This window comes from Oncorhynchus clarkii, chromosome 13 (assembly GCF_045791955.1).
Source record: "Oncorhynchus clarkii lewisi isolate Uvic-CL-2024 chromosome 13, UVic_Ocla_1.0, whole genome shotgun sequence".
Taxonomy (NCBI): Eukaryota; Metazoa; Chordata; class Actinopteri; order Salmoniformes; family Salmonidae; genus Oncorhynchus; species Oncorhynchus clarkii.
In genome coordinates, this window is record NC_092159.1 from 44,676,199 (window position 1) to 44,960,248 (window position 284,050).

The window sequence follows — 284,050 nt, forward strand, 5'->3', positions numbered from 1 at the left end:
ATTTATTTGCTATTTGTTTAGCTTTGTTCATTTAGAATGGAATATGTCGCAGTATTGGGACATTTTCTACTAACAAACCTTCATCATATCATTTTAAATCACTATCTGAAAGTAGAAAAAAATGGACACTAGAACGTTGAATTTAGTGCTTTTTACTGTGACTGATGTTGCTCATCGTTTCCTTCAACTTATATATGTGGTTCATGTTGAAACTGTCTCCCATAAATCCGCTGTGGTGCCAGGGACCTGACATGTGACACTGATGATGCCGTTTGTTGTGCAGCCGTAGACAGTTGTGACGGTAAACAGTTGGAACTCAGGTCTGTGACCAGGGGGGTAAGGGGGTCACCCTCAAAGCAGACTGCTAATGTGGGCCTCATGGTTCTGTGACTGTGACACTACCCGAGGGGGCTCTTCCATTAACCTGGTCACAACAGGGACAGATATCAACAACATCCTGTGGCACACTAGGCTGGATCACATTTATTTCAAGAACACTTAAAGGATAGAAGAAGAACAACAAGAAGAAGAGAGAAAGACCAGAACTTTCTAGAGCAAATGTATTTATAATTTTGTGTCTGTGATGGAAGGGTTGACCTTTTGTCTGTGTGCTGGCAGAGAAAATTCCTGGGGGAATTCCTGCATTCTCACAAAAGGAGAGAATCTGATAGGGGGAGAGAAAGCGCTGGAGAGGGAGAGAGAGGTCAGTGGTAAAAAAACAAATGACTGGACTTAGTGTAATGATCTCATATTTTCTGGTGGGACGTGGAGAATTCTGCTGCCATCCATCACTTGAATTAGGTGCCAAGTAAACACCCAAACCCTTCCTCCTCATAATCCTAATTTTGGCACTGAGCAATGGCTGCTGAGATGGATTGCAGTGGACAAGATGGACTAGGCAAAACAACGCAGAGGTCCATTACAGGACATTAAGTAATTTACTTTAATTTAAATGTAGCTACGTTGTTTGGTGTCTGGCTTTGTTATGGATATTTTGGAATCCACTTGAAAAGTTACAGACTGCAAACTTTACCATACTCTTCTTGGGGTTTGCTTTTCATTTCTGATACAGCCCACAGACCAGACATTCAGATGACCTACTTTCAAATATGGGATCTGCTCTAAGCTGTTAGGCGGTAACAGATTTTGCACCTGTACAAAATCAAACAGGTGCACAAATATTTCCCATTGCAGCAGGTCAATCAACCTGCAATCATCCTGTGGGCTGTGATCATTTGAAGAGCTGGAGATGCTCCCCAAGTCCATTTTGATTACAAATGGAGCCGCCATTCTTGTATGTAGTCATTGACAGGTGAGCACAAGGATATCGCACAGTCCCTCTTCCCTTCGAACGTAGACTCCCAGTGTATCTGTTGTCCACTACTTCACATTAACACTTACGCGTCATAGAACCAAAGTTCACAGACACTCAGCACTCCTAGAGTTGAACTCTTTAAGATTCCTTACATTTACCCTATCACAATGACTGAATGGAATCCTTCACATAAATGCCTCACTGATTGTGATAAATAATGATTAAAGCCCATTAAAATGTCAGGCAATCTTCAAAGGTTAATAAAAAATAATTCAGCATTCCATGAGACCTTCTGACCTTTCTTTTCAACCATCTTTTTAATAAATCGATGCAGCTGCGCAGCGCTTAAATAGGTCCCCCTCTTGAGTGTCTGTGGCTTGCCATGAATCCTGTCTTTGTGTTCCTACCACTGAATTTCCTATTCTTTTGTGTTCTTTTTTTCCGATGTTGCTGGTGGTGATGGGGGGAGGAGTAGGTTGGTTGGGTGGTAATAGTGGAGGGGGGATAGAATTTGGACTGGCTTTCAATGCAGCTGGGGAGCGGGGTGGGGTGGGGTGGGGCGGGGTTGGGTGGGGTGGGGTGGGGCGGGGCGGCGGGTTAGCAGGAGAAAATGCTAGAGAGAGATGGGGCGAGGAGGCAAGAGGGGATGGGGTGTGGTGGTGCTGGGAAGGGATGTGGGTCAATGTATTGCAAGCACCATGAATGGCCCTTTGTATTTCCTGGTTCATATCTACACTAGCTAGCCAAAGGGAAGAATCTAGTTACTTCAATTGTGTGAGGGGACATCTAGAGGAAATTGATAAGGGATTGTGGAGTTAGAGTCTGAGGTAAAAATAGAGAGAGTTTAGTTACCTGCCTGATCTTCGGTGGCATTTTATAACCTTTCATTTGCCATTGCATGCCATTTTGAGAATCCTGCCGTTATCAATACCATTTCAGCCATAAACAAATACATTATTATAATATTTTGTAGATTGCTTGTAAAGTTTTGATGATAATGTGCATGCATCTATGTTTTGCTATCCTTGTTTTTCCTGTGGCTAAGATTTCCAGGCAACTAACTAAACAGTAACGCACAGGTGTGCTTTTATTATCAATATTCGGATGTAAAGTCAGTCTTTTATTATCTATATACGGATGTAAAGTCAGTCTTTTATTATCTATATACGGATGTAAAATCAGTCTTTTATTATCTATATACGGATGTAAAGTCAGTCTTTTATTATCTATATATGGATGTAAAGTCAGTCTTTTATTATCTATATATGGATGTAAAGTCAGTCTTTTATTATCTATATACGGATGTAAAGTAAGTCTTTTATTATCTATATTTGGATGTAAAGTCAGTCTTTTATTATCTATATATTGATGTAAAGTCAGTATTTTATTATCTATATATGGCTGTAGAGTCAGTCTTTTATTATCTATATATTGATGTAAAGCCAGTATTTTATTATCTATATTTGGATGTAAAGTCAGTCTTTTATTATCTATATATGGATGTAAAGTCAGTCTTTTATTATCTATATATAGATGTAAAGTCAGTCTTTTATTATCTATATATGGATGTAAAGTCAGTCTTTTATTATCTATATATTGATGTAAAGTCAGTCTTCAATTATCTATATATTGATGTAAAGTCGGTCTTGCCAGACCAAGGGTCAATTGTAGGCAATAATGACCATGAAGTGACAATGGATTCAGAATGACCCAAGTACAATCATGCTGAGATGATTTGTTATCAATAAAGACTTTACATATATCAGTTTAAATGGAGCCATTGTTTTCCACCACACTGACTTCCTCCAAAAACCAGGCACCCTTTGAAATTCCCAGTATTTACCATGAAACAGGTGTAATTGGGCAAAGATTGAACAACAGCAGAGGTGCATAAAGATGGAGGCCCCCATGCACTCACCACAAATTCCTTGTTTTGCTATGTCCGCCGTACAATACAACGTATTGTTCATTGCTCTCCACTACAATTTTTGGTAATTACCACCGTGGACATGATCCCAATTTTAGCTTCAAGACGCCGGCAATTTGAAAAACCAAAAAGATTGATTGTGCTGATTTATTGGCACATTGAACCATGTCGCGCGTCGTAGTTTCCAAACTCAGTGGGTAGTGCTAAAACATGACATTGTATCTCAATTCTGCCATCTTTATACACATCTTTACAAACAACAGACTTGAGGCTAACTGTTACTTTCTTTATTCCTTGAATTTCAGTTCACTCCACGGCCGCTGTCCCGTTCCACATCTCTCCCTCGCTCTTTCTTTTCAGCCTCACTCCGCCTCTATGTCAGTATGCCCCCGCCCTCCTCTAATACAAAAGCATGAGCACTGCTGCAGCTGTGGGAGAAAGGAGGAGATGGAAGAGAACTGGGGGAGACGCATGAGGAGTAAGTGAGAAAACATTCAATGAAGCCTTGTGTCCCTCCCAACCATTCCCCCTGTGGTCCTGGAGCAAAACCAATCACCTATTCTTTACCTCCTGTCACCACTATCTCCATCTCTCTGCGTCACCTTCTCAGTGCCACATAACATAGTGTGTGTGTATTATGTGATAACGTTTGGAAAGTTTTATCCATCCCTGAGTGAGGGGCGTAAGACACAAACATGCTAATTGAGTGGAATGAGAGGCGAGGGACGAGGAGATTCAGGCATTTGCAGAAAATGATGCACAAGAATTTGGAAGAGAACAGAAGTGTCCTTTGTCGCCATGTTGCTGTCTGGGTGCTGGCTGAGTCATTTGCATCACTGAAAATATTCAGTTGTGTATGGTCTTGGCTGCCCTCTCAGGCGTGGCCATTTGGTCCCTATACAATATCAATATTCCTACCACATGTCTTCCAGCCAACTAGGAGAGCTATCAGGGGAAATGTTTGTAGTTTTGCTGAATTGTTGCGTGTGCCTGCAAATCACAAACCATACACAACATATTTACTTACACGTGTAAAAGCCTGCTATGTGTTTTACAAGCTGGTGTACAGACAAGTGATTATCAATCTGCAATTGCTCATCTATGAGCTGTCATATTGTTACAGAAGTTATTGCTGTTAATGAGCAATTACCTTTGGAGGTATTGAGGCCTTTATTTAATCAATAGCAGATGGTGGATTTGTGGATTGTGCTTTTAAAGGTGTGTTTGATTTGCTGTATGTCCTGGATTGTGCTTTTAAAGGTGTGTTTGATTTGCTGTATGTCCTGGATTGTGCTTTTAAAGGTGTGTTTGATTTGCTGTATGTCCTGGATTGTGCTTTTAAAGGTGTGTTTGATTTGCTGTATGTCCTGGATTGTGCTTTTAAAGGTGTGTTTGATTTGCTGTATGTCCTGGATGGAGGAAGTTGACACTTGATTTTAAGGCTAATGTTAAACTAATGACAAAACAACTCTGATCATTTTCTCATGCTGTGAGGCAACGGTTAGTAAGGCTGCTCAGCTCCATGATTCCCCCATTCTCAAAAGTCAATCAAAAGTCATCAAGCACGACGACAGCTTTGAAGTGACTGTGACTCCAGGGAGACGAAGAGGGGCGAGAGACAGAGGTGAACAGATAGGGTCTGGAGGGGCCGCTTAATAACAGTGTAAACTGTGTGAGAAGGAGTCTGTGTTTGACTCATCCTCTGCCTAGACTACAAGCTTCACATCCATTTGGGTAATTACCCGCCCGCTGTGATCCTCGCGACCTCGCGTAATTAACACGCCTCGAGCAGGGAATGAAACTTTGATTGCCGTGGCCCATGCCCAAGTAGCAGGGGTTGCATCTGTCTCTGCCCTGAACGACTACTGTTCTGACATTGTGGGGATGAAACCACCTCTTTCAAGGAAGCCTCTAACACGATAATTAAGATGAAGGCTCTGGCAATAGGACATTCAAGCAGTCGTTTATTCCCAATTTGTTGAAGTTCGTGTAGTTAATAGTCGATCAATCATGGCAGGAGAAAAGCAACATCTTTTATGGCCTAAGATGTACTCATGTTCATAGTGATGTGTATTCATGGCTGCCAAGGGAAGCCAGGCTTCATCAAAAAATGTACTGAAAAAAAAAGAACATTATTTATCTTTCATCTCTCTGTGTTTCATAATTTTCCTGTAATTTGCAAGAGGCTGAATGTATCTCACCGGAGAGAAGGCATCCGAGCGAACAAAACAGCGCCCCCCTGTCTTTGTATGTGTAGCCCATCTATCTGATGCTATCTGGTCAAAAAGGGTATGACATTGTTGCAACCCCGCTGCATTGTATGCAAGAGAAGCCAGCGAGCATTTGATCTCCCATGAATTAAAAAATATGCAATAATAGCCAATCAGCATTGAGTTAAACTGAGTGAGCTTAAATGTGAATGGTCCTGACGCACCAAAAAAAAGTGTCAAGGGAAGCCAGTTTGGATTTGGCTTCACTCCTGTCACGTCACATCAAGTCAAATGTCATTGACAGAAAACATTTTTTATTGTTGCATCTCCTTGTGTTGTTGTCCAGCGGTGGCTAGCTAACTAAAATTGGCCCTTTCCTAAATTAGCCTTTGACAACGATAGTGATTTAGACTTGTGGTTTTACTTCATTTCCCTTATTGGCTAAGGATTATAATGGAGATTCTGATCCAACCATAGATTTATACATTGTGCCTGGAAGTTCAATATGTAGCTAAATGTAGTAGGCTAATGTTAACGAGCTAACGAAAAGAGGTTGGGCTAGCGAGCAAGCATTTTGGCCAGGTAGTCTAGGACAACAAAAAATGAAAGTGTGTACTGTATGACAGAGTGATTGTTTCGGCAACATGAAAGAGAGGAGAATGGCATTGGCGTTTCTCAACAAGTAGGGTGAGTCAACATGTCTTTTTTGTCCTTACGCGCACACACAGAAATCAGTACCATGGGCAGCCAGATGATATTTAGCTTAGTCCTTCCCCAGTGTTTTCACCCAGGCACCGTGACTGCAGGTTCATCTTGGTCAGCCGGAGCGATTGGCTTGGTCAGTTTTCTCTTGAAGTTCATGTTCTGCTCTTATTTGGTCGTACTACATGTGGAGTTAGAAATCTACTTGGGCTTCATCGCTGAAAGAAACCCAGAGCATAGTGCATGAGGTGGACAAGGCAAGTTTGCTCATGTGATCATGCATCGCCTGTGGTGCCAGCAGCAATGGTCTTGGGTCTACTGCGTGATTTGTTGGAAGACTCTCAGGTAGTGAAGATGCCATTCTCTCCCTCACCCTCCCCTTCCTCCCTCGGGTCTTCCCTTTTCATCTTTCGTTTTGAGTCATCTTTATCCATCCCTTTAATCAATCACCCGGCATGTCACTCTACCTACCCCCTCACCCTCTCCTTTTGCCCTCTCTCCCTCACCCTCCTCTTCTACCCTCTCTCCCTCTCCCTCACTTTCCCCTTCTGCCCTCTCCCCCTCCCCTTCTGCCCTCTCTCCCTCTCCCTCACTTTCCCCTTCTGTCCTCTCCCCCCTCCCTTTCTGCCCTCTCCCCCCTCCACTTCAGCCCTCTCCCCCCTCCACTTCTGCCCTCTCTCCCTCCCTTTCTGCCCTCTCCCCCCTCCACTTCTGCCCTCTCTCCCTCCCTTTCTGCCCTCTCCCCCTCCCCAGACACATATCTGACCTGTGTTTTGGCTGCCTATGCTTAACCCTTGTGTCATTGACTCCATGCTCTCACACACTCTGACCATATCACAATCCTGTTGCCACCGGTGATGATGTGTCCCATTCCTTCCTGTGCATCAGGGCAGATGTTGTTTTGATGGGGAAAACACAGAAAGTAGAAGAGCAGGGAGATGAGGGTGGTGGGGTGGATACAGAAAAAAAAGAGTCACTTTCCAATCATGTGTTTTTCTCGGAACATTGAATTAAGCAGCGTGAAAGGGTGGGGGCCTCGGGGGGGTCTGAGGGCGGCTATAGAGATGCCCGAATGAAAGACTTCGTTGTTGGAGGCCGGGAGAAAGAGATGAAAGAGGAGAGGGAGATGGGGAGCAGCCTCTTCTCCCATCGCCTCCTCACCCTGCGGCCCTCCCTCACTCTGCCCATGTGAGCTAGGGTTCAAACACGAAACCCACACACACACACAAACACACACACACCCAACCACACACACACAGCAGAGCTACATACTCACAGACACTGACAGACGTAGTCTTAGACTCCCTCCAAACCGTGTGTCCATAAGATGTAACCTAGATTCAGATGATCTACTGCTACAGCAGCACTCCGTTTCCCAGGTGATTAGTTGTGTTAATTGATGAAGTCCTGTGTGATTGAGGTCTCGTCAGTTTAACTGCCGTTAGCGACACACTGGATGTAATCCCATTGCATGTAAACAGACAGGAGCCGGAGTCAAATTAACATCAGTGTGAATCCACTTTGATGAACGCATGCTGGACACCAGAATGAAGGGAAAGGGAGAAATGTGCTGCCTCAGCAGGTTGTATGTGTTCATCATCAATCAGTATTAGATGGATTCCGTTGGGGAAGTAACGTCTACACCTCAGGCTGTCTTCACATGTGACGGCGTTCTGCATGCAGACTGGGGACAGAAACATGTAACGCCTCTATGTAACGCCAAACAAATGTGTTATGACATTGAAATCCCATTGTAATGAAAGCCCAGTTTGTACGAAGCCCATTTAATGCAGTGCATCCTGGTCATTATGTACCAGAGAGGGGTTGTTATTCTGCTCCATCTCTTGGATCATCTGGACGCGCTGGTTGAGTCATGGAGAAAACAGATGAGGGATGTATTGGTTGCCAGCTGGCTGTGACATTGTGTTAGAGTAGGTGGAAATATCTTATGTACCTCCCAGTAATTCGTTGGGTAAGAAACTGCCAACGTTTTGCTTTCAGTTATTTTTTTTACCTAATAAATGACTGGGAGGTTATATATATGGAGTGTGTGACTCTCTCTGTTTTTGTAGCTTCCAGTTTATTCTCCGTTAGTCAGCACCTCTACACTAAATCATTTTCTCTGGGTGCGCGCCAGCTCTTGCTTTTTATTTTAAATATGTTTTGTAACAGCAGCTTCAGTAGCAGTGTATTAGTGACTCAGTAATAAGAAAAAGAGAAGCTTTAGAGTTGTCGTTTTTCATCGGGGAAGAAGCTAGTTCCCCCCGGGGAGGAATTCTTTGGGGAATCTGTAACCTTACACCTCTAACCGAGCACCTCAGCTGAAAGGACGAGGCAAGTGAAAGAGGATCGCAAGATTGAGACAGATGGGAAATGTGCCGAAATAGTTGTTAGTGAAAGGCCTGGACATACATTTTTATTAAGTTTAACATTTTAAGACAACGTAGGGGAGAGGGGAGGAGGGAGAATGAAAAGTGAATGATGCAAGAGTGAGATAAACGGACGGGTTAAAAGTCTAATGTGTTTGAAAATACAATGTAAATACTGACTGAAGAGAGGCAAAAATACCCTTACAGAGACAGGAGAGAAGACAGAACGACCGGAACGAAGTGCAGACAGAGAGGAACAACAGGAAGCGCTTGAATAGGATCATGAAAATACAGCACATGGTGATGGGTGAGGGATGAAGGAGGTTAGAGGAAGAAGAGGTCAGGAAGGAGAGATGAGGACGGTCAGGAAGGAGAGATGAGGACGGTCAGGAAGGAGAGCTGGAGAAAGAGAAAGGAGGGGAAGGGGATGATGAAGGCAGACACATCCCATAATTAGCATAGTAATGGAGAGTTAAGGCCACACAATGGGTCACTGTTGAGTCCAAGTTTTTCCATTTGGAGACAATGCACAATAGAGTTGGTATGAGCCCCAAACCACTCTAATAGCCAGCATGTAGCCCACCCTCTCTATTTTACCACCCCAGAGAACACACTCTCTAACTAATAAAGTGGTATTGCCTCAGGGCTTGAAGCTACAAACCAGTCCTCCCCACTCTGAACCTTTTCATCTGCTCAGCAAAATTCCTGGCCACTTCTCTAACGGTTAAGAGGTCCAAATTGTGCATATTTGTATAGATACTGTAAATAGACTGTGTATTCTGAGAAGAGCAGAGGATAGAGAAGAGGATAGAGAAGAGAATAGAAAAGATTGAGAAGAGGATAGAGAAGAGAATAGAAAATAAAAGATAAAGAAGGGGATAGAGAAGAGAATAGAAGATAGAGAAGAAGATAGAGAAGAGGATAGAGAAGAGGATAGAGAGAAGATGATGGAGAAGAGGATAGAGCAGGGGATAGAGAAGAGGACAGAGAAGAGGATAGAGAAGAGAATAGATCAGGGGATAGAGAAGAGGATAGAGCAGGGCATAGAGAAGAGGATAGAGAAGATGATATGAGCTGGGGTAGAGAAAAGGATAGAGCAGGGGTTAGAGAAGAGGATAGAGAAGAGGATAGAGCAGGGGTAGAGGATAGAGAAGAGGATAGAGCAGGGGATAGAGAAGATGATAGAGCAGGGGATAGAGAAGAGGATAGAGCAGGGGATAGAGAAGAGGATAGAGCAGGGGATAGAGAAGAGGATAGAGAAGAGGATAGAGCAGGGGTAGAGAAAAGGATAGAGCAGGGGATAGAGAAGAGGATAGAGAAGATAGAGAAGAGGATAGAGCAGGGGATAGAGAAGAGGATAGAGTAGGGGATAGAGAGAAGAGGATAGAGAAGATGATAGAGCGGGGGTAGATAAAATAATAGAACAGGGGATAGAGAAGAGGATAGAGAAGATAGAGAAGAGGATAGAGAAGATGATAGAGCAGGGGTAGAGAAAAGGATAGAGCAGGGGATAGAGAAGAGGATAGAGAAGAGGATAGAGAAGAGGATAGAGCAGGGGATAGAGAAGAGGATAGAGTAGGGGATAGAGAGAAGAGGATAGAGAAGAAGATAGAGCAGGGGACAAAGAAGAGGATAGAGCAGGGGATAGAGCAGGGGATAGAGAAGAGGATAGAGCAGGGGATAGAGAATAAGATAGAGCAGGGGATAGAGAAGAGGATAGAGCAGGGGATAGAGAAGATGATAGAGCAGGGGATAGAGAAGAGGATAGAGAAGAGGATAGAGCAGGGTATAGAGAAGAGGGTAGAGCAGGGAATAGAGAAGAGGATAGAGCAGGGGATAGAGAAGATGATAGAGAAGAGGATAGAGCAGGGTATAGAGAAGAGGGTAGAGCAGGGAATAGAGAAGAGGATAGAGCAGGGGATAGAGAAGATGATAGAGCAGGGGATAGAGAAGAGGATAGAGAAGAGGATAGAGCAGGGTATAGAGAAGAGGGTAGAGCAGGGAATAGAGAAGAGGATAGAGCAGGGGATAGAGAAGATGATAGAGCAGGGGATAGAGAAGAGGATAGAGAAGAGGATAGAGCAGGGTATAGAGAAGAGGGTAGAGCAGGGGGTAGAGAAGAGGATAGAGAAGAGGATAGAGCAGGGTATAGAGAAGAGGATAGAGCAGGGGGTAGAGAAGAGGATAGAGAAGAGGATAGAGCAGGGTATAGAGAAGAGGATAGAGCAGGGGATAGAGAAGAGGATAGAGCAGGGTATAGAGAAGAGGATAGAGCAGGGGGTAGAGAAGAGGATAGACAAGAGGATAGAGAAGAGAAGAGAGAAGAATATAGAGCAGGGGATAGAGAAGAGGATAGAGCAGGGTATAGAGAAGAGGATAGAGCAGGGGATAGAGAAGAGGATAGAGCAGGGGATAGAGAAGAGGATAGTGCAGGGGATAGAGAAGATAGATAAGATAGAGAAGGGGATAGAGAAGAGGATAGAGAAGAGGATAGAGAAGATAGAGAAGAGATAGAGAAGAGGATAGAGAAGATAGAGAAGAGGATAGAGCAGGGGATAGAGAAGATAGAGAAGAGATAGAGAAGAGGATAGAGAAGATAGAGAAGAGGATAGAGCAGGGGATGGGGGACTAATGAAGGAAACGCTGAAAGGGGAAGTGCCTCATTAGCCTGAAGAGGAGGGTCATTTTAACTTAATTAAAATCAGGAGAGAGGAATGATCTCATTAAGACAGAGTAACACTCAAAGATGTATGAATAAAATAACTGTCCATGCTGATACAACGACTGGGACAGGGACAAGTCGCTTAGGATAAAAGTGTCTAAATAAAAGTGTCTAAAAGTGTCTAAATGCTAAATGTCATGTATTATTATAATTATATTAAGTACCTCTGCACACCTGCTCTGGCTAAGACTCGTCTAACTTGGAGGTCATAACAGACATGCTGTGTGTTCAGTGACTCAGGGTTCAAAGAACCTGGCAATGTGCCTGGGTTTGTCTGCACCACTATTTGGCCTCTGTGTCCCCTATTCAGATTCCCTCTCTGTTCTCCCAAGACCAGGTGGGTCCTACCTGAGCGTATCTCTGAAGGTTCCGTGACAGCTCTCTGTGTCCCCTATTCAGATTCCCTCTCTGTTCTCCCAAGAACAGGTGGGTCCTACCTGAGTGTATCTCTGAAGGTTCCATAACAGCTTTATGTGTCCCCTATTCAGATTCCCTCTCTGTTCTCCCAAGACCAGGTGGGTCCTACCTGAGTGTATCTCTGAAGGTTCCGTGACAGCTCTCTGTGACCCCTATTCAGATTCCCTCTCTGTTCTCCCAAGACCAGGTGGGTCCTACCTGAGTGTATCTCTGAAGGTTCCGTGACAGCTCTCTGTGACCCCTATTCAGATTCCCTCTCTGTTCTCCCAAGACCAGGTGGGTCCTACCTGAGTGTATCTCTGAAGGTTCCATAACAGCTCTCTGTGACCCCTATTCAGATTCCCTCTCTGTTCTCCCAAGACCAGGTGGGTCCTACCTGAGCGTATCTCTGAAGGTTCCGTGACAGCTCTCTGTGACCCCTATTCAGATTCCCTCTCTGTTCTCCCAAGACCAGGTGGGTCCTACCTGAGTGTATCTCTGAAGGTTCCGTGACAGCTCTCTGTGACCCCTATTCAGATTCCCTCTCTATTCTCCCAAGACCAGGTGGGTCCTACCTGAGCGTATCTCTGAAGTTTCCGTAACAGCTCTCTGTGACCCCTATTCAGATTCCCTCTCTGTTCTCCCAAGACCAGGTGGGTCCTACCTGAGCGTATCTCTGAAGTTTCCGTAACAGCTCTCTGTGACCCCTATTCAGATTCCCTCTCTGTTCTCCCAAGACCAGGTGGGTCCTACCTGAGCGTATCTCTGAAGTTTCCGTAACAGCTCTCTGTGACCCCTATTCAGATCCCCTCTCTGTTCTCCCAAGACCAGGTGGGTCCTACCTGAGCGTATCTCTGAAGTTTCCGTAACAGCTCTCTGTGACCCCTATTCAGATTCCCTCTCTGTTCTCCCAAGACCAGGTGGGTCCTACCTGAGCGTATCTCTGAAGTTTCCGTAACAGCTCTCTGTGACCTTATTGCCAGACTCTGGTGCAGAAACCACATTTTTCTTTTGGACGATTGAGTCAGTTTTTCTTCTGTCTTGTGTTGAGGCTGCAACTGTTTCTGGACTCTCATTTCCCACCGTACCATCAGACCATGACTACCAGAGATGACTCTGTCCTGTCCTTGATTTCCTGCTCCAGAGAATCCTTGTAATCAGTAATGGCCTCAGATCCCCTTGAAACACTCTGTATTTTACGATTTGATGCTTTTCAATTTTCGTTTGGATGTTCTTGTTTTGAAGAGTCCCGTTAGTCGCTTAGCGCAGCATGAGTGATCAGACATAACTGCCTCAGTCTGATAGTTGATCCAGGGAGCTGGGGGGGGTGAACACACTGGAACAAATCCACCACTAGAGGGAACGCTTGCCTCAGTATTCCCTGCTGGAGATCTCGCTGATGGAATCGTGTTCAGAGTCACCTAGTGGCGCAGCACGGGAACAACAACTCCATCCTTCCATCCCTTGATTCTCTCCTCACTTCCTGGATTTCCTCCTCTGCATTCAACTGTTTGTTAGTCAGTGCACAAATATTGTTCATATTCTACATGTACAGAGACAGTCAAATAACATACATTATACATATTTATTTTCAACATCAGAAGGTACACACAAGGAGTAAAGTGCATTCTATGATTTACTCGCTGTTCAAGCTTGTGTTGGTCAGGGAATTTGTCTGTTCTGTTTCTCCACGCACGGCATGTTAATAGAGACGTGCGAGCCGGGAGACTGAGTGGCAGAGATAAATCAACACAATTATTTCAGGAAATAATATGACACAGTTGTTTTACAAACACAAGTTGTAAACCAGATATAGTAGCATAATAAAGATTCCTCACCGTCATCGCTCAGCATTTACTCCATGCTGCTGCTAGCATATCGACATGTACACACAACCCCTCAAACACAGTACGTTCATTGTATAAAATATAAAGTAGCAGTTGCATTGTGGTGACAACGTTTCCCGTGTGGCTCAACTGTCACAAAGGTCTGGTTATTTGAGAAAGTGCAAGTTTTGACTTGAAAAGCCTACTGTCATACTGAATGCCCAGTGCTCTCTCTCTCTCTCTCTCTCTCTCTCTCTCTCTCTCTCTCTCTCTCTCTCTCTCTCTCTCTCTCTCTCTCTCTCTCTCTCACACACACGCACAGGCACACACACACACATACACATTCAAGTTTATATAATCTTCAGAAACAATTTTGCAGATGTAAAAATGGCAAAAGTTACTCAAGAACCAGATGTTGTTGGAAAAAGATAAGAGAAAAACAGGTGCAGTGTAGTGCAGGAGACAGACAAGGGACATGTGCATCATTCAGACAACTACACACAATAGGAGCTACGGTGCATGAGAAGGGGTCAGAAAAAGTATTTGAGTCATTTCATACACAAACCATATGCCAACAGACAAGACAGCGTTGTTTATATTTGACTGAGTGGGAAAGAGATGAAATATAGACACTTTGGAATACACAAAGATGTCTCTATTCAGTCTCTCTAGAATCATCCTTCATGAGATCTCACGTTCTAATGACGACAGCTTTCAGATGATTCCCCTAAAGGTGTCTATCGGGAAACGCCTTTAAGGTGACAGGAGAGACCAGATAAGTAACTCATGATAAGTTCTCTACTGATATACACTGAAGAGAGGGACTTTCCATTATGTCACCTTCCTGCTCCTTTTGCAACACCAAAACAGGCCTTTAATAAAAAAATGTGAGAAAAAACTACCTGATTCTGGAGAATGAAGACACCTAGTTCTTTTCTCCAGCAAATGAAGAACTGGATTTTACACAATAAGTCCCTTACCTATGATTATTTAATGACTGCGTTGGTCATTGTGTTGTTGTTATTACGCACAGTAACAACCGATTAATGATTCATTGATCTATGCTAAAGACACTATGAAAACAACGTGTGTAAATGAGTAAATTAGGGAGAAAAGAGGCTCAGAGGAAAACTTGACTGAAGAACAATAGTGCAAGTAGTAGAAGCAGCAAACTATCCTGTTGATATAGTATTAGAACCCAAGTATGATTCATATCACATGTCATATCACCAGTCATTTTATCTTTACAGAACACTGGAGGTTGATTACGCATCAAAATATCACGTATCATGTCCAAATGAAACAAACTACACAATAAGACTGTGTACATAAACATCATACCTACCTACTTGAATGTTACTCAAATATTCTGGGTGTCTTCCCTGCACATTTCCTCCTGAGACAGTTTCTGTAGCAGAAGTCCTCCTTTGGTCAAATGTCTGTTTATCCTTCATTGCACACGTCTCAACAAGTCATTATTTGTCTCATCCTCAGCTCTCTGCTGGAACTGTCCATCTCTTGGCGTTCCTTTCCTATTACCTCGTTAAAAGAGTCGCCCGTTCATACAATCTCATATGTAATTATCTCTCTAGGTGACTGTCCCACAGCCCAACTGAGGTACACGTATGGGTGAGGTGTGCAGAGTAGAACCACTACCTCAGCCTCCCATTTGGTTCTCTACACAAACAAAAACATGGGCTCAGGTTAAAGTACAAAATAATGCTGGCAAGGCGAAAGGGGTGTAGATCTAGTACTAAATCCAGAGCAAAACGTGCAAAATACAAAAAGGAAGACCTCTCTTCAAGACCTACAGATCGGTATATGTGAATGGAGGGTTTGGGAAGGGTCTGAGGATGCCATCCCTTTGCCTCAGATTCCTGACTCACTTTTATATGTCAGTGGATCACGAGTAATGGTCGTCTGTAGGATGTCAAAATCCATCTGATTGTCCAAAACACACAGCATGCTGCTGCCGGATGTCATTGTGGCTGTGTCCTGAAACAAATTATGAAAGTCTACAGAAACTGAATTCCTCCTTTCCTCCTCCCTGTCTTTTCCCTTTTGCCTATCCAGTTCATCCTCGTCCTCTCCACAGCTCAGTGCTACCTCATTCTCATAGCAGAAGGCGCTGGGGGAGTGGGGGGTTACGAGGTGCTGGGTGATTCTGGGGCTGGTTGGGAATAGTGAGTGGGAGGAGGCGGATGAGGCAGGCCGGCTGGCCGTCTCACTGAGCTCCTTGGCGCTGCAGTGGGGTGTGGAGGGCACCTCGTAGGTCTTGTGGAAGCGAGCATAGTCCACCTGATACTTGGTTCGGTCCTCAAAGATCACAGGCTCAAACCTATGCCCCCATAGGATCTCCTTGGCCAGATAGGAGCTGCGGGCCTGGGTGGTCATGGCGGTGGCCTCCACCATGCCCTCCAAGATCACTACAATCTCAAAGTCATCAGACTCCAGATCAGCCCGGCTCACAGTATACAGGGGGCTGTCCTCGTCGATCTCATGGACGATAACCAGAGGAGAAACCAGGAAGAGACGGTCAATGCCTTCGTCGTAGCCTACGTTGAGATCCCTCTGCTCTAGAGGGATAAACTCTCCCTCTGCCGTGACGTAGGGTCGAATGAGCTGTGCCCGCACATGGGCCTCCACGATGTGGCTCCTGCGCAGGTTACCCACCCGCCACATGAGGCACAGCTTGCCATCGCGCAGGGAAATCACAGCGGTTTTCGAGAACAGCAGGGTCTGGTTCCTCTTCTTAGGGCGTGCCATTTTGACCATGATTGTGCCAAGCATGAAGGAGTCAATGATGCAGCCCACTATGGACTGGACCACCACTGTGATCACTGCCACAGGGCACTCCTCAGTGACACAGCGCCACCCATAACCAATGGTGGTCTGGGTCTCGACGGAGAATAGGAAGGCTCCGACGAAGCCCTCCACATGAAGGAGGCATGGCTGCCACTTTTTCTGCACCCCTTCAACTTCACCAACCCCAAGCCCATTCTCTTCCAACCCCGAAGAGGAACTCATTCCAGGGTGCTCATCAAAATCCCCATGGGCTCTGGAAACTGAATAGAAGATTATTCCAAAAAACATCCAGGAGGACAGGAAGGTCGAGCAGAAGAGGAGTAGTAAGTATCTCCAGCGGATGTCCACGCAGGTGGTAAAGATGTCGGCCAGGTAACGTTGTGATTTCTCCTCCATGTTAGAGAACACCACGTTGCAATGGCCATTTTTCTTGACGAAGCGACTTCTTAGTTGGCTCGATCCTGTAGTAGAGATCTTTCCGTTGTAATTGTTCATCCTACGACCTGTGGCTCCTGATATCCTATCTCCTCCGGATGTGCCACTAGGGGAGAGGAACCGGCTATTTGGCGAGCTGTGGCCGTTGTGGAGCCCAAGTGTGGAGATTTTCAGGCCCTCCTCATCTGTTGCTGCGAAGCTGTACCTGTAGGGTTAACAAAAGGGGAAAGTATGGATAAATAAGGAAATTGACCAGAGTGATGCAAGAGATGTGAGAGTGGTTTGAGAGAGGGTGTAGAACAGGAAGAGTTGAGGTTATAATACATGTCCGTAATCTCATTGGGCTATCTATTCTTACCAGTGTGCCCTACAGGACACAGTGACTATGCATAGCTTGCCAACTCTGCACAGAGACATAATGTATGACTCACATTCTATCATGCATTAAAGACCGCGCTTAGGAAGGATATGCTGTGAATGAGAAATGTATATATAAGGGTATCCTTCTTGAATGCAAAGGTAGCATGAAATGATGCTTTCTCACTTTCCTCAAGACCATTTGACCCACCTCCGGGAACCTCCTAATATTGATCAGACCGACCTGTCTCTCCTTTGGAGAGGATAACCTGGGAAGGTGAGTTGTGTTTAGCTATGTGAGAGGGATTGCGGTCATCACGGGTTTAGGGATTATACATGAGCCAAGTCTCTTGACAGCCTCTGTTGACTGGGACATTCAGACATTATATTGACCAATTTATAGTGCTCCATTGATCAGGAAACTATATCCAACCATATACTTATTGAATTTTTAATGGCTCCACTATTTTGGTTCCATTCATTTGAATGTACATTGGCGAGCTAAGGTTGTCCATTTCCCTGTGATAACACAAATAAGGAGAAGCGTTGTCGGCTCTGGAGACATAAGGTATGACCAGTGATGGAAAAAGTACCCAATTGTCATACTTGAGTAAAAGTCAAGATACCTTAATAGAAAATGACTCAAGTAAAAGTGAAAGTCCCCCAGAAATATATTTAAGTATCAAAAGTAAATGTAGTTGCGAAAATATACTTAAGTAACAAAATTAAAAGTATAAATAATTTCAAATTCCTTATATTAAGCAAACCAGGCGGCACCATTTTCTTGTTTTTATTTATTTACGGCCAGCCAGGGGCACGCTCCAACACTCAGACATCATTTACAAACAAAGCATGTGTGTTTAGTGAGTCCGCCAGATCAGAGGCAGTAGGATGTTCTCTTGAAAAGTGTCTGAATTCCTGTCCTGCTAAGTATTCAAAATGTTACAAGTACTTTTGCGTGTCATCGAAAATGTACATTATTTTCATTAGGGATGTAGTGAAGTAAAAGTAAAAATCTAAGTAAAAATCTAAATAGTAATATCCCCCAAATTACTTAAGTAGTACTTTAATTTTTACTTAAGTACTTTACACCGCTGGGTATGACAGCTTCCATTCATGGTGTCCTCACCTGTTGGCCCGTGCTGTTCCCATTGGCACCAGTGATCATCAGGTGGTCAGTAGGTCTATAAGTGAGGTGGGAGGCTGGACTCCGCCCTGGCAAGTAGTCTACTGCGAAAGATTTGGCATGGCAACTGTCAATGTGTGCATGGACGGCGTCCACCGGTGAAGACCACTACAGGGAGAAAGATTTTACATTTTGCCAAGATTCCTACACAGTACAGGTGTAGGATCTTAATTTGACCTATATAGTCACAGCAAAATGATTCAAACATTTAGTCCATAATGTTACTTGATTGGTGGTTAGGCTATTAAAATGAAACTACATGAAAAGTGTAGTACTGTTAATATAACTGCAGGTTTTCAGTGAATGTATGAAATCACAAAGCTCATCTACATTTCCTGCTTCTCAGGAAAATTCTCAGCCAAAACAATAATGATCAAATTAAGATCCTACATCTGTACCTGTGCATCACCATATCATTTTGCACAGATTTGGATAACTATCCCTCAACATTCATAACTGATTTAGTGTGAGCATATTTTATTGAGAGAACAATGATTTGATTTTTTTTTACATTGTAGAATAATAGAGAAGACATCAAAACTATGAAATAACACATATGGAATCATGTAGGAACCAACCAAAAAAGTGTTGACCCAAAATATATTTTAGATTTTAGATTCTTCAAAGTAGCCACCATTTGCCTTGCTGACAGCTTTGCACATCTTGGCATTCTCTCAACCAGCTTCACCTGGAATGCTTTTCCAACAGTCTTGAAGGTGTTCCCACATATGCTGAGCACTTGTTGACTGCTTTTCCTTCAGTCTGCGTTCCAACTCATCCCAAACCATCTCAATTGGGTTGAGGTCGAGTGATTATGGAGGCCAGGTCTGATGCAGCACTCCATCACTCTCCTTCTTGGTCAAATATCCCTTACACAGCCTGGAGGTGTTTTGGGTCAATGTCCTGTTGAAAAACAAATGATAGTCCCACTAAGCGCAAACCAGATGGGATGGCATATCGCTGCAGAATGCTGTGGTTAAGTGTGCCTTGAATTCTAAATAAATCACTGTCAGTGTCACCAGCAAAGCACCACCACACCTCCTCCTCCATGCTTCACGTTGGGAACCATACATGCAGAGATAATCCGTTCACCTACTCTGCGTCTCACAAAGACACAGCGGTTAGAACCAATAATCTCAAATTTGGACAAATCAGACCAAAGAACAGATTTTCACCTGTCTAATGTCCATTACTCGTGTTTCTTGGCCCAAGCAAGTCTTTTATTATTATTGGTGTCCTTTAGTAGTGGTTTCTTTGCAGCAATTCAACCATGAAGGCCTGATTCACACAGTCTCCTCTGAACAGTTGATGTTGAGATGTGTCTGTTTGTCACGATCGCTGTCGTCGTGGAAATGTCCGGACCAAGGTGCAGCATGGTGAGCATACATTTATTTTATTGATAAATGTCGCCAACAAAACAAAGAACACGACCATGAAGCTTACTTAGGCTATAATGGCACTAACAAAGACAACTACCCACAAATACAAAAGGAAAAAAGGCTGCCTAAGTATGATTCCCAATCAGAGACAACGATAGACAGCTGTCCCTGATTGAGAACCATACCCGGCCAAAACATAGAAACAAAGAACATAGAGTTCTCCCTGACCAACCAAACATAGAGAATAAGAATATCTCTACGGTCAGGGCGTGACACTGTTACTTGAACTCTGTGAAGCATATATTCGGGTTGCAATTTCTGAGGTTGGTAACTCTAATGAATATATCCTCTGCAGCAAAGGTAACTATGGGTCTTCCTTTCCTGTTTTAGCAGTCCTCATGAGAGCCAGTTTCCTCATAGCGCCTGATGGTTTTTGTGACTGCACTTAAAGAAACTTCCAAAGTTCTTGAAATGTTCTGCATTGGCTGACCTTCATGTCTTAAAGTAATGATTGACTGTACTTTCTCTTTGGTTATTTGAGCTGTTCTTGCCATAATATGAACTTGGTCTTTTACCAAATAGGGCTATCTTCTGTGTACCTACCTTGTCACAACACAACATATTTAGGCAGCCATTTCCCCATTGTGTTTTGTGGGATCTTGTCTTGGTATAGTTGCCTGCGAGCACTATTTTGAGCTTCATGTTTCGTTTGTTCGCTTTATTGTTTTCGCTCTTTAAGTTTCTCTTCCAAATAAAAGGATGGAAACATACCACGCTGCATCTTGGTCCACTCCTTAGAACAATCGGGACACCAAGGCAAAGCGTGGCTACTTTGAAGAATCTCAAATATAAAATATATTTTGATTTGTTTAACCCTTTTTTGGTTACTACATGATTCCATATGTGTTATTTCATAGTTTGATGTCTTCACTATTATTCTAGAATGTAGAAAATTGTACAAATGAAGAAAAACCCTTGAATGAGTAGGTATGTCCTGACCTTTGACTGGTACTGTATATCTTCAAGTAAGAGTTCAGTCCTGAGGTAATACACCGCTGTGGTTGATTGTGTAATTTGTCTCTTTATAGAGGCCAATGTCACAACTGAAAATACACCTGCCATTACTTCCTTTTGGCGCTAAATAAAGACTTCAATGAAACAACGTGGTTCCACGATGATCTCCAAATTTCCTAACGTCACGTAATATTAGAAAACCACTCAGGGTTGTTTCTGTCATTACGTATCTATGTAAAAGAAATCCCTCTCATAATCCTTGCATGATTTTACCTACGATACAAAACACTTAGAAATCCAAGATCGAGGTAGTAGTTGTAGCTTTATTTTGTGAAAACATACAAAGGTTGTGTCATTGTGAAGCTTCATCATTTGGGACCGTTACACGACAGGGCCAGTTTTCCTGACAGATCAACCGCCAGATGTGAGAGTCCACAAAGCCAAACATGGTTGCCAATGGAATTAATTGTCTGCAAGAACATTGACATACATATACAGTGGGGCAAAAAAAGTATTTAGTCAGCCACCAATTGTGCAAGTTCTCCCACTTAAGATGAGAGGCCTGTAATTTTCATCATAGGTACACTTCAACTATGACAGACAAAACGAGAAAAAAAATCCAGAAAATCACATTGTAGGATTTTTTATGAATTTATTTGCAAATTATGGTGGAAAATAAGTATTTGGTCACCTACAAAACAAGCAAGATTTCTGGCTCTCAGACCTGTAACTTATTCTTTAAGAGGCTCCTCTGTCCTCCACTCGTTACCTGTATTAATGGCACCTGTTTGAACTTGTTATCAGTATAAAAGACACCTGTCCACAACCTCAAACAGTCACACTCCAAACTCCACTATGGCCAAGACCAAAGAGCTGTCAAAGGACACCAGAAACAAAATTGTAGACCTGCACTAGGCTGGGAAGACTGAACCTGCAATAGGTAAGCAGCTTGGTTTGAAGAAATCAACTGTGGGAGCAATTATTAGGAAATGGAAGACATACAAGACCAATGATAATCTCCCTCGATCTGGGGCTCCACGCAAGATCTCACCCCGTGGGGTCAAAATGATCACAAGAACGGTGAGCAAAAATCCCAGAACCACACGGGGGGACCTAGTGAATGACCTGCAGAGAGCTGGGACCAAAGTAACAAAGCCTACCATCAGTAACACACTACGGCGCCAGGGACTCAAATCCTGCAGTGCCAGACGTGTCCCCCTGCTTAAGCCAGTACATGTCCAGGCCCGTCTGAAGTTTGCTAGAGAGCATTTGGATGATCCAGAAGAAGATTGGGAGAATGTCGTATGGTCACGATTGTCGTAAGGAGCGGACCAAAATGCAGCGTGGTATGTGTTCATGATGATTTTTTAATTAAAGAAAGCACTGAATACAAACTATACAAAATAATAAACAAATAACGACCGTGAAGCTATAATGAGAACTGTGCTGACACAAGCAACTAACATAGACACCCAACCACAAACAAACAGTGAAACCCAGGCTACCTAAGTATGATTCTCAATCAGAGACAACTAATGACACCTGCCTCTGATTGAGAACCATACTAGGCCGAAACATAGAAATCCCAAAATCATAGAAAAACAAACATAGACTGCCCACCCCAACTCACGCCCTGACCATACTAAATAACGACAAAACAAAGGAAATAAAGGTCAGAACGTGACACATATGATCAGATGAAACCAAAATATAACTTTTTGGTAAAAACTCAACTCATTGTGTTTGGAGGACAAAGAATGCTGAGTTGCATCCAAAGAACACCATACCTACTGTGAAGCATGGCGGTGGAAACATCATACTTTGGGGCTGTTTTTCTGCAAAGGGACCAGGACGACTGATCTGTGTAAAGGAAAGAATGAATGGGGCCATGTATCGTGAGATTTTGAGTGAAACCTCCTTCCATCAGCAAGGGCATTGAAGATGAAACGTGGCTGGGTCTTTCAGCATGACAATGATCCCAAACACACCGCCCGGGCAACGAAGGAGTGGCTTCGTAAGAAGCATTTCAAGGTCCTGGAGTGGCCTAGCCAGTCTTCAGATCTCAAACCCATAGAAAATCTTTGGAGGGAGTTAAAAGTCTGTGTTGCCCAGCAACAGCTCCAAACATCACTGCTCTAGAGATGATCTGCATGGAGGAATGGGCCAAAATACCAGCAACAGTGTGTGAAAACCTTGTGAATACTTACAGAAAACACTTGACCTCTGTCATTGCCAACAAAGGGTATATAACAAAGTATTGAGATTAACTTTTGTTATTGACCAAATACTTATTTTCCACCATAATTTGCAAATAAATTCATTAAAAATCCTACTATGTGCTTTTCTGGATTTTCTTTCCTCATTTTGTCTGTCATAGTTGAAGTGTACCTATGATGAAAATTACAGGCCTCTCTCATCTTTTTAAGTGGGAGAACTTGCACAATTGGTGGCTGACTAAATACTTTTTTGCCCCACTGTATATTTTTTTCTCTCTCTTTGACGGAATTTACAATACGGTGACATTGTTAGGATCGTTATCAATGTTTTTCACACTTCTCCCACAGGTACTTCTGGTTCAGGAGGACAACATCAACTGAGGACATGATTACACTGAAGATCAAATATGTCAATGCCGGAGTAATCATGACGCTGATCACTTTTTGGTTGGAGGGTGACTGTGTGGTGAAGCGAGGGGGGTGGAGCGTATCGGTAAAACCACTAGAGACATGGTGGAGGGGGCTAGTAAGAGCTCTTCAGGATGAGTCACGGAGAGGGGAAGACTCAAGAGTAAACAGAACACATCTTAAACTGATTCACAGAGGTTTAACAGAATTACATCTAACAGTCACTCATCATCACAGTGTAGGGAGATGATGAGTGCATAGAAAGACTGAACTGTGGGAAGAGAACGCCTGAATAAGAATCTTTGCTACACAACACTGACAGATACTTAATCCCACTTGAGCAGGAGGTGTGTGTGTGTGTGTGTGTGTGTGTGTGTGTGTGTGTGTGTGTGTGTGTGTGTGTGTGTGTGTGTGTGTGTGTGTGTGTGTGTGTGTGTGTGTGTGTGTGTTGGCTGGGGAGGGGATGCTTCCCTCGCTGTATCTTTATGTGTACTTGTCTGGCAAGGCCATTCTTAACCCATAATCTCTTAAATTACAGATGAATAGTCTCCTAATCTCTAGTCTCAAAGAAGTGATATGAAAGGGAGATCTAAGTAGAGTGACCTGGTTCAGATTTCCCACTAATCCCTTACAGAGAGAGAAGAAAAGGAGGGAGACGGTGCTGGTGGCGGACAGTGTTGTGGAAGGATGACGACGCCAACAGGACATCTCCTAAACCACGTCATACTTGTCCCAGGTTAATCACTGGAGCAGGATTACATACCATTTGGCATATGGATCCTTACTGCACATCAAGACATATCTCAAACACATAGGAAGATAATAGACAAGCTGGGCCCAAGCAGTCCTCTCTGAGATGTATAAAAAGGAACAGTATGCGTATGAGCCTATCGATGGCTGTTCAAAATGGGTAGGGTTTGGTTGCAATGTGTTTCTTGTTGTCATTATGATTTTTTGTTGTTGTATTTGTTGATGAGAAACCAATGGGATGTAGGCCTACAAGGAAACTAATAAAACAAGAGAAGAATAAAGGTGGACCCAACCACAAGTTCCTTGTTTTCTCAAACGCTACAGTTAAAGCCCATACCCCATCCTAAGTGAAAATAAAACATGCTATTCTAATACCAGACGCAGGGTTTGGGATGTATAACTGAATTATAAAACATGCTATTCTAATACCAGACGCAGGGTTTGGGATGTATAACTGAATGATAAAACATGCTATTCTAATACCAGACGCAGGGTTTGGGATGTATAACTGAATTATAAAACATGCTATTCTAATACCAGACGCAGGGTTTGGGATGTATAACTGAATGATAAAACATGCTATTCTAATACCAGACGCAGGGTTTGGGATGTATAACTGAATGATAAAACATGCTATTCTAATACCAGACGCAGGGTTTGGGATGTATAACTGAATTGTAAAACATGCTATTCTAATACCAGGGTTTGGGATGTATAACTGAATTATAAAACATGCTATTCTAATACCAGGGTTTGGGATGTATAACTGAATTATAAAACATGCTATTCTAATACCAGGGTTTGGGATGTATAACTGAATTATAAAACATGCTATTCTAATACCAGACGCAGGGTTTGGAATGTATAACTGAATTATAAAACATGCTATTCTAATACCAGATGCAGGGTTTGGGATGTATAACTGAATTATAAAACATGCTATTCTAATACCAGACGCAGGGTTTGGGATGTATAACTGAATTATAAAACATGCTATTCTAATACCAGACGCAGGGTTTGGGATGTATAACTGAATGATAAAACATGCTATTCTAATACCAGACGCAGGGTTTGGGATGTATAACTGAATTATAAAACATGAAGTGGCTAATAAGAGCCTGTTACAGCAGTACTTAATGTTGGCAGGTACAGAGGGAATGAGTTTGTCTATGTTGACCTTTATTTTCTCTGGCTTTGGTACATTTCCTGAATCCTAAGATCATAACAAACTATTTTAATCTTGTCAGTTCCACGAACAAGCCAGAAATTCAGTTGATCAATCCACTCTGGGCTCAGAGATTTCACTAAGAAGGTTTACTGATATCATTTTAACAGCTCAACAAGTGGAACAAATGAAAACATTTTTTTGTTCTTCCATGAGCCACTGTGTCAAAGAAACATGACCAAATGACATCTGATAGCCTAGGAATTCCCATCACCCTTCATTTGTAACAGATCAATTCCTGTCTCCCTGCGTGTCAATCATGTTGAACGATCTGGAACCTTCTCTGTCTGTTTACAGCTAGGGTAGAGAACCCTAATTAGGGTCAGTCAACAACAGCCCCCTACTAAGTAGTGATTGATTAACCGCAGTCAGCTCAACCATTGCATGCATGGCTTCAAATGAGGGTGTTACATAATGTGTTACATAATGAAGGGCAAAGTAGATCAAAGTCATTCTTTTTGCAGCTAAATGGGATGAATTCTCTGCTTGGTTCATTTTATTACTACTTCTATTGTACTATTATTTTAACCTGTATAAATGTTGTTTTAGAAACGTGCTGACAATTCTAATTATATGGGAAACGTAAGGTGGTGTTGGCTTTGTACTTGGAAAAAGATAATAACTTGTTTCATCGTTTGCTAAATCCCAGTTTTTAGAACACAGATGCAGAATCACAAGCGGGTTTTACCAGTAAGGATCGACTGGCCACACAGAGTTAACTGTAGGATTATCCGTTTCATTACAACATCAACTTTCCTCTCATTTTCACCAGCTTCTGCTCCCTGTGTTTATTTATATATCCCTCTCTGTCCCCGTCTCCTGTTTATTTATATATCCCTCTCTGTCCCCGTCTCCTGTTTATTTATATATCCCTCTCTGTCCCCGTCTCCTGTTTATTTATATATCCCTCTCTGTCCCCGTCTCCTGTTTATTTATATATCCCTCCCTGTCTCCGTCTCCTGTTTATTTATATATCCCTCTCTGTCCCCGTCTCCTGTTTATTTATATATCCCTCTCTGTCTCCGTCTCCTGTTTATTTATATATCCCTCCCTGTCCCCGTCTCCTGTTTATTTATATATCCCTCCCTGTCCCCGTCTCCTGTTTATTTATATATCCCTCTCGTCTCCGTCTCCTGTTTATTTATATATCCCTCTCTGTCCCCGTCTCCTGTTTATTTATATATCCCTCCCTGTCCCCGTCTCCTGTTTATTTATATATCCCTCCCTGTCTCCGTCTCCTGTTTATTTATATATCCCTCCCTGTCCCCGTCTCCTGTTTATTTATATATCCCCTCTGTCCCCGTCTCCTGTTTATTTATATATCCCTCTCTGTCCCCGTCTCCTGTTTATTTATATATCCCTCTCTGTCCCCGTCTCCTGTTTATTTATATATCCCTCTCTGTCTCCGTCTCCTGTTTATTTATATATCCCTCTCTGTCCCCGTCTCCTGTTTATTTATATATCCCTCCCTGTCCCCGTCTCCTGTTTATTTATATATCCCTCTCTGTCTCCGTCTCCTGTTTATTTATATATCCCTCTCTGTCCCCGTCTCCTGTTTATTTATATATCCCTCTCTGTCCCCGTCTCCTGTTTATTTATATATCCCTCCCTGTCTCCGTCTCCTGTTTATTTATATATCCCTCTCTGTCCCCGTCTCCTGTTTATTTATATATCCCTCTCTGTCTCCGTCTCCTGTTTATTTATATATCCCTCCCTGTCTCCGTCTCCTGTTTATTTATATATCCCTCCCTGTCCCCGTCTCCTGTTTATTTATATATCCCTCCCTGTCTCCGTCTCCTGTTTATTTATATATCCCTCCCTGTCCCCGTCTCCTGTTTATTTATATATCCCTCTCTGTCCCCGTCTCCTGTTTATTTATATATCCCTCTCTGTCCCCGTCTCCTGTTTATTTATATATCCCTCTCTGTCCCCGTCTCCTGTTTATTTATATATCCCTCCCTGTCCCCGTCTCCTGTTTATTTATATATCCCTCTCTGTCCCCGTCTCCTGTTTATTTATATATCCCTCCCTGTCCCCGTCTCCTGTTTATTTATATATCCCTCCCTGTCCCCGTCTCCTGTTTATTTATATATCCCTCTCTGTCCCCGTCTCCTGTTTATTTATATATCCCTCTCTGTCCCCGTCTCCTGTTTATTTATATATCCCTCTCTGTCCCCGTCTCCTGTTTATTTATATATCCCTCTCTGTCCCCGTCTCCTGTTTATTTATATATCCCTCTCTGTCTCCGTCTCCTGTTTATTTATATATCCCTCCCTGTCCCCGTCTCCTGTTTATTTATATATCCCTCTCTGTCTCCGTCTCCTGTTTATTTATATATCCCTCTCTGTCCCCGTCTCCTGTTTATTTATATATCCCTCTCTGTCCCCGTCTCCTGTTTATTTATATATCCCTCTCTGTCCCCGTCTCCTGTTTATTTATATATCCCTCTCTGTCCCCGTCTCCTGTTTATTTATATATCCCTGTCCCCGTCTCCTGTTTATTTATATATCCCTCTCTGTCCCCGTCTCCTGTTTATTTATATATCCCTCTCTGTCCCCGTCTCCTGTTTATTTATATATCCCTCCCTGTCCCCGTCTCCTGTTTATTTATATATCCCTCTCTGTCCCCGTCTCCTGTTTATTTATATATCCCTCCCTGTCCCCGTCTCCTGTTTATTTATATATCCCTCCCTGTCTCCGTCTCCTGTTTATTTATATATCCCTCCCTGTCCCCGTCTCCTGTTTATTTATATATCCCTGTCCCTGTCCCCGTCTCCTGTTTATTTATATATCCCTCTCTGTCCCCGTCTCCTGTTTATTTATATATCCCTCTCTGTCCCCGTCTCCTGTTTATTTATATATCCCTCTCTGTCCCCGTCTCCTGTTTATTTATATATCCCTCTCTGTCCCCGTCTCCTGTTTATTTATATATCCCTCTCTGTCTCCGTCTCCTGTTTATTTATATATCCCTCTCTGTCCCCGTCTCCTGTTTATTTATATATCCCTCCCTGTCTCCGTCTCCTGTTTATTTATATATCCCTCCCTGTCCCCGTCTCCTGTTTATTTATATATCCCCCTCTGTCTCCGTCTCCTGTTTATTTATATATCCCTCTCTGTCCCCGTCTCCTGTTTATTTATATATCCCTCCCTGTCTCCGTCTCCTGTTTATTTATATATCCCTCTCTGTCTCCGTCTCCTGTTTATTTATATATCCCTCTCTGTCTCCGTCTCCTGTTTATTTATATATCCCTCCCTGTCCCCGTCTCCTGTTTATTTATATATCCCTCTCTGTCTCCGTCTCCTGTTTATTTATATATCCCTGTCCCTGTCCCCGTCTCCTGTTTATTTATATATCCCTCCCTGTCCCCGTCTCCTGTTTATTTATATATCCCTCCCTGTCCCCGTCTCCTGTTTATTTATATATCCCTCCCTGTCCCCGTCTCCTGTTTATTTATATATCCCTCTCTGTCCCCGTCTCCTGTTTATTTATATATCCCTCTCTGTCCCCGTCTCCTGTTTATTTATATATCCCTCTCTGTCCCCGTCTCCTGTTTATTTATATATCCCTCTCTGTCTCCGTCTCCTGTTTATTTATATATCCCTCCCTGTCTCCGTCTCCTGTTTATTTATATATCCCTCCCTGTCTCCGTCTCCTGTTTATTTATATATCCCTCCCTGTCTCCGTCTCCTGTTTATTTATATATCCCTCCCTGTCCCCATCTCCTGTTTATTTATATATCCCTCCCTGTCTCCGTCTCCTGTTTATTTATATATCCCTCTCTGTCCCCGTCTCCTGTTTATTTATATATCCCTCTCTGTCCCCGTCTCCTGTTTATTTATATATCCCTGTCCCTGTCTCCGTCTCCTGTTTATTTATATATCCCTCCCTGTCTCCGTCTCCTGTTTATTTATATATCCCTCCCTGTCCCCGTCTCCTGTTTATTTATATATCCCTCTCTGTCCCCGTCTCCTGTTTATTTATATATCCCTCCCTGTCTCCGTCTCCTGTTTATTTATATATCCCTCTCTGTCCCCGTCTCCAGTTTATTTATATATCCCTCTCTGTCTCCGTCTCCTGTTTATTTATATATCCCTCTCTGTCCCCGTCTCCTGTTTATTTATATATCCCTCCCTGTCCCCGTCTCCTGTTTATTTATATATCCCTCTCTGTCCCCGTCTCCTGTTTATTTATATATCCCTCTCTGTCCCCGTCTCCTGTTTATTTATATATCCCTCCCTGTCCCCGTCTCCTGTTTATTTATATATCCCTCTCTGTCCCCGTCTCCTGTTTATTTATATATCCCTCTCTGTCCCCGTCTCCTGTTTATTTATATATCCCTCTCTGTCCCCGTCTCCTGTTTATTTATATATCCCTCCCTGTCCCCGTCTGCTGTTTATTTATATATCCCTCTCTGTCCCCGTCTCCTGTTTATTTATATATCCCTCTCTGTCCCCGTCTCCTGTTTATTTATATATCCCTCTCTGTCCCCGTCTCCTGTTTATTTATATATCCCTCTCTGTCCCCGTCTCCTGTTTATTTATATATCCCTCTCTGTCTCCGTCTCCTGTTTATTTATATATCCCTCTCTGTCCCCGTCTCCTGTTTATTTATATATCCCTCTCTGTCCCCGTCTCCTGTTTATTTATATATCCCTCTCTGTCCCCGTCTCCTGTTTATTTATATATCCCCCTCTGTCCCCGTCTCCTGTTTATTTATATATCCCCTCTGTCTCTGTCTCCTGTTTATTTATATATCCCTCTCTGTCCCCGTCTCCTGTTTATTTATATATCCCTCTCTGTCCCCGTCTCCTGTTTATTTATATATCCCTCTCTGTCCCCGTCTCCTGTTTATTTATATATCCCTCTCTGTCCCCGTCTCCTGTTTATTTATATATCCCTCTCTGTCCCCGTCTCCTGTTTATTTATATATCCCTCTCTGTCCCCGTCTCCTGTTTATTTATATATCCCTCTCTGTCCCCGTCTCCTGTTTATTTATATATCCCTCTCTGTCCCCGTCTCCTGTTTATTTATATATCCCTCCCTGTCCCCGTCTCCTGTTTATTTATATATCCCTCTCTGTCCCCGTCTCCTGTTTATTTATATATCCCTCCCTGTCTCCGTCTCCTGTTTATTTATATATCCCTCCCTGTCCCCGTCTCCTGTTTATTTATATATCCCTCCCTGTCCCCGTCTCCTGTTTATTTATATATCCCTCTCTGTCCCCGTCTCCTGTTTATTTATATATCCCTCTCTGTCCCCGTCTCCTGTTTATTTATATATCCCTCTCTGTCCCCGTCTCCTGTTTATTTATATATCCCTCTCTGTCCCCGTCTCCTGTTTATTTATATATCCCTCTCTGTCCCCGTCTCCTGTTTATTTATATATCCCTCTCTGTCCCCGTCTCCTGTTTATTTATATATCCCTCTCTGTCCCCGTCTCCTGTTTATTTATATATCCCTCCCTGTCCCCGTCTCCTGTTTATTTATATATCCCTCTCTGTCCCCGTCTCCTGTTTATTTATATATCCCTCTCTGTCTCCGTCTCCTGTTTATTTATATGTCCCCTCTGTCTCCGTCTCCTGTTTATTTATATATTCCTCTCTGTCCCCGTCTCCTGTTTATTTATATATCCCTCTCTGTCCCCGTCTCCTGTTTATTTATATATCCCCTCTGTCTCCGTCTCCTGTTTATTTATATATCCCTCTCTGTCTCCGTCTCCTGTTTATTTATATATCCCTCTCTGTCCCCGTCTCCTGTTTATTTATATATCCCTCTCTGTCTCCGTCTCCTGTTTATTTATATATCCCTCTCTGTCCCCGTCTCCTGTTTATTTATATATCCCTCTCTGTCCCCGTCTCCTGTTTATTTATATATCCCTCTCTGTCCCCGTCTCCTGTTTATTTATATATCCCCTCTGTCTCCGTCTCCTGTTTATTTATATATCCCTCCCTGTCCCCGTCTCCTGTTTATTTATATATCCCTCTCTGTCTCCGTCTCCTGTTTATTTATATATCCCTCCCTGTCTCCGTCTCCTGGTTATTTATATATCCCTCCCTGTCTCCGTCTCCTGTTTATTTATATATCCCTCCCTGTCTCCGTCTCCTGTTTATTTATATATCCCTCTCTGTCCCCGTCTCCTGTTTATTTATATATCCCTCTCTGTCCCCGTCTCCTGTTTATTTATATATCCCTCTCTGTCCCCGTCTCCTGTTTATTTATATATCCCTCTCTGTCCCCGTCTCCTGTTTATTTATATATCCCTCTCTGTCCCCGTCTCCTGTTTATTTATATATCCCTCCCTGTCTCCGTCTCCTGTTTATTTATATATCCCTCCCTGTCCCCGTCTCCTGTTTATTTATATATCCCTCTCTGTCTCCGTCTCCTGTTTATTTATATATCCCTCCCTGTCTCCGTCTCCTGTTTATTTATATATCCCTCCCTGTCTCCGTCTCCTGTTTATTGCTCTGGTGTGCTGTAGGCTACTCGACAGATCCATCCTTTATCGACATTTTCCTCTGTACACATTTACTGTAGCTTTGACATTTGGGATGCCATCCATTATTGTGAATGGGTCTGTAAACCCTGGGCTAATTCGCTCTCAGTTTGTGAACAAAACATTGCGATTACCTCGAACACAGACTAAATGAGCCTAGAGAGGAGCAGGTCTTACTGTCATAACAGCAGGTGACTATGACTGATTCCTGGATGCCCTAGAGATGAAATAAGATTGAACTGTATAATAAAGTAGCTGTTTGCTCTATATCCCTACACAGCAGTTTCCTTGCAGTGTATGATCATGGACTGGGTGACGCAGTGCCTCATTGAGCTCTAGATTGATGGAAGGACAAACTTTAACGGGGAATGGTAGTGTGTAAGTGTCTCATGCAAATGTCTTGAGCAGGTATTATTGTCAAATACTTAGTAGGAGATATCCAAATAACCAAGTTCACAATTATAAATTCAAGTGTTGCTCTGACCAGTTTAAATGTATCCTTGGTCATTATTAACCCGTTTAAAAAAAAATCTCAGTTTAACCAAGGTTACGCATCTTACCAATGGTAGCATACCCAGGTGAGACCGGACAGCTGTTCCAGGAACCATGAAATAGAAGAGGCATTTGATTCTCACTGGTTTCAGAACAAGCCTTCATTATTTGTGGATCGTCTTTTTGAAAATACATTTTTAAAGACTGTGAAAATGAATGGTAATGCATTTTCACTTGGTGAAGTCTGTGAGTCCTGTTTCCCACCACAAACGTCTTGACATTCTAATGTGTATTGGACACTGGGGACCTTTACGCATTTTAGGTCATGATTTAGGATAATTGTTTAATTAGGCCAGGCTTACTCACCTTAAAGACAACAAGTTATTCTGTTGTGCAGCTTGCTTGTTGTTTAGATCCACTTCTGATCCAATTGTAACCTCAATTCTGAATAGTCCACGCACTCTTTGGAAGGAAGGATGTGTAACCCCAGGAGTCTCTGTTGTACGCCTTGCCTTTCGGCAATAGTCCTATCCTGTTCTGTTTCCACTCTCTAATTCCTTTAACATTAATCACACATTTTTGCATATCTTTATTGTTTTTTCCCCTTTTGTTTTTGAATCCTTTGTTGTCCTCTGCCACCTTCTAACTGTCTCCTGTAATCCGGTCGGTGCACGCTCTCCTCCACAGACTCGTGCACTGGAGTCTCCAAATGCTGTGCCAATTTACTCTGTGCAAAGTGTGTGGGTTGGAGGGGGTGCTTGTCAGTTTGATTATGTCTCCCTCACGTCTTTATGTATATGTGTAGGCGTTAAATGATGCGCCCCCTTCTCATTTTACTGGTTGACTGCATCTCAAACCTATGTCTTATTGGAATAATTGTGGTGAGATGAACATGAAGTAGTAAGAATGGGTATCAAAGTTGTTATAACCTTGTTAATACACTACCAAGTCACTTGGACTGAATTTTGCGTAATGAACTCTGAATAGAATAAACCATAATTTCCGTTCCTTGAAATCTTTACCCACTCACAGTGGCTCTCAGGCTGGTTTCCAACCCACTATCTCTGCCAGTGCAGTCAGTCTCACTGTCAATGCATGTTAGTCTCCAACCACAGTCATACACTCCCCCAAGGCACTCTGCCAGACCTAGTGCACTTGGTGTGGTAATCTTCAGTCCTTTACATAATAGGACACTTTATAAAGTGTAGGATTGTAAAGTTGTTCTCTTTTTCTCTTGATTTTGCACCTTATTTATGAGAACAGATATTTATGAGAACAGTGTATATGGGATTTGTCTGACCTTCATCCATAGATATGACCTAATGGTCCGTGTGAAATCTGAAGTTGCACTGAACTCTCATCATAACTTGACATGTTTTTGCTGTTATATTGAAAATAAATTGCAGATAATTAACCTAAATGAAAACAACCCAGAAACGTATGCCAGTGCAGTATTCCTGATCTTGGGTATGGATGGAGCACAATTGTTTCTATGGAAACCATTTCCTTTTACAATCTTCACTCTCCCTTTTCTCTGCTCCTAAATTACAGAGCAGAGGGGGCTTCTTTTCAATGCGCTCTCCTCCTCAATAGGAAGGTGGGAGTATATCTGTCCATATGACAGGCTCATAGAAGAGTAGTGAGGGGGTGGACTGAGATAGGTACCAAGAAGAGACTGACGAGTGGCTGAGGGGAGATGGAGAATGGATGTTGCGGGGCGAAAGGAGCTAGGAGAAAAGGTACTATAGTATGAGCATTTGAGGTGTGTTAATGAAATCCAGATACAAAATATTACCTCATGACATGTAGCTGGCCACTGACTCAGCTGACCTGTACACTGTAATGAAGGAAGGTGTGGCTATCAAAAGGTTATGGGGACTAATCTGACACCCAGGGCTGATTACTGGCTAATAATACACACACAGAGGAGTCATCTTGTGGTCATCTTCTACTCAGATTCTACTGTAGCCTGTCTGTCTGTCCTCCTGGCAGCCAGAGACCATGACAGGTGTATAATGGTGAAAAAAGTCACATCTAAATCAATTTAAAGTGGTTTTCCTTTTTTTTTAGATTAGCATTAGATATACATTTATATTATCTCTAATGTTGATATTTTCATATACTTTTATATTATCTCTAATGTTGATCCCTTCATATTATCTCTAATGTTGATCCCTTCATATTATCTCTAATGTTGATCTTTTCATATACCTTTATATTATCTCTGATGTTAATCTTTTCATATACTTTTATATTCTCTCTAATGTTGATCCCTTCATATAACTTTATATTATCTCTAATGTTGATCCCTTCATATACCTTTATATTATCTCTAATGTTGATCCCTTCATATACCTTTATATTATCTCTGATGTTAATATTTTCATATACTTTTATATTATCTCTAATGTTGATCCCTTCATATACCTTTATATTATCTCTAATGTTGATCCCTTCATACTTGTAATAGGACCGTTGTTTATGAACAGGTCATATACTGTATGCTCAATGTCTATCTTTACAACAAACATAATGAGGTAATAACTCAGTAATACCAGAGCAACATACTTGGCAAATAAGTAATGTCATTGAAGAATACTGCCTATATGACGATATAGACCCTAGAACACACAACTAACTATACACTCACAATTGTCCCTTTGAAATGGACAGACATGTTTTTGCTCTGCTATTACTTCAGGACTTAGCACTGAGATCCTCAGGAGAAGTTTTTCCACTCGGTACAGGGGAACGATGGAGGGCAATGACTTGCGACAGACGGAGAGACAGAGGGAGTGGATTATGATCACACTGCTGGACACAGGAACAATAATTTAGGCGCAGGGGACCAGGAAGGGAGGGTGAGGGGTGCCAAGCAAGAAGAGGGTGGTGATTAGTTTTGACGATGATTCAGATATTTAAGAGGATTGTAGGGTAGGCAGGGAGGTGGAGGAGATAAATATAGAGGGATGAAGAGTTGAACCAGGGAGGTGGAGATAGTGAGTAGTTCAAAGCACTACACAAAACATGGAAACAAAATGATGAGCTCTCACTTGTCATTATGTGTCATAAACAGTTGGAAGCTCAAAAGAAAAGGTGAAACATTGTCAGGACTCTGCAAACCGTGTGTTTTGTATAGAAATATAACCAAAAAAAGTTGAAAAAATGCAAGACAAAGTACACTACATGAGTATGTGGACACCTGCTCGTCGAACATCTCATTGCAAAATCATGGGCATTAATATGGAGTTGTTCCCCGCTTTGATGCTATAACAGCCTCCACTCTTCTGGGAAGGCTTTCCACAACATGTTGGAACATTGGACTTGCTTTCATTCAGCCACAAGAGCATTAGTGAGGTCGGGCACTGATGTTGGATGATTAGGCCTGGCTCGCAGTCGGCGTTCCAATTCATCCCCATGGGGTTGAGATCAGGGCTCTGTGCAGGCCAGTCAAGTTCGTCCACACCGTTCACGACAAACCATTTCTGTATGGACCTCACTTTATGCATGGGGGGCTTAGTCATGCTGAAACAGGAAAGGTTGTTGCCACAAAGTTTGAAGCACAGAAACATCTAGAATGTCACTGTATGCTGTAGCGTTAATATTTCCCTTCACTGGAACTTAGAGGACTAGCCCGAACCATGAAGAACAGCCCCAGACCATTATTCCTCCTCCACCAAACGTTACAGTTGTCACTATGCATTGGGGCAGGTAGCGTTCTCCTGGCATCCGCCAAACCCAGATTTGTCCGTCGGACTGCCAGATAGTGAAGTGTGATTCATCACTCCATGCAATATCCATTGCTCCAGAGTCCAATGGCGCTGAGCTTTACACCACTCCAGCCGACGCTCTGCATTGCTGTGATAATATTAGACTTGTGTGCGGCTGTTCAACCATGGAAACCCATTTCATTGAGCTCCTAGTTTGGAACTCGGTAGTGAGTGTTGCAAGGACGGACAATTTTTACATACTACGTGATCCAGCACTTGGCGGTCACGTTCTGCTCCTAGAAGTTTCCACTTCACAATAACAGCACTTACAGTTGACCGGGGCAGCTCTAGCAGGGCAGAAATGTAACAAACTGACTTGTTGGAATGGTGGCTTACTATGATGGTGCCACGTTGAAAGTCACTGAGCTCTTCAGTAAGGCCATTCTACTGCCAATATCTGTCAATGGACTTTGCATGGTTGTGTGCTTGACTTTATACACCTGTCAGCAACGGGTGTAGCTGAAATAGCCGAATCCAAAAATGTGATTTGATTTGTCGCTGAAATAGCTGAATCCACTTATTTGAAGAGGTGTCCACATACTTTTAGTGTATGTGGCATGGGTTAGGACTAGGGTTGCACATTTTGGGAAATATTCAGAGGTGGAAACTTCCGTGGGAATTAACGGGAATCAACAGGAATGTAGGGAAATTAATGGAAATATATGCTAATTAATATTGATACCATTTAAATGTAGATGTTTTTTGCATTGGATATATTTACCATATCATACGGAGACAGAAACATAAATCTTTTACCTCATCATAAGTAGACATAATTGCTAATGATTAAATCCTTCCAATAGAAGAAAAACAATTGTTACGAATTGAACTTAAATTAAATGAGTTGACTCTGCACATGGGATGATTTCACTGAACAACAAAAGAAAGGGAATATTGAAGGATCCCCAATGATCCATCGCATCTCCCAAAAACGTTTTCAAGATTGATAGTCTAGAAACTAAAGCTTTGGTTGTCTTCTTCTCAGGCTTCCATGTCTTCTCCCTAAACATCCTCAATGTCCACCTCTTGAACATCAGACTCTGAGGCCTCATCTTCACTGTGACTTTCCAACCTTGTTGAGTGAGGATGGCTCATTGTCAGGCTCAAAAAGCCTCAAATTTGCCCAGATGGCCATCCATTTTTCAACCCTTGTATTGGTCAGCCTGTTGTGTGCTTTGGTGTGTGTGTTCCCAAACAAGGACCAGTTGCGCTCTGAGACGGCTGATATTAATAGGATTTGGAGGATGGTAGAGGCAACAGGGGAAAGCGCCTCAGACCCACAAAGTCCCTTCCACCAGGTGGCTGATGAGATATGTTGTCATGACTGCCATATTGCATCTCCATCCCAAAGCCCTTGCTTGGAAGTGTACTTCACCAGACTGCCAAGAACCTTGCCCTCATCAGGCCAAGGTGGCGAGACACGGTAGTGATGACACCATAGGCCTTGTTGATCTCTGCACCAGACAGGATGCTCTTGCCAGCATACTTGGGGTCCAACATGTACGCTGCGGCGTGTATGGGCTTCAGGCAGAAGTCTTCACACTTTTTGATGTATTTCAGAACTGCAGTTTCCTCTGCTTGGAGAAACAGTGAAGTGGGCAGGGCAATACGGATTTCTTCTCATACATCTGCAAGCAGAGTCTGAACATCAGACAGGATGGCAATGTCTCCCTCAATCCGTGCAATGGCTAATGCTATAGGTTTCAGGAGTTTCAGACTGCTTACCACTCTCTCCCAAAATACATCATCCTGGAGGATCCTCTTGATGGGGCTCTCCGTATCGGCAGACTGTGATATGGCCATTTCTTGGAGACTCCTTCCCCTCCAGGAGACTATCAAACATGATGACAACACCACCCCAACTGGTGTTGCTCGGCAGCTTCAATGTGGTGCTCTTATTCTTCTCACTTCGCTTGGTGAGGTAGATTGCTGCTATAACTTGATGACTCTTCACATACCTAACCATTTCCTTGGCTCTCTTGTAGAGTGTATCATTGTTTTCAGTGCCATGATGTCCTTGAGGAACAGATTCAATGCATGAGCAGCACGGGCAATGGGTGTGATGTGAGGGTAGGACTCCTCCACTTTAGACCAAGCAGCCTTCATGTTCGCAGCATTGTCTGTCACCAGTGCAAATACCTTCTGTTGTCTAAGGTCATTGATGACTGCCTTCAGCTCATCTGCAATGTAGAAACCGGTGTGTCTCTTGTCCCTTGTGTCTGTGCTCTTGTAGAATACTGGTTGAGGGGTGGAGATGATGTAGTTAATTATTCCTTGCCCAAGAACATTCGACCACCCATCAGAGATGATTGCAATACAGTCTGCTTTATCTTTGATTTGCTTGACCTTCACTTGAACTCTGTTGAACTCTGCATCCTGCAAATGAGTAGATAAAGCATGTCTGGTTGGAGGGGTGTATGCTGGGCGAAGAACATTCAGAAATCTCTTCCAATACACATTGCCTGTGAGCATCAGAGGTGAACCAGTTGTGTACACAGCTCGAACAAGACATTCATCAGCAGTTCTCTGACACGTTCCTCCATTGAGTCAAAAAAACTTTGGATTCCAGGAGGACCATGAGCTGTTGCTATCGATAAGGTGTCTGATTCACAATTTTCACCTCGAATAGAAGTAGAGGGACTTTTGTCAGAGGTTGCTTGTTGTGAGCGCTGAGGGAACTTTATGCACTTGGCCAGATTATTCTGCATCTTTGTTGCATTCTTCACATATGATTTGGCACAGTATTTGCAAATGTACACAACTTTCCCTTCTACATTAGCTGCAGTGAAATGTCTCCACACATCAGATAGTGCCCGTGGCATTTTCCTGTAAAGATTAGAAAATCAGTTAGATTAAACAACTCCTTTTTAAGATAAATGTTTTAAAATGAAACATGTATGGAAACAGGTGAAATAAAACTCCTCAGTTAGCAAGCTAAAACCCACATGGAAGAAAAAAATAACTAGCAAAAATTGTTAACAAGTTAAACATGATTTAAACACACTTTGCTGTAGGTTACTACTTACTAGTTAACAAAAAATAATGTATGTCATAAAATATATTCACCCTACCCATTATTGCAATGATGTAGTCCTTGGCTCAGACAGTGTAGTTGTGTGGGCTCAATAGCATCTCATTAGTGTGCAAGATCTTGAGAATCAGCTGTACATGTGATGGAAGAATACACTGCACGTGATGGAATAATGCACTGTGCATGCAGAGGGTTGCAATTCCATTGAATTGGGGATAGTTGAACCAAAATATGACACAAGACCTAGAATTGCCTTTTGTATATCCCACAAAAAAGGTTCACTGTTATAAGCTAACTTTCTTGATGAATTTAAGCAAAATTCCCAGGTGTAACTTCTCATGGAAAATTTTGGGAAAAATTCCTGAAATTGACCCGGTTTCCGACCCTTTGCAACCCTAGTTAGGACACAGTAGGCTAAACTATATGCCAGGCTTCTTCTTAACTGGTGAACAAGACTATTAAGCCAAAAACATAATGGTAACTGCAGCCAACACTTTAATGTATGAACTACTTTCATTGAATGAACTATTTCCATTGAAGCAGACGGAGTACCTGATGTAAACATGAATTTCCCAAGCATTTAGGCCTACAATCATGAGTCTATGGGTATGGATAATGATGGAGTTATTGGCCACAACCAATACTACATAATAATGTCGTTTTATATCGAGAGATAGTCCTGTAAAATGAACTGTTTACTTACTGCTATTTGTCTCCATCTGCTGTTGAAGAAGGTCATATACGCACTATGTCTTAATGACAGCCCACTTCAGTGACATGCTCAGGCTTTCACGCCCCCGTCTGGCTGTAATTTGAGCGCCAGAGGCAATACGGATTTTGCAGAAACTGGCAGCCACGTCACCGCTACAGGTCTGACCAACTTTCCCAGCCCTTTGCGGAAAGTGCTGCAGAGGAATCCCTATGCAGAATATCTATAATGAACGTTTATGAGCATTTATAGTGATTTCCAAAGAACAAGAGGACATAACATTTGGGAACATTGGAGTTATTTTTTTTAGGGGAGTCTCATTTTACATACGTTATTGTTTTGACTTTGCCTGAAGACTACTTGGAGGCCTCATTCTTACAGATTTGTACCAATATTTCGACTCTTTCTTTTTGGAATACCAAAACAGCACTATGAATATCTTCCGTCTAGCCGGTGACGTGTCACATCTCGTTGCTATCATCATTCTATTTATGAAGATACGGAGGTCCAAATCCTGTGCCGGTATGTTGACAGTGGGATAATTTTGATATTCAGTTGTTTACAGGGAAGTCTTGCTGTTAATGATTTATTGACTTGCTCATTCATTGGCCTAAAATCTGTTTAACAAACTTGGGGACACATTGCCTGACGACTCAAACTGAATTCTCCCGCTGCTCTTTGTTCTTGTTCGCTAAATAGGCATAATTCATTTCTCAGAAGAAACTAACATCCGTTGTAGCCAGGCAAGCTGACACAGTGAAAAGGAATCCATATGTCCATCTCAATTGGGAAGTTGACCTCACACTCCTAGTACTGGTCTGCAACGCTCACATCATGTAAAACTCGTGGAGCACTCAACAGTTCATCTGTTACTTTGTTGCAACAATGTAACAACGCTCCTCGGTTATAATTGGTTACATTACATTGCAATATGTTGTGGTTAGAGAGTAAATCAATTTGACTAGTCCACTTCGACGCACAAGAATGTTACGTGGCAAAGAGTTCAGTCTAACCATATTTGCTTTGGTGGTCGCACCCTGGTCTGCTTTTGTCGCGAACCGGCTCAAAGCCCGTAACAAAAGGGAGACAACGTGGAGATAAAGAGTAACAAAACATATATTTATTAAATAAAGTAAACTAAGTACAATATACAATGGTGTGTGTAATCAGTAATCAGTAGTGTAAGTGAGTGTTTTGCATGCATGAATGTGATAATGCAGGGTGTTGAAAGGTGCCAAAGTAAACAACCAAAAGCCACCAAGATACACAACAAAAATCTATACAGTTGTCTGCATGGGGAGAGTCTCCTCCATGAATGGGGAAGTGGTGTATTTATCCTGGGACACACCGGGCCCAGGTGTTTCCCATGTAGATGACGACCCTCCCAACTCCGCCCACCGGCATCCTAATAAGGAAACAAGAACAAAGCGAGAATACGGCAGACAGAGTGGGAGGGTCGTCACAGCTTTCTACCTCAGATATCCGCATTGATGATGTTTTGCCATTCCCAGGTCATGAAATGAAATTGTTGCATATTTTTTTATTTAATTTTATTTAACTAGGCAAGTCAATTAAGAACAACTTCTTATTTACATTGACAGCCTAGGAACAGTGGGTTAACTGCCTTGTTCAGGGGCAGAACAACAGATTTTTGACCTTGCCATCTAGCAGCCTTTCAGTTACTGGCTCAACGCTCTAACCACTAGGCTACCTGCTGCCCCATACGTGAGATTAATGACTGTTGTGTGTTTCTGCAGGTATTTCTGGGAAGTCTCAGGTGCTTTTTGCATTAGTCTTCACTACAAGATACTTGGACCTGTTCACGAGCGTAATCTCCATCTACAACACAGTTATGAAGGTGAGGTAGACAATAGTATCCTACAAAGAAGCCAGCCAATCAATGATTTGTGTTCTAACCTAAACTCCTTCCTGCTGTCTTGTGTGCTCAGGTGGTGTTCCTGGCTTTGGCATATGCCACTGTGTACCTGATCTACATGCGCTTCAGGAGCACCTTCGACTCAGAGAGTGACTCATTCCGTGTTGAGTTCCTGCTTGTGCCTGTGGCTGGGCTTTCCTTCCTGGAAAACTATGCATTTGCCCCCCTGGAGGTAAATGTGCCAGGTTCAATACTTACTGAACATACAGGTAACTGCCAAAATAGAGAAGACACCAACTTAGTGTCTTAACAGGGCGTTGGGCCACCACCAGCTGCCAGAACTGTTAAATGCGCCTTGGCATAGATTCTACAAGTGTCTAGAACTCTATTGGAGCGACGCCATTCTCCCACAAGAATTTCTTCCATTTGGTGTTTTGTCGATGGTGGTGGAAAATGTTTCTCAGGCGCCGCTTCAGAATCTCTCATAAGTGTTCAATTGTGTTGAGATCTGGTGACTGAGACACACACACACACCCTTTAATCCCACCTTTGGGAAGCCTCTACTCAAATCATTGAGAGCTCCTCTAGGCATGATTGCCAAAATAATGGCCAACTGGGCATTTTTATACATGACCCTAAGCATGAGGAGATGGTTTAATAGCACATCATACTTGATGTGTTTGTACATGAGCATGTCAGACCTCATACTTGATGTGTTGGTACATGAGCATGTCAGACCTCATACTTGATGTGTTTGTACATGAGCATGTCAGACATCATACTTGATGTGTTGGTACATGAGCATGTCAGACCTCATACTTGATGTGTTTGTACATGAGCATGTCAGACATCATACTTGATGTGTTGGTACATGAGCATGTCAGACATCATACTTGATGTGTTTGTACATGAGCATGTCAGACCTCATACTTGATTGAATGCATATCTTTGGTGCACAGATCCTGTGGACCTTCTCCATCTACCTGGAGTCAGTGGCCATCTTGCCCCAGCTCTTCATGATCACCAAGACCGGCGAGGCAGAGTCCATCACCACCCACTACCTGTTCTTCCTGGGTCTCTACCGAGCCCTCTACCTGGCCAACTGGGTGTGGCGCTACCACACCGAGGGCTTCTTTGACCAGATTGCTGTGGTGTCCGGTGTGGTGCAGACGATTTTCTACTGTGACTTCTTCTACCTTTACGTTACTAGGGGTAAGTATGAGCCAGGGAGGGATGTTGACTTTGTATTGTATTTCTAGTACATATTTCATCCCATGTACCTTTCCCTCTTTGCCTTTGTCCCTCTCCAGTGCTCAGAGGAAGTGGAAAGATGTCTCTGCCCATGCCCATCTAAAGAGAGTCAGTGCTGTTTTAAGCGACAGTTGAGCAGTTCAGTAACTGAAAGCACCTCTGCCCTCCAATCATACTTAGTAATGGACTATAGTCTGCAGTGTCACAGTACCCCCTGTATACCCTGGGGGGTATATACTGTACCCAGAGGGCAACCGTCGTGTTGTTGGTACCTGGTGTGTTTGTTGGTGTGCTTTTCCCTAGACTAAAATGACCAAAGAACGATTGTCCTATGTTTTTGTGCATGAGTGTGTGGAACTGAATGTTAATGGGAATTGAGTAAATTGAATACTGTGGGATTTATTTTTTTTATTATACTTTTTTTTCATGGAGGCAGATATGGTCCCGCTTGAATTAGTCCAATGGAGTTTGTGCCTTATTTTTCCTTTTCTAGTAAATGGCATATTTGAATGTCGTATTACATCAGAATGGTGTAAACATTGTATATATGTGAGACATTTGTTCTGCTTTCCTGTCTTTTCACAATTTCTACATATAACAGTGACCAACCTTCAAGGCTTACATTGTTTCACCAAGCAGAGTTCATTGGGAGTCTTGTATTTAGGCTGCTATGGGCGATATTTGCCATCCTTGTCAAGCAGAGTTCATTGGGAGTCTTGTATTTAGGCTGCTATGGGTGATATTTGCCATCCTTGTCAAGAGTTGTGCTATGTTCTTCCCTTTATGATAATAAGTCCATGGAGATGCCATACAGAACGCACTGTCATGTATGTATCTCTTATATCCGTTCACTTCTTGACTGAACCAAGGTTCTTCTTAAATACGTTCTGTACTTTGATTTTACCAGTCATTTCCATTCCTTTAATATTAATGCATTTCATTAAGCAAAACTAATACACATTTGTGTGATGTCACAGTTCAATCTAAATATATTTTGTATTTGATGAGTTATTTCTCACTAAGTAGAGTTTATTCATATCTCAACATTAATTGACAACATTTTCAGACCAGGATTACAATGGCGAAGGCAGATTAATGCTTCAACAAAATGGAAAGTTACTTACACTAAGTATCTTGGTACTACTAAATTTGTATATGTGTGCCAAACTTTTACAACTGTGGTGCCCATGTTGTAATGATCAACATTTTAATACAAAGAACCTTCATCATTTGTAAATCAGGTCAGTAAAATGTATCTTTACTGGTTCATCAGGTTCTTCGTGTTGATTACTTTCAATTGTTTCATCACACCAGGATGTTTACTCCTGCATACTCACACTAGCGATCCACACCACTCAAAACCACACACACACAAGTGATTCACACCACTCAAAACCTCACACACACAAGTGATTCACACCACTCAAGACCACACACACACAAGTGATTCACACCACTCAAAATCACACACACACAAGTGATTCACACCACTCAAAATCACACACACACAAGTGATTCACACCACTCAAAACTACACACACACAAGTGATTCACACCACTCAAAACCACACACACAATTGATTCACACCACTCAAAACCACACACACACAAGTGATTCACACCACTCAAAACTACACACACACAAGTGATTTACACCACTCAAAACCACACACACAATTGATTCACACCACTCAAAACCACACACACACAAGTGATTCACACCACTCAAAACCACACACACACAAGTGATTCACACCACTCAAAACTACACACACACAAGTGATTCACACCACTCAAAACTACACACACACAAGTGATTTACACCACTCAAAACCACACACACAATTGATTCACACCACTCAAAACCACACACACACAAGTGATTCACACCACTCAAAACCACACACACACAAGTGATTCACACCACTCAAAACTACACACACACAAGTGATTCACACCACTCAAAACCACACACACAATTGATTCACACCACTCAAAACCACACACACACAAGTGATTCACACCACTCAAAACCACACACACAAGTGATTCACACCACTCAAAACCACACACACAATTGATTCACACCACTCAAAACTACACACACAATTGATTCACACCACTCAAAACCACACACACACAAGTGATTCACACCACTCAAAACCACACACACAAGTGATTCACACCACTCAAAACCACACACACAATTGATTCACACCACTCAAAACCACACACACAATTGATTCACACCACTCAAAACCACACACACCCAAGTGATTCACACCACTCAAAACCACACACACAATTGATTCACACCACTCAAAACCACACACACACAAGTGATTCACACCACTCAAAACCACACACACAAGTGATTCACACCACTCAAAACCACACACACAATTGATTCACACCACTCAAAACCACACACACACAAGTGATTCACACCACTCAAAACCACACACACAAGTGATTCACACCACTCAAAACCACACACACAAGTGATTCACACCATTCAAAAATTCACAGCACACTTACTTTTCTATTGAGTATTCAATAATGAATGCCTGTTTACTCCCATGGCACTATGGCAACCTGGTCAAATAGAATGACTTCCTCAACTGTCAGGGCTGGGCTTCTACTAAGGATGATGGTGGCAGTTCCATTACAGTGGTATTACACTGCATTTTGTCTTCTATTAACTCTTATTCACTTTCTGATCATTTACCTCCGTGAGTTAGTGCATTAATAGCTTCATCAACTATGACTGTCAATGGAAGAAAGTGCATCGGCGCTCTTTAGCAAGCCTGCCTTATGAAGTCATTGTGATGATTTTTTAGGGAACACAGTTGAGTGATAAATAAGTGTGTGAAACTAATTTGCACTTCAGAGACAGAACAAAATATACGGGTTATTTAAGACCCTCATCTTCTACCTGATAACCCAGCACCATACAGTGAATAATAGTGGATATTAAAAGTCCCTGTCAGTGTAGGAGAGTTTTGCGGTGTTTGTAAAGCACTTTACTTCCCTCTCTCACAGCTCCTCCCACCACTTTGGCAGCTGATGTGATTGACAGCGGTGTGGTAGCCAAAGCTGCTGCCCTCTCTATCGCCTTAACCTTTTTCACTGCTTTCCCTTTCCCTTTGCTTGTTACTCCAGCTCCCTCTGCCGCCCCCTTCCCCAGGGCAGACACCAGCTCACACCAGAACAACTTCTCTGCCTTCTTTCTGGCTGCCTCTTCCTCTCTTCTCCTCTCCTCCTCTTCCCTCCTTCTCATTCTCTCTGCCTCCGGTCCCTGAGTCTCTGGCCCTGTCTTCACCCCATCCTCCTCCTGCTTCAATGGAGTCATCCTACTCTCTCCCAGAATTCCTTCCTGCACTTCTCTGATGGCTCTCTCTGCCTCATGGTACATCAGGTTGGTGTAACAGCCACCTCCGTTCTGCGCCACCATCTTGTCTATCTTCTCCAGGAGCTCTGTGACCTGAGTGCAGTCTGTTATCTTGTTGCTGTTGTTGAAGACATGGTAGCCCCCCTGACATTTACTCACAAACTCCTGGAGCTCCTGGCTCTCCTTCAGGAAGTCTTCCATGCTTTTTCCCTGAAGCTGGTCACCCCAGGTGAACAGTACTACTGTGTATCTGAGGGCTCCTGGTCCAAAAGTGGCCTTAACCCACTCCAGGGCATCCCGCTCCTCCTGAGTGAATCTGCCAGGCTGAAGGGTCACCAGGAAGGAGTGGGGGCCAGGGGCGGACAGCACCACACAGCGTCCTGCCTCAGCCGTCACCTCCTGAGGGGAGAGGCGTGTGTCGAAGAACCCTGGGGTGTCGACCACAGTGAGGTTCCTCCCAGCCACAGTTCCACTCTGTCTGTCACACTGACCAGTTACAGAACATGAAGAGATGTCCACCCGGAATGCCTGCCTCCCTAGGATGGTGTTACCAGAAGAGCTTCTTCCTGCGCCTGTCTTCCCCACCAGTACCATCCTCAGCGCCCCACTGTCAGGCTCCGGTGATGCTTCACATGCTGTGACACAAATTACAGTCATTTATACTGACCTAACCAATCTAAAAGTGTAACCTACCTTGAAATTACTATCTGACATAGGCCTTCTGTTTTCATATGATCACCTATATAATATGCAGGTCGATTATATTTATAATGGTTGGGGGCTGAGAAATGTAGTTAGCCTACATTACAGATTTCTGAGTGATGCTGTTCATTTTCCGTGGAAGCTGTAAAAAAAAAAAAAGCTATACAAATGCCATCTTTTTTGATGCGCAATGGAAAATCTACCTGCTAGCAACAACAACAGTAGGCTATTATTGTTTCAATAGTCTCTCACCCAGATTCGAGGCAGCACATTCCAATGACGCCATCTCCACTGTCCCACATGAGTTAGCCATGGCGAACACGGCGGAACTATGGATTATCCGTGGAATACCTTAATATGCACTGGAATAAGAGGGTCCTGTCTTCGGTTGCGTTACTTGCGTATATTACCAGCGCTTCCTTATTCGTACGATAGTATTTTTTATTGAGAAATTAAATATATTTGTATCCATGTCCTTTTTCTTTTCACCCGTTTACATGCCCTATCTACGATGCAATGCTGCAGAGTCAGACCATGATGTCATTGTGATAATGCGCACACGCGACCAGACAGTCTGCGCTGACTAACTGGCACTGTAAACCTACCTGTGGTCAGTTCTTTGATCCTACACTGTCAACTTGCCGTTTATGCTTACATTTTGATATTCGCATATAGGGTGAATTCGGAAAGTGTGGGACGTCATATAAACTGGGACAGCTTTGTCCTGACGTGTTTATTTCTTGGTCTGACAAAACTATTATTACTAGACACTTGCAGACAAACCAAAATCACATCGCTTAATTTATGTGAGATCATAGTGGGGTGCAGAGCAAGCTTTAAACAGGAAGCTCACCCACTCCAAAGCACAAGGTAAGATCAGTGACATAACTGTTTTTGTGTTGATGTTAAGGTTATAAACATGTCATAAATAATTGCTCTCTGCCAAACTGAAAATAAGCATACTAGTACTTCGCGGGTTGACTCCAGTGGGGGCTGCTGATGGGAGGATGGCTCATAATAACGGAACAAATGGAATCGCATCAAATACATATAAACCATGTGTTTGATACCCTTTCAACTATTCCTCTCCAGCCATTACCCAGAGCCCGCCCTCCTCGATTAAAGTTCCACCACCCTCCTGTGGTTGACTCATAACCCGCGGTCCCCGAGGTTATATATGTAGGGCGGGCAGATTTAGTCGATTTGAATAAAGAGAAAACAGTACCTTAAAAAATCCATAAATGTATAATTATATTGCTATTTATATCTATAGGCTACATTGAATTTTTAGGGCCTAACAGTACACGCGCCCAATATCCTTACACGCCAATCGCCAAATGCTTTTGGGAACAGGCAGCACATTTTAAAGTCGATCCATGGAGGCAAAAGGGACAATGTCAGTTTAATTCAACAAAAGAAAAGCTGTGAAATGGAGAGTTGAAAATAAAGAGAAGGGAGGGCCAGAAATGTAACCGTTTGTAAAGATTTGGTGAAGTGGTAAAAGAGGATGATAGCAGTGCCGGCTATGTTATGTGTGATGATTGTGAGGCTCTATACAAATTCGACAGTCACAAGATGGGGACTTCAAATAGGCCTATGGCACTTCAAGGGAACTGTTGGCCTACCCCAGAACAGCCTCAATTCATCGGGGCATGGACTCTACAAGGGGTTGAAGGCCTTCTCCCGGGATGCTGGCCTATGTTGTCTCCAATGCTTCCCACAGTTGTGTTTCAGTTGGCTGGATGTCCTTTGGGTGGTGGACCATTCTTGATACACAAGGGAAACTGCTGAGCGTCAAAAACCAGCAGGGTTGCAGTTCTTGACACAAACTGGTGGCCTGGCACCTATTACCCTACCCAGTTCAAAGGCCCTTACATTTTTTTTATTTCCCATTCCCCTCTGAATGGCACAAATACACAATTCATGTCTCAATTGTCTCAAGGCTTAAAAATCATTTTGTAACCTGTCTCCTCCCCTTCATCTACACTGATTGAAGTGGATTTAACAAATGACCTCAATAATGGATCATAGCTTCACCTGGATTCAGCTGGTCAGCATGTCATGGAAAGAGCAGGTGTTCTTAATGTTTTGTGCACTCAGTGTATAGTCCTGCGGTTGGGGATTATTTTTTGACTATTTTAATTAGAAAAAAATCTAAGTAAGGTACTTAATTGTTACCCAGAAATGATTTGATATTGAGATAGAAAAAACTGCATTGGACCTGTAATATTGGCATTTTGAATTGATATCCTCACACATATCCTCACCTTAATACCCAGTGTGTGTAACCTTCTCAAATACACACCCGTTTCTGAAAAGGATCATGTAAAAAAAAAAATACAACAAACTTTTTTCTTAGAAATAAAATGTGGAACAACACAAATACAGCTGAACATATTTTGATTTGGTCATTTCATAAAGATAAACCATTCAACTGATTTTACTGTAGACTAGCTAGTTGTGTGTTCAAAGGACACAAGTGCAACAGGTTAATAGAGTGCAATACGGTGAAGGGTATTTTACATTGAACAAAAGAGAATAGCATTTGTGGATATAGACAATCATACATCAATTCAGTTTAATACAAGTTGCAACAGGGAGACTTCTCGCGTACAGAAGCACAGAACATGTCTACCGGGCCTCTTGGAGACAGGCCCTTTATATCACCACTGGAACAACTACAGAGAGTCAGATAATGTGATGAGAAAACAACAAATGAATATCCCACCGTTTGCCACACAATATCCCACCGTTTGTTAGTTAAAGGCACTAAAAGCATATTAAGAATTTGTTGAGAATTGGTTGTCAAATTCTTCGAGAGGCACGATGAGTAAGTACAATGTATTTCGGTGTAACGTTCAGTTCTAATAATATCTGGATACATCAGGATGCCTGGTTAGAGGAGTTCACCCACTTAACCTGGCTCCTGGCTGGCATGCTGCCCCCCCTGTTGCCAGCATGTACCATAGTGTCCTCTGTAGGTAAATCCCAGCTCTGGGCAGGTGTGGTCCTCACAATGGGAAGAGGGGCAGATGTGGCCAGCCTGTCTAAATGACCTGAGAACAGTGTATCTGCACAGGTTCTGTCTCCTAAACTAAGGCCTGCTGTCAGTGAGTTCGTATCATGATGCACATCAGAGAGGGAGCAACCCTTAGGTCCACTCTTCAAGTCAGAGTTTAGTCCAAAGAAAGCCTCGCTTTCACCGACTCCAAGACTTAAACTGTCAAACATATCCATCCTCCCAGGTACAGGGTCCTCCTCCCTCTCTTCATCTATCAGACTCAGTGTGGGGAAGATGATGTCCAGCTCTGGTAGAGGCGGGATCACATCACTGACAAAACTGTGAGGATACTCCAGTTCTCCACTGTAGGCAGCTGGCAGGTTCACAATGTCATGATCTGCCACTTCTGATTGGGCCATAATGTTATGATATACCACTTCTGATTGGGCCACACTGTCGAACCCAACTCCTGACTGGTCCAGGCTGTTGAACGCCACAACAGGCTGTTGGGCACTGAGGTCCACGGGGTACCCCCCTTTGCTAGCCCCCTCAATTAAACCCACAGCCTTTTCATGGACCCCCGGGATACATATTGGCTCAGAGATCCCACTGCTGACACCAACGTCTGTAACAGTACAGGTAATGCTCTCTAGAGGCAGTGAGAGGAGAGGGCCAACAGAAAGGAGAGTTAGTTACATCAAACAGACAAAGGAAGTGACTGAATATCAAACTAAGGAATTAAGTGCATCACAATATAAAACAATTTTCTTCTCACCCCTGCCTGCTCTCTAATGCTCCAATCAAAGACAGTGCATAATGAATTAACTACATCTACTACATTAACAAGTCACCTGATATTTTATTTTGAGAGAGTATGCGCTGGGGCCAGACTCTGGTGGTAGGCCTGTCATCCTCCTCATCGTCTGGGCAGGCAGGTGGGTCTCCTCCCATGACCAGGCCCAGAGGCACCGCCCCCACCCACTGTTTAGAGCGGACACACTGCAGGACATCCATGATCCACCGGGCCTCACGCCACACCACCTCAAGACTCTAAACAGGGCAAAGGGACAGAGAGGCAAGGGGGCTCATTCCCTCTCATACACACATACTGTCCTCCTTTGATATCTATTTCATTACTCTCTATGGGTAGTCTACCTGTGAGAGCTGAGTGATGTGACCAAGGCGGTCTCTGGCCTCCTGCACCTCCTTCGTGTCCAGAGCTTCTCGCAAAGCCTGCTGGGACAGATGGGCGTCCAGCTCCAACCGAACCCAGACCTGACAGTACTGAGACAGGAAGTCTTGCTCGTATGTCCAGAAGTGCACTGTGAGACGGGAGGATTAGACAGAAAATAAAGAGAAAAATCTAAGCTCACCACCACTGACCGTTTACTCTGAGCCAAAACATAAATGGCATGACATCTTATATTCGCTATGTTGTCCATTAACCTTTCCCTCAACGTCAATAAGACCAAGGAGCTAATCGTGGACTACAGGAAATGGGGGGCGAGCACGCCACGAGACAGGGCTGCAGTGTAGCAGGTCGAGATCTTTAAGTTCCTCGGTGTCCAAATCACTAAGGACTTCAAATGGTCCACACACACACAAACAGTCGTGAAGAAGGCACGACAGAGCCTCTTGCCCCCCAGGAGGTTGAAATCCTCAAAACGTTCTACAACTGTACTATTGAGAGCATCTTAACTGGCTGCATTACTGCTTGGTATGGCAACTGCACCGACGTCGACCACATGGCACTACAAAGGGTGGTGTGGACAGCCCAGAACATCACTGGGGTTGAGCTCCCTGCCACCCAGGACCTCTAAATCAGGCGGTGTGAAAGGAAGGCCCAGAAAAATGTTAAAGACTCCAGCCACCCCATAGACTGTTCTCTCTACTTCCGCACGGCAAGCACACATGCACACACTTCATTTGCTCACACACACACATAACATGCACATACATTCATACTAACTCTACACACGCGCACACACTCACATACAATCATCAAATACACTGCTGCTACTCTGTTTATCATATATCCCGATGCCTAGTCACCTTACCCCTATACATATCTAACCCTCCCACTCAGGTATCCCTGCACATTGTAAATATGGTATTGGCACTGATCCTAGAACTGATCCTGTATATAGCTTACTTACGTTCTCATATTCTTCTTATTTCTATTTCTGTGTTTTTGTTCTACTTTACTTTTTATTACTTTTTTTATACTAATACTGATATTGATTACTGCATTGTTGGGAAAGAGCAAACAAGAAAGACATTTTACTGTACTTGTGCGTGTGACACTAAATACTCGAAACTTAAACCCAACCCTGGCACCAATACATACCCAGCTCAAAGATCTGCAGTGGCATTGTGAGGCCTGGTTCCTTGGTGCCCACTAGGGGCCAGTAGCTAGAACTGAAGTCTTCACTAGGGGGCAGTAGGAGCAGCATGGACATCTTATCCCCAAACTGCAGCAGCTCCCGAGTGTACACACCGTACTGATACGCCTGTAGGAGAGGAGAGCAGGGAGAAAGAAGTGATGATCAGAGGATGAGGAGAAGAGGTGAAGAACATTGAGAGAGAGAAAAAGAAAAAAGAAAAGAATAGAGAGAGAAGACAAGAGGAGGTAAGAGTATGTATCATGTATCACATGATACAGTATAACATTCAAATGAGATCTAAAAGCATGTGAGTTGGAGAGTAAGTGAAACCATGGTTACCCTGTAGAGGGGGATGTTGAGCTTTGTCAACAGGAGAGTGACAGCGGCCCTGAGTGACCTCACAAACTCCCCCAGCCCAGAGATGTCCATCGAGGTCTCATCCTCACCCTCTGTGTCCTCATTGGCTGTTAACATGTTGTGGCTTTGTAACCACGCCCATTCATCGCTAAAAGAAAAATGCAGCCCAAGACACATCACAAGGAACTATCATTAGCAATTATCTCATCTGACCAGTCAGTAATCCTTAAAAACACTAGACAAACATTGAGGACACACTTCATTCTAAGTATTATACCGTAGTCCATTCATCATCAGCTATACCAGGTCAGAACAGTTTAAAAGTCAGTCTGTATGTGGTAGTGCATACTGAACTCAGTGGTAAGCTCAGTCGTAGTATGTTAGCTGTGTTACCGGGACACATGGGGATTGTGGCGCATTCTGGCGTGGCATAGCAGGTTGGGCAGCCTCTGGGGCACTAGAACCCTGATCTGCTCCACTGTGCTGCACAGCTTCAAGATGCCCACGTACAGGCCAGGCTGTGCCCACTGGACACTGCGTCTGTGGAAGGACACTTTCTCCTGGTGAGGGACACAGAGAAAGGCATTGTTGTATTAGCACAATAAGAAGCCTTACTACTGTGTATAAACACGAGCACACAGTGTTCCAGCCAGGAAGGGTCACCTTGAGCTGCTCTGTGAGGGTGTCCATGGCAGTAGGCTCTGGGAGTAGAGGGGTCCTGCTCCTGATCTTCTCCAACCAGGCCAGGGGGACCCAGTGGAGAGGGAGGTCTGTGGGTTTTGTGTGGGCCGCACAATCCTTAACTGTCACCAGCAGGACATTACCCTGCCTGTCCTTCAGAGGCTCATAGTACACCTGCCCCAAGTCTACTGTCCCCAGGGAGGACTGCAGAGAGAGGCAGGGAAGGAGAGAGGGAGAAAAGTATGAAATATTTTAATAGAAATAGTGAAAAGGAAAGCAAACGAGAAACAGGCAGTGAAAGAGAAAGCTCACAGAAAATGTTGTCTCTTCATCTTTGCTAGGTGCTTGATTGATGAGAAGGTCATGTACAGTGACCTATCAGTATACATTATCCTTTTTTTCACCTGTAGTTGTGCTACAGCCTGCAAGATATTGTGCCTGTTCTGAAGTAGTGATGAAGAGGAGGAGAGAGCGGAGGAGAGGGCCTGCTGGAGCCAGGGCACCTGTTGCCACGCACAGGACAACTGTAAGAAAGAGAGAGAGAGGGATAGAAAGATAGAAAATAGACCATGTAACTTTGGAACATATATTTCATACAGGTATACCTGCCAAAGTATTCAATTAGATTGACAGCTAACCTTGGCAAACCAAAGAAAGTCCTGAGAGATGGAGGTGGAGCAGCACTGGATCTCCACCAATGGGAGCTGGTCATCTGCTGTGACCAAGATGTTTTCCTTTCTGTAGAACACAGTTGCCAGGTATACACCCCTAACAATGAGACAAAGAGGAAGAACAGAGGAGAGAATAAGATTAGTTTCATCCTAACGAGGGAAGACAGAAGAAAACTGAATAGAGAGGTAGGTGCAATAAAGAGAGAGCAGAAAGGCACACTTGTTTGAAGAGTAGGGGATGTACTGAGGGAACAAAGACAGAGTGGGATCTTTCTCTAAATGTAACCATGGGAGAGGTTAGTGGCAGAGATACATAGTTGTTGGGTGAGGAGCACTGCTATCTCACCTCTGTAGGAGACGGACAAACTTGGTGGCTGACTGGAAGAGCAGCTTCAGGCTGCGAGACATAGACAGGCGCTTACTGGGGCTCTGGGGCTTGCAGCTCTCTATGGGCCACAGGACAAAGGAATGAGACATTCAGACATGGAGGACCATGTGAAAGAGCCAGAGTATTATTTTGAGTGACTGATACTGTTTACTTTCTCGTGTATTATACAGGTGTATATAAAAAAAATATATATTAAAAAAATTAATGTACAAGGATGTTGATCTTACACAAATCATTTGAATAGTATATTAATTCCCTTTGTATGAGAGGCAGAACTGAGATGCTGTATCTATGTTATGGTTCAAGAAGTACACTACCTATACAGTATCCCTTGTAGTGTGGCTCTCTCGTCTGCTCCAACAGTCTCCTGGCTAGAGCCTCCTTGTTCCTGCTTGGAGTTTTCACTCCCATACACTCCCTCCAGCCTGCAGAGGGAGACACAGCCCACCAGCGTTCACTGATACTCATTGTGGAGTCATATGATCCAAGGTCAGCTGTTTTCTTCAAATGGCTGAGATTGGTATTTGGGGAGCTGATTCTTGATCTGTGATTAGGGTCAACTTCTACGCAGAGCATTGATGACAATATAGAATATCGGAAAGCTCTTTTGTCTGGCTGTCTGCAGTTCCATTTACTCACTGGAGGGGGCAGCACTGACTGGGCTGGAGCTCTGAGCCGGGCCCCATCCCTTCACATTGTAGGCGGTCACTCTCACAAAGTAGTGCATTCCCTAAGAGACCAATACATTATCATCATGACTTAACCTTACGAACAGGCAGACCAGGGCAAATAACTTTACATTGTAGTTGTTAATTTATGCAGGTAACTGAGAGAGTTGAGGTTAAGTGCCTCCTAGCCTCAGGGTGTCCTGGTTCAGGAGATGTGACCGGGTTCGCGTGTCTCTTACTGTCTTGAGTCCTGTGATGCTGTGGACGGGGGTCTTAGTGTCGATCACCTGGGCTGAGCCAAGTATACTCTTGAAGTTGGCAGAGGTGCTCCATTCCACTGTAGGAGGTGACAGGAAGAGAGACACGGATGTATCTATGATATTGAGGACTGAGTTGTGATTGCAATAGTGATTAGAGTTGGAGTAGTAGAACCCCACCTCTGTAGCGGGTGATCAATCCAGTGGTGATACCGGTTGGCTCTCGAATGGACACAAACAGGGAAGAGGCACTAGTCACAAACAGTGACACGCTACTGGGTGGGCCAGGGAGGTCTAGAGGACACAGAGAGATGGAGAGACACATCGACAGTAAACACAGACTTGGAGCCAAAAGTACATAACATAAACGAATCAATGAGACTGGCTTGCGTGCATCATACTTGTCCTTCATCACCCCTGACCCCTAGCCTCTGACCTGTGTGGTGGAAGCTCTCCCTCATCCTGCAGTACAGCTGCTGCCGCAGAGTCCAGAGGTGGAGCTGCCTCTGTATGTCGGCCTGCACATGTGGCCCCGCCCCTGCTCCACCCAGTAGCTCCTCCCTCCTGTCCTCCACCTGCCTGTCAGCCAACATCACCAGGGCATCCAGCTTGCACAACCACTCCGCTGGAAGACACACTGAGAGAAAGGGAGGGAGGTAGGGAGAGAGAGAGAGAGAGAGAGAGAGGATAGAGAGTGGGAGAGAGAGATAATAAAATGTTTTGCATTGTTTACACAGTGTGGGAACAAGATAGAGGGAAAGGGTGACAGGAATTATATCTGTAAACATTACATTAAAATATCACTCACTAGTAGTCATTACCCCAAAATAATAATGTCTTAATGTACTGGATGAACCATTGTTTGTGTGAAATGTGTACAACTGTTACTTGACCATCTCTTGATTGCACTGATTCAATCTACGTCACTGTGTAAGACTCACAGACGGGGTTGTGTCTGGCTCCTGCCTTGGTCAACACGTGCAGCAGAGGGGAGTTCTGGGTTAGAGCAGCCACGTCCAGAGGTACCAGGCCCTGCTCACTCACTCTGTTTACACCTTTCTCCCTCTCTCTTTCCCAGTCCTTCTCTTTCTTATCTTTATCCCGTCCTCCTCCTCCGCCACACACTCTGTCCCTGAATAGCAGGCTCTGCACCGCCAGGGTGTCCTCATTCTCCACTGCCTCCCACAGGTTCTTATACTAATACAGGGGAAGTAGAGGGGGATTGAGTGAGAAATTAGAAACAGGCACATGGAGGGATACAGGGTAAGAGGGTACATCGTCATGGGCATGGCAGAAAAATGCAAGAAGAAAATGTTACTTTAGATGATAGTATGGAACAACAATATTAGACAATTCTCAAAGATAAAACACCCAAAGTGATTCCATAATTCACTTTCTCTCAGGATGTCTTACTGTGTGAGGGGCCTTGCATGGATGTTTCGGCATGTCTGTCTCTCCGGAAAAAGAGGACTCTCCGCCCCTCAGCCTGACCGACAGGTTTCTGTAGATGCGTTTAGGCGAAACGGGACCCAGAGAGCGCCGCCGCTGTGGCGGGTTTCTCACCGACACAGACATACAATAGATGGCACACACACAATTGGTAGAGAGTGTGCACAGCAGGATACGGGAGTTACAGGGGACGAGGTTGGAACAAAAGAGAAGAAGGTGGATGGATGATGGAGAGGTCACAGAGAGACAGCCTGAAGAGAGGAACGGTTCACGGGGGAGGGAGAGGGGGAAGAAGGGAGGATGAAGGGGGTTTGAAACAGGAAGAGGTCTTTAGAGGACTAGAATGGAGTGATACAGTAGGAATAAGATGGAGGGAAAAATAGATAGAAAAACAAAAAACAGAACAAAGTCAGTCTTACTGTCATCTTACCAGCCGTTAAAACGGTTGCAGAAATGTATCACTACTTAGGGGAACCTGGGTTGAGTTGAGCAGCACTGCGTGTTGGTGGATAAGCGGATCAAAGTTACAATGCCTGAGCAGAGCAGATGGAAAATGTCTCACGGAAGTTAGAATATCTCACTCTTCTCCCCTTTGTTCCTACTCTCTAGTTTAATGCCTTATGGCTTTTCTTCCTACTCAATGGAGTCTCTGCACAAAGCAATCCCACCATCAATCTAATGGAGGAAAGGAAGTCTACAGAGTGCACGGTAAACGCTACTACACTGAGTGCTCCTGAGATCAAACATGTCATACATACAGAACCATTTATCTGCCCTCACATTTGCCTTTATCGTGTCTTACATTAGTGATGGATAATTGTCTATTCTTCTTCACCTCTTTTCAGACAGGAAAAACCAGCAGCATTGTATCCTGCAGCGTTCAGTCTTCATAATCCAGCTGCACACTTGCCTTCCAAAAGCCCCCTGACACTTTTTTGTTGCTTTGACCAAAATGCTCTCTTTCACTTTTATTTTCTCTCCTCAGTCACTACACTCTCTTCCATCCTCTCCCTCTCTCTTCTGCCCTTTTCAACTCCTCAGCTTTCCACTTACTTCCATTTACATCATAGTGTTATTCAGACACAAAATGCATCCCTGGCAAGAGATGCCCCTACTCCATCTTTCTGTCAAAGCTTCTTTTCCCTCACCCATTTCCCCTCCTCCCTCATTCTAATGGAAATGAAAGCCACATGCAATCTTCATGTCTGACTGGTCATGTTCTGACTAACTACGTTGTGTCTCCTAGAGAAAGTGAATTCTCCCTGATCTTGTACTGGTACTGTGGCACTTTGCTGTGGCCACGAAGGCACCTGGTGTCCCCAGCTGGCATTCTGTACCTTTTATTTGCCCACATGTGACATAACAATCCCTCACTCCTCTTACCACCTGCATTGCCTTCTCATGCATAGGGAAAAGATAAGGGTGAGACCTCCTCACTGTTATTGGTAGATTCAGTTCTATTGTTTGTTCATTGTGCATTTCATCTCTTATGGAAAGTGCTGATCTGTATCTGTGAAACTGGTTCAGTGAAGGGATTAGTGTTTATGCTGCATGGAGGTGCCAACAGATACCAATCACTGGACAAAAAGACTTAATGTAAACAACAATTGACATTCAGTAATTAGAGTTGATATTGAAGCTTCTATGAAGTAGCATTAACATAATGCTATGCAGAGTGTCATTATTATAAATGTATTCCATTCTGTTGTGACTTTTTTGTAGGCCTAAGCATTTGCTTGATAACAGACAAAGCAATGTTTCACAGTAAGTCTATACATAAATATTATTTGACTCATTCCTGGCACCAGGAAGTGATGCTGTTACTCGAAAGAAACGAAATAATTGCGTGAACCAAATAAGGAAACGTTGGAAGATTTTGTATACATACAGATAATGAATAAAACATCCCTGAAACATTACACAAGCATCTGACAGCAGCCAAAGCGCAAATGCAACAGTTATGCCTATGTAATAAATACACAGTTGTTTGAGTTAATGAAAGTTTAGAAAATGACCCAATTAGAATAGAATGCACAACATCATATTCAGCATGCACATCGCATACAAACGAATTTAAAAACAGTGGAAAATTACAAATGAGTTTAAAAATATATTTTTTATATATACCCTATTGCAATAATCCACTCGAATCCTATGGCTTCTGTAACAACCTGGTTGTGTGTTGTATTATGAATTATTAGGCAGGTAAATATGTTAGATTAAATGTATACAAGACAATACCTTCCGTAGATGTAAGCTCCTGCTTCCCCCTTGTCACATATTACACCACAAACACCACGAAAGCGTCAATTAAAAGTCAATAAATTAGTCCTAAAGTTACGATAGCAATCGGAATTCACTCATCCCTCTCAGTGCGGTTAATCCCCTTTTATGAATTTTCACTTCTCACGGTCAAGCGAACCTGCTGCTGGGACGCTCAACATACAATTTAGTACCTCACGCCCCTCCCATCTCTCCCTCACTTTCTCTCTCTCCTTCACATATGCTGAGGCTTACATTCATGGACCAATTCAGAATGAACATTATTATACAGCTAGATAGATAAAGGTAGATAAAGTAGTGGCTCCATATCAAAAGGCTAATGTTAATAGATTCGTCAGTTACTTTGCATCAATAACCTAATTGGCAAATGTAAGTATATTACTAAATGTGAAATAAGTAGCTAATACAATGATAAAATGTTATTGTGAACCCGTTCTACAGAACCATCCATGTATTACATTCTGAAGGCTCTTATTTTTGCCTCCACATTAGTCACTCAGTCTTTTTTGGCTGGTGGTCACAGACCTATGGTGTCTCTAAGCAACGTCAGTCTTGTCTGTCACTTCGACAGGAAGCTGAGCATCACACAGACTGAGACACACACTGTGACATGATTCAGAGCAACAGCCCATGGGCCCTATGTATGAAGATGAATGGTGATATGAACATCTGAAGAAATGCAGACCCCAGCTTCAAAGATCTGCCTGTGCAGATCAGAGCACTCAGATCAAAGCAAATGAGAGATTGTGATTTTGTTGTAGGTCCAAATCCCCTCTTCCATCACCTTGACAGGAGTCAGATCACTAACTCGCTCTGGTCCAGGGAGTTACGTGCGGCCGAGCCTGCCATTATGACAGGCCACCAGCAGTGCAGTGGGCTTGGGTTGGACAAAAACGTATTTTATTCCTGGCTTCAATACTGCCACAGGCAGTGCACTTGTTTTTGGTCGCAGGTTCAAATTCGGCTTGAAATAAAGATACCTATTTCTGTAGCAGTCCAAATATCAGGGTAGCCTAGTGTTTAGAGCGTTGGACTAGTAACCGGAAGGTTGCAAGTTCAAACCCCCGAGCTGACAAGGTACAAATCTGTCGTTCTGCCCCTGAACAGGCAGTTAACCCACTGTTCCTAGGCCGTCATTGAAAATAAGAATTTGTTCTTAACTGACTTGCCTGGTTAAATAAAGGTAAAAAATAATACAAAATAAAAATTGGTTGAGCCAGAAATGAGCCTTGCTGTCACATGATTCACTATTGACAGTTTTGCCGCGAACATCAGTAGCTAGTTAGCTACATGACTTTCTTTAGAGAAGGTTAAATCTCTGACTTCTCTAGCAACTTGGGTAGACTTGATCGCTTTGTTTGTAATAACATTATTTAGCGGCAGTTAGTTATTTAAGACAACGTTAACCTATTCATTTTGACCCATTTTCTGGCAGTTTAAATAAAACGAGTAAATTATCTCCGGTGACAGTCGGCTAGCTAAGCTAAAGTTAGCTAAAGTTAGCGAGCATCCGCGGTAGGAAAGGCAAGAAGGTAGGTTACAATACATTTATTTTAGATACATTGAAATATGACCAGTTACACAATAAAACAAACCATTCTGGTCTGCATTGATTTTCAGGGTGAAATGACGAGCGTGGACGTGATTTATGAAAAGATTCACTTCAGGCACGATCCGAAATGGTCTGTTCGTGTTCGCATGGGTCACCCGGACCAGGGCGGCTTGATGATCTGCGTCGCTTGTGTCATTGAGATGATGGAAAGCAACAACGTTGCGGTATGATATCTAAATATTCAACATGTTTTATTAACCACATATTGGTATTTCTGCTACAACAGCTAACATGAGCTGCCATCAACCCTTATTATGCACTTGGCTACACCTGTGGTTCCATCATTTGTTTTACTCTGAGTGTCCAGGGTATCTTGAAAGGCGCAAATAAAATGTATTATCATTATAATGACATCTCTTGCCCTTCAATAGTCTGTGAGAAAGTCTGTGGCGCTGTCAGGGATCAGTGGGATCCTGAAGAGCTGTCCTGGGGCTCTGAAGGAGCTGCTACTGCAGGACCACAGGGTCTGTCTGCATTTCACAGCATCTTTACTGGGTAAGAAAGATACACACACGCACACACACACAATCAAACAAAGCCTTGCTTTATCTCTACCATTATTTGACTCTGTTTTCCATACAGGGATGCTTCACACAGTAGAGGACCCAGCCACTCTGGAGCAGGCCATACAGGGTAAGAGGAAAGCTTAAATGGCCTGATTATACACACGGCCACTTGAGAATGCTCACTCTTTACTGACTAAATCATAATATCTTTGTACTATTGTCTCAACTTGTACCTCATGTCAGCACATTCTATAACATGACCTGGTTCATTGGCTCTCCTAGTCTGGGTTAAAGAGAGATATAGGTTGTTGAGTGCCTCAGCAGAATTGTTAATTAGAGTGTTGTTGGTTATGGAACCCCCCCCTCTCTCTCTCTGTGTGTCTTGGTCCAGTGCTGGTTCAGCTGCTCTTGGAGTTACAGAGTGAACAGTATGTGTGCTATATCCTGGATGAGATAGACACACAAGTGAGTAATATCACACATACAGGTCTATCACTGTCTCTCTGTTCCAAATTCACTCAGAAACAAAGAGACAGGAATAAATGCCAGATAGAATCTCATGCCTACCCATCGTTTGTACACTAAGCTTGTCGATAGACTTGGATTTTCCACCGTTTTGGTCATCACTTTATTGGCTTTGTCTGTTAATATTAACATGTTTCTCTCAGTCCAACACTCTCGGTCCAACACTCCATGCTTCTACACCTGCATTGCTTGCTGTTTGGGATTTTAGGCTGGGTTTCTGTACAGCACTTTAAGATATCAGCTGATGTAAGAAGGGCTATATAAATACATTTGATTTGATTTGGATTTGATCTTTACACCAGCAGATGACTGGGTCTAGTACCAGAGACACACACACACACACACACACACACACACACACACACACACACACACACACACACACACACACACACACATCAGTTGGGTAAAGCCAGCTTGTTTGGTAAACAGTTGAAATGTTGGCTCTGTAGTCTGTGTTGTTGTGTCACCTTGGGAAACAGTATAAACTCTAGAGTAAGCAGCAGTTAGTAGGGCTGACTGTAGGGTTGACTGGGGATGATAACAGCGGGCTGAGGTGTGGACAAGTCCTCTCACACTACTAGGAAGAAACTTGATTAGATTCAAACGATGGAATAAAGAAGTTGGTGCACCTTTGTTACTGGAGGGAATGGAAGGGTTGTGGACTAGCTGTCATTGACAGACGGACAGGAAGGAAGTCATACTGTATTCTAGGAATAGATTGAATTGGTTGGTATGAATTTAGACACAAAAGTGTCTGAAAATGATTGTAGAACCTCCTCTGTCCCATGTCCAGCTGTGTGACCAGTCCAGTGTGAGGGGTTTCCTGCCCACCTTCACCTTCTTGGGGAAGCTGGTAGATGCTGTTCCTTCCCTGCCACAGAGCCTGGCCTCCAGCCATGGTGAGACTGTGTTCCACACCTCCACCATCTCTCACCAAGCTCACATTAAAATGCTCTTCATCTCCTTTGTGCTACCTATTGAGTGTTTACCTTCGATCACCCTCAATGCGTTCTCTGCCATATTTCTTTTAGCACCATTACCTGTGTAATGACCAGGTACTTGGTCCATTAGTCATTTGTATCTTAACTTAAGTCAAGTGGGGCTGGCATATTATTGAGAGGTTTTAGCCTGTGTGGTGGTGAGCTGTGTGTGTTATTGTGAATTTGGTTTTATAGTTTGGCCACCAGCCAGAGTCGCTGAAAAACAGCACTACTACTTTGACTGCCTGTCTGCCTGCCTCCTGCTGTCTGCCTCCTTCTGTCTGCCTCCTGCTATAGCCAATGTTTGCAATAATGATGAAAAGGGAACATTAATTGGACTGCGTGTCTGTGCCTTGCTCGTATTTGATATGCTGCCTATATAGCTGCATGTATAACTCCCCACTTGAGTTTTGCATTGGGGCAAAAAAACAATCTGCATTTTAACCACATACAAGGCCCTCTAACTGCTATTTAGTCTCTTTGTGATAATGTTAGTTGCCTACGGCATGAGTAAGCTACCTACAGCTGTTCCACGTCTGGGCACCCGAACGATCTAGGCAGCCGAGCTCGTATCCCGACCGGTAACCAGAGTCTGAAAATGGGCGAGTTCATTTTCATCACCCAGTGCCCCGGATGCTTATGTTTGCAATACTGTGACAACAGACCTCAAGTTTGTACAAACATGTTGAACATGTATTTTTTGTGCAACATGTAAATAGCTGTATGTAGCCTAATTCCCACCCTGAAAAAAATTAAATGAAATTGTGCTTATGCTTAATAACCTACTGGGGTATGGAATGCAATAGTTGTAACATGTCGACCGTGTCTTCTGTGTACAACGTTCATTGGAGATCAAGGGGGCGGGGGAAGCAGCAGCAGAGCACTGAGCAGCAGCCAATCAAGGAGGGGGGAGCGGCAGTGAGCGGAGCACTGAGCAACAGCTACGTAGGTAGCAGAGTGAGCAGCAGCTACATACAGTTGAAGTCAGAAGTTTACATACAATTAGGTTGGAGTCATTAACTTGTTACCACTCCACAAATTTCTTGTTAACAAACTATAGATTTAGCAAGTCGGTTAGGACATCTACTTTGGTGGAAATTGTTAAAAGTATTACTTGTCCATAGAGTTCTATGGTTTGTTAAACTTTAACATCGATGGTTTTTGTTTGATATAAAGTTGAAGTCAGAAGTTTACATGCACTTAGGTTGGAGTCATTAAAACTTGTTTTTCAACCACTCCACACATTTCTTGTTAACAATAGTTTTGGCAAGTCAGTTAGGACATTTACTTTGTGCATGAGACAAGTCATTTTTCCAACAATTGTTTACATACAGATTATTTCACTTATAATTCACTGTATCACAATTCCAGTGGGTCAGAAGTTTACATACACCAAGTTGACTGTGCCTTTAAACAGCTTTTACATTCCAGAAAATGATGTCATTGCTCTAGAAGCTTCTGATAGGCCAATTGACATCATTTGAGTCAGTTGGAGGTGTACCTGTGGATGTATTTCAAGGCCTACCTTCAAACTCGGTGCCTCTTTGCTTGACATTATGGGAAAATCAAAAGAAATCAGCCAAGACCTCAGAAAAAAATGGTAGACCTCCACAAGTCTGGTTCATTCTTGGGAGCAATTTCCAAATGCCTGAAGGTACCACATTCATCTGTACAACAATAGTATGCAAGTATAAACACCATGGGACTACGCAGCCGTCATACCGCTCAGGAAGGAGATGCATTCTGTCTCCTAGAGATGAATGTACTTTGGTGCGAAATGTGCAAATCAATCCCAGAATAACAGCAAAGGACCTTGTGAAGATGCTGGAGGAAACAGGTACAAAGGTATCTATATCCACAGTAAAACGAGTCCTATATCGACATAACCTGAAAGGCCGCTCAGCAAGGAAGAAGCCACTGCTCCAAAACCGCTGCAGGAGGGACTGGTGCACTTCACAAAATAGATGGTATCATGAGGAAATAAAATTATGTGGATATATTGAAGCAACATCTCAAGACATCAGTGAGGAAGTGAAAGCTTGGTCGCAAATGGGTCTTCCAAATGGACAATGACCCCAAGCATACTTTCAATGTTGTGGCAAAATGGCTTAAGGACATCACAGTCAAGGTATTGGAGTGGCCATCACAAAGCCCTGACCTCAATCCTATAGAAAATTTGTGGGCAGAACTGAAAAGGTGTGTGCGAGCAAGGAGGCCTACAAACCTGACTCAGTTACACCAGCTCTGTCTGGAGGAATGGGCCAAAATTCACCCAACTTATTGTGGGAAGCTTGTGGAAGGCTACCCAAAACGTTTGATCCAAGTTAAACAATTTAAAGGCAATGCTACCAAATACTAATTGAGTGTATGTAAACTTCTGACCCACTGGGAATGTGATGAAAGAAATAAAAGCAGAAAAATCATTCTCTACTATTATTCTAACATTTCACATTCTTAAAATGAAGTGGTGATCCTAACTGACCTAAGACATGTAATTTTTGCAGGATTAAATGTCAAGAATTGTGAAAAACTGAGTTAAATATATTTGGCTAAGGTGTATGTAAACTTCCGACAGAAATCTCTTTATGTTTTGCCACAAAACTTTTCCAGAAAATCCGGAACCGCAGCCTCTTTGTAATAGTTTTGTGTGTGTGGACATTCAGTGTTTTACTATTTTGTCTAAGCAGCGCGGTGTCATGAGTCCATGTGGATTGCCACTATTGACGGTGCCTGCCTGTCAGCGAGCTCACGCCTCCCAGCTGATACACAGGCACTGAGGCCCCGAGAGGGAGAGAGAGAGTACAGTAGAGGGGGAGAAACTATTCAGCACAGAGAACTCAACTCACAAATAGTAGCCACAGCTTGTTTTTAATCATCTGTCGAATTGATGTCATTATTTTCCTTTACATTACTTTGCATAGTGTTGAAATGCACAGGCAGACGTGTTTTCTCCCTCCTTTCTCTCCTCCCGTTTGTATTGTGGTGTAGCCAGACCTGGTTGGAGCCGGGAGTCTCTCCTGGCTGGCTGCCTCTGGAGTCTGACGGGCCTTTAACTCTCAGGCTGGCTGGCTTGTATGAGCAGCTCAAGCTGGCTGCGTCAAAGTTAAACAAACTCAATTCAACAGGGTGTCTGACTGAGTCTGGTGTGTAGTATCAGCATGCCATGCTTTATACACACAACGGTCTGTTCACCGCTACTCTCAGCCAAGAGTGTAGCTGGGGTTTAGTTCCTGCTTTGTTCACTGTTTGTTTTCTCACCCATCGGCCATCGCCCTTATGTTCTGTCTGTCTCTGCCTTATTGTGTGTATGTGTCTGTCTCATTTCCTCTCCCCCCACCTCCCTTTTTTCATTCTCTTCCTCTCTCCCCTCCTCGCTCCCCCTCCCTCTCTCCCCTCCTTGCTCCCCCTCCCTCTCTCCCCTCCTCGCTCCCTCTCTCCCCTCCTCGCTCCCTCTCCCTCTCTCCCCTCCTCGCTCCCTCTCTCCCCTCCTCGCTCCCTCTCTCCCCTCCTCGCTCCCTCTCTCCCCTCCTCGCTCTCTCTCTCCCCTCCTCGCTCCCTCTCTCTCTCTCTCTCTCGCTCCCTCTCTCTCTCTCTCGCTCCCTCTCTCTCTCTCTCTCACTCGCTCTCTCTCGCCCCAGTGCCCCTGTTGGAGCGGTTGTGCTCCACGCTGCTCTACCCAGACGAGAGTCTGAAGGCCTCAGTCTTCTACGTGTGGCAGAGGGTGTGGGGGGCGGGGGGAGCGGCCCAGTCCCTGCCCTCCCCCCTCAGAGACAGGGTGTGTGTGCTGCTGATGCAGACCCTGTCCCACGCCTGCTCCTCTCAGCTCACCATCAACTGCCTGGGTGAGAACCATCATATTGTAAGGGGGAGGTGCTTATTACCATATAATAAGCGGTAGTATCATATATGTGCATGTAACCTAACATTTAGCATGAATCAGTGAATATGGAAGTGTGTTTTCTGTTTGTGCGTCAGGCTTCCTGAAGCAGCTGCTGAAGCTGGGTGAGGTGGTGTCTGTGCTGATGAACAGCCCCTGTGAGCAGATCCGGTCTGATCTGGATCAGAGCCTGGACCAGGACCAAGAGGCCCAGTCCAGCACCCACCTCTCCCTGGAGCGCTGCTCACTGCCACTCATACTCAAAAAGGTTTTCACCATTCTACCACCATCTTTTGTTAAAATGTGATAGCAGCAGTAGAAGATGTCTTTGACTGATTACATTGAGTGTCTAAAAAACGGCAGTGTTTGAAGACATTGTCATGACGACTAATGTGTGTGTGTTGTAGCTGTTGCTGTGTGGGGATGAGACATTGCAGGTGGCCAGTGCTCAGTGTATGGCTGCTATTCTGGTCCACTCCCCCAGCCAGTACTGTGCTTCCTTCATCCAGGCAGACGTACCCGGTGAGAGAACTTGTTTGAATGTCTGAGACGCCACTCTGTGAGCGTATCTTTCTCTCCTGTGTCTCATCATTCTCTCTCTCCCAGAGTTTCTGTTTGAGCGTCTGAACAGTGGCAGTGAGGTGCTGCTGTGGTCCGTCTACAGCTGTCTGCTGCTGCTCACTGAGGACCCGCTCTTCTTCTCTCAGTGTCACTCTGTCTACGGTGAGAGAAAGAGGACATACACACACTCACAGTATGGCATCATAGAATTACTGAGCAAGACGTAAAAGTCACAGTGTGTTTGTGTGTGTGTGTCAGGTATTGAGTCTCTGGTACGCAGTCTGAAGGAGGCCCTGAGGCTGACTAACGTGGAGGTGCAGAGACAGGGCCTGCTGCTGCTCACAGAGATACTGGAGAGGTGAGGCATCAGTTCTGTCTACCTCATACATAACAGTAGAGAGGTGAGGCATCGGGTCTGTCTACCTCATACATAACAGTAGAGAGGTGAGGCATCAGGTCTGTCTACCTCATACATAACAGCAGAGAGGTGAGGCATCAGGTCTGTCTACCTCATACATAACAGTAGAGAGGTGAGGCATCAGGTCTGTCTACCTCATACATAACAGCAGAGAGGTGAGGCATCAGGTCTGTCTACCTCATACATAACAGCAGAGAGGTGAGGCATCAGGTCTGTCTACCTCATACATAACAGTAGAGAGGTGAGACATCAGGTCTGTCTACCTCATACATAACAGCAGAGAGGTGAGGCATCAGGTCTGTCTACCTCATACATAACAGTAGAGAGGTGAGGCATCAGGTTTGTCTACCTCATACATAACAGCAGAGAGGTGAGGCATCAGGTCTGTCTACCTCATACATAACAGTAGAGAGGTGAGGCATCAGGTCTGTCTACCTCATACATAACAGTAGAGAGGTGAGGCATCAGGTCTGTCTACCTCATACATAACAGCAGAGAGGTGAGGCATCAGGTCTGTCTACCTCATACATAACAGCAGAGAGGTGAGGCATCAGGTTTGTCTACCTCATACATAACAGCAGAGAGGTGAGGCATCAGGTCTGTCTACCTCATACATAACAGTAGAGAGGTGAGGCATCAGGTCTGTCTACCTCATACATAACAGCAGAGAGGTGAGGCATCAGGTCTGTCTACCTCATACATAACAGCAGAGAGGTGAGGCATCAGGTCTGTCTACCTCATACATAACAGCTGGTCTATTTGACATTTTGTGAATGTATCGCAATTTGTCCTTTACGTTCAGTGAAAGTGACAAGACTGGTCTCAGTGCTGAACAAGCACTAGAGAAAGGTGTGAGAGAGAGGGGTATTTTGACCTCATTCACAGTATCTCGTATTTTAAAATGAATTTTTATTTAACTAGGCAAGTCAGTTAAAAACAAATTGTTATTTACAATGACGGCCTACAGCCGTGGGTTGTTCTGAGGATTTTCCAGGTTCCTCTGGGCTGTCCAGCGTTGTTGTGGCAACAGCCTGCCTGACCACATCTCTAATGGTGCCGTGTGGCTGACATCAGAACATCACTGTGGAGCGTTGTGACAGAGAGGTCACAGCTGTTTATTATCGGTGTGTCTCTCTCCAGGCAGCCTGCGGGGGTGCGTCTGTTCCCCAGCGCCCCAGGGTTTGTGGCCGTGGCAGAGGCAGTGCTCTCTGGAGTCTGCTCCCCCAGTCTGCAGGTGGCAACACAGGCAGCCCATGCTGCCACCGCCCTCCTCAGGTACACAGACAGACGGATGGACGGACGGACGCGTGCTGGCTGTGAGCACCACAAACATGAGCTACATGTTGTTTTCTCTCTGTACTGTGTGTCTCTGTAGGGTGAACCACCAGTCCAGCCCAGTACAGTACAAACAGCTGGAGAAGCTGGTGGAACACATTATTGCTCGGTGCACTGAGCTGCCCTTACCTGCCTCCTCACGGTGCCGAGTGAGTCAGTCTCTGTTCACCTTTGTGTGTCAGCAAGGGGGGGGGGGGAACTCCACTTCACTTCAGGAAACACCATTGGAAAGGTTTCTTGACTGTGTCCCTGTTACTCTCTCTTCCAGGTGAGCCTCAGAGGAGATGAGCCCAGCAGCCAGGCCTCGAGAGCGGGAGGGTTTCTACTCCAGGCCCTGGTCTGTTTCCATGCCGCCTGCAGGTCAGTGAGGCAGAATGCAATTGTTGCAGTCACCGATAACATTTACCCCCCGCCCCACCCCCCTATTTCCAGTGTGTTTAATGTGTGTCTGTGTGTTCCAGGCTAGTGGAGCAGTGTTCGTCTGAGCCTGGCCTGAAGGAGAATGTGTTCACAGCTCCATCCAAGCAGGTTCAGGGTCAGGACCCGCTGGAGTGTCTGTGTCTGTGTCTGCTACACTGCTGTGACACTGTTTGCATCCCCACCGTCACAGTGAGCCCCGCCCCCAGCACACACACGTTCATGCACCATGTGTATACACATTCACACACTGTGTGTGTGTGTGTGTGTGTGTGTGTGTGTGTAGAGGCATTGTGAGCTCGCCCCCAGCGCCCAGATGCTCCAGCACTTCTTCTCCATCCTGTCGTACCAGTTCTCCCTTCTACCCTCCCTCATGCCCCTCTTCGCTGCCAAACTAGGTGAGGCATGTTGTCCGGGGGTAGGGGGATCATTGTTTTCCTCACCCCCAGGTAAAATGACCCATGTCTCCTCCTCCATTCTTCTTCCTCTCTTCTTTCCAGCATCCTCTGGTTTCTTCAGGCTGGCTCTGGAGCACAAAGCTGTCCTCTGTGCAGGAAACCGGTAACAGGAGAACCTGAGAACACACACACACACACAGACCACTATCACCCCCCCCAGACAGACAATTGCTAATGGCTCTGTTATAGTGTGGACTTGTTATTGAGTGAACCCAGTAAAAGTGCCCAGGAAAGTGAGAGGTGACATACAGAAGCTTCTTTCACGTCACTTGGTTTCAGTCTGGCCATGAAAGCTCTTCTCTCATCGGTGGATCAGTCTTGTCTGTTTTGTGTGCAGACGAAGAGGAAGCTCACAGGCCAGGCTGGCTATGTGGTTGTGCTATGAGCTGTAATGAAACTGAGTCCAAAGTGCATTTGGATATTTTTTTTTAACTCAATTGAAATGCTAAGTCAGAACATTTACTGCACACAGGAGTAGGTTTGATACCATTATTATATACAGTGGGGAGAACAAGTATTTGATACACTGCCGATTTTGCAGGTTTTCCTACTTACAAAGCATGTAGAGGTCTGTCATTTTTATCATAGGTACACTTCAACTGTGAGAGACGGAATCTAAAACAAAAATCCAGAAAATCACATTGTATGATTTTTAAGCAAATATTTTGCATTTTATTGCTTGACAAAAGTATTTGATCACCTACCAACCAATAAGAATTCCAGCTCTCACAGACCTGTTAGTTTTTCTTTAAGAATCCCTCCTGTTCTCCACTCATTACCTGTATTAACTGCACCTGTTTGAACTCGTTACCTGTATAAAAGACACCTGTCCACACACTCAATCAAACAGACTCCAACCTCTCCACAAAGGCCAATACCAGAAGGCCGTGTAAGGACATCAGGGATAAAATTGTAGATCTGCACAAGGCTGGGATGGGCTACAGGACAATAGGCAAGCAGCTTGGTGAGAAGGCAACAACTGTTGGCGCAATTATTAGAAAATGGAAGAAGTTCAAGATGACGGTCAATCACCCTCGGTCCGGGGCTCCATGCAAGTTCTCACCTCGTGGGGCATAAATGATCATGAGGAAGGTGAGGGATCAGCCCAGAACTACACGGCAGGACCTGGTCAATGACCTGAAGAGAGCTGGGACCACAGTCTCAAAGAAAACCATTAGTAACACACTACGCCGTCATGGATTAAAATCCTGCAGCGCACGCAAGGTCCCCCTGCTCAAGCCAGCGCATGTCCAGGCCCGTCTGAAGTTTGCCAATGACCATCTGGATGATCCAGAGGAGGAATGGGAGAAGGTCATGTGGTCTAATGAGACAAAAAATAGAGCCTTTTGGTCTAAACTCCACTCGCCGTGTTTGGAGGAAGAAGAAGGATGAGTACAACCCCAAGAACACCATACCAACTGTGAAGCATGGAAAATCATCATTCTTTGGGGATGCTTTTCTGCAAAGGGGACAGGTCGACTGCACGACCCATCTTCAATGCTCTTACTGATGGAAAGAGGTTGTTGGCCAAGATCTCGCGATATATGGCCCCATCCATCCTCTCCTCAACAACCTCTTTCCATCAGTAAGAGCATTGAAGATGGGTCGTGGCTGGTTCTTCCAGCATGACAACGACCCAAAACACACAGCCAGGGCAACTAAGGAGTGGCTCCGTAAGAAGCATCTCAAGGTCCTGGAGTGGCCTAGCCAGTCTCCAGACCTGAACCCAATAGAAAATCTTTGGAGGGAGCTGAAAGTCCGTATTGCCCAGCGACAGCCCCGAAACCTGAAGGATCTGGAGAAGGTCTGTATGGAGGAGTGGGCCAAAATCCCTGCTGCAGTGTGTGCAAACCTGGTCAAGAACTACAGGAAACGTATGATCTCTGTAATTGCAAACAAAGGTTTCTGTACCAAATATTAAGTTCTGCTTTTCTGATGTATCAAATACTTATGTCATGCAATAAAATGCTAATTAATTACTTAAAAATCATACAATGTGATTTTCTGGATTTTTTTGGTTTAGATTCTGTCTCTCACAGTTGAAGTGTACCTATGATAAAAAATTACGTACCTCTACATGCTTTGTAAGTAGGAAAACCTCCCAAATCGGCAGTGTATCAAAAACTTGTTCTCGCCACTGTATAGTGTATAAAAGACATCTATGTTTCTTAGTTGTCCCTCCCTCTCTTTTTTCACACTCACTCTTTCTCATCTCACGGTAGAAACCCAGCTCTGAATGCAGCCTGCTGTGGTTTTCTGCAGAGGCTCAGTGTGTCTCTTCTGTCCCAACCAGACCCTGCAGCCAGCATCCTCCCACAAGGTACTGACACAACACATTAGCCACGAAAAACACAGTAGCATTAAGGTTTCACGTCACAGTAAAGCTCTTTGGTAGCACTTAAAGTCTGTGGAGAAGGCCTTTGGACTTTATTATGCCGGGTAACGTGTGGTGTGGATGTTCTGTTTGTGACTGTGATGCAATTCAATAATGAACAGGTCTACTGAGAGCTGGTGTCAGTGTTCTCTCTGTGTGTGTGTGTGTGTTCCCCAGACTGTGAGGAGATAGAGGCTGTGTTGAGGTCCAGCCTGCCCTCTCTGTGTTGTCGTGTGTGTGAGTGGCCCGCTCTGCTGTGTGAGTCCCCAGGGCCCCAATGTGACCCTGCCGGCCCCAGGGCGACTCAGTACTGTCTGCTCACATTGCTGCACCTGGCCCTGCAGCATGGAGACAGGTACTTGGGGACATGTAGACACTGGCTCAGTTGTATGGTTATTAACGACACGGCATTGCTTTGAAAGATGTCTGTTTACTGCGGCCAGTGATTTACATAGCATGGGAGGGTTATGTATGTGTGTCTATACACTGAGTGTACAAAACATTAGGAACACCTGCTCGTTCCATGACATAGCTTCACCTGGATTCACCTGGTCAGTCCCTTATTGATGTCACTTGTTAAATCCACTTCTATTAGTATAGATGAAGGGGAGGAGACAGGTTACAGAAGGATTTGTAAGCCTTGACATGGATTGTGTATGTGAGCCATTCAGAGGTTCAAAGGGCGAGACAAAAGATTTAAGTGCCTTTGAACAGGGTATGGTAGTAGGTGCCAGGCGCCCTGGTTTGAATGTGTCAAGAACTGTAACGCTGCTGGGTTTTTCATGGTCAACAGTTTCCCGTGTGTGTCAAGGATGGTCCACTACCAAAAGGACATCCAGCCAATTTGACACAACTGTGGGAAGCATTGGAGTCAACATGGGCCAGCATCCCTGTAGAACGCTTTCAACCCCTTGTAGAGTCCATGCCCCGACTAATTGAGGCTGTTCTGAAAAAAGGGTGCAACCCAATATTAGGATGGTGTTCATAATGTTTTGTACAATACAATTTACTTCCTGTACCTATCACCGCACCACCAATCGTTGTGTGTGTGCTCGTGCACCATAACACTTTGTGTGTGTGTGTATACCAGGCTGCTCCCTGACTCCACGGTGTTCTCCTGTGTGGTGACTCTGCTGTGCTCGGTGCAGGAGCAGGGAGACTCGGCCCTGCCTCCCTGTGTGCTCAGGTCTGCCCTCTACCTGCTGTCTGTCACACAGGACAAGAGCCCCGACCTGGACTGGGTAAGTCAACTCATTTCAATACGATGATAGTAGTGGGCTGCTGGCGCTCTAACAACATGTAATACATTGCAGAAGGGTTGTTCATTCCTTGGAGTATTTAACTGAAGTTGTAGTCTATGAAATAGAATCCCACTTTGGTGCAAAAGGCTCCAACTAACACTCTTCATTCTTGGAACTCGGTTATGGAGTTACATCAACTATATATGCCTTTCTGTTTGAAAGCTGGTTATTAATGATACCGAAAGAGAGAGAGTTTTCCCTTTTATGTCCACAACAGTGCTAACACAACTCTAGTCCTCAACCCTTTGACGCGTATGATCACGTATTTGTGATCGTTGATGAGTGCTCCCTGCAGCGTACGATCTCAAATATGTGATTGGAACAGTAGCAACAGAACGTATGACGCAACAAACGCATCTTAACAGCATTGTTGTCTGAACAGCACCTAAATATTTGATGGTACTGATGGAAAATAAACGTCTTAAACTTTATTCCTCAATTTGACCTTTTTATTGTAAAAGATGAATGCGAACTTCATCATCCAAACATCACACGGAACACATCCACAGCCAAACTCATTCCATAAGCCAGTCTAAATGACAGGTTGTGCTGATGTACCACATCTCTGGTGAGCACAAGAGACTAATGTAATGTTGTTTAGAAAATAAATGCGTGTCAACTAAGCTGACAGCAGCTAAATTCTTTATGATGGCAGCCATGTTTTTTATGTTTGACTTGGCAAAAACTCCCTAATCCCAGAATGCCATTCACTATAAGACACAAAGTCAAAGATGGCTGCGCTCATTGCCTGAAAAATATGAACTTAGTTTAGCCACTTTTCAGCATATTACAAATCGTCAAGGTACTTGTTACAGTATATACAAGAACCGGAGCACATGACTTGACAAGCCGTTTACTGTTTTTGACAAATCACAAAGTAAATCAAATGTTTTCACCTCACAGATCATCACACCAAATACAAGCCTACTGCCTAGCCTAACTGTAGCGCGAAAGCTAAATAAGGATGAAACCATTTTAGGGCAGTTTGTGGGGGGGGGTTAATTTAATTTATGGGGGGTTTTCAAGTCCATGGGAGTAGAAATGGGGGGATAGTATTGTGGGGGGATATGATGCAGGAAATATTACTATGTGTAAGAACCGACGCTGGAGTCGAGAAGCAGGTACAGGGAGTCAAACATTTAATGAGTAACAGACAAGACAGAAACAGCTTCAGCTCACGAGTAACAAAACAACATAGGAACGTTAATGTGGAAGCGAGGAACAGAGCTGGGGGACAGACAGATATAGGGAAGGAAATAACAGGTGATTGAGTCCAAATGATCGCTGATGCGTGTGACGAGGGAATTAGGTGGCCGTAATGATGGTGGCAGGAGTGTGTAATGCTGGGAAGCCCAGCGCCCTCGAGCACCAGGGGGGAAGAGCGGGAGCAAGCGTGACAGTACCCGCCGTCCCACCTGGGTGAGCCTCATGGGCCGGCCGAGGCACGGACGCTGTACAAGCCGGCTGGGTGTAAAAACCTTGACGAACCGGTAGAGGCGTGGGAGCCTGGCGAGCCGGCCGAGGCGTGAAAGCCTGTCGAGCCGGCCGAGGCGTGACGTGGGATGAGCGCCTGCCGAGCCAACCTGGGCAAGGAAACCTCTCGAGCCAGCTAGGGCGTGGTAGCCCCACGAGCCAGCTAGGGCGTGGTAGCCCAACGAGCTGACTTAGGCACCCCCGGTTCCATCGGCAGTGGCCCCTGGACTCAACGTCACCACCAACTGAAACGACAGCACGCCCCGATGCTTTGTCTGATGGCTTCCGTATTCTGTAAGGACCGACGCTGGAGTCGAGAAGCAGGTACGGGGAGTTAAACATTTAATGAGGAACAGACCAGGCACAAGACAGAAACAGCGTCAGCACACGGGAACAAAACAACATAGGAACGTTAATGTGGAAGCGGGGAACCGGGCTGGAGGACAGACGGATATAGGGAAGGAAATAACAGGTGATTGAGTCCAAATGATTGCTAATGCGCGTGATGAGGGAAACAGATGTGCGTAATGATGGTGGCAGAAGTGCGTAATGCTGGGAGCCCGGCGCCCTTGAGCGCCAGGGGGGAAGTTTATACTAAATAAAAATAAAACCCCTGGAAAAGGGGGTCTGAGCTGGCAACCCTGAGGTACCAAAGTTACAATCTGATGCCGCATCCCAAACGACTGGGAACTGGAAAATCTCAGACTTCAGTGTGTTCAAGACAACTGAAAACTCTGGAAAAAACAGTCATCCAACTCGGAATTCCAACTTGGGAACTCGGGCCTCTTTCTAGAGCCCCGACTTTCCGACCTGAAGATCATTGACGTGATTTTACAGTTGTCTTGAAAGCACCATAATTCATTTGAGTGAACTATTCCTTATTATAAGATCTTTGATCTGACAGACGCTTACGTGACAACCAGAATGCATTGTATGATGTCAACAAACATGGCGCCACACATAGCTGGCAAATAGCTTAGCATCAGCTCATCATAATCAGTACTACATTCAAAAATGTATTTTACACACGTGTGTCCAGTACAATCTATGCAAGAATCAGAATGCATGATTTGTCACCAGTACTTGAAAACGTGAATAAAACAGTAACTACATTATGATCCATACATACATATGGTGTGCTACAGCAGAAACAACAACAGGATATACAGAAAATAAGCCACTTACTTTGATAGGAACGCACACATGACCAAAGTCCAATTTGTAAGGAAAGCAACCATGAAGGCAATGCGGCCAGAAAATGTGCTGGAGGGAAACGTTTGACTAGAGATGCGCAATGTGTTCATGCATGATCTGGGGAAGTGCTTGGGCTCTCGTTGAAGAGAGAAGTTTGTCCGCTCAGTAAAGCCTCAAACATAAATTGTCCGCAGCCGTGAAATGGGCTAGTTATTGTGCAAATTAACGAGGAGGCGGAACACACCTCAATTCAAACTGTTAGAAAATAAAACTTGTTAGAAAATAATTTGAAATTGACTAGTTGAAACATAGCCTATATATAATTAGCAGGCAGCGTGCCTTGTTTTGAGGGCAGCGCGGGTAACTGTCCTGTTGCGTAACAATCACATGGAACAGTGCAAGCATTCTGACATCACGCGCATGAAAAAACTCAGGAGGGGCGACTGTTAGAGACATTTGGAACTCACAAGGGAATTAAGGACATGGGTCTGCATGTCTCCATTATTCCTCAACACCTTATTGGTAAATTAAGTGGTTGATGAATGTACAAAGCCATAGCTCCTCTGTTTCTTGTTAGTCAAGTCACAACAAATGACCTTAAGCATCAGAGTTGTGCACCTGTAAGACTTCTTTCTCATTCTTTAGTCCTCTGCCCCCCCCACCCCCCCATCTCTTGTCCAGGCTCCTCTAAACTGCATCAGCAAGGCCCTGTCCTCCAGCCCCAGTTTCGCCTCCCTCTACACCCACCACCCTCCACTCCTACACTTCCTCTTCCGCTACCCAGAGCTGGCCGAGCACTTTGGGCCCCGGGTCCTGGAGCTGTGGTTGTCCCACCGTGCTCAGGCCACACCGCAGTCAGACACAAACAGTAAGAAGACAGAGGGCCCGTCAGAGCAGAACCAGGATCCAGACAACACAGCCCTGCTGACTCTGCTGGAGAAGAGCCCCACTGTCATACTGAACTTGCTGGTGAGGGAGGGAGACCCCATGTACTGTCCAGAGACTGGGCACAATCCTGTTTCTTTGCCAACCCCAGCTCTCTGCATGAACCCCTGCCTCTCTGTGTCTGTAGGGCATGGTGTGTACCAGCGAAGCTCCCCTGGCAGAACGTGCTGTAGAGGTGCTGGGCAGTTTCCTGCAGGGCCGGCGGGGCTGTAAGGCCGGCTTGTGTACCCTACTCAGACCCACTCTGCTACAGGTGCTCCAGAGACTGGGCCTGGAGAGCAGCCAGGGGACAGGAGGTGAGGAGAAAAAATGAGAATATACCATTATTTAGATATATAGTTTATCTTTATAATAGCCATATATCCTCATGTTACAAATACAGTTGGGAAAGATAACTGTATACTGAACAAAAATATAAATGCAACATGCAACCATTTTTTACGATTTTACTGAGTTACAATTCATATATAGAAATCAGTCAATTTTAAATAAATTCATTAGACCCTAATCTATGTATTTCACATGACTGGGCAGGGGTGCAGCCATGGGTGGGCCTGGGAGGGCATAGGCCCACCCACTAGGGAGCCAGAACCAGCCAATCAGACTGTCCCCACAAAAGGACTTTATTACAGACAGAAATACTCCTCAGTTTCATCAGCTGTCCGTGTGGCTGGTCCCAGACGATCCCGCAAGTGGAGAAGCCGGGTGTGGAGGTCCTGGGCTGGCGTCGTTACATGTGATCTGCGGTTGTGAAGCCAGATGGACGTACTGCCAAATTCTTTAAAACGATGTAGAGAAGGGAACATTCAATTGTCTGGCAACAGCTCGGGTGGATATTCCTGCACTTGAGACATCTGTAGCATTGTGTTGTGTGACAAACAACACATTTAAAAGTGACCTTTTACTGTCCACAGCACAAGGTGCACCTGTGTAATAATCATGCTGTTTAATCAGCTTCTTGATATGCCACAACTCTCAAGTGGATGGATTATTTTGGAAAATGCTTACTAACACGGATGTAAACACATTTCAGAAAAATAAGCTTTTTCTGTGTATGGACCATTTCTGGTTTAATCTATTTTCACTTTACATGTTGCAGTTGGTATTTTTGTTCAGTGTAGTTGCAGGGAGAACAAAGCGGCTTCAATCTGTGGCGTGATATCAAGTGCAACAGAAGAAAATGTGCTTTGACATTCCTCTCCTATAGGAGCAGGCAGTAATTGAGAGACTAACTAGAGCAGCTTCACAAACAGCAAGACCACGTCACATCAGTGTCTCAGCATCCCAGACAGCTTTTATCAAGGCTGGGTTACACTGCATACATACACTCTCCTGCCAACCATTCCGGCCGATGGATACCCATAGAGGTTGTGTAGGTTAATTGCTGTAGCGCAAAGGCACACCACAACTATATGTCCGCTCTGGGGGTGTTGAACTAACTAGTTACCATCAACTCGTTACCATCAGCTCTCCCACTAGAATACGCTGCACAATATAATTTTCACTAATAAACTCAGCAAAAAAAGAAACGTCCTCTCTCTCAACTGCGGTTATTTTCAGCAAACTTAACTAACATGTGTAAATATTTGTATGAACATAACAAGATTCAACAACTGAGACATAAACTGAACAAGTTCCACAGACATGTGACTAACAGAAATTGAATAATGTGTCCCTGAACAAAGGGGAAGGGGGGGGGGGGGGGGGTTAAAATCAAAAGTAACAGTGTGGCCACCTCCTGCATTAAGTACTGCAGTGTATCTCTTCCTCATGAACTGCACCAGATTTGCCAGTTCTTGCTGTGAGATGTTACCCCACTCTCCCACCAAGACACCTGCAAGTTCCAGGACATTTCTGGGGGGGGAATGGCTCTAGACCTCACCCTCAGATCCAACAGGTCCCAGACGTGCTCAATGGGATTGAGATCCGGGCTCTTCCCTGGCCATGGCAGAACACTGGCATTCCTGTCTTGCAGGAAATCACTCACAGAACGAGCAGGATGGGCCTGCAGGAAGGGTACCACATGAGGGAGGAGGATGTCTTCCCTGTAACGCACAGCGTTGAGATTGCCTGCAATGACGACAAGCTCAGTCCGATGATGCTGTGACACACCGCCCCAGACCATGACGGACCCTCCACCTCCAAATCAATCCCGCTCCAGAGTACAGACCTCGGTGTAAAGCTCATTCCTTCGACGATACATGAGAATCTGACCATCACCCCTGGTGAGACAAAACTGCGATTCTTAGGGTGAAGAGCACTTTTGCCAGTCCTGTCTGGTCCAGCAACGGTGGGTTTGTGTCCATAAGCGACGTTGTTGCCGGTGATGTCTGGTGAGGACCTGCCTTACAACAGGTCTACAAGCTCTCAGCCAATTGCGGACAGTCAGCACTGATGAAGGGATTGTGCGTTCATGGTGTAACTCGGGCAGTTGTTGTTGCCATCCTGTACCTGTCCCCAGGTGTGATGTTCGAATGTACCGATCCTGTGCAGGTGTTGTTACACGTGGTCTGCCACTACGAGGACTATCAGCTGGCTGTCTGTCCTGTCTCCCTGTAGCGCTGTCATAGGCTCCTCACAGTACAGACATTGCAATTTATTGCCCTGGCCACATCTGCAGTCCTCATGCCTCCTTGCAGCATGCCTAAGGCGTGTTCACGCAGATGAGCAGGGACCCTGGGCATCTTTCCTGACTATCTAATGTAAATCAAATGCAGCCAAGGGAGTATGGAAATTAGTGTTTTGGCCTCTTTCTTGCTCTTTCATCTCTTTCTCTCGTTAATTATTTCTCCCCCTTATCCTTTCCCAATCTCTTTAGCCGTGGGCTCTCTCCCTCTGGTCCTGAGGTTGCTGTGCCTGATGCAGACCAGTGGCTCCACTGAGAATGAGATGGACGGCATCCACTTCAAACTGCTCTACCACGGTGAGGTCACAGGGTCAAAAGGAGTCAGCCATGCATAATTCACTCAGATCTATAGCTTTGGTCTGACGTCATAACTTGTCCACTACTTCTCGCTGTACTCACGCTGTACTCACTCTACATTCAATATCAGTTCAATCGATATTTAAATGCCTTAGGGTTTTTGCTCGCATCAACAAAGCATATGACATAAGCATAAGCTGAATTTGTAGATGAAAGTAGTATTTAAGTATCAATAACATGTCGGCTTTCTTCTGACTATAGATGTTCTGATCTTGTATTCTGTCGGATGTCTTATTTTGTCTCCTGTCTTACTATGGGCGCGTTCCAGTGAGTAACCTGGCAGGGAAGCTGCAAGCCTCCAACATGGAGTGTCTGCTGCCAGCCTTCAGCTACCTGTACTGCTGTCTGCGCCTGTCACCCTCTCACTGCACTGACAGAGGTGACAAACTTAGTCTGCCACCATGTCCTTCTCATTAAGTGCAGCACAGCGAGCAGCCTTCATACACGCTGCCACCTGCCTCTCTCTCTCTCACACACACAGTCCCCCAGAGACACAGATTGCGTTGTGCCGTCTGGCCTGTAAGAGAGGCACATACTTGTACAGAACCAGTCGGTGCCATTCACAAGGGCACACAACACACTCACACATTAAATTGGTAGTATGTTTTATATATTGGATAATGTCTTGAGTGTGATCTTTTTGTTTTTTCCCTCCCCAGCTGTGTCCATGCTGCTGTGTAACGCCGGGCTGATGGACCAACTACAGGCTACGCTGGACCTCTCCTCTTCCCTCTCTCCTCCGTCTGCCCTGCTGTGCTGCTCTCGTCTGCTCCTGTCCTCTCTCGTCACCCTGCAGCACACTCATTCAGCTCAGGTTGTTCTGTCACGCTAACCCTTATGAAGACCTTTACACAGGCTACACAATGTAGTACAAAACACACTCGAATGAGGACAGGAGCAGGGGACTTACCAGGGGGGAGACACTGTCCTCTACAGCTGACAGTGGAACACACATTGAATACAGCACTCAAAGCAGAATGTATCAGAGACCTTGATGTTAGACGATACATTTTGTCTTGTACTGTATGACGGTGTGTTGTTGAATAGAGAGCGTCATTGACATAGAGATCCTGTTAAATTACATTCCTAGTTCTATGGTTGTTGCCTTATCATGTCTTGTCATTTTCTTCCCTTTCTGAATCCCAAGGTCCATAGAAGCATCAGGTTGAACCTGGGCAGCACAGTGCAGGCCCTGGTCTGTGGGAAGAGGAAGACAGGCAGCCTCTTACTGGGTAACAACGCTCCACCACACTAAGCAGAGCAAAGCAGCATTGTTACACAGGCTTTAATTCTGTTATGTTTTCCTTCCTCCAACAGAGGAGTTGGGATAGAAATGACCCGCTGGTTGTGTATCTCTGTCTCCCTGTTGTATGAGTGGGCTGTCAGGGTGATCTACGGTCTCTCTCCTCCGCTTCCGCCTCCTCCCTCTCTCTGTTTTCTCTCTCGCTCTCCCACGCTCTTTCTGCTATCTCTAATTTTCTCTTCTCTCCCTTAGAGGGGTCTAATATCTCAGTGTACATGAGTGTTTGACAAAAGGGTTCTGCAAATGGCCACCAGCTCCTGGCCTGTGTTTCAGTGTGTTTAATCAGATCTCCCACTGACCTGTAACCCGGTCTCTCCCTTCCTCTCTCTTACCACCCACACTCTTTCTCTCTGCTCATCTTCTCCTTCCTCCCCGTCTCCTGACAATCCTCTTTCAACCTCTCCCCTCTCTGCCCACGTTCTCCCTCTCCTCACCACGAATCCCACACCTTCTCCCTCCACATCCTCTCGTTCCTCTGTCTTCCCTCATTCTGCCTCTCCTCCCTCGCCTTCCACCCCACAGCTAGTTCCCTGAGGCTGCTGCAGGCTGTTCTAGACGTTGACCTGGAGTCTCCAGTGCTGTGTGTGAGTGTTGGCCCCAGGGCAGGACAGAGGCCCCTGGGGGACACAGACAGCTCTCTGCACCCGTTGGGATCCTACGGGGCCCACTGCCTCATCACCGCACTCTACGGCCTCCTGCTGCAGGTCAGACACACCATACACACACACACACTCACTCACACTACAGAGCTGTTAACACCCCAGAGTTCTTCCCCATACTGTTTTTCTTCCTACATTTTCCATTGATTCATTGTTTTCATTGTTGTTCGACAAGGCTGATGTGGTAAAGCACTTAAATGTGTCCTTCCTTTCTACCCTCTGTTTCTCTTTCTCTACAGTGCAGACTTTTCTATTCTATGTATAGTACACTGGTGTTAATGGCAGGGTTATGGGGATAAACACACTTCATAAATACTGCGTATCATTACTGTCATCACTTAATGACTGGGTCAGAGCTCACAGTAACTCTACACAAAGCATCTTCAACTCCTCCTCTCTTTCCCGTTGTCTCTATAGCATAGTTTAGTCCTTGCTGTGTATGTATAGTGAAGAATGCACTTAATGTGTCCCTCTTCCTATATAACCAATTTGGTGTTGAATAATACCACCCTGTATCAGTCAGGGAAGTAGTTCCATATCAGTGGCTGCTCTGCAGAGCGTAGCTCCTCCTCGGTCCACTGTGCTGTGGTGCGCTAAGCCGATGATGTGAGTCTGCACTGGTTTCCAGGATTAGACTGGAACTCTCTGTGGACCTCCTCCTCTATAGCCATCTGCCCTTCGTCACTGTTTTGTCCCACTAATCACTAGTCACTGCCTCAGTAGGGGCGGCTGTGGAGTGGGAGGGGTAATGCATTATTAAATAATCCCTCACTCTCTCTTTCTATCTGGTTCTCTCTTTTCTCCATCCCTGTTTGGCTTAACATCTTCTCTCCCCCTCTTCTATTCATCCCTCCAGCTGGCTAAATGTCTTTCTGTCCTCCGCCTCTTCCAGAAGCAGGAGCTGTTGCTAAGTGTGTCAGTGAACTGCCTGGGGTCTCTGCTGCGGTTTCTGCAAAGGAGAAGTCCATCTACAGGTACCAGACTCAGACCAATCAAATCAACAGGTGTACACTAACAGTGAAATGTTTCCTTACAGGTCCTTTTCCAACAATGCAGAGTTAAAGATAACAATAGAAATAGTGACACACGGAATAAATACATAATGAATAATGAATAACGAGTAAAAATAACAACATGGGTATCTTTTGGTTATCACTATAGCAACAGCCTTCAGGAACAACAAAAAACACAATATTTACATCTTACAGTTATATATATGCATCACCGTTTGGTATATATATATATATATACAGGGAGTACCAGTACCGAGTCGATGTGCAGGGCTACGAGGTAATTGAGGTAGCTATGTACATATAGGTAACTGTTAAATGGACGAGGCAACAGGATAGATAATAGACAGTAGCAGCAGCGTATGTGGTGTGTATGTGTGGGGCGTCAGAATGCCTGTATGCGCACGTTATGTGTGTGTGAGCATATGTAGTGTGTGTGTGTTGGGTTGTAAGTGTGTGTGAGATTTAGTTTTTTTTTAAAAAGGTTAATGTAGTTATACCCGGGTATCCATTTGATTAGCTATTTATCAGCCTTGTTTATCAGCCTTGTTTAGCAGCCTTGTGGCTTGGGGTTAAAGGATATGAACTGATACCACTTGCCAAGCGGTAGCAGAGAGAACAGTCTATGGCTTGGGTTGCTGGAGTCTTCCTCTGACTCCGCCTAGTATAGAGGTCCTAGATGGCAGGGAGCTTGGACCCAGGGATGTACTGGGCCGTACTCACCACCCTCTGTAGCGCCTTGCGGTTGGGTGCCTTGCAGTTGCCGTACCAAGCGGTGATGCAGCCAGTCAAGATGCTTTCAAAGGTGCGGCTGTTGAACTTTTTTGAGGATTTCAGGGCCCATGCCAAATCTTTTCAGCCTCCTGAGGGGAAGAAGCGATGTTGTGCCCTCTTCACAACTGTGTGGGTGTGTGTTTACCATGTTAATTCCTTAGTGATGTGGACACTGAGGAACTTGAAGCTCTCAACCAGCTACACTACAGCCCCATTGATGTGGATGGGGGCGTGCTCGCCCCTCCATTTCCTGTAGTCCACGATCAGCTCCTTTGTGTCGCTGACTTTGAGTGAAAGGTTGTTGCCCTGGCACCACACAGCCAGGTCTCTGACCTCCTCCCTATAGGCTTTCTCATAGTTGTCGATGATCAGTCCTATCAGCGTGGGCGGATGTGTTGAAGCCTACCCTCAACGCCTGGGGGTGGCAAGTCAGGAAGTCCGGGATCCAGTTGCAGAGGGAGGTGTTCAGTCCCAGGGTCCTGAGCTTGGTGATTATCTGTTTATTTGGACGATGGTGTTGATTGCTGAGCTGTAGTCATTGAACATTATTCTTATATAGGTATTAATTTAGTCCTGGTGGGTGAGGGCAGTGTAGAGTGCAATAGAGATTGCATCATCTGTGGGTTCAGAGTGTCTGGGATGATGGTGTTGATGTGATATATTTCATGGCTATATATCTTAGTTATTTAGGCAGGTTACCTTGGCGTTCTTGGGGACCAGAACTATGGTGGTCTGCTTCAAACAAGTTGGTATTACATACCGAATAACCTGTTTAAAGGCCTTACATCGGCTACGGAGAACATCCGGAACAGCTGGTGCTGTCATGCATGGTTCAGTGATGCTTGCCTCGAAGCGAGCATAGAAGGCATTTAGGTTGTCTGGTAGGCTCGTGTCGTGGGCACCTCGCGGCTTGGTTTCCCTTTGTAATCCATGAAAGTTTGCATGCCCTGCCACATCCGATGAGCATCAGATACGGCGTAGGATTCAATCTTAGTCCTTTATTGATGCTTTGCCTGTTTGATGGCTTGTTGGCGGTCGTAGCGTGATTTCTTATAAGTGTCCAGATTAGTGACCCGCTCCTTGAAAAGCAGCAGCTCTTGCCTTTAGCACAGTGTGGGTGTTGCCTGTAATTCATGGCTTCTGGTTGGGTTATGTACGTATGTATGGTCACTGTTGGGACAACGTCGTCGATGCACTTATTAATGAAGCCAGTGACTGAAGTGGTAAACTCCTGAATGTTATCGGATGAATCCCGGGACCTATTCCAGTCTGTGCTAGTGCAACAGTCCTGTAGCTTAGCATACGCATCATCGGATCACTTCCGTATTGAGTCCGTCACTGGTACTTCCTGTTTGAGTTTTTGCTTGTAGGAGGATAGAGTTATGGTCTGATTTGCCAATGGAGTGCGAGGAAGGTGTATGGAGTAAAGGTGATCTAGAATATTGCCACAGTGTGTGCTGGTGATTTTGTCTGGGTGAAGTGACTATGCATAGATAATAAACAGTGAGTAGCAGCAGTGTACAAAACAAATGGGGGGGTGTCAATGTAAATTGTCCGTTGGCCATTTGATTAATTGTTCAGCAGTCTTATGGCTTGGGGGTAGAAGCTATTAAGGAGCCTTTTGGTCCTAGACTAGGCGCTCCAGTACCGCCTGCTATGCGGTAGCAGAGAAAGTCTATGATTGCGTGACTGGAGTCTGACAATTTTATGGGCTTTCCTCTGACACCGCCTATTATATAGGTCCTGGATGGCAGGAAGCATGGCCCCAGTGATGTACAGGGCTGTACGTACTACCCTCTGTAGCGCCTTACGGTCAGATGCCGAGCAGTTGCCATACCAGGCGGTGATGCAACCGGTCATGCTCTTGATGGTGCAGCTGTAGAACTTTTTGAGGATCTGGGGACCCATGCCAAATCTTTTCAGTCTCCTGAGGGGGGAAAAGTTTTGTTGTGCCCTCTTCACGACTATCTTGGTGTGTTTGGACCATGATCGCTAGTTGGTGATGTGGACACCAAGGAACTTAAAACTCATGACCTGCTCCACTATAGCCCCGTCGATGTTAATGGGGACCTGATCGGCCCGCCTTTTCCTGTAGTTCACAATCAGCTCCTTTGTCTTGCTCACATTGAGGGAGAGGTTGTTGTCCTGGCACCAAACGGACAGTTCTGACCACCTCCCTATAGGTTTTCTCATCGTTGTCTGTGATCAGGCCTACCACTGTTGTGTCGTCATCAAATTTAATGATGGTGTTGGTAGTTGTGTTTGGCCACGCAGTTGTGGGTGAACAGGGAGTACAGGAGGGTACTAAGTACACTCCCTTGAGGGGCCCGTGTTGAGGATCAGGGTGGCAGACGTATTGTTGCCTACCCTTACCACCTGGGGGCGGCCCGTCAGGAAGTCCAGGATCCAGTTGCAGGGTCCTTAGCTTAGTGATGAGCTTCATGGACACTATGGTGTTGAACGCTGAGCTGTAGTCAATGAACAGCATTCTCATGTAGGTGTTCCTTTTGTCCAGGTGGGAAAGGGCAGTGTGGAGTGCGATTGAGATTGTGTCATCTGTGGATCTGTTGGGGCAGTATGCAAATTGGAGTGGGTCTAGGGTATCCAGGAGGATGCTGTTGATGTGAGCCATGATCAGCCTTTCAAAGCACTTCATGGCTACTGACGTGAGTGCTACAGGGCGTTAATCTTTAAGGCAGGTTACCTTCGCTTCCTTGGGCACAGGGACTATGGTGGTCTGCTTGAAACATGTAGCTATTACAGGTCAGGGAGAGGTTGAAAATGTAATTGAAGACACTTACCAGTTGGTTCGCGCATGCTTTGAGTACACGTCCTGGTAAACCGTCTGGCTCCGTGGCTTTGTGAATGTTGACCTGTTTAAAGGTCTTGCTCACATTGGCTACCAAGAGCGTTATCACACAGTCGTCCAGAACAGCTGGTGCTCTTGTGCATGCTTCAGTGGTGCTTGCCTCGAAGAGAGCATAAAAGGCATTTACTCCTCTGCTATGTTTGCGTCACTGGGCAGCTCGCGTTTGGGTTTCCCTTTGTAGTCCGTAATAGTTTTCAAGCCCTGCCACATCCGACGAGCGCCAGAGCCGTTGTAGTAGGATTCAATCTTAATCCTGTATTGACGCTTTGCTTGTTTGATGGTTCGTCTGAGGGCATAGCGGGATTTCTTATAAGTGTCCGGATTAGTGTCCCGCTCCTTGAAAGCGGAAGCTCTAGCCTTTAGCTTGATGCGGATGTTGCCTGTAATCCATGGCTTCTGGTTGGGATATGTACGTACGGTCACTGTGGGGACGACATCGTCGATGCACTTATTGATGAAGTTGACTCAGGTCCTCCTCAATGCCATTGGATGAATTCCGGAACATATTCCAGTCTGTGCTAGCAAAACAGTGTATTCACGCCTCACCATCATCCTGACCTGTCCTTTCCCCCTCTGTCACCAGCCCAGCATGTGGTGTGTCAGCCCTGGAGTCGCTTCCTGCTCTACTCTCTGCTCAACTCTGGAGAGAGCTGCCTGCTGCACCCAGCCACACTCACACTACTCACACTGGTAAGACTGCACCCAGCCACACTCGCACTACTCACACTGGTAAAACTGCACCCAGCCACACTCGCACTACTCACACTGGTAAGACTGCACCCAGCCACACTCACACTACTCATACTGGTAAGACTGCACCCAGCCACACTCACACTATTCACAATGGTAAAACTGCACCCAGCCACACTCACACTATTCACACTGGTAAGACTGCACCCAGCCACACTCACACTACTCACACTGGTAAGACTGCACCCAGCCAAACTCTGCTAGGTGAACCGTTTTTGCCAAGGAGATCTTAGTCACACAATTTTACATCTAACTAAGATGTTTGGTGCAGTATTTCTCAAGTGAAAAAATCTGCATGAAAACGAATTGTCTGTCGTTGAATGACAACAAACACTTACTTGAAGAATCCCTACTGTTGACCAATCACCGAAGAAGGGTGTAGACTTTGGATTCCAAATTTCAGCTTGTCACAAGAAACATTTTGTGGACAAATAGCCCAAAAAAAACTTGCCGAAGACCAAAACGTCCCAAAATGGCATCATAATAAATGCACATATATGAACTACTCCGAACTGTTTTGGATGGGAAGCATGCAGATGCTTCAAGACTGTACCCGGACACACACAGTCTTTGAAGCAGTGCAGGGCCATTTTGAAGTGTATTCAAATGTGTCTTTGCCTTCTGTTTGTAAGCACCCCGATGAAGCCTTGAATACCAACACATGTCCCTCCCATGCAGCTGTTGCGGTATGGCAGTAGGGTGGTGGTGTGGGAGCCAGACCTGTGTCAGGTGTTGGAGGCGGTGGAGAAGAGAGGCCTGAACGAGCTGGGAGAGAACACAACACAGGCCCTGAGACAGCTGCTCACACAGGTACAGTACACAACACAGGCCCCGAGACAGCTGCTCACACAGGTACAGTACACAACACAGGCCCCGAGACAGCTGCTCACACAGGTACAGTACACAACACAGGCCCCGAGACAGCTGCTCACACAGGTACAGTACACAACACAGGCCCCGAGACAGCTGCTCACACAGGTATAGTACACAACACAGGCCCCGAGACAGCTGCTCACATAGGTACAGTACACAACACAGGCCCCGAGACAGCTGCTCACACAGGTACAGTACACAACACACTGACTGGAACACATACAGCAGCAGAGTAAAATGCAAACAGAGAGCACACAGGCAGAGCTCTATGAGACTATGTTGAACGTCACTGAGACACAATCTTTTAATTGTCCCATGTCCAAGCAGCCCCCTGTCACCACCTCTATGCCATTGTGTCACACATGGCCGTGGCAGGACACAGGCCCTCATTAGGGTTCATCTGGCTCAGTAATGGAATGTCACTGCACTGAAATGTCATCACTGTCCCCATTTGTCATGTGATACAGCTGGCCCTGCTGCCTCCCTTAGTTTATTTAAAAAACATTTATTTCACTTTTATTTAACCAGGTAGGCTAGTTGAGAACAAGTTCTCATTTGCAACTGTGACCTGGCCAAGATAAAGCGTAGCAATTCGACACATACAACAACACAGAGTTACACATGGAATAAACAAAACATACAGTCAATAATACAGTAGCACAAAAGAAAACAAAAAGTCTACATACAGTGAGTGCAAATGAGGTAAGTTAAGGAAATAAATAGGCCATGGTGGCGAAGTAATTACAATATAGCAATTAAACACTGGAATGGTAGATCGGCAGAAGATGAATGTGCAGGTAGAGATACTGGGGTGCAAAGGAGCAAAATAAATAAATAAATACTAGTATGGGGATGAGGTAGGTAGATGGGCTGTTTACAGATAGGCTAAGTACAGGTGCAGTGATTTATAAAATGCTTTTGACAGCTGGTGCTTAAAGCTAGTGAGGGAGATATGAGTCTCCAGCTTCAGAGATTTTTGCAATTTGTTCCAGTCATTGGCAGCAGAGAACTGGAAGGAAAGACAACCAAAGGAGGAATTGGCTTCGGGGATGACCAGTGAGATATACCTGCTGGAGCGCGTGCTACGAGTGGGTGCTGCTATGGTGACCAGTGAACTGAGATAAGGCGGGGCTTTACCTAGCAGAGACTTGTAGATAACCTGTAGCCAGTGGGTTTGGCGACGAGTATGAAGCGAGGGCCAACCGATGAGAGCGTACAGGTCGCAATGGTGGGTAGTGTATGGGGCTTTGGTGACAAAACGGATGGCACTGTGATAGACTGCATCCAGTTTGTTGAGTAGAGTGTTGGAGGCTATTTTATAGATGACATCACCGAAGTCGCGGATTGGTAGGATGGTCAGTTTTACGAGGGTATGTTTGGCAGCATGAGTGAAGGATGCTTTGTTGCGATATAGGAAGCCGATTCTAGATTTAATTTTGGATTGGAGCTGCTTAATGTGAGTCTGGAAGGAGAGTTTACAGTCTAACCAGACACCCAGACACCCAGATTTGTAGTTGTCCACGTATTCTAAGTCAGAGCCGTCCAGAGTAGTGATGCTGGACGGGCGAGCAGGTGCAGCGATCGATTGAAAAGCATGCATTTAGTTTTACTTGCGTTTAAGAGCAGTTGGAGGTACCGGAAGGAGAGTTGTATGGCATTGAAGCTCGTCTGGAGGTTAGTTAACACAGTGTCCAAGGAGGGGCCAGTTAGTGACAGAGCTTTGACAAGTGTGTGGTGTGTGTGTGTTTGTGTGTGAGGCCCAGTGACTCTTATTCAGGGGTTAACAGAGCTGAATGTACTCCAGCAGTGTGCGCTTCAGTAGCTTGTCAGATCAGAGCGGGTCTTATGAGAGACTGGCCTGTCACGATATCCGGTGTCTCTTACAATATTAATAGATTTATTTTAAATAGCGCTTTTCATTATAAAAAGATTCTCAAATATGCTGTAAATACAAACAAAACAAATGTAGAGATCTGGCAGGTCTTGGTGCTGGTCTTCCACAGATTCAGATGATACGGTGTGTTCAGCCAGGCAGTTAAGAAAAGCTGGGCAGTCGCGTAAGCGGATGGACCTTCAATGGCACTGAGAGGGAGCGGCATCAGTCAGTTACTTAGACAGGCCCGGAGCGCTTCATCAGGCACCTCGTTTGTCGTCTTCTCCTCTGTAGGTAGGCTGGATAGTCCACTACTGAAGTGCAGCACACACCTGGGTGATGCTTCAACAGCCATAAGTGCCAGAAAGACCAGCACACCTCAGCAGTAGTCAGGAAACAGTCCCCTACGAGACGGACCTCTCTCAACCCCTCCCACCGCAGTCCACATCATTCATTCAAAGAGGGCAGGTGGAAAAAAGCCGGTGCTGAATTAGGAGTCTGGTGGAAACAGCTATGTCTCTCATCTCTCTCTCTCTAGTCTCTTGCTGTCTCTCCTTCACCCACTGACTCTTTCTCACCTCTCCCCCTCTCTCTTCCCCAGCTCCAGTGCAGTATATTCCACCCCCCTCCTACAGAGGAGAGCAGACTGCGGGCCAATACTCTGATGGAGTCACTGAACTCCCTGCCTCCCACAGCCAACAACGACCTGCCCACCAGGATTCTGTATCCTACACTCATGTACCCCGGCGACCCCCCCCCCCCCCCACACACACAGTTATAGCATAAAAGATAGTTAGTGCAAGAGATGCTCCTCGTTTAAAAAAACAAAGTCGACAGAGCAGTACTTATCAGTGTTTATTGATTTTTACAGGGCATTGACTAAATCTGTCATACGTGATGCATTTCACTTCATCTCTTGTGCTGTCCCTGCTGTTGCGACATACTGAGTCTCCACTCATGTTTCAGTACATCTCTGTCTGCCAGAGGTGTGGACCAACTTGTTTTAGTCATCAGACACAGACACATGCCATTTACAGTGCTCTTTCTAGGAGCTATCTTTCTCTCTCCTTCCTATCTGTCCTTAACCCCCTTTCTCAGGCGTGTTGGAGAGATGTATCTCTGCCTGTCCGACTTCACTGTGAAGACAGACGGACACAATGGCTCTCAGTTATAGACCTGTTTGATTTATTGATCTATTTATTTACAGCCTTATTCTGAAGAGGTGTCTGGTAGGACTCCTGTCATATTATTACTGATTTACTGTGTCAATAAAATAACTAGGGGGAGCATTCCATTAATTAGCCTTTAGGTTTGAGGTCTTTCAATAATATAAGTTTATTATAAAGAATTGTTTGGAAAAGAACAGTTGTCATATGTCATTTCAGTAGAAATATAGGCCAATCTGAGGCCACCGATTTGGATGTTCATGGCTCGATGGGATACAGATGTCAAATTGAAGTCAAACGTTTTTGTTTTTTTGCATTTTAGCTAACCATAACACTTTTCCTAAGATGAACCTAATTCTCCTAACGTATTACATTAATTATCCTAACCTGCAGCTTAAGTTCTCCTGACCTGCTTCTAAAAGTACATTCTGGTCAATTCTGACATAAGCTGTATCCCAGCGGTAGGCAACCCTGTTGCTTGAGTACTGCAGGATTTTGTTCCCAACTAGGCACTACACCTCACCAACTGAGCGAATTGATCAGTAAAGTGATTTCCTAAATGCAACACAACTGGTCTTCCTGGTTAAAGCAAAAATATGAAGTGGCTGCGGCACTACAGGACCAGGGTTGCCTACCCTTGCTGTATCCCTTCTAGCCGATTTACTGCCAACTGCAGTTTTTGAACGTTTGCTCACGAGTATAGTTAATTGGCTGATCCCTCCTGGTGACCAGGATGGAGGTACTGTATGTGATCCTTCATAACCCATAGGAAGTCCCACCCAGTTGACTACTTCAAATGGTGAAAGTCCCCAATGGTGCTGCCCATGCTGAAACGGGATTTTGGCATTAGAGTCCTCTGTCTATGGGTTTACTTGCTTTCGTGATGAGGGGGAGGGATTTACCGCGTACAACGGCCTGTGTGCCGCTCTAAAATTTCCGTCTGGAAACGACCTCCTTCCATGTAATCGCTGGCTGTCATTCGTCCAAGTAGAGCCAGCCGGTGCGATCGTGGCAGTGGCGGAGTGGAGCAAGCGACTTCTGTATGTAAATTAACATTTCAAACGTGATATTGTTACCTGAGTATTGTAGCAAATACTCCGCAACTGATGTCTCCATCTTTACGAGGAAACTGATGCTAGCGAGAAAGAATCGTTGGTTTCGCTATCGTTTTATATCGTGCTGTTTCTTACTACGAGGTGAGTGAACGGCGAGTTAGTGATGATGTCGAAGTCTAGTGTCCACAGCTGACCAGCCCAATGCGAGCAAAATGCATGCATTGGGATACAGATGGGTTTACATTGCCATTCAAATTCTCGATGACCGGTTTATTCACAAATAGTCCCGTCAGGTAATGAAATGCTGCTATTTCATGTGCCTCGATTGTTTTCAAAGATCGCGTTTTTGTGGTGTGCAGTTCGCTAACGTTTTCTAAAAGAATGCAACAGAGATCATTGTGGCTCGAGCCTCTTCCTTGAAAATGGTGTCCGACATACTGATGATGGGAAACTTGAAATTAAATGATTTTTCAATCCACTGTATGCAAAACAGTTTCCAAGCGGGGTCAGAAAGGGTTCATTTTGATTGGCAGTATGTCAACGTTTTATCTCAACAAGTTTACATTTTGTATGACATTTCCCTCAAAATATTAATTATTGCCAACAAAATATTTATTCAATACCCAGTGCCTCTCTGAAAGCATAACGTTACCAAATAACAGCTGTCTGATTCACGCAGAGAGCTCCGATATTGTAATGTATCTCACCCTGAACCTCAAACCTCGGACTGATTATATGGTACAACATACTGAATGTACTAGCTTACATTTCATGTATTAAGAAAATATCTTACAACAGCCTCTTACAACTCTGCAAACAGAGTTTGATGGCCCATTATGTAATGATTGACAACCAGGGGCATCATGCACCCATTATTTTATGGGGGCACGAATTATGTGTGGATGGATTCTTTAGCATGGTCGGAGCCCCCTCCAGTTTGAAAAATCCTAAATTGTCCAACACCAGAAATGGCTTTTTCTTACAATCTATAGCCATAGGATTATACCTAATTCCATGTAAAATATGTCTTTTTCTGCATAGGTTATGTAAGCATACCTCTTTCTGTTCAATTGTCATTTTCATTAAAATGCCACACTGGTATATAACCTTAAATATGCTTATCGGCATCTTTGCTAGCCCAACTGGCTGCATATTGCACTACTATTGCTTTCCATCTTTTGTCATCTGCATCCAACTGGACTCTATGCAGCCAGTTATACACTCATGGCCCCCGCGACTGGCTCTACATAAAATATCCTTCATTCAGGGGCGAGGGTGCCAATTTCCTCCTTGACTAGCTTTAAAAATATGCACACTGTCTTAATAAAACACAATTTTCGACGACCATGCTTGAGTAGCTAGTGCTACTTCCTGATGTTGCACACGGCGTTCAGCCAGGGGTAAACAGACTCCTGCAACCTGATTGGCTGAACATCAGAGGTAGCATTAGCGACTCTAGCATGGTGGTGGAGAATTGTATTTTATTAAGACGGTACCCATATTTTTTCCCATAGGCTCTGAGTTAACTTGTTGAGGAAATTGAAGCCCTTACAGCCTGAATTGAGGATGATTTATGTGTGAGTGTATTGAGGGGTTGGTTGTTTAGCAACAAAGTTGCGCACGTGTCAGTTATGGGGCAAAACAGACTGGGTTGGCTTAGATGGTTGACAACATGTTAGCTACATTTTGTCTCCAAGTGTTTATTGAAAACATACACTGAACAAAAATATATAAATGCAACATCTAACAATTTCAAATATTTTCCTGAGTTACATTTTGTATAAAGAAATCAGTCAATTGTAATAATGTATTGGGACCTAATCTATGAATTTCACATGACTGGGAATACAGATATATGTCTGTTGGTCACAGATGCCTTATACAAATAAAAAGTAGGGGGTGGATCAGAAAACCAGTCAGTATCTGGTGTGACCACCATTTGCCTCATGCAGCGTAACACATCTCCTTCACATAGAGTTGATCAGGCTGTTGATTGTGGCCTGTGGAATGTTGTCCCACTCCTCTTCAATGGCTGTGTGAAGTTGCTGGATATTGTTGGGAACTGGAACACACTATCGTACACGTCAATCTAGAGCGTCGCAAATATGCTCAATGGGTGACATGTCTTGTGAGTTTGCAGGCCATGGAAGAACTGGGACATTTTCAGCTTCCAGGAATTGTGTACAGATCCTTGGGAAACAGGGGGGCTTGCATTATCATGCTGAAACATGAGGTGATGGCAGTGGATGAATGGTACTACAATGGGCCTCAGGATCTCATCACGTTATCTCTGTGCTCTCAAATTGCCATTGATAAATTGCATTTGTTTTCGTTTGCCATAGCTTATGCCTGCCCATACCAAAACCCCACCCCCACCTTAGGGCACTCTGTTCACAAAGTTGACATCATCAAACCACTTGCCCACATGATGCCATTTGCCTGGTAGAGTTGAAACCAGGATTCATCTGTGAAGAACACACTTCCCCACCGTGCCAGTGACCGTCAAAGGTGAGCATTTACGACGCCGAACTGCAATCGGGTCAAGACTGGTGAGGATGAAGATGAGCTTCCCTGAGACTGTTTCTGACAGTTTGTGTAGAAATTCTTTGTTTGTGCAAGCCCACGGTTTCATCAGTTGTCTCAGACAATCCTGCTGGTGAAGAAGCCGGATGTGAAGGTCTTGGGCTGGCATGGTTACACTTGGTGTGTGGTTGTGAGGCCGGTTGGACACATTCTCTAAAATTACGTTGGAGGTGGCTTATGGTAGAGAAATTAACATTCAGTTCTCTGGCAACAGCTCTGGTGGACATTCCTGCAGTCAGCATGTACATTTCATGCTCCCTAAACTTGAGACATCTGTGGCCTTGTGACAAAACAACACTTTTTAGTGGCCTTAGTAAGAGAGCACCTGTGTAATGATCATGCTGTTTAATCAGTTTCTTTTTTTATTTTATTTTTTAACCCCTTTTCCTCCCCAATTTCGTGGTATCCAATTGGTAGTTAGTCTTGTCTCATCGATGCAACTCCCGTACGGACTCTGGAGAGGCGAAGGTCGAGAGCCGTGCGTCCTCCGAAACACAACCCAACCAAGCCGCACTGCTTCTTGACACAATATCCACTTAACCCGGAAGCCAGCCGTTACCAATGTGTCGGAGGAAACACCGAACACCTTGCAACCGTGTCAGCGCGCACTGTGCCCGGCCCACCACAGGAGTCACTAGTGCGCGATGGGACTAGGACGTCCCTGCCAACCAAACCCTCCCTTAACCTGGACAGCGCTGGGCCAATTGTGCGCCGCCCCATGGGTCTCCCGGTCGCAGCCTGCTGCGACAGAGCCTGGACTCGAACCCAGAATCTCTAGTGGCACAGCTAGCACTGCGATGGCCCTTAATCAGCTTCTTGATATGCTACACCTGTCAGGTGAATGTATTATCTTGGCAAAGGAGAAATGCTCACTAACATGGATGTAAACAAATTTGTGCACAACATTTGAGAAAAATAACCTTGTTGTGTGTATGGAACATTTCCGGGATCTTTTATTTCAGCTCATGAGAAACAGGACCAAATCTTAACATGTTGCTTTTATATTTTTGTCCAGTGTAAATACATTTGCACGATGAGTGCTTGTTGTTTCTCAAATACATTCTTATAGTTGTTGGTTAGCTATCTAGTGAATTTGAGCCATTTAAACATTTGACATGAAGTCATTTAAAATCACCTCAAAGCAAGACATGATATCAAGATTAACATGAATCTAGCTGAAACGGGTCACTTACCATTCCCCACATGGGAGTTTCTTGTCATTGTTTGTAGCTATCTGGCCATCCAGAATCACAACTCACGGACTTCTGCCCCGTTGAAGCGTGCACATCGTTTTCGTGACGTCAGCTAACCCGTCTATAGCCATCTGCATAGAGCCCAGTTGGATACAGATCACAAACTACGTAAAAGGAATAATACGGCCGGTTGCTAAAATATTTAAAGGAACGTGAGTCTCATTTAGTAATTGCTTGCTTTTCTAAAGTCTACCAACCTTGCCAGCAGGCATGTCTGATAAGATAGTTAGACAAGCTACTCTTACTTGATCGCCTGCAATGGCTTGGAAGCTAGTTTTCCAGTCGTCCAACTCCATAACTATCTGGGCTAGCTAAAGCCAACTTCATAAAATTGCTATATGGCTATTATTATAGAGAAACAACTATTTTTAGTTTGATTTATTAATCAAGAAGGAGTCAATAGGCTAAAGCTTCATCAAATGCATTTACCAACATACCTCCTGCAAGTCCTGCCCATCACTGGCATCTAAAATCAAATCAAACACTGTCTCTCTCTCTCTCCTGCACTGACGATACTGTCTGCATGCACTAAGGATCTTGAGTGGCGCAGCGGTCTAAGGTAGTGCTAGAGGCGTCACTACAGACCCGGGTTCGATCCCGGGCTGTATCACAACCGGGCGTGTTCGGGAGTCCCAAAGGGCGGCGCACAATTGGCCCAGCGTCGTCCGGGTTAGGGGAGGGTTTGGCCGGGGTAGGCCATCATTGTAAATAACAATTTGTTCTTAACTGACTTAAAATAAAAATCTGAAGTCCTGCCTAGGATATCTTTGCTCCTTGGTGCACCTTGTAAGGAACCACTTACTAGGTAGAATAGGGGGGTTACTCTTTGCCTTGTCCAGTCAGTGTGCCCCCTCTGTAAAGTACCACTGACAAATTATTATAAAACGTAGGCTTAAAAATGAAGTTTAGTCATTAATTTAACATCTGAAAATGTTTAAAACAGGACAAATCTGAGGGGGCACGTGCCCTTGTCTCCCCCTATGGGCCTCTGGACACAGCTGATGGGGGGATTACAGTAAATGGGTGCATTTTGGAATGTAGTTTCTCAAATTCTGTGCTTTGCATGATGCCTGTGGGATATGATTGATCTGTCCTAGTCGCTTGCCCCCTCTGCTCCACCTTAATATCCCAGCACTTTGTCTACTCCGATGGAAACATCAATGCTGGATACCCATTTGTCCATGTTGTTGACACTAATAAAAATCTCTGTCCTTCTTGGCTTGTAATGAAACATGGATATGGGGCTTCCTACTACTAAGCCTCTTCCCTGGTTGTCCGTCTTAGAAATATTTGACTTGTTGACTTGCATGTTTAGTACAAAAATCTGGAAGGCAGCCCGAAGGTGTTTTCAGAATGCACAAATTGTTCCTAGTCAAACACGGTCTGTATTCTGCTGCTCCAACTGTATCATCAGCACCCATTTTTGCTGACAGAGTAGATGTTGCAAAGTTTCTCAGAGTATGTCGTTGGTGATTCAGGCAAATGCCCTGTCATATCCTATGTCAAATCACACAGCTTGCATAACCCAATCTCTGAATCTTCAGGCAGTATTTTAAGTCTAACCATAGGAGGTTAAGTGTCAGAGTAGGGGAATGCAACTGAAGAGTTCAGAATAGAGAACATCTTTTCAGAATAGAGAACATCTTTTCAGCTGTTTCTCAAAATGTAGTATCAAGTGTCAGTCCTCATTTCTCTTTCACTCACAACCCTGACTCTTTCCCTCACTATCAGATCTCTGTCTTTAGGCCTAACCTTGTTGCAATTTGAAAAAGATAAATGAAATATTCAGCAGAAAAGCAGTTGGCTCCCCAGGGTCTCTCTCATCCCATAGTACTTCTTCCTCATCTTTCCTCTGCCTCTCACAATCCCCCCCCCCCCCCCCCCCCCCCTGCCACTTACCCTTCTCGCTCTCTCTGATAATATTATCGATGGAGACATTGCTGAATTATACATTTGGTGTTCTATCGATGCTGTCTTCTCCCTCGACACTTTTTTGTTTTCTGCTGATGTTTTAAAAACCATCAAATATGCATCAGTCCAAGACTCATTTTTATCCTGTTCAAATGAATTAACATGCTCAGAGGGAGAGGAGGCTGGACCTGCGGGAATGTTGAGACAGCCCACAGCTCAGAGGATGGAGAGCGTATGAGAGGAAGAAAGAGGATGCAAGATGGGGGCTGGCAAGACGTCTGAGTTATTTTGGGGTTTAGATAAGTGACATGTCAAGTGGCTTTTAGAAGTTATAACCTCATTAGAACCTGTGTAATTTATAGTACAGGACCAAACTGGATTTTAAAGTAAAAATATGATCATAAAAATACTTTATGTTTAATTTTTAAATATATTTTAGGTAACCCTCAAAACACATATCAAAATACAAGAATATGCTCTCATGTCAACCAGACAGATCTACTGTAAATGTTGGTTTTACAAGTTCAGTAAAAACATTGTAATAAATATTTCAGAATACAGTTTAACTGCATTTTCTCTTGTCTTCTGTTCTGTGTGTTAGAGTGCCTCACCATCGCCACCTCTTGACCATGCTGAGTGTGTGTACCGTCGTCCTGGTGGTTGCTGCTGCAGCCCTCTCCTCTGCAGACTCCGACACACACAGACATGACTCCAACCTGGAGATCTGTATCCTACTGTGTGTCTGTTTCCTTCTTCAGAATATTAAGGTGTCCTCTTGGATGACCCTTGGTTAGTGTTTATGTTTTGAAATGTCTGTCAGCATTTCTTCCTGAACACCCCCTCCCCCCTCTCAGACAAGCGTCTGTTTGAGACTAAGAGGAAAGACCAGCTAAATGCTCTGAAGAACCTGGTGGAGCTCAATGACATCAACCAGCAGTATAAGATCATAGACATCATGCTGAAGGGCTTGTTTAAGGTACAATGGCTCCACTCCTGTTTAACTTCCCTTCATGCTGATTATTAGCTAGAAACAGGATGTTGTGGCCTTAGCGGGAAGTAATTGCGGTGTTAGTTTCTTAGCATGTTTAGATTAGTATGATCTCATGAGTAGGCAAATAAGGCCACTTGCTAAGTAGTATCTAAGTAGCCGGTCACTAATAAGACTAGAGTAACCTGGATTTAGCTTCCAAGTCTTCCTATTGTGCTTGAGGCATCACTGTATATACTGTTCGATTCTCAGAGGACATATCTGCTATGATGTATCTGCTCTCTGCCCAAGGACAACTATGGTAGTGAACTCACAATTGGCAATCTACATTGTGTGTGTGTTCTGTGAAGGTGTTGGAGGACTCGAAGGCTGTCCTTACTGCAGCCAACATGCAGGCTGATGATCCCTTCCCCATGGATGACAAAATCAAAGAAGGTCAGATCATGGACCATTTATACCGTTACTACACTTTGCTCTCTCTCCTCCCTCTTTCTCCCTCGATGCTAATCTGATTTGTCTGCCACCATCTTGCTTTTTTCTCTTCTGCCTCCTCTCTCCCTCCCCTTTTCCCTCTCTCCGCCTGTTACGTTTTCTCACGCTCTTTAAGTATGTCAGTCTGCAGTGATTTACTTTAAAGTTTATTTCCTAAGTATGAAATGTAGACTACTCTCTTTCTCTATCTCGCTCCATAGCCTACTCCCATGTGGTGGAGAACACGGCGTTCTTTGGGGACGTGGCGTTGCGTTTCCCACGTATTGTCCACCACTACTACGACCGTAACCCAGACTGGGGCGGCCTTCTGCGATGGGGCCTCCGCTTCTGCAACCTCACTGGGGTGTTCACCGGGGGGGCACACCAGCATGTTCTCTCACTGGTGAGACGGGGATAGAACTGGGGTATACTCTGGGACATAGAGGAAATGTTGGCTTTCAATAAAGCATAAACAGGTGTTATAACCTTATTACTACATTTTATAAGCATATTGTAAGCATACCATTAAATAACTATTTTATATGTGCCTTTTTTTCCCCCTATGGATTCAATGGTGGATAACTCTCACTTCTTCTCTCTCAGATGTCGCAGGAGTTGGGAATAATAGAGAAATCCCCAGACTTCACCAACCCATACCGCACTGAGAGAGACGACGTGAGTAACACAGTGGCTCTCAGTCTCTGTAACCACATGGTATCACAGTGAAGCCTACCAGACAGACTTGAAAAGCGTGTTCTTTTAAGGCTTGTTTAACAAACACGTTTGACTATGTTTGAGACGAGCGTAACATCAGTAAAACTCACACTGACTGCACCTTTTTGCTTTCACCATCCTCTGCTGTTTGCTTCTCCACACTCCATACACCTATTGTTAAAAAATGCCTCTCTCAAACACATGTTCACGCGCTCTGCTTTTCTCTGGCACAGGTGCTTCACACTGCAGAGGCTTTTCAGAAGATCCTGAGGGAGGAGGAGAAGAGGAGGAGGAAAGAGGACAAGAGGAAAGAGATTAGGAAGGGGCCCCGCATCTCCCGTTCCCGTACTGAGCTATAGTACTTTACCTCAACTCTTGGAGAGAAATGATGAGGAGAAGGAAAATGTAGGGGGATGTCCTGAGTCCTAGATTCAGTGATGAAGAGGTTGGGTGTTGGAACTGGTGAGTTCTGTCAAAGGGATACAGTGGCAGCAGAAAATTTGAGAGGGAACTAGAAGTGTTTATGTGGCACAGGAACAAACTGGAGAGAAGGAAAGGAGGTTGAGCTCTATCTGTGGAATCAGACTTACTGTATACAGAACTGTGCCCAACCTGCAGTTATTATGAAACAAAGAACATACAGCTAGCACTATGTTGAAGATTTAATAAGGAAAGCTCATTTTCATAACTAGATTACATAACTGTACTTTGGAAGAAACAGCAAATACCCAATATGTTATCTTTTTTGTGAATAGATTGAATACAATTTACTACCATACAATTGTTTTGATGATGGCATTTGTACGTTTGAGTTTACATTCCCATTCAACAAGCTTCAAAATATAAAGCTTGAATATGTTGAATTCTGTTTTGTGTGTAAGTTTTCCTGTCGCCTTCTCCAGAGTTAGCAGATTTATATAATGAGATTTTATGAGTTTGTTGTTGAATGGTCCTACTGTAGGTGTATCCTCTTAATTTGCGGTACAAGTGTTGATCTTGAGCGCAGAACCATTTTTCATGATGTCTGCCACTTGCTTTCCTAGAGCCGAATGCTTTCTTAGCTCTGTGTGTGACTGTCCGCATGAGTGTTAAATGGGGTTTGGTCACTTATGTCAAATAGTTTCATTTAAATCATATTATTTTGTCTACAATTAGGGAGGGATAATGTCTTAGCTGTGTCTTTTGGCAACCACTCATCAGCTTAAACTTCTATATCATGTAATTTGTTTCTGTCCATCTGATGGCCATAATGAAATGTTAGAACAGCAGTCACCTAGAACAATGCCTTTAAAAAACATCTATATTTTGGCATATCTAGGGAAGATCTTAATTCCATATTTGTCCTGTCTCCTCAAAATCCAATCAACCAGAAATCCCTCCTCTCTGACTACCTCCTATGGGTTTTGAGGAGGAGAGCAGATGCGAGGAGTTTGCAATTGAGATATTCCCCTAGTGTTTTGTTGCCCCGTGACATTTTGAGGGAAATTGGCTCATTTTAATGCAAGTAAGTTATATTCAATATACAGAGGTGATGACTGATTGATTATGATTTGCTAGAGTTTTTGTAAATGGACTGTTATTTATGTATGTTCAGAGCAGTGCAGGCTGGTGGGAGGAGCTAAAGGAGGATGGGTTCATTTTAATGGATGGAATGGAGTTAATGGAACTGAGTTCACAGGTTTGTTTTATTCCATTCCAGCCATTACAATGAGTATGTCCTCCTATAGCTCATCCCACCAGCCTCCTCTGGTTCAGATTAAGCGTCTCATTACTGAGAATTTACTATCGTGAGTAGATTTATCATACATTTGTTAAGTTTAATAAAACATAAATTACTATGAATCATACTTGATAATTTGAAATAATTACAAATAAATCAATCGCTGAAGATTTTAATGAAAGTCAGTGTAATGAAATCAGAATGCGGAACATCTGCCACCAGATGGCGCCAAATGTGTGCAATCGACAGTCATGAAGTCATTTTCCCCCCCACTGTTTTTGGTTAAACTCATTGGACTGTTGCCGAACAGATTCATCTCCGCCATAAACACTTCACCAACGCAACAACCCCGAATGGAGACTTGAAGCTTAATCAGACAGAGGTCATGTCTAATTTCGTGGAATTGGGTAGGTCAAGGTTTTTAAACATTTTTTTTCCCATATTTGACAGTTTGGAACATAGCATTTAGCTAAGTTAAAACTCATGCAAATCTAGCTAGCTAACATTAGCTAGCAGCAAACTGTCAACAACAGAGATAGCTAGCTATAGTCTTATTTATACTTCATTCAAATAATAGGAAATAGTTAACCAACGTGCCATTTAAAGATGAATATTTTGGCAATGTTTAGTTAATGATTGTGCTGTCTCTAGTCAACGTTAATAAACAGTGCTGTTTTTCACAAGGGAAAACAAAGCTGAACAATCTGCGGCGTAAATTAGTTGAACATTCCTGACTGTTCTTCACCAGCCTGTCAAAGATGGTGTGAGATCAGGCCTACACCAAATTATGTAATGCACAGTGGATAGATTAGGCTAATTGCTTAAAACTGTATAAATAGTCGGCTTAGTCTCATTACGAGTGTAGCTTGCAGACTGTTTAGCTGAAAACTGCACATATGAACCTAGCCTAAGTAATGTCAGAATCAGCTGCTTGTCTGTCAACCAATTATTTATATATACAATAGATTACTGACGAGCGCTGTTTTGAAGCCATCTTGGCACTTCACCAGCTACAGAAATACGCGTATTGTCTACATTAGTTTTTTTCCACGTTTATTCTATTAGACACATTAATGCATATTTAGAAATTATATTATGTAAGCTAAATATAAAACATTATCATTAAATATATTAACGTTTTCCCTAAAGTCCAGGTAGCAGAGAATGGACCCTGTCATATATTTATTTAGTTGGTGCTGTATATTTAAGCAATAAGGCCCGAGGAAATGTGGTGTATGGCCAAAATACCACGGCTGTGGGCTGTTAAGGACATGCAACGTGGAGTGCCTGGATACAGCCCTTTGGCCATGTACCACAAATCCCAGAGGTTCCTTACTGGTTACAACATAATTAGATCAGTGAACAAATAATTTTGTTTCAAACCGTGGTGTAAGGTCTGATATACCACGACTTTCAGCCAATCAACATTCAGGGCTCAAACGATCCTGACTATTTTAACCTGGGGGGGTTCGAGCCCTGAATGCTGATTGGCTGAAAGCTGTGTTATATCAGACCGTATATCACCGGTATGACAAAACATGTATTTTTCCTCTTCTAATTACGTTGGTAACCAGTTTATAATAGCAAAAAGGCGGGGGGGGGGGGGGGTTTGTGGGATTCATTAGTTTGTTTTGGACTGATGCCCGCCCGACTGAGCATTCAACTCAATGCATCGTCAATGAGCGCTGATGAAGATTTCATCAAAAGTGCATTACAGTGGCTTGGAAATACAATGACATTCAAAAGGAGGCAAATAATTAGTAGGAAAACCTTTCGTAATGTTGATGTCACCAGATGGACTTCAGATGCAGTATAACTTTTGCTAGCTAAAATTGGTGGAACGCACCGGATTTGAGCTTTTTTGACGAACTTTCCTAATGACATTACCATCTGTCTAAAGTAAATTTGACGACATGATAATGCTGGCAAAATGGTTTCCTACTAAATATTTTACAACTTTTAGCAATTTCATTGTATTTCGAGGCAGTAGAGTGTAGTTTAGACTAAACAGTAGTTAGTCTCCGTCCAGAATGACTGGGCTTATCACCACTTTGCCTCGCAGCCTACTGTACATGGTAAGCTGGTGCGCACCAGGTTGTACCTCACGTTTTAGTCATGGAAAACGGTTGAGGATTTTTCTACAATATTCACAACATATTGACATTAATTATAATCTTTATTGAATAAAAAATAATTTTGGCAATTACATGTGGAAAAGTGAACATTATCAAGCCAGCAGCAGATTAAACAGAAAGTGAATTCTCTCCTCCCTCTCTCCCTGGTTTTAGCTTGCAGATATCACTGTCTAGCTGGCTAGCTTTAGAATATTTTATTAGCCCGTACCAGTGACAAACTTGGCTATCTTATCGACATATGGCAGTACACAAAATCTTATTTTGCCAGCTAAAAAGAAACAGACACACATTAATTCAGGAATGGAAGAGGATAGCTAGCTATAGCAAGTTAATGTTAGCTGATGCCTCTTTAACAAGAAGTAACTGTGACAACATTGAAGTGTGGTATACCGCATGGCTGCAGGTTAGGGCCATTGTTTTCTGTTTTTACTAATGACCTTCCACTGACCTTGAACAAAGCATGTGTGTCTGTATGCTGACAACTCCATAGTATACACTTCGGCTGTAACAGTAAAATAAATAAATAGAGCATTTTTGGGACAAATCACTCGCTCAACACTAAACCTATTTACCTATTTAGATATTATTGAATAATGTGTCAATTGAGCAAGTTCAGGATACTAAACTGCTGGTTGTAACCCTAGATGGAAAGATATCATGGTCAAAAACATATAGACCACAGAAAGTTGGGGGCACCTTAATTGAGGAGGATGGGGTCGTGGTAATGGCTGGAGCGGAATCAGTGGAATGCTATCAAACACATGATTTGATGCCATTCCTTTCGCCACCGTTCCAAGCATTATTATGAGCGGTCCTCCCCTCAGCAGCCTCCTGATATGGTTTCTAAAATGGGAAGAGGTATGTCCATGATAGGGCGTTGCTCTGCCTTCTTGACTTTTCAGTCCACCAGACAAATCCTACAGGCCCTAGTTTTGTCGCACCTGAACAACTGCCAAGCTGTGTGGTCATGTACAGCAAAGAGGGACATAGGTAAATTGTAGTTGGTCCAGAACAAAGCAGCACTTAGATGTACACAGAGGGCAAGTGTCAGTAACATGCATGTCAGTCTCTACTGGCTCAAAGTTGAGGAGAGATTGACTGCATCACTATTGGTCTTTGTGCGAGGTGTTGAAGGTACCGAACTGTCTGGTCAAGCAGTTGGCACAAAGTTCAGACACTCATCGGTACCACACAAAACATGCAACCAGAAGTCTCTTCACATTCCCTAGGTCCAGAACAGAGGCTGGGAAACACACAGTATTAAATAGAGCCATGACTACATGGCTAGAAATAAAACCAGATAAAATAACACCTTACTGCACACAGGGGACTGTGAAGAGACAGTCATTTGATTAAAAGTACCTTTGGAAAGTATTCAGACCCCTTGACTTTTCCACATTTTGTTACGTTACAGCCTTATTTTAAAAAAAATATTAAATTGATGAGGGGAAAAAACAATCTACACACAATACCCCATAATGACAAAGCAAAAAATGTTTTTAAACATTTAAGCTCATTTATAATAAATGTTTAAAAAAACATGAAATGTATGTATTCAGACCCTTTACTCAGTACTTTGTTGTAGCACCTTTAGCAGCGATTACAGCCTTGAGTCTTCTTGGGTATGACGCTACTAGTTTGGCACACCTGTATTTGGGGAGTTTCTCCCATTTTCTTCTCTGCAGATACTCTCAAGCTCTGTCCGGGGAGCGTTGATTCATAGCTATTTTCAGGTCTCTCCAGAGATGTTTGATCGGGTTCAAGTCAAGGCTCTGGCTGGGCCACTCAAGGACATTGAAACTTTTCCAGAAGCCACTCCTGTATTGTCTTGGCTGTGTGCATGCAGGGGCATTGGCATTCAGGCCAAATAGTTAAATCTTGGTTTCATAAGACCAGAGAATCTTGTTTCTCATGGTCTGAGATTTATTTTGGCCACTCTGCCATCAAGGCCTGATTGGTGGAGTGCTGCAGAGATGGTTGTCCTTCTAGAACTTTCTCCCATCTCCACAGAGGAACTCTGGAGCTCTGTCAGAGTGACCTTCGGGTTCTATGGTCACCTGGTCAGGGACCAAGGCCGTTCTCCCCCGATAGCTCAGTTTGGCCGGCCGGCTAACTCTAGGAAGAGTCTTGGTGGTTCCAAACTTCTTCCATTTAAAAATGATGGAGGCCACTGTGGTCTTGTGGTCCTTCAATACTGCAGACATTTTTTGGTACCCTTTTCCAGATTTGGACCTCGACACAGTCCTGTCTTGCAGCTCTACGGACAATTCCTTCGACCTCATGGCTTGATTTTTGCTTTGACATGCACTGTCAACTGTAGGACCTTATATAGACAGGTGTGTGCCTTTCCAAATCATGTTCAATCCATTTAATTTACCACAGGTGGACTCCAATCAAGTTGTAGAAACATATCAAGGATCAATGGAAACAGGATGCACATGAGTTTAATTTCGAGTCTCCTAGCAAAGGGTCTGAGTGTCTAAAAATCTGTTTTCGCTTTGTCATTATGGGGTATTGTGTGTAGATTGATTAAATTATTTCACTCAATTTTAGAATAAGCCTATAATGTAATGTTATAAAATGTGGAAAAGTGAAGGGGTCTGAATACTTTCCGAATGCACTGAATGTCGGCTATGTGTGACGTTTTAAATGAATGTAGTTCAGTCTTTGACTAATAATGTTCTATATTATGTCATGTTTCCATTGGACCCCAGGAAGAGTAGTTGCTGCTTTTGCAGCGGCTAATGGGGATCCTAATAAATACAAAATCCTAAGATCTAAAACTATTCCAATTAGTAAAATTCACAATACACCCCTCCAAAGAGATGCTGGCTCCTTTTTCAGTTTAGCCCGCCATCCACACACAGACAGTTTCGGTCCCAGCCACAGGGCTCTATACAGAAACAAACAAATATTTTCCTATAGAACAAGCCTATCTATAGTATGACAGCAGTTACCAGCTACCAACAGCTGGCAGACATGCTCATTTGGTTACTTTAGCATGAATAATTTGACTGAAGCCCTCCTTTCATTGTTGGTAGCCATGGAATGTGCCCCGCAGATTGACGAGTAGATGTCAGATTTGCTCCTCTCATTCTCACAAATGTATCCCACTTTTTACAAAGTGTTTTAATTTGCGTTGCAATAGAGGCATACTCACATTTGCATAGTAAGTGTTGCATAGTATGTGTTACACCCTGCTACCACACAAAGCTTGGCCATCTTGATGAAAAAATATGCAATTGCTAGCTAGCTCCATACCACTAACACACAAGTCGTTTTTAAAATTATTTTTACCCACAAGTATATGAAGGCTGAGCATGCATCTTGATTTCCTCACTGTGGCGCTGACCGCGGGGAGTTGTGGGATTGTTTTTGAAGTTAGAGCTGATTTTGAGAGAACCTCTTTAACCCAACTTTCTACAATATTACAGTATTATAAAAATTGATCTAAGAGTTTGTAATTTGGCAAGGTTTTCTTGGGGGCCTCTAAGTTATTGAGACTATTTCTCAATGACAGAAACACATATAATAGTAACTTAGAGAAATAGCTGCTACATGCCTTTAATGTTTACTTTATATATATTTTTTTAATCTTACTTTCCCCACTAGAACAACAAAAAATACTTAAATACATGTAATTTTGTCCTAGAAACATTTAATTGAAATACTGTAGAAGTCCATTCATTCCTATGAAAGATTGCTTCTTCTGGGGAGTGCCAATATGGCTGACCGGTGGCTTCAAAGCTTCTCATTGGCCAATGCATATCATTAGCAATCCAGGGATATGTATGTAGCATTGGCATTGATGTCAACATATTGTTTTTATATGATACATGTATTTTCTATTTGTTTGCTAAATCTGCACCTAATAATACTGTATAGCTGTTTAGTGTCATTAGAAATTAAACTGTATTTCCATGTCCATCCAGGAAGGAAAAGAGGGGAGGGAAAAGACCCAGATGAATTTTCAGAGAGCGAGGAGGATGTCTCCTTAGCCACAGAGCTCCGTCTTGTCCTGATCGGAAAGACAGGATCAGGGAAGAGTGCCTCTGGGAACACCATCCTGGGCCGCAGGCACTTTCTGTCAGAGCTCAGCGCCAGCTCAGTCACCCAAGTCTGTGAACAAGGCAGCACAGACCTGACTGAGGAGGAGGAGGAGGAAGGACAAGGAGTCAGGAGGAAGAGGACGAAAGTGGTGGTGGTAGACATGCCAGGTTTTGGAGACACACGCTTCGATGCTGAGCAGACTCATTCTGAAATAGCCAAGTGTGTGGCACTGTCTGCCCCAGGCCCCCATGCATTCCTCCTGGTGATCCCACTGGGTCGCTACACTGAGGATGAGGACCGAGCCGTGAGGGACATGGTCCATATATTTGGGGAGGGTGCGATCCATGACCACACACTAGTCCTGTTCACTCGTGGTGATGATCTAGAAGGGAGGGGGATGGAGGGGTACCTCGGAGCCAGCGCCCCGGTGGAGCTGAAGGCCTTGATAGAGAGGTGTGGGGGCAGGTACCACGTCCTCAACAACAGAGACCCAAGTGACCTGCACCAGGTTGTAGGGCTGCTGGAGAAGGTGGAGAGGATTGTGGAAGAGAACAATGGAGGCTTCTACACCAACACCATGTTCAGAGAGGCTGAGGCTGCCATCAGGGAGGAGCAGGAGAGGATGGTGAGAGAGAGAGGGGAGGGAGAAGGCAGTGATATGACGGACAGGGAGAACAAGATAGCTAAAAGGCGGAAGTGTGATCTAGAACGGAGTGAGAGTGGGTGGGATGAGAGGAGGGGGGCAGCTGTGGGAGTTTCAGGATTAAGGAAGAGAGACCTGGAGAGAGCAGGAGTAAATGAGGAGGGAAGGAAGGTGGAGAGGTGGACAGAAGAGAGGAAAGGAAGTGCTGTTAGCCTCCCGAGGGACAGAGGGGACAGGTGGAGGCAGTTGTTCAGGACCAGGCGGCGAGGCAGCGACAGGACCTTGAGCAGGAGGCAGTCTTTCCTCTCTGCCCTGGGGCAGTTCAGGAGGGAGGCCGCCCTTTCTGAGAAGGTCCTAGAAAGAGTGAAGATCCTGGTGGCTGCTGGAGCCACTGGCATGGTCGTGGGGGCAGTGTTCGGGGTGGCTGCCCCTCTAGCTGCAGCGGCGGGAGCTGCAGCCATGGGTAACACTGTGGGCTTTGCTGCTGGGCAGCTGGCTGGGATGTCGGTGGCAGGCGGCACAGGGATGGGAAAAGCTGTGGGCGCCATAGTGGCAGCAGCCGCAGGGAAAACAGCCATGGCTCTCGGGGCAGCGACCGGAGGAGTGCTGGGGGGATCTGTGGGCGCCCTAGCTGGGGCAGAAGCTGCCAGTCCTGGGGCAGCTGCCTTGGATGCTCTAGGGCAGGTGAGCCTGATTGGGACTGCAGCAGTGGGAGTTGCAGCAGGGGTGGGGGGTGCCATGGGGGCAGGAGCGGCCCTGGGGGCTGCTCTGGAAGGTGTAGCTGTCAGCACAACTGCCCTGACAGGGGTGGGCACCGCAGCAGGGGCAGTAGGTGTGGCTAATGCTACTACAGTAGCAGCTGGGCAGCAAGCAGTGGCCACTGGGGGCAGTGTTGCAGCTGGAGCAGTTCAGTGTGCTGCCGCCGCTGTGGCAGATGGGGTGGCTGTGAGTGGGCCAATGGTTCAGGCCGGTGGGGTGTGTAGATCTGCAGGGCAGGTTGTTTCTGGTGCCTGGGGCTCCATGGGAGCGACAGCGTGCATTATGACAGCGGTGGCAGAGATAGGCAAGGCTGCAGCGGGAATTGCCCTGGCAGGAGGGCTGGTGGTGAAGGTAGTGAAGGAGAGGGTCAGGAACAGCAACAGCTCAGCAGACGCCAACTACACAGAGAAGAAGTCCTACGAGATCTACTGGAACAAATAAAGGACAGTTAGGCCTGCAACACTACCAGACCACAGAAGAAAAAGACACTCTCAGGACCTTTCAAAATGTGGATTCAGGTTCAATCATTAAGCAACTTATCACAATTATCAATAAAAGCACATGTTGCAATAAAAGCACATGTTATTTGTACTGGCAGTGGATGGTGTGATTTCCTCTATTCCCTGTTAATAAACTATAGCTCTTCTGCAGTGAAGTGTCTTCCCACAATATTACTGAACTATCGTTTTAGCTTTGTTCAAGCACTTATCGTGGTTATTTGAGCTTTTTGGTATGCACTTACACCATTTGTGTGATTACTTGTGATCCCATAGTTATTTTTAATTCATTATAGGATATGGTTTTCTACTGTATTCAGTCAAATGAGTAGTTTACTGTTTTAATGAAAGACATGCAGATTTTCATAAATCCACAGATATAATCTACGACTAAAGTCGGGTCCAGTATTACAAAACATTATTTTTAGCTCTTATTCACAACTGAAATGATGTACTGTACTGTATAACACACATTTCACATTGTGTTCAGTTGCAGTGTTGTGGATTTTTTAAGGGGAAAGAATTGAAATGCATAATAAAATTAAATCTGATAAAAAATGTCCTTGTCATTTTCTCTTTTATACAGATCAACATTCATATTGAGTGCACAGAATAAATGTTAATTAATGCAAGGATGTGGATTTTAAGAAATAGTATGTCACCCTCAGCTCAGTTGACAAATCAGGGAATTAGACTTTAGGCACATACACAGAAGTGACTGTTTAGTAACAATATTGAATCAAATCAAATGTTATTTGTCACATGTGCCAAATACAACAGGTAGACCTTTCAGTGAAATGCAAGCCCTTAACCAATAAAGCAGTTATAAGAAAAATAGCTAAAAAAGAAAATAAATAAAAGTAACAAATAATTAAAGAGCAGCAGTAAATAACAATAGTGAGGCTATATACAGAGGGTACCGGTACAGAGTAAATGTGCGGTGGGCACTGGTTACTATTTCATTTATCTTGATATCACACTCCAGTCGCTTACATACCAACAGTCATGCAACAAGTAACTTTTTTTAATGAAATAAAGCAGTATTTCTTGACTTTGCTAAAAATCTGTATAAAATGTTACTTGTGTTTACAAAATGTAGCTAATGTATTTATTATGCTTGAGGTCAGTTTCATACTAACAACTGGATTTTTTTCACACTAACATGAGAATATTCATTTGTAATTAGTGAATGTTTAAATTATTATTGTGTAATTCATATCCTGGTGGTAGGCGTAACATCTGGGGATAGCCAGAACATTAATAATGTTGTTCAGATGGGGCGGGCTCATATATAAAGTCAAATATCATTAAATATTTGTTAGGGTGAATCTCTTTGGATAGGCTCTTTTTTAAAATAAATTATTGGGCGGAGTCAATGCATATTTCAAGAAAGCTTCTGATCGTTGACGTACTATCAGGCCACGGTAAAGGTGACATTTCTATTGGACAATGGTGCCTGGTCTCACGACAACAACAGCCAGGATTAAGCCAATCACGAGTCGACCTGGTTCACAAACGCTGTTTGTAAAATGACGTAAGTAGTGGAAAACAAGATGGCGACGTCTAAATTGTAAATTAGTTTATCTAAGTAGATATCGGCCTCTCTGGGGCATTGTTGAGGTGTTACCTGTCATCTGATAGTTTAATAAACTTAGAGCTAAGATAACGTCACCTTATGCGTTGTTAACGCTTCAAAGATCTCTGGACATCCTGGTTCTTTCCTTCAGCAACCTCCGGTTAAAGCTGGGGAGGCGAAGTTCTGAATTTCATTATGGACAGTAACGTTAGTGGGGAGTATATCTCGACCATGGAAAATATGGATCCGACTTTGTCAGAACTAGGGGACGAATTTACGCTGGGAGACATCGATGGTGAGTTACTATTTATGTCATAATTGACAAGAGAATATGGCATTTTTGTGCGTGTTTGTCCACGAACGTTTGTGTCCTATTTCCGCTTTCTGACAGTATTTCGTGTCCTCGTCGCGGTAAGGCCGGGAGTCTGGTGATTTGTATCATGTGTCAAGCAGGCTTGCTTGTACATATAGGTATTGCAATCGCATTTTACATCAGTGAAGATTAAGGCATATTTAAAGGGGTGGTTGGCCTAGTGGTCATGCAACAGTTTAGTGTGTGCGTGTGAATTAACAACTCCTCATGTAACTGAGTGTGACTCAACTGTGAGCTGTGTCATTCAATTACCTGTAGGCAAAAAGTTACTTATACTTTCCCAATGGCTTATTAGCCTAGTTTTACTTGTTTCCTATTTATCTATGTTCTTGTTCTGAGATGTTTTTTTTTGTCATGCTTGTCTACCTCTTTCCTGGCTGTCATACCATTGAGGGTTTGTTCATCAATAATGGAGAAAAAAGTGACTCACAATGTCTATTCATAACTGGCCCATCAGTAATACCCCTTCTGTTTTTATGACGGGGAGACATGTCCGCTTCACCCTGCTCATTCATAGGCTCAGCACATTGACTCAATATGGGGATAACATCACTGTTCCCATCTTATCAAAACAGCAGTTTTACCCTTGGCACACTGTGAAAGGATGGAGCTTTGTGTTACTGGTATCGTCCCGACCCTACTATCTAGAATTTTCTCCCCACAATTCCCAATGCAATAGCTGCTCTGGTTACATAACCTATTTTCTCTGCTCTGAGCAGCCCTAGGAAACTGTCCCCGTTTGACAGTTTTAGTCCTTTGTGTCACAATTGTCTAGGGGCTTGGGGCTCTGTTTTGTTTTGTGCCTCTGAAAGCCAACCCCCTGTGGAGCCCGATGAAGCAGACAATTCCAATTAATGATTAATATTAGACGAGACACTTATTCATTTTTTCAGAGCCTTTTCGAATGTGAGATGGACCCTATAAGCCATTTTTTCATCAATCTACCCATAGCCTCTACAGTAATGTATTATTTATTTATTTATTAAACTTTTTTTTTTTTTTTTTTTTTTTTTTTTTTTGCCCAATTTGAGACCAGGGTCTCATTCCCAATGGTGCCCTGAAAACAAACTACTCACATGATAATTCAATGCTAGTAGATACCCGTAGACTTCAAGTCATTACTACCTAATTGGGTGCAACCTTGTATCAGAGCATTTCATGTTATTCTATATGTAAATCCGAGTGATAACCATTTAGCATTATAGGATAATGCCATAAGGAAGAAATAGGCTATTTCACTTTAAGGTCTAATCTTTATTCCACACTAATAAATAGTATGATTATTTACGATGTTATGCTACATTTTGTTATATTACATTAGAATCCCAATGGAATAGGTGTTGTACAATATTGTACATATTGTATAGTATCGCACCAGTATGCCTTTACCGGTTTGGTATGATATATTACTTTCGAATACTGGTATAATGGTTGTACAGTATCATACATTTTCAACAACAGATTGGTCGTACAGTATCCAATGTTTTGAATGCACCCGTAAACGGCATTCTGCACCCGTAGAATGCTGTTCATCGACTACAGCTCAGCATTTAACACCATAGTACCCTCCAAACTCGTCATCAAGCTCTGTGCAACTGGGTACTGGACTTCCTGACGGGCCGTCCCCAGGTGGTGAGAGTAGGTAACAACATCTCCACCCCGCTGATCTTCAACACTGGGGCTCCACAAGGGTGCATTCTGAGCCCTCTCCTGTACTCCCTGTTCACCCACGACTGCGTGGCCATGCACGCCTCCAACTCAATCATCAAGTTTGCGGACGACACTACAGTGGTAGGCTTGATTACCAACAATGACAAGACGGCCTACAGGGAGGAGGTGAGGGCCTTCGGAGTGTGGTGTCAGGAAAATAACCTCACACTCAACGTCAACAAAACAAAGGAGTTGATCGTGGACTTCAGGAAACAGCAGAGGGAGCACCCCCCTATTCACATCGACGGGACAGTAGTGGGGAGGGTAGTACATTTTAAGTTCCTCGACGTACACATCACAGACAAACTGAATTGGTCCACCCACACAGACAGCGTTGTGAAGAAGGCGCAGCAGCGCCTCTTCAACCTCAGGAGGCTGAAGAATTTCGGCTTGTCACCAAAAGCACTCACAAACTGTTACAGATGCACAGTCGAGAGCATCCTGTCGGGCTGTATCACCGCCTGGTACGGCAACTGCTCCGCCCACAACCGTAAGGCTCTCCAGAGGGTAGTGAGGTCTGCACAACGCATCACCAGGGGCAAACTACTTGCCCTCCAGGACACCTACACCACCCGATGTCACAGGAAGGCCATAAAGATCAAGGACAACAACCACCCGAGCCACTGCCTGTTCACCCTGCTATCATCCAGAAGGCGAGGTCAGTACAGGTGCATCAAAGCAGTGACTGAGAGACTGAAAAACAGCTTCTATCTCAAGGCCATCAGACTGTTAAACATCCACCACTAACATTGAGTGGCTGCTGCCAACATACTGACTCAACTCCAGCCACTTTAATAATGGAAATTGATGTAAAAAATGTATCACTAGCCACTTTAAACAATGCGACTTAATATAATGTTTACATACCCTACATTACTCATCTCATATGTATATACTGTACTCGATACTCGATACCATCTACTGCATCTTGCCTATGCCGTTCTGTACCATCACTCATTCATATATCATTATGTACATATTCTTTATCCCTTTACACTTGTGTGTGTATAAGGTAGCAGTTGTGGAATTGTTAGGTTCGATTACTCGTTGGTTACTACTGCATTGTCGGACCTAGAAGCACAAGCATTTCGCTACACTCGCATTAACATCTGCTAACCATGTGACCAATACAATGTGATTTGATTTGAAATGCTTTGACCAACTCAATATTGCTTCACCTGTTTCCTCTGTGACTGAATTTAATATAACAATGCATGATCTAACTTCCTTCATACTGGACACAAAGACGGGCACATGGTATCCATGAGTTCATCTGACTCTGGGGAAGTAGGTAAAGGTCATCATTGCCAAAATCCTGAAGTATCCCTTTAACAGAAGTGAGATGTTGTGCAGAATAGTTTTGTAAACTAAAAGGAGAAATTAAGTGAATTGCAGGAATTGAGGTCCAGCTGACCTTCTGATAAAGGATGCAGTGATATTAAACCTGTCACCTGTGATAAAGCGAAGCAGGCTATGGTACCCTGCGTCCAAGGGTTTTAGAGTTGTGGCTGCTGCGTTCTGATAAATGGTGTCCCCATAATCATAAATGGGAGGACGGTGCATTTATTGGCCTAGGTGTCTAGCCTTTCTTTATCGCAAGTGTGAGTTCAAGGTTGCAGCCCCTCATTGATAAAAGTGTGAATATTCTTTAACCCCGATTCTTCTAGCATCGTTATCTATACATAGGTCTCTACAGGACACTTTTTCCTCCTGTCACCGTGGAATCTATTAGACCATTCCAAAGTCCTTTGAAGCCCATACTCTGGACATGCTTTCTGTATACGGTGACATTTCTTAGACGTTGCCATTAGAGAAGGGATTTTGGTAGTATTTCTAACAGCAGCAGTTATAAATTGATTTTAGCAAATGTAAAGCTGTCATTTGAGTAATGAGAAACTCTTCCCATTGATTACAGGCCTGTTATGCACCCCAGACAATGGTAAACCACATGAGAACATTTAGCCTACCTCTGGATTTGAGAGATGGCATGCCGGCATGGTTGTGGCGTTGTGGTCTTACGATAAATGGACAAGAGTTAAACACACCCTGCAGTAGACGACTTTAGAAACCATTTCCACATGTAGGCTACTCTCATTTCTTGTAATACCGGTTTGAAACTACTAGTTTTCTTTAGCATATGTAACTCCACAGCTCTTATCAGTACCGCCGTCCACAATCAAGACCTACTCCACCAGTAGCTGAAGTAATGTTCTTACCAGGGTGCTCTTTTACCTCGTTCTCAGGGCATCTGTACTAGATTACCATGTCATTTGTCAGGGCTAGTCGTTGGAAGTCTTTCCTATAAGCACTGGTTGGTTGGCGCTCTCTTCCTTGACTCTGTGCCGGAACAGTAGCAGTGTATCAAACCAAGGCCACCACTCCATAAACCTCTTAATTCCTTCAGTGACCTTGCCCTGGCAGTAAACAGCATTGTCACTGTTGTAAGTCTCTTCTAGAGGTCACTGTGGATTCTCCTCTTTCCTGTGATCTCTTCACTCAAGGCCAATTTCTAATGCAGGTTAATAATCTTCAGTGCCTTCAGAAAGTATTCACACCCCTTGACTTTTTCCACAGTTTGTTTTATATAACAGCCTGAATTTAAAATGGATTCAATTTAGATCTTGTGTCACTGGCCTACACACAATACCCCATAATGTCAAAGTGGAATTATGTTGTTTTTTTAAGCTGAAATGTCTTAAGTCAATAAGTATTCAACCCTTTGTTATGGTAAGCCTAAGTAAGTTCAGGAGTAAAACATTTGCTTAACAAATCACATACTTTTAATGGACTGTGTGCAATAATAGTGTTTAACATGATTTTTGAATGACTACTTAATCTCTGTACACCACACACGTACTTTTCTGTAAGGTCCCTCAGTTGAGCAGTGAATTTCAAACACTGATTCAACCACAAAGACCAGGGAGGTTTTCCAATGCCTTGCGAAGGACAGCTATTGGTATACATTTTAAAAAAAAAAGACATTGAATATCCCTTTGAGCATGGTGAAATTCTAATTACACTTTAATTACATGAGGCCAATGGTGACTTTAAAACAGTTAAAGAGTTGAATGTCTGATAGAACACTGAGCATGAATCAACAACAGTAGTTACTTCACAATACCAACCTAAATGACAGTGTGAGAAGTTGGAAGTCTGTACATCACTGAGTACCACTCTTCATATTTTCAAGCATGGTGGTGGCTGCATCATGTTCTGGGTATGCTTGTCATTGGCAAACACTAAACACAATAGAGCTAAGCACAGGCAAAATCCTAGGGGAAAAACAGGTTCAGTCTGCTTTCCAACAGACACTAGGAGACAAATTCACCTTTCAGCAGGACAATAACCTGAAACACAAGGATCACTCACATAAGAGGACAAAACTGAAACAAATGTCAGATGAAATTGCAGTTCCTCACAATGAAATGAGCAATCTTAATAAAGATTGTTACAATTTTTAAAAACTTTATACAACATTAACAAAAATCATTTTGGGCAGTGGTAGGAACTCCAGGTCCAATTCATTAAGGCCTTTGAAGCTGTTAGAAAAGTCCAGAGTTGTGGATCTGCCCTTGTGACAGGTTGTACGGCCCAGTACATCACTGGGGCCAAGCTTCCTGACATCCAGGACCTAATATACTAGGCAGTGTCAGAGGAAGGCCCAAAAAATGGTCTGACTCCAGTCACCCAAGTCATAGACTGTTCTCTCTGCTACGGCACGGCAAGCGGTACCGGAGCGCCAAGTCTAGGACCAAAAGGCTTCTTAACAGCTTCTACCCCCAAGCCATAAGGCTGCTGAACAACTAATCAAATGGCCACCTGGGCTATTTACATTGACCCCTCCCCCCTATTTACACTGTTGCTACTCACTGTTTGTTATCTATGCATAGTCACTTTACAAATGACCTCTACTAACCTGTACCCCCTGCACATTGACTTGGAACCCCCTGTATATAGTTTTGTTATTGTTATGTACATTTCTTGTTACTTTTTGATTGTTTTACATTAGTTAGTAAATATCTTATTAACTCTCTATTTCTTGAACTGCAGTGTTGGTTAAGAGCTTGTAAGTAAGCATTTCACGGTAAGGTCTACACCTGCTGTATTCGGCACAAGTGACATAATATTTGATTTGACTGCAACAATGAAGCCCTACCTCCATTAGAGGGCCATATTAACAAATGGATTGTGTCTAATAAGCTAATTTTATGCTAACTATGTAAAGTCAAATTTGTCTATTCAATCAATTGCCATTGCACATGATTTTATGGCTAAGAATAAAGTGCATTTTTAGCTCACCCACAACCAGACACTCATGAACCCCTTGAATTATTCTCTCTCCTCAGAGATGCTCCAGTTCGTCAGCAACCAGGTGGGGGACTTCCCCGACCTCTTTGAGGACCAGATGTCCTCTACAGGATCCCTACAGAACGGTGCTGGGGCCACCCCACGCCCACCCCCTCAAGCCCCACAGACACCCCAGACCACTACCACAGTTTACCAGCACAGCAACGTGACCCTCACCCCCACCCAAACACTGGCCCAACAGTCCCTGCCCCTCACCCCACCACAGACCCCAGTCCAGACGTTCTCTTCCATGCAGCATCAGATCCGCGCCCCTCCCCTGCTCCAGCCTCGACCCCAGATGCAGGCCATCCAGCCCCAGCCCCAGATGCAGGCCATCCAGCCCCAGCCCCAAATGCAGGCCATCCAGCCCCAGATGCAGGCCATCCAGCCCCAGCAGCAACCCACCATCCAGGTCCACAGCCAGAGCATCCCCATGCAGGCGCATAGCTTCCCTGTGCACACCCTGGTCCAGACCCACAACCAGGCTCTGCCCATCCAGTCCCAGGCCCAGACGGTGATGATCACATCCAGCGGTGGCCAGTCCCGCTTCATCCAGAACCCTGTCATCTGCCACCAGAGTCCCACTACAAGCTTCCAAGGTTGGAGCAACTTTTTTCTTTTTTTTTTAACACTGAAAAGATTTGTTCACTGGGAATCGGTGGTTATTCATTAGAAATGCACTTAAAGATGGGTATCATGTGAAATTATTCAGAGTCCTACATGCTTTTCTATATGAATGGTGCTCTTTGACAATGTATCCATACTACATACCTCTCTTTTTTTCCCACAGTCCTCCAACCGCAGATGCAGAGCATAATGACATCACCACAGGTTCAACCCATGACCATCCAGCACCAGAGACTACTGCAGACGGGCCAGACCATCCAGACTCTCTCTACAGCACCTACAGTCCACACCATGCAACAGCAGGTTCAACAGCTACCCATGAGTATCATGCTTCATACTTTACAATGTTTGAGTCCCTAATCAAAACTAGCTGCGTCCAATCTTTATAAAGTCTCTCTAAATACGTGCAGATCCTAGCATGGTGTAACCATAGACCTTGTGTTGTGTATGGCATCACTGGTTTTAACTGATCCAGTGTCCCTGGTCTCTCTCAGCTTCTGGTCCACCAGCCTCAGATTCTGAAGACAGAGAATCTGGTTCTGACCACCCTGAAGCCAGATGGGACACAGGTTCTGTCCACCATGCAGAACCCCGGGATCACCACCTTGACCCATCCTATCCAGACACAGACTCTACAGGTACCGGTAGGTCTCTATACTATCTGTCTGCTTCGCCCTCTCCCGTTCTTTTCTCTCTGTTCAGGGTCTAATGGGGACGGTCACATAGACCCAGATTAATCCTGAACTTGTACTGAAAAGTAATTTAAATAGAGATGACCAGAGAATTCAATTGAATATGCTTCTCTGCTCTGTCCCCTTAGTATCTTATCTGTGTCATATGTCACCACTGACTTTTACCTTAACTCTTCCCTCAGACTCTGATGGGCAGTAACATCCTGACCACTGTGCCTGTCATGATGGGAGGCGGAGACAAGCTGCCCATCAAACAGCTGTCGTCAGGCACCTCCCACTGTGTAGGTGGGAACAGACAGGTGATGGACCACGGGATGGGAATGGTGATGGGTCCAGGGGGGGTGATGAAGGAGGGGGAGAGGAGAACCACCCACAACATCATCGAGAAGAGGTACCGCTCCTCCATCAATGACAAGATCCTGGAGCTGAGGGACCTGGTCATGGGCGGCGACGCCAAGGTCAGGAAAACCAAGTGATACAATAATCCAATATTGACTATCTTTGACCTTACAGGAACAGTGGGTTTAGTTTTATTTTGTGGTCCAAGTCCGATAGAAACTTAGAGGAGCATGCTAGAATAATTTGAATGTTTCACAGGTGTCAAACTTAATTAGGCTATAAAACCACAGACTCTTGGTATTTCCTAGAGTACATGGAAGTCAGAGGAATGGACTTGTTCGTATAGGGCACTCACCAAATGTACACTGACACATTGCTAATGTGTTTGTACGCAGATGCACAAGTCAGGAGTGCTGAGGAAAGCCATCGACTACATCAAATACCTGCAGCAGGTCAACCACAAACTACGGCAGGAGAACCTGGCCCTCAAGATGAACAGCAAGAACAGTAAGTCCCCCATGTATTACTAGTTAATCCATCACAACTTCAGTTCATGTAACATATTGGGCTCTCTCCCACTTCCTCTCTGTCAGAGTCAGTGGTGCTGTCTGACGATGTGGAGATGAAACCAGAGATGCTGATGATGTCACCTCCAGCATCAGAGTCTGGTTCAGGATCTCCTCGTGAGTTCTCTCCATACTGCATCGACTCAGAGCCTGGCAGTCCCTTACTGGACCATGAGCAGGTACTGTGATGATGATAGCCAAGGAACTGTGATGTTTTTTGTTGTTGTGTGGAAATTGTTTGGATTGAATGTTGCGAAGGTTGAACACTTACATAGTAGTTGAACTATTCTCTCTCTCTCTCTCTCCTTCACTCAGGTGAAGAGTGAGCCTGGCTCACCCTCTTCCGTGGGTGTGATGGATCGCTCTCGTCTCCTCCTCTGCGCCCTCACCTTCTTCTGCCTCTCCCTCAACCCCCTGCCCTCTCTCCTAGGATCTGAGGCCCAGGGCAGCTCTGGCTTGACCTCTGCACACGGACCCTCCAGGACACTGTTCTCATTACCCAGCCAGACCCACAACTTTGGTCAGCCCCTTAGTTGACCCTTATACTGACCATACAAGTCCTATTGCATTCACGATAGGCTATTATAGTCAGTCATTATTATTCTTAACAGTAAGAGTTCCCGGTTGGGAGTTGTTTTGAGGATGTATTGGACTATATGTATCTTATACTGACTCCTCCCTCTCTTTCCCACAGCGACCTGGCTTTGGTGCCTGTTGCCATGGTTGACGGTGTGGATGTTGAGCGGTGTTGGGGCAGTGTGGGGCTGTGTTAGGGTCCTCTACCTCTGGGAGCCTGTCACCCCCCTCCACTCGCCCAAATCTGTCTCCTTCTGGAGGCAGCGTAAACAAGCAGACCTACATCTCAACAGAGTGAGTTCACATCCCTTTATGTCTGAAGGATTTTCCCCTATCTTATTGTTTTTCTCTGTACCTGTGTTTGAGTATCTCCTTTAACTGGTGCCCTGATTGGGTAAAACCATCTCTTTGTGTCTATAGGTACATGAATGCCAAGTTCCATAAGTATTCTTATAGATTTTCCCACCTCTCCACTCCTACAGGGTGACTATACAGCAGCTATGGCCAGTTTGAGAACCTGCCTGTCAGTCTTGACCAGAGCCCTGCCCACCACCAGTTGGGACCTCCTCTTCTCACTCTCCTGGAACTTGATTCGCTACTGTCTGCATCACCCCACCCCTCTGGGCTGGCTGGTTCGCCAGGTTGGTGGGAAGCACAAGGGGGAGGAGTCCAAGACCAGCTCCCGGGACGCAGCTCTGGTCTACCATAGGCTGAGCCAGCTGCAGCTCACAGGTGACTACACTGAATAGTCTAGAACGTTGAGCCTGGTCCATATCATTAGTCATTGTAAACACGATAACATAACACAGTAGTACCCCATCCTCTGTCTGGAACTTCTCTCTCTCTCTCTCTCTCTGTGTGTAGGGAAGCTTCCCCAGCGCAGTGGCCTGTGGGCTCTGTCTCTGTCTATGAGTGCCGTCAACCTCAGTGAGAGCGCCCAAAGCAAGATGGCCCCTGCCCAGCAGGCCCAGATCTATGTCACCGCGGCAACAGCTCTGCGCACTGTACTGGGCCACCACCTCTCCTGCCTGCCTGTGAGTGTCTCAGGGCATCCCTCCATCCTCCATTACTAATCCTCCACATCCCTCCATTACTGCTATGGTAATGATATCTCTGATACTATCCACTCACTGTCATCTTTCCCCGCATGTCTGTGTCCCAGGGTTACCTGTTGAGCTGTGCTGAGGGTGTGGCCAGCCAATCAGACTCCAAGCCCATCCCTGACTGTCTGCACTGGCTCTTCACCCCATTGGGCAGGCAGTTCTTCCTCAGCTGTGATTGGTCTGTGAAGTCTGAGAGCAGAGAGGGCGTGTACACTTCCCAGAGAGACCCAGGTATGAACAATAAAGTCGATGGAAGAGCTAATAGTGTGTACAGAAATGCCCTCATGCAACAATTAGGCCTTTTAATTATCTTTCTTTTCCGCCTTCTTTCTCTCTCTTCCTTTAGCTGACCCCATCGCCCAGCTGCATCGTTGTTTCTGTGAGAAGCTGCTGGAGAGAGCTGTGCACTCCCTCATCCAGCCCCACACTGACAGGGAGGCAGGCAAGCCCAAGAACGACTCGGGGTAAGGCCAGGGTCCTCGGTGCCCAGTTACTCTCCTGTTTACCTATGCAAATTGTTTACTTTACTTTGTTTACTTTTCTTCACTCTCACTCTCTGTCTCTCAGGGAGTTCTCCAGTGCCTTGGAGTTTCTCCACCTATTGAACAGCTGCACAGAGGAGTCCTCTTCTCCTCCCTTCCCAGCCCCACCTAATCACACCACCATGCCAGGTACTGGAATGCACACGTTAGTGTGAACCACCCCATGCTCTGTGTGGGACAGATTTCTTTACAGATTTCTCCCATCTTTGTTTCCTACGAGATGATCTGATGCTGTGAATGTGTATAGATTTTTTTTTCTTCTCATATGTATCTTGAACACTAAAGATAAACTCTTTATGATTAACATAATTGACTTGTTCAATATAACACGTGAACAATTTTTGCTAGACCCCTTGATGCCACAGTTGAAGTCTAATGTTGTCATGTAATCTCTTCTCTGCTTAGTGGCAGACCCAGTGAGTCGCTGGTGGGCATTGGTCCTAAAGGCTGCTGCCCATTGGCTGCAAGGAGATGATGTCGCTGTGAGGTCACTGCTGGCAGAGGCAGAGCGCATGCCCAGAGCTCTCCATACCCTCGAGTCAGTATACTCCGTTTATGTTGTGTGTGTTTTTTATTAGTCGTATGTACAGGATATACCTGGTATACACAGTCCAAAGAAATTGTTACCTGCAGGTTCCTTCTGGACAATACAACAATAACAAATAAGAAAAGATAACAGGAACATAAAGTAAATGGCTCAGTAGAATAGAATAAACATTTTAGTATAATACAGGAAGGTACAATTTAGTCCAATATTTATACATGTTTTGGGGAAGGGAGGATTAGGGGGCAAGTGTTTAAATTATGCAGTATTTAGTCATCTTAATAAGAGTCTGGTAACATCAGTTGTGCTAAGGTGTGGAGTATAAGAGCAGGTGGTCTCTGAGCCCGTTGGTAACAGACCTCATGCTCTGATACCGTCTGCCTGACAGTAACGTAGTGAACAGCTCATGGCTGAAGTATGTGGGGTCATTGATGGTGTTGCGGGTCTTCTTCATGCACCGTTTTTAGTAGATGTATTGGAAGTGTGGGAGCATGGTCCCAGTGACGTGTATGTAAAGGACATTAGAAGCATTGCCATAATCCTATGTTGTTTTCCCTGTCGTCCTGCAGTCATCCGTTGCCCAAGGCTGTGCTGCTGCTGTGTAAGGCGGTGCAGATGAGCCTGTCTCCTCTGAAGGGAGAGGGGGCGGTGGCCTGTCTGTCTCACTGCGACAGGGCCAGCAGCTACCTGCGCACCAGCATCTCTGTTCCCCTGTCCGCCCAGTCTGGAAACGGGCTCAACAAGGTACTCTCCCAAAATGCGGGTGTTTAGGATGCAAGTGAATATATATATATATATATATATATACACTCTCTGTGATTTCTATTTGAACCAACTCTAACCTTTGTGTATATACATGCAGTAAAGGTTGTAATGGAGCTTGGTTGATTCACAGTGTTCATTGGTCATATTACACACACACACACACACCATGAACAAACATATACTGCACACGGTGACCGTTGTATGGGTGCTCGTTTGACTCACAAAAGCACAGGTACAAGCTGACTCTAGCTAGGTATAGTTTGTGTGTGTGGTAGGGGGTGGCTGTAGTGCATTGTAGTTGCATTGCATGATCCTGCAGCCCAGTGCAATGTGTCTGCAGTGCAGTACAGGGGCCTCCCAAATATGCAGGCACCTGCAACACACCATATCCAGGTCGAGACGATGCTTACAGTGCATGTACTGTCCCATATGACTCCCTTAGTTTCCATAACTCATTGTGTAGTCATTTATTATGTAGTTCAACATTTATTTTTTCTTCTTCCCCCCCTTCCTCTGCCTTACTGTTGTCTTTCCTATACCAAGGGGGTGGAGCTCCTGGTCTGTGACCTCTTGCTGACCCTCAGGACCAGCCTATGGCAAAGAGGAAGCAGCAGCAATGGGGAGCCAGGCCCCGCCCCTGGCTCCCAATTGGCTGGATTCCAGCGGGACCTGAGTTCATTGCGAAGGCTGGGCCAATGCTACAGACAGGCACAACACAAGGTAACTAGGGCTTCAGACCAGCTGGCTGGTTCATGGATTATTCATGGCTATCTGTGGTGTAATAACGTATGTTCCCTCTCTTGTCCTGCCCCAGGTGTTCCTGCATGAGACCACAGTGAGGCTGATGGCTGGAGCCAGTCCCACCCGCACACACCAGCTACTGGAGCACAGCCTCCGACGCAGGACCAACAACCCTGGATACACCACGGGTAAGGACACACACACTTCAATTATTATCATGAATGATACCATTTTGAAGTTGATATCAAATGTGTTTTTGATGTCAAATTAACACAAATGTAGTGCTTTCCTCACAAATGTACTTTTTCCTCCTCCCCTCTTCTCCTCCTCCGCCCTGCAGCAGAGGGTGACTGTGTTCTGGGTGAGCGTGAAAGGGCTCATGCCATCCTGCTGGCGTGCCGCCACCTACCCTTACCCCTGCTGACCCCACCAGGGCACCGTGCCCGCCTGCTGGCTGAGGCCAAGCGCACCCTTGAGCGTGTGGGCGACCGCCGCTCCCTACAGGACTGCCAGCAGATCCTGCTCCGCCTCAGCGGGGGCACCACCATCGCGGCCTCCTGATGCTTCCCCCCTCAGACAGATCTCAGATCAGTTAGACCCACACACGTTAATGCTGACTTGTGATCTACTCACTCAGAGTACTGATCAGTGGTCAGTGATAAGTTATTCTCCACCACATATTAGAAATTAGCCCACTTATACAGATCCCAGAACAGTCACATAGCCCTATAGACATATTACTGATAAATTACTAGTCAGCCATTTCCACACAGCATCTAATTGTCAACTACGCAAACAGTAGTACAGTATCACAGTACAGGAGAGACACCAAAAGGGACCTTCAATCTTCACACTGCCAGCCTGAACATTGACTACTGTTAACGTTCTGGCAGTGTCATATTTACTCTCACACACGCCTAACACACCCCCATATCCTCACAGAAGGAGATTTGTATATAATGCAGTCCATACACTGGACATGGTTTCTCACATGCTCACTAGTATAATGCTAACACTGTAATGTTGCTAACACTGCTTAGCGTAGAGAGAATCTGCTTATAGGCCCCAAAGGGAAAAAGGGTCAAAATGGCTGCCATTGGGTCTCATCCACATACAATTCAGTCTCTCTCTTTGGTTGGCTAATTAGCCAACAGTTATTTTGAGTTGTGCCCTGCGATGAATGGACCTTCATCCACAAGAGGTTGTGCTCGTCGTGTCTGAAGCTTTATGACAGAGCTGTAATGTCACAGGTAGATGACGGGCTGTACATGCACTGGCATTCCACAGGTTCTAGATGCTAAATGCTAAAATGTCATGTACGTTCAAGCTTCACAATGATACATTTAAAATGTATGTATTTTTGACAGGCCAATACAATAGTTCAACGCAAGGAGACCGACTGTGGCTTCAGTGCATTCTAGCTATGATAGTCACCCTCTAGCCTCTACTGTACAATGCAAAATGACTTGCTTCTCACAGTACAGTGCAGAGTAGTATCTATTTATGTCTACCTCATTGACTGTACAATGTCAGTGTACTCAAGGGCAATATACTGTAGTACCACACCAGTTGGCATGGTGACAGTTGACAGTAGTCGTACAGTACACAGAGCAGCTTTATTTAGACTCAGCAGTGCAGTGCAATATTAATGGGCCAGCACTGTAAAAGTGCCATTCGTTTTACAATAAGAAAACAGGTTCATGGATTGGAGAGTCAACGTAAATGGAAAATCAAAGCCCAATTCTTTATACTAGTTTTATATATACATACATTCAGTCAGTCGCATACACAGTATCACAGTCATGATTGTATAACGATTGTACATTCTGTAGCCATGTAGAGACAGCAGTCTTGAATAGAATGAAGCAAGATGTTCTTATGTATGTGAGAGGGGAGAATAATGTGTAGAAAGAAGGTACCATCAACTCTGTAGGAAGGTTAAATGGTTTGTGTATTGGCCACCAGCCAGGGGCCGGAGTGAGTTGACTATGTTATTGACCAAACAGTTCGGTCACTGTCACTAAGGTTGATTCTGACCAATCTGATTGGGAAGCGCTCAAGCATAATGGCCTTGATGTAGTTAACAATTATTTTATGTTTTCAGTGTCAGAGCTATCCTCGTGGAATCTGTCCAATTGCTTTTAATTTTATTGTCTGTTGGCTAGACTTTGTCACTTTTGTCATTCTCATCTTTGTGTTCTGATTTTCTTATTTAATGGCTGTAATATTATACATGCTCAGTTTTTTTTTGAGCAATCTTGTTTTATATTGTCAAGGCAACCTAGGGATATAAACTGTTGGAGTGTGAAGGAGTGACTTTTTTTTTATTTTTAAATGAGGATAATGGAGTTATCCTAATATTTTATGCAGGAAGTACTGTTGTCCATCAAGACATTAGTATGGCAGTTTTTATAGGGCATCATTATTTGGCACATTGTAGTGTTTTTGACATGAACTCCAATGCACAGAAATGTGTTAATACACTTTACCCTAATATGAGAAAGACCGACTGTATGTCTTCCAGTTCAACCCAGCTGTATTCACCGCTGTATGGTGTCAATTTACCCAACCATGTCCCTTGTATCTGCACCGTTATTTCACATTGAATTCATCAGACTGGCTAGTGTGGTCTAGTAAGTGCTGCACAACCAACCATCTGCAGTGAACGGACATACTACGATTTATAATGTTACAAAATATCTCCTCTAATGTTTTCCCCTCTCTGGATTTGTTTTAATAAAAGATGAATGTGGACAGCATGTGTGTTTGTTTGTGTCTTATTTTTAAGTTGCTATAAATGCCAAGCAGTAGGGATGCTACAGTAAAAATGTTTCCACAAGATTTTTTTTAGACAGAACACTCTTAAAGCAATGTTAGTGGTCTGCATTATGCTCACACACTCATCTTGACCCTTATTAGGTGTTTCACTGGAGCTAGCGACTGGGCTCGTCAACAAAACTACACTGGTACTGGAAGAAGACCACCCACACTTTACTATACTAGTCTCTATTCCTGCTTTCTTGGCTAGTTGCTGGTTCTTTCTCTCTGCCCCTCGGCTCTCTTCCTCAGTCCCTGGCCTTATTATTGAACTCATGATGTACATTGGGGCAAAAAACTGTTTAGTCAGCCACCAATTGTGCAAGTTCTCTCACTTAAAAAGATGAGGCCTGTAATTTTCATCATAGGTACACTTCAACTATGACAGACAATGGGGGAAAAAAATCCAGAAAATCACATTTGTAGGATTTTTAATGAATTTATTTGCAAATTATGGTGGAAAATAAGTATTTGGTCAATAACAAAAGTTTATCTCAATACTTTGTTATATACCCTTTGTTGGCAATGACAGAGGTCAAATGTTTTCTGTAAGTCTTCACAAGGTTTTCACACACTGTTGCTGGTATTTTGGCCCATTCCTCCATACAGATCTCCTCTAGAGCAGTGATGTTTGGGGGCTGTTGCTGGGCAACACAGACTTTCAACTCCCTCCAAAGATTTTCTATGGGGTTGAGATCTGGAGACTGGCTAGGCCACTCCAGGACCTTGAAATGCTTCTTACGAAGCCACTCCTTCGTTGCCCGGGCGGTGTGTTTGGGATCATTTTCATGCTGAAAGACCCAGCCACGTTTCATATTCAATGCCCTTGCTGATGGAAGGAGGTTTTCACTCAAAATCTCACGATACATGGCCCCATTAATTCTTTCCTTTATACGGATCAGTCGTCCTGGTCTCTTTGCAGAAAAACAGCCCCAAAGCATGATGTTTCCACCCCCATGCTTCACAGTAGGTATGGTGTTCTTTGGATGCAACTCGGCATTCTTTGTCCTCGAGTTGAGTTTTTACCAAAAAGTTATAATTTGCTTTCATCTGACCATATGACATTCTCCCAATCTTCTTCTGGATCATCCAAATGCTCTCTAGCAAATTTCAGATGGGCCTGAACATGTACTGGCTTAAGCAGGGGGACACGTCTGGCACTGCAGGATTTGAGTCCCTGGCGGCGTAGTGTGTTACTGATGGTAGGCTTTGTTACTTTGGTCCCAGCTCTCTGCAGCTCATTCACTAGGTCCCCCCGTGTGGTTCTGGGATTTTTGCTCACCGTTCTTGTGATCATTTTGACCCACGGGGTGAGATCTTGCGTGGAGCCCCAGATCGAGGGAGATTATCATTGGTCTTGTATGTCTTCCATTTCCTAATAATTGCTCCCACAGTTGATTTCTTCAAACCAAGCTGCTTACCTATTGCAGGTTCAGTCTTCCCAGCCTAGTGCAGGTCTACAATTTTGTTTCTGGTGTCCTTTGACAGCTCTTTGGTCTTGGCCATAGTGGAGTTTGGAGTGTGACTGTTTGAGGTTGTGGACAGGTGTCTTTTATACTGATAACAAGTTCAAACAGGTGCCATTAATACAGGTAACGAGTGGAGGACAGAGGAGCCTCTTAAAGAAGAAGTTACAGGTCTGAGAGCCAGAAATCTTAATTGTTTGTAGGTGACCAAATACTTATTTTCCACCATAATTTGCAAAGAAATTCATTAAAAATCCTACAATGTGATTTTCTGGATTTTTTTTTTCATTTTGTCTGTCATAGTTGAAGTGTACCTATGATGAAAATTACAGGCCTCTCTCATCTTTTTAAGTGGGAGAACTTGCACAATTGGTGGCTGACTAAATACTTTTTTGCCCCACTGTATGTCCCTCCTTTTCTGTCTCCATCTCCCTTTGCTGAAATCTTTTCTTTGACTTGGGCTGAATAGTGGTGTCTTACAGCCACTCCCCACAGTAGAAATAACTATTGTGTCTCCAGACTCGCTCTCTTTATTAATCCGTAGGAATGTCCTAGCAGACTGTGGCTCCCAGTATTTGACTACCCGGTGTCATGTTCAGAGTGGAATGTGGTCTCTATTTGAAACTCGCACAGCTACATACATTATCAAATTTAGGTTGGTCACACTGCTCTGGGGTAGGCAGTGTCCACCAAACATTATTCCATCCTCGTAGGCTTTGGTTTCAACAGTGCTACATTTTTGATAACGGCCAATTGCTTTGTGCATTTTCAACAAATTGTTCATAAATATGTTGGCAATATTAAAGTCGTACACTTATCAATGTTTAATGTAGGCATGGCAATGTTATTTTACTTGCATCAGAATTCTGAATAACATTTAATTTCAATGTACTTTTTAAAATTACTCTTCTAGAACTGGACATTGGAGAGAATGGCCACAATTTCAAAGAGCCAAAGTGCTTGGGAGGTTGTCCCAGTCGGACCACATTGTATGATGCACACAAGGCAGGGACTTTTGAAGCAAATCGCCAGCTGAAAAACAAGCTCACGTGTTATCAAAATGAAAAACATGAAGAACTGGAACAAAAAGGAAAAGGGGAAGCATGAGAAATTTAAGAAAAGAGAGAAATGTGTGGTCATGTTCAACGATAACGAGCGACAGTGAGTTTGGCACATTATAAACAGCACAGGAGTCCCTCAACGCATAGCAAGCTAACGTTAGCTAACAATAGAGCATCTCTGGCTAAACTAGCTAGATTGCTAGGTAGGTCTCATTTACATGGTCAGCTTGTATGATATGCCATCATTGTTGATAGAGAATCATGAGCCACATCATCCTGCCTCTCTGTGTTTGAGAAATGTGTTTAGTGCACCTCTAATTGGTTTGCCAAGTTCTCATTAATCCTATCAGAAGTTAAGTATTGGTGAATGCAATAAATTGACCACAAGTGACTTGTCATGAATGTACTCATCTGTTTGACTTATCGTATCTCCTGCAGGGATTATCTGACAGGATTCCACAAGAGAAAGGTGGAGAGGAGGAAAGCAGCAGTGGTGGAAATCCAGACCAAGATAAAGGAGGAGCAGAAGAGAGTCAAAGAAGAGGTAAACACCGGCTAAGAGAAAAAGCACAAGATTAAAACCAAGTATTAATTAAATAGACATGGTGTGTAAAACTTGTCACTTTAGTGGAGTTTTTGATGAAGGAAATACTAACAATGTGGACAGAAGGGTGCACAAATCATATTTACTCTTTAATTCCAGAGACACAAGGAGTATTTGAAGTTGCTGCAGGAAAGAAACGAGGCTCTCGGTGAGTTTGAGCGAAATAATTAAATATGTCAGTGATGTATGTTGGCTGCCTTCACTTGCCCTTATCTGTGTTTTCAGGTTTACCCAGAAGTGAACATGTAGTGTGAATCCATTTCACTTACTCTTATTGTTATGGTTAACTCTCCACAGATGAGGATGATGATGATGAAGAAGATGAATTGGAGGATGTAATAACGGGCACAACTGAGTCTGTACAGTACGATCACCCCAACCATACTGTTACCGTAACAACCATCAGTGACCTTGACCTCACGGGGGCCAGCCTCTTTGCGCCAGAAACCAATCAGGTAAAGCATTTGTTGCTGATTTCCACGTCCCATGTTCTTATGTTTTGAAATTGTTTTTCTGAAAGGTATTCAAACTGTACATTTTCTTTTGAAGGTTACTGAGGAGGAGAAGAAGGAGGTGGAGGAGCAGGAGAAAATGAGTGCTATGCCAAAGAAATCTGGGAATCCGATCCTCAATAAAAAGTAAGTTGTGTTTATCCTCACTCACATTTAATGAAAATCACTTGTAATCATTCCTTGTGTTATTGATAATGGTCAAATTCACTGGAGGATTTAAAAAATGGGTAATAATTTATGCAAATTTCATTATTCCTCAACAACTGTTATACACCCTGCTAAGGAATAGTAAGGAGCCCCCAATTCCTGTTCTATTGTCATTCTGTATTCAGTTCTGACAGCTAATTTAGTCTAATATGATGCCTATATAACAATATGAGCAGTGTGGTGGCAAGTTATTCTCACACGTTATTATCCCCCCTCCTCCCTCTCTGCAGAATCTGCTCACTGAACGCCTCGCTCCACGCTCACCAGACGCAGCGGAAGGGAAGCAGGAAGGGGAAACAGGAAGGCAAAGGACGAGGCCGGCCAACAGACAAGAAGCCATGTGCCACAGACAAGAAGGGCAGAATTGAAAAGAACAGAGTTGGGAGGACCAGCAAGAAGCAAAGACGCAGACTGACTGGGAAGAGGGTACATCACAAGGAATGAGAGTTATGAACAAAATAGATTTGCAGTGTAAGGGTCTGTCTGGCCTCTTTGTTTTATCAGGATCCTAAGCAGCCATGATGGACATTTAGAGTTTCTATGGTACCAGTTGGGAAAGTCTACAGAGCAAACAAATACACAAACTGCACATATTCATTCTCATTGAAATCCAATGTCTGCTCGATCCAGAGTGGCCGTTTCAAACACTTTGTTTAACCAATTGGACACGACCTGTCTGTTTCCTGTGTTAGGCTCTCTCCTTTCTACATGTTTGTTTATATGCTAACTGCTTTGGTATGTTGTATTCATCCAATGTGTATATGCTCAAAGTTTGATTAAAAGAAAAGGATATATACGAATCACTTGGAAACCTGACTCCTCAGTCAACATCCTTTTCCGAGCATCAGAGAAGAGATCTTTACGTGTGTATTTCTAGACATTATAGTACCCCATGCCCTCATTTGTTTAGATTTCAAGAAATGTGGTATAGTCAAGGATCTTAGTGTATGCTAATCTCATACCTTAGCAGTGTTTATTTATTTACACTAACCTGAGCTAACGCGTGCCATCTGTCACAAGCAGTTCATTTTGCTTTCTAAAGCTCATGATATCTAATACAACCTTCAATAGAGTAACTGTCATGCAATTGACTCCATATTGGTTCTAGGTCTGGCAGACTGATAGGTTCTCTGTAATGTTAAGCAGAGCCAACATGGCAGTCAGAAGTGCATCAGTTTCATCCATTGTTGGAACAGCCAATCGGATCCATGTAAGAGTAAGAGCCTCAGGGGGATTGTGAGCAGGGGAAGAGGCTTGTGCCGGGGGTCTGATGGACAGTATATTACCTTTCTCTAAATGGCATATTCTCAGTTTAACTGACGGCTGAGAACTCTTCTGTCAGGTATCGTTGAAAACCTCTTCCTCTCAAATTTAAAAGAGATATAAAAAATAATACACATTAAGAAATCTAACAATTAATTCTTCAATACTTTGACTTGAATTTAGATTTTCATTGCTGAAATGTTTTTTAATTGGGATGTTACCAAGTGTTCTCGGTTACGTTTAGTAATGATATTAATGATATGCTGGAAAGAGTTCTATCATCTTCCTTTCTGTATTGTGTTTCACTATATCCTCGTGTGTAATTAGTTTTCACTTAGCTTAACTGTTCCATTTTATCGCACTAACCATGAAATAATGACCCTTGTGGATTAAATATGCTACAGCATTGCTTCCAGCTCTGCTACATCGTCCTATAACAACTACGCTGTAATAATATCCCATCAATGTCTTACACTGTGTACATATAAATGTTGAAAGGATTTTAGATGTTTTTTTTCTCCTCATGGACTACTGTATATTTTTTTGAAATCCACAATTTTCCCTGAAGTACTACTGGTACTACTGTTTTACCACAACCACTTTTTCTACTTTGTAGGGTTTTAGGCTCATTAAATACTGTGTTTGGTTTTATCTGCCTTTACAGCCTGTGTTGTTCCTCAGTATTCTCCGAGGTGTGCGATGAGTGAGCGCCTGCCACCTCTGGACTCGCCATGCCCCTCTCTGGCGATGACCTTATCTGTCCCAAGTTCCAGCCCAACATCTTCGACTCCTCCCGCTGCCACGACTGCCTGCGCCAGAAACACTTGCACTCGGGCACGAGTACAGGCACGGGTACAGGCGAAACACCACAGCTGAGCCTCACAGCGAAGAAGGAGCCAGGGCAAGCCACTGTACCTCCACCAGCACCACAGGCAGTGGAGACGGATACCAGTGCCAAGACAGAGGGAGAGGGGATTAGAAGAGTGGTGAGTGATAGGATTATCTGGGCCTATACAGACAGGTGGAAGGTAAGATATGGGGTCAGGGAAAGGGTCAGATAGACAATGAGGTCAGACAGTCACGGATCAATACACAAGAGGAAGTAAGGGAGATGGCTGAGTGGTAATGTTGACTTTGAGTCTACTTAAACTTTGGCTAGCAGACTATCGTTTCGGAAGGGGAAGCTACTATGTTTAACCAGTAACACTCCGTGCTGAAGATGGACTACAAAGTGCTCAGTAACAGACGTTGGTGAGGTATGACCCTGTGTTGTGTGTAGTGAATAAGGAGGAACGTATGAAGGAAAAGATGTGAGGAGGGCGGTGAAGAGAATGCTCCCATTACAAATTAATGATGGGAGATCATTTACTGCCCATTTGGGAATCACTGGTAACATTATACATGAAGGCAGGTTACAGAAAGCACCGGTCGGCCCACATCTACACATAGTATGTCATTGCAAAGGCATACTCATTTATGAGGACACAACTGTTTATTGGTAGCATAGCACTCTCCTTGTTTTACCTTTGATTGCCACAAATTAGGCAAATATACATTTTGTGGAAGTCAGATCTTATCTCATTGTTTTTCATTTCTGTATTACATTGCAATACCTTTTGTATACCTACCTAGTACTATGATATTATAAAGTTGTTGTTTATATTGCCATTAATTCAAGTCAAACTGAAGATTAGAATATGTATTTTAAGACAACCCAGAGGAGGGTTGTATATGTCAAGAAAAAAACTGCTATGAAATAATAATGAGGAGAACTACAATCTAGGTAGAGTTACAATGGTGTAACTCTAATCGAGCGACAGACAGAGCGTGTGAGTATGAGAGGAACGTCTTGAGGAACAGAGGAGTGAGACAGAAGGGAGACACTATTCATGAACTTCCCAATTTGGGCATGGAGCTATAAAGAGAGACTTGGAGGTGTTGCTTTCGATAACGATGACTGTGTTAAACCTGTGTTCATTGTTAATATGTATCTGTAAATGAATGAGGCTTTGTAGGCCAAGTGAGATAAATTGTGCTAGTTCCAACAAAACGTTTAGTTTCTATGGCTGCTCACTGTCTTATCTTGTCAGTGTTTGCTTTTCTCTCATAGTACAAAAAGTATTTGTCAGTGTCTGCTATTTGTTTTTTGTGAAAATGGACATTGAATTTCGTTTAACCAGAATTATTGACAATTGCAGAAAGTGCTAGTTAACATGGTATTACACTTCAATACATTAAGTCATCTGTAGCCCCATTGGCTGATGTTCTTTTTTTGTTTGCCGTTGTTGTGATTGGTCTGTGTGATCTTGATGACCTATCAGGAGAACTCTTATGGCTTGTCAGTGGTGAGCAGCTTCTGTGATGTCAGCGGAGATCAGCTGGGTTACGAGGAGAGCTCCTTGTGCATCCTGAGCCCTGACTGTGACCTCTACATCTGTGACGGAGACGACGACGCCAGCACTGACAGGTTCTGTTCAGAATCTATTGGCTCTAGTGTGTGTCTGAGATAGAAGCTCCACTAAGGAGAAATGTTTAGTACAAAATAATGTTTGTTTACTCTATGCACTTGTGTTGAGATATCTTTGGAGACTTGGCATTTCATTGGGCTTTATATTTAGGTATTTTGCAGGGGGGAAATGTCATTTACGAACTAGGTACAAAGAACTTCAAACAAGAAGCTCATTGAGCATGCTTTGTAAACCAAGTAGTCAATGAGCCCTATATTGCGATTCTAGAGGGACAATATATACAGTTGAATTCAGAAGTTTACATACACCTTAGCCAAATCCATTTAAACTCAGTTTTTCACAATTCCTGACATTTAATCCTAGTAAGATGTCCTTGTTTTAGGTCAGTTAGGATCACCACTTTATTTAAAAAATGTGAAATGTCAGAATAATAGTAGAGGGAATGATTTATTTCAACTTTTATTTCTTTCATCACATTCCCAATGGGTCAGAAGTGTACATACACTCAATTAGTATTTGATAGCATTGCCTTTAAATTGTTTAACTTGGGTCAAACGTTTTGGGTAGCCTTCCACAAGCTTCACACAATAAGTTGGGTGAATTTTGGCCCATTCCTCCTGACAGAGCTGGTGTAACTGATTCAGGTTTGTTGGCCTCCTTGCTCGCACACGCTTTTTCAGTTCTTCCCAGAAATATCTATAGGATTGAGGTCAGGGCTTTGTGTTGGCCACTCCAATACCTTGACTTTGTTGTCCTTAAGCCATTTTGCCACAACTTTGGAAGTATGCTTGGGGTCATTGTTCATTTGGAAGGCCCATTTGCGACCAAGCTTTAACTTCCTGACTGATGTCTTGAGATGTTGCTTCAATATATCCGCATAATTTTCTTGCCTCATGATGCCATCTATTTTGTGAAGTGCACCAGTCCCTCCTGTAGCAAAGCATTCCCATAACATGATGCTGCCACCCCTGTGCTTCACGGTTGGGATGGTGTTCTTCGGCTTGCAAGCCTCCCCTTTTTTCCTCCAAACATAACGATGGTCATTATGGCCAAACAGTTCTATTTTTGTTTCATCAGACCAGAGGACATTTCTCCAAAAAGTACAATCTTTGTCCCCATGTGCAGTTGCAAACCGTAGTCTGGCTTTTTTATGGCGGTTTTGAAGCAGTGGTTTCTTCCTTGCTGAGTGGCCTTTCAGGTTATGTCGATATAGGACTCGTTTTACTGTGGATATAGATACTTTTGTACCCATTTCCTCCAGCATCTTCACAAGGTCCTTTGCTGTTGTTCTGGGATTGATTTGCACTTTTCGCACCAAAGTACATTCATCTCTAGGAGACAGAACGCATGTCACGGATGTCATTGGTAGTAGACCAAAGCGCAGCGTGGTGAGCGTACATTTTTCCTTTATTTAAAATGACGCCAACAAAACAATAAACCATACAAAACAACTGTGAAGCTTAAGGGCTATAGTGCCACAAACAAAGACAACTTCCCACACAGAAAGGAGGGAAAAGGGCTACCTAAGTATGGTTTCCAATCAGAGACAACGATAGACAGCTGTCCCTGATTGAGAACCATACCCGGCCAAAACAAAGAAATACAAAAACATAGAAAATAGAACACAGAATGCCCACCCAAATCACACCCTGACAAAACCCAAAATAGAGACATAAAAAGCTCTCAAGGTCAGGGCGTGACAGTACCCCCCCCCCCCCCAAGGTGCGGACTCTGGCCGCAAAACCTGAACCTATAGGGGAGGGTCTGGGTGGGCATCTATCCGCGGTGGCGGCTCTGGTGCGGGACGTAGACCCCGCTCCACCTCTGGCTCACCCCACTTTGGTGGCGCCTCTGGTGCGGGGACCCCCGTCGCTGACCCCGGACTGGGGACCCTCGTAGTGGGCCCCGGACCGGGCACCCTCGTTGCGGGCCCCAGACTGTGCACCCTCGTTGCGGGCCCCGGACTGGGGACTGTCGCTGGAGGCTCCGAACTGGAGAACGTCGCTGGAGGCTCCGGACTGGAGAACGTCGCTGGAGGCTCCGGACTGGAGACCGTCGCTAGAGACTCCGGACTGGGGACCCTCACTGATGGGAGGAGACGTATAGAGCTGTCGCAGGTTAACCCTGACCGAAGAGACACACCGGAGACCAGGAGCGCTGTGCCTGCACAATCCCTCCTGGCTGAATGCCAACTCTAGCACGGCAACTGCGGGAAGCTTGCAGAGAGCGCACCGGGCTATGAGAGCGCACTGGAGACACACGGCGCAGAGCCGCGTAACCTGGTGCCTGACTAGTCACTCTCTCCCCACGGTAAGCATGGGGAGTTGGCTCAGGTCTATAACCTGACTCCGCCAATCTCCCCGTGTGCATCCCCCCAAACATTTTGGGGGGCTGCCTCTCGTGCCTGCTTCCCTGACTTGCCTCCTCATATCACCGCCGCTCTGCTTTAGCTGCCTCCAGTTCCTCCCTTGGACAGCGATACTCCCCAGCCTGCCTCCGATGTCCCTTACTGTCCAGGATCTCCTCCCATGTCCAGGAGTCCCTTTCACCACACTGCTTGGTCCTTTGGTGGTGGGAGGTTCTGTCACGGATATCGTTGGAAGTAGACCAAAGCGCAGCGTGGTGAGCATACATTTCTCCTTTATTTAAACCATGCCCAAAGGAGTGGTGACCTCCCTAGTTAACCCTGACAATAATGGTTGACTATCTAAGGCGTGAACAGGGAAGGGCACATCCACGGGAACAATGGGGGTCCCTAAACTATGAGCTAACGCTCTATCAATTAAATTCCCAGCCGCGCCTTAATCTATGAGTGCCTTATGCTGTGAATGCGGGGAAAACTCAGGTAAAGAGACAGACACAAACATATGTGCAACAGAGGACTCTGGGTGAGAATGGTGCCAGCTCACCTGGGGTGACGCCAGAGCGCCCTGCCTGCTGCCTCGATTCCCAGAGGAACCAACCCGGCACCGACCATCTGCGGCCACAGATGGTGCACGAGCGGAAACCCCCTCCGGTCTCCCTGCGCACCGCCCCTCCCAGCTCTATGGGTATCGGAGAGGGGGTGCGGGAGGATGGAACCACCATACCCCGATCTGGACGTCTGCGCGTAGCCAGGGTCCTAAACTCCAGGGCAAACTCCTGGGCGCTCCTCGTCTCCTGCCTCAGATGGTAGAGGCGCTCACCCGCCGCTCTCCCCTTGGGCGGGTGGTTGAAGACTGCCTGGAAATGGCGGGTGATCGGCCAACTCCTCAAAATGGTCCAACGGTGCATCTCTCCCTTGTCCACATGGCGTTGGCCTACTCCAGGGCTTTCCCGGTGAGGCATGAGACGAGGGCGGACACCCTCTCACGGATGGTGCTGGGTGGACCGTGGCCAGATAGAGGTTTAGTTGGAGGAGGAAACCCTGGCAGTAGGCAGCACACTCGTCGTACTCCTGTGCCATGGAGAGACGGATCCCACTGGGTTCATGCGGGAAAGGGGCGCTGGTTGTGCTGGTGGAGGCACTGGAAGAACTCCCTGTCTCTCCCAGCGGTCCATTGTCTGGACAACGCGATCCATGGCGGCGTCCAGATGGTAAAGCATTACCGCATGCTCCTGGACGTGCTCCTCCACCTTCATGGCCGGGGTACCTTCTCCTGCTGACTCCATAGGTGGTCGGAGATTCTGTAAGGGGTGTGTATTGGTGGCAGGGAAGTCAGGCACAAGAGAACGAACTTGGTATTAACGAAGTTGTTTAATAAATTCTGACCAAACTCCAAAACAACCTAAATGTACAAAATAACAATGTGGGTACAAAACCCATCGCACACCAACACTAAAATGCACATCACATACAAACAAAACAATCTCCGACAAGGACATGAGGGGAAACAGAGGGTTAAATACACAACATGTAATTGATGGGATTGGAACCAGGTGTGAAGGAAGACAAGACAAAACCAATGGAAAATGGAACATTTTATCAGTGAAGACTAGAAGGTCGGTGACGTCAACCGCTGAACACCGCCCGAACAAGGAGAGGGACCGACTTCGGCGGAAGTTGCGACAGTCATGCACAAAGTAGATGTCCTAACCGACTTGCCAACACTATAGTTTGTTAACAAGACATTTGTGGAGTGGTTGAAAAATGAGTTTTAATGACTCCAACCTAAGTGCATGTAAACTTCCGACTTCAACTGTATACTTTCTCACTCCCTCATTCTCTCCCTCTCTCCACCATTATTTCACCATCTCCTCTTCACACTATCTCCTCTTCCAGCTGTCGGGACCAGAGTGTCTACACTGATCTCAGTGGCTCCATCAGTGCAGAGGACGACTACCTGCCTCTCTGGCACCGCTCAACCCACCTCACCATGACCCACCTGGACCCACCACCCCACCGAACCAACCCCAAAGCATGGATGGAGGAGGACAACAGCAGGGGCAGGATTGGCAGACACTCAGGTGAGGACTGCCCTTAACCACATGTAAACTATTACAGCCATAGGTGTTATTTACATGATGATGTTGTCAGGTACCTGTGTTCAGTTTGAGGTGGGACTTATTGATAGTAGTGTGGAAGTATCTTGTAGAACTATGTTGTGGACGTCCTTAGAACTCCTTGGAATGTAACAATAATTACAGCTTTAGTATACCATGTGATGGAGTGTTTTTCTTTTTTAGGGTTAAAAGAAGAAAGGAATCGTGAAAGTGGCTACTTCTCTCTGGGGAGGGCGGGAGGAGCCCGTTCTCTCAGGGATCAGAGCCCCCCTCCCGTTTACCGCCATTCAGAGAGGGGACATCCCCTCTACAGCAACCGAAGCCCTGAGCCCAAAGCTACCATCCCCTTCAGGAACCCTAACCTGGGGCTGGCCTCGGAGAGGTTAAACCCAGAGATACTAAACCCAGACCTGCCCCTGGAAATCCCTGAACCTCCTGACGCATTTGATCTCACCATCGAAGTTGAGGCTCAGGTGGGCCCTCGCTCCCCAAGCCCCACCCCTTTTAAGATAGCAGAATCCCTGGCCTCCACTAACCGGAGGGGTTTCAACAGCTCATACAGTAGAAGAAACTCCCCTTCCTATCAGGAGTCTGGGAAGTTCAATTCATCGAGACAAAGCTCCTCTCTGTCCCGCTCCTCTTCACCCTTACCAAACACCTTCCCATTCAAACGAAGTGAATGTACCACCTCCCTCAACAGGCGGGGCGTAGACTCTGAGGGCTGGTCTCAGGGGTGGGACCAGACTTCTAGAGGTCCCCCCCAGAGCTCTTATGGACGAGGTGTTGATATTAGAGGCTTGAATAAAAACGTAATATCGATGGCCAGTTCAGTTGGTTCCATATCACAGGTCAACTCTGTTGCATATTTTAAAAGTGCATTGCGCAAGAATGAGACAGACAGCTCCTTAAATGGTCGTGGACGTGACACTCAAAGCTCCGCCCCTTCAAGGAGGGGTTACGAAAGCCCCAGACAATCTCGGGTACGCAAATCTGAAACAAGTAACTCCTTAAATGGTCGTGACAGCAGAAGCTCATCTCCTTCGCGGAGGGCTAATGACACCTCCAGCCAAACCCTGCTTCGCAAATCTGATGGGAACAGCTTGATAAATGGTCATGGTCATGAAAGTCGCAATTCTTCTCCTTCGAGGAGGAGTTACGATGCTACCAGCCAGTCCCTCCTTTGCAAATCTGAAACAAACAGTTCTCTCAATGGTCATAGTCCACACGGCGGCCGGTGTGGCTCTCCCATTAGGGAGGGTTATGATGCCGAAAGACAATCTCTGCGGAAATCAGCTTCTAGGAATGACTTAAATGTTCATGCCTATGAAAGTGGTAGCTCTTCCCCTTCTAGACATGGCTTTGACACTCCTTGTCAATTCCTGCTATGCAAAAGTGAGACAAGTGGCTATGGAAATGGTCGAGGTCGTGACAGTGGAAGCTCCTCTCCCTCTAGGAAAGGCTTTGATGCCCCGAGCCAGTTACCTCTGCGCAAAAATGAATCCAACAGCTACCTGAATAGTCAAAGTCGAGACAGTCGAAGCTCCTCCCCTTCGAGAAAGGGATATGATCCCCCTGGCCAATCACTGCTTCGTAAATCTGAGACGAACAGCTCTGTCAGAAGTCAAAGTCGTGATCGTCCTACCCCCTCTCCCTCTAGGAGAGGCTATGATACACCGAGCCAGTCATCACTGCGCAAAAGTGAATCCAAAAACTACCTGAATAATCAAAGTCGAGACATTCGGAGCTCCTCCCCTTCGAGAAAGGACTATGATGCCCCTGGCCAATCATTGCTTTGTAAATCAGAGACGAACAGCTCTGTCAGATGTCAAAGTTGTGGTAGTCGTAGCTCCTCCCCTTCAAGGAGGGGCCATGACACCCCCGGCCAATCACTACTGCACAAATCTGAGAAGAGTGGAGCCCTCAATGGTCGGAGCCATGACAGTCGCAACTCCACTCCATCCAAAAGAGGCAATGACCCACCAGGTCAGTCACTCCTCAGGAAAACCACCAGTGGTGGTGACTCCAGCCTCTCTTACCAGAGAAAAGACAGTTACGGTGATGCTTGGCCTGACTCTAACCCCTCCCCTGGCACCTGGCGAGGCTCCACCCACTTCCTACATAGCACCTCCCCATCCAGAGAAGGCAGAGAGAACAAAACATCTGCCCCCGCTCAGAGGGCCCCCGCTGTCACCTGGGAAACCACTAGGAGTAACAGTAGTAAGCAGGGTCTGGAGACTCGTAGCTCCTCCCCAAACACAAAAGGATTGACCAACCGCAACCTAAGTCCCTCCCCTCAGATGCAAAGGCACACCTCGTCCCAGAGTTCCATGGAGTCCTCGGAGTCTGGCCAGTTGTCAGGGGAGTCAACAGAGAGGAATAGGGAAGAGTACGCCATGATGGCCGATCTACCAAAGGTCAAGCCTGTCCTCCAAAGGGAGCGGCTTCGTCATGTGGGACAGACTCCAAATCTACCCTCAGGGAGACAGGAGCTCTTCAAACCAGCAAGGTTAGGGTTTTCCATTGTTGACCGCAAGGTAATGCTGTAAGAGGGAGTTAAGTGGTTTCTCCCTCTGTATTTCAGATGTGACATCAGTATTGTGTCACTGACAGTTTTTTAAGTATTAATATGTTGTAACTAAAGTCACGTGTGTGATGTTTCAGCCACTCCCTCTCCAAGCATCCCTCCAGAGAGTGGCTAGATGACTCAGGGGACCTAGAGAGAAACCACATAGAATGGCATAATGGCAGCAGCGGTAGACTGTCTCGAGCACACTCGTCCACCTCTTTGCAAATGCAGGTGAGTCGTTCCGCCAATTCAGTGCCTTTTGAGAAGTGTACGTTTTATTTAACCTAATTTTAACATTCTGTCATAAAGAGCACATGTTCAACTTCATGAAAAACTACTTTTCCCATCCCAAGAAGTTAATTAAAAAAATATAGTAAGTGCCAAATAAAGTAGCAGGGTTAACGATTTCATCTTAAATCAGCCATAAATCCCCTTGTGACAGGGGGAATGGAAGCTTGTTGTGTGCAACACGGAGTGACAATTGAATGCAAACTTCACAAAAAATGACAACTGTTAAAAATGTGTAGCCTGTCTCTCTATGGGTAACAGGGTTGATGTGTTATGCTCAACCCACTCAGTTTTACACCACAAAACACCAGAAACTTTTACACTAATAATTACAATCTCCTCCTTCACAGAGGCCCCACAGCCCCACTATAGAGGAGGAGGCCAGTCCATGGAGGGCACAACATAGCTCTTCCTTGGAACAAATGCAGGTACAGGTCTACTTGTGTGTGCTTTCTGTAGCCTATATCAAATTGTACATTGTTTTTTGGAGGTTGTCTAATTTAATGCAGAAGGTGTCCCATGTACACAGGTCATCAGACTAATTTTCCTTCAGTTTACATAAACTAAATTTCCTCTACTAAGGGGCATGGCATGTATATGCCTTTTCTCATTTGGGTAAAAGTCTGTCCTCCCATCCTCTCTCCTCCGTGATCCGGAAACCGTTGTGATTGAGGAGATGTCAATTCCTTAGTAGGCGAACGGAAGAGTGTCCTTCTCGATAGCCACCTTTCATCGAGGATAGTCATGTGTATCCAACCAGAGTCTTTTGCAGAGATGATTAGAAATCTGCCACACCCCCTTTGAACCAGCTTTCGTTTTGTCAGAGGAGAAAAGCATGCACATGTTTAAAAACAATATACTACATATCGTTTTATCTATACATTCTACACGTTCCCTCTCTACACTGCCTCTCCTCGATTACCTTTTACATTTTTCAAAAGGAGGTGAGAGGATGGAGGAGAGAGGATGCAGAATTTGAGCAAATCCAATTTAGAAAAGGCCAGAGTGCACATTAACCTGCCCACATCCAAACTTCCTTCTCCGATCCTATTATAGAAGGGCTTTTTGGCTTTAATATTTATTGCCCTGTTGCTGCTTTGAATAATGGCCAATATTTAGTATTTATTTACTCACATGCTTATTAGTGTACAGTATATCTAATCTGAATGATGCGTTTTACAATGTTTTCCTCCTGCATGTAGTCTATTTTGTTTACAATGTTACAAACACATATCTGTCTATTTATTCAGGTTATGAATTCAAGAAGTTGTGATAAACTGGTATATGCCTGCTTTATCAATTCAAATGCAGTGTGACTTCAATGCTTTATTTTAACATTCCTAAATTTAATTCAGACTTTGAAGTATGCTGGTGGGTTGTAGGTCTGTTTCTTTCACCTGAACCCTACTGGGATTTCATAGAATGAGCTTTGTCTACAGTGGCTGCTGGGGCATGTGTTTCAAATTCTTGGCCTGGGGTGTAATCGTTAGTCCAAACCGTTGGGAACGTTTTGCAACTTAAACGATAGTTTCTATTGGACGAATGCAGGTAAGTCCCTCCCGTGTGATACCTTTTGCTACCGTTTAATAAACGTTTTGCATGAGAATCGGCGTAAAATAGCCTCCTAAGCCTCCCAAGATTTGACCTAGTCAGCATAAAGAATCTAGCTACTCAACTAAGGAATGTCATAAATGCTTTGATGTGTATTTTAGTAGAAGCTATGTGGTCTGGAAGTAGGTGTCATTGGTTGCTTTTTTGGCAGTGTACAGTCTATATTTCAATATTCAAGTATTCTGAGAAGCCTACTGATCACTTGATTGGTTAGCTTGTTCGCTCAAACGATTCTTACAGATCTGCCCAGGAAGTGGTAAACAGGGCGAGAGTATAGAACGAAAAACCTCGTAACAAACGGCAGGAAAGTTGTGAAATTGTGTCTTTCAAGAGTTGTATGTGTCAACGACGTCTATGATCTTCAGTTTCTGTTGAAATAGTCCATGGGAAATACATATGATCGATAAGATACGTTTCACCGACCAAGATGGGTAGAAATGGCGGGGTTTGTTTTATTTTTTAGCCTTCCTGCTAGGCAGACAAGTTTTTAAGCGAACGGGTCAGCAGGTAGAAAACTGAAGCAATAATTATTCAACCCCGATCACATTGGTACAAAATAAAGTTGTTGGACGAGTAGCCTATTGCAACAATATTTTTTATTTAAGTGTTTACTTGTTTTTCTCTCAACTGCCTCCTGGGTCCGACGAACATGACGGTACGTTTGCTCTTGTGCCTTGATGCCACGACTTGAATTACATTTCAATTTTTTTTGAGCCTATAACTGAACGGTGTTCCAAGACATTGTTGCAAGAATGTTTAATTGTTTGCGGCAACATGGAACATTGGGGTTAAAATGGTTACATTTTAATTCGGGGAGTGGGTGTGTCTGTATTCTTGTGTTTCGTGGCCTTTAATTCTTCGTTTTATAGTTTGTTTTCTATACATCACGTTGTTTTTTGCGTACCTGTGGCTGTAATTTATGCCATTGCCAAGGGCTGCCAGGGCTAATCAAAAATGTATGCGTATTGTATTTATGTCAGCGCATTAGGGTTATCCAATTGTTTACAGTTCTTATTGGAGCAACATTGAGCTCCATATGTTGACTGTTTGCATGTGCAAACGAACACCTCACCCCAATCGTTTGTTTTGTTAGATCCCTTATAATTTAGAATCTTTGTAATTGGCCTTTGAGGAATCTATAAATGCACGATTATTCAAACAACATATAGTTTATCCCTTCAAATTAATAAGCAAGTGTTTTTAAGGGTATACTTCTGTGTGCAGGTGGGTCATCCTCATCCTGGCACTTCGAAAAACGTCTATTTGCTGAAATAACGTTAACAGCTTGTCAACAATGTTTCCTGTTGCCAACTATTAGTTTATTGCATCTAATTTCAAAACTATATTAAAGCATTTGTAGGGTAAATGTTTTGAGAGACACATACATACACCAGCATGCTCATAGTTACCACGGTGACACATTTTATTACCATTAGTCAACTCATGGGAAGGTCGTTCTAAGTCTACCTCATGCTGTAACCATACATCTGCCTGTTAATGCTCCTCAGACCTTGTAATGGTTTTGCTGGAACAAAGCACAGTGGTGGTTACAATGTGACAACTTATGAGTTACAGTGAGAACAGGCAGTGATGGAGGGTTGAAGGAGATCAAGACCCACACTGAGGAATGTAGATGGAATACGTTTCCTAATCTTGATCCAGGATCACCTCTGTAAACTACCTCACAGGTTTTCCCCTGCTCCCACCACCCTCAAACTGAAAGGATTCCTAGAAATAGTTGAGGCTGCAGTGGTTAAATATCAGTAACACATGAGTCTGATTTTTAAATCTATAATCCATGTTTGAACCCTAGAAGCTGTTACAGTATTAGTGATGTAGATGGTGAAACCTCTGGTCTCATTCTGACTGTAGATTTAATGACCTTGCAAATCTCTCTACATGGTGTTCTGCTCTAGTTCCCCATGTCTACGTTGATTATATTACTGTTACCTTAGCAATCTTCTCTCATCACCCAAAGGTGTGCTTTTTTGTTGTTGTTGCCTTTAACACTTCTAAAAACCCTCAACTTCCATGTCCTCACACATTTGAATGTACACGTAGGCGTTTGCCATGGTGCACTAACTGCATGAAACGCCTGTTGGTCTTTGTATTGTGAACATCCTACACTGGCATCCTTTGTTCTACTTTTGTGTTCGTCTCACTTCTTCAAAACGGTTCCGTTAACCTGACACTTTGTCTTTCCTTGTAGCCCGACCTCCTTAACTTCAAGAAGGGATGGATGTCAAAACTGGATGAGAATGGAGAGGTGAAGTCATGTTTTTCTTCATTTCTTATCACTTTCTTGTCTTATTTAGTCAGAAGTCATGTATCACTTGTTTATCTGTTTTCTTCTTTCTTTCTAGCACTCTTCCCTTCTGCTTTCTTGTTGGATTCCTCTCCTCCTTTCTCTCGCCTTCTTTCCCTCTCTCCTAATGAGAAAGCTTGTGCGTAAGGCGATAGCTGCAGCCTATCCATGTGTTATCCCAGTAATAGCTTGGTGTGCCCAGGCAGGCACAACCGGTATGTTCTAGCAGGATAAGACTGAGTATGAAACGTCCTCATATGAGCTTGTGGCTCATTGTATCATCTGTTTGCTAGGTTTGTATGTTATGTGTTTGAACTCATTTTGAATTCACAGTACAAACACTCAGATGACCCATAGATCACTTTAAGCACTCTTATTATACTTGTCCTAATGTCTTAAACACTGTGTACTCCATAGGTTTCATTGGTCCATGTTAACTTGATTTGAATGATGTCTTGCTGTGAACTGTCACTTAGCTGCTTGTGTGCATTAATGTGTCGGATTGGTCGAATAGTACTTGTTTAACTGGTGGCTTGTCTGTCTGCAGTGGAAGAAGCACTGGTTTGTGTTGACCGATGCTGGTCTGAGGTACTACAGAGACTCTGGGGCGGAGGAGGTACGTTTTCAATGGCTTCAAAGTTATTTTGACTATTGCAGCAATTGTCTTAGGGATACATTGTGAGTTATTGATATGTGTCTGTAGTCTTACTTGTTTGTTCCTAACTGTGTCTTACAGAAGGATGATCTGGACGGGGAGGTTGACCTGAAGTCTTGTGTAAAAGTGTCTGAGTTTGATGTAGAGAAGAACTATGGATTTCAAATACAGGTGAGTGTGTTTTTCACTGTTCCAATTACACTGCTCAAAAAAATAAAGGGAACACTAAAATAACACATCCTAGATCTGAATGAATGAAATATTCTTATTAAATACTTTTTTCTTCACATAGTTGAATGTGCTGACAACAAAATCACACAAAAATTATCAATGGAAATCAAATGTATCAACCCATGGAGGTCTGGATTTGGAGTCACACTCAAAATTAAAGTGGAAAACCACACTACAGGCTGATCCAACTTTGATGTAATGCCCTTAAAACAAGTCAAAATGAGGCTCAGTAGTGTGTGTGGCCTCCACGTGCCTGTATGACCTCCCTACAACGCCTGGGCATGCTCCTGATGAGGTGGAGGATGGTCTCCTGAGGGATCTCCTCCCAGACCTGGACTAAAGCATCCGCCAACTCCTGGACAGTCTGTGGTGTGGCGTGGGTGGATGGAGCGAGACATGATGTCCCAGATGTGCTCAATTGGATTCAGGTCTGGGGAACGGGCGGGCCAGTCCATAGCATCAATGCCTTCCTCTTGCAGGAACTGCTGACACACTCCAGCCACATGAGTGAACCCAGGACCAACCGCACCAGCATATGGTCTCACAAGGGGTCTGAGGATCTCATCTCGGTACCTAATGGCAGTCAGGCTACCTCTGGCAAGCACATGGAGGGCTGTGTGGCCCCCCAAATAAATGCCACCCCACACCATAACGACCCACCGCCAAACCAATCATACTGGAGGATGTTGCAGGCAGCAGAACGTTCTCCACGGCGTCTCCAGACTGTCACGTCTGTCACATGTGCTCGGTGTGAACCTGCTTTCATCTGTGAAGAGCACAGGGCGCCAGTGGCGAATTTGCCAATCTTGGTGTTCTCTGGCAAATGCCAAACGTCCTGCACGGTGTTGGGCTGTAAGCACAACCCCCACCTGTGGACGTCGGGCCCTCATACCACCTTCATGGAGTCTGTTTATGACCGTTTGAGCAGACACATGCACATTTGTGGCCTGCTGGAGGTCATTTTGCAGGGCTCTGGCAGTGCTCCTCCTGCTCTTCCTTGCACAAAGGCGAAGGTAGCGGTCCTGCTGCTGGGTTGTTGCCCTCCTACGGCCTCCTCCACGTCTCCTGATGTACTGGCCTGTCTCCTGGTAGCACCTCCATGCTCTGGACACTACGCTGACAGACACAGCCAACCTTCTTGCCACAGCTCGCATTGATGTGCCATCCTGGATGAGCTGCACTACCTGAGCCACTTGTGTGGGTTGTAGACTCCGTCTCATGCTACCACTAGAGTGAAATCACCGCCAGCATTCAAAAGTGACCAAAACATCAGCCAGGATCATAGGAACTGAGAAGTGGTCTGTGGTCCCCACCTGCAGAACCACTCCTTTATTGGGGGTGTCTTGCTAATTGCCTATAATTTCCACCTGTTGTCTATTCCGTTTGCACAACAGCATGTGAAATGTATTGTCAATCAGTGTTGCTTCCTAAGTGGACAGTTTGATTTCACAGAAGTGTGATTGACTTGGAGTTACATTGTGTTGTTTAAGTGTTCCCTTTATTTTTTTGAGCAGTGTATATTCTATGTTATGTGAGGATGAGTGACAGGTATTTGAATGATCTCTTTCTCCTTCTCTTTCCCTCACCACACCCTTTCCATTTCTTACTCTACTCTTCTCTCCTGTCTGTCGGTCAGACGAGGGAGGCAGTTGTCACAATGTCAGCTATGACTGCAGGGATCAGGAGGAACTGGATTGAGGTTCTGAGGAAGAGTGTTCGGCCCAGCAGCTCTCCAGACCTTACACAGTGAGTTCCTCCTCCCTCTGTGTCCCAGCTGGCAAATACACAAGTCACATAAGGAGGCCTATTGTTTTGTTATACTGGTGTACAGGTGGGCTACTAAGTCCATGGGCAGTTATGGATTACTTCAAGTCACAATCATGTGTAATGTTATGTTGCTTACATAGTGAATCACCAGGGATTTATTTTATGTAGTGATATTGTGTGATAGGGCTGTTGCGGTGACCATATTACCGCCACACCGGCAGTCATTAGTCATGACCGCAGTAAAATTACACGTGACAGTTGAGTCATGGTAATCTCCTCTTATGTACTTGGGACGTGCTTTGGTAGTACCCAAGTTGCTAACAACCATCAGGTCCTAATGACCTGGTACTCAGGGCTCTATTGTCCCTCTAACCACTCTGACAGCAATTCAAACGCAATCAAAAGTCACATCCTACACTAATCATCAAAACAGTCTCATCCTTTTAAAATTCACCTTACTGTGATGATGAATTTGAAGAAAGAAGTTCAACAGCAGGTTGAAACTGAGAGTAAAACATGGTCATTGTGGATGTTGGTTCAAAGCCTAAGACAAGGAAATGGACAGCGCTTTCTAAGATTCATTCACAACACCCATACTCATATTTGAGCTTATGCATAGGCCTATATGAGCCCAAGCCGGAACAAAAACCCTGAATTAAAATTGATTGAGCTGTTATACAATACATAGCCTACTGCATGTTACACATGGCAGAAAAACATTTAAAAAATGATTTAAGATGTATTTGGTACCAAATTGGTCTAGCCTATAGAATATTCACTTGATGAGACAACGGTTGTGCAGCCTGAGGCAAGGAGCAGACTGCAAACTTTTTTTTTGCTACTTTCTCAAATCCTCAATAGCTTGTAGTCACATCATGCAGCCCATATACGTTTTGATTTCTAAGGTTTGTATCATACACAACTAAAGTTGCCAAATAACCATAAATCTAGTGTATAGGACCTGTTTCAAATGATCGCTTTTAAGCTCATGCGCACTCATTCCGAATGGGGAAAAATATACTTTCTATTTTATTCAGCTAAGTTAAATTATATTCTTCTAAGTATAAAATCATATAAAATGATGGCACTGGACTTATCTTGTCAGCCTAGTGAACAAGTATATGGCATGGAGCATAGCCAGGCATAACATGCAGTAGGCCAACTCCTATTCTGTTCTCCTGAAATACATGTTATCTTGTTTCTTTAGACCTGACTAAAATAAATAATGGATTATTGTGATGGTGTATGTTGATTTATTACATTATTTTTATCTAGATTTTCCAAAGGTCTGCATCAGTGGCTTGTATGTGTGGAGGCCTGGAGATGCTAAATGTGTTTGTTAATTAACTGTCAATTACCGTGAGGCAGGCAGTCTTTTGCATGACAATAACTGCGCTCTCTCTCCCTGTCCTTCCTCTCATCCAGACTGCCTGACAGCAGTAGTGACAAGGAGAACTCTCGCTCCCTGGCCTCCACTCATCGACCACCTTCTCGCCACGGTGATGCTGGATCAGAAATCACCACCTCCTCTGTACGCCGATTTGACTGTGTTGAACTGTCACCAGTGCCCATCCCCTCCAGCCCTCTGCCAGCCACTCAGAGAGAGGCAGGGGAGGGGCAGGGCAGGGAGCACGCCCAATGGCAGAAGGAGAGGAGCAGAGATGTGACCAGTAGCACATGGGAGCAGGTGCTGTCGAGGAAAGGGCCGGGTGTAGGCTCAGACCCCAGGATAAGAGCAGAGGAGGAAATTGAGAAAAAGTGGGCAGAGTTTGAGCGGCTGCCACTAAAGGAGATGAGGTCACTACTGCCAATGGGCTCACGGTCCAGCCATCCAGCCAATGAGGCGCTGCAGAGGGAGGTAGTGCGTGGAGATGTTTTTCAATTTGCAAACACAATAAATAAATGCAAATGTACTCTTCATCTAGATGATTCACCTACAGATGAAGTTTAACTCTTTAACACTAGGCTTGCTCTATTATGCATGCGGGATGGTAATCAGGCCCTCTGCAGTAATACTGACTCTGTCAGCCTTCAAAATACCAAGGAGGAGGGTGTAATAGGGGCTTAGTTAGCAATACCGGTTTGCCCGGAAAAATAAAGTAAGACATTTCTCTGGTTCTAGAACTGTGAGTTTATCAGATGTCGATAGTGGAAACACTGCTGAAAGTCTCATTCCATCTTTGAGTGATGTGTCATGTGATAACATTGTATAGTGTTCTGTTGACTACTGTGTCTTCACGGGGGTCGTTTTAGGACTCGTTCAGACCATACAATCATATCATGGGGTTGCTGGAATCTGATCCAGATGAATTTACTCCTTGCACTGTCCCTTTGTCTATGATCCATACAGTCCCTAACATTCCCTTTGAGACACATGACCTGATGTGTGGGATTGATATGACTGCATGGAATATGGCATTCAAATCCCCCTTCACTACTCGCATGTCAGTTCGGTTCAACCCGGTAATTACATACACCGCCGCCTCTTTCTTTCAGTGAGCTTTACCGCCTCTCTACCTTTGTGACACTCAGGTGGCGTCTCTGAGGCAGCAGCTGGAGCGTTTGCAGGGAGGAGGGTGTGGTGGGGAAAGGGTGGGGGGAGGTAGCTGTGGTCGGGAGGCTACGTGCGGCCGCAGCCTTCAGGCCATGGAGCGGGCCCACAAACAGGTCCTGGAGGAGCTGCAGAAGCAGCATGCCCGCGAGACCCGAGAGCTGGAGAGGGACCGGGACCGGGTGCTGAGGGAGGAGACCCAGGACACAGCAAAAGGTCAGGGATCACAGGATCATGGGGTCAAGGGTCAAAATTGTACATCGATGTCATTAGCACCCCAATTCAAGGACTTTTGTTTGAGGCGTGTGACGTCAGAATGAAACAGTCAACACCACAGCATTTCATCACATCTTCCCCTTTCTCTCTGTGGTTTAGTTATGGAGACACTGAAGAAGGCCCACAAGGAGGAGCTGGAGAGAGAGGTGGAGAAGGCAAAGAGGCTTGGTGGAGGGAGTGCCAACACACAGACCCTACGCACACAGCAGCAGTGAGTGCTCAAAACACATTCCTTACATACATAGTACACCCTTTCTTTGTACCATCATTTAGTGACAAGCACATTCTTTCCATTCACTTTGCAGTCTGCATGGTCAGATGGATGAGAGAAAATGTTGGTGACGATGTTGCTTTCCCCCCCCAAAAATGTATTTGCATAATCTCTCAAGGAACTACACTGGACCTTGCGCAAACTGGAAAACGCATATCCCAAGTCCGCATTTATTATAGCTGGGACTTTAATAAAGAAAATCTGAGAAATGCCACCGAAGTTCTATCAACACATCGCCTGCAGTACTCGCACTTTAAAAACTCTCCCTTTCGGTAGGGCTACAAGCCCTCCCCCGACCTCCCTTAGGTAAATTGGATCACGACTCCATTTTGCTACTCCCTATAGGCAGAAGCTCAAACAGGAAGTACCCGTGCTAAGGTCTATTCACTGCTGATCTGACCAATCGGAATCCTTGCTTAAAGACTATGATCACACGATCTGGGACATGTTCCGGGTTGCCATTGACAAGAACATTGACAAAAGGCACCTAAAGGACTCAGACCATGAGAAACAAGATTCTCTGGTCTGATCAAACCAAGATTCAACTTTTTCCCCCGAAGGCCAAGCGTCACGTCTGGAGGAAACCTGGAACCATCCCAAAAATATCTAAAAACCTGTTTTTGCTTTGTCGTTATGGGCTAATGTGTGTAGTTTGAGGGATTTCTTAATTTTTGAAATCCATTTTAGAATAAGGTAATGTAACAAAATGTGATGAAAGTAATGGCGTCTGAATACTTTCCGAATGCACGGTATACACTCCGGACTTCAACATCGCTCATCCTAATATTTCTTACTTTTTAGATTTGTGTGTATTGTTAGATATTACTGCACTGTTGGAAATACGAACACAAACAGTTTACAGGTTACTGAATTTAGCTCTGCCTGAAGTATCCCCTCCTGTGCAGTTTACCACTAAGCCTATGGTCCGGGATGGGCAAAATTACAAAATGCCATAAAGGTCAATATCAAAATAAACTACAAAATACCTTTTTATTTTTTAAAATGTATGTCATTAAAATAGATGTATTTTAAAATACAAAAATGTATTTGCAGTTAGCCGCCCCGAACTGCAACAATGTTCTCAGTAAGGGTTACAAAAACATTTCCCTTGCCATGACTGATATGCTAGTTGAGCAAGTCACTCTGGATAGTAGTGTCTGCTAAATGACCAAAATGTACATACCAAAATAAACTGCAAAGCATACTGGGTATTATTATTGGCCTTGTTTTGGGGTGGAGCTCAATAGAATAATACTCAGCATGCTTTGCAATTGTTTATTTATATATACATTTCTATTTAGTTCATTTAGCAGATGCTCTGATCATGCTATAGTCAAATAACATTTTGTCACTTGCGCTGAATACAACCTGTGTAGACCTTACTGTGAAATGCTTACTTACAAGTCCTTAACCAACAATGCAGTTCAATGCAGAAAATATTTACTAAATAAATGGAAGTAAATAATAAAATAAAAGGTAACACAATAAAATAACTATAGCAAGGCTATATACATGGGGTACCGGTACCTAGTCAATGTGCGGGGGTACAGGTTAGTCGAGGTCATTTGTACATGTACAGTGCCTTCGGAAAGTATTCAAACCATTTACTTTTTCCACATTTTGTTACGTTGACTGGGGGCAATATTGAGTAGCTTGGATGAATAAGGTTCCCAGAGTAAACTGCCTGTTACTCAGGCCCAGTTGCTAATATATGCATATCATTATTAGTATTGGATAGAAAACACTCTGAAGTTTCTAAAACTGTTTGAATGATGTCTGTGAGTATAACAGAACTCGTATGGCTGGCAGAAACCTGAGAAAAATCCAACCAGGGTTCATGTGAGAGTTAGCTTGAGTTCCATTGCATTTCTGAAGACAAAGGAATTTTCCGGTTGGAACATTAGGATGTTTATCATAAAATCTTAAATAAAGATTGATTCTATACTTCGTTTGACATGTTTCTACGGACTGTAACGGGACCTTGTGACTTTTCGTCTGCTCGCGCGTCATGAATTTGGATTACTGGGTTAAACGCGCAAACAAAAAGGAGGTATTTGGACATAAATGATGGACTATCGAACAAATCAAACATTTATTGTGGAACTGGGATTCCTGGGAGTGCATTCTGATGAAGATCATCAAAGGTAAGCGAATATTTATGTTATTTCTGACTTCTGTTGACTCCACAACATGGCGGATATCTGTATGGCTTGATTTGTTGTCTGAGCGCTGTACTCAGATTATTGCATGGTGTGCTTTTTCAGTAAAGCTTTTTTGAAATCTGACACAGCGGTTGCATTAAGGAGAAGTGTATCTATAATTTAATGCATAATAGTTGTATCTTTTATCAATGTTTATTATGAGTATTTCTGTAAATTGATGTGGCTCTGCAAAATCACCGGATGTTTTGGAACTACTAAACACAACGCGCCAATGTAAACTCAGATTTTTGTATATAAATATGAACTTTATCGAACAATATTTACATGAAGTCCTATGAGTGTCATCTGATGAAGATCATCAAAGGTTAGTGATTCATTTTATCTCTATTTCTGCTTTTTGTGACTTCTCTATGGCTGGAAAAATGGCTGTGTTTTTCTGTGACTAGGTGCAGACCTAACATAATCGTTTGGTGTGCTTTCGTCGTAAAGACTTTTTGAAATTGGACACTGTGGTGGGATTAACAAGTTTATCTTTAAAATGGTGTAAAATAATTCTATGTTTGAGGAATTTTAATTATGAGATTTCTGTCGTTTTGAATTTGGCGCCCTGCACTTTCACTGGCTGTTGTCATATCGATCCCGTTAGCAGGGTTCAAGCCATAAGTTTTAAAGCCTTCTAAAATGGAAGGGGAAAAAAATGTTTCTCAGCACTCTTCACAAACTACCCCATAGTGACTAAGCGAAACTGACTGACTGAGCATTTTTTTTACAAAAATATTCAGACCCTTTGCTATGAGACTTGAAATTAAGCTCCGGTGCATCCTGTTTCCATTGATCACCCTTGAGATGTACAGGCTTCCTTTTCATTCTGTCATTTAGGTTAGTATTGTGGAGTAACTACAATGTTGATTCATCCTCAGTTTTCTCCCATCACAGCCATTAAACTCTGTTTTAAAGTCACCATTGGTCTCATGGTGAATTCCCTGAGAGGTGTCCTTCCTCTCCGGTAACTGAGTTAGGAAGGATGCCTGTATCTTTTGTAGTGACTGGGTGTATTGATACACCATCCAAATTGTAATTTATAACTTCACCATGATCAAAGGGATATTCAATGTTTGTTTTTTTACCCATCTACCGATAGGTGATCTTTACAAGGCATTGGAAAACCTCCCTGGTCTTTGTTGTTGAATCTGTTTGAAATTCACTGCTCGACTGAGGGACCTTACAGATAATAGTATTTGATGAGGTAGTCATTCAAAAACCATATTAAACACTGAGTCCATGCAAGTTATTATGTGACTTGTTGAGCCCATTTTTACACCTGAATGTATTTAGGCATGCCAATACAAAGGGGTTGAATACTTACTGACTTAAGACATTTCAGCTTTTCATATTTTGATTAATTTGTTAAATTCTAAAAACATAATTCTACTTTGACATTGTGGTATTGTGTGTAAGCCAGTGACACAATTGAATCTATTTCAAATTCCGGCTGTAACGATGTGCAAAAAGTCAAGGGATCTGTTGCGCATACAATGTTAATGAACATGACATTACGTGTGTGTGTGTGTGTGTGTGTGTGTGTCAATTATGATTTTCTTTTTGCATTTGTGGTTAATAGGTGTGGGCAGAGGTTTCCATCTAAACCACTGTTGTACCAAAATATTTGTACCAAACCACTGTTGTACCAAAATTAAAACATAATTACTCAGAACAAAGCACACCCACCCTCACCACCATTTTCACGGTTATTCATGTAATGGTCTGCCATGTAAACACAGCATGGCTACTACTGTTTTGACTGTGCACAGCCAGTGCAGTGTGTCATGTTTTCTACAGAATACCAGTATTGTCTCCAGTTTTGCTTTTAATCTCTGGCATAATATAGTATTTACTGTAATATACAGTTTATATAAATTAAATGTTTTTATCCTCTCTCGTCCCCTCAGGTTAGAGACCCAGGCCCTGCAGAGGGAGCTGTCTGGCCTGTCTGAGAGGTACTCCCAGAAGTGTCTGGAGCTGAACAGGGCTGAGCAGAACAACGGGGAGAGGGAGAAAGACATTACTCGCAAGGAGAGCGAGCTGGAACAGCTGAGGAAAGAGAACCAGGTGAGCCAGGAGTCTGGAGGTCAGCTGGTCCTGTGCATTTAGCCTAGTCTACCCTAACACCTTTCTGTTCTAGACAAGCAATGCCTATCCATATGACACATTCAGCGGTTTGTCAGTATGCTCAAATACTGTCAATGTTTTCACCTTTCAGGACCTACAGGCCTGTTTGACAGAGGAGATCAGCCGCATGCACTCCATCGTCACGGGCCAGGGGTCGGAGGGTGTTTCCCATAACAACCAGGACAGGCCGTCCTGTGAGCTGGAGGTGGGTCAGGAAGAGGGGAGGAGATAAGATGTAGAGAGCCCCTCAACCATAAGCCTCTCTACCTACAACAGTGACATAGGGGGCACTTCTCATGTTTGAATAGAAAGGGAAGGGATTATGAAAGGCAGCGTGCAGTTGGTTACTATGTAGGGCAATGCCTTGAATGTGTGTGGTGTGAATTTGTACATAAATGCATCATTGACTGTACACTGAAACACACTGCCCCCTGTTGGACGCTGTGCCCCATGGAGACACCAAAGGTGTTTGTAACACACAAGTTAATTTGTTAAAGGGTGACTGCACTTCCTGATTTGGCCTAGTTTTTAGATTTGGTTCATTTAAGAAATGCTTGTGGCCATGACTAAATTAAACCGAGAGTTGTTTTGGGTTGTGGTTTGATGTGTGTGTGTGTGTGTGTTCGCAGGTGGGAAGAGTGAGTTATTTTGCCACTTAGCTTCAGTCGGCTATTGTGCGACCGTGGCAAAATTGGTTTGACTTTGGATAGCCTACCTCCGGGGCTAGTTGAATTAATACAATTTATATTTGGAGGTTAAGTCACTGAAATTTGGAGCTATTGGACTTTTAACATATTTTTCCATGTACATTGTGTAATTTACCGATGGTCCCCAACTAGTGAACCCAAAGTTGCCACAGGCGTTACGATCGGGTTGCTTGCTACTGTACTCCGAATTGACGATTACCGGATGTGGGCAGGATTGAAACAAACCCAACTTTCATTTACGCTGAGTTGCGGTTACGATGACAAGTCTCACAAAACTCTATTTTGGATGAGACTGACTTTATGACCAAAATCATCCTATTTACACTTTGTAGTAAATTTTGACAGAGTAAATGTTTCTTCTAAAAAATGTTTTTATGGACAGTTGCTATTTGTTTGCTCAGTGTCTTAGATGTTGGGTTTATCACTCTTGTTAGCTTGTAATAATATGATGTTTTGTCACAGGTTCTTCTCAGGGTGAAGGAGAATGAGGTGCAGTACTTGCACAAGGAGATCAGCTGTCTGAGGAACGAACTTCAGTTCCTGAACACGGTACTGGTTCACTGTGTATTTGTTTGCAGGCATAAAGGTCTAATGTTTTCATCTGTAGACGGGTTGGCTGACAACGTCACAAATGATGCGTGTGTATCGATGTGGCCGGAAGACATGCATTATAATTCTGACCGGTCAGATGACTCGGGGCATGTCCATGTAAAAGGACCCATAAGCACCAAATGAAAGATAAGAATATATATTTTTGGGAAATTAATGCATAAACCAGATTTCCAGCCAATGTGAGTAAAAAATATTTGAAAAACATTCACGACAGGCCTGATGGAAAACAACATTTTTTTGGTAAACTTTCCAAATCGACACAACAAAATACACTAGACAAGGTGGCATCTTTTTGTGTCGGTAAAATGACGCAAGAAACGTCAGTGGAAAAGCTTTTATGCGCAAATATTGCTATGATATGTAGGTAAACCTGGAGTCGGGATGACGTTGTGTGATCTTCCTACTACGACTCATCGGGAAAGCATGCTGTTTATTAGGAAAGCATGCTGTTTATTAGGAAAGCATGCTGTTTATTAGGAAAGCATGCTGTTTATTAGGAAAGCATGCTGTTTATTAGGAAAGCATGCTGTTTATTAGGAAAGCATGCTGTTTATTAGGAAAGCATGCTGTTTATTAGGAAAGCATGCTGTTTATTAGGAAAGCATGCTGTTGATTAGGAAAGCATGCTGTTGATTAGGAAAGCATGCTGTTGATTAGGAAAGCATGCTGTTGATTAGGAAAGCATGCTGTTGATTAGGAAAGCATGCTGTTGATTAGGAAAGCATGCTGTTGATTAGGAAAGCATGCTGTTTATTAGGAAAGCATGCTGTTGATTAGGAAAGCATGCTGTTGATTAGGAAAGCATGCTGTTGATTAGGAAAGCATGCTGTTTATTAGGAAAGCATGCTGTTTATTAGGAAAGCATGCTGTTTATTAGGAAAGCATGCTGTTTATTAGGAAAGCATGCTGTTTATTAGGAAAGCATGCTGTTGATTAGGAAAGCATGCTGTTGATTAGGAAAGCATGCTGTTTATTAGGAAAGCATGCTGTTTAGTAGGAAAGCATGCTGTTTAGTAGGAAAGCATGCTGTTTAGTAGATTACAGATTAAATCAATGATGTACTTCAAAGGGTGGTGAAAATGCAAGGTGTTGAGCTTTATGCTTGTTTCCAATATTGAGGGTCTTGTTCTGGTGACATGATCATCAATGCTTGGCTGTTGTTTGACAAATAGAAATTCTCACTTTTTTATCCATAATAATCTCATCATTTAGGGTCATCTGCGAACTATTGGCTTGAGTGCATTTGCCAATACCAGAGTGGGTACACTCGCTATATAACGCAAAAACTTTTAGTGAGAACCATCAGTAGAGTTGAAAATGTGATGGAAACTCATTTAACTTGTATTTTTTATTCGGTACCACAAAATATATGTTTATGTGCATTACGTCATCACGCACACACAGCCTTTTATCCACAAGTCAATTTGATGGAAACATCAATGATGGGAAAATTTGCATACTCTTGTTTTTATGCATATTTTTGAATATTCACATGACAATCTGTCGCCAATTTGATGGAAACCTAGCTATTGATACATTTTCAACCATTTTCCAATTTAAAAATGTGGCATAAGTGAAGGCCTTGATTTGTGGATAAACAGATGGAAAATGAGTCTTAGAAAACCTCTACCAGAAAAAGTATTAAAAGGTATTAGAAATGCATCAAAACACAGAATGTTGAAGTAAAGACCCCTGCCAACTAATATCAGCACTTTGTTTCATTTTGGAGAAATTGTTTACCTTCTGTAAATCTAAGAAATATTGCTTTGTAGTTTCATTACCAAAAACTAAGATATTTTCTAATTTCTCTCCCTCATGAGCAGGGAAGATAATGAAAGTTCATACAGTTGTTGTGGTAATTTCCTGTATTACTAAACATTGAGAGAGCAAACCACACACAAGTCAGAGTTATATTATAAAGTCCATCTTTTAATTATATGAGCTTCACCATAACCCTGTTTGACTCTCAGATCAATTCAGTGTCTATAAATGAATTCTCTGAGAGTGCTTACAAAACAATTCTTAGTATCATTTATAGCCAAGACACACCCATCTCAACTCACATGACGAATAACAGATCAGAACATTACAAAGAAAGACTTTACTTGAGAGAGGAGTATCCCATAGCCAGACAGCATTAGCTATAAATTATCGTTCAGTTTGGTCTCCTAAACAAAGTTGTTATCTCGTTCTTGGTACAACATAGTACCAAACCATTACCTCATCCAATGGCATATATCAATTGTCAATTCTAGATACTCCCATCTCAAATACACCCCCTCCTGGACAAGATCAGAAAAGACAGTGAGCCTCTTAGGTCATATACCAAATCAAGATCAGGGCAACCTCAGAGGGGACATACAATAGTTACAGACACATTCCCATCAGAAGACAAGCCTCCATTCTGTCCTCCTCCCCTTCTGATATTCTTCATAGCATCACATGGTTTAACAGATACATTGACATATGAAGGCAAGCCTGACCTCTCCCCTCTCTGGGCCCCTAGTGACTAAGCCCTGGAGAAGAGAGAGGAAAATGCAACTGCCAAAAGAAAACATCCTAATGACAAATATCTCTCACAAGCATTATGTAAATAAAACATCTTATCTATGTTACCCAACTAATTATGATTCAGCCACGACATAGTGCATTTGGAAAGTATTCCTTGACCTTGACTTTTCCCACATTTTGTTACATTTCAAAAATAAAAAAAATCCTCATCAATACACACAATACCGCATACAGTAAAAGGCACATCACAGCCCTCTTGGAGTTTGCCAAAAGGTACCTTAATGACTCTGACCATGAGAAACAAGATTCTCTGATGAAACCAAAATTGAACTCTTTGGCTGAACGCCAAGTGTCAATTCTGGAAGAAATTGGGCACCATCCGTACGGTGAAGCATGGTGGTGGCAGCATCATGCTGTGGGGCTGTTTTTCAGCAGCAGGGACTGGGAGACTAGCCAGGATCGAGGGAAAGTTGAACGGCACAAAGTACCGAGAGATTCTTGATGAAAAGCTGCTCCAGAGCACTCAGGACCCCAGACTGGTGCAAAGGTTCACCTTCCAACAGGACAATGACCCTAAGCACACAGCCAAGACAATGCAGGAGTGGCTTTGGGAGAAGTCTCTGACTGTCTGGGTGGGCCACTCAAGGAGCCCAGACTTGAACCCGATCGAACATCTCTAGAGAGACCTGAAAATAGCTGTACAGCGACGCTCCCCATCCAACCTGACTGAGCTTGAGAGGATCTGCAGAGAAGAAATGGGAGAAACTCCCCAAATACAGGTGTGCCAAGCTTGTAGCGTCATACCCAAGAAGACTTGAGGCTGTAATCACTACCAAAGGTGCTTTACCAAAGTACTGAGTAAAGGGTCTGAATACTTATGGAAATGTGATATTTCAGTTGTTTTCTTTTTTATACATTTGCAAAGAAATTCTAAACCTGTTTTTGCTTTGTCATTATGGGGTATTGTGGGTAGATTGAGAAATGCATTTTAAAATAAGGTTGTAATGTAACAATGTCGGAGAAGTCAAGGGATTTGAATACTTTCTGAATGCACTGTAAGGAACAAGTAATGGTCGACCTGTCAATTAGTTATAGTGATTTTACTCATACATTTTTTGAATTATTAAGTGGTTAAATCTCGTTATTACAAAAAAATCTAAAGGAATTACTGCAACTGAATTTGCTATAATGGACAATCGGAAGTCACAAATAGGACTGTTGCAGTGACTGTTTTACCGCCTCACCTGCAGTCATGACCACAGTAAAATTCCACGTGACTGTTGATTCACGATCTCCTGATATGCAATCTACACGTGCTTTGGTAGTACCCAACTTGCTAACAACTATCAGGTCCTAATGGCCTGGTGCTCAGGGCTCTATTGTCCCTCTAACCACGAACATCAATGCAAATGCAGTCAAAAGTAACATAAAACACTTATGATCAAAACTGTAGGCCTATTATACTTTTAGAACTCACATCACTGTGATGATCAAGTTCAACTGCAGGTTGAAACCGTGTAAAACATGGTCATTGTGGATGTTTTTTCAAAGCTTAACAATGAAATGGACAGCTCTCTAAGGTGATGATAAATTCAAAACACCCATATGCATATTAGAGCTTATGCTTACGCATAGGCTGAATTATTATAATTATGATTGTGTCATTATACACTACATAGCCTACCGCATATTACGCATGGCAGAAAAAAACATCAAACCAAACAGATGTGCCAAAGACATTGCTCTAGCCTATACTCCAAAATTAAACACATTTGAGTAATCACCTTTGAGTGTGAACTGTTGTTATACATACTGGTTACATTATGCTGTTCTCCAACATTTCTATCCATGAGTCTGGGAGAGAATGACTAGCCCTAAGCATTGTTGTTGGTTCATTGATTGTGCAGGGCTATTTTGAATAGCCTAGTAATGGGGATTTAAAAATATATATATATATATTTTCATAATTAATTGGGTGAAACACAACCTTTTTAGCTATACAGAATCTCACCCCCATGCATTTCCATCTCCTACACTCTCTCCTTTTATTCCTTTTTTCGAGCGTGCAGAGGGACTGTCAACAGTTTGATCAAGTATGTTTTGTTGCGAAAACATGTTACTATCGATGTTCCCGAACAGATTTCACTTGGTTTCCCAAATGTAAGCACTGGGTAGCTGCAGGAACAGGGTTGGGGAGCCCATGGCATACAGAGTACTGGGTAGCTGCAGGAATAGGGTTGGGGAGCCCATGGCATACAGAGTACTGGGTAGCTGCAGGAATAGGGTTGGGGAGCCCATGGCATACAGAGTACTGGGTAGCTACAGGAACAGGGTTGGGGAGCCCATGGCATACAGAGTACTGGGTAGCTGCAGGAATAGGGTTGGGGAGCCCATGGCATACAGAGTACTGGGTAGCTGCAGGAACAGGGTTGGGGAGCCCATGACATACAGAGTACTGGGTAGCTACAGGAACAGGGTTGGGGAGCCCATGGCATACAGAGTACTGGGTAGCTACAGGAACAGGGTTGGGGAGCCCATGGCATACAGAGTACTGGGTAGCTGCAGGAACAGGGTTGGGGAGCCCATGACATACAGAGTACTGGGTAGCTGCAGGAACAGGGTTGGGGAGCCCATGGCATACAGAGTACTGGGTAGCTACAGGAACAGGGTTGGGGAGCCCATGGCATACAGAGTACTGGGTAGCTACAGGAACAGGGTTGGGGAGCCCATGGCATACAGAGTACTGGGTAGCTGCAGGAACAGGGTTGGGGAGCCCATGACATACAGAGTACTGGGTAGCTGCAGGAACAGGGTTGGGGAGCCCATGGCATACAGAGTACTGGGTAGCTACAGGAACAGGGTTGGGGAGCCCATGGCATACAGAGTACTGAGTAGCTGCAGGAACAGGGTTGGGGAGCCCATGGCATACAGAGTACTGGGTAGCTACAGGAACAGGGTTGGGGAGCCCATGGCATACAGAGTACTGGGTAGCTACAGGAACAGGGTTGGGGAGCCCATGGCATACAGAGTACTGGGTAGCTACAGGAATAGGGTTGGGGAGCCCATGGCATACAGAGTACTGAGTAGCTGCAGGAACAGGGTTGGGGAGCCCATGGCATACAGAGTACTGGGTAGCTGCAGGAACAGGGTTGGGGAGCCCATGGCATACAGAGTACTGGGTAGCTGCAGGAACAGGGTTGGGGAGCCCATGGCATACAGAGTACTGGGTAGCTGCAGGAACAGGGTTGGGGAGCCCATGGCATACAGAGTACTGGGTAGCTACAGGAACAGGGTTGGGGAGCCCATGGCATACAGAGTACTGGGTAGCTGCAGGAACAGGGTTGGGGAGCCCATGGCATACAGTTTGGGAAGAATATCACCTGTTGCTCAGCGAGAGCATGCCCCTCAAACCGTGTGAAGCATGGAGTGAAATAAGTGTTGTGATATTTATTTCTCGGCTGCTCATAAAAGCACATGCTCTGCTATGAAACCGAAGTGGCCTATCCGTCATCACTGGTGGGAAAGCGCGCAGCCTCCATTCACTATTCAAGTGCATACAGATGACTTGTCTTTTCACCCTGTTCCTTCCCATTTGATAATGTGCCATTCTAAATTAAACTAATTATACATGTTAGTAAAGACGAGCTTCAATTTAGAATAGTCTGATGGGTGAAAATATGATCACTTGAGAGAACAGCTGTGCAGACTGAGGCAAGGAACAGAGCACTAGCTTTTATTGCTACTTTCTCAAATCCTCAATAGCCTATAGTCACGTCATGCAGCCCATATGTTTCTAAGACATTCTAAGGTTTGTATCATTCACAACTAACATTGCCAAATAACTCTAAATCTAGTGTAATAGCCAGTTAACATGCAGTAGGTCAACTCGTATTCTGTTCTTCTGAAATACATTTTCTTCATATCATGTTTCTTTTGACCTGACTAAAATAAATAATGGATTTATTGTGATGGTGTATAATCAATTTATTTATTAGATTTTGCAAAGGTGCGCATCAGGTGTAGGCAGCTTGGAGGCCTGGGGATACTAAGCGTGCATGACAATAACCTGCTGACAAACTGTCATGACCGCCACAGCTCTAGTCACAAACAAGTTGGGTCACCTGCTACTGTTTTCCCTTCCACTGGAATTCTGTTATGTTCAGCTCATAACTGTTTTACTTTGTCTGATGGTCAAACCAAGCGTGTTAAAAATGTCTGTCTGGACAAGCCCTCTCATTAATGTCACCTCTCCCAGCTCTTACTTAAACCTACCCATGAGCCCCCTTTCATTCCATTAACTGTAACTAGCATCCTCACCCACTGAGCACCGACCGACAAGGGATGTCGAAATTTGGTCAGTCTACCCTAACCTTGATGTTAACGTCCGCAGATGGGTTCAGATTTGGTCAGTCCACCCTAGCCTTGATGTTAACGTTCGCAGATGGGTTCAGATTTGGTCAGTCCACCCTAGCCTTGATGTTAACGTCCGCAGATGGGTTCAGATTTGGTCAGTCCACCCTAGCCTTGATGTTAATGTCCGCAGATCGGTTCAGATTTGGTCAGTCCACCCTAGCCTTGATGTTAATGTCCGCAGATCGGTTCAGATTTGGTCCGGCCCATCATAGACGTATTTCACAAGTTTGGATAGTACAGTGAGTAGAACACAGCGTGCAGTCAAATACAATACTTTTATTTACATTTTTTATTTAACTAGGCAAGTCAGTTAAGAACAAATTCTTATTTACAATGACGGCCAACACCGGCCAAACCTGGACGACGCTGGGCCAGGGACCATGATGTAATTTCGTTATCGTAATTCAGTTACCAGGTGTAAATCCACTTCACTTACTGTACTTCAATAACCGAAATAAACTCACGGTGCCATGTCATAGCTGACACCGCATTCTTTCTGCAGACATCTTTGAATCTTAATTCGGAGAAGATATTTAAGAGTTTTGAAAGAGTGAAAAAAAAACGGAATAATTCCGTTACTGTGTAATTAGCCACAACAAGCTGCCATATGGGGAATCACAGGTGGCTCGTTATATCTTATTGATACCGTGTTTTGTTTTGACAGATGTCATGTTTATGCTAATATGGCTAGAATTCGCTAGCTAGCCAACAACTAGCAATGCATTTGAGTGACATTTTGAGACAAAATAGTTTATCGGTTGTCAACAGTCTAAGCAACCCTGTTCCTGATGTACTGCAGGATTTTGTTCCAATTAGGCTCCACATCTGACCAACTGAGCTAATTGATCAGCTCGGTGACTGCCTAAATTCAACACACCTGGTCTTCAAGTCAGTTCAATCAAAAACATGAAGTGCCTGCAGCACTCCAGGACCAGGGTTGCCAACCCCTTCTGTTTTTCCCCATAGCTACACATGTGTCGGTTTTGTTTTTAAACAATGTGTAGCTGGAGACTACTTTAACTCTACACACAAACTGGAATGTTAATCTACAAGTTAGCAAAGCTATCTTGTGTGGTTACTGGCTCCAAGTTAATCACAAGAGCAAAGAAACAAGTCCTCAGGCTCTTCTGTCCATCCCAACATTGTATGTCTGCCCAGAGTGGAAGAGGTATACTTTGTCCATCTGATAAACCTCTGTCTGTGTGCCCTTACCCCTATAGGAGAAGCAGTCGGCCTGTGAGCGGTATAAAGAGGTGCACGGGGAGCTGAGTGGTATGAAGCGCAGGAGCGAGCGGGAGATCCAGAGCCTTAGGGAGCACCTGAGATTGGCCATGGTTGCCCTGCAGGAGGGCCAGAAACTAGGCAACAGCCTGGAACACTGAGACACCGCCTCAAGGGCTCTGCTCAGAGACACAGAGGTATAGACGTAGCTCATTATTAAGCGATACATAGTCATGCTCACACAACTTTGAAATAGTTGATTACATTGATCTTCTATGATGAAACTGTAATTGCCTAATTTTTGGGGTTTTTCTAGTTGTGTGGGCACAATGGTGACAAATAGGAGAGGAGCAGAAGTCTTCGCACCAGAAGATGCCGGCTCGGGGGACCACGATAGTGCCTTAGCTTTCAATCATTCAGCCGATGAGCGGCATAGACTAGTATCAGCTGATCGGTCATATTACACTGGGTTGAACAAATTTTTATCTGCACTTTTTAAACTTTTTTCTGTTGTTGATGTGCGAGAGTGAGTGAAAAATATTGGTCTGAGAAACTGGATTATTTGTGGAAAGACTGTTGCTGTGATGTATTTGTGACCTGAAACAGCACTGGATTACCTTTCTCTGCATACCTACCTACATGTAGACCTACTATTTACATGTTGACAGTAGCCAACATATAAACAGTTGGTCTACATGTTGGCTACTGTCAAAAGCTGAATAAGGAAGCAGGATATAATTCTCGCCAAAAACAAAACTATTTTCATTTGAGCGTGGATTTGTACAGACTGAGTCATTCCATGCCATTTCAGCAAGCCATGACACCCACCATCTCAAGATTGTTCCAAAATAGTTTCTGTAATTGGCAACGGGAAAGATTGACATTCCTGAAACATTATTTTGTTGAAACTTACCTTTCTCAGAGATCAAATTAAGTGATTGCACCCAAATTGGCATTTTTTTTAATTTATAGGATTCAAATGTGGACCAAACTTCTTCCTACTAATGAGTAAGACATGACGAATCTAATAACATTGTCAAAAGCCACCTGCAGACTCACCACACAACACATCACATGCCAATCCAACCCCAACAATCAGCAGACAGTATCAGTTCTCTATGTTTTAACAAGTAGTATGAAGTTGCTGCTTGGAGTACTGCTTCTCCATACTATGTAATGTATTCCCTATGAATCTGGTGGTGATTGTTTTTCTTATCCCCTTCAGAGAAATGAGTAATTGAAGTTACTTGCATTATTTACCATAAAGTAGTGTGAAAGTACTAGGTTTTGACCACTAGATGCAGTGGTCCTGCTATACTGCCGCACTCATCAATTTTTCTGGTCTCTTGTGTTTATTGAATAGATCACAACATTTCCTTTGCAACTTTGTAAACACAACCAATAGATTTGGCTCATTATGAAAATACATTGTGTGGTCATCCTCGATTTCAAGCCAGTCCTCTATGAAAGCAATTGAGTTTGTCATGTTATGCTTAATTTGTGTCCAGGAAACTGCCCCCTTGTGTGAGGTTTATTCCCTTCAAAAAAGGTCTGGATTAGTTCCTGTTAGACCATCCCTGGTGAACAAGAAAAACATTTAAGCTATAGCAGTTCTAATGGTTTCAATATTATGGTCTTCAATGGTATAAGTCTCAAACATACAGTGTATAGTGTTTTGTAATGGTATTGGGTTGGATTTAATGCTAGATTTCACTAATCGCAATGCTGTTTCCTAATAATTTTATTGAAAAACATGACTGCAATGTATTTTATTAGGGTTGTCACATTTTAGTCCCTAGCCCATTTCTCCAAAGTTTTGGACTTGTAGAAAAAATATTCATATGAGAATTGCACCATAGGGATAGCTCTCAGAAAGCTGCCACTTATTGGAATATTCAAGGAACTTGTTGAACATAACTGAAACTATACTAGATGTTGGAGTGGTATTGGCATTTTTTGGGGCCTTACTCATTGGTAAGAAGAAGTTTAGTCCAATTTGGGCGCAATCAATTAGCTTAATTTATGAGATCAAATTATATATTAACAAAATAATGTTTCAGGAATGCTAATCGTATCTCTTACAAATAACTACATAAACAATTTTAGGACCGTTTGAGACGGTGGGTTTCAAGCCTTTTTCTTGTGCTTTTTGAGGTGGAACAACCTTAATATTGTATATCAACAATGGTTTCTCGGTGATTGTCATTGTACGCATTTTACTTCGCAAACCAATTTGTATCTTTATTCAGTGTAATATATCATCATACAATGTGGGTCTCCATTGTGAAGTTAAACTTTATAACAATTTACCATTGGGATTGATACAGAGAAAGTGGTTTGGTACTGTAAATTCCTGGGAAGCCAACTTGGAAATCACTCATTCCTCTGTGTAGATACAAGTCATTTGAATGTGTGCTTTCTGTTTCATATAGTGCCTTCTGTGACTGGAGAATTGCATGTAGAAGTTCGATGAAATGTCGTCTTGCAAGGATTTTTGATGAGGCTAAGAAGATGCATGTTGCGATTCTTTCCCAACCTCCGAACATTGTGTAGGCATGATTGTTTGTGCCACAAAATGTCTAGTGTTGCGTCAATGAGCCAATGTTTTTTTTTTTTGTATCATGTATTTTGTGAGGAGATGATAAAGTAGACAACTGTCTTTTGACAAGTGTCTTTAATATTTAATGTAGGGCATGTGATATCTTTGTAAAGTACCCTCGTTTTACAAGCAATAAAATGCATGTTTATACACCCGTGTGATTCATCCATATTCAGCTGATTTACACTAGTCTCAGAACTCTGTACTAGGCCTAACTCGAAATGGTTTATAGGCTAGTCTAATGGCATGAGTGAGGTCGGGCACTGATGTTGGGTTATTAGTCCTGGCGCGCAGTCGGTTTTCCAATTCATCCCAAAGGTGTTCGATGGGGTTGAGAGCGAGCCCACAAGAAGCAGATAAATGTCCCCTTATACGCTAGGTGGCAGCACGAATACGTTTCAAATCCGAATTATTAACGATGTTAACCAGAGAAGAAGATAAAAGAAACAATCATGGCGTCCAGTGCAGCGACCCGGACAGCCGCTGGTGCTGCTAAAGTTGTCAAACCGATTTTCAGCAGGGATCTGGATGAAGCCAAGCGCCGAGTTCGGGAACTGTATCGTGCCTGGTACAGAGAGGTTCCAAACACAGGTAAAACCAGCTCTCCCTTTGTATTAGATCTACACGAGCTAGATCCCAGCGTCAAGGTCGTGCAAATACAGCTAGCTAACGTTAACTAGCTGTAAGGCACTCTAACTACATATTTATTTAGCTCATTGGCTACATATATTGTAGCTAACATACTTTCAATCTAGGGCCAGACTTAGCTAACGCGATGCAACCACACCGAACAAAAATATAAATTGTAACGTGTAAAGTGTTGGTCCCATGTTTCATAAACAGAAATAAAAGATCCCAGAAATGTTCCACAAATTTGTTTACATCCCTGTTAGTGAGCATTCTCATTTGCCAAGATAATCTATCCACCTGACAGGTCAAGAAGGTGATTAATTAAACAGCATGATCATTACACAGGTTCACCTTGTGCTGGGGACAGCAAAAGGCAACTCCTAAATGCGCAGTTTTGTCACGGTACACAATGCCACAGATGTCTCAAAATTTGAGGGAGTGTACAATTGGCATGCTAACTACAGAGCTGTTGTCAGAGAGTTTGTTTGTTTCTCTACCATAAGCCGCCTCCAATATTATTTTAGAGAATTTGGCTGGACGTTCAACTGGCCGCACAAATGCAGTCCATGTGTAACCACACCAGCCCAGCACCTCCACATCCGGCTTCTTCAACTGCAGGATCTGAGACCAGCCACCTGGACAGCTGAGGAAACTGGGTTTGCACAACCAACATTTGTGCCGAAATTCTACCAGAAACCGTCCCAGGGAAGCTCATCTGTGTGCTTGTCATCCTCACCAGGGTCTTGAGTTCGGTGTTGTAACTGACTTCAGTGGGTAACTGCTTACCATTGATGGCCACTGGCACGCTGGAGAAGTGTGCTCTTCACGGATGAATACCAGTTTCAACTGTACCGGGCAGATGGCAGACAGCGTGTGTGTATGGTGTTGTGTGGGAGAGCAGTTTGCTGATGTCACCAATGTGAACAGAGTGCCTCTTGGTGTGGGCAGGCATAAGCTTCGGACACTGAACACAAATGCATTTTATCAATGGCAATTTGAATGGACCGTGATGAGATCCTGTGGCCCACTGTCGTGCCATTCATCCACTGCCATCAACTCATGTTTCCGCATAAGGAACTGTACAAAATTCCTGGACGCTGAAAATGTCCTATTTCTTCCATGGTCTACATGCTCACCAGACATATTACCCATTGAGCATGTTTGTGCACGACAGCATGTTCCAGTTCTCACCAATATCCAGCAACTTCGCAAAGCCATTGAAGAGGAGTGGGACAACATTCCAAAAGCCACAATCAACAGCCTGCTCAACTCTGTGAAGATGGCATGCTGCATTGGGCAAATGGTAGTCACTCCAGATACTCACTGGTTTTCTGATCCACGTCCCAACTTTATTTTTTTTATTTTAAAGGTGTCTGTGACCAACAGATGCATGTCTGTATTCCCCGTCATGTGAAATCCATAGATTACATCCTAATTAATTTATAACAATTGACTGATTTCCTTTATGAATTTTTTAAAACATTTTGGCATGTTGCGGTTTATACTTTTGTTCAGCGTACTAGCTAAAGCTACATAGATAGTTGATGAGCTAGCTAGCTAGTTTATTGTCATTAACCACCTTTTTTTTTTTTATGAATGGACAGTACAATACACTTCCTACATTTGCAGATAGGCCACATGATTAGCAATTTGATATGTAGGGAGTGTGATAAGTAAATGTATTAATATGTGTAATTCTTTGAGCTTGTTGTGGGACGTTTATAGGACGACATCTTGTCTTATGTTTTATCCCACAGTGACTACCTTCCAGCTGGACATCACAGCTCGCCAGGGAACAGACAAAGTGAGGGAGATGTTTGACAGGAACAAGCACGTCAATGACCCCCGTGTGATTGACATGCTTGTCATTAAGGTTAGTCTACTCTGCTCCCCAATCAGTCAATTTGCTCTCATGAAGTTAGCCTAGTTTGTTAGTGGCACGGTGGGTTAGTGTTCTACTGCTAGACCGAGATAACTGGGCTGTCATGCTCTACATCATTTTACATGTGACGCATCCATATCGTTCAAAGAAAACAACTTTGACGGGAATATTTACAAAGCTCAATGGTCACGTATCAAGTGTAGTGAGTGATGTTTTCTTTTCATACTTTTGGTTACAATAGGGTAAGATGGAGCTGCAGGAGACCATCAATGTCTGGAAGCAGAAGACCCACATTATGCGCTATTTCCATGAGACGGAGGTACCACGCCCTGCAGACTTTCTGTCCAGATTTTATGTTGGACATGACAATTGAACTGCTCCCTGTACTTTCCACCCTGTTTTGTCCAGTGTAACAGAGGCTTCCCCTTATTGAACTGTAAATATACACATGATACCCAATCTTGTCAAGTCCTCATTGTATAAATGTTTTGATTTTGTGAAAAGTCATGGGACAGTTACTTCCCATTTGAAGTCGGAAGGCTCTCCTTGTGCACTGCAAAGCTATTCCTCTGCATTGCCACAGTAGAGATGCTTTAATATGACACAGAAGTGTTTGTGCAAACTAGCCCTTATGATCACTAAGTTCAGAAGTTGAATGCTGTGACCAAGGAATATCAGTATGGTTGTCATGGACCCTGTGTTTACCCTGTACCCACTCCAATGCAATAAGCCAGTTATTAGTTGATAAGCCTCTGAATAGTTTGAATTGTCGTGAATGACATGCCACTGACGGACATTGCAAAAAGGTCGACTTTATTAGATCAGTTCATCAAAAACAAATGTAACTGGTTGGAATAAAAAGCACCAAAGGTTCGAGATAACCAAATAAATAGGGACACATGCAGGCCTGTCACCTGATTAAGGCCTTCCCAAATAATTCAATATACCCAGAATGATTGAAAACAGAACAAATATTTCCAGAAATGTAGTAGATATCACTGGCTAAATCAAAATCAACTTCAACTGATCCAAGCGTTTCCTCTTGCACATCGATTTATTTTATTTAGTAAGACTTATCTGTACATGTAAACGTTATCACTAGGGAGCAATTAGTCCTATCACTTCTCTAAAACAGCTCTGTATCCAGGCAGGCACACATCACAATGGATGGCGAGAGAAGCACCAGAAAGGCTTTGTTGAGTTTGAGATCCTCAAGTCTTTTCAGCTGTCACAAGTCTTCCCATTGTCTGAGAGGCAACACATTACGCTCTGTTGAGGGAGAACACAGTAATAGGCCTCACCTTCCCTGAGGTCAAATGTAATCTTTATTGCTTATATATTAAGAGATCAATTTTCTAAAGTTGATTTTATTGATCATTCTACATACATACCCAGGTCATATATATTGGAGAATACAGACCATTCAGTCATCATCGTCATCATCCTCAGGGACGAAGATGTCATGCTCTTCCAGCAGCGCAGCAAAGTTCTTGCTGATCAGAGTTCCCACGTACAGGAAGGGGATCACAACCACAGCAATCCGGAAAAGGCCAAATGAGGTCTGGATAATTGTCAACAATTCCATCACAAAAACATATGTTAGCCTGCAATGCTGTGTGATTTTATACACAATGACAACCAGTCTAAAATAAAAAATGAATGTCATAAATAATTTACATGATGCATGCTTTACACATTTAAACAGGCATGTATTTATAACACTTCCAGTGAAATGGAGAGGTATAGGCTCACAGAGATCCTACCTGAGATTGAACATTCCTATATAAATTAAGTTATAAGATATAATTACAAATCTTTCCTGGCCATTTTTTCATTCACAAATACCTTCCATGCACCTTCACAAAATCCCCCCCTTTCATTTAATAAATGACCTGCGCATATTTTCACAAGAGAGCGCTCACCTTCTTGGGTTTTGGCAAAATACCACCTGATGCTGAGTACACAACTGTTCGGTACTGAGATAGTGCCTCTCCGAAACCATTAGCATAAAACCCAGAAAATGTTGGTACACTTTTTTTCAACACCGAGAGTCCGGCCTGACGAACCAAGAACGACGCCATCTTCCAAGCCTTTGACGCTCGTAGCAATGCGGAGATCATTTTGGATGCACCCAAGCACCGCCCCTGAGCCTGCGCCCTCCTTTTACTCGAATATTTATCATGATTAATTAACAAACAGTGTTTTTATGATAATTTATTGCGAACGGAGCTAAATCCTTAGTACAGTTGTATTACAAAACACTACATTTGTAGCAGCAAGAATTGCAGCAGTACATTTATTTATTCATGTGATCTGTAAATGTTTTCTAGTATTTCAGCAATATTAATATTTACAAGTACCAATAGCAATAAGATGCACAGTTACCACACATGGCACTCGGTAATAATGTATCATCACTACAATAGTTATTGATTAAAGAAATGTAAACCTTTCAGTAAGTAGCTTATCAATAAATACTGTAGGGGAGAGTGGGGTAAATTGAGCCATAAGGTTAGATTTAGCCACCCCTTGTTTCTAAGAAACCATACAACAACATTAATCATGTGACCAAGTAGCAGAGGCACACAAGGTCTTATCTGATGTCAGTCTGAGCTTGCAAAACATCAAGAATCTCGCAGACCAGTTTCGTGGGCTTAGTACACAATTATTTATATATTTTTTGCATTTATGGGCTATGTAGCCTCATGCAGAGAACTTGCCTATGAATTGGTACATCAAAACGACATCCCTGTCCCTGACAACTGGTCATGAAATGGAAGTGTTAATGATATTGAATAGACTGATCTATATCTGATTGTAGACATACATTTCAGATACACAAAATACCACACCCCCATTCCATGAATTAAACGTTGACCTACCAGCACCAGCACCCACTTACCCCAAGGCAGCTCAATCTACCCTGTCCTTATGCATACCCTGTGTAAATTGTGCCAAGAAGCCACTTTTTTCTTTATGAGCTGTTTTCAAAACTGAAATGTTTACATGAATTCTGATTATTTTCAGGGATACACAACATCCTGAAATATATGTAGATATCAATGTTGGAACGAATACAGTATTTCTCTTGATGTAGTGATGCTGAATGTAAAACAATGGCTCAACATACCCCACAGCCAAAATATGTACAGACCCCCTTTACATAACTGGGTAATTCTGCTTGAACACAGACCTCAATTACCTAATTCAAAAAAGTGCATATGAGAGGGGAATGAATGTATTTGGAGGAATGAACTGGGTAATTGCCTCTCATTCTGTAGATTAAAAATATAATAAACGAGTGAGGTGCCAATGGACACCTTACACCTACACCCCCCTCATTTTGCTTGATCTCCAGAAGTTTCTTCTATGTACTTACTTACATATTTTGATTTCCATTCACCCCAAACAAGGTAAATAGTCATTGATATATTCAATTCAATATTAAATTAAAAGGACTAGTCATAAATAAATAACTCATAATATATACACATATAATACAAATACAGCAAAATAAATATTTTTCAGCAAGTGTGATGAGTAATAATAGAAATTAAAATCGTACTTTGGACAAAAGTGGAAATGTAAACAGCTTGAGATAAATCTCCTTCACTTGGTGTGTATCATGGGGTTTCCACAGGTTTGGTCCCGCCAGTGGTTTCCCTCGGATCATGTACAACCAGCAAATGATAACTCCTCTTTACACAGGAAAACAAAATGGTGTGTTTCGTCATCCGAAACTACACAGACACCACAAACATCATGTCATATAAAGCATATTCTGGACATACTTACTGTTCCCTCAACTTTTTACCTAATGGTTTTTGAAGGTGAGACGCCTGAAGAACTTGTTTATCTCAAATACTCCAGGTCTGACTGGTACCCCTGCGGTGCTGCTCTCTCCCAGCCTCACAATCTGTCCAGCAGTGATTGCTGCCCTGAGGCTCGTGCTCTTCACCACCCGAGACCCTGGCCCCAGACCAGAGGTAGGCCGGGAGGACACAGTAATGTAGGAGGCATCCTTCTGCGGCTCCTGGTAACTCACTAAGACAGAGAAAAGGGGAGAAACAGTTGATCAGCAGTGCTACTAGCAACAGCCATAATCATTTGCACAATTATAAAATAATATATACAGCACATCATGCATCACCTGCAGCAGTAAGAATGGTGTCTGTGGTGCTGGCGAGCTCCAGGAGGATTGTGGGATATGCAGGATGTAACATGTAGAGCTTTCGGATGACTGGCATGGCTTGAACCACCCCTGGTGCCACCTGTTAACAGAGCAAGACTCCATAGTACGATAGGTAAAGGATTACATATTTGTGCCTATCGGGTTGGGGTTAATTCCACAAATTACAGGAGAGACACCAAAAGGGACTTTCTATCTTCCAACTGCCAACCTGAACATTGGCTATTGTTAACATTCTGGCAGCAGGGTTTTGGTTAATTCCACTAATTAAATTCTAATTCAATTCTCCCTTCCTGTAAATTCAATTTATTTCAATAAAAATTAAATGTTAGTGAATTATCCAAAGCGTCTGCTAAATGACTACGGTCAGTCTTTGAATTCAGAGACAATTCAATTCCAATGCTAGGTAAATTCCAAGAATTGAATTCCCAATTGAATATTATCCCCAACAATTCCACAAATTAAATTTAGAAATTAAATTCCCTCATGCTTTCAGGCTCATCACATCTATGTTCACATAGCCTAGTTATACTGGAAATATAGAAATACAAGTTTAAATTATTTTAAACAAATCCTGCAGTACATTTTTCAATAATAACTGCATTAATTCCATTAACTAGAAAATGTACAAATATTAAATTCCAAAACATTTTTACAATTCCAATTCAAACAGTTCAAACAGTCTAATTCCAATTCAAACAGTTCAAACAGTCTAATTCCAATTCAAACAGTTCAAACAGTCTAATTCCAATTCAAACAGTTCAAACAGTCTAATTCCAATTCAAACAGTTTAAACAGTCTAATTCCAATTCAAACAGTTCAAACAGTCTAATTCCAATTCAAACAGTTCAAACAGTCTAATTCCAATTCAAACAGTTCAAACAGTCTAATTCCAATTCAAACAGTCTAAACAGTCTAATTCCAATTCAAACAGTCTAATTCCAATCCAAACAGTTTAAACAGTCTAATTCCAATTCAAACAGTTTAAACAGTCTAATTCCAATTCAAACAGTCTAATTCCAATTCAAACAGTTCAAACAGTCTAATTCCAATTCAAACAGTTCAAACAGTCTAATTCCAATTCAAACAGTCTAAGTCCAATCCCATAACTTGATGATTGTTGAAATTTGAATTGAATTCAACATAAATTCTCCACTTCATGAGTGAATTCAAATATTTAATTGGAATTTCAAATTAAATTGGAATTGACCCCAGCCCTTGTGCCTATACCTATGAAGGATGAACCAACATAACACGTTCTCCAATAGAAAATGTATTCCTGCTCCTTATAAGGATTTAACAAGGGACTCACAGTTGTCTTGGTGAGGTTCTTTGGTGGTCTGACAGGGTCACCGGCCCAGAAAAGGAAAGCTGATTGACCAGATGTCATGATTGAGGTACCTTCCAGGTCAAGGCGTGGACAAATAAACTCTGTCTCCCACAGACTACGCCCACTGGCTCCATCAACCACCTGAACCTGAGATTACAGAGAGATGGATGGTCATCTTTGTAAATATGTACAACTGTCTGAGAAGTATAATAGCTATAGGTGTAAGTGTTTGTAGAAGAGATTATACTTTTCTCATTCTAGGGGCCCCAGACTTCTGGATGAGGAGATCTGGGATTCCATCATCGTTGAATTGGCCTGGTGCTGGACGACTGAGACAATGATAAATGATTCAGGTTATTTTAGTTCTATAACTTTATAGGGCAGGGGTTTTCAAACCTCTCCTTCGGGGATCCCCAGTCGTTCCATATATTTGAACTAATCTAGAGCTAGCACACCCCATTCAACTTGTCAGCTAATTACCAAGCCCTTGATTAGGTCAAGTAGTTGAGCTAGTTCAGGTTTGAAAACCACTGTTATAGGGTATTACTTTATAGTTTTATATATTGATTTCTGTATTTTTGGGGAAAGTGTTGCAAGAAAGGCACTGCACTTGTGCACATGACAATAAAACTTGAAGCTATCCCTTTTAATGCTTAGTCATTTACACCCTAATGATAAACTTCTCCATATATCATGGTGACCATATTTCCTACCTGTGTATGGCTGAAGAGGTAAGAGTCCACTCTGTGTGTGCGTCCTTCTCTCTCAGCACAGAGAGCTTGCTGGAGAGCTTGCCACACACCAGCACCCAGTCACTGCGGCTAGAGTTGAGGTTGGAGATAGAGTCCAGGCTGTTGTGGTTGTTACACAAGCCAGCCACTAGGGGGACCAAGAACTCCACTTGCTCAGTTCCACTGGACAGAGAAAGTCAAACAGTTGTTCAAATACGCACTCTGTTGTAATTGTGTAACTGAGCACTTTTTTAGAATTACCTGGAGATGTGTATGATGGAGGAGTTGGTTTTCCTAAGCTTCTCCCAGCCGGGGTCCTTCAGTCTCAGACCAGGGGATATGGGTGTTTTTCCAGTAGCCCGAGTGTAAATATCTCCCAGGGATACAGCCTCTACAGTGCCTGAGTTAGTATAGCAGATACATTATCAGACATTTAGTCATTTCAGATGAGAAACAGATTGTTCAAAGTCACTGTGCTTGATATAAAGTGTATCCCTTACCTAGTCCAAATATAATGTAATATGCCCCCAGCTGTGTCTCATGAAACAGGGGACCAATCAGCTTTCCAGAGACATTAAAGGTTGTGAGGTTAAAGGTCACGGGATGTCCAAGCAGAGCTCCAGTCAGCCCAGACAGCAGGAGCAGTGAGAGGTCAGATACCTGAAAATAAGTTTGAGACAGTTTGGTGGGAGTATTCTAGACTGATTGGAAAATGAGTGTTGTTAACACAGTGACTCTGAAGATTTGGGTGTATGGTCTATATTGTAATAATAATATGATTTATATAGTAACAATTGTCTTATTACAGCAATAAATATGTATAGGTGCCAAGCCAGAGATTGTCATACCTGGTCAGCAGGTAAAGTGGCAATCAGCAAGTCAGGAACAGAGTCACCTTGGAGATCTGGCAGAGAAACTGCCTGGGACTGGATCTCCCCTGGTGCTACCGACCACAGCTTCTTCCCTGAGGAGGAAAATACAATAGGTTACTCCTTACTGAACATTAAACTATTAACTTCAACACATTATTAATACATCTACACAACTGCTAAAATGTTCATGCTTGTAGCTGTGAAACTGAACCATTAAAAGCCATGCATTTCTGTGGTTGTTGTCTGACCTGTGGTGCCGTTGACAGCAGTGAGTTGTGCAGACTCGATGAGCAGACACACGGGGCCGCTAGCTCTGTCTCTCTGGGCAGATAGGGGAATGGCGCTGTTGGGGAGGGCTCTGAGGGCAGCGCCCCCTGCTGGCAGTGGTGATGGGTGGGCTTCGTACTGCAGCCCACACTGGATGGACTCCACAGGATCCCTGAGGACCCTCCTCCAAAGCACCTCACCACTGAATGCAGATAGGGCCACCACACTGTACTCTGGGAGAGACAGAGAGGGAGAAAGAGAAGGGGGTAAAGGTGGGTGGGGTTTATTACGTGTGGCAAATTGTGTGTTCTCAGCAGTTTACTGGGGCTAGCAGGATTAGATATGGAGATTAATATTACATAATCACTGGTAGATTTTTATGGTGTACAGTGAGGAGATGGGCTTGAGAGAGAATAACGCCTAAAAATTAGGGTTGAAAATATCCTCTTCGTTACTACGACAATGTCCCTTGCTGTTTCCATAGATACCTTTGTTGTTCCCCGCAGAACTGGAGAGATGGGTATTGTTGCTCTTTTGAGTGACTCCTATTAGCACATCCTCAACTGAGTCATTGTCAACATCCCACAGTGCAAGAGGAGGTGGGGTAACACCTGAAGAAGAAGAAAACCACTGTTACAGACAGGAACGGTTTGTAACTACTATTTACTAAACTAGACCTGCGGTTGCTTTGCTAACATGCTATTATAATAATCACGGTAATGTGTAATCATAGTAATCCAGACTGTGTAATATCCACCCCCTGACAAAGACAGTCAGATAAATCTGAGTTTTGTGTTCTCAACTGCTTTCTCATACAGTTGACATTATTGTAATGTTGACTGTGCTTATCTTAAATCTAAATCACTAGTCTACTCAGAGTCTGACCAGTCGGACCTGACCTGTAGTTTTCTCTTTCTCTGCTGTGAGAGAGAGGTGTATTGGTATCAGCAACCAGCAGCATACGGGTAAACTGTAGTCTGTTTCATGTGTATTGTTTATACATTAGACTCCTCACTCACCTCCCACATGATCACCCAGCTCTTTCTCCCACTGTGGCCGTTTGTCCAGTTCCCCATGTTGACAAGGCACCAGAAAGGCACACAGCAGCACCACCAGCATGGCACAGACCAGAGGCACCAGGAAAAACGCTGCCCGGATGGCTCCCCTCACCTTAGCCTTCTTCCCGTCCGGGTCAGCACTGGCACTGACACCCAATCCAGGGCCACCAGAGGCCCCAAGCCCCCCTCCATCCTCTACTCCCTCATCCCTGTTTGTCTCCCTCTGGCTCCAGTACTGCATGCCCTTCTCCTCTCTCTCCTGCCTCTTTTTTCCAGGGAGCCGTTCTCTCCACTCATCGTCATCCTCCTCTTCCTCCTCTGCCTCCTCTTCATCCCCTACGAGCCTCCCTGTTCTGCTCCCTCTCAGCTCTGAGGTACCTGTACCCATGCAGTTGCCCCTCCCCAGGCCATTGCGGGGATAGTTGAGGACCAGGTCATCCTCCTCACTCTCGTCCTCACTGTCGGCCTGAGTGAGGGGGTCATACTCTCCAAGCTCCGAGCCCTTCTTCCCTGTGAGGGACATACACACAAAGACACACACGGTTAACCTTTTACTGCAGTGGGCTAAATCAGGGTCACACAGAGTGTTTCTTGGTAGTCTTAAACAAATCTACGTTGAAACAAAAGTATACACCTCACACACATGGTTATGGGCTTAAAAATAAATGTCAGATATAGAGTTGAAATGTATTACATTTTGAGTTTGCATCCACATATTACACGTAATATATATCACAGAAGACTGAAATATAACAAAAACTTATGACATAGAAACACCGGATAATGTTGATTAATTATGACATTCTGAAAAATATTAATAACATTCCACCCTTGAGGCCACTAGCGCTCGATTTGGTCATTTGACTGCAGGACAGAGTTCTACGGATCTGTTCGGGAAACAAGGCCCAGGTGAAAACTAGAATGATCTGATAGAGCATGGTGGTGCCTGATAGAACGTCAAGCATCCCAAAAGGACAGGGAAGTTACTCAAATATTGTTTATTTTAACACCAAATGAATTATGTTCTACCCTGGTCCCAGATCTGTGTGTACTCTTGCCGACTCTATTGTTCATTGTTTGGCATGACAATGATTGCCAAGTTAAATGAATGACCCCCATTACATGGCCTTATTTGTAGTTATTTGTTGAACACGAGATTTAAGCAAGTAGCTAAATCCGTTATAACATTATGACAGTGAGCACTGAGCAATCAAGCGACTTCGATGAGGCACCTTACTGTACTGTACAGTAGCTAGCTAGTGCGCCACATAGGATTGTGAATGATGCAATGTTTTTCTATGAAAGCTTGAAAAGAAACGAAATATCAAACATTGAAAATAAGTATCGTATTTCATCTCTCAATTCTGGACTGTCATTAAACAAATAAAAACATTATTTTGTGTAATTGCAATCAACATTACTGTAACGTTAGCCACAGCTGGCTGGCTGTTCTAGCTAGCTCACATGAGCTAACAGAATGACACCACAACAACATTTGAAACACGACTGGTACAAAGACTACACAACATCCTTTTCACCCAATCAACCCTTATATCTATTTCCCAAATAATTGCAACGCGTCTCTTACCAGGTAATTTGAGAGCACGGGACAAAGCTGCAGCCATTGCAAATTGTAACGGCGCTGTGCTGCAGAATTGATCCTCTCATCCGACGGAGGCGCTGAAGAACTGTTGTGTGTGTGGACGTTTCGGGACTGTAGCGAGTGCATTCTGGGAGACGTGTTTTCTTACCAAACATAGTCGCAGAGAGGAAGAGGCTAAGTCAGCAGATGCTATTTAGCAGTGGGGTGTATTCATGCCAAGGGAAGCCAGAAAATCCCCCCAAATTTTTCCAATAACAAATGTATTTTTCGTCTCTGCGTTTTCATAATTTTCCTTCAATGCGCAAGAGGCTGAATGTATCTCACCAGATAAAGTATCCAAGAGAGCAAAACAGCGCCCCTATTTCTCTGTATGTGTAGGCCATCTCATGCGGTCTGTTCATAAAGGGTATGACATTTCTGCCGCCCGTAGTATTGAATGCAAGGGAAGCCAGCGAGCGAGCATTTGGTCCCCCTTCATAAAAAAAAAGATAAATAAAATAGCCAATCAGCGCTGAGATAAACTCAAAAAAAGTGTCAAGGGAAGCCAGTTTGGATTTGGTTTCACCCCTGTCACAGAGAAATATGTCATTGATCAAAGCAACTTGAATTGTTGCATCTCATTGTGTTGTACTCTGGTGTCTAGCTTGCTAAAATTGTCCCTTTCCTAAATTACCCACGGATGGGGATAGGGATTTGGACTTGTGGTTTTACTTAATTCTCCGTACTCGCCAATGACGGCGATTCTGATCCAATCATAAAATACATTGTGCCCCTGGACTGAGAGGATGGAAGGTCAATATGTAGGTTGTAACTAGATATAGAAGGCTAATGTTAACTAGCTAACATTGCCCATGAAAGGAAGTTAGGCTAGCGAGCAAGCATTTTAGCCAGGTAGCTTAGGGCAACAAAAAATACAAGTGTCAACAGGAAAGAGAGCAGGATGACATTGGCGTTTCTCTACAAGTAGGGTGCGTCATGTTTTTTCTACTTGCTTGAACGCACATACACAGACACAAATCAGAACCCTTGACAGCCACAGCCTATTTATCTTACATTGATTGGACTAAATTGTTTTTGGTATATTTTAGTTGTCCCTGTATTAGACTAAGCATGGGAGATTTGATGGTGTTGAAATGTCGAAGATGAAATGGTGCTGAAATAGTGGAAGCAGCTCCTGTTTTCATTGCAGCTTGCAGTAACTCTCAATGTTTCTAAATCAATAGTTGTTTAGTAGTCCGAAAATGTCGGAAACATCAACTTTCTTCACGAAAGTTGAAATGGTTTATTACTGTAAAGGCTTCTAGGAGTAGTGGGTGGAGGAGTCAGGCGCAGAGAGCAGGGTAGTTCAAAACGTGGATCTTTATTCCAAGAACAGAGTAACGGTCAAGTCACACATAAGGGCGCTGAAATACACAGTCCAACAAACAGGACGAAACTGTCCGGAAAAACGGAATCCACAATAATCCACACACCATGAACAGAAAAACAAGCCCGCACAAAATCCGTCGGGCCTACCGGGTTTAAATAGCCCAAAACCCAAACAAGAAACAGGTGAAACTAATCAGACAAAACTAACTAGAACAGAAAAGGGGATCGGTGGCAGCTAGTAGGCCGGAGACGATGACCGCCGAGCGCCACCCAAACAGGAAGAGGCACCATCTTCGGCAGGATTTGTGACAGTTACATGCAATATGCTTTGTGGACTTTACCGGACAGAGATTACTCTCCGGTTTTGTGATGAAACAAAGGTGTGGTTGAATTTATTCTGCCACTGTGTCTTCTTATTATCTCTGCCTTAGGTATATATCCCGGCGCAAGGCATATGAACTAACAAGTTATAGAACTAACAACGCAATTATCACAGCTCATACACTATATATACAAAAGTATGTGGACACCACTTAAAATGAGTGGATTCGGCCATTTCAGCCACACCTGTTGCTGACAGGTTTATAAAATCGAGCACACTGACATGCAATCTCCATAAACAAACATTGGCAGTGGTGGCCTTACTGAAGAGCTCAGTGACTTTCAAACTGACACCGTCATGGGATGCCACCTTTCCAACAAGTCAGTTTGTGAAATTTCTGCCCAGCCAGAGCTGCCCGGTCAACTGTAAGTGCTGTTATTGTGAAGTGGAAATGTCTAGGAGCAACAGCGGCTCATTTCAGCTGCGAAGTGGTAGGTCACACAAGCTCACAGAACGGGATCGCAGAGTGCTGAAGCGCATTGCGTGTAAAAATCAGCTGTCCTCGATTGCAACACTCTCTACCAAGTTCCAACCTGCCTCTGGAAGCAATATCAGCACAAGAACTGTTCTCTGGGAGTTTCATGAAATGGGTTTCCATGGCTGAGCAACCGCACACAAGCCTAAGGGACAAGCGTCGGCTGGAGTGGTGTAAAGCTCGCAGCCGTTGGACACTGGAGCAGTGGAAAAGCATTTTCTGAAGGGATGAATCACACTTCACCATCTGGCAGTCTGATGGACAAATCTGGATTTGGCGGATGCCAGGAGAACGCTACCTGCCCCAATGCATAGTGCCAACTGTAAAGTTTGGAGGAGGAGGAATAATGGTCTGGGTCTGTTTTTCATGGTTTGGACTAGGCCCCTTGGTTCCAGTGGAGGGAAATCTTAACGCTACAGCATACAATGACATTCTAGATAATTCTGTGCTTCCAACTTTGTGGCAACAGTTTTGTGATGGTCCTTTCCTGTTTCAGCATGACCATGCCCCTGTGCACAAAGCGAGGTCCATACAGGTGGTTTGCTGAGATTGGTGTGGAAGAACTTGACTGGCCTGCACAGAGCCCTGACCTGAATACCTGAACACCTTTGGGATGAATTGGAACATCGACTAAGAGCCAGGCCTAATGCTCTGGTGGCTGAATGGAAGCAAGTCCCTGCAGCAATGTTCTAACATCGAGTGGAAAGCCTTCTCTGAACAGTAGAGGCTGTTATTTATTTATTTAACCTTTATTTAACTAGGCAAGTCAGTTAAGAACTCATTCTTATTTATGATACAGCCTGGAATCGAACCAGGGTGTCTGTAGTGACACCTCAAGCACTGAGATGCAGTGCCTTAGACCGCTGCGCCACTATTAGCAAAGGGGGGACCAACTCCATATTAATGCCCATGATTTTGGAATGATATGTTCGACGAGCAGGTGTCCACATACTTTTTGTCATTGGTGTATGTTGTCGTTTTCTCTGGCTTGGCTTTCCCAATGATTTTACCCACGCACCGCTACTGCTCTTTAGTGGTTATTACTACCAGAGATGGTTAGAATCTATACCGCCTCTGGTTATTACCCCTCCACGAAATGACTGAGAAACATAATTAACAGTTTTACTGACTTTTATGGTGAATTAATGGAACCTTGTTTCATTACGGACTGGAAAGGAGGCTACAAAATACATTTTTTTTGTGGTTGAAATTATATTTCACCACATGAGAGACCTTTCACATTGATTCATCTGATTTTTCCTGTGTCCAGCTCTGCATGGGAAGGTGTTTTACCACTTGGCTGTGGTAGGTCTGGTAGTGACAGTAGGATGGATGAGGGAGGCATGCATTGAGAATATGGGACATATATGGGACACTAATACAAGGCATCATACTTAGTCATGCTCACACATGGTCAGGAAGGAAATTATATGTCAAATAATGATCAGTTAAAAATCATCTACTATATCATGCCCTTAACACCGTCACACACACACACACACACACACACACACACACACACACACACACACACACACACACACACACACACACACACACACACACACACAACCTGATTCATTCGGCTCTATATGCTTCTATAACTTTATAGTGACATTTTCTTTGCTTTATCTTGGCCAGGTCGCAATTGTAAAATAAAGGTGAAATAAATAAATACTTGCCCACCTGGTTTCACAGTGTTCCTACCTTTTTGTTTGGCCTATCATGTTTGTAAATATATATACAATACTGCCACCTTGTGGCACAAAGTTAAATGCACTCGGTTTTGGTGGAAATTCCGGAAACAATTTATGGTCAATAACTAGGTTTCCATCAACAGATTTTCATGTGAATATTTAAAAATCCGTAAAAAGAAAATATGCGCATTTTCTCACCAGTGGTGTTTCCAAGAAACGGACTTGTTGCGGATAAAAATCTGGGCGTGATGACGTGTTTGAATATTTATTGGAAAGAAGCATCAACATCACCGTGCACTTTCACCACCCTGTGAAATTCATCATAAATGATTTAATCTGTAGCCTAATAAACTGCATGGTTTCCCGTGTCGTAGTGGGAGGAGGACCCACCATGTTGACTTTGTGTGACTCCCAAGTTTAGTTTGATATGATGGTTAGATCAATATTTGCGCATAAAGGCGTTTCCACCGCCATTTTACCCATAATTAATTTTACCAATAAAAAAATATAATACCATGTAGAAAGGAACAAAGTACCTGTCTGCAATTATACAATTGTACCGAAACTTCCTGTTTCCATCACAGCTTTCGGATTGTTTTCATAGGGTATGACTTTACTCATAAAAACTGTGGATGGAAACGCAGTTATTATCTAGGTTTCCATCCAATTGGCAACAGATGAATATTCCCTAATCAACATAAGTGGGTATGTTTACACCAAACTGACTTGTTGAACATTAAAATCAGAGCGTGATGACGTAGTGCACACAACATTAACTTTTGATCTACCAAATAAAAATCCAAAGTATAATGTGTTTTCATCGCATATTCAACTACAACTAATTTTGTCACAACAACTGTTTGTTAAATAGCTAATGTGCCTACTCTGTCTTTAATATACATTACCCGCATAAAAACTGCTGATGGAACGTGGTTAGAGAAATAGAAGGCAGAGATGTTCTTTATGTTGAAAAAGGTTTTGGGGGAGGTGCAGTAAGTACTATTTTAATGTAATAGTACGTTACAATCATGGAAAATATAATTCCATTGTGATTCTGTGTCACCTTGTGTCAGTAACCCGAAAGAGGTTTATATTTTACATGAGAGGTCGGGGCAGATCCATGTCCCGCAAGGCATCTCACAAAGTAGGTGAGTCACCTAAACAGGCGGACCTGTACCCGTTCAAAAATTGATCTCGCAAATGTAGGCGAGGACACGGGCGTCACCCCGCGTCGTTATTTTCCTTACTCATCAGTTTAAGGCATAACCAATCGATGGTCGAAGGCATTTACTTACCTCTGTATGCAGACTGTTACACTCGTGGTGTTTAACATTGGTGTTCACTTCAAAAAGTATAGACCTACAGTTGCATTTTATGTTCTGAGCTCATTATGTGATACATAATTGTACGTTTTCATTCCTCAATTTAATCAGGTAAAATATAGCTTTTCTACGGGATTTTACTTATTTACATTGGTTTCAAGGGATTTGGAGCGCAAAGGTTGATGGGAAAGTTAAAACGTTTATTTTACCCCCGGCATTTTTTTTTTTTTTTTTTACTTCGTGAAGAGCAATCGATACCAGAGGTCTCTAAGGCTGTGAAATGTATTTATTTGTTTATGTTTTATGTTAAAATTATCATGTTTTGTTAATTGATAATGACCAATGAATGGCATTGATGTGATCTTTGACACTTCACATAACCTAATAGGCCTTTAAAACCGTATAAAATATGAATTTCTCTTAAAATAACACTCTGGTTTTTAGATCTTGCTAAACAAATGTAAGAGTAAAATATATCTGTATTGGTATTTCAAACAACATAGATATATTTAATTTGTATACGTAATTATATTATGGTGTCAACAATGTAGTTTTTCAAGGAGCTATTATTTTATGAGTTCGCCATTTTTGATCCAACTTGCCTTCCATAGTCTCTTCTCGTTTTTCTCTGTCCAGTTACGATCACTCACGCGTTTGAGTCAAAGAAGATGGAAGATATTTCTTTGGACGAAGTGATACGTCGACGCGGTTTCAACAACAAAGAAACAATTAAAAGGTATTAATTTAGCAATGTATGAGTTTGAATGCAATTTATGAACGTTATGCCTTGATTTGTATCATTCAACGTAATGAAGAAATTCATTTTCCAGAAAGCCTCGGCTATTTCAGTTCCTCAGCGGTCCTTTTTCAAGGCCTGTACTCGCCGTTGGATTAGCAACAATCATGTAGCTAACGTTACTATCTATCGCTACACTGCAGATACTGATTTCCCTGATATCAATGAGCAAAATACGCGCAGCTAGCTATTTATCAGTGCTCCGTTTAACCTGTTAGCTAACTATGTAAAACATTTTTTTTTATCAGCAATTAATGACGGTAAGTTAGCTATCGACCAAAAAAATAACAAGGTAAAGGTAAACAGTTCGCTGGAATGTACGTTCGGTAGTTAGCTATAAACTAACAATGGTTACAAACGCAGAAACGTTTAGGGTAACTAGTTAGTATACCTATAGATATGGTACAGAGCGCCAGGCAGTCTTGTAGATCCTCTACCTAGAGCCATATGTAGTCAACTAGTTGTAGCCTAGCCTAGTCCTCCATTATCTAATATTCACATATCAGAACATTTAACGTTACACTATTTGATTTTGTATATCGCTTTGAGTATACCTAGAGAGCCATACTGAATGTAGGACACAATCAAAAAACTATAGCTGGTGTTAAACGAGCTCCATGTGTGTTTTGCTAAATGTGGATATTAGATCATGGAGGATTAGGCTACCACTAGTTGACACCAATGTCGACCTCTTCCTCTTGTCTTTCAGGCCTATGTTCGGCAGGGGTGCTGGAGGGGTCGGGAGGACGTTTGATGCCCGACAGAAAATTGGGATGACAGATGTCAGACAGAGACTTGGTGGAGGAGGAGGACATGGTAACCAACAAGACCTGGCCTGCAGGGCAAATAGCCTTTCAGTAGTATCAAATATTCAACAGAATGACTTTGTTGGAACTCAAACAATTATTTAATTCTGAACAGCTTTTAGAGCAATGCTCAAGGTAATGGGTGAAATAATACATGCCCCAGCCTTTGCCAGAGTTAAAGCAGGTATTTTGTGTGAGGACCTGCCTATTGCCCTATTGAGAAGTAGAGGGATGTATTCCATTTGACGGATTGATTTTGTGTCAAGTGGACATGAAAAATGCTTATTGAGACTTCAAGAGATCTGATCTGGATGTCTCTCTTACCTTAGCCCCATTTACAAAATCATATTTTGTTTCAAACTACACATTTTACTGTTGGACTACATTACGTTCTGTTATGCATTCTTGCAAGTCAGATCAGGCATTGGAATGGTTTCTTGCCTTCTGCTCACTCTTGTCCTGCTTTCGCTTCCTCCAGCTTTTCAAGTGAAGGATGCAAGAGAGAAACTTGGCCAGAAAGATGCCCGCTTCCGAATCCGTGGCGGAGGAGGAGCAGGTGGGGTCCAGGATGCCCGACAGATGATCAACTCACGGAAAGGAGGTCCGAATACATTTAATGTTATCCCACAGAGTTTACAGCAGATACCAGCAGCACAGCTACAGACACATGTGCAGCAGATACAGATACACACTTCCAACGACATTGCCAGTGCAAATGCCAGGCAGTTTACCCCCAACCTACAAGGAATGAACATTAGAGCTGGGGTTACGCCACAGCTGGGGGGTGCACCTAAGAGGATGATGGATGCTCGTGATAGGCTGAGCCTCAAGAGGACCATTGGAGCTCCACCAAGCCAAGGAATGGCGACACCCATGAAGATCACCAAAACCATCCAGGTAAGTGATCAGGCTGACAGTTGGCTCCAAAGTGATAGTAACCACAGGTCAAGGATCTGCTCTAATATTATCCATGCTTAGCTACTAGACAGAATTGACCTACTTGTCACTCAAGATGTGCACGGATAAGAGAATGCAAATTATTGCATTGTTTATAGTGGTAAAGCATAGCCTCACTCCAAACATAGTTGCTAGCTGAAGTTAATTGGAAATTAGTTTAAAGTTAAACTAGGCTTATTTGCTATTTAGTTATTTGTAGCATGATTTTAGTCAAGTATATTAATTCACCTTCTTCTGAATAATGATATTATTTAACTTCTTTTTTTTTTAGCAGCAAAGGCCGGTAGGGATGTCAAGTGGGATCCGTATGAAAATGCCAAGCAGGGGTTCCCAGGTAAGGGACATTTTTTGAAAAGATATGAATCCGAAGTTAGATGGCAGAATTGATTAAAATGGTCTTAGATAATAAAGTTTTCTTTAGAGTATATCAACTGAATTTGGTTGATTTCTGCTAGTCATGCGTCACTGCAATGCATATGTGAGTAACTTATCATCTCTCACTCAGTCTTTCTCAGGTGATGATGACATCCCTAGCAAACAGATGAAGACCACTACTGGCAACCATATGCTGCAGTCACGGGTGTGAAGACTATGCTATGTTTTCTTAACTTTTCTCTCTTTCTGTTGCTTTTTCCTAAATTATCTGTAATTCTTTATTATTCAATATAACTAAAATATCCCTTTAATACTGCCACACTGGCTGCATTGGTGTCTCACTCTCAACTTTCCCTTCATTCACTGAAAAGCTTCCTCTCTTTCTCCAACAGCCTGGCACCCTGGGCTGCCCTTTCACTATGTCAGCCCCCATCACTAAAGTAGTCAAAAACGATGCGTACACCGCTCCTCGTCCCCCAGTGCCTGTGGCACCCACAAGACCCAACCCTAGTGTAGGGGCCTCCCGCTCCTCTGCTCTCGCCTTACAGCCCATCTCCAGGACCCTCCGGCAGGCAGGGCCCACAGCGGAGCCCAACTCCCAGCCTCCTCCACCCCCACAGGTCAGTCTCCACATGTCCCTTCACTCAGCTACTGGAGCACTGGATTACATAAGGTCATCTCTATAGGAATGTGTTGGTAGGGATGCTAGCAGATACCTATAGACGTCCAGTCATTGTGCTAATGCTAGTTATCATTGGCTCGCAAAACTACCTCTAACTTAATACTGGACAGAGACATACAAATGGTATCCACAAGTTTATCTGACTCTGGGGAAGTAGATAAATGGCCTCCTTGTCAAAATCTCGAAGTATATATCTGTAACTCAGCGGTGGGCAATTCCAGTCCTCGGGGTCCTGATTGGTGTCACAGTTTTGCCCCAGCCCCAGCTAACACACCTGACTCCAATAATCACCTAATCATGATCTTCAGTTTAGAATGCAGTTTGATTAACCAGCTGTGTTTGCTAGGGTTGGAGAAAAAGTGTGACACCAATGCCCACCCCTGCTCTAACCAGTTAACAAGCGGTTAAATTAGTTCTAAACAGTAAAATTATGTGACCAACAGAAAATGCTTTGCATGCGTAAAAGGAACTGACATTTTTTCATATGAAGGAAAGCGTCCAGGTTTCAAACAATTAAGTGTTCAACATATAACTGCCACCAGGAAAGTCACATTTTGGACTGCACTGGGCCTTTAACATCACTAGTTGGCAGCATAGCAAGCCTTGGGGTCAGTAATCGACCTACTTCTCTCTCGTTGACGATAGATTAACATAAAGCCTAGCATTGGCTTATTGTGTTGGTGTGACTTGTATTTGATTGTAAAGTGTTTTGGTGCACCCCTTCAGCCTACCTTCAGTCCTCTGGAGGGGACTAAAATAACAGTGAATAATCTGCACCCCCGTGTCTCTGAAGAGGACATAGTGGTAAGTGCCTCATGATGTTCAGTTCTCTGCTGTTTTAGATTCTCTCTCTAGCTGTGTGTGTAAATTGCAGACCTGCTTACGATGCAGCCATGACTCATTTAGCACATTCAACTTACCTTTTTCCTGTGTTCTTGTGACGGTCTACAGGAGCTGTTCTGTGTGTGCGGTGCCTTGAAGCGAGCGAGGCTGGTGAAGGTGGGGATTGCTGAAGTGGTGTTTGTGAGGAAGGAGGATGCTGTGAGCGCCTACAGGAAATACAACAACCGCTGTCTGGATGGTAAGGGCCTTCAGCAAGGGCAACATTTATTTTAAGGTTGATTGAGTTTTTTGGGAACCAGCCTCGGGTAATGATGCAGGTGATGATGAATAGTTATCTGAGAAGGTGTTGGTTTTACTTAAATCTTTATTCATTCTCTTCCCAAGGCCAGCCCATGAAGTGCAATCTTCACATACAGGGGAATGTCATCACTTCAGACCAGCCAATTCTTTTGTAAGTCTCTCTCTGTCTTTCTCTTATATTCATATTTCTCACTGCCCCCTTGGTTGCGTTGCATGCAAATCAAAGTATTAAATTGTAGTCCACGATGTGCATGATTTCTTCCTTTCCAATTGCAATGCACGTTGTCTTTCAGCATCACATAAAATCCCCTATTTCTCTCTCACAGGAGGCTCAGTGACACTCCAGGCACTGGAAGGAAAGAGGGTCTGCCCCTCTCTTTGTCTCGCCCCGGGGGTCGGCCAGCCTCCTCTCAACCCACACCTGAGGTGGATCCCCAGACCATCCTCAAGGCCCTGTTCAAATCTACTGTCCAGACCCCCTCTACCACAGAGTCTCCCGGTTCACAGTGCACAGCCTTCCGCATTAAGATATAACTTTCTAGTACATCCACACACACACACACACACGTGTCACACAACACATAATACATCCACCCTCCTGTTTGACAGAGACATCTACTGAGATGATCAAATAGCATGATACTGTATTTGTATAAATTGTGACCGATCATTGGCAGGTTGTAACATCTCAAATTAACACTGGTGCCGTCGTCCAGATTTTTAGGAAAGAAAACCATTTGTAGCCGTGGCGAACTACATAGATGCATGTCTCATAACCGACCAATGTGAGGCAGTCTGATTTGTTCATTTATTGTTTTAATCAAATTTGGTGGGGGGATATCACATGGTTCACTTTTACAACTGTTCAAATAGTTCACATTGAACACCCCTCTTGGAATCATGAGATGTTTTGTGCTGGTTGGAGTCTCTCCCCCCCAACCGATGGTCTCACTATGACCTGATGCACAAACCCATGAAGATAATTGTACTGTGAACTACAGGCAACAGTGGTTCTTGTACTGGACATAATATAAAGTTTGATTTCAAAATGACTTGTACACATGCTCGTATTCCGTTGTGGTATTTGGTTTGCCATTCTCCTTTTTGTGGCATTCAGGTTGTTCTATGCTTATTTGTGACTGTTATTTTACTCTATTGCTTTTTGCGCAGCTCAGAGAAGTTATGCTAATTTGCTCAATTTATGTTCAACTGTCTGTAAATTGCTTTTTACAGCTGCCTTTTATGTCAGTCATGAAGATATGGTAGTGAGGTCAGATCTATGTACAAGTTAATTACTGCCAATAAATATGTTGCTTTATAAAGATGTGTTCATATTGATGTGTGTGTATTTAAATCATTGGTTCATATCCTTATTTCTCAATAGAATTTGGATCATTTTGCATAAGTGTCTTTGTTTGTCTGCTAGACCGGGCTCCACAAAACCTTTTGGGGCCGGAGATCTGTTTTGTGATAGCAAATTCATCAGGGACCCCCTCATAAACAGATTACAACGGGAGTGCAATTTAAAAAGGGCTTACAGGGAGTTTTACATGGTTTGCCCAGCAAAGCACAGCAGACAGTCCCAGACCCTGGGAAGGAGCATTTAAAAGACCCTGCTCTTGGCATCTGAGAGAAAATGTAGCCATTTTAATTTTGTCATGGGGCAGACGTTTTGTTCCAGCTTTAAAGCTATTATGTAATTCTACACGTTCTGCCATGAGGCAGAGAGCAAGCTGCTGTTTTAAAGCTTTAATTTGGGAATAGTATTGAGTTTAAAAATGTATAAATGGTGGCATACTGTGAATACCAATATCCCTGAGCCTCCCTTGGCCCATGTTGCCCAGGGCTAAGGACATACATTGTAAATAAATACTATTACATAGTGCTCTATTACATACTTTACATTTATTCCACGGATCCCAAAAGTCGTATAATCTGTTAGTAATATAAATTTTTAAAAATTAAATGTTAAATATGTTGAGATCTGGCCGTGGAACCCTGCAGTACACCTGGACCCCATTTTGAGAACCCCTGTGATACACAGCTAGAGCCTCTAAAAAGTAGGATTAACATTTTTGGTGGGGGGATTTATATTAAGCACATTTAGACTACAACCAATCCATTTCTACTTCCTGTGTGAAAGGTCGCAAAGAAGATGGCGCCGTCCAAGACGAAACATGCCAACCAGGCTTGTGTTATTCCAGGAGGTTTTACAGGTAACCATTGCTAAAATAACACACGTAAACGGAGAATGGGATTTAAAAAATATAATTTTGGGTTTGTTAGTTCGATCATGATCTCATTCTGTTTCAACCACACTAGCTTGCTTCTAACTAGCTAACTCCACAACGTATGTCGAACACTATTTAAGCTTGCTTCAACACCAAACTTTGTAAACACATGAGTCTTGAGGTTGTTGGTGTTTAACGATTAAAATCGCCCAACTTGATGTCTGTATAGTATTTGGACTACATCATGTAGCTTAAGCAAATATTGTCTACTATGTTTTACTCTCAGGCTGAAGCCATTAGTAACTTCTGCGTCTCCCTGGAGTTGTAGACAATGTATTAGGACCTGCCTAGACAGATGTTTCTGTTTTGACTGTATTCTGACTGAACCACTCTTCTCAGTGCTTTCTCTACAGTTCAGTATTGACAGTGTTGCCCAGCACAAAATATGTGTAAAAGAGCACCGGGTGCGAGCAGAGAAAACCACACAAAGACCCCTCGACAGAACACTGTTTGTCCTTAACATTCCCCCATATTGCTCTGAGGTACGTTTATGTTGTAAAGACTGTCAATTACCAATCAGTGTGCATGTGATTGTTGTACTATTAGCAAGTCTACAGAAAAATGAAATGTTTGTGCTACAGCTGTCTGTGGCTAAATAAGGTATAAATGTACTAATGTCTTTCTGCTGTCTTTCAGGGTGTGATAAAGGAGCTCTTCTCTCAGTTTGGTCCTGTTCAGTCTGTGGAGCTGAGAGAGAAGCCAGGGTCCTTTGAGCACTCAGGACCCAAGCTGGCCAAGTATTTCACACCAGCACAAAAACAGGTATGCCCTGAATCCGGACAACGAAGCTCAGTGTTTAGATCAGATTGATTATTGAAGTGCCTATGGACACCTTTTCAGTATTGAGCCTTTTCTGTTTCCATTCCCTACAGGGGTTCAGAGTGGGTTACATCGTGTTTCAGAAGGCCATCAGTATTACAGCAGTGAAGTCCCATCCCCATGATGTCCCATTGGTTGTTTCCACAGAGCAGCGACCTGTGTGGACAGGTCTACAGAGTGAGTGAGCTTTAAAGTGCTCTTCTAGATGCTTGGTATTTTCTAAATATCGGCAGAATGTATAAAATTGGAAATACATTTCACCCAGATTTAATACAGTATTTAACATGCCTTTCACTTCTGTCTTGCTTTTATTTATTTGTCTTTAGAATGGATTCATCAGTACAAGCAGTCATTTGCTCAGCCAGACAAACTACAGGAGGCAGTTGACACCTTCATGCAGGATTATGATAAGAGAAAAGAAGAGGTCAAATTCTGCCCCTGTATCTCAATCTCAACTCATTTTGGTATTTCTGTTAACATTTTTTTTTCTTACCCAGGAGGCAGAGCGACAAAAGGAGGAGGCTGAGGAGCAGCTGGAGGATGAGGAGGGCTGGGTAAAAGTTACCAGGGGTAAAAGCGGGACCAAGACCCGCCCCCACAGTGAGGTATCCAATCAGAAAGCTCTGCAGAAGGAGAGCAGAAAGATGAAGCGAAAGGAGCTCATGAACTTCTACACCTGGCAGCACAGAAACACACAGAAAGAACGTAAGTTATGGTTCTAGTCATTTGATCACAACGTGTGGTGAAATCCTTTTATTCTTTAGTGCAAAACTAACTTTTTTGTTCAGTCATTCTGGCTTCACTGCTAACTCTGTCCATATTACTCAGTCACTCTGCATTTTGAAAAGGGTTATTCTCTCTTTCAGACATCGCTGAACTGAGGAAAAAGTTTGAAGAGGACAAACAGCGAATTGCTTTGCTAAGAGCACAGAGGAAGTTCCGACCTTACTGAATCAAGTTTCTTGAGATTCTACCCACCTTCCTGTTTTTTAAACCACCTAACCACATCATTGATGTCAATAAATATCAATTTATTCTGTTTGTTTAGTTTTCTTGTTTGTCACTGATACAGTAACGTATGGAGTCTTCAAGTTTGATTGGTATTTGATTCAAAAGTTGTGAATCATTACCTTAGGATCAGGTTTTTCACTTCAGGTTTTCCAACACCCTTATATTCTGCTATTTCTGGGGCTGTAGGATAGGAGGCTTTAATATCTGATATTTACTTTCAGGTGTAGCGCTATGTACTCAGTTTACGTGACCTTTACCAAAGTGTCAAAGGCAAACTGGCTGCATAATACATGTGATGTACATTTGGAATGCACATGGCAGGTGAAGGTATTTAATGGTAGTTGAAATAAAATACCAATTGTAAATACGTTTTCATAGAGGTGCTTTATTGGGCTTGTTCAACCTGTAGGCCAGTCTCATTGTTTCTGGTTTCCAGTTCCACGTCATTTTCTTCCACTTAAACTCATCGACCATGAAGAGAACAGGAGGAAGAACAGGATGGAGGTACAGATGACCGTGACAGAGTACATTGACACCTGAAATGCTGAGGGCCGCCAGCAAGAAATTTTTCAGTTTTATTCCACTCATACAGCAGCTGTGGGGTAAATTGAGACATTTTGGGTATGAAGATGTAATTACATGGAAGAAGAGGTAAGCAAGTTATGCTTGGATCTAAACAAAAATAGATCATTAAAGGTTGTTCTATACATCAGTTGGAGTCTATAAGCTTCAATATGTGGTCCTAAGCCTAGCATGAAAGTGCATCGTTGTAGTTGTGTGGGTTAATATAGTAAACATGTTTGCCTTGGAGTAAGTTGAGCCAAAAGCAAGAAATTATTGCTGGTATTTGTTAAAAGTGTAAAAAAGTACAACGTTAGGTGTTAAGCCTGTGTTGAAATATGCTTAAATTGATTAAAAGACTAAAAGAGCAATTGTGATTGTGTTGAATTGTGTTTGTGAAAAATATACAGGATTTTAAAAAGATGGTAATATTTAATTCAGTACAGAAATGTGTAGGTGGCTCAACTACTCGGGGTCAAGCTATGTTTTCAAAACTAACGCTTAAATTAATTCTGATTATTTCCAGGGATACACATCCTGAAATAAGTAGATATCTTTGTTAGAAAGAATACTACATTTCCCTTGACAGAGTGATGTTGAATGTAAAAAAAAAATGGCTCAACTTACCCCACTCTCCCCTATTTGGAATGTGCTTACCTACATTCAGATCACTATGATTCCCTTACTGTTCTGACCCAACAAAACAGGACCAAATGAGACTAACTGGGCGACTCGATCTGACCCAGACTCCCTCCTCGCCCTCTCACCATCAGGTGCTGGATGGAAGAGGATGAGACAGCATGACTATTGGATGAAATAACCCAATTCAGTGTCAGGGTGAATGTAGAACAGAGACATGAAACACTCACAGGTGATGGAGCAATGTTGTTTACACTCTTCCTCCTCTGTGCAGATTTCCACCCAGCAGTAAAAGTAGACCTGAGAGACAAGATTCAGTAATCAGTGTTTTTCCCCAACCCTGGTCCTCCAGTACCCCAACAGAACACATTTACGTTGTAGTCCTGGACAAAACACATCTCATTCAACTCATTGAGGGCTTGATGATTAGTTGAATCAGGTGTGCTTGTCAGGGCTACAATGAAAATGTGTACTGTTGGGTCATCGATGATCAGGGTTGGGAAACACTGTAGCAGATGGAGGACCAAGAGATCTTTGTTTTGACAATATATACCAAACAAAAATAAACATAACATGCAATAATTTCAACAATTTTAAAGTTTATAAGGAAATCAGTCAATTGAAATAAATAAATTAGGCCCTAATCTATAGATTTCATATGATTGGGCAGGGGCACAGCCATGGGTGGGCCTGGGAGTACATAGGCCCAAACACTTGGGAGCCAGGCCCAGCCAATCATAATTAGTTTTTCCCCACAAAAGAGCTTTATTACAGACAGAAATACTCCTCAATTTCATCAGCTGTCCGGGTGGCTGGTCTCAGACAATCCCGCAGGTGAAGAAGCCGGATGTGGAGGTCCTGGGCTGGTGTGGTTACACTTGGTCTGCGGTTGTGTGACTGGTTGGACATACTGCCAAATTCTCTAAAACGACGGAGGCGGCTTATGGTGGAGAAATAAACAAATTCTCTGGCAACAACTCTGGTGGATCATCCTGCAGTCAGAATGTCAATTGCACGCTCTCTCAAAACCTGAGACATTGTGTTGTGTGACAAAACTGCACATTTTAGAGTGGCCTTTTCTTATCCCCAGAACAAGGTGCACCTCTGTAATGATCATGCCGTTTAATCGGTTTCTTGATATGCCACACCTTTCAGGTGGATGGATTATCTTGGCAAACGAGAAATGCTCACTAACGGGGGATGTAAACAAATTTGTGCACAACATTTGAGAGAAATATGCTTTGTGTGTGTATGGAAGAGTTCTGGGATATTTTATTTCAGCTCATGAAACATGGGACCAACACTTTACATGTTGCGTTTATATTTTTGTTCAGTATATTAGCAAAATGTTCAGATTCTTCAGATAAATAGGATAGACCTTACCTCTTCCACACTGGGATTGCCCGTCTCAGGGTCCACGAAGGAAAAGGTCTTGACATCAAACCTCCTGACCTGGGAGTGAGAGGTTGTCTTCCCCTGACTGTCCACTGGGACAGAACTCCTTATGTTGTCCAGAGGGTTAGGACAGCTGTCAGGGAGAAGGATGGGAGTGAGACTACTAAACCAATGTATATTGACAGTCTTCATATTCACAGTGATTAATCTTGAGTCAGTATAGGAAATCTTTTGTCTCCCTCCCTCTCACCCATCATAGAGTAGTGTCCATACAGAGTGTCTGGAGGCAGGGTAGGCAAAGCAGTCACGCACACGCAGGGACAGACTGGGGTCAGGGGAGGGTGGAGCGATTGACACCTCCACATACACAGGCTTATGCAGATAGAGGGTCAGGGGCAGCTGGTCTTCAGGGAGGAAAGAGGTAAAGGACTCATCTGGAAAAAAGAAAAGGGCCAGGATGATGGAGGTCTACCAGTGTAACAGTGTGTGAAGTGACAACTCTTGATGCCATATACTTGCAGTGATTGGATTTGGCATCCCTTGCTTGGTCTGTGGAAACCATATTGTTTTACTACAGTACCTGTGGCTATTCTCATCTGCAATCGGACAGTCCCCATTGCAGTCACAGGTGGAGGGTTAGTTGGGTTTAAGGACCACAGATCAGTGTGGAGGAGAGCTGACCCCTCATATTGACACTGGACCTGCAGACTACAAACCAAGTCTCATTCAAAACATTTACTCCAGTTTCAAGCAATTAGGTTCTGGCTAAAGCCACGATATGGTAAAGTAGTCCAAATTGTAGTGCACTGTCCACAGGCAGGAAGAGAAATAAGCAGCTACCTGAAGGGAGAATGTTTGCCTGTAATCTTTGGATGCAGTTCCTCAACCTCTACCTCATAGCTTACAACATCCCCATTCACCTGTAAATATAAGAGGGGGAACAAGTTATTTTAGCATACCTAAGAGTATTCAACACTGCAAGAAAAAGCAGCATTATACTACTACCAGAGGCATTCTGGACAGAAGTATACTACTGTAGATTAGGGCAGAAGGTAAACTAGGCCGACTGACTCACCATCATCTTTGTGCCACACTCCCTCACTCCAATTTTAAAGACAGCTGTATCTGCAGAGGTAGCTATAGGAGAGCACTGTGGCTGACCCTTGACGGCAAGGTTGTTGGGGTTGATTGGGGGGTCAGTGTCTGTTGCCTTCACAGAGAACACAAAATGGCCATCCAAAGAACAGGCTGAGAGCAAGAGGAGACAGAAACAAGGAGTTATTCTTGACATTTAATCTCTGAAATCACTATGCGCCAATCTCACCACAACAGTTACTATCCCTCTGCTGATACTTTCTTTCAGAAGCACGTTCTCAATTGTACAAAATGCACACAAAGCGAATTCCATTACTGTTCATTCTGTAATAGCAAGTTGAGTCATGATCATCATAGCAGCATCCCAGTTTGAGACAGCCATCATTGGAGTCATCCTGGGGCCCACAGTCCACACGCAAAGCTCTATGGATGCTGCATTTTCCTGATCGTGCTGAAGGAAAGTAAATTGGAAGAATGACTTTTACAGAGGTGGTACTAAATGGCACTGCAATTACTATGTGGGATAAATAATCTAAATTCACTCCCTATGACATTATATGAACTCACAGGTACGACCGATGATGGGTTTCTGGGCCATCTTCTTGAGTAGGGGGCAGCTAATATTGACCCTGTACCATTGATCTCCTGCGTCCAGCTGGACTCTCAAAGACACAACCACTGTGTCACCCTAAAGATAAACCAAAGTGGTTTGATATGGCAATCAGTAGGTTCACACACAGACCAAGACCTCTCAATGCAATGAACATCAAAAAACACATTACCATACCTCAACCTGTGTGTAGCAACTGTCATATCGACTCTGGAAAGAAAGGGTACCATTCTTCTCTCCCCTTCTCACTCCACAATGTTTTTTGGCTTTTGGCACAGGCACACTAACTCCAGACCTGTCTGGGGAAAATGAGATCACCCAGCATACCATACATTCTAATTAAACAAACAAAATCTGCAGATATAGAGGGCTAAAATGTAATGGCTATTTACCTTTTACGTGCAGGTTATGAAGAACCGCTTGACCGAAAACTGCGCGTATTCGTCGGGCGGTGCAGGTGACTCGAGGCAGGGCATCTTGTGCTCTAGTTTGAGCGGTTTTCTGCTGCACGAGAGTTGAAAGGCATCGGTAATATGGCGCAAAGAATGCAAAAATTACACAAATCACAAGTAGCATTGTTAAGCTACAGGTTATGCTATGTTTTAATTAGTTAAATGATTCACAATTGAACAATATAATTGTGACAAAAGTAATGTTTTGCGCGGTATTTGTGTGGTTTCTTTGTGTAGTGAAGAAACGTGTCGTGCAAGACCAGTAATTGGAGTGATAAGGCAGGACATGCGTCAGGCTTTGTTAGCCTACAGGTGATTAAGTCAATTATCACAGTCTGACAGTATGGTGGCCTGCTGTATGTAATACATCCGTGACTGAATGAATGATAACATTTCATTTTATGAATACATTTGATTTATTATTAAGCGATCCTTCCAACGTTTACCCCATTGTTTTCTTAACTGTGGGGAAAAGTTCTGCTATATTGTGGACTTTCATTATAATACTATGTTGAATCCGAAGGAAAGTAAGGACATATCACCCTTGATTAAAAGGTCAAAGTAAAGTGAAGGTAGTGTATGGCACATTTGCACTCTGCATACAATACTACGCAATTAATGTTCACCTCAGGGTCAGTAAATGCAATTATTACATAACAACCTCAATCCCCTTCTCTTCTCTCACAGTTGCCATGCTCATTTCTCAGTCCCTATGCTATGAGGCATTTTAACATGAGCACTTATATTCATTGATGATGTGCTGCTATTAATGTCAGTGTGTCCTTTGTTGTGTATTTATTGGTGGTGTTATGTATTGGCTGGTTCAATCAAATGTGCCCTTTTGGGGATTAATAAAGAACTATCTTATTTTATTACATAGCCAGGCCCATCTTCTTGCTACATATTGGAAGACACAAAATTAAATAGAATGTGGTATCTTCATACTATAAACACTGGGTTCAGTAGCCCTACTGTCACTGTGCCCATGCATGGCATTGTCCCCCATGTAATGCAGACACAGAACAGGATGCAAATAGCTATATAGGACAACGCTTGGAAGTCTACTTTTTGCATGTAGCAACTTGTAAATTCATGTGATCCACATAATTGCAGCTAAATTAAAAGTTGTCCCACTGAGACGAGACATGCCTCATGTCAGTTAAAAGTGGAATGGACATGATATACACATAGTTAAACTAAGTGATGAGAAAATGTTCACATGTATTTTTCTTTTCTGTATTCCATCCTTTTTTTGGACCATACATAAGTCATGACTCATGAGTCATAAACTGATTACACAATTGGCCTACTAGCTTTTCCATTACATGTGTTGGTTGTACAAGCAGAATTATATAACCCAATTTGGAATATATAGCCACCCATTAGATGTTCTAGTATTGGACTATGACTGAGAGGCAAACTCGAAGCACATTCTATAAAAACATAAAATAATGGATGATATTTAAGCAATAATTAATCGTATATGAAAAGCATTTACTCTCCTTAGGCCTGCTCAGCTCTCTTCACAACCACAATGCTGTATTATTTCATCCAAACCAATCTCAAATATCCCACCTAACCTCAACACACTAGATTTATATGACAATCTCAATTCAAAGGCTTGTTGACAATATGGGAAACAATGTTGGCAAACAGAACATTGCAGTCACAGCACATGAAACAGCTGATCCTGTGACGTAACACTTTGAGGTTTTTGGGGCATTCCTCTTATTTCCAGTGTGTAGCTGTACCTGACGAAGAGTACATTAAACTATCTGAACATGGCTTTAAATCGAAATCGTTCTCAAAACGGAGGAGTTTTGATAAACAACGGCGAGAGGTTAGTGAATCATTAATCGCCACGAAGCTCACTTTCTAAAGGTAGCTTAGTTAGCTGTTATGGTAATATTAGCTAGCAAGATTGCTTCCGTACATAGTGTTAATGAAATCTAGCCAATGTCAGTTAGCTACTTGGGTTGCTTTTTGTCATTCAGCAAGCGCTATTTTGTAGTCCTAACGTCGTTAGCTAGCTGGTTTAATTATTTTTAGCTAGCTAACTGTTAGCTAACTCTCAGTCAGCGTTGTCGTTGGCCTTGCTGGCAGGAAAAGCTACCTAAGTACCAAGTCAGCCAGTCATCATTACGCCTTAGGAACGTATTAAAGCTAACGTTAGCTAGATATATTTTCGTACTTTAGTAAAACTAGATGTACAAGTAAGCTAGCTAAATAAGTTTGTTTTCCAGGGAGGTAGACACAGCAAAGTCAACAGAGAGTGAGCCCGCCCGCCTCTACTACCACCTGAGTCTAAAGTAAACGGTGTGACAGTTTTAGGAAGTTGATAAAGTAACAGGAACTTAGGAAATATACGAATAAAGAACTATTCATAATAGTTAGATTTGGCACATTCTGGAAGTATTAGATTTAACCAACCAACCAGTATGTGAAATGCCAATAGTAGGCCTATGTGAAATGATGTAGACCATACAGAATCCCACTATGTTCCTTGACGCTTGATTCTGCTAGGATTCTACGACAGTATTTGACCTATTGAGGACCTATCATACATACTATACCTATTTGTCTGTAAATTCACTACACATGCCTAAACTGAACATGTATCATCCACTAGTGTGTTGAGGGAATGCAAGAATGTGGAGCTGTCCTTCAGTGATGTCACCAGCAAGACGGACCTGCTGAGGGGGACCAAGAAAGGGACTGTTTACCTCACTCCATACAGGGTATGTTTATTATCTGACCATGCTGGTCCTGTGTGCCTGTTGGAAGACAATCATTTTTCTTTAATAGCGGTTGGCATCCAATAAATGTTGCATTACCGTCACCTACTAGACTGGAATGGAACTCTTTTTGCTTAAAGAAATCTATACAAAACAATCTACAAATACCCTACCATCTAACCCTGCACTCACTAAAAACCCACCACCCTGCTCCACTATTTAAATCTATTTAGTCCACACTTCTCACATCTAGGAACCTCCCTCCTACACACTGCTGCCACATGCCCATAAGCTTGACACCTGTAACAACGTAATGTATTCGGCACAAAAGCTTTAATGGGCTAACTTATATATCCTAACATCATTTTGTTGTTAAAAGACTCAACATCAAAACTCAAAAGTGGCGTGGCGGTCTAAGGCACTGCTTCGCAGTGCTAGAGGCGTCACTACAGACCCGGGTTCAATCCCAGGCTGTGACGCAGCTGACCGCGACCCGGAGACCCATGAGGCGGCGCTCTATTGGCCTAGCGTCGTCTGGGTTATGGAGGGTTTGGCCTGCCGGAATGCCCTTGTCCCATCGCGCTCCAGTGACTCCTTGTGGCGGGCCGGTCGCCTGCTGGATGGTGTTTCCTCAAACACATTGGTTCGGCTGGGTTAAGTGAGCAGTGTGTCAAGAAGTAGTGTGGCTTGGCAGGGTCGTGTTTCAGAGGACGCATGGCTCTCGACCTTCCTGAGTCCGTAGGGTAGTTGCAGCTACAAGACTAGTTGTAGCTACAAGACTTTAACCACCAATTGGATATTGAGAAAAAGGGGTAAAAGTTTTTTTTTTAGATACAAATAAAAACTCTTCTGTTTCACCACTCACGCCATCCTGTCTGCGTCACATCAAACGATGAGTATCACAAACTGGAGGACTACCATTGCTCTGCGTCCCATCTCATTGCCCTCTTTCTCTCTGTTTGTCCTCGCTTCAGTTGGTGTTTGTGTCAAGTAATGCCAAGGACAGCCTGGGGTCTGTGATGTTCCCGTACTACCTGATGAAGGGCTGCAGCATTGAGCAGCCAGTCTTCGCCGCCAATTACATCAGGGGCACAGTGTCTGCTGAAGCTGGGGGTAGGCAGCAGTTTGTTGTCCTCCCATAGCATTCAACACCATCATGAGGAAATAACTGTAGAGCATGCAAAGTGTTTATGGCCTCCAGTCCCAGGTATGGCCTGATGTGTCCTAGGAATACATGCAGAAGTGAATCAATGACGCAAGGGTGATTTGCCAAGGCCAGATATTTTCTGAGGCTGACATCAGTCTGTAAACCACAATCTCATTTTACTTTACAATGTCTATGTGTCAATGTTTTTACCAGCAGCAATAGTCGTGTTTAGCAGCAGTCATAGAAATTGAAGTGTGACATCTCCTCCAAAGCACTGATTATAATTCAATATCAGACGTGTAATTTAATGCAAAGACACAGTCCTCATCAATGTTTTGACTCTACTTTCTTTGGTTTCAGGAGGCTGGGAAGGCCAGGCTAGCTTCAAGATGTCTTTTTCCAGTGGGGGAGCCATCGAGTTAGGTCAGCACCTCTTCAAACTGGCAACAAATGGTAAGTCATTTCATCACTGCCATGTTTGTCAGTACAGAGCCTATTTGTCATTTAACATACAGTATCTGCTGTACTCAGTTTATATCGTACATGTTTCATTAATTATTTAATTGTACATCACTAAAGCATTTCCTGGTAATGCAGTCAAAGTTTGTTATATTTGTTAGGCTACATATTTGTTATACATGTTACTCTTTTAGTCCAGTCTGTATTTTAGGATTAACCCTCAACTTTGTTTTAGCATCTCGTGCCCCTCCTGCTCAAAACGGAGGTGCCTCCTTTGGCTATCCCTCTCCTGGAGTGATGAATGGCTACGGCCCACCACCTGTTCCTCAGAACTACCCATATGAACCCCCACCCCAGCAGAATGGTTTCTACCAGGCTCCCCCAGGCAACATGGGCTATCCCTACCCTATGTCAGCCGCAGGTTTGTTATTAAAGAACTTTATCATCACTATAAAACTGTTTGTATGTTATGCAGGTTTGGGTCATAATAATTGAGAACCAAATGCTGTGATGCTAGGAGATTTAAGTTTACATTAGAGATTGCATAGCACTTAAATACGGAAACATTTTCAATAACGCCTCCATTGTTATGAATTTTATTGATTGGTGTCAATATTTATAACTATTCAAGTAAAGATGTGTCCCCAAGGCTGTTATGAGTATTTTGGGTATTCTCTCGTGTGTTGCAGGAATGTACCCATCTGCCCCTGCCTACATGGCCCCACCTCCCCCCTATCCTGGGCCCCCCCAAAACTGGGCTGCTCCCCCTGCAGGTTTGTCTCCCTGTCTCTCTCTGTATGTCTGCATCGCTGCATCTGTCTGATCCCATCAGTCTGCCTCAATATGAAGCACATGACGCATGGCACTAAGAAAAGAGTGCTGATGTCGTAAACGGTACACATCATATTAAAAAGGAGAAACAAACAAAATACCTCTCACCCCTAGTCTCCCTTACCCCATGAAACAACCCAGTTGGCCTGAACTCAGACCGCCTCATTTACATATCAGTTGTGTGTCTATTTGTGGGTTTTGGAGAATTGAAATAGAGTTGGACGTGTGCGTCATTCTGTCCGGAAGATGTCTTGTCACGAGTATCCTGCTGCAATATACTGTGCTAAGTGTGCTCCATTGTCTCTCCTACTCTACAGTTACTCTACAGAAGCATGTGCTTCTGTATCAGTTACTGTACATTATTCTCCCCTCATTTCTCTCCCTGATCCTCAGGTAATGCCAAGGCAGCAGAGGCAGCAGGCAGCGCCTATTTCAACCCCAACAACCCCCACAATGTCTACATGCCCATGGTAAGGGACCTGTTATTCTCTCCATGTCCAGTCAGTGCATGCACTTTATGCTGTGTTGATGTTTTTAGTTCAGCGTTTTGAAGATATTCTATCACTGTTTATTCCCACATAGGAACAGCCTCCTCCCTATGCACCTTCTGCCCCTCCTGCTCCTTACCCAGGCTATCCAGAGAAGAAGAACAACTAAAGCTCAATAACCATCATCCCCTAATAAATGCAACCGCAAATTATTAATCGGATGATAATTATTAGACTGGAAAGGAAAGTATGAAGTACTACATTGACAAAAAGGCAAGATTATTTTCTGTCAATTCACACATAATTTTGAGGCACAACAATGTTGGGACATTTTCAAATGATGAATGTTTCCTTTTAATCATGAGTAAAGCTTTATTTCACCCCCCCCCCCCCCCACTCAGTTTATTTTATTTTGTCAATTGCCAAGTAAATGGTTATTCACTTAACAGATAAGTATTCAATCTTTTCAGTTATCATGGTCGTCTCTCTCTCCTTCAGTCTGTTAAAATGTGGAACTGTCCTGTACTTAGGAAAGGGTTTCTAACTGCCCTGTTGAGGAACATGTGAGAGGCAGTATGGGGAATGTATAGGCATTAAATATTTACAGCATTTTTTAAATCTAGAGGTTTATTACCAAAATACATTTTATAACAATTTTCGATTAAAATTATGATGCTTTATTAACAAAACGACAATTTCTATTCCTACTAGTATTGTAAAGTATTTTTACATTCACGTTCACAGTAAGTGTTTCCATTGTGTTGGTGCGTGGTTTAAGTTTGTTCCAGAGAGCCTTGAATGAAAGCTGAAGTTCCCAGTGCTCTCATTGCTCACCATACCTTTTCTAGATTATTTCTGGCTTTTTATTGAAGGAAGGAAGGAAGTGCATGTTGTTTGAATATGGCAATTGGATGGAGCACTGACATGTATCGCTACATATGTGAGATTATTGGTAATGTGCAATGTTCCTAGATCTCACAAATAACTTGTGTTGAGCCTAGAGATGATAACTGGTCACATGAATAACCCATGTCCTAGTCGAACCCTGTATATTGTATTGATGAATGCAAAGCCCGGCTGAAACCAAAACCCTACTCTGTGCAATTACACAAGTGTGGGGTTACTAGGCCATGTATTTATTTAGCCGCTAGCCCGCTACACAGTGCTTTCTTGCAGTTGTGATGAATTAACCTGTGAAAACCACTCATTTATTCCTGATTAAACTGAGTTGTAGTGACTAACAGACCATATAATTGCTATTTTCTCCGAGTGCATAGAGAGGACATTTTTGTACTAGTTTTAGGTTAGAGGTTTGGTTGGTTTTAATTATCTGCTTAAATTAGTCAAATGTCTGAAATATTTTGTTTGTAAACCATACTCCTTATTTTGAGTTCTTTATATTGATTCAAAATCTAATAATAAATAAATGTTTATGTAAAACTTATCCAAAACAGTGGCACACGTGCCAGTATTTTAAGCATTCTTTTGTTTGTATAGAACAAAAAAAAAGGAAATGTCAGTATTGCACAAAGAATCGTATTAGTAATATCTTGAATAACATATTATGATATAAAACGCTATCAAATCCTGATGATATCGTCACTCCATATTTTCACAGAAAATCACACACCATACAGAGGTATTTCAAAATACAGTTTCAAGAATCATAATAACATTACAATTCAAAGACTCCAAATACAAGCACGCCAAAACATTCATTACACACAACTGCTGTCTTAAAGTTTTCATGTCATCATCACAGAAGGATTAGACATCTCAAATGATAACACTTAAGGAATGACTAACACATTTCCCCTTCATACCCTCCCCACCAACTAATTCATACTCAGGAAAACATTTGACTATCACTACTCTATGGCTCAATTCCTAGTTTATTTCCAATCCCCTCCCTTGGGAAAAGGAATTGTGCTTTTTAAAACTTAATTTACTTATTGAATACTTAACTGTCATTTTGTTTTTATGGTGTGTGTGAAGTGAGGCATCATTTAATTAGACTGCTGAATTGTGATATGTGTACAGCCTGATTTAATGTGCTTTTCTTCCCAGCACTATGAAGCATGTTTTAAGGGGAGTGTCAACCCCTGGGTGTACAAAATAAGAACTTAATGATGTACCACCTATAACACACAGCGAGCGGTACATTGTGGTTAGTGGCTCCTACCCCAGGCCACTTAATATCCAGTTACTGATAATGGTATCGTACTATTGCACTACTTTGGACCAGTAACTATGTAGCCCGCTGCCCATCCCTCCCCTTTATGACCTTTCAATAGTCTAATACACTTCTTTGCATCACCTCTCCTTCATTTGCACTGATTTGAAAACAAATTGTTGCCATATTATGTTCACATATCCTATTTTTTTGGGGATAAAGATCCAGATGTGGAGTGATCCGTGAAGATGAAAGAGAGGAAGTGACTATAGGTTATTATTAAGAGTCGGTCTTAATGCTTCCCTTATGGCTCCTCCTGTAGGAACCACACCTCGTTGCGTCGGCCGTAGGGTTTCATTGGCGGGTCGTAGGTGCAGCAGAAGTACTGTTTCCGCTGAAATGGGGCAGTCTCACCAAGAGTTTTGGTTAGGCGAGAGGCCTCTGCTCGGTACTCAGTCTCCCCTGCGAAGCCTCCAAACTGCCTGTGAAAAGCAAGGGTAGGTGGATAGGAAAGGAGAGATAAAGAGGATATGTGATCAAATCATTGAATATGAATATTAAATAAAACAATTATCGTAAAGAATTAAAGAACAAAGTGAGGTGAAGACTGCATAGAGACACCCACAGTGAGTAGACAGTCATGCCGGGTCGATCCTCGATTCTGATGGCACTGTCGATGGGTACAGGGGGACTGACTTGGTAGTTGGTGGGAATCCTGAGGCTAACCACCAGACGGCGTGACATCACACCATCGTCCCTGGGATATACTGTGATGATAACCGGTGCTGTCGTCCCCATTGCCTCCCCTTGGAAAACAAAGATACAGAGGACAGATGGAGGGGATAGCAGACAACTTATTGCAACAGTGTTATGTGTGCATTGAGTTCATTGCATCCTCTTAGGCCCAGTTTCAAACTGACCTCTAGCATCAAACAGAGTAGACACTTCTTCAGTCATCCTTGAAGATCTGAAAGTACTGAATAGGTGCCAGTAACATGGTAATAACACTATCAAATCCTCTGGTAGACGAGGAAGAGTTTTCATATTACTTGCTTACATCAATTCAATACTTTCAGATATGCACATTACATCTGTGGCTCAATTCAATCCGTAGCGCTTAAGACCTGCGCTACAGAGGTTAGTTAGAAATTTAAAGGCAATGTTTCCGCATTCATGGTAAGCGCTGCATATGTCGGCTCAATCAGGAAATGTCCTTCAAATTTAAATTGCGCTATAGCGATGAATATATCAGCGATATGGATTGAGTCGAGACCCTAGATCTTTATGAGCTTAGGGCTCATTAAAGATGTGTCCACATATGAAGTCCACTGACTGACAGGACAGGCCCTGCTCTCTGATTGGCTCACCTTGGTCGTTGCTTCCCCCAATGTACACGAGAAGCTTCCTCACTAGCTCCCCCGTCACCTGGTCAAAGGTCCGCCCCTCTGAGCTCACTGAGGCATACTTTGCACCATCGTACCTCCGCACCTCGTAGCTGACCCCGTCCTGGAGAAGAGAGCGGGAGGCAAAACGTGATTCACCAATGACACACGTTGACAAACTGTTCAGAGGGAAGGACGCCACACACTACTTGGGGGTTAGAGGGGGGTGGGGCTGGGGGTGCAGTGATTGGCGATATGCAATGGGCAGAATCTGTGCTCACTGATGCCGGTGAAACACTTGGAGTGGAAATGAACAGAGAACAGCCAAATGCCCCTAGAAAAGGATGTAGATCAAAAATATTACGCTGATTTGATTCCAGTTCTTTCCTGCTCTGCTCTCAGGGCCCCGCAGTGTTTAATGAAGCCTAAAGAGAATAATGGGACAAAGATGCCTGTTCTTACGTAAGACCAAACCATAGGCGCTGTGTGTACACACACACACACACACACACACACACACACACGGCAGAGTGGGGTTAATGCGATGTGTACACACACTCACTGACTTGCTGCCTGTTCTTATACATGTTATGATGTACATGTCCTAAGAGGAAGGCTTATGCTGAGAAATATCAACCATTAAATAACAGAGGAAAGTTACGTTTCACAATAATCACTCATTCCATAACCAGTCTTGAGTAAATCAGTTTTGCGAAGGCCACATTTTTGAAAGCACCAATTTTTTTTGTTCAGATCCATTCCACTAAGTTATCCCTTGTTTTAAATCACTCACGCTGAATGTGAATGCCTGCTACATGACTAGACATATGAGGCAATGTAAATACTACATTATGCACTGAAAACACTATTTAAAAGTAGGACGGGATGACAACATAATAATGTTTGTTTCCAATATTAGGGTTGTTTTCCTAAAGAAGTTAAATCTTCTTCGTGTTTTGTTTCCTTGCCACTACAGCTGGTCTAATTGGGATGTCGAGAACTCGTTCATAGTGCTTTGACTAGTGTTTGGTGTTCATATTGATGAAGGCGTTGTGGCTGCAACCCATCCTTGAGACTGTGGAATAAATGTAAATGTAAAGCTCATAAGACATAACTACAGTCAAGATGGGATGACAGTTAATGCCATATCTTTGACATGTTTTCTTACTATGATGTGTCACTGGTGTCAACTGGCCCACTGCATAGTCATTCCCATTGTGTTGTTCCACAATTTTTGTTATTTTGGCTCTGTACTCCAGCACTTTGGATTTGAAATGATACACTGACTATGAGGTTAAAGTGCAGATAGTCCTCTTGAGGGTATTTTCATCCATGTTGGGTGAACCATTTAGATACAGCACTTCTTTTGGGGGACCAAAATAATTGGGACAAATTCACTTATATGTGTATTAAAGTATTACAAAGTTAAGTATTTGGAAACATTCTATTCTTATTTAGAGTAAAATTATCCAAAAGTGCTGGAGTACAGAGCCAAAACAACAACAAAATTCACTGTCCCAATACTTTGGAGCCCACGGTATATGTCACTGTGACCAACATTAACAATACATGTAGGTGACATGTTCCAACAGCAATAATTGAACACTTTGTTCCTGAGTTCAGTCTAAAGGTGCAATTAGTGTGTGTGCTTAGCTGGAATCCTGCAACCTTCGTATTTAATAATTACTCTGTCTCTCAGCTGGGTATACATGGGCCATAATTATTGTGGATGTGCTAATATTAGAAATTCATTTCATATTCAACCCACTCTCTTTCTTTTTCTAACTTTTAAACAAAAGGTTTTAATTGGTTTGAATGTCACCACACAATCTCATGGGAAGTTTGTGAACCTCTCACACAGAGAAGTTGACATTTCAGCCTTACATGACAACTATGGCCTCTATAACCATTCAGTTGTCTTGGAGTATGAGCCTGTCTTGTGTATCAAGAAATAGACAATGTGCTGTCATTATACAATAAGCATATTGTGCTGTCAACTTGTCCATCTAATCAAATGTCTTGTCATTACTAAACAATTCATGGTGCCAAGTAAAATAATTTCTGAGGAATTAAAACATTGCGTAATATCAATACTGTTAAGAAGAAAAAAACATGAAAATAAAAAGAATAGCACCCGCCTCTGTTTTGTAAGCGCTCTTAAATGCACAGACAGAGAAAGGACACAAGGACTGACCATCCATGATACCAAAATTATAGTTTTAACCATGTTTTGAGGCTATACAGTGTTTGTTTACATTTACGTTGTTTACCAACATTGGGGTGATGGGGTATGACAGTTGAACCAAGCTCATGAGGCATTTATTTTATATTCTTCAAGAATCAATGTGTAGATATCATTAATTTATAAGTCCAAAAAATGGATGTAACTACTAAGGATTCTAGCTTTAAAGCCATCTCCTTCCATTTCTAAGCCATTTGTAATATGAGGGCCCACCAAGCTCTGTGTGTGTGTGTGTGTGTGTGTGTGTGTGTGTGTGTGTGTGTGTGTGTGTGTGTGTGTGTGTGTGTGTGTGTGTGTGTGTGTGTGTGTGTGTGTGTGTGTGTGTGTGTGTGTGTGTGTGTGTGTGTGTGTGAGCATGTGCAGACAGTTCATCTGTATTCAGTTTTAATTACGAGTGTATGATGTCAGACTCCTCTCAGATTTCCTCTGAACGTGTGTCTGTGTGAGATTTCAGTGTGATCATTTAGTCTCGAGTGAAGTTAACAGATTTAGCACTGACTGACTTCAAAACTGCTAATAGCCTATCGCCTATTTAATGGCCACTCATGTGCCTATTGATAGTGTCTTTTTCCTATTCCTCAGTCTTTTTAGTCATCTGGTTGCATGTTATAGATTGAAGTAGTTCCAGATTCATGATCAGTCTTTTTGTCAGGCCAATGTCTGTAGATGTGTCTGTCAGCTGTAGGGTCAGTGTAGCAGTATACACAGTGGTGCCACTACTGAGGTCATAGGGAACACACAGAGATCTGCCCCCACCCTCTACTGTGAGCTCACAGGTGTCAGGAGGTAAGGTGTAATTAATAATGGTTGGTTTCAAAAGCTCAAACACTTTAATTGTATTGGCATTACATAACCCATAAAATGCATAATACACAGGCCTACTGATAATCAAAATATTTTTTTCTTGAGATCATGGTAGGCTCGGGCCAATAGGCTAGTTTCACTGCAACCAAAGTGAGTAACAAACTAAAACTGTCTTAGAATTTTTTTTTTAATTGCGAGATACTGAAGAGATCTGTCTGTAACGACCAGTTGTTTTATGCACCAAACAAGACGGAGGTGTACAGTGGCGCGCGCGACCAAGTGATGCAATGCTTGACTGACAGACACACACACCCTAAAGTTGAAACTGACAGGTCAAGGTGTATCCTACCTTGGTCTCGCTGCTGAGCAATTTGTAGTCCGTTTCTTCCGTGTTCCCGAAAATAGAATTCTTTATCATTCCAAACATCGCGCTCTGGCCAGGTCACCACTCTGCTGCGCGCGTTGTGCCTTTATACTATGTAATGCTTTCCGCCTGTTTCCTATGTGAAACAGCCTACCTTCTTATTTTTGTCCAACTTTTAAAATCACATAAGGAGATTCACTTAAAATATGTTGTACACTCCCTTGATCCTCGGCCTTATTGGATAAGTCAAATCAGAACCTATATCTATTTGCGTATTTATATAATATTGTTACCTAGTAGTGCAACTAGGTTGAAATAGTGAATCTTGCTTCTAGCTCACTAGAAGAGTTGACGAGTTACAGACACACGAATATAAACAACTGTCTCCGCCCTCCCTACCCCGCCTCCACTCTTTTTTTTCCTTAACCATTTCCACTTAATATCTAGCCTACTTTTCATTCACTTAACATTAATGATTCCCACCGATTACCATGCACATTATTGCAGGCGGTAACATGGTCTAGTTTATATAATTTGTATTTAGATCTCCACTGCGTAAGATTATACTCAAGATTATACTCGCATTAAACATTCATACACTGAATACTTAATGCAGCGGTGTAGCCTACTGTATTTTGTAATACAGAATCGTGATTGAAATGAGAACCTGTCATTCGCTTTTCACATACCACCTCAAAACATACACATAGCAGTGACACGCTTGTGCAACATTATGTTCTCTCTCGCCAGCTGTGTGTCAAAGTAATTCCATGTCTTGGTATGAATGCAGGAATGGGGTGTAGAGACGCGTGTTATTTAGCGACTTTATAACAATATAATTTGACGCTATCTGTTGGTGTGCCACTATGCATTACATTCCCACTGCATGCATGTGGACGGTGGCTGCTGCCGCGCATGTGCAAGCATATTTCTTGTCCCGATGTGTCACAGTGTGATGCTTAGCTCTAGGGTCAATCTATTTAAACCCACACAGAAGAGAATCTTAGTCACCGTGTAACAAATGGAATGGGGAGAGTTACGCAGATACACAGATTTAACTAAGAAAAGGGCATGAATAGAAGAGAATCAAGTCCAATAGGGGCACAGTTAACGACGAGGCTTTCTTTTTTAACAATAATCCAGGATGAAAACATAGCAAAGGGCAAAGAACGAAAAAACAGTTCCCAGAAGCTAATACATGTTACTCTATAAAAAAAATGACAAGACTGCAGAGAAAAATGTAGTGGTTGGTAGAAATGCCAGTTGCCATGGACACAATGAAACAAATTAATCTGCCAGTACAAAGCAATACAACTCCTATCTGCTGTTTTCCATTGTGCTGGTAATACTCTTATAAAACGCCCACATGAGACAAAATAATGCATATTGTTATACTTCTCTTATGTTGCATACCCTAGCATTATCTAAGACCTTTCCTTCATTTCACTGTTGGCTGGTCTTCACACTGTTTAAACCACTGGCCAAAGGGTAGTGAAGAACAAAACATATAAAATATCAAAGGCCACGCAATGATCCATCCATCGGATTTATCATACCCTCTTTGTAATGCTTAATATTTTAATTAACCAGGAATTTTAATTGCCTGATGTCCTTTAAAATATACATATGACTGTGTTCGTTATCATCGGTTTTATCTGCCGAGTATTAGTGCTTTACCTGAACATCATACATTGCTCCAAGTAAACCTTACTGAATTGAGGTTAAAAGGGATATCATTATTTAATTGGTTATGTTTTATTAGCAGATAATTAGCAGCATACACATTGCAAGAAAAGTGCGATGTCATGGTGACCCGATAAAAGTGATTAATACTTTAATTGGCAGAATTTGTCCCATTGTATTTACAAAGATTTTAAATTACAGCCATCGTCTCAAGACAGACAAAGTGAGGAGTGGTGGGGAAAGCTGGGAATCACATATTTCTAATAGCTTTGATCCTCCCTTGTATAATCACAATTCACAGTCCTTGTTCGTTGCAGCCTTCATCTCTTCCTCTGTTTTGTGAAAGATCAAAATAGCATTAGGTCCAGCGTGATGATTACAACCCTCTGATGTTGTACGAGAGTCTTCTCCCATCCCTTCTCTCACTTCTCCCAGCCCTTCCCTCCAGGCTGGGTGGGCAGCCTGAGCCCCACAATTCCTGCCATCTCCTCTGTGTCACGCTGCCCTTTCCCATGGTACATGTCGTAGAGAGCAATGTGTTGCCGGGTGGAGGTGAGCAGACAGAGGTAGCTGTGCGAAGCATGGAGGGCCTCCTCCTGAGCACGACAATATCTCTCCCCAGTGATCTAAAAAAAAAAAAATGGGCAGAATTAAGATAAAAAGCATGTATAAACCATGCATAACAATGACACTAACATAGGACTAACGTCGCCATCTTGAAGGTGAATTTATGCAGCAATTACACTTGCAAATAGATATGATACATTTACTAAAGAAATATAAAACACCCCCCCCCTTGTCTTCACATTTTGCTGCCTTAAAATAAAATCTAAAAGGTTTTTTTTTTTTTTGTTGAATTTAATCCCTTTTACAATACTGTACAATTTCAAAGTGAAAGAAATGTATAGGACATTTTCCAAATTAATAAACAAATACAAGATATTTTGATTGTGTGTCTTCACACCCCAGAGTTAACCTCTGCGAGTAAGGCTAGTTTCCTGAATTTCCACCTGTCTAACGTACCCAAAGTAAACTGCATGTTACTCAGGCTCAGAAGCTAGGATATGCAAATAATTGGTAGAATTGGATAGAAAACTAATAATGTCTGTGAGTATAACAGAACTGACATAGCAGGCGAAAAACCGAGGAATATCAATCCGGAAAATGTGTTTTTGGAGCTCCGAATGACTTCCAATGCAATGCTATTGAAATATCTAATTTCCACCTCCCAGATTGCAGTTCCTATGGCTTCCAGTAGATGTCAACATTCTTTATAAAAAGGTTTTAGGCTTGTTTTTTTTTGAAAAATGAAGTATTTGTAGTCTTTCGAAGTTGAGCGCCAGGGCAAAAGTAGTATTTTTGTGCCATGAACGCGGGTGTGCTCTTCGTTCTTTTCCTTTGCCATTGAACATGGCAATCTCCGTCTGAAATATTGTTTATTTAGATAGACAACCTGAGGATTAATAAAAACATCATTTGGACAAACTTTGCTGGTAACGTTTTGAAATCCTCTGTTTGTTGAAGGACTGGATTATTGAATTCAATGGCGCCAACTAAACTGCGTTTTTGGGATATAAAGAAGAACTATCGAACAAAATGACCATTCATTGTGTAGCTGGGACCCTTGGGATTGCAAACAGAGGAAGATCTTCAAAAGTGATTTATTTTAATCGCTATTTGCTATTTCGTGATGCCTGTGCTGGTTTGGAAAATATGCTAACGTGAGGCGGGGTCCTCAGACAATCGAATGCAATACTTTCGCCATAAAGCCTTTTTGAAATCTGACAACGCAGTTCAATTACCAAGATTCTAAGCTAAAGAATCATGTATGACACTTGTATTTTCATGAATGTTTAATAGTACGATTTTGTATTTGGCGCACTCTGATTTCACCGGATGTTGTCGAATTTGATCCCGCTAGCGGGATCTCCGCACTAAGAGGTTTAATATTGGTGGAAGCATCTTTGGCAACCAATACAGCTGTGAATAACTTTCATTAAGGTTCTACCAACTTTGCACAACTCTTAAGGTAAAAATACTGCATAGCCATAGTTTTTAAATCAACATTTCTCAAGCTCAGTAAATTTGGTTGTGAATCATTGCTGGACAGCAATATTTAAAATCTTAAATATGCTTATTTTTTTTAATTTAAAAAAATTATCTGAGACAAGTCAGGACTGAGACTGGACCATTCAGGAACATCAACCACTTTTGAAAGCCATTCTGGTGTGTCTTTTGCATTAAAATGTTTATTTGTCCCACTGAAAAATAAAGCTCTACTCCAGGGTTAGGTTTTCAGAAGACCGAGGTGGGTTTTTCTGTAGCTTTTTGCCTGGGCTGTGCTCCTTTCATATGTCTTTTGAACCTAAAACTTCTCAGTCCCTGCCGGTGACAAGCATACCCATAACATGATGTTGCCACCACAATACTTGAAAATAGAGATGGTTACACTTGTGACGCAACAGGAACCGGGATTCTTCTTGTTTTAAGCTGATAGGAGTGGAACCCGGTGTGGATGTCTGCTGCAATAGCCCATCTGTGAAAATGAGGAGTATGTTGTGTAGATCTGTCTAAACCCTAGACACTGTCATGCGTGAAAAGCCCAGGAGGCCGGTCGCTTCTGAATTACTGGAACCGGTGTGCTTGGCACCGACGATTATAGCATGCTCAAAGTAGCTTAGGTCACTCGTTTAGCCAATTCTAACGTTCAATCAAACATTAAAATGAATGCCTTGATGCCTGTTTTATATAGCAACCCATGGCCACGTGACTCACTGTCTCTAGGGGGATAACCATTTTCTTGAACAGGGTGGTGTACCTAATAAACTAGCAACTGAGTGCATGTAACCCAAAGAGTTGGAAACAGTTGGTAGAATCTTATTCCAAATGATTCACAGCTGCCCAAGGTGATTCCACCAAGTATTAACACAGGAGGTTGGAGACTTGTCCAACCCCCTGTTTTTTTTTATTCTTTCAATTTTAAAATGAGGAATAGGTTGTTAGATCTGTAGAAAAAAAAATATTTAATCCATTGTTAGAATGAATTTTAAGCAGTAAAATGTGAACAAAGTTGAAGGAGGTGTAGACTTTCTAAAGGAAAGAGGATACCTAGTCAGTTACATTTCAGTTGAATGCGTTCATTTGTGCGTCTCCCGCATTTAACCCAACCACTGAATCAGAGACGTGCGGGAAGCTGCCTTAATCGATGTCATCGGCGCCCGGGGAGCAGATGTTGGACACTGTATATTTTTGAGTACTTCAAAAATATACATATGATAACTATATGATAACAGAGTCTGGAATCAACAGGATCCTGAACAGCTTCTACCGCCAAGCCATAAGATTGCTGTTAGGTTCTAATTCTCAGAGTAAAAGCACAACGGACACTATGAAAGCTCAAACCAAGTTTATTCTTCCCAGAGGATCAATACAGCTGCATTAGACAAAGGCATTGTATACACAAGCACTGATATTTAACCCTTCCTCTTTTTTTATTTTACCTTTATTTAACTAGGCAAGTCAGTTAAGAACAAATTCTTATTTTCAATGACGGCCTAGGAACAGTGGGTTAACTGCCTGTTCAGGGGCAGAACGACAGATCTGTACCTCGTCAGCTCGGGGATTCTAAATTTTCAGTTACTAGTCCAACGCTATAACCACTACCCTACCGCTACCCTGACGCCCTCTTACGCCGAGTCTCCTCCTACACTGAACAAACATTGCATCTTTATTGCTAGGCAGGAAACTAAGTGATACGGGCCAGAAACTTTTCTTTCTCCCGTAACGTGACCTCGACCCCCTTCATCACTAATCCATGGCTCTCTCCCCTTATCAATGCCTACCATGTGATCGCTTTCCCTACACTCAGTACATTCCAAGCTTAATTGCACCCACTATATACTTTCTTCCTACAGATAACCATTAACATCTGCTATGGCACCCCTCCGGTCTTTACTACAACTAATGATTAATAACATTTAAAGTTCAGAAATCCAAACCTATCACTGCTAAATAGCTAATGGCAAGCCGGACTACCTGCATTGACCCTCCTTTGCACCAACTCTCTTACACTGACGATGCACACACTGGACTCTACCCACACACACTTACATCCCAACACACACTGACACCAGAACCAGACTTTCATACTCTCCACATAGCTGATGCTACTGCCTATATTACCCATCGTATTGCTTAGTCACTTTACCCCTACCTATGTGCAAGCTACCTCAATTACCTCTTACTCCTGCACATCAACTCGCTGGTACTACTTCCTGTATATAGCCATGTTATTATTTTTATTCACAGTGTATTTATTCCTCGTGTCAAAATGTAATTTACATTTTTTTTTTTAAATCATCTTTCTCTCTACATTGTTGGAAACTGACCTGTTGTTCACAAAGCATGAGAAATTACATTTATTGGGAAAAAATGGCTAACTTTACGTTGTATACTACATCACATCTACTAACTAAAGAGGATGTAGTCGTTGGGGTCAGGGTGAATATATAGTCTACTACATGAAGAGAGGATCGTGTCCCATCTCATGGTTGGGCTATGGCCTTACCATTTTGCTGAGTATCCTTGGCCAATGTTTGAATGAAGCATACATTTGTTAAGTTTATGAGTTTGAATGGTTGGTAACACATTTGCCAAGAAGAAAGGAATGCTATGATTGATATAACAAGCCAATCTAATATTTTTTCCCAGGCCCACGGTTGCAAAAAAATCCACCAACCCCCCCACCCCCCCCCCAACATCAGACCATATTCAATGACACAATATGTCAATGCCTGTCAAACAGATATTCAATTAGGGATGCATATCGGAATCAGACAATATTAACTAAAAATAAATCGACCGATATCTAGTTTAACTTATGGCTGGGAGGCGCTGTTTCCACATTCGGATGAAAAGCATGCCCAGAGTAAACTGCCTTCTACTCAGGCCCAGGAGCTAAGATATGCATATTATTAGTAGACTTGGATAGAAAACACTGAAGTTTCTAAAACTGTTTGAATGATGTCTGTGAGTATAAAAAAACTCATATGGCAGGCGAAAACCTGAGAAAAATCTAACCAAGAAGTGGGAAATCTGAGGTTTGTAGTTTTTCAAGTGATTGCCTATCCAATATAGTGTAAATTTGGACCGCTTGCACTTCCTAAGGCTTCCACTAGATGTCAACAGTCTTTAGAACCTTGTTTCAGTCTTCTACTGTGAAGGGGGAGCGAATAAGAGCTGGTTGAAAGCCTTTCGTTTAGTCACGCATGAGCTCTGTTCCTTTTAATTTCTAAAGACCAATAATTGTACGGTTGAAACATTATTGAAGATTTATGATAAAAACATCCTAAAGATTGATTCTATACATCGTTTGACATGTTTCTACGAACTGTAATATAACTTTCACTTTCTGTCTGGACTTAGTGCTCGCGCCTTGTGCATTTGAATTACTGGACTAAACGCAAACACAAAGGAGGTATTTGGACATAAATGGACTTTATCGCATGGTGTGCTTTTGCCGTAAATCTTTTCTGAAATCTGACACAGCGGTTGCATTAAGGAGAAATATATCTTTAATTCTATGCATAACACTTGTATCTTTTATCAACATTTATGATGAGTATTCCTGTAAATTGATGTGGCTCTCTGCAAAATCACAGGATGTTTTGGAGGCAAAACATTACGCGCCAATGTAAACTGAGATTTTTGGATATAAAAACATACATGTATTGTGTAACATGAAGTCCTATGAGTGCCATCTGATTAAGATCATCAAAGGTTAGTGACTAATTCTCTCTCTATTTCTGCTTTTTGTGACTCCTCTCTTTGGCTGGAAAATGGCTGTTTTTTGTGACTAGGTGCTGACCTAACATAATCGCATGGTATGCTTTCGTCGTAAAGCCTTTTTGAAATCGGAGACTGTGGTGGGATTAACAACAAGTTTATCTTTAAAATTGTGTATAATACTTGAATGTTTGAGGAATTTTAATTATGAGATTTCTGTTGTTTGAATTTGGCACCCTGCACTTTCACTGGCTGTTGTCAAATCGATCCTGTTAACCTTTTACGACTAGGGGGTGATATTTTAATTTTTGGATGAAAAACCTTCTTGTTTTAAACAAGATATTTTGCCACGAAAAGATGCTCGCCTATGCATATAATTGACAGCTTTGGATAGAAAACACTCGGATGTTTCCAAAACTGCAAAGATATTGTCTGTGAGTGCAACAGAACTGATGTTACAGGCGAAACCCAGATAAAAATCCAAACAGGAAGTGCCGCATTTTTTGAAACCGCCTCATGCCAATGACTCCTTATATGGCTGTGAATGAGCTACGAATGAGCTTACTTCTACGTATTCCCCAAGGTATCTACAGCATTGTGACGTCTTTTTACGCATTTCTGTTGAAGAATAGCATTTAGCAAGTGGTCACCTGATGTCTCCCGCAGAAAATCTTGCGTAAAATACTGAGGTAGCCATTTTTCCAATCGCTGCTTATGAGAAACCAATTGCCTCGACGGATATATTATCGAATATATATGTTAAAAACACCTTGAGGATTGATTCTAAACAACGTTTGCCATGTTTCTGTTGATATTATGGAGCTAATTTGGAAAAAAAGTTTGGCGGTGTAGTGATAGCATTTTCCGGTCGATTTCTCAGCCAAGCATGATGAACAAACGGGAGCTATTTCGCCTACAAAAATAATATTTTTGGAAAAAAGGAACATTTGCTATCTAACTGGGAGTCTGAGTGAAAACATCTGAAGTTCTTCAAAGGTAAATGATTTAATTTGATTGCTTTTCTTATTTTCGTGAAAATGTTGCCTGCTGCCAGCAGAGCCTAGCATTATGCCATGATAAACTTACACAAATGCTTGTCTAGCGTTGGCTGTAACGCATATTTTGAAAACCTGAGATGACAGTGTGATTAACAAAAGGCTAAGCTGTGTCTCAATATATTTAATTTGTGATTTTCATGAATAGGACAATTTTCTAGGGGTATTTATGTCTGCTGCGTTATGCTAATTCGTTTGAGGCTATGATTACGCTCCCGGATTGCTAGTCACAAGAAGTTTTAACATGATTTCAGCCGTAAGAAGTAGAGGTCGACCGATTATGATTTTTCAACGCTGATACCGATTAAAAAAAAAAAGTGAAAATGTATTTGTAATAATGACAATTACAACAATAGTGAATTAACACTTATTTGAACTTAATATAATAAATACATCAATAAAATAAATTTAGCCTCAAGTAGATAATGAAACATGTTCAATTTGGTTTAAATAATGCAAAAACAAAGTGTTGGAGAAGAACGTAAAAGTGCAATATGTGCTATGTAAGAAAGCTAGTTCTTTGCATAGAACATGAGAACATTTGAAAGCTGGTGGTTCCTTTTAACAATATTCCCAGGTAAGAAGTTTTAGGTTGTAGTTATTATAGGACTATTTCCCTCTATACCATTTGTATTTCATTAACCTTTGACTAATGGATGCACTTTAGTATTGCCATGTTTGTGGACATTATGGATATTATTTGGAATTTTCGTCTGCGTTGTCGTGACCGCTCTTTCCTGTGGATTTCTGAACATAACGCGACAAACAAACAGAGGTATTTTGGATATAAAAATAATCTTTATGGAACAAAAGGAACATTTGTTGTGTAACTGGGAGTCTCGTGAGTGAAAACATCCGAAGATCAAAGGTAAACAACGACTAATTTGATTGCTTTTCTGATTTGTGACCAAGTTACCGGATGTTAATGCGATTGATAAACTTACAAACGCTTGGATTGCTTTCGCTGGAAAGCATAATTTCAAAATCTGAGACGATAGGTGGATTAACAAAAGGCTAAACTGTGTTTTGCAATATTGCACTTGTGATTTCATGAATATGAATATTTTTTTGTAATATTATTTGACTGTGGCGTTATGCTATTCAGCGGTTGCTGATGACAATTATCCCGCTTAAGGGATGGGTAGCGCCAAGAAGTTAACCCTGTTGCCCAAGGCTAAAGCTATAAGCAGCCAGCTAGCTTCATCTGGCTAGTGAGTCTCAACTGCTGGGTTATGTGTTGTGAAGCTAGCCACAATAAGGATTAGGCACAATAGTGGAATTAGCGGTTTGCCTTCAAAATTAAAGTATGGCATAATTATACTATTTGTATTAATTTACATCATTGTCAATTACATACTTTTATTTTGAAGGCTAACCGCAAAGTCCACTATTGTGGCTCAATCCTTATCGTGGCTAGCTTCACATAGATGGGTTCAACCACCATTAATCAAGTAAGAACTGTCTTATAAATTATGGTTATTTTAGATGATGAAACTATAGCTACTGAAACAGATGTCGTTTTGCTATGTTTTTGGGGAAGAACATTGTTTGCATCCATGAGCTAGCTAGCTTTTTTTTTAATGACCAGCACTGTAGGTGTGCGAGACAACTTTACCAGCATCATAGCATCGATGAGTCGTTGTGACATATGAAATACGAGCGATAGTGTAATCAATGTGTAATAACTACGTTAAAAAATGTATGAATATGTTCAATTATTATGTGACGTGCAGACAAATTCAGGTCCTGATTGGTCAAATAGTGCTATTTGACGTGTATAATTTTTTGACACGCGTTCCATAGAAATCCTGGTTGAGAATGAAACGACTGAACAAATGAACCATGAAACAGCACAGCAGGTAAGTGAAAGAAATAGGTTTTGATTATGTTTGACTGGTAATGGGGACACACGTAAATGCCAACAAAATAACTTTTTGGTCAGTGTGTGTGTAACTTTTATTTAATTAGGCAAGCCAGTTAAGAACAAATTCTTATTTACAATGACGGCCTATCCTGGACGACGCTGGGCCAATTGTGTGCCGCCCTATGGGACTCCCAATCACGTCCGGATGTGATACAGCCTGGATTCAAACCAGGGACTGTAATGACACCTCTTGCACTGAGATGCAGTGCCTTAGACCACCGCGTCCATGTGTGTGTTTTAACTTTTTAACTGTACTGGAATGCTTAAAAGGGCGCAAACATTTTAAATATCAGTTATCTGTATCGTTTTCTTTTGGCAAGGAAAATATCGGATAATGGGCCAAAAATGTAATATCGGTGCATCGCTAAATTAAATGTGAAATATTTTGGCCTGCTGTTATTTTCAATTTGTTACCTAGTTGTTATCCTGCCTTTTCAGGAACCCCAAAGCTCTCTAAAGCGTCTGCTGTTGAGAATCACTGTACATTTCTGCACTGCTGCAGCAACTGAACATTGACAATGGTTATTTATGAATTTCATGCCGGTAGTCCTGCAATATCTAGGCCTAATAATAGTGCATAGGAGGAAAAGTATCACTAATGTTAACGTTAAGACACAGGCTCGTGACGGTCACCTTGGCTTGGTTAGCCAGCCAAGTTACTAGTAACGTTAGGGCCAATGATACTAACCTGGTGCTGCCATTGGATAACGTTAGTTTATCGCTGTAATTCAGCAAATTAGTCCCATAACAAAGTCACCAATGCAGCTTATTCTTGAAGATAATTTAGCCATCCTGGAACGGGTTGTGGTTGGGGTCGCGAACACATTTTTAACCACGGCAATCTAGCTAAGTTAGCTACATTAGCTTACGTTACCATGGTGGATAGATGTCGTGGTTTCATTAAAGTTGTAGCTAGCTAACCTCATTTACTCATCAACATGACTTACCTGGTTTTTACGGAATTGATCTAAAACATAATTGTATGCCAAAGATTGTTTGTATTCCGGTCCTTTAATCGCTCGTATCTCCCTCAGGATCCCCCGGCAAAGGCGTAGAGGTGAAGACAACGACGCCATGTTGGACTGACTTGTTTGGGTGCGCACCAATTATACATAAATCATTCGTGCTCACCTACTACCAGGAGCACAAATAATGACATCACTTTCGTATAGTAATAATTAAAACCTTCAAAATAAAATCCCACGTTTCAAACCATTGCAATGTCGATAACTCATTCAAAAGATGTTACACTCAGTGGACAGTTTATTAGGTACACCCATCTAGTACCGGGTCGGACACATTTGTCAAATGCGCCCAATACAACAGATGTTGACCTTACCGTGAAATGCTTACTTGCAAGCCCTTTACCAACAATGCAGAGTTTCAAAAAAGTAAATAGGAAAATGTGTTAAATAAACCAAAGGAAAAATAGTAACAGAATAAAATTAAAATAACGATGCTTTATATGAGAGGTACCAAGTCAATGTGCAGGGGTACGGGTTAGTCGAGGTATTTTAGATCATATGTACATGTAGATAGAGTTAAAGTTACTATGCATAGATAATAGACAGAGAGTAGCAGCAGCGTACAGTATGTGAAGGAATGTGAATGTGTGTGCATGTGGTGTCAATATACATGAGTGTGTGTGTTTTGTGTGTTTGTGTGTGTGTTGGATTGTCAGTGTAGTATGTGTGAGTGTGTGATTAGAGTCCTGTGAGTGTACATCAAGCCTGTGCAAGAGAGTCAGTGCAAAAAAATATAAATAAATAATAAAATAATGGGGTCGTTGCAAATAGTCCAGGTAGCCATTTGATTAACTGTTCTGCAGTCTTATGGATTGGGGGTAGAAGATGTTAAGAAGCCTTTTGGTCCCAGACTTGGCGCTCTGGTACCACAACCCAACCAGCCGCACTGCTTCTGGTGTTAGCAGAGAGAACAGTCTATGACTTGGGTGGCTGGAGTCTTTGACAGTTTTTAGGGCCTTCCTCTGACACCGCCTAGTATCGAAGCAGTTGCCATATCAAGCGGTGATGCAACCTGCTCTCGATGGAGCAGCTGTAGAACTTTTTGAGGATCTGAGGACCCCATGCCAAATCTTTTCAGCCATCTGAGGGGGAATAGCTATTGTTGTGCCCTCTTCACAACTGTTTTGGTGTGTTTGGACCACCATATGGACACCAAGGAACTTGAAACTCTCGACCCGCTCCACTACAGCCCCGTCGATGTGAAAGGGGTCATGCTCGGCCCAACTTTTCCTGTAGTCTATGGCACCACACTGCCAGGTCTCTGACCCCCTCCTATTAGCTGTTTCATCATTTTTGGTGATCAGTCCTACCACAGTTGTGCCTGGCCACGCAGTCGTGGGAAAACAGGGGCCCCCGTGTTGAGGGTAAGCATGGCGGATGTGTAGTTGCCTACCCTCACCTCCTGGGGTCGGCCCATCAGGAAGTCCAGGATCCAGTTGCAGAGGGAGGTGTTCAGTCCCAGGGTCCTTAGCTTAGTGATGAGCTTTAAGGGCAATGGTGTTGAACAGCATTCTCACGTAGGTGTTCCTTTTGTCCAGGTGAGAAAGGGCAGTGTGGAGTGCAATAGAGATTGCGTCATTTGTGGATCTGTTGGGCTTGTATGAGGAATTGGAGTGGGTTTAGGGTTTCTGGGATGATGGTGTTGATGTGAGCCATGCCAACCTTTTCAAAGTATTTCATGGCTACAGATGTGAGTGCCACGGGGCGGTAGTCACTTAGGCAGGTTACATCGGCTTTCTTTGGCACAGGGTGGTCTGCTTAAAACATATAGGTATGACAGACTGGGTCAGGGAGAGGTTGAAAATGCAAGTGAAGACACTTGCCAGCTGGTCAGTGCATGTTCTGAGTACACGTCCTGGTAATCCATCTGGCCACGTGACCTTGTGAATGTTTTTTTTTCTTTTTTTGAATTTTTACCCCTTTTTCTCCCCAATTTCGTGGTATCCAATTGTTGTAGTAGCTACTATCTTGTCTCGTCGCTACAACTCCCGTACGGGCTCGGGAGAGACGAAGGTTGAAAGTCACGCGTCCTCCGATACACAACCCAACACTGCTTCTTAACACAGCACGCATCCAACCCGGAAGCCAGCCGCACCAATGTGTCGGAGGAAACACTGTGCACCTGGCAACCTTGGTTAGCGCGCACTGCGCCCGGCCCGCCACAGGAGTCGCTGGTGCGCGATGAGACAAGGACATCCCTACCGACCAAGCCCTCCCTAACCCGGACGACGCTAGGCCAATTGTGCGTCGCCCAACGGACCTCCCGGTAGCTGGCGCTGCAGTACAGCGCCCTTAACCACTGCGCCACCCGGGAGTGAATGTGAATGTTAACCTGTTTTAAAGGTCTTACTCACATTGGCTATGGAGAGCGTGATCACACAGTCATCCAGAACAGCTGGTGCTGTCATGGATGATTCAGTGTTGCTTTCATCAAAACGAGCATAGAAGCATTTAGCTCACTTCACTGGGCAGCTCTCGGCTGGGTTTCCCTTTGTAATCTGTAATAGTTTGCAAGCCCTGCCACATCCAATGAGCGTCAGAGCCGGTGTAGTAGGATTCGATCTTAGTCCTGTACTGAAGCTTTGCCTGTTTGATGGTTCATCAGAGGGTGTAGGGGGATTTCTTATAAGTGCCCGGATTAGTGTCCCGCTCCTTGAAAGCGGCAGCTTTAGCTCTGTGCAGATGTTGACTGTAATCCATATCAATGCACTTATTAATGAAGCCGGTGACCGATGTGGTTTACTCCTCAATGCCATCGGATGAATTCTGGAACATATTCCAGCCTGTGCTAGTGAAACAGTCCTGTAGCTTAGCATCCGCTTCATCAGACCACTTCAGGTTTGAGCGCATCACTTTCTTGAGTTTTTGCTTGTAAGCAGAGTTATGGTCAGATTTGCCAAATGGAGGGCGAGGGAGAGCTTTGTAGAGTAAAGGTGATCTAGAGTTTATTTTTTCCTCTAGATGCACATGCTGGTAAAAATGGATTGAAACGGATTTCCGTTTTCCTGCATTTAATCACCGGCCACTAGGAGTCCTCTGGATGAGCATTTTCTTGTTTGCTTATGGCCTTATACAGCTTGTTGAGTGCGGTCTTAGTGCCAGCATCGGTTTGTGATGGTAAATAGACAGTTACTAAGTATATACAGTTGAAGTCGGAAGTTTACATACACCTTAGCCAAATACATATAAACTCAGTTTTTGACAATTCCTGACATTTAATCCAAGTAAAAATTCCCTGTTTTAGGTCAGTTGGGATCACCACCTTATATTAAGAATGTGAAATGTCAGAATAATAGTAGAGAGAATGATTTATTTCAGCTTTAATTTCTTTCATCACATTCCCAGTGGGTCAGAGGTTTACATACACTCAATTAGTATTTGGTAGCATTGCCTTTAAATTGTTTAACTTGGGTCAAACGTTTAGGGTATCCTTCCACAAGCTTCCCACAATAAGTTGGGTGAATTTTGGCCCATTCCTCCTGACAGAGCTGGTGTAACTGAGTCAGGTTTGTAGGCCTCCTTGCTATTGCAAGCTTTTTCAGTTCTGCCCACAAATTTTATATTGGATTGAGGTCAGGGCTTTGTGATGGCCACTCCAATACCTTGACTTTGTTGTCCTTAAGCCATTTTGCCACAACTTTGGAAGCATGCTAGGGTTAATTTTCCATTTGGAAGACCCATTTGCGACCAAGCTTTAACTTCCTGACAGATGTCTTGAGGTGTTGCTTCAATATATCCTCATCATTTTCTTTCCTCATGATGCCATCTATTTTGTGAAGTGCACCATTGGTTTATTCAGGTTATGACGATGTAGGACTTGTTTTACTGTGGATATAGATACTTTTGTACCTGTTTCCTCCAGCATCTTCACAAGGTCCTTTGCTGTTATTCTGGGATTGATTTGCACTACGTTCATTTCTAGGAGACAGAACGCGTCTCCTTCCTGAGCGGTATGATGGCTATGTGGTCCCATGGTGTTTATCCTTGCATACTATTGTTTGTACAGATGAACGTGGTACTTTCAGGCATTTGGAAATTGCTCCCAAGGATGAACCAGACTTGTGGAGGTCTGCAATGTTTTTCTGAGGTCTTGGCTCATTTCTTTTTATTTTCCCATGATGTCAAGCAAAGAGTTACTGCGTTTGAAGGTAGGCCTTGAAATACATCCACAGGTACACCTCCAATTGACTCAAATAATGTCAATTAGCCTATCAGAAGCTTCTAAAGCCATGACATAATTTTCTGGAATTTTCCAAGCATTTTAAAGGCACAGTCAACTTACTGTATGTTAACTTCTGACCCACTGGAATTGTGATACAGTGAATTATAAGTGAAATAATCTGTCTGTAAACAATTGTTGGAATAATTACTTGTGTCATGCACAAAGTAGATGTCTTAATCGACTTGCCAAAACTATAGTTTGTTAACAAGAAATGTATGGAGTGGTGAAAAACAAGTTTTAATGACTTCCACCTAAGTGTATGTAAACTTCCGACTTCAACTGTACATGAAAACTTTCTTGGTAAATATTGTGGTCTACAGTTTATCATGAGGTACTCTAACTCAGTCGAGCATAACCTTGAGACATTAATATTAGAGATTGTGCATCAGCTGTTGTTGACAGACACACACACCACCACTGATCTTACCAGCGCAGTCTCGCCAGGCATCCGGTTCTACGACCTCTGTAACGGCATCTCCTCTTAATACGAATGGCAGGGATTTGGGCTTGGTCCGGGAGGAGCAGTATGTCCTTCGCCTCCGACTCATTAATAAAAAAAATCCTCACCCAGTTCAATGTGAGTAATTGCGGTTTTAATGTCCAGAAGCTCTTTTTGGTCATAAACATTATGTAAAAAAAGTTTAAAACCCCCACAAAACAGCACATTTGGTCAGAAGCCCGTAAAACTGAGGCCATCCCCTCGGGAAGCCATGCTCTTTTCTCTGTGAAGGACCGGGTGCCCTGGAATGGGTTCAAACGTTGCTCAATTGGTATCAAGGTACCTAACGTTTGCCAGGAAAACATTTCCCACACCAATTCACCACCGCCACTAGCATAGCCGAGGGAAGTAGTTTGGGAGTCTATATCGGTCTGCTAATTCAGGACTAGTAAAGGCCCACTTTTGTGATAAAAAAAAAACTACATGTATTTGTATTTGAATGTTTACCAGCATTTTTAACTTGAGTATGACAATTATATATAAAAAAACTTGTTTTCCAATTTCTTGAAATACCTTGTAAATGCAACTTATGTCTATGTGCCTCCAGAAATGGTCTATTCATTCATTTTACTAGACACTCTTATCTAGAGCAACTTACAGTAGTGAGTGCATACATATACATACTTTTTCATACGGGTCCCCTGTGGGAATCAGACCCACAACCCTAGCGTTGCAAGTGCCATGCTCTACCAACTGAGCCACATCATCACATTACATCATCACAAACCACTTGATGTCTCAATGTTCTTAATTACTGTATTGTACGTTGTTTTTCTTCATGGTGATGGAAAGTCTACAGGCACAAACCTAGATGACCAGCCAATGTACAATCCAGTAATGTCCATTTCCATTAAGTGGTTTGTAAGTATGGTAAATTAATACTGCACAAAAGGTGGTTGTTTTCCCATGTTATTTTATGAAGAAAAATATTACATTTGATGTGGATGTTTTCTGTCTTTGCCCATAACTTTTGATGTACATGTTTGAGGACAGGGTTGTATTTCTGCATCATGCACCAATTCATGTTGTTACTCTATAACCAGAGAAAGTGAAATATTCCTTGATATTAGAAAAACACAAGTCGCAAATAATAACGCAAGCTTGTTAGAACACTTTGCTATACTCATTTGTAGGCCTATAGGCGCACTTGATATGCTCTCTGATCATGCCGGGTGGGCAGAGTTTTTTCTTCAGACACATGAAATGGTTCAAAATGGGAACACTTTACCTTCGGTGTTAGGGCTGCTGAATTGCACCTACTGCCATCAGCACAAACTGAATTTATAAAATAGGAACGCAAAGCCTTATCGTAGTTTTTTTAACAGAAATGTTTGGTGATCAACTAGGAATGCCTTGGAGATCGACCAGTTGATCGTGGTCGACCAGTGGGTGACCACTGCCCTAGACACTGTTGTGCGTGAAAAGCTCAGGAGGCTGGCAGTTTCTGAGATACTGGAACCAGTGAGCCTAACATCTACGATCATACCATACTCAAAGCTGCTTAGGTCAATCGTTTTGCCCAGTCTAATTGAACAGTAGCTGAATGCCTCTATGCCTGCTTTGTAAAGCAAGCCACGGCCACCTGACTCCTGTCTGTAGGAGCGAACCATTTTCGTGAACGGGATGGTGTACCTAATAAATGGTGTACATTGTAATAAATGGCCCCTTTTATGGCGCTTATTGGTTTATTCGAATCCCCATTATTGCCGTGAATTCGTTTTGGACTGTGGAGAGACCCCACAAGACATGCCACCAGGGGTATGTATGGGTGTCTGAGCTGCATGTTATTTGATTATGAAGATAATCTGGAATTTTCATCACAGTTGTGGAAGAGGAAAATGTATTTTGTTATATTACATGGCCTGAAGAAGGTGCAGGCCATCTTGTTCCTCTTAGTTTCTGTAAGATTGCTAAATCGCAAGGCTTCAAGTTGCCTTTAAGTTTTTATAGTTTCATGGTTACAGTTATCCCATGATGTGTGGGAGAGTGGACATGTCCTTGATATGATTTGTATTTCTCTTTCTCTACTCTCTGTGGTGATAAGCAGAAGTACCGGACTCATTTGAAGGCTATGTGAAACACCCCACCCATCCACGCTCTGTATAAGAGTCTGTGAGAACAAATAGCGAATTGAATAGATTTCCCCATGCATGTTCAAATAAAGCTTTTGTATATTGAGATTGGACTGCCTTATGAGTGGTTTTCCCACCATACAGAAATATTTCTCATAATACAGGGCCTTCAGAAAGTATTGATACCCATTGATTTATTCAATTTTGTTGTGTTACAGCCTGAATTCAAAATGGATTAAATAGATTTTTCTTCTCACCCATCAACACAATAAATACCCCATAATGACGAAGTGATGTTTTTAGAAATGTTTGCAAATTTATTGAAAATGAAATACAAAAATAGATAATTTACATAAGTATTCACACCCCCTTTGCCAATACATTCTAGAACCACCTTTGGCAGTGATTACAGCTGTGAGTCTTTCTGGGTCTCTAAGTCTCTATGAGTTTTGCACACCTGGATTGTACAATATTTGCCCATAATTATTTTCAAAATTCTTCAAGCTCTGTCAAATTGGTTGTTGATTACGGCTAGACAACAATTTTCAAGTCTGGCCATAGATTTTCAAGCAGATTTAAGTAAAAACTGTAACTTGGTCACTCAGGAACATTCACTGTCTTCCTGGTAAGCAACTCCAGTGTACATTTGCTCTTGTGTTTCAGTCTATTGTCCTGCTGAAAGGTGTGAATTAATCTCCCAGTAACTGGTGGAAAGCAGACTGAACCAGGATTTCCTCTAGGATTTTACCTGTGCTTAACTCCATTCTGTTTATTTTTTATCCTGAAAAACTCCCCAGTCCGTTATGATTACTAGCATTCCCATAACATGATGCAGCAACCACTATACTTGAAAATATGGAGAGTGGTACTCAGTAATGTGTTGTGTTTGATTTGCCCCAAACATAACTCTTTGTATTCAGGACAAAAAGGTAATTCCTCTCAAAATGTTGTGCAGTATTACTTTAGTGCCTTGTTGCTAACAGGATACATGTTTTGGAATATTTGTATACTGTACAGGCTTCCTTCTTTACACTCTGTCAATTATGTTAGTGTTGTGGAGTAAGTACAATGTTAGTCACTATTGGCCTCTCCTTCAACTGTGTTAGGAAGGATGCCTGTATTTTGTAGTGACTGGGTGTATTGATACACCATCCAAAGTGAAATAAATAACTTCACTGTGCTCAAAGGGATATTCAATGTCTGCTTTTTTTATCCATCTACCAGTAGATGCCCTTCTTTGCGAGCCATTGGAAAACATCCCTGATCTTTGAGGTTGATTCAGTGTTTGAAATTCACTGCTCGACTGAGGGACCTTACAGATAATTGTATGTGTGGGGTACAGAGATGAGAAAGTAATTCAAAAATCATGTTGAGCACTTATTGCACACAGGGGGAGTCCATGCAATCTATGAGACTTGTTAAGCAAATGTTTACTCCTGAACGTATTTAGGCTTGCCATAACAAAGGGGTTGAATACTTATTAACTCAAGACATTTCAGCTTTTCATTTTTATTAACTTGATAAAATTTCAAAAAACATAATTCCACTTTGCATTATGGGGTATTGTGTGTAGGCCAGTGACAACAAATCTCAATTGAATCCAATTTAAATGCAGGCTGTAACACGACAAAAGGAGGAAGAAGTCAAGGGGCATTAATACCTTCTGAAGGCACTGTAACTTGAAAAGAAGCAGTTAATCTCTCATCAACCCTCAACCAGGAAAGACTGGCAAGTTGTTGATGATAGTTCTGTATGTGCAGTTAAGGGCAAGGCGTGCTGCTCTGTTTTGAGCCAGCTACAGCTTTGCTAGGTCTTTCTTTGCTGCTAGGTCTTTCTTTGCTGCACCTGACCCTATTACCGGACAGTAATCAAATCAAATCAAATCAAATCAAATTTTATTTGTCACATACACATGGTTAGCAGATGTTAATGCGAGTGTAGCGAAATGCTTGTGCTTCTAGTTCCGACAATGCAGTAATAACAAGTAATCTAACTAACAATTCCAAAACTACTGTCTTGTACACAGTGTAAGGGGATAAAGAATATGTACATAAGGATATATGAATGAGTGATGGTACAGAGCAGCATAGGCAAGATACAGTAGATGGTATCGAGTACAGTATGTACAAATGAGATGAGTATGTAAACAAAGTGGCATAGTTTAAAGTGGCTAGTGATACATGTATTACATAAGGATACAGTCGATGATATAGAGTACAGTATATACGTATGCATATGAGATGAATAATGTAGGGTAAGTAACATTATATAAGGTAGCATTGTTTAAAGTGGCTAGTGATATATTTACATAATTTCCCATCAATTCCCATTATTAAAGTGGCTGGAGTTGAGTCAGTGTCAGTGTGTTGGCAGCAGCCACTCAGTGTTAGTGGTGGCTGTTTAACAGTCTGATGGCCTTGAGATAGAAGCTGTTTTTCAGTCTCTCGGTCCCAGCTTTGATGCACCTGTACTGACCTCGCCTTCTGGATGATAGCGGGGTGAACAGGCAGTGGCTCGGGTGGTTGATGTCCTTGATGATCTTTATGGCCTTCCTGTGACATCGGGTGGTGTAGGTGTCCTGGAGGGCAGGTAGTTTGCCCCCGGTGATGCGTTGTGCAGACCTCACTACCCTCTGGAGAGCCTTACGGTTGAGGGCGGTGCAGTTGCCATACCAGGCGGTGATACAGCCCGCCAGGATGCTCTCGATTGTGCATCTGTAGAAGTTTGTGAGTGCTTTTGGTGACAAGCCAAATTTCTTCAGCCTCCTGAGGTTGAAGAGGCGCTGCTGCGCCTTCTTCACGATGCTGTCTGTGTGAGTGGACCAATTCAGTTTGTCTGTGATGTGTATGCCGAGGAACTTAAAACTTGCTACCCTCTCCACTACTGTTCCATCGATGTGGATAGGGGGGTGTTCCCTCTGCTGTTTCCTGAAGTCCTGAAGTCCACAATCATCTCCTTAGTTTTGTTGACGTTGAGTGTGAGGTTATTTTCCTGACACCACACTCCGAGGGCCCTCACCTCCTCCCTGTAGGCCGTCTCGTCGTTGTTGGTAATCAAGCCTACCACTGTTGTGTCGTCCGCAAACTTGATGATTGAGTTGGAGGCGTGCGTGGCCACGCAGTCGTGGGTGAACAGGGAGTACAGGAGAGGGCTCAGAACGCACCCTTGTGGGGCCCCAGTGTTGAGGATCAGCGGGGAGGAGATGTTGTTGCCTACCCTCACCACCTGGGGGCGGCCCGTCAGGAAGTCCAGTACCCAGTTGCACAGGGCGGGGTCGAGACCCAGGGTCTCGAGCTTGATGACGAGCTTGGAGGGTACTATGGTGTTGAATGAATGCCGAGCTGTAGTCGATGAACAGCATTCTCACATAGGTATTCCTCTTGTCCAGATGGGTTAGGGCAGTGTGCAGTGTGGTTGAGATTGCATCGTCTGTGGACCTATTTGGGCGGTAAGCAAATTGGAGTGGGTCTAGGGTGTCAGGTAGGGTGGAGGTGATATGGTCCTTGACTAGTCTCTCAAAGCACTTCATGATGACGGATGTGAGTGCTACGGGGCGGTAGTCGTTTAGCTCAGTTACCTTAGCTTTCTTGGGAACAGGAACAATGGTGGCCCTCTTGAAGCATGTGGGAACAGCAGACTGGTATAAGGATTGATTGAATATGTCCGTAAACACACCGGCCAGCTGGTCTGCGCATGCTCTGAGGGCGCGGCTGGGGATGCCGTCTGGGCCTGCAGCCTTGCGAGGGTTAACACGTTTAAATGTCTTACTCACCTCGGCTGCAGTGAAGGAGAGACCGCATGTTTTCGTTGCAGGCCGTGTCAGTGGCACTGTATTGTCCTCAAAGCGGGCAAAAAAGTTATTTAGTCTGCCTGGGAGCAAGACATCCTGGTCCGTGACTGGGCTGGATTTCTTCCTGTAGTCCGTGATTGACTGTAGACCCTGCCACATGCCTCTTGTGTCTGAGCCGTTGAATTGAGATTCTACTTTGTCTCTGTACTGGCGCTTAGCTTGTTTGATAGCCTTGCGGAGGGAATAGCTGCACTGTTTGTATTCGGTCATGTTACCAGACACCTTGCCCTGATTAAAAGCAGTGGTTCGCGCTTTCAGTTTCACACGAATGCTGCCATCAATCCACGGTTTCTGGTTAGGGAATGTTTTAATCGTTGCTATGGGAACGACATCTTCAAGGCACGTTCTAATGAACTCGCACACCGAATCAGCGTATTCGTCAATGTTGTTATCTGACGCAATACGAAACATCTCCCAGTCCACGTGATGGAAGCAGTCTTGGAGTGTGGAGTCAGCTTGGTCGGACCAGCGTTGGACAGACCTCAGCGTGGGAGCCTCTTGTTTTAGTTTCTGTCTGTAGGCAGGGATCAACAAAATGGAGTCGTGGTCAGCTTTTCCGAAAGGGGGGCGGGGCAGGGCCTTATATGCGTCGCGGAAGTTAGAGTAACAATGATCCAAGGTCTTTCAAGACGGGACAAGTCCAGAGCCTGAACAACTAGTACAGTTGATTTGTATAATAAACGCTGAACATATATTTACATTTTAATTTAAAAACAATACAAAAAAATCCCTCACCAGATACAAACATCAACTTACAGACGCACACAAACAACGACTACATCTCTGTCCAGATCCGCATGCTCACAGCCGCATCCCTAGTGCCTGTATTACTGTTTGCCACATGGCCCTAAATTGTACCAATTTGTTTTTCGCCCATGCTATTTAAATATTTAAATAATAAATCATTTGTTTTTTCTACTGTGTTAATGATGGTGGATTGATTGATTTCCAGGTTTTTAATATTGTTTTGAGTGATGAGAAGAGAATCTTCCAGCCCATTGGGTATCTCACTACACCCCCATATGCCATGTCTTGAAATATACAGACAGACTAAAAGTAAGTTTACATTGTAATACTTCTTACAGCCAACTGTCTAGCTCCGCCATTAACTTTTGTACTTCATAGCATTCCTAGAAACATGGATTACTGAGTCATGGATTACAGTTATTTTTCAGTCTTGGTTCCAATAGTTTAGATTTTTTTCTAATAGATTGTCAGATGGATACGCTCTCTGCAAGGTATTGAAATAAGATTCCCTCAAAGTTGCTCCGATGTCCAAAATATTTCAAATATCAATTTCATGATATGTACATTTTAAGATTATAGTTATTTTGAAAAAATACATCTACATTGGTCAGTCCAAAATTGGATTTTAAATTCTGTCATGGAAATACATGTATCCCCTGTTACCAAGTCATTTACAGTTTCTATGCCTTTAGTTTTCCATGTGGACCAATTTATTGGTGAATTCTGAAAAGCTATCCAAGAATTGTTCTATAGGCTTATGTTTTTAGGGATTGATATTGGTTCTTGTAGAATATGTTTCATTTTCTTCCATATTATTATTGTGTTCTAAACTATGAAGAAGTAATGTTCTTAGCTTTATCCTTTGAAAATAGACACGTAAAAAGAGCATGCGCATCTTCAATATGTACCCATTGTTCCTCTGTAGTGTATTAAGTCACTGAAAGCCTTGGGTAAAAGCCTTGGATAGCTAAGTATACTTCTTAAAAGAATATCTTTGGTGGGGTAATTGGTTTTAAAGAAAATAAATACAAAAACTTTGGGAGCCATACCATTCTGAAAAGGTTTATTCTACCTGTAAGTTTTATGGGAAGATTGTTCCTTTAAAGATCTGCGTTCATATTGTTAAGTAATGGAATAAAGTTATCTTTATATACTTGTTGTTTGCTATCACTTATTAAGTATCCACCTTAATTTTATATCCTGGGATTTTAGAGTATTTTGGAAATGTTTTTAGCAAAGGGGGCATTGAGTTTTCAATATTGGTCAGGTATATCAGGAGATCTGCAAATAAGTTTAGTTCATATTTATGTTACCAATACCTGTTAAGTTAATAGGTCCTATCTAATTCTTTCTGCATGTGGTGGAATTGCCAGTGCAAACAGGAGTGGGGGTGAGGGGACATCCCCGTCTTGTGCCCCTTTCTAAAGCATTTTCATTAGATAATGTATTATTTTTGCTTTAGGACATTTATATAGTTTTATTACATTTATTATTTCAGCTGGAAAGTTGAAATCTTCCAATGTTCTGAACAGAAAAGGCCATTCAAGATGCTTGAAAGCCTTTTTGGCATCAGCCATTATTGATAAATGATTGATAAATCTATATCTTTGTAACGGCATTCCAAATGGAAGAAGAGGAGAAGCGAGAAGGATCGGAGGACCAATGCACAGCGTGGTAAGTGTCTATGACGTTTATTATAAGATATAAACTTAACACTATGAAATATAAAACAATAAACGTGAACATGAACGAAAACCGAAACAGTACCGTGTGGAAACAAACACTCACAACTCAAAAGTGAAACCCAGGCTACCTAAGTATGATTCTCAATCAGAGACCACTAACGACACCTGCCTCTGATTGAGAACCATACTAGGCTGAACTCAAAACCCCAACATAGAAAAACACACATAGACTGCCCACCCCAACTCACGCCCTGACCATACTAAATAAAGACAAAACAAAGGAAATAAAGGTCAGAACGTGACAGTACCCCCCACGCGGGACGTGGACCACTTCACCACAGTTTTTCTCTGCCTCATTGTCCGCCTCCGTGGCCTCTACACGGACAAGTTCTGGCCTGGTTTAGATCTTATCTGTCGGAAAGATATCAGTTTGTCTCTGTGAATGGTTTGTCCTCTGACAAATCAACTGTAAATTTCGGTGTTCCTCAAGGTTCCGTTTTAGGACCACTATTGTTTTCACTATATATTTTACCTCTTGGGGATGTCATTCGAAAACATAATGTTAACTCTCACTGCTATGCGGATGACACACAGCTGTACATTTCAATGAAACATGGTGAAGCCCTAAAATTGCCCTCGCTAGAAGCATGTGTTTCAGACATAAGCGAGTGGATGGCTGCAAACTTTCTACTTTTAAACTCGGACAAAACAGAGATGCTTGTTCTAGGTCCCAAGAAACAAAGAGATCTTCTGTTGAATCTGACAATTAATCTTAATGGTTGTACAGTCGTCTCAAAAAAAACTGTGAAGGACCTCGGCATTACTCTGGACCCAGATCTCTCTTTTGAAGAACATATCAAGACCATTTCAAGGACAGCTTTTTTCCATCTACGTAACATTGCAAAAATCAGAAACTTTCTGTCCAAAAATGATACAGAAAAATGTATCCATGCTTTTGTCACTTCTAGGTTAGACTACTGCAATGCTCTACTTTCCGGCTACCCGGATAAAGCACTAAATAAACTTCAGTTAGTGCTAAATACGGCTGCTAGAATCCTGACAAGAACCCGAAAAATTGATCATATTACTCTGTGCTAGCCTCCCTACACTGGCTTCCTGTCAAAGCAAGGGCTGATTTCAAGGTTTTACTGCTAACCTACAAAGCATTACATGGGCTTGCTCCTACCTATCTCTCTGATTTGGTCCTGCCGTACATACCTACACGTACGCTACGGTCACAAGACGCAGGCCTCCTAATTGTCCCTAGAATTTCTAAGCAAACAGCTGGAGGCAGGGCTTTCTCCTATAGAGCTCAATTTTTATGGAACGGTCTGCCTACCCATGTCAGAGACGCAAACTCGGTCTCAACCTTTAAGTCTTTACTGAAGACTCATCTCTTCAGTGGGTCATATGATTGAGTGTAGTCTGGCCCAGGAGTGGGAAGGTGAACGGAAAGGCTCTGGAGCAACGAACCGCCCTTGCTGTCTCTGCCTGACCGGTTCCCCTCTTTCCACTGGGATTCTCTGCCTCTAACCCTATTACAGGGGCTGAGTCACTGGCTTACTGGGGCTCTCTCATACTGTCCCTGGGAGGGGTGTGTCATCTGAGTGGGTTGATTCACTGATGTGATCATCCTGTCTGGGTTGGCGCCCCCACCTTGGGTTGTGCCGTGGCGGAGATCTTTGTGGGCTATACTCAGCCTTGTCTCAGGATGGTAAGTTGGTGGTTGAAGATATCCCTCTAGTGATGTGGGGGCTGTGCTTTGGCAAAGTGGGTGGAGTTATATCCTTCCTGTTTGGCCCTGTCCGGGGGTGTCCTCGGATGGGGCTACAGTGTCTCCTGACCCCTCCTGTCTCAGCCTCCAGTATTTATGCTGCAGTAGTTTATGTGTCGGGGGGCTAGGGTCAGTTTGTGATATCTGGAGTACTTCTCCTGTCCTATTCGGTGTCCTGTGTGAATTTAAGTGTTCTCGCTCTAATTCTCTCTTTCTCTCTTTCTTTTCTCTCTCTCGGAGGACCTGAGCCCTAGGACCATGCCTCAGGACTACCTGACATGATGACTCCTTGCTGTCCCCAGTCCACCTGGCCGTGCTGCTGCTCCAGTTTCAACTGTTCTGCCTTATTATTATTGGACCATGCTGGTCATTTATGAACGTTTGAACATCTTGGCCATGTTCTGTTATAATCTCCACCCGGCACAGCCAGAAGAGGACTGGCCACCCCACATAGCCTGGTTCCTCTCTAGGTTTCTTCCTAGGTTTTGGCCTTTCTAGGTTTTGGCCTTTTTTTTCCTAGCCACCGTGCTTCTACACCTGCATTGCTTGCTGTTTGGGGTTTTAGGCTGGGGTTTTAGGCTTTCTGTACAGCACTTTGAGATATCAGCTGATGTACGAAGGGCTATATAAATACATTTGATTTGATTGGATTCACGAGCGGCGACCCTCGCCGCCGACCTCGGACTGGGGACCCTAGAAATGGGTCCCAAATGGACGGGAGATTCCGGCAGCGCCGGACAGGCGAGAGACTCCGGCAGCGCCGGACAGCCGGGAGACTCCGGCTGTGCCGGAGTGATGGGCGATTCTGGCATCGCCTGGCTGACTGATGGCTCTGGCAGCTCCTGGCTGGCTGACGGCTCTGGCAGCTCCTGGCTGACTGGCGGCTCAGGCAGCTCCTGGCTGACTGGTGTCTCTGGCAGCTCCTGGCTGGCTGGCGGCTCTGGCGGCTCCTGGCTGGCTGGCGGCTCTGGCGGCTCCTGGCTGACTGGCGGCTCAGGCAGCTCCTGGCTGACTGGTGGCTCTGGCGGCTCAGGACAGACTGGCGGCTCTGGCGGCTCAGGACAGACGGGAGGCTCTGGCTGCTCAGGACAGACGGGAGGCTCTGGCGGCTCAGGACAGACGGGAGGCTCTGGCGGCTCAGGACAGACGGGAGGCTCTGGCGGCTCAGGACAGACGGGAGACTCTGACGAGTGCGGCGAGGTGGAATAGCCCGCACTGGGTTGTGCTGGCGAACCGGGGACACCATGCATAAGGCTGGTGCCATGTACGCCGGCCCGAGGAGACGCACTGGTGCCATGAAGCACTGGCTTCATGGCACCTGGCTCGATGCCCACTCTAGCCCGGCCGATACGAGGAGCTGGAATGTACCGCATCGGGCTATGCACACGCACTGGGGAAACTGTGCGCTCCACTGCATAACACAGTGCCTGCCTGGTCCCTCTCGCTCTCCGGTAAGCATGGGATGTTGGCGCAGGACTCCTATCTGGCTTCACCACACTCCCCGTGTGCCCCACCCAATAAATGTTTGGGGCTGCCTCTCGGGCTTCCAGCCGCGCTGCCGTGCTAGCTCCTCATAATGCCGCCTCTCTGCTTTCGCTGCCTCCAGCTCTGCTTTGGGGCGGCGATATTCCCCTGGCTGTTCCTAGGGTCCTTTACTGTCCAGAATCTACTCCCAAGTCCAGTTCTCCAGGTATCGCTGCCTCTCCTGCTGCTGCTGCTGCCTGTTACCACGCTGCTTAAAAACCAGTATCACCTATGACCACAAATTCATTATTCAAATGGCACCCCCCTGTGGCTGATCAGACCACCAGGGAAAGCCATGAAAACAGGTCAAAGGTTACACCACCCTTTTACATTTGTGTTCCATACCATATTAGACATATTAAAGAACCCTTTATCTAAAAAAAGTAACTTGTTTAATTAAAACTCAGAAAATAAAACTCCTAATATTCCATATGTGAGTGTACCCCTTTAAGATATCTTGTCTCTGGGAACATGGAAATCCCCTTAAACCCAAACGTTTACTACAAACAAAACCTAATAATTATGATAATACCCTCAAATCATTTGTTTTAAATTTTCTCAATGTTTCGTGTAACTCATTCAGTCTTTCTCCAAATTGTCTCCCCAAAATGCTTTATACCCTGCCATTAGACTCACACAACTGTGATAAACGTGCACTGTCCCTTTAAAATAAAACAAACTCAGCCAGCAATACAACTTGTAGACCTTTCATTGTTCCCCCGTAATGAAAACAGATAATGTTTAGAATACGTTAACTTCTTGTTCGAATTCACTGGTGTTACCTAAACAATCAAACCAAAAATCAATAACCGGGAACTACCACATCTTTTTACGATTCAACTATTCTGACCTCCCTATCTTATAGCCAAATACAGCCCAGTGAACGCCATCAATCCGTGATGGTCACCTAGCAATTTTGTTGATAGTTTTAGCATCTTTTCAGACTATCCTGATGATATTCAGCTACTTTTAAAAATGTATTTGGAACTTTTAGCCAATTTTGAAAAGTGACTCAAAGCTATAATGCACGCATTTTCCCTCTAAATGACACAACCAATTGTCTCTGTCGCAATTTGAGGAACGTTATTGTGTATTCAACGTAATGACGCAGCAAATCAACCTGCCTCTAGTCAAAGATATACCCCCTACTCAGATTGAGGTCGGCTTTAAATTCTATCGAAAAAGTAAAACCAACCGAACTTTCCAACTTTCTCTACCCCAAAATTTAAACGTACTATGTACTTCGCTAAATTTATATCGTATGTCAGTCGTTTGATAAAAAATAAAAACATCCTGATGGGCACAACTTTATCGTATCTCTCCGTTTTTCTTTAGAATTCATCAGGTTTAGGTAACTTTCTCTTCTATGATACATTCATTTAAATACAACTCCAGTCTCAATACATTATTCCAGCAGATCATTTGGGCAACACAACGTATTACATCGAAATTGCCTCGCCATTATTTGAATGAATTAGTCTCTCAATACAACCTAAACAAACTATTAAAACGTTCCGTTCATATCTTATGCAAACACTAGCGACCATATCTTTCCAGGCAAAACATACAAAGAGTTGAATTACAATAAAAAACTCACATTTTAGTCAAAATTATTTTCCAGGAAGAGAACTCAGGTCTCAAGCTTGGAAGGCAGCTATTTAACCAATGAACCACCAACACTATTGGAAGAAAGGAGCCTCCCCGCCAATAACTCTATTAATACAATTTTCTGTAGTCGCAAACTCCAGCACCGAGACAATTCCCAGAAAATAGTCCTAATTTAACTCCTTCCTGACTATTTTAGCAGTATCCGTTTCTAGTCAGGATTCATCATCGTCATTGTCTGAGTCAGGCTTTGGGCGCCTCTTTCCCTTTTTATATATTTCTCATCTTCCGTTAATTCCGGGACCTCCTTTGAGGATTTACTACCCATGTTTAATAAATCCTTGCCGCTCCTAGTAGCTATGGTCGTACTTACTATCTATGTGTATGTATTTCTATGATCTATGTATGTGCTGTTTTTACCGTTTCCTAGTTCCTACAGTTATGTTCTATTGTATTATTCTCACAATCTGGGTGTATATATTTCTATGTTCTATGTATGTGTTTTCTCCTTTCTGGAAACTTTATCTCTAGCGTTGACTGTCGATCGGATACCAAGTCTCACCCGTACAACTATAAGCTATTACCCAGGGGTCATAAATCCCTAGTTAACCTCCCATTTCATGTTGCGTCATAGGACTTTAAGTACACCAATATCTTGTATCTCACTCTGCTATATTAGGCTTCCCTCTCCTCATTTTTTGGACTTTCTTTCAGTACTGTTTGTTGAATCGGAACGATAGTCACTTCACCCTCAGTTTAATTGACCATTCAAGTTATCTTGTACGCATAGGATTCTCTTCCTGTCTCCCCAAGCCTAGTTAACATCCCCTCTTAATCCTATGAGTTATCCTATTTGTACAAGATCACCGGCCTATCTCCCAGCACCTATTTAATATCCCATCTTAATAACCCCTCTGGCCACCAAGGCACCCGGATCTATTAAGCTAAATTTATTTATGGTAGTGCACTTTACCTCAGGTCATTTCAGACCTGCCCCGTTATCGATATTTGTATATTGGTCATACAAAACCCAGTGGATCTGTTTGGAATAGAAAAGTTCCTATTATCAATAAATTCTAAACATTTTAGAACATCAAATCAAAGATAACTTAAATAATTCCCCCGAAAATCGAGAATATAGGCTACTGACCTTGTCGCCGACTGGGAAAAGCAATGTTCGTTGGATCTAGTCACCGTCCCTGTCGGTCCGGACTGCCTGTTATAGAGCCCCAATGTCAGGGGACAGGACTTTGTTATACGGGACGTCCGTGCACGGTTCTCGGCTTATTACCTTCAGATGACAGGGACAGGTATTTAGATCCGGCTCGAAGGACCAATTGTTAAAGAAATTAGATTCCTATACGTTTATTAACAAATTCAATTAAAACACTCTGGCCATTTCTAAGAATTTGTAAGATACTTATTAGCATAAAATGGACAGAAGCCAGTCTCAAAATCAATCAATAGCGTTTATTCTCGAGAGTACTGATCATGGTACAATTTACAACAGGTTATAAACTAAAAATGACATCATATGTTTTAAACGGTCCCTCCTCCACTCCGATACAGTGGCAGTATAGTTCACAAGCCTTCCCACATTGTCCACCACCTGTTAAATAATCTACTACTAGCCCAAGGTCCCTCCTCTCCCTGTGTAGAGACAGGATGTCCTGTAAGGAACACAGCATTCAAGCCAGTCTGATGATAGCTCCATTCGTTTCTAACAAGGAACAGACAGTCCTTCTAATTCTGGACGAAAACTACACACATTACATTCAGTATTATGATTATAATAAGATTCATACAGTAACATATTAGTATTCTGTTTAGTCATAGTTGTGATTGAAATGTATACATAATTTAGTCATTATTCATAAAAAAATACCTTAAACAGTAGTCTGAAGAGGAATCATCGGACCAAAGCGCAGCGTGGTAAGTGTTCATGCTTTCTTTATTAAAACTGAACACTATAACAAAATAACAAAGGGAATAACCGAAACAGTCCTGAAAGGTGCAAAACACTAAACAGAAATGAACTACCCACAAAAACTCTGTGGGAAAAAGCTACCTAAGTATGGTTCCCAATCAGAGACAACGATAGACAGCTGTCCCTGATTGAGAACCATACCTGGCCAAAACAAAGAAATACAAAAACATAGAAAAGGGAACATAGAATGCCCACCCAAATCACACCCTGACCAAACCAAAATAGAGACATAAAAAGCTCTAAGGTCAGGGCGTGACAGTATCTCCCCCAATCAAAGGTGCAGACTCTGGCCGCAAAACCTGAACCTATAGGGGAGGGTCTGGGTGGGCATTTCTTTGCAGTGGGCGGCTCTGGTGCGGGACGTAGACCCCGCTCCACCTCTGGCTTGGCCCACTTAGGTGGTGCCTCAAGAGCGGGGACCCTCGCCGACCCCGGACTGGGGACCCTCGTAGCGGGCTCCGGACTGGGGACCCTCATTGCTGGAGGCTCCGGACTGGAGAACGTCGTTGCTGGAGGCTCCGGACTGGAGAACGTCGTTGCTGGAGGCTCCGGACTGGAGAACGTCGCTGGAAGCTCCGGACTGGAGGCCCTCGTTGGAGACTTTGTGCCATATCTCGCCACTGGAGGCTTCGTGCCATGGATCATCACTGGAGGCTTCGTGCCATGGATCATCACTGGAGGCTTCTTGCCATGGATCATCACTGGAGGCTTCTTGCCATGGATCATCACTGGAGGCTTCTTGCCATGGATCATCACTGGAGGCTTCTTGCCATGGATCATCACTGGAGGCTTCTTGCCATGGATCATCACTGGAGGCTTCTTGCCATGGATCATCACTGGAGGCTTCTTGCCATGGATCATCACTGGAGGCTTCTTGCCATGGATCATCACTGGAGGCTTCTTGCCATGGATCATCACTGGAGGCCTGGCTCTGGGAGCAGGCACAGGACTCACCAGGCTGGGGAGACATATAGGAGGGTTAGTTCTAGGCGCAGGCACAGGACTCACCAGGCTGGGGAGACATGCAGGAGGCCTTGTCCTTGATCGAGGCACCGGATACACTGGGCCGTGGAGGCGCACTGGAGGTTGAGCTAATAGTCTGCACAATCTGTCCTGGCTGGATGGTGAGTTTGACCCGGCAGGACACACTGGGCTGTGCAGACACACTGGAGACACAGCGCGCAGAGCCGGCGCAGGATATCCTGGCCGAGGAGGCGCACTGGAGGTCTGGAGAGCAGGGCTGGCACCATCCGTCCTGGCTGGATGCCCACCCCAGCCCGGCAGATGCGGGGAGCTGGGATGTAGTGTAATGGGCTGAGAACGCGTACTGGAGACACCGTGCGCTCCACCGCATAACACGGTGCCTGACCTGTACGACGCCCGCCACGGTAAGCACATGAGTTGGCTCAGGTCTCCTACCTGACTCTGCCACACTCCCTGTGTTCCCCCCCAAAATGTTTTTGGGGGGGCTGCCTCTCGGGCTTCCTTGCCACCCGTGTTTGTGTCGCCAACTCCATTCTCCGGTATCCCTCCTCACACTGTTCTAAAGAATCCCAGGCAGGCTCCGGCACTCTCCCTGGGTCGACCGACCACCTCTCTATCTCCTCACAGTTCTCATACTCCAGATAGCGCTGCTCCCATGTCCAGGAGTCCCTTTCACGCTGCTCCTCCTTACCACGCTGCTTGGTCCGTTGGTGGTGGGAAGTTCTGTCACGGCTGATGAAAGGAGAGGACCAAGGTGCAGCGTGGTGAGCGTACATTTTCTTTTAATAATCAAAATGACGCCGAACAAAACAATAAACACGACAAAACCAAACCGTGAAGCTCAAAGGCTAAGTGCCCTAAACAAAGTCAACTTCCCACAAACATAGGTGGGAAAAAGTGCACCTAAGTATGGTTCCCAATCAGAGACAACAATAGACAGCTGTCCCTGATTGAGAACCATACTCGGCCAAAACAAAGAAATACAAAAACATAGAAAAAGGAACATAGAATGCCCACCCAAATCACACCCTAACCAAACCAAAATAGAGACATAAAAAGCTCTAAGGTCAGGGCGTGACAGCCATTCTATTGCTTATAAGCTTTGTTATTATTTTATTGTCACATTTTATTAAACTTATGGGTCTATGTTCAGCAGGGGACTCTCTACATTTTCCTGGTTTTATAACTGAAATAACAGTTGGATAAAAAATTGTGTTTGCATAATCAGGTGTCAGTGTTGTATGTGTGTGACCCCATTTTCTCCTCTCCCCAAATTAGGTCCCTTGGCTCACCTTTGCAACTCCTCAATGGGCTCGGGAGAGGCGAAGGTCGAGTCATGCTTCCTCTGAAACATGACCCACCTGGCCACCTACTTCTTTCTTACCACATTGCTTGCTTAACCCGGATGTCAGCAGCACCAATTTGTTGGAGGAAACACTGTTTGTCTGACAACCGGAGTCAGCCTGCAGGCACCCAGCCCTGCCACAAGAGCATGATCAGCCAAGGAAAGCCCCACCAGTCAAACCTTCCCCTACCCCGGATGGGCTGGATCGACTCCCAGGTTGTAGTGATGCCTCAGCACTGCAGTATAGTGCTTTTGACCGCTTGGCCACCCAGGACCTTATTTCACCCATTCCATTGGCCATAATGCAAATCACTGTATGTTAATTACATATTGTCTTATAGATTCCCATCTAACGTCCCAGCATTGGGATCTCCTTAGACTAGAGGGAGTGCACTCCACTGCACCTTCAACACCACTTTTAGCAGGATCAGGACCTGTAACCACAAAGCGTCTCAGAGTAGGAGTGCTGATCTAGGATCTGTCTATACAAAATTGTATTTATACTGAACAAAATTTAAACGCAACACGCAACAATTTCAACAATTTTACTGAGTTACAGTTCATAGGAAATCAGTCAATTGAAATACATTCATTAGGCCCTAATCTATGGATTTCACATGACTGGGCAGGGGTGCAGCCATGGTTGGGCCTGGGAGGACATAGGCCCACCCAATTGAGAGCCAGGCCCAGCCAATCAGGATGAGTTTTATTATAGGCAGAAATACTCCTCAGTTTCATCAGCTGTTCGTTCTGGTGGCTGGTCTCAGATGATCCCGCAGGTGAAGAAGCCGGATGTGGAGGTCCTGGGCTGGCGTGCTTACACGTGGTCTGCGGTTTTGAGGCCGGTTGGACGTACTGCCAAATTCTCAAAACAATGTTGGAGGTGGCTTATGGTAGAGAAATTAACATTCAATTATCTGGCAACAGCATGCCAATTGCACACTCCCTCAGAACTTAAGACAATTGTGGCATTGTATTGTGTGACAAAATTGCACATTTTAATGTGGCCTTTAATTATCCTCAGTACAAGGTGCACCTGTGTAATGAACATGCTGTTTAACCAGCTTATTGATATACCACACCTGTCAGGTGGATGGATTATCTTGGCAAAGGAGAAATGTTCATTGACATGCTGTAAACAAATTTGTACACACAATTTGAAAAAAATAAGCATTTTGTGCATATGAAAAAATTCTGGGATCTTTTATTTCAGTTCATGAAACATGGAACCAACACTTTACATGTTGCGTTTATATTTTTGTTCAGTATATTATGATCTAAAATTCAAGACTTATGCTAGATCAGCACTGCTACTCTGAGATGCTTTGTGGATACAGGCCCTGGTCTCATCCAGGGGCCGACCAAGACCAACCCTGCTTACCTTCAGAGGCAAGTGTTGGGGTTCGTTCCTTGTTAATCATTGGCTCATTGGTGAAATTAGCATTCACACAATATCTTTAAGAAAATCATTCATTTATTTAATGCAATTACAAACAGAAGTTGACAACAGGAACATAGCATGCATGTTTCTGAGTAAGTTGTGCAAAATAGAAAAGGTGCGCAAGTTGCTTTTATAATGCTTGTAGTCCACCCCCTGTGATGTAACTGCCTACGTCATTACCTTCTACTCATGAGACCAAAACCATGCCTACATAGCTATATAAACAAGAGTTATCTAACAGCTTAGCACTAAATGTCCAAGTTGATTTATAGTTGAATGTCTGACTAGTCTCTTACACTCCCCTGCAGAGTTCTGTCTTCAGTCACACATTTCTCAGACAGTTTCTTTATAAAATGCAGAGATTAGAAAAGACTGTGGAACAATATTAAACCTCTATAATGAATATAAATATTGTTAATCTGTAGTCTAGGACCCTATAAATGTAAGGAGGGAGCGGTCTTATAACCCATCCCCTTCTATTCATTCAACATAAGCATTTATTATAATACATTAAACATTTGGTACAGCCCCTATAATGACCCCTAGGTGAACCCCTGACATTTCCCCCTTTGAGACAAATTAGTCTCACAGCTTCAATCCTAATATTCTCCTCTGAATTCAAATAGATTAGGCAAATCCCATGGATCCATTTGATCCCAGGGATGGCCTGCTAAAGGGAGAAACAACTCCTGAGGTTCCAGGAATGCTGGTGGGGTGAGTCTGTCTATACTCCCATTCCTCATGAGTCCTGGGAAGAACCACACGAGTTGAATAAACAAATGGGATTAAGAGAAACCAGAAATGCACCAGTATCATCTTCAGCACAATTTGTATCAGCTTCAACCAACATCATCATTCCAGCATGTTCAAGAGCAGTTAGTCATTTTGTTATAAATATAAACAGTAACCAAAATTACCAAACCTCCTACAAGTATAGGAGTAAACAATAAAAACAAAGTCAACATAAATTTGGAAATGCGATGGGAAAAGTTAGCATTAAACCAGTCACCAATTTTGTTAGATGGAAAACCTTTTTATCCCTAACAATCTTTTTGTAGGAGTTCAACATTTCCAATTCACTATTCCGGTCGTTTATGAACCCCTCGACCATGCATGTGATTTACTCCAAGTTTACACACGGGGCATTTTCATAGTTTTTTTTTAAAGTCTTTGGCTTTCAACACTACATGATTGTCTTTAGTCCTAAAAGCATAGCTTTTGGGACCACAGGAGGACCACTCTGTGATATGGTCACCATCTTCGAGTTCACTCGTTAAACCACTCAGATAGTTGCTAAGAGGGGGGTTCCAATCACCTGGTTGGCTTACATAGACCACAGAGCCTGAGTCATGATAAAGAACACGCCTCTGCAACTGTTCCATGAGCGTGTACAGTTCATGTCGACCATAGGCCGTGGTAAATGCTGCAAGAAACACATTTACATTACCCGGGGGTAGAACCCACTTCTTGTTACGTCTCCATTGCACCAGGGCAATGTCTTGACTCAAGAATGAAAAATGTGAAATTTCGTATTGGTCCGAAAAAAAAAAAATTCCAAAAATTCTTTGGGGTCTTTAATGATCGACATTGTTAGCATATTGCTTCTCTGGGATAGTTTTCCCCAAAGCGAGTTTAAATACAATTGACAGATTTATTTTGGTTTTGTTGACCTCTATTCTGTCAGGTATACCTTCTCGTCGTGATAGTCCTGAATGTACTCGTCTTTGCGCTCGTGATCTGTGACTGATGCAAGCAAATGGCATCAGGGTATCCTGCATCTCAAGAAGGTCTTGATGTACTCTTTAAAAAAAAGAGCACGCCCAATTTTTCAGTTTTTGATTTGTTAAAAAAGTTTGAAATATCCAATAAATGTCGTTCCACTTCATGATTGTGTCCCACTTGTTGTTGATTCTTCACAAAAAAATACAGTTTTATATCTTTATGTTTGAAGCCTGAAATGTGGCAAAAGGTCACAAAGTTCAAGGGGGCCGAATACTTTCGCAAGGCACTGTATGGCGCTCCTAAAAACACTGATGTTGGTAATAGCATAATAGTGCGTGTTTTGCATATAAAAAGTACAGAATCTGAGGATGAGGTTGTGGGTTGTTCTGGAATTTCAAGAGAGCTGAATTAGAGCTTCTATGGTACAAAACCACAATCTTGATGTTCAGAAAAATGTCAAATTTGACTATGTCAGAGAAAGCCACAGCATCCTGTATACCTAGACCCATGGCATTTTGGAGCTCCCTAGCCTTTTGTAAAGCCTCTAGATCAGTACATCCAGGGCTGAGTAAATGTGCTAGGCCTATTGCAAAGCATAACTGATTACCAGGATTGTTAAAGTTTGAGATATGCCATTTTATTGTTTATGATTTCTGATTGCATGAGACTACCAAGTTTCCTTATCTGACCACCTCCGCCTAGGGGTTGACGTACAATGTGTACAACGAGCTCTAGGGTCCGATCAGCTAGTCTTTCCAGCAGGGCTATAAATTGTTCAAGATTTGCTTCGCCATTGGGTAAAACAAGAGATAGTGTTTTGCATACTATCTCCACAAATTTCAAGCTGTAAGACATCACGAGGTTTGGAAAAATCTGTTGCCCTTTCTAAAAGTTTGCTCAGCGTATCAAAGATCATCACATAAAAAAAACTGCATAATCAAGGTTGATTCATCCATGTGATTTTTTTTTTTAAATTGTCAAATCTCTGTATTGCTGAATTTATTTCGGTACACAACACAAACACTTCTATAAATACCATCGCCACTGATTTATTACACAATTTTCCAATTCCTCAAAAACATTGTGTGGTTGCTCAGGCTCCTCGGACATGGGAGTTAAAGGAGGTGTGTGGGGGATGGTGTTGAAGATGTTGTGCTCTCATTCATTTGGTTAATTAAGGATATGAGTTCTGCTGGGATCTGTGATAACAGGTTTTGATCTGTCTGAATTATTGGAGATGTTAGCCCTGTCTCATTTATTTGGTTAATTAAGGATATGAGGTCCTCTGGTATTCTAGACGGATCCATGTTACATACAGGTTTTAGTGCTTGTTTTTGCGTTTAAAAAAAAATCAGATTGTTGTTTAACAAACGGGGCATTGTTCTATGCCAGAAGGATAAATGTTGACTGTATTGACGCTTTAGTAAAGCAACCATACTTTTGTGTAGCTGAACATTTCTGGATTTTAGAGCCCTGTAAAAGGCTGAGAGAAACCGATCCTGATCTATTTAAGGATCTGTTGTTTCTACCTCAGAATTGGCTGTATCAAGGTGTTTGGCCGCCTCATACATCAACAAATCGTCTACCTCAGAATTGTCATATAAGGCGTTGAAATGATCTGGTTTCAATTATTTACTAGGTATGTATGTCTTGGGCGCCGAATTCCTCCTCGAACACGTCCTCTCGCCATATTGGGCCTTCTGTGTCGGTATACGCCTGGGAGGAGTCAAAGAATATATACAAAATAGGGTATTAAAAATAAAATATATATATATATTAGTTAAATTACCTCTGGTTTGTTGACGTGTGCTGTTCTGAGGAATCCTGGTTACCGCGGGTCCTAACCCTTTTTCCTCTGGCTTTGCAGATTCTGCAGGGTTTGACATAAAAACATACCTGAAAATTCCATGTACACCCCTTTAAGAAGATCTATAAAAACACATAACACCGGTTTAATATTAGAGAGAGTTCCAAACAGTACAGTAATATCATACATTTCCCACAAGCTACCTAACGCACACAAAAAAATCTAATATATTAATTCCAAATCCTCCATGTGTATAGGCTTGCAGAAAGGCAGGAAAATACTTTTCAGATGAGCAGCTGTGTCCTAACGGAGACAATGTATGGAATGAATTTACAGACCTGGGGGATTGTTTTGTTGTTTCATATATATATATATATATATATATATATATAGGATGGGACATCAATGCGAGCTGTGGCAAGAAGGTTTGCTGTGTCTGTCAGCGTAGTGTCCAGAGCATGGAGGCGCTACCAGGAGACAGGCCAGTACATCAGGAGACGTGGAGGAGGCGGTAGGAGGGCAACAACCCAGCAGCAGGACCGCTACCTCCGCCTTTGTGCAAGGAGGAGCAGGAGGAGAACTGCAAAATGACCTCCAGCAGGCCACAAATTTGTATGTGTCTCCTCAAACGGTCAGAAACAGACTCCATGAGGGTGGTATGAGGGCCCGACGTCCACAGGTGGGAGTTGTGCTTACAGCCCAACACCGTGCAGGACGTTTGGCATTTGCCAGAGAACACCAAGATTGGCAAATTCGCCACTGGCGCCCTGTGCTCTTCACAGATGAAAGCAGGTTCACACAGAGCATGTGACAGACGTGACAGAGTCTGGAGACGCTGTGGAGAATGTTCTGCTGCCTGCAACATCCTCCAGCATGACCGGTTTGGCGGTGGGTCAGTCATGGTGTGGGGTGGCAATTCTTTGGGGGGCCGCACAGCCCTCCATGTGCTCGCCAGAGGTAGCCTACTGCCATTAGGTACTGAGATGAGATACTCAGACACCTTGTGAGACCATATGCTGGTGCGGTTGGCCCTGGGTTCCTCCTAATGCAAGACAATGCTAGACCTCATGTGGCTGGAGTATGTCAGCAGTTCCTGCAAGAGGAAGGCATTGATGCTATGGACTGGCCAGCCCGTTCCACAGACCTGAATCCAATTGAGCACATCTGGGACATCATGTCTCGCTCCATCCACCAACGCCATGTTGCACCACAGACTGTCCAGGAGTTGGCGGATGCTTTAGTCCAGGTCTGGGAGGAGATCCCTCAGGAGACCATCCGCCACCTCATCAGGAGCATGCCCAGGTGTTGTAGGGAGGTCATACAGGCACATGTAGGCCACACACACACTACTGAGCCTCATTTTGACTTGTTTTAAGGACATTACATCAAAGTTGGATCAGCCTGTAGTGTGGTTTTCCACTTTAATTTTGAGTGACTCCAAATCCAGACCTCCATGGGTTGATACATTTGATTTCCATTGATAATTTGTGTGATTTTGTTGTCAGCACATTCAACTAGGTAAAGAAAAAAGTATTTACTAAGAATATTTAATTCATTCAGATCTAGGATGTGTTATTTTATTGTTCTCTTTATTTTTTTGAGCAGTGTTTATACATAATTACAGCTTTAAAATTACAATTTTTAATACCCTTTAAATGCTTATATTTATAACTGTCTGTTATAGGAAAGACTGTATTCATACAAAAATAAGAAACATTGTTTTAAAACAACTGCAGAGACACCACCTCAAGCACATTGTTTTGAAACGCACACACGTCTTTTCTAAAGCATTTTCTCCGAGAGACTGATATTCCGTTTGTTAAAGACGAGATAGAACTAAATAAAGGTTTTTAAAATTGAAAATATTTAGTACAGACCTTTTGAACATGCTATAATTATTTAAACAATTTGACTATTCCTTTCTTACAGATAATGGGGCGGCTATATGGTTAACCCAGGCACCTGTCCGTTTCTAATTCCCCATCTTTCAGACAGGGTCTCTTCCTCGCAAGATATCCCACACACTCCACGTTCCGTAAGTTCTTTACCAGGATATGTCAAAACTCTTGCATTTAGAGCCCGGGTCTGTCTTAAGGATAGAAGCATCCAGCGACGTAATTGTTCACGGTGTTGGAAAAGATTGTCCAGCTGTTTCATCATGGCCAGGAATATATGATAATCGCTCCACTTAAAGCTAAAGACGGGCATAAAATAGTTCACATCCATGCAGGCTTTGGAAAATACATACGAACTAACCAATTTTGTAGCATTTGAACTATTGAATTGGGCACATGCTAAAAATTTCACTTTGAAGTCTGGACTATACGCCACTGAAGAGATTCTTATGGCTTTCAAATCATCTCGCACGCACACTTCCTCTTCCAGCGCATACCTGGGCAGCGTTGTCCCACTCAGGGAGTGTTCGATCTGGCATAGCCTGAGCCGTATCTTAAGCCATTCTCTCATACGCAGCGCAGGAGAAAAACTCCCGGGTTTTGTTTGATAAAGGGGGCTGTGGCCGCCATCTGTGAAAACTTCACAGTTGAATCCTCCGGTTGGAAAATGTAACCCATAAGTCCATCACTCATATCCAGCACTCCATTAAAACATTCAGGTGCATCACACAGAATGTCCTTAATGTTTTCGTCATTGTGTTCTTGACACGAGGCACAAAGTACACCTATAATTGGCCTAGGAGACATGTTTATTTGTTATTTAATGTTCTGGGGTTATTTTAATTTCTTTAGTGGTTTATCGAGGTCGCTTGTGGTGTTCAGCTCTTATTTATAATGCGGCTTCCCCCAATAACCCCGGACATTCCTGTTTCATAGACAACAGCCCTAAGGTCTCTACAACAGGGGGGGCCCATACTCTTTGAAATGGTCAAACACATCCCCCCAGTTCAACGAGGTCCCTACACATCAATCACGACAGCTTCAAAGGAACAGATGCACTATCTGGTTCAATTAACACCCTCCTCCTACCGTGAAGACTTTCCTGTCAGGATGTCCTGCAGGATGCCCATATATGGGCATTCACACCTGACCCATAATGTAGGGTCATAAATCACACGTTGACATGTGCCGTCTACTGTATTCTCTCTCCTTACTCTAAAATGGATTAAATCGCTTACACCCCCCCAATCTACACACAATACCCCATAATGACAAATAAAAACTGAAATATCACATTTACAGAAGTATTCAGACCCTTTACTCTGTACTTTGCTGAAGCACTTGGCAGCGATTACAGCTTCTAGTCTTAGGTATGACGCTACAAGCTTGGCACACCTGTATTTGGGGAATTTCTCCCATTCTTTTCTGCAGATCATCTCCAGGTCTGTCAGATTGGATGGGGAGCGTCGCTGCACAGATATTTTCAGGTCTCTCCAGAGATGTTCAGAGACTTGTCCCGAAGCCACTCCTGCGTCATCTTGGCTGTGTGCTTAGGGTCGTTGTCCTGTTGGAAGGTGAACCGTCACCCCAGTCGGAGGTCCTGAGTGCTCTGGAGCAGGTTTTCATCAAGGCTCTCTCTGTACTTTGCTCCGTTAATCTTTCCCTTCAATCCGGACTAGTTTTCTAGGCCCTGCTGCTAAAAAACCTAAACCTGGATGGTGCCAGGTTTCCTCCAAACCTTACACTTGGCATTCAGGCCAAAGTGTTCAATCAGACCAGAGACTCTTTTCTCATGGTCTAAAAGTCCTTTAGGCACCTTTTGGCAAACTCCAAGCGGGCTGTCATGGGCCTTTTGCTAAAGAGTGGCTTCCATCTGGCTACTCCACCATGAAGGCCTGATTGGTGGAATGCTGCAGAGATGGGAGAACCTTCCAGAAGGACAACCATCTCCACAGAGGAACTCTGGAGCTCTGTCAGAGTGACCATCGGGTTCTTGATCACCTCCCTGACCAAGGCCCTTCTCCCCCGATTGCTCAGTTTGGCCAGGCAGCCAGCTCTAGGAAGAGTCTTGGTGGTTCCAAATTTCTTCCATTTAAGAATGATGGAGGCCACTGTGTTCTTTGAAGACATTTTTTGGTACCCTTCCCCAGATCTGTGCCTCGACACAATCCCGTCTTAGAGCTCTACGGACAATTCCTTCGACCTCGTCTTGATTTTTGCTCTGACACGCACTGTCAACTGTGGGACCTTATATAGACTGGTGTGGGCCTTTTCAAATCATGTCCAATCAATTGAATTTACCACAGGTGGACTCCAATCAAGTTGTAGAAACATCTCAAGGATGATCAATTGTAACAGGAAGCACCTGAGCTCAATTTTGAGTCTCATAGCAAAAGGTCTGAAAACATATTTATATAAGGCATTTCTTTTTTATCATTAAAAAAATGAGCAAACATTTCTAAAAACATGTCCGTCCGGCCCTACCCAGCTGTCTGGCCAATAGCCTACCTTATTGGGATCTCAATTGCTCTATCCCTCATTCATAGCTTGATTACTCGTTCATTCATAATGACATGATACCTAGCTAGAACATTTAATTTAATAAATTAAAACTTCTGACAGCTGCCAAAATGGCTGACTGAAAAGCTTGACATGCATAATGAGGTTGCAGAACCTAGGCTGTTGATGTACTGTAGGCTTATTTGTGTTAAACTATCGACTGAAAAGTATACATTATAGGATGAATACAAATATTCTAGCACTAATCAAACAGTAAGAAAAAGTAGTAGTAAACATGCAGAGGCAATATGAGATGGTTTTGAATCATGTTAGTTCATTTCCCCCTGGGTATAGTTAATTTCCCTCTGGGTATAGTTCATCTCCCTCTGGGTATAGTTCATCACAAGTTAGTAATGAGTGGGGAAAATATTCAGGATAATAATAAAATATAATAATATTTCCTGAAGCACAATGCGGGATGGATTGAGATGGGACTGTTTTGTATCATGAGCATATGTAACAGTATAACTTTAGACCGTCCCCTCGCCCATACCCGGGCGCGAACCACACACATCAACAACAGTCATCCACGAAGCATCGTTACCCAAAAGCCGCGGCCCTTGCAGAGCAAGGTGAAACACTACTTCAAGGTCTCAGAGCAAGTGACGTCACCGATTGAAACACTATTTAGCACGCACCACCGCTAACTAAGCTAGCGTTTCACATCCGTTACACATAGAGTATGAGAGTTGCTAAAATATGTAGACGACTCCTTTTCATGAAGAATGGTGCAATAGAAAGTGCCTTGAAACACCTTTGTTTCCATTTCTGCAGTTTCCCCAAAAATGGTAGCCCCGCCTTCATCTGTCTGGATTTCCCTCCCCCATCACACTTCCTGCTTTGTTTGAGAGGGAGCGAATTGACGGACTGAATAGGCTAGCTGTGGAGTTTAGAACATACGAATGTGGGCAGGGAAGTTTAGCACATACTAAGAATGTGCTGGTTTTGAGTGGTTGTGATTCACTCCCAATCAGTGACAACAGACAGGATAAGGAGACAGGTCAAGTTAGGTTGTTAAATGACTGTGCAAGTTAGCATTTGCTGATTCAATTTAGCACTTAGCAAGTTCTGGTCACTACAGGATCCTGTTTTGAAACTGGATGTAAAGGGTGAGTGACCTCACGTGTTTAACATTAAGTTACTGCATTAAGATATACTTTAAATCTTAGTCCAAACTTCACTGAATCATTTTATGTAAATGGGGAGGCCATTGAAGGCATCTACATAACTTACTGATGTAGCAATTGTAGGTCCGTTAACGCAGCATTTTGACGGAATTAAATTTACATAACTTACTTAGTCCTTCTACTGCTTGAGTGCCTTGCCACAGTCCGTGCCCTGTCCCATGAGACCAATCTACTCCAGCACAGCTACCACTGTCCGTCAAAATGTGTCCAAGCCATCAGATCCTGCACATCTTGACTTCAAGGGCAATGTTCCTACTGCCATTCTTCTTATGTGCAATTAGAGATCTTATTTTGTCAGTGCAAAACAAATTGTGTGAAATATACCACTTCATAATTGAAATATCACAATATTCAACTTAATTGTTTGAGGCACAGGAGTGTGTCATGATTTCTGGGCTGGAACAAAAGCCTGTGTACTCCATGGCCCTCTTAAGTAATGTCAGGATGGATGACTTAGCCAGCTAACTGAGAAAGATTGACTTGAAATGTAAATGGTACCGACTCAATATTCTCAATAATCCATCATTTACTTTAGCTTTTTTAATAAACCAGAAAACAAACCACTATATCTGAAAGTTTGTTAGTTACCTGGCTAATATTGATTCTGCTTTGTGACAAACACTGTAAGACTAGTTTGGCCACACCTTCCTTCACTTAGCCAACACCTGGTGCGACAAATCAACAGTAATCAATTAGTATGAAATTAAATTCAGGTGTGCAGTTTGATAGTCTCAATCTTGTACTTAGTCTAGCCCTTGATACTTAATCTGAGTGTCCACAGGTGCATTGAATTGCTTCCTTTCACAGGTGCATTGAATTGCCTCCTTTCACAAGGTAAGTTAACTGGGCTAAATAGAATTTCATCCAACTGCAAAGGGAATCCTCCATGAATGTGATCATAGGGGGATTACCCCATACCCTTGGGTTTGCCCATACTGTCGGGGGGGGGTCACATGGAGCGAATCTCTGAATCCCAGAACTAATCATAATAATAATTGTGTCAAATGCTCAGTTAGGTTCTGGGGGGGGAATTTCTGAAAAAAATATTAGAGACAGTAAAGTCTCCAGCCTCCTAAACGGAAACTTTACATGGAGCAAATGCAGTTTAAGGAATGACATTCCATGAGGGCAACATTACATTTTCAAATCATCTTTGAAAAAGTGTACTAATGTCATTACAGGTTCTTCCAACTCAATGGGGTTTATTTTATTGCTTTAAAAAACAATCTTACTGGCTCTAAGAGCTGTCCTAAATTTGTCAAGATGACATGGCTAAGATGGCATGGCACTATGCAAGGTTATTTGATTGATTTTGTTTTCATTCCTATTTTGATGAGGCAGTGGTATATGCAGAACTTACCACTTAGTTGGCTATAGCCTGGAAACTTGATGTTTTATTTAATGGAAATCTACGTTGGGCATAAATTAGTGTTTGGATCAGGAAAGTTTCCTCTCACGACCTCTACAAGCCAGAATGTTGAATAAAATTGTAGTTTAACTTTACTGGTTGTCCATGTGGTTGGTCTGTTTGCAGGTAGGAATGAGAGACAATATCTACAGGAAAGTATAGTTTAATCTACTTTTCAAAGTGCTGGCAGAATGTTCAGATTTGTCACCTGAAGCATGCACAGAACCATGTAAGCATGAGCCTGGCAAGTATGCATGCATACATGTATTTTCATTTTGTGTGCGTGCTTCAATGAAATTCAACGTCAGGTTTCCAGGCTGTTGGCTATTGTAAGGGTAGGGTTCTTGTATCCTTCCTTCTCTCGCCTGCAGGCTTGGAGAAACTAGCAGCCTCTGTGAATGCAGCAAGGTGACATGAAAGGTCAAAAGCGGCAAGGGAGGAGCACCCTTCTCAAATAGAACAGTAATCTGGGCTTCATGCTGACAACAGCACTCATGCTGAATGCTGCTAGGTGACATGAAAGGTCAAAAGCGGTGTGGGAGGAGCACCCTTCTCAAATGGAACAGTAGTCTGGGCTGCATGCTCATGCTGTCAACATAGCAGCAGGGTGCATCGTTCAGAAACATCTTTTGCATGAAACGTCATCATTTTCAAACTAGCTTTCATTGAGAAGGCAGATAGTGTTTATATATATATATATATATATATATATATATGCGCATGTGAATACAGAATCCTACTCATTACTTCACTTGCTTAACCCAATTATTATTTTTTTGAGCCACCGTTGGGCAGAGCAGGGCACCTGGCTCACGCCCAGGAGGCAGCCCCGTTCCAAAACAAATGCAATCGCTTTTCACCCGGTGCAAACACCTCCCACCAGGCCCTGAAACCCGTCACTGAATCAATCACCTGCTTGAGTTGCCTGGCAGGCTTTGCACTCTACCAATCAGAGTTGACAGGATGTAAAGAGGAGGAGGAGCAGCTTCATGATTGTGGGTGTGTCCTATCTTGGACTTCAACAATAGTGTGTACGGGAAAGTCTAAATTTAATACACTTCATTAATGAAGAGATGAATGAAAATGTTTGTTTATAATTTGCATGAATCAAAGGCAAATGCAAATAAGTAGAGTAAAACAAAAACAGAATTGTACATGATTAACATTCTTTTGCTCGTTCTTCTCCACCACCATTCAGGTCAAGCATGGATGTTGCTGTCGCAGAGGAACCCCAGAGGAAAATTTTCAGAGCAAAAAAGACTATGAAAGTCAGCGATCGACAGCAACTGGAATCCCTTCACACCACTCTCTCCTCTCCATGTTCTTTCCCATCCCCACCTCAGCCAGTAATGGTAAATGGGAAGCACTGTGAAGATGTGTCTATGGAAGTAGATAAAGAAATAAATGGAACTACACATACCACCACTCATGCCCCTTCCTCCCTGACGGCCACATCCCTAACCACTGAGACCTCTGAAGAACCAACAGCCTCTGAATTACTGGTGTCTTCATCACAGAACATACACACTGATGTAAAAGATGTTCAGGAAGAAGGAGAGGGGGACAAGGAGTCTACATTACCCAGCCTTGAGGTAGAAGACAAAATTAATGGACTGGGAAATGTGGATATAAATTCGAAAGAGGATGTTATTGTTTCCTCTCCTGTGAGTTCAGAGAAATCAGTAGCAGTAAGAGAGCGTGAGGTTGATGGTATGGAAGTAGACCTGGTACCAGGTACCACTCCGGACACAGTGCCCATATTGAACCCTGCCGCCTCCCTCCTCCTGTCCTCCGACACGGCTGTAGAGTCTGTCTCTTCCCCTTCGCTCTCCCCGTCATACACGGCAGAGTCAGACCAGGAGGTCAGGCCAGGGTTCCTGGTGCTTAGTGAAGATGATGATGTCCAGGATGAGAGTGATGAAGAGGAGAAAGAGGAGAATCAGAGGGAAAGTGAAGGAAAGGTAGAAAAAGTTGAGGTTAACCTGGAGAAGCCAGAACAATTTGAAAGTGGTGCTCCAGTTGACTGTCTGTCCCCTTCATCACCAAAGCCCCTTCAGATTGATGAAGGTAATTCTATAGTCTTTTCCAATCCCAACTGAAGCACCAAAGTGATTATGTCAAGTTTAGTTCATATGTTAGCTAGGTTGCAGGAATTGGTCATATTTCTGACTTCAACTGGCCTGTTGGCTAGCGGAGATAATTTTTTTCAAGATGTTAGCTTCGATAATAGCGGTGTTTTGATATTATAACGTTTTGTGTTCTCTCTAAACAAGAAGAGGAGGGTGCTGCTCTACAGAAGAAACGATCCTTGTCTGGAGACTCGGAGGATGGCGGTCAAAAGCAGGGAGAAAGAGACTTGGAAGTGGTGGAGAGGCATAACAAGAGGCCCAGAGTAGACTGTGAAGAGCTGGAGGCTCATGTGGAGCTGAAGATCAGTGGGAGCGCAGAAAGGCAACACAAGCTAAAGAAGGTTGGTCCTCAATTGAGATGTTTTATTTAAAGAAACCATGTCTCAGTTCCCAAGTTGTAGTCATGTATCCTGAGTTGCATGGCATATTTTTGACTATTTTATTTATTGGCGCTACCTTCTCTTGTTATTTATTTAAAAAATCTCAGTTGGACTGGTTTTAAGGTTAAACAAATCAAATAACCTTCCATCTTTTTTCCTCACTTGTCCATTAAAATCCCTGTCCTCTGTAGGTGGTGCAGCAGCTTGTTGAGGAGCAGTTGTGTGTTCTGCAGCTCACACTATTTGACAAGAGTCTTCAGGGGCTCAGAGACAGACTGGACAAAATAGAAAAACACCCGAGTGCACTCAAGAGCCTGCAGGTCAGTTGTCAGAAGATGAGAAATAAAACACAAACAGGGTAATCTAGGGATAAAGACATTGTAATGTATTGCCCATTAGACAAGCAAATCCATGTTCCACGTGTGTCCTTTCAGGCAAAGATTGGCCGACTTTCTAAGAAAGTTGGAACTGCCATCCAGGCCAGGGAGAATGCCAAGACACCTCCAGAGGTGAGTGAAAACGGAGGCAATTGATCTTTCAACGATGACTGTGATTTCAGAGGGAACTTGCTTTTTTGAAAGATTGATGGTACCATTGGAACTCTATACAAAGTGCTCTTCCCTATATTCATCAGGTACCGTTGCCACCTACCTCTACTTCTGCCACAGCAACCACCCAAGCAGGATCAGGAATTCTCGGCCTGAGGTAAGTCAATGATTTGAAGTGTAGCAGCGTGTCCTAATTAATCAGAGGAAAAAAACATTTCACCAGAGGGTAACCCAAAGAAATAGGTGCATTGACAACGAAGATTCAATTTGTCATTGAGTTATTTGGGATAAAAGCAATTGATTGGATGCACAGTGACGTCATACTGTATCTCTCAGCATCCACTTATGTTTGTGTTCACCATCATTCTCCACTGAGCAGCCTTTTGATCAGCTTCCTGAATCCTTTGCCTGTAATCATTTCCTCTCCTCCTTGTAAACAGAACAATGGGGAACAACATACCGGATCCAAAGCGTAATGATCAGAGCAGTCAAACCCCTACTCCTGTACGTACTGATCAGGGCTGTCAAACCCCTAGTCCTGTACCCACAGGTGAGCAGGAGGGAGTTTTCTCTTCATCTTAATCTGTGTGTTTTCTTTAACTAACTAATAATATCATTGTATACAGTCTCTTCCTTTAACATTTTTTTTCTTCTCAATTTCTTTCTCCTCCACAAGCCCCCTTGCTACCTTCCCCCTCTTCCACAGCCGGATCTCAACCCACATCCCAAACCTTGATGCTGAGCACCTGTGTTACCCCAGCACCCGGCCCGTCCGCCTTCCCTCTCCAGTCATTCCTCATACAGCTGCCTGGTGGAGGGACAGCCATCCTTACCAACCCAACCAACTCTCAGCTAATCCCAGTGTGCGCACTTCCCGCCATGACGAGTTCCACCGTGACACCCACCACTGCCTTCCTCCTGCAGAGGACTACTCCCTACACCCCTGCTGCTCCCAAGCCCCCCTCTGCTTCTGCCCTCTTATCTCATTTCGCTGCCACACCCACAACCACGACTACACCCACGGACTCACCAGCTGCCACAACGTCCCACATAACCACACCCATAACCATGCCCAGGACCACAACAACACCCAGGGCCACGACCACAACAACACCCAGGGCCACAACCATAACCACACCCAGGGCCACAACCATAACCACACCCAGGGCCACAACCATAACCACACCCAGGGCCACAACCATAACCACACCCAGGGCCACAACCATAACTACACCCAGGGCCACAACCATAACCACACCCAGGGCCACAACCATAACCACACCCAGGGCCACAACCATAACCACACCCAGGGCCACAACCATAACCACACCCAGGGCCACAACCATAACCACACTCTGTGCCACACCCAATATCTCCCACCCTGGAGCCACTGGGACAGTCGGCAGGCCCAGCTCCAGTGTGTCTGTCTCCGTCTGTGAGTCCATTCGGCTTGTGTCTGTGGCGAACTCCACTTCATCCTTACCAATATTCTCAATGCCAGCCACCACAGGCATTCAACCCTCTGTGCGACCAGCTGCCTCTGTGCATCCAGCTGCCCCAGCACAACTAGCTGCCCCTGTACCACAGGTGCCTGCGAAAACAGGTTAGCTTACACCTCAGAGGTTTGGCTTGTTATCTTGGAAGAGTAAATGTAAGTAGTTTGTTTTGCCCAGATTCTCAGTGTCATTCTGAGAAGCTGTGTTTTCCTACACTCTCCTATGTAGGTAGTGAATCTACAAATACTCCTTCAGACTCCACGCAGGCATCTCACCCTGCCAAATCAGAAGCATTCATAGACCTGACAGAGGAGGAGGAGGAGGATGATGATGATGTTCTAGGTAAGATTGATATTCCTTTCCCTCCCTCTTCCTTTTGATGAGCAGTATTTTATGATATTATAGAGGCCAGAAGTGCAGTGAGTTGGACATCTCCTGAAGTTGTCCCCATGTGTTGTGTGCAGTTACTGGAGTACTGAAGGCTCCGATGGCTTTGAAGGCCTCACCCTTGCCTTCAACAGCGGGTCAGCGAACAACAGCCACACAGCAAACAGCCACCTCCACTTCAGTCGGCACACAGGCCGGTAGGTGGTGTCTTGTGCCATCACTGTCTCTGGTTATGTTGACAGAATACCCAGATTGTTTTTCTCTTTATTTATTGTTTCAGTGAGGTCATCTCTTGGTCAGACTTCAGCTGTTGGATCTCCGCATGCTGTTTATCATCGCCCCCTGCAGGTGAGACTACCAAATATTTGAAAGCCGAGCAACCGTCTTTCAATACATGGGCTGCGTTTTAAACTTAGAAAAGACACACCCTCCTCCACTTACCCTTGCCTTATGCAATTGGGGGAATCCCCGCGGCCATCTTTGTTGTCGGTCCAAATGATTAGCCAAGCAAGAGAAGTTGGCAACGGAAGCCCCTCAGCCCTCGTTTTTGATCGCGTTTGCAAGTGTACAATTTAAGAGGTTGACCGATTAATTGGAATGGCTGATTTTAATTAGGGACAATTTCAAGTTTTCGTAACAATCGATAATCAGCATTTTTAGACCAATTATGGCCGATAACATTGCACTCCACGAGGAGACTGCGTGGCAGGCTGACTACCTGTTATGCGAGTGCAGCAAGGAGCCAAGGTATGGTGCTAGCTAGCATTAAACTTCTCTTATAAAAATCAATCTTAACATAATCACTAGTTAACTACACATGGTTGATGATATTACTAGGTTAACTAGTTTGTCCTGCGTTGCATATAATCGATGCGGTGCCTGTTAATTTATCATTGAATCACAGCCTACTTCGCCAAACGGGTGATTTAACAAGCGCATTTGTGAAAAAAGCACTGTCATTGCACCAATGTGTACCTAACCATAAACATCAACACCTTTCTTAAAATCAATACACAAGTATATATTTTTAAACCTGCATATTTAGTTAATATTGCCTGCTAACATGAATTTATTTTATCTAGGGAAATTGTGTAACTTCTCTTGCGTTCTGTGCAACAGAGTCCGGGTATATGCAGCAGTTTGGGCCGCCTGGCTCATTGCGAACTGTGTGAAGACCATTTCTTCCTAACAAAGACCGTAATTCATTTGCCAGAATTGAACATAATTATGACATAACATTGAAGGTTGTGCAATGTAACAGAAATATTTGGACTTAGGGATGCCACCTGTTAGATAAAATATGGAACGGTTCCGTGTTTATCTAAAATAATAAACGTTTTGTTTTCGAAATGATAATTTCCGGATTTGACCATATTAATGACCTAAGGCTCGTATTTCTGTGTATTATAATTAAGTCTATGATTTGATAGAGCAGTCTGACTGAGTGGTGGTAGGCAGCAGCAGGCTCGTAAGCATTCATTCAAACGGCACTTTCCTGCATTTGCCAGCAGCTCTTCGCTGTGCTTCAAGCATTACGCTGTGTATGACTTCAAGCCTATCAACTCCCGAAATTAGGCTGGCAATACTAAAGTACCTATTAGAACATCCAATAGTCAAAGGTATATGAAATACAAACGGTATAGAGAGAAATAGTCCTATAATAACTACAGCCTAAAACTTCTTACCCAGGAATATTGAAGACTCATGTTAAAGGGAACCACCAGCTTTCATATGTTCTCATGTTCTGAGCAAGGAACTTAAATGTTAGCTTTTTTACATGGCACATATTGCACTTTTACTTTCTTCTCCAACACTTTGTTTTTGCATTATTTAAACCAAATTGAATATGTTTCATTATTTATTTGAGACTAAATTGATTTTATTGATGTGTTAAGTTATGTATGTATGTATGTATGTATATATATATATATGTATGTATGTATGTATGTATGTATGTATGTATGTATGTATGTATGTATGTATGTATGTATGTATATATATATATATATATGTATATATATATATATATATATATATATATATATATATATATATATATATATATATATATATATATATATATATATATATATATATATATATATATATATATATATATATATGTGTATATATATATATATATATATATATGTATATATATATATGTGTGGGGCAAAAAAGTATTTAGTCAGCCACCAATTGTGCAAGTTCTCCTACTTAAAAAGATGAGGCCGGTAATTTTCATCATAGGTACACTTCAACTATGACAGACAAAATGAGAAAAAAAAATCCAGAAAATCACATTGTTAGATTTTGAAAGAATTTTTTGCAAATTATGGTGGAAAATAAGTATTTGGTCACCTACAAACAAGCAAGATTTCTGGCTCTCACAGACCTGTAACTTCTTCTTTAAGAGGCTCCTCTGTCCTCCACTCGTTACCTGTATTAATGGCACCTGTTTGAACTTGTTATCAGTATAAAAGACACCTGTCCACAACCTCAAACAGTCACACTCCAAACTCCACTATGGCCAAGACCAAAGAGCTGTCAAAGGACACCAGAAACAAAATTGTAGACCTGCACCAGGCTGGGAAGACTGAATCTGCAATAGGTAAGCAGCTTGGTTTGAAGAAATCAACTGTGGGGAGCAATTATTAGGAAATGGAAGACATACAAGACCACTGATAATCTCCCTCGATCTGGGGCTCCACGCAAGATCTCACCCCGTGGGGTCAAAATGATCACAAGAACGGTGAGCAAAAATCCCAGAACCACACGGGGGGACCCAGTGAATGACCTGCAGAGAGCTGGGTAACAAAGTAACAAAGCCTACCATCAGTAACACACTACGCCGCCAGGGACTCAAATCCTGCAGGGCCAGACGTGTCCCCCTGCTTAAGCCAGTACATGTCCAGGCCCGTCTGAAGTTTGCTAGAGAGCATTTGGATGATTCAGAAGAAGATTGGGAGGATGTCATATGGTCAGATGAAACCAAAATATAACTTTTTGGTAAAAACTCAACTCGTCGTGTTTGGAGGACAAAGAACGCTGAGTTGCATCCAAAGAGCACCATACCTACTGTGAAGCATGGGAGTGGAAACATCATGCTTTGGGGCTGTTTTTCTGCAAAGGGACCAGGACGACTGATCCGTGTAAAGAAAAGAATGAATGGGGCCATGTATCGTGAGATTTTGAGGGAAAACCTCCTTCCATCAGCAAGGGCATTGAAGATGAAACGTGGCTGGGTCTTTCAGCATGAAAATGATCCCAAACACACTGCCCGGGCCACGAAGTAGTGGCTTCGTAAGAAGCATTTCAAGGTCCTGGAGTGGCCTAGCCAGTCTCCAGATCTCAACCCCATAGAAAATCTTTGGAGGGAATTGAAAGTCTGTGTTGCCCAGCAACAGCCCCAAAACATCACTGCTCTAGAGGAGATCTGCATTGAGGAATGGGCCAAAATACCAGCAACAGTGTGTGAAGACTTACAGAAAACATTTGACCTCTGTCATTGCCAACAAAGGGTATATAACAAGTATTGAGAAACTTTTGTTATTGACCAAATACTTATTTTCCACCATAATTTGCAAATAAATTCATAAAAAATCCTACAATGTGATTTTCTGGATTTTTTCCCCCCTCATGTCTGTCATAGTTGAAGTGTACCTATGATGAAAATTACAGGCCTCTCATCTTTTTAAGTGGGAGAACTTGCACAATTGGAGGCTGACTAAATACTTTTTTGCCCCACTGTGTGTGTGTGTGTGTGTGTGTGTGTGTGTGTGTGTGTGTGTGTGTGTGTGTGTGTGTGTGTAATCACACACACATACAATTTTTTTTTTATATACTGCACAAAAAAATAAAGGGATCACTTAAACAACACAATGTAACTCCAAGTCAATCACACTTATGTGGAATCAAACCGTCCACTTAGGAAGCAACACTGATTGACAATAAATTTCACATGCTGTTGTGCAAATGGAATATACAACAGGTGGAAATTATAGGCAATTAGCAAGACACCCCCAATAAAGGAGTGGTTCTGCAGGTGGGGACCACAGACCACTTCTCAGTTCCTATGCTTCCTGGCTGATGTTTTGGTCACTTTTGAATGCTGGTGGTGCTTTCACTCTAGTGGTAGCATAAGACAGAGTCTACAACCCACACAAGTGGCTCAGGTAGTGCAGCTCATACAGGATGGAACATCAATGCGAGCTGTGGCAAGAAGGTTTGCTGTGTCTGTCAGCGTAGTGTCCAGAGCATGGAGGCGCTACCAGGAGACAGGAAAGTACATCAGGAGACGTGGAGGAGGCCGTAGGAGGGCAACAACCCAGCAGCAGGACCGCTACCTCCGCCTTTGTGCAAGGAGGAGCACAGCCAGAGCCCTGCAAAATGACCTCCAGCAGGCCACAAATGTGCATGTGTCTGCTCAAACGGTCAGAAACAGACTCCATGAGGGTGGTATGAGGGCCCGACGTCCACAGGTGGGGGTTGTGCTTACAGCCCAACACCGTGCAGGACGTTTGGCATTTGCCAGAGAACAGCAAGATTGGCAAATTCGCCACTGGTGCCCTGTGCTCTTCACAGATGAAAGCAGGTTCACACTGAGCACATGTGACAGATGTGACAGTCTGGAGACGCCGTGGAGAACGTTCTGCTGCCTGCAACATCCTCCAGCATGACCGGTTTGGCGGTGGGTCAGTCATGGTGTGGGGTGGAATTTCTTTGGGGGGCCGCACAGCCCTCCATGTGCTCGCCAGAGGTAGCCTGACTGCCATTAGGTACCGAGATGAGATCCTCAGACCCCTTGTGAGACCATATGCTGGTGCGGTTGGTCCTGGGTTCCTCCTAATACAAGACAATGCTAGACCTCATGTGGCTGGAGTGTGTCAGCAGTTCCTGCAAGAAGATGGCATTGATGCTATGGACTGTCCCGCCCGTTCCCCAGACCTGAATCCAATTGAGCACATCTGGGACATCATGTCTCGCTCCATCCACCAACATTGCACCACAGACTGTCCAGGAGTTGGCGGATGCTTTAGTCCAGGTCTGGGAGGAGATCCCTCAGGAGACCATCCGCCACCGCATCAGGAGCATGCCCAGGCGTTGTAGGGAGGTCATACAGGCATGTGTAGGCCACACACCCTACTGAGCCTCATTTTGACTTGTTTTAAGGACATTACATCAAAGTTGGATCAGCCTGTAGTGTGGTTTTCCACTTTAATTTTGAGTGTGACTCCAAATCCAGACCTCCATGGGTTGATACATTTGATTTCCATTGATAATTTTTGTGTGATTTTGTTGTCAGCACATTCAACTATGTGAAGAAAAAGTATTTAATAAGAATATTTCATTCATTCAGATCTAGGATGTGTTATTTTAGTGTTTCCTTTATTTTTTTGAGCAGTGTATAAATCGGTATCTGCTTCTTTTTTTTTATCCTCCAATAATCGGTATCGGCGTTGATTAATCATAGTCGGTCGACCTCTCGTACAATTATGTTCACTCCGGGGCCTGAAACGCCCCATAATTCAATTCACGTTGATTGTACATCCACTAAGAAAAGTCAGCCTAACCTTAAACTACATTAATATGGAGTAGTCAACGAATGTAAATAAGTTAGAAATGTTGCTACTAATGCACATGACGGCTCAAACACTTATCATAAATGTAATAATGTTTTTGTTTGGTTAGCTTTTGGAAACAATAGTTTGCGCACAACTTTCCCTGACAACACACATCGAAAATTACAATGTATTAGTATCTGATATAGTAGGATGGCTAACATTCGATGTCTGCGGGGATGTTGTCTTCTAGCCAAGATTATGAAATGCAATCATAATTGACTGTAGCGCATATAAGGCACACACAACAGCTATCAGTGGTTCCATGATGACTGAAAACAACCATGAAATGAACGAGTGACACATTTCCGGGCAAGAGCGGTCCATTTAAAATAAATGCAAGTGTCAACTCGTCAGATGTCATGATACGTCATCAGAAGTGTCCATTTAATTTGAGGGCTGAGGGGAGAGGGTGTGTCTTTTAAGTGTTTGGAATGCAGCCATGGAATACTGCATGTTCCAGAATGTTTTCCAATTGGAAGAAAATGTACATATTGGCCCATAATCAACCAAAGAGAGTCAACATAGAATATGGATGTGAAAGTTGATCAAATTCATCTTTCAGGGCTCCCCATCTGAAAGTATTGCCTCCGCAACAACCACTTCTTCATCTTCCATACCATGCCCCCAGCCCTCTCCCCTTCCCCCCTTGCCTGTCCCACCTCAAACTATCAGCCTGCCCCTCGAAGCGGCCAGCACGAGCCCTCCACAGCAGCCTCTGCTCAAAATAACCCGGGTTCCGAGCCAGAATGACGGCATCGTGCTCTCCTGGTCTGTGATTGAGGTGGACAGGAGCTGTGCTGCCGTGGACAGCTACCACCTATACGCCTACCACCAGGACCACTCTGGCCCCAGCACACACCCCCTACTCTGGAAGAAGATCGGGGAGGTGAAGGCCTTGGCTTTGCCCATGGCCTGTACACTCACACAGTTTGTCTCTGGCTCCAAGTACTACTTTGCAGTCCGTGCCAGGGACGTGTTTGGCCGCTTTGGACCTTTCTGTGAGCCTCAGTGCACTGACGTCTTAACGTCCCCTTCACCGAAAACTCCAATTTAACCAAATGTTAAGATTTAAGTTAATTTGTTGTGTCAAGTCAAAACGAGGAGGAATATTGATTCTGTAGATTTTTTTTATTTTTCTTCTGGTAACCAAGGTAGCCAAAGTGAAAAGTTCAGTAAAGCTTCTGGCAAATCTAATTGCTCTATTTTCAAATGAATGCTGTGTTGGTATTTTTTTATCAGAATTTTGCACTCAAATCATATTTGAGCCCAGGTGTTTACAAGAGTGACTTATCATTGGAATGTTACTGGGAAATGTTGTTGCCCATCCTGGTGAAATGGGTTGGCCCCATGTGACCACTGTCTGCCTGCCGTGTGTCTGCCTGCCGTGTGTCTGCCTGCCGTGTGTCTGCCTACCACTGTCTGCCTGCCGTGTGTCTGCCTACCACTGTCTGCCTGCCGTGTGTCTGCCTACCACTGTCTGCCTGCCGTGTGTCTGCCTACCACTGTCTGCCTGCCGTGTGTCTGCCTACCACTGTCTGCCTGCCGTGTGTCTGCCTGCCGTGTGTCTGCCTACCACTGTCTGCCTGCCGTGTGTCTGCCTACCACATGGGAGCAGCATTGTACCAAAATGGTATCTTCAACACAGGACGAGAGGATTTGAAAATCAAACCTGAAATGGCCTGGTCCTGTTTCTGAAAGATTATGGATAAAGTATTCTTCTCCTAGTTTCCTGAAGGTATTTGAAAACTAACTTTTTATTGCAATTGTCAGTCTAACTGAAAGAACATACTATGAAGGCCAGAATGACCATGTTATTATATGGTAATACACAGTAGTTTTGCGTCTCATGAGACATGAACCTGCCAAAGCCTATGTGACCTCTCTTTTCCTCCTGCTCAATTCCTGCCACTGGGGGACATGTTCTACAGTTAAATGATACATGATCTAGGGCCTCCTGTGTATGTGTGCACATCCTGTGACATTTTTTTTCTATGGATGGAATTTAATGTTTTTTTGACCTTTTTGTAATTTGGCTTGAACAGAACTAGTCATGTTTTCATATTGTCAAACAAATAACTTCAAAAAGTAGGCTACCTGCGTGTGTTTGTCTAGTCCAAAATTATTCCAGCATCCTAACATTTGATGAGTAGATGAATGGGAAGAGACATCCGTTACGAATCACCAAAAATTGTAGTGACATTCTGTGATTTTCATTAGGTCTACACTCTTGTAGCCTGAATTAATTGATGCGTCTTTGACAAAAGGACCTTTTTTGTAGAACGAAAAGTTGGGACGCCTGAAAAGGGGCTGAGAGATGGGACTGTCCCGGGATGACCGGCGGGGGTGTTCGTTTTATTTTAATATTTACCTCTGTCGTAGTACAAATTGCATTTTAAAGAAATAATATAATTGTTCAATTAGTATTATTTAGAGACCCCGCATTTAGGGGGACTCCTTTCTCAATTCAGGGGTGCCCCCTGGACCCAATGTAATTCACACACTGTCTGCTGATCGCCTTAATGGCTGGTTACAAACATGTAAATAAATGCATTGGACTTGACAACAGATTGACCGAAAGGTTAAGTACCAAGAAATACTCAGACTTGTAATTGTTCATTAAAATGTTTATAAACTATACTGGTATATTGATACTTGACTCTAGGGGGAGCTAGTCCCTTATCAGTTTTATTCACACTAACACTGGTTCCTAGACATTTATTGGAAAGGCACCCCCTCCTCTCTCAATGCATACTAATTCTGCGAGAGGACCCTCCTCCCTCCCCTCCCAGATTTCTCAGGGATAGGCGGGAGGGGACAGAGCATTTTCAGTTCAGTAAGGCAGGCAATGCTTGTCTTATAGCCCCATGTCTTTTTCAGTAAGCAATATTGATGAGCCACTGCAACATGTCTAACCTGTGTGAGTGGTATGTACTAGACCAGAGCTAGAGGAAAATAACATGTTTTCATCTGGATGGGGAGGCTTGTTTTGTTGAAAGAAGAAAGAAGATGAGCTGGGAGGGGGAATAACTGGCAACTGCCATTCCCCCCTTCCACATAGAGACAAGAAAAAACGGAGGCTACTGGAGTATTTGTTTTTTTCTTTCGTTCTTTGTTCTTCTTCTTCCTCATCGCCTTGCTGGGAGGTGCTTTATCTTTTCATTTGCTTGCTCTCTCCGTCCTCTGCCTCCTCATCTATTTCTCCATTTACCTGGTCTACAATTTATTTTATTTATGAACGAGAAAAGGAAGGAAAGATTTTTTATTTTTTAAATTCCTTATCCATTCTCCCTTCCCTTACCATTCCTATGACTCCCAATCTTTCCCCCGTTACCCACGCTCCTCCTCCCCCCATTTCTCCACTCACTGTCCACCCCATAACTTTGACTAGTTTTTGAATCCATCAGTGTTACAATTATCCAGATTTTTCCACCAGAAAAGACTGGTTGATGACACTATTTTACCTTTTTCATGTTTTTACCTTTCCTATTTTGTACCTATTTTCTTCTCCCACAATCCTTTGCATCTCTATTTTGGGGATTCTTATTTATATTTATAGGTAGGTCTCTTAGTGTTTAGTGTCCGTCTCAATCTGTTTGTGTGTGCATTTTTGTGTGTGTTACGCATCCACATAACACACACACACACACACACACACACGTTAATCCACAGTATGGCTTGGTAGAGGAATGGTTCTTTCATCAAATCATTCAGCTGGTACTTGTTTTCATGACATGCCATCCTATGCTCTTTTTCTCCATCCCGATCATCACCTTTTTGCTTTTGACCCCCATCAAAACCACAGTGATACATCCTACAACGCCTTCCTCTCTTCTCAGAGGAGCACATTTTCTCTCACTGTATTGCACAACAGTCTCTTCTCCCATTAAATGTGTAACTGCCTCCGTTTCCTTATATTGAATCATTTTACTCACACACAGGAGGAGACTAATGCAAGGTCCCAAGGCGAACTCGAAAAAAAGGAATAAACCAATATATTATACTCTTCCCATCTCATCCTGTACCTCTTATGAGACTGTCAAACATAATCTGTAGCTCGGCACTTAATACTCACTCATTTCTCATTCTACTGGTCTGTCACCTGTGTATGCATCTCTCTCTACCCTCCACCCCCTCGCCTCTCACTCCCTCTGACACACACACAAGCACTCAAACATAATGGACTAAAACCCTTGCTGCAATTCTTTACCTTTCAGAGGATCTTTTTTTAATGCTTTTCTCATCTGTCGCTGTCATTTTAAGCGGCGTTCATCTCTATCCCATCGTTGTTTTCCACCTACACCCCCACACTTAATTATCCAGTCCTTTCTTTATTTGTTGCTCCATCTTTTTCATTTGCCATCAGAAAATGATTCACATCCCAGAGGGTCATTTAGTATTTCTGATATAATTTGAGAGTTATGTTTACTTAAATGGGGAATCATTTTTGTAAGTTATTACTGGGACTACTGTGATATATTTTAAGGGGCAGGTAATTTAGTGTAGTTATTTTTGGAACAATGTTTAGCAATAGGAGAAGAAAACTGTTGAAGGCAGGGTGGTGAAAAGGTTGTAGGGAATTGGGTTTATTGCGACCTAACAAAAATCAGACTTTTTGGTGTGAGAGAGGGAATGCGAGCGGGAAAGAGAGAGTGAGAGAGGGAAAGAGAGAGTGTAATAAACACAGCAATAGACATATACATAGATAAGTAGAGCAAACCACAATTCATTCTCTCTCCACCTCTTTATATTTCCTTTTGTTCTTGATGGAGAATGTTATGATTCTCCTCTACATTATATGAAGATATTGGGGAAGGAGAAATGTTTAAAATATTCTTCACAATGATAAATGCATTCTGGATGTAGCTGTTTTCCTGAGGAATTACTCTTGTCTCGGATTGGACTCCAAATGAAAGCCTCTAATTAACTCTTAATTGAAATTCAGGACTTTTTGGTGGTTTTTCCAAATGGACTTAAGCTGATTTTAATACTTTTTTTTCTACTCATGAATTTTAATGGGATTTTACTATCAAGGATTAAGGACTCAGCATCTTTTATCGTCTAGTGATATATTTGTGATTGTTACAATTTCTCCTATCTACAAACACAATTACATTTAGAATCACTCAGTATTAAGGGTTAATTAGGTGAGTACAGTGTCTCTCTTACACACAAACTCTCTCTATGGCTCTTCATTTTCTTGTCATTGATTCAATGGTATGTGTGCACACATTTTGTCGTTCAATGTGGGTGTTAACATACATATTCCTAGTCTTTCATACATAGCATTGCACCACAGTGTGTCGGTGTGTGTGATAGAGGTGGATATTGAACGAGTTGAATGTTTGATTATCGAAGATCAGTCATTTCCCATAAATTCTACCATATCTATATATGTTTTCCTTGGGCCTTTAATACCTTGTTTGAGGTCGTATAGATGTTAGTCTGTCCATAAAATCAAAAACTCTGATCTCATCACAGTCTTTCTATGCATTTAGGCTACGTAATCTGTTTCTGGGTCGTTCCACCAATAGTGCCCTTTGAGTCCCTTTGATACCTTCAATTGTGCACCTATATTGCATTTTAAAAGCCTGTTGTATTAAATGAAGTTCCCTTTAATATAGACCAGATGGACAATTCTATATCTGTTCAATTCAATACTTTCCCCCACATTTTTCACCGTCATTGTAAAACCGTAGTTAATTTGTTGCTTTGACAGTCATTTCTGAAGATGATTATTTCTCATGATTAATGTTTCCAATTTCCCTCATTTTAAAGTCAACCTGTTACGTGAACCCAAAAGGCGCTTTATTGGTGGAATGACCCATCTCCATACCTCATAAACAAGCTCATATTGCTTTGCCTGTATCTGTACTCTTTAAACCTTTCCACCCACTCTCCAATGCAGTTCTAGACAGTTCGGTTAATGTACAGTGTGTGTGTGTCACTGTAAGAGAGTAGAAGGAGCGTGAGTGAGTCCATTGCCCTTTCCGCCTACCTCTCCCTGCAGCTTATCTGGTGAATACATCATTTTTTCAAAGGAAAACGTGTCGCAACGTACAGTATTATGCACTTTGTTGTCTGTTTCCGCTTTGAGTTGAGAGCCTCAGCTCCGTGTGTCTGCTGCAACACACCCGCCTGTCTATCCATCATATGTCCTGTGTGTTTGACCCCTTTTCTCTAATTCACTTTCCTATCATTTGGCTGACAGGGTTGGGATTTATACTGTGTGCTGAGAATTGGTCAAGGTTACAGCTCCATACGCGTCAAATCCACCCGGGACTTGGTCTTGCAATGCTTGTCATTATCCATGGTGCGCTCTATTTTGACCCTACATGTGACTAAGAGTCTACCTGCAGATTGGCCCTTAAGCCCATGTAGTCTGTCATACCTGTCAGTAACATTGCAATGAGGCTAGATGGTTGGCCAATGTGTAACTATGGGCTCAACCACAAGATTCGAGTGGGTCTCCTAAAAGGAAAAAACAACAACAACAATGGGTAGAAAGTTGAATTATCATTAAACTGAGAATTGAATACAATGGTTTTTTACTAGTGTTACAGTATACAGTGGGGAGAACAAATATTTGTTACACTGCCAATTTTGCAGGTTTTCCTACTTACAAAGCATGTAGAGGTGTGTAATTTTTTATCATAGGTACACTTCAACTGTGAGAGACGGAATCTAAAACAAAAATCCAGAAAATCACTTTGGTATGATTTTAAAGTAATTAATTTGCATTTTATTGCATGACAAGTATTTGATCACCTACCAACCAATAAGAATTCCGGCTCTCACAGACCTGTTAGTTTTTCTTTAAGAAGCCCTCCGTAAGAAGCATCTCAAGGTCCTGGAGTGGCCTAGCCAGTCTCCAGACCTGAACCCAATAGAAGATCTTTGGAGGGAGCTGAAAGTCTGTATTGCCCAGTGACAGCCCCGAAACCTGAAGGATCTGGAGAAGGTCTGTATGGAGGAGTGGGCCAAAATCCCTGCTGCAGTGTGTGCAAACCTGGTCAAGAACTACAGGAAACATATGATCTCTGTAGGTTTCTGTACCAAATATTAGGTTCTGATGTATCAAATACTTATGTCATGCAATAAAATGCAAATTTATTACATAAAAATCATACAATGTGATTTTCTGGATTTTTGAAGTGTACCTATGATAAAAATTACAGACCTCTACATGCTTTGCAAGTAGGAAAACCTGCAAAATCGGCAGTGTATCAAATACTTGTTCTCCCCACTGTATGTTAAAGTTTTATGTATTTGTATGAGCCCACCCATCCCTTAGATTGTGGTTGTACCTTAAATGGTTGGACTGATCCTCTTGGGCTTCAGTTTCACATCATGTGCTGACTTTCTGTGGTCTGTGCAAATCCTGAATCTATTCCCGGTCCTCTGTAGCTCAGTTGGTAGAGCATGGGGCTTGCAACGCCAGGACTGTGAGTTGGATCCCTGGGACCACTCGCATGTAAAACGTTTCAAGTCGCATTAGATAAGTGTCTACTAAATGGCATATCATTATTTCCATAAATGGACATATTCTAAAATGCCATTTGGCACTGCAGGACCACTGGACGTGAATTATTCAGGATGCGTTCTGAAATTGTTTAACCTAAGTAACCATTTAAATACGCTGGAGTTTCATCCTAAAACAGAAGTTTGCATATGATCTCCACCATCAAAAAGACAACGTTGTCCTGCCTCTTCTACGTTTCATGCTTTGCGTGCTGCAGCCATTGCTGACTCAATAGCAAGACCAGGAGACAGCAGGGGCTGTGAACATTCAGAATCTCCATTCAACCACCCCTAATCTTTGTCACTCGCTATGCTGTCTAACAGACAGGGCTTAACCCACGTTTTAGGCCTACTTCTTCCCTAAGATTATGAAACCATCTCAAATTTAGAGTAATCTGTCAGTCTCCCTCTCATTCAACCCACTGAATGCATCTGTGGATCAGACACTGGGCTTGCTCACTTGGTGATTGGAGGGAGCTACAGTATATGGGGCGAGGAGACTATTTATTGGCAGTTTATTCACTCCAAGACTGGAGAATATGGGTCATGATCTGCTATAAAAAGTCTGTTTAATAATTAATCATAGCTGATTAAGAAGAGTCGTATTGACACAACAACGTAAGGGAGGATATAACTACAGGAAAATGTGTTCAGCATTTATGCCATTTTGTGTGTATTAATGGGTAGAAATAGTGGCTAGATGGTAGCTTTCTCTATTTTTCTCTGACGTTTCCATTTAGGGTCACCCTCTTGGTTTATGTGTTAAGTGTATGTCTGTGATTATGTGGTGTACAGCATGTGTCGGTGTGAGGCCTATCAATCTATTAAATATAGAACTTACAATCTGTTGCCCTAGAGACATAGTTCATTATTTATCAGCATATTTAATTAATCATTTATTTATCTAAAGTATGGCCTATGCAACATGCCCTTGAACAGACAAATCCACTTTCATTCATTGAGAAATTGCTTGTAGGGTATTTTGAGATATGCATGGGTATAATTAGGATTAATAGAAGTTATTCATTACACTCCTGCTGTATTAAGGGGGAAGGGAGACAATTTAGTACATACAGTACGTTTGGGTAAAATACATAATTGCTTGTACTGAAGGGAAACAGCATCACTTGTTGGCCTCGTCAGTGTAGAGAAGCGTCAGGTGTGGTTGTGTGCAAGCACCAATCAGAGTGCTTGCTGGATTTTGGACCTACACTAGGTATAAAGAGCCTAGTGTTCTAATGGAAGCTCTCATTCACTGTCTGTCTGACCCAGCAAGAAAGCACATGCCTATCTCGAAGTTCCCATGAATCACATTTAAGACCTCTGAAGTCTATTGCCAAATTCACCATGTGTGTGGTTGCACATCCATTTACAATGTGTTCCTAACCTATCCCATCCTCCCTATTCCTTGTTCATCAATAACAGATCCGCTGCAGTCAGATGGAAACTCTATAGCAACAAATACGGCATTGCAGAAAAGGGGTAAAATAAGAAAAGTAGAGCTTTGGAGAGCAATTACATTGAACATCGCTTTACACTGTGACCCAACGAGGATTTAGCGCTCGTGCCGTTTTCCCTGAAACTGTTTTGAGGCGCGAAAATCCAACCACATTCTCAATCAACTGATAGAAAGGATTAGGATTTAGCGAGGAGATAAATCAAGGGAAGGTTCATTTTGAATCTCTCCACATCATTCATGCCCTGCCAAATTCGTTAATAAACGCCCCATCTCATGAGGCGTCGAGGCCAATATGTGTCGATTAATATTCTCAATTTAACACTGAAAAAGCTATAGTGTAGGCCGGACAGGAGGGAGGTAAACTAAACTTGAAATCCGAGCCAATTACACATAAAAAGAACAGGAGAGCAGTACATTCAAAACTTCAGAAGGGCATGGTACATTTGGAAAGGTTATTGTCTAACCATTGCAACCAGGGTAATACTCTGTAATATTTTATACCACATATTGTGCCTTCAGAAAGTATTCAGACCCCTTGACTTTTTCCACATTTTGTTACGTTACAGCCTTATTCAAAAATGTATTTACTCAGTACTTTGTTGAAAAACCAGTGATTACACCCTTGAGACTTCTTGGGTATGACGCTACAAGCTTGGCACACATGTATTTGGGGAGTTTCTCCCATTCTTCTCTGCAGATCCTCGCTGCACAGCTATTTTTAGGTCTCTACAGAGATTATTGATCGGGTTCAAGTCTGGGCTCTGGCTGAGCCACTCAAGAACATTCAGAGACTTGTCCCGAAGACACTCCTGCGTTGTCTTGGCTGTGTGCTTAGGGTCGTTGTCCTGTTGGAAGGTGAACCTTTGCTCCAGTCTGAGGTTGTCAGAGCTCTGGAGCAGGTTTTCATCAAGGATCTCACTGTACTTTGCTCTGTTAATCTTTCCCTCGATCCTGACTAGTCTCCCAGTCCCTGCCGCATAAAAACATCCCCGCAGTATGATGCTGCCACCACCATGCTTCACCATAGGGATGGTGCCAGGTTTCCTCCAGACGTGACGCTTGGCATTCAGTCCAAATAGTTCAATCTTGGTTTCATCAGATCAGAGAATCTGGTTTCTCATGGCCTGAGAGTCTTTAAGTGCCTTTGAGAATTTGGCAGTACGTGCAAACGGCCTCACATTTGCAGACCACGTTTAACCACACCAGCCCAGGACCTCCACATCCGGCCTCTTCAACTGCGGGATTCTGAGACCAGTCATGCAGACAGCTGATGAAACTGTCGGTTTGCACAACCGAAGAATTTCTGCACAAACTGTCAGAAACCATCTCAGGGAAGCTCATCTGCGTGCTTGTCATCCTCACCATAGTCTTGACCTGACTGCAGTTCGCGGTCGTGACCGAGTTCAGGGGCAAATGCTCTCCGTCAATAGTCACTGGCACACTGGATGGATGGATGAATCCCGGTTTCACCTGAACCGGGCAAATGGCGTTGTGTGGGTGAGCGGTTTGCTGATATCAGCGTTGTGAACAGAGTGCCCCATGGTGGCAAGAATCTGTACACAATTCCTGGAAGCTGAAAATGGCACAGTTCGTCAATGGCCTGCATACCATACATGCCATCCATTGAGCATGTGTGGGATGCTCTGGATCAATGTGTACGACAGCATGTTCCAATTCCCTCCAATATCCAGCAACTTCTAACAGCCATTGAAAATGACAATCATCTCTGCAGCACTCCACCAATCAGGCCTTTATGGTAGAGTGGCCAGACAGAAGCCACTCCTCAGTTAAAGGCACATGGCAGCCCGCTTGGTGTTTGCCAAAAGGCACTTAAAGGACTCTCAGACCATGAGAAATGAGATTCTCTGGTCTAATGAAACCAAGATTGAACTCTTTGGCCTGAATGCCTAGCGTCACGTCTGGAGAAAACCTGGCACCATCCCTGCGATGAAGTATGGTGGCAGCATCATGCTGTGGGGATGTTTTACAGCAGCAGGGACTGGGACACTAGTCAGGATCAAGGGATAGATTACCGGAGCAAAGTACAGAGAGGTCCTTGATGAAAACCTGCTCCAGAGCACTCAGGACCTCAGACTGGGGCGAAGGACAATGACCCTAAGCACAACGAATAGGGACAGGCAGATTTACTCAGACTCACATCTATAATTGCTGACAAAGGGGATTCTAACATGGATTGAATACTTATCTAATCAAAATATATTACATATTTTATGTTTCATACATTTTTTTTTTTTATAAATGTTGGAACTTTTTCTCCACTATAACTACAGTATTTTGTGTAGATCATTGATAAACAATTACAATTAAATCCATTTTAATCCCACTTTGTAACACAATAAAATGTGAAAAAAGTCAGGTGTTGTGAATACTTTCTGAAGGCACTGTATACCGTCTGTCTGTAAACCTGTCTGCCGCCCAAGGCAAAGGCTCCGACGCTGTTCTGAAGCTTTGTCTGAACGTCACTATGCCTCGCTTGCCATACGGTTTTGGAAAAAGGTAGAACTTAACTTTCACATCCGTGAGAAAGAATAATAATACATCAAAAAATAGTTACTACACACCTTTACAGGGGCGGCAGATAGCCTTGTGGTTTAAAGCGTTGGGCCAGTAACCCAAAGGTTGCTGGTTCAAATCCCTGAGCCGACTAGGTGAGAAATCTGTCAATGTGCCCTTTGAGCAAGGCACTTAACCTTGATGGCTTCTGCAAATCTCGGTATATAGGAGCGTCTGCTAAATGAATAAAACGTTTAAATATATCGGGTTAGGGCAGCCATATTTCCATGTTACAGCCCTTGTTTACGGAAGACAGAGGCGACCACCTGTTTTAATTAGCTATCGAAGGGTCTCCGAACACCTGTGTGTAACGGAAAAAGGGCGTCAGAATAGTGTTGTAACTGAAAATGACTGTTGACTGCAGCTGTGTTAAAACCACTTTAAACAATGTACAGTAAGTGTACATTTTGCATTTGTGAAGGTATTTTTGATTTGAGAATAGAGGGCTTTATGTTTCCAAAAATGTATCGCAAGTGAGGATTATTAACGTTTACGAACGTTAAAACAGAGCATCGGGATTGTAGTTATTAACATTAACACCCTGCTGTGGTCTGTACCTTCAGTTGAGAACCCAAGAGTGGGAAGCTATAAGCCCCCTTAGGCCATCCTTGGGTTCTCAAGAGCTAGCCTATCTCAGAGGCCTATGTACACAATTCTATCAAGAGATCAATGTAGTATGAAATAAAATCCAAGACCAAAAATATGGCTCATGTTATCTGATGTGTCTCATACCTTATTGATGTGTTGAGTCTTTTTCCTTCCATTTACACACGCTCTTTGGATATTCAGGCCTGCATGCACAATATCATTATAGCCATCAAAATGTAAATGGTTTGTAGATGTAACAGGTTCCTGTGTTATCGTTCAATGACAGACGTTTTGAAGTTTTTGATTAGGCTATTGTGAATCATCTCTTTCTTGTCTTTTTCCATGTGTGTGCATCTCAGTTCACCCTCCCTCAGTCTGAGGCTATGAGAGGGAGAGAGGAGTCCCAGGCCACACCATCATGCTACTTCTGAGAAGCAGGGATGACATTTTGGCTGCCAATACACAAGGTAGGACACACTGATGGACCTTTTTTATACTATTATTGTCTTACAGCAACTACCCACTCATCCCTGTGTGTGTGTGTGTGTGTGTGTGTGTGTGTGTGTGTGTGTGTGTGTGTGTGTGTGTGTGTGTGTGTGTGTGTGTGTGTGTGTGTGTGTGTGTGTGTGTGTGTGTGTGTGTGTGTGCGCGTGTGTGTGTGTGTTAGTCACACACTGTAGTTTACACATTGGGGATACTGCATGCATGAGAGTTTGTCTCGTGTTGATATTCTTCTGCTCGTCTGTGAAAATGAGTCAACAACATCATCTCAAATTCTACAACATCTCCAAGTTTACACATTTTTGTTGTCCCATAAAACTGCAATCTCCAGCATAAACATATCAATGTGGAGATGGTGGTAGTGGTGCAGGGTGAGACCTGCAGGCCTTGTGGTGGAAAGGGGCACAGGATTTTAGCGTGGTGAGCTTTTTGATCGATGGACTGCGTCAGTGTGTGAGCTTTACTTGGTTATTCAACCTGACCCAGCCGCTATTGACTACTGGCTTAATTTGCATGGCTCTACGGATATTGATCACGCAATTAAAGGATTTGTTGAATGAGATTGTGACGCAAAAGGGTGTGCCCATCTGTGAGTGCTTGTTTGTGTGTAGATTGTGTGCAGATGTTGTATGTAGGCCTATGTGTGTCTGTGTTTTGTTATGTGTGATAAGATGAAGAAGACATTTGTTATTCCCTGAAGTCCGACTGAGATTGGGCTCGCTACGTATATGAACACAGAAACAGTAAATAATGGCCCATAAACAGCTATTATCAACCAGAGCCATTATCATATTTTTCACATTTTCCTCTTTGCAATGCGTTCAGCTCATCTCTCTCTCAATACTCGTTCCCTCTCTCATGTGCATCCTCTGACTCTCACTATCATTTAGACTTTGAACGTACGCTCTCCCCCTTTTCCACCCTCCTATCGTCTTTTTCTCCCTGCACTGTTAATCGGGCGTGACTTTCAAGAGACTGAGCCACTGTGAGACTGAGAAACTAAATGATTCTCTTATGGGCTCTAGATATGAGCACACTACAAATGCTATTACTACTATGACTGAAAAGCACCGCCCTTAACAACGGCCTTCTTTACTGTTCATGGAACACTCTATACTGTGTTACTAACTGCTGATGTCGCATTATTAGACCTAGCATTGATATAGAACATAACCAAATCAGCAATATTATTGAATAATATTATCCATTTCACTACTCCGTTTCAACTCCACCGACTCTGTTTAAGCCTTTTTAATAGCAATATTTTTCTACATGAGGCTATTAGGCCTAAATTCAATCATTTATTTTCTCTCTAATCTTTTATGAAGCTTAGAAGCTAAATAGGACGTTTTAGAATAATGGTTTGAATAAGGATATTGGTCTATCAGAATTCTAGTTCATAGATCTGTTTTAGGTCGTATCTATAGCTCATGTATACCTATTACAAATGGGATTTATTCTCTTTATTGTATTACTGTAGCCTTTGTCATTGCCATGCACAGTTATGTTTCAATGCTCTGCGGCTTGGCTCTTGCGTTAGTCATTTTTCTTTTGACTGATGGAGAGAACGGTCTCGAAGCAGATGGAGAGCAAGAGAATAGATTGCTATTTGAACTAGTAGAAAGGAAACCTTTTTTTTAAATTGTGTTTTCTTTTACTAAGTCATCAAAGCAGTTTAAAAATAGACTCTCAAGCAGCACATACAAGCATGGATCCCAACACATATCAGAGGTAGACATGCAGTGGCATATACAATACAGCTATAGCCTTTGATCTTGAAAATAGTCTGTAACATTCTAAAATAAGCACACTCTGCCCTACCCCTCACCATAAAACCTAATTAAAAGATTAAAGGATGAGTAAGACTTACTTACTACACATGGAGTTATATATCTTGTCAATATCTTGACACCTGCTCCAGTGTTTTATACCGCTTTACCCTCTTTGCTGAATAGAGAGAGAGAGAGAGAGAGAGCAGACTTTTCTTTCAACTTATCCATACAGAGGCAAAATTTAGATCCTGAGAGTTAGTTAGCAGAAAGGAGGAGGATAGTGAAGAGACTAAGACTATTCTTCAAATTTCTGTAGATGTACAGTTAAAGTCGGAAGTTTACATACACATATGTTGGCGTCATTAAAACTTATTTTTCAACCACTCCACAAATTTCTTGTTAACAAACTATTGTTTTGGCAAGTTGGTTAGGACATCTACCTTGTGCATGAGACAAGTAATTTTTCAAACAATTGTTTACAGACAGATTATTCCACTAATAATTCACTATCACAATTCCAGTGGATCAGAAGTTTACATCTACTAAGTTGACTGTGCCTTTAAACAGGTTGGAAAATTCCATAAAATTATGTCATGGCTTTAGAAGCTTCTGATAGGCTAATTGACATAATTTGAGTCAATTTGAGGTGTACCTGTGGATGTATTTCAAGGCCTACCTTCACACTCATTGCCTCTTTGCTTGACATCATGGGAAAATCAAAAGAAATAGGCCAAGACCTCAGAAAAAAAATTGTAGACCTCCACAAGTCTGGTTTATCCTTGGGAGCAATTTCCAAATGCCTGAAGGTACCACGTTCAT

The 284,050-nt window shown here is 43.2% G+C and overlaps 20 protein-coding genes and 1 non-coding gene across 31 annotated transcripts in view; 13 read left to right on the top strand and 8 right to left on the bottom strand.

Moving 5' to 3' along the window:
* Nucleotides 1–15,034: 15,034 nt before the first annotated feature.
* LOC139364843 (inward rectifier potassium channel 4-like) lies at nt 15,035–32,753 on the bottom strand. The gene is made up of 3 exons (XM_071101982.1): nt 32,592–32,753; nt 18,194–18,358; nt 15,035–16,912 (listed from the first exon to the last, which is right to left on the bottom strand). Exons 2-3 carry the CDS (start codon nt 18,214–18,216, stop codon nt 15,337–15,339), a joined length of 1,599 nt encoding a protein of 532 aa, XP_070958083.1. The 5' UTR covers nt 18,217–18,358; nt 32,592–32,753; the 3' UTR covers nt 15,035–15,336.
* Nucleotides 32,754–39,847: 7,094 nt separating this feature from the next.
* On the top strand, nt 39,848–44,129 carry LOC139364844 (ER lumen protein-retaining receptor 3-like). The gene is made up of 5 exons (XM_071101983.1): nt 39,848–40,257; nt 41,493–41,593; nt 41,685–41,843; nt 42,571–42,823; nt 42,922–44,129. Exons 1-5 carry the CDS (start codon nt 40,167–40,169, stop codon nt 42,963–42,965), a joined length of 648 nt encoding a protein of 215 aa, XP_070958084.1. The 5' UTR covers nt 39,848–40,166; the 3' UTR covers nt 42,966–44,129.
* A 1,184-nt stretch (nt 44,130–45,313) lies between these two features.
* Nucleotides 45,314–47,480, bottom strand: LOC139364845 (GTPase IMAP family member 7-like). Its single transcript, XM_071101984.1, has 2 exons — nt 47,208–47,480; nt 45,314–46,888 (listed from the first exon to the last, which is right to left on the bottom strand). Exons 1-2 carry the CDS (start codon nt 47,266–47,268, stop codon nt 45,849–45,851), a joined length of 1,101 nt encoding a protein of 366 aa, XP_070958085.1. The 5' UTR covers nt 47,269–47,480; the 3' UTR covers nt 45,314–45,848.
* Nucleotides 47,481–49,395: 1,915 nt separating this feature from the next.
* LOC139423967 (ankyrin repeat and fibronectin type-III domain-containing protein 1-like) lies at nt 49,396–59,169 on the bottom strand. Its single transcript, XM_071175631.1, has 18 exons — nt 59,053–59,169; nt 56,776–57,149; nt 56,304–56,559; nt 55,799–55,999; nt 55,543–55,656; nt 55,345–55,442; nt 55,077–55,167; nt 54,755–54,862; nt 54,396–54,495; nt 54,017–54,146; nt 53,783–53,902; nt 53,361–53,582; nt 53,091–53,257; nt 52,680–52,845; nt 52,304–52,466; nt 51,112–51,278; nt 50,808–51,006; nt 49,396–50,605 (listed from the first exon to the last, which is right to left on the bottom strand). Exons 2-18 carry the CDS (start codon nt 56,935–56,937, stop codon nt 49,839–49,841), a joined length of 3,231 nt encoding a protein of 1,076 aa, XP_071031732.1. The 5' UTR covers nt 56,938–57,149; nt 59,053–59,169; the 3' UTR covers nt 49,396–49,838.
* A 1,551-nt stretch (nt 59,170–60,720) lies between these two features.
* On the top strand, nt 60,721–91,465 carry LOC139423968 (meiosis inhibitor protein 1). The gene is made up of 31 exons (XM_071175632.1): nt 60,721–60,870; nt 61,078–61,201; nt 61,289–61,339; nt 61,604–61,677; nt 62,534–62,639; nt 66,359–66,562; nt 66,696–66,865; nt 67,005–67,119; nt 67,204–67,320; nt 67,417–67,516; nt 68,717–68,851; nt 68,952–69,060; nt 69,180–69,271; nt 69,373–69,520; nt 69,615–69,726; nt 69,829–69,889; nt 72,009–72,106; nt 72,338–72,515; nt 73,251–73,401; nt 76,810–77,097; nt 77,201–77,369; nt 79,892–79,996; nt 80,325–80,435; nt 80,716–80,870; nt 81,204–81,288; nt 81,882–82,063; nt 82,911–82,992; nt 87,255–87,361; nt 88,100–88,231; nt 90,769–90,890; nt 91,266–91,465. The coding sequence occupies exons 1-31, from the start codon at nt 60,721–60,723 to the stop codon at nt 91,339–91,341; spliced, it is 3,909 nt and encodes a 1,302-aa protein (XP_071031733.1). The 3' UTR covers nt 91,342–91,465.
* An 807-nt stretch (nt 91,466–92,272) lies between these two features.
* On the top strand, nt 92,273–102,150 carry LOC139364846 (coiled-coil domain-containing protein 134-like). 2 transcript variants are annotated; one of them, XM_071101985.1, is made up of 7 exons: nt 92,273–92,529; nt 98,737–98,861; nt 98,990–99,111; nt 99,474–99,558; nt 99,816–99,997; nt 100,198–100,269; nt 100,542–102,150. In XM_071101985.1, the coding sequence occupies exons 2-7, from the start codon at nt 98,765–98,767 to the stop codon at nt 100,665–100,667; spliced, it is 684 nt and encodes a 227-aa protein (XP_070958086.1). In that variant the 5' UTR covers nt 92,273–92,529; nt 98,737–98,764; the 3' UTR covers nt 100,668–102,150. The 2 variants fall into 2 exon arrangements, with proteins under 2 accessions (XP_070958086.1, XP_070958087.1); XM_071101986.1 differs by having other exon boundaries at nt 92,278–92,373.
* A 196-nt stretch (nt 102,151–102,346) lies between these two features.
* Nucleotides 102,347–110,670, top strand: LOC139364847 (uncharacterized). Its single transcript, XM_071101987.1, has 2 exons — nt 102,347–102,435; nt 108,096–110,670. Exons 1-2 carry the CDS (start codon nt 102,414–102,416, stop codon nt 110,054–110,056), a joined length of 1,983 nt encoding a protein of 660 aa, XP_070958088.1. The 5' UTR covers nt 102,347–102,413; the 3' UTR covers nt 110,057–110,670.
* Nucleotides 110,671–111,623: 953 nt separating this feature from the next.
* Nucleotides 111,624–127,372, top strand: LOC139364848 (sterol regulatory element-binding protein 2-like). 6 transcript variants are annotated; one of them, XM_071101992.1, is made up of 19 exons: nt 111,624–111,983; nt 118,118–118,717; nt 118,909–119,048; nt 119,240–119,389; nt 119,620–119,895; nt 120,172–120,283; nt 120,370–120,521; nt 120,658–120,862; nt 121,037–121,212; nt 121,401–121,650; nt 121,783–121,952; nt 122,081–122,252; nt 122,368–122,485; nt 122,589–122,692; nt 122,969–123,101; nt 123,677–123,851; nt 124,416–124,592; nt 124,687–124,801; nt 124,954–127,372. In XM_071101992.1, the coding sequence occupies exons 1-19, from the start codon at nt 111,884–111,886 to the stop codon at nt 125,172–125,174; spliced, it is 3,546 nt and encodes a 1,181-aa protein (XP_070958093.1). In that variant the 5' UTR covers nt 111,624–111,883; the 3' UTR covers nt 125,175–127,372. The 6 variants fall into 6 exon arrangements, with proteins under 6 accessions (XP_070958093.1, XP_070958095.1, XP_070958089.1 ...); XM_071101994.1 differs by having other exon boundaries at nt 111,653–111,983; nt 119,240–119,383; nt 124,957–127,372; XM_071101988.1 differs by having other exon boundaries at nt 111,655–111,983; nt 118,909–119,063.
* Nucleotides 127,373–129,894: 2,522 nt separating this feature from the next.
* On the top strand, nt 129,895–132,091 carry LOC139423969 (nucleolar protein 12-like). The gene is made up of 6 exons (XM_071175633.1): nt 129,895–130,057; nt 130,396–130,501; nt 130,661–130,709; nt 130,859–131,016; nt 131,111–131,199; nt 131,511–132,091. The coding sequence occupies exons 1-6, from the start codon at nt 129,957–129,959 to the stop codon at nt 131,722–131,724; spliced, it is 717 nt and encodes a 238-aa protein (XP_071031734.1). The 5' UTR covers nt 129,895–129,956; the 3' UTR covers nt 131,725–132,091.
* Nucleotides 132,092–144,206: 12,115 nt separating this feature from the next.
* LOC139364849 (TRIO and F-actin-binding protein-like) lies at nt 144,207–168,560 on the top strand. Of its 3 annotated transcripts, XM_071101996.1 has the most exons (13): nt 144,217–144,613; nt 146,168–146,224; nt 146,811–146,879; nt 147,000–147,089; nt 148,786–148,895; nt 150,342–150,774; nt 151,449–151,683; nt 151,843–151,954; nt 156,126–156,285; nt 156,437–156,550; nt 157,515–157,601; nt 165,809–166,006; nt 166,126–168,560. In XM_071101996.1, the coding sequence occupies exons 1-12, from the start codon at nt 144,608–144,610 to the stop codon at nt 165,968–165,970; spliced, it is 1,635 nt and encodes a 544-aa protein (XP_070958097.1). In that variant the 5' UTR covers nt 144,217–144,607; the 3' UTR covers nt 165,971–166,006; nt 166,126–168,560. The 3 variants fall into 3 exon arrangements, with proteins under 3 accessions (XP_070958096.1, XP_070958097.1, XP_070958098.1); XM_071101995.1 differs by having other exon boundaries at nt 144,207–144,613; nt 165,809–168,560; XM_071101997.1 differs by lacking the exons at nt 144,217–144,613; nt 146,168–146,224 and adding an exon at nt 146,473–146,556 and having other exon boundaries at nt 165,809–166,600.
* Nucleotides 168,561–168,834: 274 nt separating this feature from the next.
* LOC139364851 (NADH dehydrogenase [ubiquinone] 1 alpha subcomplex subunit 6-like) lies at nt 168,835–171,379 on the top strand. The gene is made up of 3 exons (XM_071102001.1): nt 168,835–168,999; nt 170,796–170,911; nt 171,162–171,379. Exons 1-3 carry the CDS (start codon nt 168,861–168,863, stop codon nt 171,291–171,293), a joined length of 387 nt encoding a protein of 128 aa, XP_070958102.1. The 5' UTR covers nt 168,835–168,860; the 3' UTR covers nt 171,294–171,379.
* A 1,463-nt stretch (nt 171,380–172,842) lies between these two features.
* Nucleotides 172,843–181,057, bottom strand: LOC139364850 (protein FAM234B-like). Of its 2 annotated transcripts, XM_071102000.1 has the most exons (13): nt 180,956–181,046; nt 179,329–179,877; nt 178,798–178,920; nt 178,291–178,542; nt 178,019–178,134; nt 177,671–177,830; nt 177,432–177,570; nt 177,153–177,353; nt 176,687–176,768; nt 176,422–176,586; nt 175,071–175,191; nt 174,712–174,964; nt 174,483–174,616 (listed from the first exon to the last, which is right to left on the bottom strand). In XM_071102000.1, exons 1-12 carry the CDS (start codon nt 180,990–180,992, stop codon nt 174,735–174,737), a joined length of 2,175 nt encoding a protein of 724 aa, XP_070958101.1. In that variant the 5' UTR covers nt 180,993–181,046; the 3' UTR covers nt 174,483–174,616; nt 174,712–174,734. The 2 variants fall into 2 exon arrangements, with proteins under 2 accessions (XP_070958099.1, XP_070958101.1); XM_071101998.1 differs by having other exon boundaries at nt 172,843–174,964; nt 180,956–181,057.
* Nucleotides 181,058–186,001: 4,944 nt separating this feature from the next.
* LOC139365404 (U12 minor spliceosomal RNA) lies at nt 186,002–186,156 on the bottom strand. The gene has a single exon (XR_011626687.1). It is a non-coding gene; the product is annotated as a U12 minor spliceosomal RNA (small nuclear RNA).
* Nucleotides 186,157–186,850: 694 nt separating this feature from the next.
* Nucleotides 186,851–192,295, top strand: LOC139364852 (polymerase delta-interacting protein 3-like). Of its 2 annotated transcripts, none has more exons than XM_071102002.1 (10): nt 186,851–186,950; nt 187,720–187,826; nt 188,295–188,713; nt 189,045–189,107; nt 189,279–189,353; nt 189,541–189,768; nt 190,557–190,634; nt 190,782–190,911; nt 191,058–191,124; nt 191,300–192,295. In XM_071102002.1, exons 1-10 carry the CDS (start codon nt 186,883–186,885, stop codon nt 191,505–191,507), a joined length of 1,443 nt encoding a protein of 480 aa, XP_070958103.1. In that variant the 5' UTR covers nt 186,851–186,882; the 3' UTR covers nt 191,508–192,295. The 2 variants fall into 2 exon arrangements, with proteins under 2 accessions (XP_070958103.1, XP_070958104.1); XM_071102003.1 differs by having other exon boundaries at nt 186,856–186,950; nt 189,048–189,107.
* An 818-nt stretch (nt 192,296–193,113) lies between these two features.
* On the top strand, nt 193,114–195,122 carry LOC139364853 (ribosomal RNA processing 7 homolog A). Its single transcript, XM_071102004.1, has 7 exons — nt 193,114–193,189; nt 193,604–193,746; nt 193,901–194,026; nt 194,137–194,260; nt 194,410–194,507; nt 194,581–194,788; nt 194,950–195,122. The coding sequence occupies exons 1-7, from the start codon at nt 193,129–193,131 to the stop codon at nt 195,033–195,035; spliced, it is 846 nt and encodes a 281-aa protein (XP_070958105.1). The 5' UTR covers nt 193,114–193,128; the 3' UTR covers nt 195,036–195,122.
* Nucleotides 195,123–195,393: 271 nt separating this feature from the next.
* Nucleotides 195,394–200,540, bottom strand: LOC139423565 (zona pellucida sperm-binding protein 4-like). Its single transcript, XM_071175157.1, has 13 exons — nt 200,532–200,540; nt 199,787–199,898; nt 199,572–199,693; nt 199,352–199,472; nt 199,101–199,235; nt 198,765–198,937; nt 198,530–198,609; nt 198,270–198,397; nt 197,940–198,123; nt 197,678–197,822; nt 196,525–196,594; nt 196,313–196,431; nt 195,394–195,638 (listed from the first exon to the last, which is right to left on the bottom strand). Exons 1-12 carry the CDS (start codon nt 200,538–200,540, stop codon nt 196,319–196,321), a joined length of 1,392 nt encoding a protein of 463 aa, XP_071031258.1. The 3' UTR covers nt 195,394–195,638; nt 196,313–196,318.
* A 906-nt stretch (nt 200,541–201,446) lies between these two features.
* LOC139364854 (WW domain-binding protein 2-like) lies at nt 201,447–206,950 on the top strand. Its single transcript, XM_071102005.1, has 8 exons — nt 201,447–201,686; nt 202,476–202,584; nt 203,556–203,694; nt 204,089–204,181; nt 204,423–204,608; nt 204,877–204,960; nt 205,412–205,488; nt 205,601–206,950. Exons 1-8 carry the CDS (start codon nt 201,628–201,630, stop codon nt 205,673–205,675), a joined length of 822 nt encoding a protein of 273 aa, XP_070958106.1. The 5' UTR covers nt 201,447–201,627; the 3' UTR covers nt 205,676–206,950.
* Nucleotides 206,951–206,982: 32 nt separating this feature from the next.
* Nucleotides 206,983–213,999, bottom strand: LOC139364855 (heme-binding protein 1-like). Its single transcript, XM_071102006.1, has 4 exons — nt 212,457–213,999; nt 209,047–209,185; nt 208,305–208,485; nt 206,983–208,161 (listed from the first exon to the last, which is right to left on the bottom strand). Exons 1-4 carry the CDS (start codon nt 212,532–212,534, stop codon nt 207,984–207,986), a joined length of 576 nt encoding a protein of 191 aa, XP_070958107.1. The 5' UTR covers nt 212,535–213,999; the 3' UTR covers nt 206,983–207,983.
* A 289-nt stretch (nt 214,000–214,288) lies between these two features.
* Nucleotides 214,289–224,173, bottom strand: LOC139364857 (protein FMC1 homolog). The gene is made up of 2 exons (XM_071102008.1): nt 223,865–224,173; nt 214,289–214,780 (listed from the first exon to the last, which is right to left on the bottom strand). The coding sequence occupies exons 1-2, from the start codon at nt 223,991–223,993 to the stop codon at nt 214,577–214,579; spliced, it is 333 nt and encodes a 110-aa protein (XP_070958109.1). The 5' UTR covers nt 223,994–224,173; the 3' UTR covers nt 214,289–214,576.
* Nucleotides 224,174–259,967: 35,794 nt separating this feature from the next.
* LOC139423566 (activating transcription factor 7-interacting protein 1-like) lies at nt 259,968–269,873 on the top strand. The gene is made up of 9 exons (XM_071175158.1): nt 259,968–260,322; nt 260,529–260,725; nt 260,956–261,084; nt 261,199–261,273; nt 261,399–261,469; nt 261,989–262,747; nt 263,273–263,392; nt 263,496–263,543; nt 269,492–269,873. The coding sequence occupies exons 1-9, from the start codon at nt 259,968–259,970 to the stop codon at nt 269,871–269,873; spliced, it is 2,136 nt and encodes a 711-aa protein (XP_071031259.1).
* Nucleotides 263,493–284,050, top strand: part of LOC139364858 (glutamate receptor ionotropic, NMDA 2B-like) — a 110,992-nt gene continuing 90,434 nt past the window's right edge. Inside the window, exons 1-2 of the mRNA XM_071102009.1 lie at nt 263,493–263,543; nt 281,318–281,425. Coding sequence (XP_070958110.1) covers nt 281,399–281,425 — 27 coding nt within the window. The 5' untranslated portion in view covers nt 263,493–263,543; nt 281,318–281,398. The remainder of the gene's footprint in view (nt 263,544–281,317; nt 281,426–284,050) is intronic.

What these genes read in the sequence shown, in the direction of transcription:
- LOC139364849 (XM_071101995.1), top strand. An exon ending in GAGACTCTGGGGCGGAGGAG is followed by an intron (nt 146,880 to 146,999) that starts GTACGTTTTCAA and finishes TGTGTCTTACAG; the next exon opens with AAGGATGATCTGGACGGGGA. An exon ending in ATGAGGCGCTGCAGAGGGAG is followed by an intron (nt 150,775 to 151,448) that starts GTAGTGCGTGGA and finishes TGTGACACTCAG; the next exon opens with GTGGCGTCTCTGAGGCAGCA.
- LOC139364847 (XM_071101987.1), top strand. Translation starts at nt 102,414, where the DNA reads ATGTCTAATTTCGTGGAATTGG. An exon ending in GTCTAATTTCGTGGAATTGG is followed by an intron (nt 102,436 to 108,095) that starts GTAGGTCAAGGT and finishes ATGTCCATCCAG; the next exon opens with GAAGGAAAAGAGGGGAGGGA.
- LOC139423969 (XM_071175633.1), top strand. Translation starts at nt 129,957, where the DNA reads ATGAAAAACATGAAGAACTGGAACAAAAAGGAAAAGGGGAAGCATGAG. An exon ending in TTCAACGATAACGAGCGACA is followed by an intron (nt 130,058 to 130,395) that starts GTGAGTTTGGCA and finishes TATCTCCTGCAG; the next exon opens with GGATTATCTGACAGGATTCC. An exon ending in AGAAGAGAGTCAAAGAAGAG is followed by an intron (nt 130,502 to 130,660) that starts GTAAACACCGGC and finishes CTTTAATTCCAG; the next exon opens with AGACACAAGGAGTATTTGAA.
- LOC139423967 (XM_071175631.1), bottom strand. Translation starts at nt 56,937, where the DNA reads ATGTCTGTGTCGGTGAGAAACCCGCCACAGCGGCGGCGCTCTCTGGGT. An exon ending in CATGCAAGGCCCCTCACACA is followed by an intron (nt 56,560 to 56,775) that starts GTAAGACATCCT and finishes CCCCTGTATTAG; the next exon opens with TATAAGAACCTGTGGGAGGC. An exon ending in GGAGAGCTTCCACCACACAG is followed by an intron (nt 55,657 to 55,798) that starts GTCAGAGGCTAG and finishes TGTGTCCTCTAG; the next exon opens with ACCTCCCTGGCCCACCCAGT.
- LOC139423565 (XM_071175157.1), bottom strand. An exon ending in TCATAACCTGCACGTAAAAG is followed by an intron (nt 199,694 to 199,786) that starts GTAAATAGCCAT and finishes CATTTTCCCCAG; the next exon opens with ACAGGTCTGGAGTTAGTGTG. An exon ending in GTTGCTACACACAGGTTGAG is followed by an intron (nt 199,473 to 199,571) that starts GTATGGTAATGT and finishes GTTTATCTTTAG; the next exon opens with GGTGACACAGTGGTTGTGTC.
- LOC139364857 (XM_071102008.1), bottom strand. Translation starts at nt 223,993, where the DNA reads ATGGCGTCGTTGTCTTCACCTCTACGCCTTTGCCGGGGGATCCTGAGG. An exon ending in ATCAATTCCGTAAAAACCAG is followed by an intron (nt 214,781 to 223,864) that starts GTAAGTCATGTT and finishes TTTTTTTTTTAG; the next exon opens with ATCACTGGGGAGAGATATTG.
- LOC139364850 (XM_071101998.1), bottom strand. Translation starts at nt 180,992, where the DNA reads ATGGCTGCAGCTTTGTCCCGTGCTCTCAAATTACCTG. An exon ending in GCTGGGTGATCATGTGGGAG is followed by an intron (nt 178,921 to 179,328) that starts GTGAGTGAGGAG and finishes CTTCTTCTTCAG; the next exon opens with GTGTTACCCCACCTCCTCTT. An exon ending in TCCATCATACACATCTCCAG is followed by an intron (nt 177,354 to 177,431) that starts GTAATTCTAAAA and finishes TTCTCTGTCCAG; the next exon opens with TGGAACTGAGCAAGTGGAGT.
- LOC139364845 (XM_071101984.1), bottom strand. Translation starts at nt 47,268, where the DNA reads ATGGCTAACTCATGTGGGACAGTGGAGATGGCGTCATTGGAATGTGCT. An exon ending in ATGTGCTGCCTCGAATCTGG is followed by an intron (nt 46,889 to 47,207) that starts GTGAGAGACTAT and finishes TTTGTGTCACAG; the next exon opens with CATGTGAAGCATCACCGGAG.
- LOC139364846 (XM_071101985.1), top strand. Translation starts at nt 98,765, where the DNA reads ATGCTGAGTGTGTGTACCGTCGTCCTGGTGGTTGCTGCTGCAGCCCTC. An exon ending in ACCAGCATGTTCTCTCACTG is followed by an intron (nt 99,998 to 100,197) that starts GTGAGACGGGGA and finishes CTTCTCTCTCAG; the next exon opens with ATGTCGCAGGAGTTGGGAAT. An exon ending in ACCGCACTGAGAGAGACGAC is followed by an intron (nt 100,270 to 100,541) that starts GTGAGTAACACA and finishes TCTCTGGCACAG; the next exon opens with GTGCTTCACACTGCAGAGGC.
- LOC139364844 (XM_071101983.1), top strand. Translation starts at nt 40,167, where the DNA reads ATGAATATCTTCCGTCTAGCCGGTGACGTGTCACATCTCGTTGCTATC. An exon ending in GAGGTCCAAATCCTGTGCCG is followed by an intron (nt 40,258 to 41,492) that starts GTATGTTGACAG and finishes GTGTTTCTGCAG; the next exon opens with GTATTTCTGGGAAGTCTCAG. An exon ending in CTACCTTTACGTTACTAGGG is followed by an intron (nt 42,824 to 42,921) that starts GTAAGTATGAGC and finishes GTCCCTCTCCAG; the next exon opens with TGCTCAGAGGAAGTGGAAAG.
- LOC139364853 (XM_071102004.1), top strand. Translation starts at nt 193,129, where the DNA reads ATGGCGCCGTCCAAGACGAAACATGCCAACCAGGCTTGTGTTATTCCA. An exon ending in TGTGTGGACAGGTCTACAGA is followed by an intron (nt 194,261 to 194,409) that starts GTGAGTGAGCTT and finishes ATTTGTCTTTAG; the next exon opens with AATGGATTCATCAGTACAAG. An exon ending in CAGAAACACACAGAAAGAAC is followed by an intron (nt 194,789 to 194,949) that starts GTAAGTTATGGT and finishes TCTCTCTTTCAG; the next exon opens with ACATCGCTGAACTGAGGAAA.
- LOC139364848 (XM_071101988.1), top strand. Translation starts at nt 111,884, where the DNA reads ATGGACAGTAACGTTAGTGGGGAGTATATCTCGACCATGGAAAATATG. An exon ending in CACAGACTCTACAGGTACCG is followed by an intron (nt 119,390 to 119,619) that starts GTAGGTCTCTAT and finishes CTCTTCCCTCAG; the next exon opens with ACTCTGATGGGCAGTAACAT. An exon ending in CCTTACTGGACCATGAGCAG is followed by an intron (nt 120,522 to 120,657) that starts GTACTGTGATGA and finishes TCCTTCACTCAG; the next exon opens with GTGAAGAGTGAGCCTGGCTC.
- LOC139364843 (XM_071101982.1), bottom strand. Translation starts at nt 18,216, where the DNA reads ATGGGAACAGCACGGGCCAACAG. An exon ending in GGAACAGCACGGGCCAACAG is followed by an intron (nt 16,913 to 18,193) that starts GTGAGGACACCA and finishes TTAACCCTACAG; the next exon opens with GTACAGCTTCGCAGCAACAG.
- LOC139423968 (XM_071175632.1), top strand. Translation starts at nt 60,721, where the DNA reads ATGACGAGCGTGGACGTGATTTATGAAAAGATTCACTTCAGGCACGAT. An exon ending in TTTCACAGCATCTTTACTGG is followed by an intron (nt 61,202 to 61,288) that starts GTAAGAAAGATA and finishes TTTTCCATACAG; the next exon opens with GGATGCTTCACACAGTAGAG. An exon ending in TCAGTGTCACTCTGTCTACG is followed by an intron (nt 67,321 to 67,416) that starts GTGAGAGAAAGA and finishes TGTGTGTGTCAG; the next exon opens with GTATTGAGTCTCTGGTACGC.
- LOC139364851 (XM_071102001.1), top strand. Translation starts at nt 168,861, where the DNA reads ATGGCGTCCAGTGCAGCGACCCGGACAGCCGCTGGTGCTGCTAAAGTT. An exon ending in CAGAGAGGTTCCAAACACAG is followed by an intron (nt 169,000 to 170,795) that starts GTAAAACCAGCT and finishes TTTATCCCACAG; the next exon opens with TGACTACCTTCCAGCTGGAC. An exon ending in TTGACATGCTTGTCATTAAG is followed by an intron (nt 170,912 to 171,161) that starts GTTAGTCTACTC and finishes TGGTTACAATAG; the next exon opens with GGTAAGATGGAGCTGCAGGA.
- LOC139364854 (XM_071102005.1), top strand. Translation starts at nt 201,628, where the DNA reads ATGGCTTTAAATCGAAATCGTTCTCAAAACGGAGGAGTTTTGATAAAC. An exon ending in TTTACCTCACTCCATACAGG is followed by an intron (nt 202,585 to 203,555) that starts GTATGTTTATTA and finishes TCCTCGCTTCAG; the next exon opens with TTGGTGTTTGTGTCAAGTAA. An exon ending in CTACCCTATGTCAGCCGCAG is followed by an intron (nt 204,609 to 204,876) that starts GTTTGTTATTAA and finishes CGTGTGTTGCAG; the next exon opens with GAATGTACCCATCTGCCCCT.
- LOC139364852 (XM_071102002.1), top strand. Translation starts at nt 186,883, where the DNA reads ATGGAAGATATTTCTTTGGACGAAGTGATACGTCGACGCGGTTTCAAC. An exon ending in AGATCACCAAAACCATCCAG is followed by an intron (nt 188,714 to 189,044) that starts GTAAGTGATCAG and finishes TTTTTTTTTTAG; the next exon opens with CAGCAAAGGCCGGTAGGGAT. An exon ending in AGCCTCCTCCACCCCCACAG is followed by an intron (nt 189,769 to 190,556) that starts GTCAGTCTCCAC and finishes GCACCCCTTCAG; the next exon opens with CCTACCTTCAGTCCTCTGGA.
- LOC139423566 (XM_071175158.1), top strand. Translation starts at nt 259,968, where the DNA reads ATGGAAGTAGACCTGGTACCAGGTACCACTCCGGACACAGTGCCCATA. An exon ending in GGCAACACAAGCTAAAGAAG is followed by an intron (nt 260,726 to 260,955) that starts GTTGGTCCTCAA and finishes TGTCCTCTGTAG; the next exon opens with GTGGTGCAGCAGCTTGTTGA. An exon ending in CAGTGTGTCTGTCTCCGTCT is followed by an intron (nt 262,748 to 263,272) that starts GTGAGTCCATTC and finishes TGTTGTGTGCAG; the next exon opens with TTACTGGAGTACTGAAGGCT.
- LOC139364855 (XM_071102006.1), bottom strand. Translation starts at nt 212,534, where the DNA reads ATGTTTGGAATGATAAAGAATTCTATTTTCGGGAACACGGAAGAAACG. An exon ending in TGCTCAGCAGCGAGACCAAG is followed by an intron (nt 209,186 to 212,456) that starts GTAGGATACACC and finishes TCTCTTCTCCAG; the next exon opens with GACGGGGTCAGCTACGAGGT. An exon ending in TGGGGGAAGCAACGACCAAG is followed by an intron (nt 208,486 to 209,046) that starts GTGAGCCAATCA and finishes TTGTTTTCCAAG; the next exon opens with GGGAGGCAATGGGGACGACA.